Source organism: Sorex araneus, chromosome 4 (genome assembly GCF_027595985.1).
Source record: "Sorex araneus isolate mSorAra2 chromosome 4, mSorAra2.pri, whole genome shotgun sequence".
Taxonomy (NCBI): Eukaryota; Metazoa; Chordata; class Mammalia; order Eulipotyphla; family Soricidae; genus Sorex; species Sorex araneus.
In genome coordinates, this window is record NC_073305.1 from 42,531,113 (window position 1) to 42,756,673 (window position 225,561).

General features: G+C 49.4%; 1 protein-coding gene across 1 annotated transcript; it reads left to right on the plus strand.

The window, feature by feature from the left end:
• The first annotated feature begins 44,482 nt into the window (after positions 1-44,482).
• LARS2 (leucyl-tRNA synthetase 2, mitochondrial) lies at positions 44,483-193,957 on the plus strand. The gene is made up of 21 exons (XM_004614528.2): positions 44,483-44,616; positions 48,692-48,943; positions 55,247-55,375; positions 68,411-68,502; positions 72,259-72,319; positions 103,783-103,872; positions 114,585-114,728; positions 131,788-131,895; positions 133,892-134,051; positions 145,392-145,496; positions 148,466-148,581; positions 149,721-150,004; positions 152,288-152,386; positions 155,177-155,314; positions 167,517-167,617; positions 169,045-169,227; positions 170,775-170,944; positions 174,751-174,828; positions 175,342-175,453; positions 185,893-186,020; positions 192,464-193,957. Exons 2-21 carry the CDS (start codon positions 48,710-48,712, stop codon positions 192,641-192,643), a joined length of 2,712 nt encoding a protein of 903 aa, XP_004614585.2. The 5' UTR covers positions 44,483-44,616; positions 48,692-48,709; the 3' UTR covers positions 192,644-193,957.
• The last annotated feature ends 31,604 nt before the right edge of the window (positions 193,958-225,561 follow it).

Here is a 225,561-nt window from a genome sequence, read left to right on the forward strand (position 1 = left end):
AGGTACAGTTGGCTTCTGCTGTTTACAGGTCTCTGATGGGGATGCTGGTTCCCAGAAAAATGGAGTCTCTCCTCTCACTGTAGCCTGTTGGAAAATACCCACATATCAAATAATACCTGCTTTTTCTTTTCTGGTGTCAATTAAAGTTAGGTCAACTACAACATAACTCAGAGAAATCTCTTCTAGAGATAAATCTCTTAGCTTCTTGATATCCTGATGCATCGTTGTTCTAGTAGGAAAAATTCTTACATCAGAAAACTGGTGCCTTGACTCACAGTGCTGGAATGTGTGTGCTTTACATATTAAAGCTTTAAGCCTTCCAGGGAAACTTTATACATAAATTTTCCCTACTTCTGGGTTTCATCCAATCCCCCACCATGACAGGACACAGAATAAATCTAATAAGTGTGATAATTTGATCATAGTCACCATCTGTAGACTGCTTACTGTGAGTCTGACCCTAGGGAATTTGAGTTTATTATGTCATTTAATCCTCACTTAAGCCCATGAAATGGCTGCTATTATTATCCACATTTACAGATGAGGGAGCCAAGGGTGACTGGGAAGTAGCTGAGCCGGCCCAAGGCCGCGCAGTCAGCAGAGACAGGCCCGGGTTCCGACGCCAGGCCGCTGCTGCTAGCCATGCTCGCTCCATGTGTCCAAGTTGCTCATTGTTCAGCCAGAACACGGGTACTTGCCCAGACACCCTCATACTGTACCTGAGGGCATGCCTTCTGCCTTTACTCACCTTCACTCTGGAGAATTAGAAACCCACTCTGCCATTCCCATACTCTGGTTAAGGGTCTACATGTGAATGACGTCCTGCTTGTGACAGGTTCCCATACAAAGCAGGAAGAATGATGAGTTCTATTGGGCCAAAGTTGAAAAGACCCTGGAGAGCTCATTTCCAGTACCTGAGAATGTGCCCTTATTTGGAAATGGGGTTCGAGCTACATAATTAAGGTGAGGTCATTTGGGTTCTAATTCAATATGACTGTGGTCCTTAGAAGAAGGGGAAAGTGTCCTGATAAGAGACACAAGGCCTCTCTCCTTCCTCTCTCGTCTCCACATCAGTTGATTTTCAGTTCTCTCTCCAACAACTTCCGCTGCTTTCACAGGGCTCATACATATCCCAACTGTGTCTCCCTGTCCCCTGTCCCCAGTTTATCAGATAACCTACCATTTTATTTTCTTTCCTTTCCTTCCCTTTTTTTTTTTTTTTGGCCTTTTGGGTCACACCCTATGATGCACAGGGGTTACTCCTGGCTCATGCAATCAGGAATTACTCCTGGCGGTGCTCAGGGGACCATATGGGATGCTGGGAATCGAACCTGGGTCGGCCGCATGCAAGGCAAACACCCTACCCGCTATGCTATTGCTCCAGCCCCTTTGTTTTGTTTTGTTTTCTTTTCTTTTTTTTTTGACCTTTTGGTCACACCCAGCGATGCTCATGCTCAGGGGTTACTCCTGGCTCTGCACTCAGGAATCACTCCTGTCAGTGCTCTGGAGACCATGTGGGATACAGGGCACTGAACCCAGGTCAGCTGCGTGCAAGGCAAATGCCCGACCCACTGTGCTATTGTTCCAGCCCGAACTTACCTTTTCAATATCTCTTTCCTGATATGATTCTGAGCTTGATTTGGACCAAACTGAAATTTGTATACGACCCCAGGGGCAGAAGAAAAATAGTTGTTGTGGGAAGGGCGGGGGAGCAGGACTATAAGCACCCCCATTAGTCCACCTCTCCTTGACTCACCCCAGGCTGACTGCCAGGTTACTGGCCAGCAAGAGTGCAAAGTCACTGCTTCGCCTCTGACCACTACTGCTCCCCTCCCTCCCCCCACCCCCATTTAACATAATGATTCATCCCTTCTTTCAAGGTGCTGCTTCCTGTTCCAGGACTAGGGGTGCTCTCCGCTCAGGGTCCCAGCATTCCCTCCTTCTTTAAGACTTTAGGTCTGGAGAATTCTCTGCATTCTCTCCTCTTCTGTTTGGAATTAAGGTGGGGGCCAGTGTGGGGCCCCAAGCATTCTTTAACCTGCGCACTGCACTTTGAGAGGCCCAACTTTGAGATTGGGGGCTGCCATGCTTGGGGGAGAACCAGGTAGGATTTAAGAGCTATTCTTGGAGCAGAGCTAGCTCCGGCACTGACTGAGGCATGTTGTGCATCTTGGAGTGCCAAAACCCAGGGCAGATTGGAGAGTTGAGGAAATAGCCGGTGAGAAGCAGCAAGCTGCTGAATATACCTGCGGGGAATTCTTTTGACTGGGGGATGAGACTGTTGTGGGGCTGGCAAACAAACTAGGCTGGGTCTGTCATGCGACCATTCACAGGCAGGGCCTCCCCCTGCATGAACCCCTAGAACGCTGTTCCTCTGAGTTGTTCTTTAGGCACATTCCCTTGACCTGCAGTCTCCATGGGAGAGGGGTGCAGTGTTGTAGGGTTCCCGGGCCCGGACTGGTTTCCATCTTGGCAATGTTCAAAGCTCACCAAGTTGCAGAGGGGAGGAAATGGCCAGGACAGGGGGACCAGCGTCACCACATGGCTGTGCAAGTGATCATTTTTGTACCACTTCTTCGGGCTCTAGAATTTGTGAGTTTTGCTTTGTGGTTTTTTGTTTGTTTGTTTGTTTGTTTGTTTGCTTGCTTGTTTGTTTGTTTGTTTGTTTGTTTGTTTTAATTCCCTCCCTGCCCTGTTGGTATGGTTGATGTAGCTGTTGTGGTCCTCAGGGTCTCACACATACACATCAGGCGGTGGCGCTCTCACATACTCAGCACACCTGGTGGTGGTGCTTGCACGCTCTGTCACTGTACTCAGGGAGGTTCCAGCCCATGAGATGCAGTGTTTGCACGTGAGTTCACAGAGAATCACGTGTTTGTCCAGGCACACAAGGTATGGTGGTGGTGTCCGGGGGAGAGGAGAGTGCCAACGCTTGCTCACCAGGGATCTCACTTTTGGGCTGTGGCACCCACACATCCCTTTAGCTGCAGAGCCCGCTGGGGCTCACACTTCTCTGTGAGGTGCTCATGCATCCCTGGTAGTGGTGTTGTCAGAAATCTCCTGTGATTGTAGACGGTAGAGCTCCCAGGCTCAAACAGCAGAACAGCCAGGATCATAATTGGCAGAGTGAGACGCTGGTGGTTTGAACTCATGACCATGCAGTTGCTCTAAGTCCCTCGGCTATTCCTCTGGGTCCTAGTATTTGTGTATTTTAGAGTAAAGGGTCCAGCTAAACTTCTGGACCTATGGTTGCTCTATGACAGATAAAAGCTTCTTTCACTTGCTAAAGAGACACCCCATCTGGCTGGGGAGAATCGCTTTTTGGACTCTGGTGCCAGAAATTCCTAGACTGTGAAAATCCTCTTCTACATGGCCACCACTCAGTGACAGACGCGCCGAGTGGAGTGTGCCTGAGGAATCCCAGCAGGGATAGGAACCCCGCCCTTCTATGTCCTCCTGAAATCTCTGGACCACATGGACCTGCTCGCCTCTGGCCTCTGGGGCTCCATCACGGTTCTGTCATCACATTTCTGCAAGCTCCTAGAAGCTTCAGGCTTGCTTCTCGCACTGGTTTTATTTTATTTATTTATTTATTTTTGGCTGCTGGCATTATCTTGCAGAGGGAGGCTGTAATTATACCAATCACTCTGCCGGAGAGACTGGAGTATTCCTGTGATTCACTCAAAACACATGAAATCTGATTTGGGGGCTGGATGTACAAGAAAACCGGCATAGCAATGTAACCTCTGTGTTACAGCCGAATGCTAGGGTGGGTTTCCTTCCATTCCCCAGCAACTGGCGGCAGTAGGGCTGCTTCCTTAGGACCCAAAATCAATTCAGGATGTGGGAGCAGGGTAGACAGTAGAGATCCCAGGAGGCTTTTTTTTAAGTAGGTTTTTGAATGTCTAATTTCAAAAGTCACTTTATATAAGTTCCTTATTGAAAAGGTTAGACATTACAGAAAGCTACATAAAAGAATCCAAACCATCCATGATCCCACTAGCTGCAGATGACTATTAGCATTTCTGAGTGTCAGCTGCTGTCTGTTCTCTGTGCAGGCTTGTAATAAAAGCTGAAATAATATTCTGGCTTTGTATTAAGTAAACTAGCAAACACTGCCTTTCCACACATAGCATTAGCTATGAACCAGAACCTCTCTCCTCTCATCTACTGGCATTTTCTCATTAAATCCTACCAAGTACTAGAAGTAAATACTAGGACTTTTATCTCTCCCATGTTGTCTAGGTACATTTCTCGGTGAAAGAAATTGAAATGTTGGGGTGTGAAAATTGTCATTTATGGGGTTAAGAGCAACACGTAGTAACTCAACTCCAAACCAGCATGTCTCTGGTTTCTAGCACAAGTTCCTCGACTCGGCAGACCTGGGATCCAGAACTTTCATTAGAGCAGTTCCCTAAATTGACAAGCCTGAAAGAGGCTCTTAATACTCTTGTCCAGGTAGGAAGCGAGCCTTGGTGGCAGCTAAGCAGCAGAAGCTGGATTCAAACCTGGAGTCTCTGGATCACAAATCACTCGCTCAACCATACATGGCTCCATTCGTTCGTAGCATTTGGAGCTCCCTTTGGCCCTAAACTAAGCCAAAATTTGAAATCCTTTGGGCTCATTTGAAGTATCTGGTTTAATCAAAGGATCCCTGAGCCTGGGAAGTGTTGATAAGAAGCAGGGAGGGAAATTCTGTGGTTATGAGTTCCAAAACCCAGGTATCTGGTGATCCCAGTTCTGCTCTAGCCCCACTTACAGTTCCAAAGGGAGCCCAGAGGAGGGGCGGACAGGGACTGTCCCCTACTCAGTTGTCAATCAGCAGCTACTTAGCACCCAACTCATACACTCTGAACAAAGAGATGATGCCACCCGGGACACCAAGGCTGACAGGTGAAGTCCTGGCCCAGTCAGGAACCTCTTCTTCAGCTCTACCAGATTTCTCACCTTTTACTGGCCCCCTATGCAACTGGGGCTTCTCACCCCAGCTGCACCATGAAGCTTTACTTCCCACATCTTTTCTACCAGACATGTATCACCCTTCCATCCCCGCCTTCCCCCACCACACACACACACACACACACACACACACACACACACACGCATGCACTGAAAAGCCCAAACTCTCTGCACTGACTCCTATGGAGGCCTGGCTCCCTCCTCAATTGCCAAGGGAGCTGCAAAGTGAAAGACCAGAGTGCCCTTGGATGGACCACCTCCCACCTCTGCTCTTCTCTTCATTTTTCTCTCTGAAGTTTGCCATTTCAGAGGGCGAGAGGTATAGAAAAAAATGCTTTCCTTTCTGTAAGGAACTCTCACCTCAATGCCCTTGTATGATTAGAGGAGAGAGGAAATGGTGGGGATGTTACACCTTTAACGTGGTGCTTAGAGGGGCCAGACAGATAGTACAGCGGGCAGGGCATTTGCCTTACATATGGCTGACTCTGGGTTCAATCCCTGGCACCCCGTATGGTCCCCCCAGCCCTACCAGGAGTGATCTCTGAGCACAGAGCCAGGAGTAAGTCCTAAGCACAGTCATGAATGACCCCCAAATAAGCCAACAAAAAAATGACCATTTTATCATTCAGTTTTAGCTGGTCATTTTTTAGGGCTGGGGGGTCCCAAGCAGCACACAGACAACCAAGGCCTCACACATGGAAGGCAAATGTTCCTGCACAAAGCTATATCCCAGGGCCTGAATGTATATTCCAAGACCAAGAGGAAAGGGGGCAGGAAGAGAGTTTAGGGGTGTTTTCCCAGCACCCCACCATCCTCAAGTACTGTTAGGTGTGGCGCCAGCACTGCTGGACCCAAACAGACCCTTCAGGTTTTACACATGTGAAATCAGGCTTGAGAGCACCTTGACTTACATTTTAAAAGCATTATCTATCTTACTGGCAGAGAAATGGTCCAATTCCACAACTAATCTCGAAAATAACATGGTGCTACTGAATCTTTCCAGCCTGGAAACTCTGGGACCTTCTTAAAATGGGAGCTGGAAGATTCTCCTTTCTGTCAGGAGGCAAAGCCGCATTAGACACCCTCTGACATAAAAACGGCCCATAACTGAACCTCATCAAACTGCCAAGCCACCAAATCATTTCAGCTCCATAATGGACCATGCAGCTGCGTTTGCAGCAACATAACACCTTCAGATTTCATAGTGCTGTCTGCCCAGTAGGTAAGTCCTAAGCACTGCCACGAATGACCCCCAAATAAACAAACCAACAAAAAACGATGATTTTATTATTCAGTTTTAGCTGGTCATTTTATAGGGGGTGAGGTGTTTTAGGGGGAAGGTACATAGAAGACCACCAGTCCCAATGAGCAAAGATAGCACAGAAGGCTCACCACCAGTAGCACCACCAGTTCAGTAAATCCTGACAATGACTTCAGTAACACAACAATGATCACAAATTGACTTTTCTTGATGAAGTTTTGATAATTCCATTTGCTTCTGTGTTGTAACAAACAATATAATGTAGATTTATTTATTTATTTATTGCTTTTTGGGTCACACCTAGCAATGCACAGGGGTTACTCCTGGTTCTACACTCAGGAATTACTCCTGGCGGTGCTCAGGGGACCATATGGGATGCTGGGATTCGAACCCGGGTTGGCCGCGTGCAAGGCAAACGCCCTACACGCTGTGCTATCGCTCCAGCCCCCAATATGATGTAGATTTATTTGTGTCTGCTCAGGGGGCAATCAGGGGGCAAGCTGGGGTGTTGGCTGGGAAACTAGGGACACTGGTGGAGGGAAGGGCGGACTGGTGGCGGGATTAGTGTTGGAACACTTCATACCTGAAAAAAACTGTATTATGAGCAACTTGGTATATCAAGTGTTAGAATAAAAATATTTTTAATAAAGTAAATTTATAAGACCAGGTTTTTCTCTAAAAGGAATTATTTCTGCTTAGTCGAAGGAGCTGAAACCTCCTTCCACTTAAGGGAGAGAAAGAGTCTGGATTGGAGTCTGTTGGGGGTCTGGTGGCTGAAACTCTGAGAGGCACATTCTGAAGGACAGGCTGGCAGGAGGGCCAGACACCTTTGATGTGGGTGTCTGGGGAAGAGACCAGATGAGGTCAAGGTCCCTTTGACATAGAAAGAGTTTTCAAAGTGCTCCTGTGCCAGGGATTAGAGGCTTTGATCATCCCTGGGAGGCCAGCAGAGCTTCTCTTAAATTCTTTTTTGGCTGGTGCTGGGGATGGAAGCAGGAGGGCCCCGTGGGGGTGCAGGGGCAGGGGGGGGGCATGCTCTCTGCCACTGGGCTCCGCAGCCTGCCCAGGTGAAGCTGAAGCCCAGGTAGAAGGGCCTGAGACTATCTGAGCGACACAGATGTGGGAAAGTGGCGCCATCACCACCATGCGGCATTTCACCTACTCAGTGCACATTCTGAGAAATCCCGAGGAGACCTATGGCGGGCAGGAGTGAAAGAGAGTGAGGAAGGAGTGAGCCCCCCTAACCCCCCCACAATGGTACAGCTGGCTGGTTGTGGGACAGGGGAGTTAACCCCCGCAGTCTCTACACCTCACCCAGTCTGCAAATGTCTGCACCTCCCAATCTGTACCCGACAGATCACTGTCATCTCTGCTGTCGGTTCTCTTCTGGTCACTGTAGGACCTATTCTTTGTCACCACCTGGCATCTTGTCAGGTAGGAGCAGCTGGACCGGTCCAGGGCCCTCCGTGGTCTCCATAGGTGGGGAGACCCAACCCCTTTGAGGTGAGTTAGGGAAAAAGAGGCCTCCATGTGTTAGCAGAGGGCTTGTTTCCACATGGCAGAAGAGTCCTCGTCACTCATTTTGTGGCAGAATCTGCAGACTTCAATGACCCGCTCTTTATGGAGTCAGGCTGGCTAAGGAAATGCAGACTAGCCATAGTGGGGGCTGCTGCCTCCTGGACCTGGAGACATTAGAGCAAGGAGAAGGTTCTCTGGGAGCTGTGGAGGAGGGGCTGGCTGCCCTCCCGGAGCTGTGGCTATAGGCCATGGCCTGGACTAGCTCAGGGACCCCAGACAACCCTTCACTGGTTCCTCTTCCCGTGTACAGATTCTGCCAGTGCTATGACCAACCCAGCTGGGAGCCAGCCAGTGAGGGGTCCTGGCCAGGGCAGGCAGGAGCGTAGCAACAGGGGAAAGGCAATATGAGAATAACCGGCTCGCCCAGGGAGCCTCAAGCCTGAGAACATCTCAAACCCCACAGGGATGACCCACTGCTGCCTTCCCTAGAACCGCTGCTGAAGTTGCAGCCGGAGGAAATCAAGTTCTCTGAAAAGAACATCCTGGTTGGAATAATTAGGCACTAAGAGCCAAGAAGACTCAAATGCAGACTCTTGAGGCTTTTCCAAAACAGATCTGAGAAATCACTGGCCTCAGGCCTCCCCGAAGGAGGAGCGATGGAAAACCCCTTGAAGTAATTTTTAGCTCTAGAATCAGGTGAGGCTCTATTTTCTGGAATGGTCTGTATCATTTTGATGTGATGGAAACATATATCATTTCCAGGCAAAACATATGCCAACATTGGCAACCACTAAGGAACTTTCTGCAGAGATACATCTTGACTGTTGGGACAGTGTGGATGGCCCTGAAAGTCTTATAAATACTGAATAATCGGAAGGTTTGGGAGTCGGGGGTGGGGGGGGCGGTGGGAGGGATTGTTTTGTTTTATTTTTAGTTTTGGGCCACACTCAGCAGCTCAAGGCTTATTCCTGACTTTGTGCTCAGGGATCACTCCTAGAGGGGGTTGGGGACCATTTGGAATGCTGGGGATTGAATCCAGGAGGGCCACATGCAAAGCAAGCACCCTACCTCACTGTACTATTGCTTCAGTCCCAACAATCCTTTTAGTTTTGAAACCAAAGGAATTTGTGACCTGAAACATTGCCTTTGTGCAGTTGTGACTATTTTTTTTTTTGTTCATTTTTGGGCCATACCTAACCGTGCTCAGGACTTATTCCTGGCTCCGCGCTCAAGGATCACTCCTGGCAGGCTCAGGGAACCATATGGGGTGCTGATGTGCAAGGCAAACGCCCTACCTGCTATATATGGCTCTGGCCCAGCTATTATTATTGTTAATGAATACCTTTTTATTTCTCTTCTATCCCCTCGCTAAAACCCAGGTTTCCACAGGAAGCCCGTTGAGTTGAGCCAAATTTGCAATTTATTATCAAGCCAAAGATCAATGCTTCACGAATATCAAATCAGACTAGAAATTGTTTTCTCTTCTTTGAGCTGTGGAGGCGGCTTTGCTGAGCACTTGCCCTCACTGTGGGTTGCATTCGGGAGGTGGTGTGGGTGGGAAGGCACCTTAGAACCCCCTTTTCACCTCAGCATGTGGCCGGGTGGGCTTGGCCATCAGTGGATTTTGTCTGCTCTGGCAATCCAGGCTGGTCCCGAGGTACTGAATTTGCTTCTGTTCAGACTGAGACAGGGAGCACAGACCTGTTGCCAGCCTCAAACCTGGAGGCAGCACCTTTTAGCTCCCATGTTGCATCCCCTTCCCCCAAGTCCTCTGGAATCTGGACTGGAGGATGAGGAAGGGTTCTGTCTAGTTGCCCCTTTCTCTTCCTTTCTCCTCTCCCTCTCTCTCCTGTGAGAGTTTTTTTGAGAAAGGTTCCACTCCCACTCCTTCTCAAGAGGGGACCTTTGGAGCCCTGGTCAGCCTCTTTTGTTTCGGAAATAGGTACCTGGAAAACCAAAAACTAGGTATGGGTGGGAAGTGAGAACTGATCTCCATCATAGAGGAGAGGGGGCTGAGAAGGGAGACAGTTTGAGAGGGAGCTGGGAGGAAGGGCAGAGAGTGCACAAAGCCCAGATTCCTGGGTGGTCTTTGTGGACAGGTGGGGGTTGGAGAATGTGTGACGGGGGATCTGCAGGGAGGCCGGAGCCTTTCTCAGCCACTCACCCTGCCTGTTTGAATGTCCTGGTGTCACCCAAGTACAGCTTCCATGGCTTTCTTTCCTTCCCGTGGGAGGAGACAGGTCCTCACCCTTTCCAATCTTTCCCTTCCTCCAGGCTCTGCTCTGCTGCTACACCCCTCCCTACGCCCCCATTTCCCATCATCATTTTTTCATTCTCTACAGTGCCCACCCAGACCCAGCTCAGCCCTTCTGGAGAAAACCTCACTGAGCAACCTGTGTGTGTGACACAGAATTATCTGGCATCTTCTTGAGGCCCGCTTGCACCTCAGACTGCAGGCCAGACCCTAGGGGGTTCCTTAGAAGGACTGAAGACTGTTGAGAGGGACCCTGGTCCATTCCTCCCCAGCACTCTTCCAGCTTCCTGTGGGTCTTCCAATCCCGCCACCTTTTGTCCACAGCTGTCCTCCCTGACTCCTCTCTCCACTCCCAACACCATGCCCAGGGAGCACTGTGCCTCAGGCGTCCACTCAGGTGTCCCTTCCTTCAGATCCTGCTTTCTGGCAGTGGTGTGGTTTTGCTTTTGGTTTTTGTTTCTTTTTTTTTTTTTTTTTTGCTTTCTTATGGGGCTGCTCCCAGTGGTCTTTTTATTTTTTTATTTTTTGGGGTCACACCTGGCGATGCACAGGGGTCACTCCTGGCTCTGCACTTGAGAATAACCCCTGTCGGTGCTCAGGGGATCATATGGGGTACTAGGAATCGAACCCGGGTCAGTCACGTGCAAGGAAAATGCCCTACCCGCTGTGCTATTGCTCCAGCCCCTCCCAGTGGTCCTTATGACTTGCCCTGGCTCTTTGTTCAAGGCTCACTCCTGGCAGTGCTCAGGGTACCATATAAGGTATTAAGGAATGAACCCAGGTCAGTCATATGCAAAACAAGTGCCTTACCTGCTATACTATCTCTCCAGCCTCTCTCGACATCTTTGATACTCTGATATTCCAGCAGCGTTTCTCTCCAACAGCTGTCTTTGATACTCAGGTAACATTGCTTTCTTCCAACCGCTGTCTTTGATCCTACACACTAGCATTGCTCTCCCCCAACAGCTGCCTGGGGTACTCTGGTAGCATTGCTTTCCAAGTCACATTGAGCCTCCCAACTGTCAAATCCTTCACATTTCCCATGACACTGTTTTGTTCCTGGCATTTGAAAACCACTTAACTCTCCTGCTTATTAGAATCCTCTCTCCCCCTGTCTTCCTTGATCCCACATCTCCTGCTTCTCTAACTCATCTTCTCTCCCTGGAAACTTCCTTTCATTTCTCTCTCCCCCTAATTATAAATGTATTCTGAATCCCAGTGCCCTTCTCTATTCTCTCTCTCCATTACCACAAAGTCGAAACCACTTCATCAGGTTTTTGTGAAGATTAAATAAGAGAGAGTGTACTGAACACAATACAGTAGCTGGTGCACAATGGATCCTTGATAATAAAGGATAATTCTTCTAAAGCAGAGCAGGTGGCCTAGACTGGTGAAGCATGTGCTACTTCCACATGGAGAGAGCACCGAATGCCAGTCCCTATAGAAGGAAGTACTCTCTTTTCTTTCTTTTTCCTCATCTCTCTTGCTTCTCTCTCTCTCCTTCACTTCCCTTTTCCCTCCCTATGTATTTGTATATATAATTAAACAGTTGTAGTTCCCACTGTATTTTTCCACTATATTTTTTCTTCCTTTTCTTTCACTGTGACATTTCTATTAGTTCTATGTAGCAAAAAAATAAAAGAGAGAGATAAATCCCAAGTCTAAGGTTGTGCTAATGAATTAAAGCAAAACATCTCATTGTTGGGGGCTGGAGTGATAGCACAGCGGGTAGGGCATTTGCCTTGCACACAACCGACCCGGGTTCAAATCTCAGCATCCCATATGGTCCCCTGAGCACTGCAAGGAGTAATTCCTGAGTGTAGAACCAGGAGTAACCCCTGTGCATCGCTGGGTGTGACCCAAAAAGCAAAAAAGTAAAATAAAATAAAATGAACATCTCATTGTTCTCTTAATAAGATGAACAAGGGGTGCTTCCTGATTGTATACTCTACCATACTCTATGCTAATAACTTTTGATATTTCTCGCATTCAATCTATGCAACCACTCTGTGGGGTAGCTGCTAGTCTTGTAAAGATTTGTAGAAATAGTGCAGGGATCAACGGGCTGCCTCTCATGTGACCCACCTTAGTTTCATCCCTAGCACCACTTGGCATTCTTGGTTCCTTGCTTTGAACTGTTGATTTGGTTTGCCCAAAATTGCCCCCAAATGGCAAAAATTTGAGAAGTGATCCCGTGGCTCCTGATCATCAAGAGAGAGAGAGAGAGAGAGAGAGAGAGAGAGAGAGAGAGAGAGAGAGAGAGAGAGAGAGAGAGAGAGAGAGAGAGAGAGAAGAGAGAGAGAGAGAAAGACGACCTGACCCCCAAATAAAAAGAAAGAAATTTTTAGGGAATGTTTGTTGTGCTGCTTACGGCGATGGGGGAGCACATGGTGCCAGCATCTGGACTTGAAGTAATAGAGGCAGAAACAGATCCATGATCCAGAATTGAAGTATCAATGCCAATTTTATTGGTATTCCCTGAAGCAGACATAGCCATTTAGAAACCCTTCAAGATCTAAGGGTGATGGGCTGGGGGGGGAGGGTGGCTGGAGTGATAGCAACAGTGGGTAGGGCATTTGCCTTGCACGTGGCCGACCTGGGTTCGATTCCAGCATCCCATATGGTCCCCTGAGCACTGCCAGGGGTAATTCCTGAGTACAGATCCAGGAGTGACCCCTGTGACAGCATCGTTGGGTGTGACCCAAAAAGAAAAAAAAAAATCTCAGAGGGACTTTGGACCCTGCAAGCTATGCCATGGAGGCATTTCAGTCCAGCTGATCTAGATCAGAGGAGCTGGCTGGATATCTCAGAGGCTGGGTTATGATCACTTTCCTAAACTCAAAAACAATTAACTCAGAATCTCAGAGCAGGAGAGACCAGGGTTAGACGGTGCTCAAGGCAGCTGCCCGTCTCACCCTGGAAAGTACTTGAATTTGTGGGAAAACGGGAGGGAAGATGACCAGGAGGTGGCAGGGTGATAAGAGCGGGGCTCCTCAAAAGCTCTTTAAAGCCTTATTAGAAAATTGCCATGGAGAGATCCCCTGCCCTCTCCTCCCTCCCAGGGCACACAGCGAGATCTTTCCTCCACTCTGATTACCCTCATTTTGCAGCTCGAAGAGAAGCTAATCAGAGGGTTAACATTGTTCAAGCTGCTTCGAGTGCAATTTAGAATTCGGCGTGATGAAGGGAGGCATTGGATATATGATTATAAAGAAGCTTTTCCAAAGTAATGAAGGCATGGAGGCTCAGGGCTCTCTGGGGAGGGCCAGGCATGTGGAAGAGATGAGCAGAAGAGACAGGGGAGCAGCTCCCAGCTCTGCAGAGCAGCCAAGAAGGCGAGCCAACTTCTCTACATCCTTCCTTGCCCAGCAGTGTCCCCAGCACCTCCCAGCAGCCACTAATCACCACTGATTTAATGACCTAAAAGAATTAGCTCTTTTTTTTTTCTCCTGGTGCTTCTAAATGTCAGGACTGGCAAGATAGTATAGGGATTAAGATGCTTGACTTGCATGCAGCTGACCCCTGTCCCATCCCCACACCATATATGATACCCCAATCACTATCACAGATGACCACTCAGCACCCCCTGGGTATGGTTCAAACTAGTAAACTCCTACCTTCTCCCTCAAAAAAAAAAAAAATTACAATTCTGAGTGTTAGAAGCTCCAAGTGGATCTCTGGGCTAAAATCAAGGTGTTGGTAAGGTTGTGTTGTTTTTATTTTTTTGTTGTTGTTTTTTGCTTTTTGGGTCACAACTGGTGATGCACAGTGGTCATTCCTGGATCTGCGCTCTGGAATTACTCCTGGCGGTGCTCAGAGGATCATATGGGATGCTGGGAATCAAACCCGGGTAGAGCTGCATGCAAGGCAAACACCCTACCTGCTGTGCTATCGCTCCAGTTCCTGTTGTGCTTATTTTTAGAAGCTCTAGGGTAAAAAACATTCTGGCCTTACCCAGGTTATAGAGGCTGCCTGCATTTCTTGGCTCATGGTCATTTCTCTAACTTCGAAGTCAGCAATGACTAGTGAGGTCTTTCTCACACCACATCCCAGTGACTCTCCTCTCTCCCTCTTCCAAATGGAAGAACCCTTCTGACTAAACACTAGATTTACTTGACTAATCTGGAGTCAGCTGATCCAATCCTGTTTCCATCAACTGTTCATACATTCTGGGAATTAAAGGATTAGGCTGTGTATAGGCCATTATGATATCACAATTGTGTAACAGTAATATCATCCCCTGCCTGACTGATAAAGAAGATGAGGCACAGAGAGGTCATGTGACTTGACTTGCCCCTGAGCACAGAGCTGGTAAGCTGTGGAGTTAGAATTTGCCCAGTACACCCCCTTCCAGACCTTGTATTTTTCACCTCTAAACGTCTTTCCTGGAAGTGTAGGCATTGCTAGCATCTGGACATGCAGGGGTAGGAGAGACAGACCCCATCCCAGCACAGAGTCAAAGGGATAGTTTAATGGATGGCCTTTCACATGGCCAAGCTGGGTTTAATCCCTGGCACCCTGTATGGTCCCAGCCCTGCCAGGGGTGATTCTTAAGCACAGAGCCAGGAGTAAGCCCTGAACATTGATGGGGTGTGGCCCAATTTTTTTTTTAATTTTTTAAGTGTTCAAAACACTTTACATATCTCCAACCCAAGGCTTGAACTCAGTTTCCTCATCTGCAAAATAATCAAAGGTCTTGCCCACTTTGCAGACTTGTTAGATTAACCAAGAGGGCATAAACGAGGCCTTGGGCTGCATGTGGAGCACAATGTACCATAGGCTGTTTCCTCTCTCCTGGCACCCTCAACCCCAGGAAATGTGACTTCTGACCAGTAATCCGTACCAGAGGCAAAAACAAAGTTTTAGAAAACACTAATTTCATCCCTCCCTCCCTTTCATTTGTTTAGAAAAGGGAGGAAGAGTGCAAGAGAGAAGCAAAATGGCCATCTGGGTTAGAATTCTTTGATTGCAAGCAACAAAATCAAACCAAAATGGAAGTTGAAATTTGGTGAAAAGACATGGGCTGGCAGGAAACAGAAGACAAAGTGGAACATTTGGTGTCAGGGAGACGAGAGCAGGACGACTGTGGGAGAAAGAGAGCAGGAAGGAATGGGTTGACTCATCAGGATTGGGCCCTGTGTAGGAGCCCTTCCCTCTGGCTTTTGGCTCCGCACAAATCCTGCTACCAACTTCCCGGGAGGAGGCCACCACCTCCTCCTGGGACCCTTTTCCCTGAAGGCTGACCACAGGAACTTTAAGTGACCAGCCCTCCTGAGCTGCTCCCAAGGCAACAGGGTAACAGAGATCAGAGAAGGGGAATTTGAGAGGGAAGAAAGGAAAGAATGGCAGCAAGCCCCAGAGCACAGACCTCTCATTGTCACCTGTCTTCTGCTGTTTGCATCTTCCACCCAGACCCCTCCTCCAGTTACTTTTTGACTTTCACATTCTTTTCCTTTTTGGCAAGGGTGGGGAGAAGAGTTGCGGGGGAGGGGTTGGCCACACTAGTGGTCCTCAGAGCTTACTCCTGGCTCTCTGTACAGGGATCACTCCTGCAGGGCTCAGGAAACCATATCGAGTGCAGGGGATTAAACCCAGATTGGCCACATGCAAAGCAAATGCCCTACCCACTGAACTATGGTTCCGACCCCTGACTGCCACATTCTCTGTTCATGTTGGTGTTTTTGTGGCTGTTGTAAAAAGAAGAGAAAAAAAGAAAACCTTCATGCATCTCAGTGTGTAAGAGCAGCTCTTCCTGTAAATTTTCTTATGCAGCCAACTGAATTTGGTCAAGCTAGGACCCTATTTGTAGTGACCTGGGAATGTGACAACCTGGGCCTGAAGAAAGAAGCACAGAAGGAAAAGCTCATCTGACTCCAGCATCCTCTTAGTGCTCGACTTGTCCTCATCATGGGCAAGGACACCAGGGGCATCTCCTACAATGATGCCATCAGATACAGTATAGGAGGCCACTGCCTGGGATGGCCCGGGTCTTGAGGGCCACCATTTGGAACTCCTGCTCCTGCACTCACAAGGGCTGGCCATGCATGGGATTCTGAGTCAGACACTGCTTCTTTGGCTATCCGGGCCCCCTCCCCTAAAAGGCTTCAAAAAGGACAGGAAGAGAAAGGAGAGACAACCCTCCACTGTCTGATCTTCCAGACCCAAGCAACTGACTCATTTCAGTAGCATCAAAGCTCAAGTCTGTGAGACCCAGAGACCAAAGGCAGAGACAAAGTTCAATCGATGTGTGTTTTCTTAAAGGGTTGAAATCCATTTAAAAAGAAAAGGGCTACTTCTCCCGGAAGAGAGCGTAACATGAGGCCCCTATATCCATGCTACCAGTCTCCGTGCCAGGCTGTTTCACCCGGGGCGCCCCAGAGGGGGGCAGGTGAGAGCCCAAGCCCACCCCAAGGAACCCAGCTCTGGCAGCCAAAAACCTCCACAACCCAACCACCACCATGCTCAAAGCCACTCCCCATACACTTGGGCTGAGCCTCACGCATGAGTGAAGTCCCACGGAACCCAGGTAATGCAGAACTTTGTGACCTTGGACTCTGGGCTCAATGGGATCCGGGAGTGGAAGTCCTTTGCCTGTTCCCCCAGTCTCCAACAACCCAGGGGTCACACCCATAAGCCACCTCCTACCAGCGCTAAATAATCTCATCACCGGCCACCATCCAGATCACATGGCTACTTCTTCCGGAAGAGAGCACAACATGAAGCCCCGTACCCATGCCACTGGTCTCTGTACCAGCCTGTTTCACTCAGGTGTGTGGGGGGGTGAGAGTCCTCCTTGCCCCAAGGGACCCAGCCCCAGCAGCCGAAAACCTCCACAACTCAACCACTACCACACTCAAGGCCGTTCCCCACACATTCGGGCCAAGCCTCACATATGAGTAAACATATTCCTGGACCGCGTGGCCACTTTCACAACTGTGCAACACATTAGAAGACACTCCCTACCCAATCTCCAAAATTATCAGACCGCATTTGATGGGGTTCAGATAGTAGGCAACAAATCATAGAGGGAAATACATATATGTATACATACATATGCATACTTTCAGATATATGTACCAAAGCTCACATCACCCAAACTTTAACAACATGTTAGTGATATTCTAATAGAATGTCTTCATGGCTCTTGCCAAAATAGAACAATCTTCACACTGTTTCCTATATGAACACTCTTTTGTAAGCATGTTCAGCAGTTCTTCATAACAGACAATACAAAATATATTCTTTCAGTTGTGTTTTGCAACAAGGATTGGGGCTTGAGATGGAAGCATCCTGAATTTGGTGGTGGGAAGGTGTAATGGTGGTGGGATTGCCATCTGTCCACCCAGAGGGAGAAGTAGGCTATAAGATATACCTTAAAACTTATGCATGAAGGTACCGGCAGAGGAACCCAGGTGTGTGGGACCCGGGGCTGAGACCTCCAAGCCTGCTCGGATCGGGACTGGGCCTCTTCCACCCAGATTTCCCATTTTCCAGTAGCTAGGGGGTCACACCCAGGGACTGCCCCCAGCGCTGTGTAATCCCACTAATGGGCAACATCCAGAGACTTATTGTGAACTAACTTATAAAATTTTACAAAATTAAAAATTAAATAAAATATCAACAAATAAATAAAAAAGAAAAAGGCTTCTTTAACAGTGATAGCGGAATGTAACCCCCAGCCCCAGCCCCCTGCACACCCGCAGCCTGAGGAGGGTTGTTTCCGGACCTGTGTGGAGAGCAGGCAGCACTGAACTGGAAGAAGAGGTGGGTTCCCCCAAAGAGCCAGAGATCACCTGCTGCCCAGTGACTTCCCAGTCTTGCCCTTCCTTTCCAGGAGTGCAGAGCTGGCTGAGCAATTCTAATTAAAGTGAGCCCTGTGGGGAGTCTCCCAGCCCCACCTCTGAAGGCAGTGCCTAATTGGCTTGCTCTGAAGGAGACAGAATACAAACCCAAACACCTCATTTTACCTTTATTACATTCCAGGCAGTCCGGGGGCCCAGGCTTTCCTTTATGAATAGGCCACTTGGGACAAAAACAAAACAAAACAACCTGAGACCAACCTGCAAAATGAAGCAAAACCAATAACATTTCACAGGAATAAAGTAGCCTGTTGTTTGATTGGAAGCCCAGACACACATTGCTTTGGTACCACCGGCACATCATTTTATCCTTCCAGTGCTCGTAGGCACCAGTTGAAGGGATGTTTTCTGAGGACTCCACAAATATGCTTTCACCTGATAGACTGCCCGCCTAGCCCAGGACAAGAGGAACTGGTGCTAGCAGGCATTAAATATCTGGAACGAACGGTGGATGAGAACATACCAGAGCCAGTAGTACTGACATAGAAGAAGTGACATATAAAAATATGTCCAAGAATTTATGTCCAGGGTGGGACGCTCTGAAATACTTCATGATTTCTCCCCAAGGTGACCCCAGCAGGCACAGGGTGGGAAGGGAGATAGGAGAGTCACCAGGTGGTCATCCTGGAACACTTGACTAGTGTGGAAGGAAACAGGTATAGTTGGAAGCGAAAAGTGAGTGAAGTTGTAGCAGAAACAGCAGCATGGAGACCACAGCAGCCGTCTGTCCACCCATGTTTTGTGGATCAGAAATGTCCCATGTGCTGCCCAAAGTTGGTCACTAAGCTGAGTGCTGGGCATGATGGATCCGGAGAGGCAACCCCCTCCCCAGCTCCACCTCTCCAGTCTTTAGTTGAGTCACATGAGGAGACTCATGAGAGAGAGAGAGGAAGCACAATCCAGGTTTTGGACTTCAGAAGAAACTGATAATATGTTGTTGAATTACTTAAAATTGAGCTAGACAGTCAGGGAGGAAGTTGAAGGAACTGGAGACATTGCCTGAGGTGATCAGGGCCCACAGCACTATATGGACTCCAAGGCACCCATCCAAGTACCACAGCTGTAGGGCCCTCCAGCATTGCTGAGTACATCCAAAAAAGATTTTAAGATAAAAATATGGCCAAGAATTTATATAACGACCCAGATCCACAACTAATCTAGAGAGAACACCAAGACGTTGATCGATCTCCAGTCTCCAGGCTGACAACTCTGGGGCCTTCTTGGAATGGGGGCTGGCAGATTCCTCTTCCTTCCTGAAGGCATAGCAGCTGGCAACCCACACCCAGCAGGTTCTGACACAGAAACTACCCAGCTCCACAACTGAACTTCACCAAGCTGCCACATCACCAAATCACCCCAGCGCCATAGTTTATTTCACAGGACTGATAACCCAGAAGGAACACGACAAATTGGATGGAAACGTTGCATAGAAGCCCACCAAGCTTAGTGAGTGAAAACAATAGCATAGAAGGTTCAGCTAGCACCAACCAGTCCAGTAAATTCTCAGACAATGACCTGAGGAACACCATTGTGAGTCACAAATTGACTTTTATCAATCAATTTTTTGATCATTCCATTTTCCATTTTGTTGTAACAAGCAATATGAGTAAACTATTTTGTGCCTCCTACGAGGGCAGGTTTAGGGGCGAGTGTGACATTGTTGGAGAGGAAGGGTCACATTGATGATGAGATTGAATGCCTGAAACAGTATTATGAACAACTTTGTAAGTCATGGTGCTAATATAAATTGAATTTTTTAAAAAAGATACTTGGTCAAGAACTAAGAACCCCGAAACTCATTTAAGTTAATAAAATGTATTTTATGGAAGCAACTTTTCGAGCTCTAGAAGGTGTGCCACTGAAAGAAACCTGGGCCTCTAAGGAGCATCTGATCGTATCTTGCCTAAGGCACACCTTTCTACTTCTGGTTTTGTGAAATGACAGACGGCAAACCAGTTTGAATTGGGGTTTCTAGCTACCAAAGTCCCATCCTATTACCTCATCATACCAGGATTTTGATCCTGGCCCTATCACCATCAACCCAGAGCCATTGGTAGTGAGATGTGTCTATGGAAGCTCGTCTGATTTGGATCCAGCAGGCAATCTTCCACCTAATTAAGTAATAAAAAGCAGGAAGGCTACCTCTCTGGGCCTACCTGTGTTGCATGATGAGCCTTTATTAAACCCTTGCTGGCTGTTGTGACGGATGCGACGCCTGCAGAGACTTCGGGATGCAGGTTCCTGCTGGGCCACCAGGGGGGCTGTGGCGGTGTCTGTTTATAGACTCTGAGAAGTCTGCCTTTGGCTAATTACCTCAATGTGACTGTCAGATTGATACCACCTGGGCCAGGAGATCTGTTTGTCTTTTACATAAGAAAAATAAGACCCTTTGGAGAAATCCGTTGACTGTGAACTTGGAACAAGCTCCGCTCCTGAAAGCTAGTGAATGAATGCGGCATGGCCACGCACAGCCGGCAGCATCAAACCAGAACAGGAGTCTGAAAAAGAGCGTGCTGATTGTCCTGCTGTACGCAACACACACAGACACACACACACAGACACACACACACACCTATCTGCATGCAAGACCACCCATACTCCTTTCCCTCTCTTCCTCATAAATTCTTCCTTTGCCCCATACAGCCTCTAAGGAAAGCAGGTCCCTGGGCCACAGATACACATGAACCTCCAGAACTGGCCCCAGAGCACCTGCCCAAGGACCACGCCCCATCCAGGGTCTGAAATGCTGCTCTGTGGTATGTGCTGGGGTACCTCCCACCCACCCATCAGCGGTGCTGACTGGCTGAGAGGGTTCCTGCATGTGCACACAGGAACCGGGCAGGATTTGTAGATTCCTGAAGATGGGAAAAGCCAGGGGCTTGCTTCAGGGAGAGCACTAAGCCGAGAGCCTAGAATCATGTTGACAGAAGCCTCATGTAGGGGCTAGAGCGATAGCACAGCAGGTACGGCGTTTGTCTTGCATGCAGCTGACCTGGGTTCAATTCCCAGCATCCCATATGGTTCCCCTGTTGTACACGGACCAGGGTAGGAGCAACTCCATCATGCCTGGTTTCTGCTTCATGCTTTGTTTTACCTAAACCTTTTTGTTTTTCTTAAAACCCCACTCTCCCCGCTGGCCATCTGCAAGGGAGGGACAACTGGGCTGAAAACTCGACCTTGGCAAATAGTTTCATAACCGCTATTCACTGTCTATAGAAGTCACCCAGACACAAGCAGGTCTGGATGTTCTGAAAACATGTCTAGATCACCTATCTGTAACTGCCTATTTGTACTATTTGAAAGTATGTTTTCTTCTGAATCATGAAACTTGCATTTTCACTTATGTTTTTGTTAAAATTCATTAAGTGCAGGCTATGATGTAACCACTGACTATAAAATTTGCAACTTTTCCCTGGTTCGGGGTCTTGCTTTGGCCTACGTGCCTAGAGGCTTGACCCCAGCTAGCTGGCTTAATAAACTCTGCTTGTGTGTTGCATTACTAGCTGAACTCTTTGTGCGGGTTTGGAGAGGGGGAGATTATAGACTCCAGACCTGAACACCCCAAGCACCGCCAGGAGTAATTCCTGAGTGCAGAGCCAGGAGTAACCTCTGTGCATTGCTGGATGTGACCCAAAAAGAAAAAAAAAAAAAAAAAAGAAGCCTAATGTGAGCACAGTATGGAAATTTTAATTCTCTAGTTGTTACATTAGGGGGGAAATGAAATTAACTTCAAGAGCATATTTTAACTTAAACAAATCCAGAGCATTACCATTTCACATCAAAATTAAAATATATAGCATTCTGTGAGGCAGTGGTGGGCACCTCCAACTGAGAAAAAGCCAATCCCAACCAAGCCCGCCCACCCCACAAGCTACAAAACATGTCACTGGTCTTTGGTAACTTTTAAGATTGTAAAGGGATTCTGAGATCCAACAGCTGGAGAATTGCTGGTCTGTGGCCTAGTGGAAAGGTTACCGAATGCTGGGCCTGGAGAGCTTGGTCTTAGGCCAGGCTCTAGTCATATAGTGTGTTGCTAATCCCTGACTTGTTCCAGCCTCAGATTTTCTCTGCATAAATGGGACGATAACAAAGAGTCCCACTTCCAAGTTGTTACAAACCTGTGCTTAAAGACTAAAGGCTCAGAGTGGGGAGCACTCAAAGGATGAGGTATAATATGGTAGACTGTGGGAGCTCTGGGTTCCATCTCCAGTACTCCGTGTCCCCCACCAGGGCATAGTCAGGCATGGACCTGGGGCCACCACTGGGCTGAGCACAGCATTGCATCACTGCTGGGCCACTGTCACTGGGAGTGCACTGGACCCTCCCACACTGCTTGCTTGTGGCACTTATTAAAAAAAAAAAAAAGAAAAAAGAGCAGGACTGAAGGCCCAGATATGAACAGAGCAACCTCCAAACCACGTGAATGGAGGGAGGGGCACTGCAGGCAGAAACAGGACCCTGGGGGTTCTGCGGAGACTGAAACTTCAGGGGTTTAGAGAGTTCCCCACATATCCAAGACCTGCCATTTGGCTCCTTCAAATGCCAGCGATTCACTGGGAACACTTCTCAAATCAGTGACTCTTGACGATCCTTGAATTGGGGCTGGAAAGTGAGGGCCACAAAGGGATTTGGGATCTACACGTTTCCAGATCCCCAAGTCCTTCTTTGACAGGAGTGGACATCAACTTTCTCTTCAAACCAGCCTCCACCCTCACCGCTCCCCACCCACCCACCCCAAGGCCAGGACTGCAGGCCAGCCCCAGGCAGGAGCCCTCTCCTCTCTGTGTGCCCTGTCTGCCCAAACCTTGCCTGGCCTGGCGCCTACACATTTATTCTACACCAAAGATGCTCTCTGGATTGCTGCTCTACCCATAGGAAGCCCGGGACAACCAGATTCTGTACCTTGCCCCCCACTTTCCAGCACCCCCAGGCCTCATCCTGGTCACTAGTCAGGTAGGATGGGCAACTCTGACCAGAACTAAAGAACTTTTTCTGAAAGAGTGGCCTTGGGGCCGGAACAATAGCACAGCGGGTAGGGCATGGTAGGGCATTTGCCTTGCATGCAGCCAACCTGGGTTCAATCCCTAGCATCCCATTTGGTCCTCCAAGCACCATCAGGAGTAATTCTTGAGTGCAGAGCCAGGAGTAACTCCTGAGTATTGATGGGTATGACCCCCCCCCCAAAAAAAAAAGATTGGACTCAGTGGGGCATAGCACACTTGGAGATTATAATAGAGACTTATGCAAAAGAATAGGACAAAATTAGAGTTGGTCAAAATGCTGAAAAACACTTGACAGTAAACTCACAAAGCAGCCAGGTAGGGGGTAGATTCTCCTTAGCAATGCTATGACCTGCGAACTGTACTTTTACAACTCCACCCTATCCACCCCTGACTTTCAGTGAATCCTTCCACTGCCCCTTAAGGAAGACAATGAACTTCTGAGCAGAGGCCTGAATTAACGACATGCATCAGTTGTTCTCACCAGGCACTATTCTTGATGAAGACTTTTAAAATGGAAATGATTTTTTTTTACATGCAAGTTTCTTGACTTACAGGTTAAACTGAAGATTCATTTAAGAAACAACTTAAAATAGACTAAAGAAAATGTGTGCTAATTCCCTCACCACCCCCCCACACACACAACCATGATGATCATATTGGTGCTTTTCTTTGGAGCATTTTATGTTAATATGGTAATCCTTGTCTTGGCCTGATTTTCCCTGAAAGCAGACTGACACCAAGATTCCAAGGGCAAGAGTTGTTTGGTTTTTTGGGCCACACCCAGCGCTGCTCAAAGCTTACTCCTGGCTCTGCACTCAAGGATCACTCCCAGAAGGGTCCGAGAACCATATAGGGTACTGAGGACCCAACCCGGATTGGCCGCATACAAGACAAGCACCCTGCACCCTTCCCACTGTACTATCACTCCAGCCCCTTTGGGTGAGTGTCTTATTTCTAAACATGATTTTAGGGTACAGGAGTGAGGAATGGGAGGAGTAAAGCAGGCAAAAAGAAGTGTAGAACTGACCAAAGCTGAAGGCAATGGAGTACTGGATGCTAAATCAAGGAGTCATCCAAAGGCATTCAGTGGGTGGGCTGGGTCCCAGCCTTTAAGAGATGGGGGCTCCGGTGAAACAGCCTTTGGGCCCTCTGGGCAGGAACAATCAAGATTGCATCATTTTCTTGGCTCTCAGCCCCTGTTGGTTCAAGGCTTGCTCCAAGGGTATTAACTCCCGGCTGTTCTGGCTGCTCCTGCACAGGTGCTTAATGGGCATCCTCCAGTCATAGGCAGGTGGTGCAGGACACATGCTGTCAGGCTGCACCTGTGAGAAACTGGCTGTACGAGGCAGAAGTGGAATCCCAGGATAGACTGAGTCAGGAGGTGCCAGCAGAGCTGAAGAGGTGTCCAACACAAGACTTTGAGCTGCACATGTGTTTCATGCTCACCGTCCCCGCTAAACAGCACACATGTCCTATCTCAACAATAGTCCTCGTAATTTTTTTATGACAGCACGTTCATTTTCTAAGTAAATGAAAAGAAGCACATTTTTGAAGGTAACTGGTTTCTGTACAGTGTGGTTTTCAAAATGAGTGACAAAAACCAGCCTACAGAAGTGGCTTCTGAAAGGCCACTTTATTCCTTCGTAGCTTGGAGGAAGGGACCATTTTTCTATCTTAATACATAATGGGAGGCCACTGATCTAACTAAATCCCGTGCTTTTATTTCAGATGCTTGTTGGAAAGCGTTGATGATTAGAAATCAGAAAGAAGGGAAATCTACTGATTTCAGCGTTCTAAATAAAAATCTACTTTTCCTTCCCTAGAGGCAAGACTTTAAGGATTACTGGAGAACTGAATTATGATGTCTTTGGGACTCCTTTTGTTTCTGCACACATCCATCACGATATCACTGTATCACTGTCATCCCGTTGCTCATCGATTTGCTCAAGCAGACACCAGTAACGTCTCCATTGTGAGACTTGTTACTGTTTTTGGCATATCGAATACGCCACGAGTAGCTTGCCTGGCTCTGCTGTGCGGCAGGATACTCTCGGTAGCTTGCCGGGCTTTTAGAGAGGGGCGGAGGAACTGAACCGAACCTGGGTCAGCCGCGTGCAAGGCAAACACCCTACCTGCTGCGCTATTGCTCCAGCCCGCACTCATCCATACAACACATTTATTGAATGCTGGATGTGTGGTGGCTACGGCATCAGGCACTGAGAACCTGGTGAAAAGGAAGATTCTCTTCTCAGGGTATCCTGGTGATGTAGGCAGGCAAACAGGTCCATAACGTCAGGGCAATGTTTCACTGGTAAGAATGGACACAGGAGAAAAAGTCTGGCATTCTTCATTCACTGGCTGCATTTGTTATCTACTGCCGAGTCTCAAATTGCCCTGAAGAGCAATAGATATTATCCTGTGGTGTTTGGGGAAGAGCAGGAGTATGTAAACACACAAAAAAGAAGGGGGCACCACACCGGGCACAGGGCAGCGGCGCTCTATCTCTCCCGCCGCCCACGTTCGGTAGTCTCCAGCCACTTCCCCCACCCCGGGGAGGTTGATGGCAATGATGAGGCAGGCGAAGGAAGAAATGGAGCCAGGCTGGTTGGTCTCAGTTGCAATTTATTCCATTCCCATCTCCATTCTCCTCTGATTCTCCTCCTGCTTCTTCCTCCCCCATGCTACTTCATTCTCCTTCTCCTCTGGATCTGGATCTCGATCTAGCTTCTCTAGATCTGGCACTGGAACTGGCCCCCAGCCCACTCTTACAGCCTAGTTAAATCCCCAAGCATGAAGGGTTGGGGCTTACACATAGATGTGGTCACAATCAATAGGGGTAAAATTCTTTCCCTCAGAGGATGCTTCTTCTAGGACAGATTCTCTTAGCAGGACGACCCGCCCAAGAGCAGAGTCCCACGGGTGTGTTTCTCCTCTCCTTGTCCAATTAACATATAAGCATTCATAATATCAATCACTTTGTATGGACACAGCCAGAGATGCATTAAGCTTATAGAATTGCTCTCCTGGGGTCATCTCGATCTCAGACTACAGTGCTCAGGCCAGATTAGTCTTTCCTATCCTAGCAGGGCCCTAGTCTCGTCGTTACTTTTGGATCATGACAGCATTTGTCCATGGCCAAGCTCTTAACATATAGTTAAGAATTAGGCACTTTAGCCAGGCCCATCTCGATGCCAGGGTAGCATACAACTCACCGCTTGCCCTGGGTCAGTCCTGTCCCTCGTCAGGACCCTGATTTTGGGGGTGCTAGGAAGTAAGGGCAGCTGAGGCTTAAGTCGAGAAAGCAGATGCCTGGGAGTGAATAATATTCGAAGCCAATTAAATCCCACGTTACAAAAACATATTAACAACTGTCTTTCTTTGTCCATACAAAAAAGACATTGCTTTAAAGTAAACTATTCAAAAGACATCAGGAGAGGAGAAAGACAATATTAACTTACAATACAAGTTCAGTGTCCTGGAAAGATCTGACCTTACAAATTAACAGAGTCTGATTAGGGGGGAAAGCTGATTAACTGGTTGGGAAGAGAGCATAGAGAAGTGGTTACAGATAGACAAAGGAATGGGAGTGACTCGGGAGCACTTTGATGGGTGTGACCTGATATACCTAAACTCCTTGTGGCAAGGAGAACAGGACATACCAATGTTGTCTTAAAATGTTTAGAGATTATTACCAGATAAACCCAAACTCTTTGTGACAAGGGAGAAAGGACAAACCAATGATATCCTACACAGGAGTTCAGGAGCAGCTTAGTAAGGTGTTCTCGGCTAGGTGGTCTTGGTTTGACAAGTACCAGTCTGGCATTTTGCCAAATGTCAGGTTAGGTTTGCGTGATGTTGCCTCATGATTCGATTGAGGCTGGCTGTGCATTTTGAACAGAAGAATACAGAAAGTGCTGTTGTGAGTCATATCAGGGATCTAGAACAGCAGCCTATCTCATTAAAGGTGATGAGCTGATTTTGATCTCTTGGTTAAGATGGTGGGTGTCTTACTCCATTTCTGCTTTTCCTTTCAGAACTAATAATTATATTGTGGGAAGATACTTGGAGACTATACAAATATCCTGTTTCTCATTCTTTTTTGTCACTGACTTTAGCATTCCTTTTATGATGCTACTGGACAATAGTTAATAGTTCTTTTGTCTTGTGGGTTATAACTCGTTGCTATGACGTTCCGTGGTTCATATTATTATAGATTTTGAGATTGGGAGATTTCAATTTGGCTCCTATGTATACAGGAATATTTTAATTTTTATTTATTTATACATAGGGTGGGCAGTACCTACTTCCTGGTGGGTCTCTGTCAGAGTCTGAGAGGCTGAGAGGGGTCAAGTTTAGTGAGTCAAAATAGTAATTGCAGCTAGAAAATTTCTGTCTCTCTGAAAACTTTGTCCCCAAGCTTAGTATTAGACTAGGATAACTGCTCTTGCTCCAGAGCCTAAACAGAAGGACAGTTTACCCTTAGTTTACCCTTTCCACCCTTTATTTAAGTTTGTAGATAAGACAGAATATGCCTCAGGGACCCAGCCTGAAATTGGATTTTATTACTCCTTTGGTATCCATTGGCCTGCAGCCCACCCTTTCCCCCCTGTTCTTCCCCTCTAAAAACCCCTTTTATGGTCCTGCAGATAAGTTGGTTGTTTGAAAGACTGGAGTCTGCGGGCCTTCCAGCCTTCCTCCATCTCCATCCATTAGTCCCCCAGAGGCAGGAAACTGGGCTTTCCTGGTTAGACTATTTTAAAATACTTTCTAATTCTTCTTTGGAAATCTTGTTCCTCTTTAACCCATTACACAGAAGTCTAGTGTTCAAAATCTAAGCATTTTAACATGATTGTGGTATTTTTATGTTATTTATGTTAATTCTATTCTGGTTAGAGAATATTTGTTGTATGAATTTTAATTCTTAAGACAAACCAAAAAAGAGCCGGAGAGAGGTAAGGTCTTGTACATGCCTGACTTGGGTTCAATTCCTGGCATGGCATAGGGTCCCGAGGCTCTGCTAGGAGTGACCCCAGAGCAGAGAGCCAGGAATAAGATCCAAAAACTGCTGAGTGTGCTCCACCCCCCACAAATAATAATAATAATAATACAGGCTAGAGAGATAGTACAGGGGTTAAGGTGCTTGCCTTTGCTCGTGGCCCAACCCATATTGCATGCGGTCCCTGAGGCAGCACCACCAGTGATCACTCCTGAGTACTGCATGCTAAGCCCCCAGGCCCTCCCTTCACCGAAATAAAAACAAAGGAAATAAACTGAGTGAAAATAAAAGGCTAAGAAAATACCTCAGGGGCTGGAGCAATAGTACAGCAGGTAAGGTGCTTACTTTGCACGGACTGACCGTATTCAATCCCCAGCACTCCATTTGGTCCTCTGAGAAGTCAGTCCTGAGCACCAGTGGGTATGACCCACAGACAACAACAAAAAAGAAATTAAAAAATAAAAAACAACTCATACATTCCATACATTCAGGGAAACCACAGAGTTCAAGTCAGCTTGTGCTGGAGAGACAGAGGCAGGAGAAAGAGACTGAGGGAGAAAGTGTGTGTGTGTGTGTGTGTGTGTGTGTGTGTGTGTGTGTGTGTGTAATTTTGTTGCTTTTTTCCATTCCTGCACCAGGAACTCAGCCGCTGAGAACTCAGTGGGTGTTTAAACAAATAGGCTTAAGGTGTAGGTCAAGAGAGACTCCCGCCTCCTCCCCTCTGGGTTGCCCTGACAACCTCCTTCCATTATTGACATCAGTGAGAGGAGGAAGGAAAAACAGGCCAGTGAAGAAAACAGTCACTTGAGGCAAAACCAGCTGTGGTGGGGCCTGCCTTCACCTGGGGGGCACCAGGGAGGGGGCGATGAGAGGTCTTGAGGGGTGCCGGCGACTGGCAGGCAGGCTAGTGAAGCTGCTCCAAAGAGCTGGAGTTACGTGCCGGTCCCACCGTCACCCTACTTCTCTTCCAAGAAGGCAGTCTTTTGGCAGGAAACCGGGAGACTCCAGGCTCAAGAGGTGGCCACTGATTCTTTCTTCAAGGTTTAGGGACCCCTCTCTCTTGCAAACAGACAGACCTGGGAGTGGGGGCTGGGAAATAATTAAATGAAGAAGAAATTGCCTGACCTTGAAATAGCCCCAACACATGAGAACCACATCCCTTCGAGATGCAAACTGGAGTTGGAGAAAATGAAGACACTGAGGCACCACCCAGAGAAGGCTGAATTCCCTGACAAAAGATGAAGCTACAGGAGAATCTAAAGATTCTGATAAGACCATGAAAGGTGGAGAGAGGGCAATTGGGATAGAGAAGGGACCACTGTGACAACGATGGTGGTACGGATTGCTCTGGATAGATGGGAGATGTGTGCTGAAAGTGGGTGAAAGTGGGTAAAGGACCAAACATGATGGCTTCTCAGTATCTGTGTTGCCAACCATAATGCCCAAAAGGAGCGAGAGAAAGAAAAAGGAAAGTGTCTGCCATAGAAGCAGGCTCTCTCTCTCTCTCTTATTCTCTCTCTTCATTCTCTCTCTCTCTCATTCTCTCTCTTTTCATTCTCTCTCTCATTCTCTCTCTTCATTCTCTCTCTCTCCCTCTCTCTCTCCCCCACACACACCCGTGTGTGTGTGTGTGTGTGTGTGTGTGTGTGTGTGTGTGCGCGCGCACGCACTGGGAGAGGGTGAGACAGAAACGGGGGACATTTGTGGTGGGAAATGTACACCGGTGGAGGTGTGGTGTTAGAACATTGTATGACGGAAACCAGATCATGAAAGCTTTGTAACTCTATCTCATGGTGATTAAAAAAAAAATTAAAAAACATTACTTCATATGATGATTAAATAAAAAAAAAAACGAAGGGACCATCAAGAGTTTAAGGCTTTTCCCTGTAATAACATGCAGATCAACTTTGATGCAGAGAACTCCAGCTCAGTACACAGTTTAAAAGAAGCTCTCCTATAAAACCCAGTATGTAAAGGTGCCTGTGACTCATTCTCCACCCTGGAGATAAACTCCTGTCTTGACCTGAGAGTGTCCTGGTGTCCTCCCTGCTTTCCTCCCTCTGATAAAACCCATGTTCTCTCATGTATACATATCTCTCCCTCTTCCTCTTCCCTCACATTTCTCCAAATAAACCTCTTTAACTGAAACTATTTTACTTTATTGCTTTGTCTCCTCCTGAAGTTCTCTTCTGCTAGAGAAGGCAACGTTCCTGGGAAACCTGCATAGGATTTAGGAATGGCTTTCCTTTCCCTGCAAAGAGAAATTTCTCACCCCAGCCTGAGTCCACAGCTCCTAGATGCTGGGGACCAACTCCCACACCGGGCAGACCAAGTGGGCTTCAGGCACAGCCCGACAACTACCTCCTGGGGCTGATGGCATGGGAGCATCTGTGCTGTGTAGAGGCTCATAGCAGACTTTACCGGGCCTGAGCCACAGCAGGCCTTTCTGTGGGTGGACCAGAGAGGTTGGAAGCACTGTTTTGTTTTGATTTGCTTTGTTTTGTTTTGTTTTTGAGACTACCCACTTTATCGAACCACTTGGCTAGCCAGGAGTCAGGTGGCTTGGAGACAGTCACCTCTCCCATCTGTAATAGCATCAGCTGGTGGATCACGTTCTTCTCTTTTTCTCTCTTCCCCCAGTGGGACATTGGAAAGGGAGGGAGGGTAGGGAGAGGGAGTCAACAGGAATATCTTCTTTCTTCTCTTTCCAGATAGAGGGAACACAAGCTGAGATAGTCACTGGCCTAAACCACGAAGCTTAGCTATGTCCAGGATTCAAACCCAGGTCAGCTCAATTCAAAGCATTTGCTTTGTGATCCCCTTCCAGGATTTAAGGTTGGTCCTCACAGTGGGACTGGTGTCACACCATGCTCTGGAGGATGTGCCAAACCAAGTCTGCGTCTGCCCCTCCCCCCTGGAGTTCCTGATGTGGTAGAATGGGGAAATAGCTTGGAGATCTCATTTTGCACACCATCACTTCCAGGTGCCATTGAAGCAACCTGCCTGGGGACCAGCCTTGCTGAAGCATGCACATAAGGGGAGCCATTTAGGGCTTGAAACTCAAGGAGGGTTTTTGTTTGTTGTTTGTTTTGTAGATGAAGGAGTAGGACTCTGTTTGACATCTCCAGTTGTATTCTGAGACCCCTACAGGTTTCCTGACTCACCTTAGCCAGGGGTCCGGGGTGGAAGATTGAGGTGCTCCTGGGTTCCCATCTTCACTTAAGCAAAGTATTCCCCCCTCCCCCTCCTCCCAGCTTTGAATCTCTTGGGTGGATTCTGTGTAAGAATAAACTTTTATTATTACATATAACGCTGTAGCACTGTCATCCCATTATTCATCGATTTGCTACAGTGGGCACCAGTAACATTTCCATTGTGAGACTTGTTGTTACTGTTTTTGGCATATCCAATCGGCCACGGGGAGCTTTCCAGGTTCTGCTGTGTGGGCGGGATACTCTCGGTAGCTTGCTGGGCTCTCTGAGAGGGACGGAGGAATCGAACCCAGGTCGGCTGTGTGCAAGGCACATGCCCTACCTGCTGTGCTATCACTCTAGTCCATATAAAGCCATAAATTATAAACTACCAAACTGAAAGATGTTAAAATACTATTTGCTTATGTTATCCATTATTGTGGCTTGAAACCAAGAATGCAATTTGGGGGAAGCCTCCCACAGTTGTCTTGGGACCACCAGTATAACACCCAGGAGTGCTCGGGCAGTCATGTGTTGGCAGGGATCAATAGGGACTAATTTTTTTCTGCGCCAACAACTTTATTGGAAAGGGTACAGGCCCCTCTCCTGACCCTCCTCCACCGCCCTGGTGGTGGCTCCCAAGGTCCAGTTGTCCTGCAGCCCGAGAGAATGGGGGTTATTTGAATGCCAAGCAACATTGAGTTATTGGAGTCATCTCCCAGTCCCAAACAGCAATGAAATTTTTGTTAGTTTATTTTGGGGGCCACAGCCAGCTGTGCTCAGGGCTTATTCCTGGCTGTGCACTCAGGGATCACTCCCGGTAGGGCTCAGGGGTTGGGGTTAGGTATTGCACACTGACTGGTCAGCTATGTGCAAGGCAAGTGGCCCACCCGCTGTACTTTGTCTCTGCTTCCAAGCAGCAAGAAGTTTAACCTGTAGTTTTGTGGGGTCATGAAAGCCAGGCAGGTTGGGCACAGTGAGCTCTGGATGCCAACTGCAACTTTATACTCCATGGAAGGCCAGGGCTTGATGAATGTGAATTCATCAATATTGGTCCTGGGGGCAGGAGAGATAGTAGAGTCGGAAAGATGCTTGCCTTGGACTCCTGGAACCACATCTGGTCTCCTGGGTTGGACTCCTGGAACCACACCAGGGGACCCCACCAGGAGTCATCCCTGAGCATAGAGCCTCGAGTAAGCCCTGAGCACAGTCACATCTTACCCCCCCCCCAAAAAAAAATGGTTCCACAATCAATTAAATTTGCAGAAATTAGGTTGGACATTCTGTCCAACAGAGTCTTGAAAGAACCTCTGAGACTCTTTGACCACAAATTTCTTCCTGAGGAATACTCTGGAGCCTTGGATTAAGTTGATCTGGGCTGATGGTGAGCTTCCTGACAGATTAGAAAGCAAACAACGCCTTGTTGGCTGCTCCCCTTTGAGAGGGTCTCCTTTATAGGTCAAGGGAAGGTGCTTTTGGGTCAAGGGAAGGTGCTTTTACCTCTGAGCAGTATGGTGGGCTGTTGAGGAAAGATGCCCATCTGAAATGAGGTGCTGCTTCATTGCATTCCCCTCCCCCAGCTCCCAGCCCACCCTTTCTGCCAGGGACAGGGGCACTCTGTGTTCTACAGCAAAACATATGAATTATTTACACCCTTTCTGCTGGCAGGGCACACTAATATGCCATTGATGCACATCAGTGCAATTTTAGTGCAGCTCCTGGGGACATCTTCTTGCTTGGAGTCACTGCTTCTTGTCCCTTGCTAGCCATGAAGAAGACAGGTAGGCGCCAGGGGACTGGAGTTCTCCCAGTGGACTCTTTCTCTTCATGACTGAAAGGCAGAGCCCAGAAACTGCCCTTTGTGTTCCAGCCTCTGCCTTACTAAAGCCAGTTTGGAAGACCTACATCTTTACGTGATTTAAAAGCAGCACTGTCAGGCTGTCTTCCAACCCCTGGTCAGTACTGTGCCTTCACTTTCCTCTCTGGCCAGAGCTCAGTCCCTCCTCCTTCTGCTGCCCTGCTCTTGCCACTGTCATAGGAGGACAGGGGCCAAGTGTCAGTGTCCACACTCAGAGCCTAACTCCTGAGAACACACATCCACCATCTGTCTCCCCATCTCTGGAGGCTTAGTCCATACTTAGCAGAGGTTTAGATATTTGGGTGGGTTGAATTGCTTTGTTCTTTTTATTTGTGGGGTGAGGGGCTTACTCCTGGCTCTGTGCTCGGGGATTACTCTCTGCAGTCCTTGGAGGATCATATGTGGTGCCAGGAATCTAACCAGGATTAGTCACATGCATGGCAAGCACCTTACTCTCTTTTTTCCCTCCCCCACTTTTTTCTCTTAAAGTTTCATTTTCCAGCCTTCTCACTCATGCAGATAGACTTTTGCTCCTATAATTAACTTAAGAAGTCAGTATTGGGGAGGAAATCCATGGCCATGTGTCTTCTCTTTATTTCCACATTTTTGTCATGTTGTCATCAGCTCTGTCCCAGCCACAATCTCAGTTAACTCTCAGTCAGATTTGTGGGCTCAGAAAACTGTTAGAAAGACTGGGTCTCAGTGCACCACAAACTTCCTGTTTCTGGGTGATTCTTACCCATCCACGTTGGAGAAAAGGGACAGTGCCCCTGTCCCATCCTTGGGGACGAGGTAGGGATGAACCCCAGAAACTGAAGTGACCATATGTCTCCTTACACACCTTTTGTCCTCAGTTCCTGAGAGGGGCCACCCCACATACAACACCAAGGGCTGCATTGCACTGTGTCACTGCAACAGCCTTTATAGCGGAGATGTTTGAGGATTAAAGGGGTGATGCTGCTTGCTCACCCAGCTCACCACCCAGCTGGCATCATACCAGGATTGAAACCAGGACTTTGGAAGGAAGAAAGTGAGTTCCCTTCTCCACTTCCCGTCTTCCTCCTTCTATCTCCCTCTCCCTCCTCTTCCCCTCCCCAGCCCTCTCTTCCCTCCAGTCTTCTTTCCCTTCCCTCCTTACTTCTCCTCCCCTTTCTCCTCTTCCCCATCTTGCTCCTCCTCCTTTCCTCCTCTTCCCAGCCTTCTCCTCCTCCTCCTCCTGCTCCCCCATCTGCCTTCTACTCCAACATTTCCTGGATCAGCTGATCTAGTCTTACATGGCTACAAAACTGTCTGATTGGCTTGTAACCTGCATCGTGGGGTTCATCTTCCACTCCTGGCCCTATGTAGACTCTAACATGGCATTTTCCACCCTCAGCAGAAGCCTGGAAGGTATCTCATTGACTGTCATAGCCCAGACCACCTCCTCATGCATGTCCTACATTTACTTCTTTTGCTGTTTCTTTCTCCTTCTACACCTTTCTTCTCTTTGCATATAACTCTCCGTCTGCACCTCTTTTTTCTCTACTCTGTTTTATCCTTCCTCTTCCCCCTCCTCTTGCAACTCTTGTCCTCTTTATCTCTTTTTTGCTCTTCTTTCTCTCCTTTAAGCACTTTTATGAGATCGCAACTCAACTCTTCTTTATTCCTCCCCTTCTTTTTCTTTTTCCCTTTCTCCGCTTTCCAGAACTCCAGATATGGAATCTAGGTGATGAGAATGGTAGTGGTGGTCTTATTGTTAGACCAGTTAAGATTTTTTCATTTCCTTTTCATTCTTCACATCTTCTATCCCAGTAGAAAGGAGGTCATTCCACATAAGAACCTAAAATCCTACTGTGAAAGACAATCATTTTGGATTTAGAAAATTTATTAGGGAAGGTGAGGAATAAGAAAGACAAAATATAAGACGAAGGCTTGGAGAGACAGTTCAAAGATTAGATGCTTTCCTAGCATGCTGCACTGCACATGATCCCTGGCACAACATGTGCTCCCCTGAGCACCGCCAGGAGTAATCCCTGAACACAGAGCCAGGAGTAGTTTCTGAAAAATGCTGGGTGTCCCAAAAACAAGAGGGAAGAGGAGGAGGAGTAGGAGTAGGAGGAGCAAGGAGAAGCAGGAGGAGGAGGGAGGAAGAGGGAGGAGGAGGAGGAGGAATTGCAGAAGGAGGAGGAGGAGAATGAGAAGAAGGAGGAGGAAGAGCAGAAGGACTAAGAGGGGGAGAGGAGAAGGAGGAAGAGCAGAAGAAAGAGGAGGAGGAGGAGGAGAAGGAGGAGGAGAAGGAGGAGGACGAGGAGGAGGAAGAGGAGGAGGAGGAGGAAACAAATGCTTAGCATCATCCTCTTTCTATTTGGGCTGTGTGTGGCATCAGCCCATGGGATGCCACTACTGGATGAAGAATATGGCAGCAATTTCTTCCATTTATGGCAGTACTGGGCATGGAAGGCCAAATGTTCACTTTAGCTCATTGATTCCCAAGCTTTGTCCCTGTGCCTGGCACTTAGAGTTGTTTGTTTGTTTGGGTCATACCTGGCTGCTTAAGTCTTCCTCCTGACTCTTAGCTCAGGGATCACCCCTGGCAGGCCCAGGGAACCATATGGGATGCTGGGGATCAAAACTGGGTAGGCCACACGCAAAGTAGGGGCCCTACCTACTGTACTCCCGCTTCGTGCTTGGCACTTATTAAATTCTGTCCCTTCATGATGCCTATACTTCACAAATTGGGCAGAATAGCAAACTGAGGCCTAAGCTCTTTATTTATCAGCAGTATCATTTGCCTGGAAAACACTAAATTAGCTCTTGGGAGCAATGCACAACTAATTCTCCTCTGTTTAAACTAAACTGTTGATTGAAGATCAGAGGAGCGTGATCACTGTCTTAATTTATTGTCTACTTGGGAAGAGATGACACAGGCACATACATTCAAGGGCTAATTAACTCTCCAAGAATACAAGGGATGCCAAAAGGTGGAATGACTAAATGTCAAATTAACGGAAGAGGGGGAGGCACTGCAAGACCATACTAACATTTATTTATTGAAGCGACAGCTATCCCAAGAGATAGATCGGATATGTCTTATATGCATTTGAAAATAAATATTTGTCCCGCCCTTAGACTAACAAAAACCAGTTCTGAACATCTTCAGAGCATATGCAACCCAATGGGTTTTTATACATTCAGTATCTCTTCAAATAGGATTATCTTGTTCTAGAAATATTCATAAGGTCTAAGAGATTTGCAGCAATGGAAAGAAATTTTTAATTTTTCCTCCCTGGTAATGAACAGATTAAACACTTAATCCCAGAGACGGCCTCTGCATCCAAGTATAATTGTATAATGAGTCATTCCAAGTGGGTTTTTTCATTATCTACTCAAAAACTGTAAAGCATCTGGGGGAGATCAGGCAGCTGGCGGGGCGGGCATGGGGGGGGGGGGGGACGAACAACAAAAGTACAATCAGCAAACAGAAGAGGTTACTTTGAGCAAACCTTTCTTCCTCTGAGAAATACCCAAATGCATACATTTTCATCAGACCTCTAGCCAAGTAATGGTTTTACTCCAGTCACTCAAATCAAGATTCCTTTGATGCCACAGGAATCTTGGTCTTTAGTGACTGGAGGAAAATTGTGTGTCTGCTCATTTTGGACTGGAGCAATAGCACAGCGGGTAGGGCATTTGCCTTGCACGCGGCCGACCCGGGTTCGATTCCTCCGTCCTTCTCAGAGAGACCGGCAATCTACTTAGAGTATCCCGCCCACACGGCAAAGCCTGGCAAGCTCCCCGTGGCATATTCGATATGCCCGAAACAGTAACAAGTCTCACAATGGAGACGTTCCTGGTGCCTGCCCGAGCAAATCAATTAACAACGGGATGACAGTGCTACAGTGCTACTCCCATTTTGGGGAATGCTGACCTCTTGGATACAGGCTTTGAAAGATCCTGGGTGGTCCTGTGATACCCTGGTACCTGACACTGTGAGTTTTTTGTCCCATCCATTCCAGGCCTAACTCCAGTCTCCATGAATTATTAAACAGAAAAAAAATGACACATGAAGAAATTATTAAACATGAAAAAAAATGACATGTGAAGATGGGGAGGCGGACTTTCTTCCAGGGAACTTTTGCAATAGGTGTGTGAACTTCGCCACTGAAGTTTGCAATAAGAGAAAGAGAGTAGACTTAACTCTGGCTAACACAAGGAGAAACCAGAATTTGTAGTCAATATTTTGAGTAGTCAGAGGATGGAAAGCTACTCAGCTGTGACACTGGGAGTGAAAGAAAGGCTGGTTAAATCCACCTGTTAGATTCTTGCTGAGGACAGGCCTTCGTACTCAGACATCATCTGGGGTGGGGGGGAGGGGGGTGTGGGTATGGGGGGCAGTGTTGAAGGATGAAAAACCTAAAGATTGAGGGTAGAAGAATTCAGGGAGACAGACTTAGCAGGATATTTGCTAGGACTGGGACATGCTAAGACAGACACAGAAGTCCAAAAGGTGCCAGAGTAGTAGCACTCAGGCCTTGCATATGTGACACCCTGGGTCTGGTCCCTGACACTGCAAATAAGTAAAGTATGGCAGGAGTCCAGAAGTCAAAGTCTAATTGGGAAGAGGATCCAGAAGGTCCCGAGTAAAGTATGATCAAGGAGAGACTCTGTGTCAGAACTGACATGAAAAATGGTCCAGCCTGTCTCTGAGCCTATTTCCCAAGAACCAAAGATTATAGCTCATGGGAAATGTATTTTTTGTGCAATTTATTGTGATGGTATTGATTTAATCTTCCTGGGTAAATGATTTCTTGTCAGCATTTAAAAGGCATTTACTAGGCTTGAGAGAGAGTCCAACAGATTGGAGGCCCAAATTCCACCTTGTCCCCCAAACACTGCTAGAAACAGACCCTGAACACTGCCAGGTATGACGCAGAAACCCAAAATCAAGTAATTAGTTAAATAAAAGACATTACTTATTAATGACAGCTGCAAGGAAGACATCATCACTATCATCCCACTTACAGGTGACAAAAGAGACTATAACTTGTTAAGTTTGAGCAGCCAGTGAACTACTGGACCTCCGCTCTGCCCCAGACTTGACCCAGTCTTGACCTGCTTCATTAGACAGGATGTTCTCAGACGCAGGTCCTGCCCTCCAGGCACTGAGGAGTGGCAAGACAGAGGCAGACTTTATACTTTCATCTTCTCCGTGAGCAGGGTCACTCACGGACAGGCCAGCTCTCCTTCCCACACAACCTGGGTACTTGCCTACCACTTAGCGGTACAGATTCAACAACTCTTCGATTCTTTCTTTCTTTCTTTCTTTCTTTCTTTCTTTCTTTCTTTCTTTCTTTCTTTCTTTCTTTCTTTCTTTCTTTCTTTCTTTCTTTCTTTCTTTCTTTCTTTCTTTCTTTCTTTCTTTCTTTCTTTCTTTCTTTCTTTCTTTCTTTCTTTCTTTCTTTCTTTCTTTCCTTCTTTTGTCCCTGTCCTTCCTTCCTTCCTTCCTTCCTTCCTTCCTTCCTTCCTTCCTTCCTTCCTTCCTTCCTTCCTTCCTTCCTTCCTTCCTTCTTTCCTTCCTTCCTTCCTTCCTTCCTTCCTTCCTTCCTTCCTTCCTTCCTTCCTTCCTTCCTTCCTTCCTTCCTTCCTTCCTTCCTTCCTTCCTTTCTTTCAAGCCACATCCAGCTGCTGATTCTATGACCACTTCTAGCAGTGCTTGGTAGACCTATGAGGTGCCAGGGACTGAAACCAGGCTGCGCACGTGTGAGGCAACTGCCCTACCCACTGTGCTATCTCTCTGGCCTCTCTTTAACAATACCTTACATTCGATAATGGTCAGGGAAATAACTTGAAGGGCTGCAGCATATGTTTTGCACATTTGAGGCTCTCCATTTGATCCCTAGCACCACATGTTCCCCTGAACATTGTTAGGTGTGGCCCTGGCTAGCACCAGCACCACACCACAGTGCCCGTGAGCACTGAATTCTCTGACTTACATAGCAGGGCCAAGCACGACCAGGACTGGCACCCAGGTGCTTAAGCACTTCTTGGGACCCCCCCCCCCCAAAATAAATACTTAAGTCAACAGAAATAACAAAAAATAGTAACTGTCTTTGAGTAGTCCTCTAGCTAAGTGGAACAATAATCTCTTTTAATCCTCCTAGTACAATAAAGCTCATTTTACAGACAGCGCAACTGAGTCTCAGGGAGTCACTTACCTAGTAGTTTACATAGCATTGTGGTCAGCCTGGGTCCAGAGATCAAACTATGCAGGTAGGCTAAGACCCTGGTCGCTGTTCCAGGAAGATTCATCCTTTGGGCTTGGGACATCACCCCATTGCTTCAAGGAGAAACGTAAGCTCAGATTCCTGGGAGACTCTGGTCATTTTTGTTATCCAATCAACTCATAATCTTTTTCTGCTTTTCTTTTCTTTTTCTTTCTGTCTTTCTTTCTTTTGGATCACACCTGACTGTTATCACTTCTGGTGGACTCAGGGGACCATACGGGGTACCAGGGATTGAACCCTGGGTCAGCTGGGTACAAGGCAAGAAACCTACCTGTTAATTTTGGGGCCAGATAGATAATAGAGCAGGCGAGGTGCTTCCCTTGCACCTTGCCAATGTCGTTGAGTCCTGGGCACTCCATATGGTCTCATGAGCCGCACCAGAAGTCATCCCTGAGCACTAAGTCAGGAATAAGCCCTGAGCACCGCCAGGTGTGGCTTCCCCTCCCCAAAAGCAAAAGAGTGGAGAGTCATGGAAGATTTTGAGAGAGTAAGTAACAGAATTTCACATCTGGCTATCTGGAAAGAGAGCAAAAGGCAGCATTGATGCTAATTGCCAGGCAGAAATTACTGTGTGCATTCAAGACTCCAGTTGATCTGACCAAAATAGTTAAGAGGCACCCCTGGCTTTTGGGTGACGAAAGGAAAGAAGAGAGCTGCAGCTTCAGGCAGGGCTTGATTTGCCCTTCCACAATGATGGCATCCGATTCTGAACGCTTCCCGCCTCCAGCCTCAGCATCTCCCCACAGGTCCTGGGAGAACTGTTTCAGCCCCTGGGCTCTCATTCCCAACTGCAGAGAAGAGTCTGGGTTTATTTTTTAACAAAGTATAGTTAGGAGCAGTTCAGAGAATCCCCTGTTTACATCTATCTCACTATCTATAACACTATGTTCATGCCATAATACTATGGAATAAAGTTTCTGTGTAACGTTTGAACAACAACACCAACAACAACAAAGAGTCTGAGGTCTAGTGTTCCCAGCCCACATCCTCGATTTTTGAGAGCTCAGACTAAGGAGTATGTGCCTGCCTGAGATGGTTTTGTGTTCATCGATGGGCAGTTTGGACTGGTTTAAACCAGACCTTACATATGCGGAGTCAAATCCTCAGGATGAAATAGCTCAGAACTGGGGCAAAGAGTGGTCTCTATTTAGAAAAAGGAAAAATCTTTTTTTTTAGTTGAATCACAGTGAGATACACAGTTACAAAGTTGTTCATGCTTGGTTTCAGTCATATAGCATTCCAACACTGGTCTCACTATTAGTGTAGATTTCCCACCACCCATGTCCTCAGTTTCCCTCCTGCCCCACCCCGCCATCCTGCCTCTAGAGCAGGCACGAGACATTTCCTCTTCAAAGACTGGTTCCTTAAACTGTGTCAGGGAGATAGCATTTGAATCACACTCAGCGGTGCTCAGGCCTTACTTCTTGTTAGGTGCTCAGGAGTCATTCCTGATGATGCTAGGGGGACCGTATGTGGGACCGGGGATTGAGGGAAGGTTTCTTGAAAGAGAGTCTATTAGCTGTGGGGGGCAGAAAGGGGGGAGGAATAAGGGACAATCAGAGATGATCATAGTAAGGGATTCGAGGCTCTATGCTAAGGTTTGTTTTTTTAATTGGGAAAAGTCTGTAGAGCATCAAGAATCTTAGGGCCACCTCTCATCTCCATCACAGAAGATCGAAATCGATGCCTGAAACCTGGCAACTCACGTGAGGATTTCTGTGCCTGCTGCTGTGACTTACTCTCAGAAAGGTCACAGCCGCATGGGGATCAATGGCACGTCACATATGCTTATGACTCTTGCACATCTAGCTCGTTTCTAGTGAGTATGCCAAGTGAAGTAGCAGGAAGGAGAAATCTTGATTTTACACTAAGAGGGGAAAGGGTCAAAGAAAGTGAGACTCCCATTTCTAGAAACTTTTGACTTAGGGCAGGCTTTCATATTAAACAAAAGAGCAAAATTCAGGAGGTAAGGAAAATGAACACAGATTGGAGAAACGAAAACATACTGATTCAAAATAAAACTGGAAGGGAACCCACAACAAACTCAGAAGGGGGTCATTTTCATATTTAACACCACGCTCAAGTTCATCCAGGATGCTGACACCTTGGCCAGTTCCAACAGAGTCATCGGTGAAACAGGGTGGGTGGGAAGAAGGGGTGAGGAGGTAACAAGGCAGGGAAGAGAACAAAATAATCTGAGGGGGTGGTTGGGAAGAGAAAAGCTCAGGAGGGAGAGATTGTGGGCACAGAGAGAGATGCAGAGGCAGAGACAGAGACAAAGCAGTGTCAAAATGCCCTTGCTTTTTAAGGCTCAACAATATCCCTCTATAAGAAGATGCCATGTTTGCTTACCCTTCATCTATCCCTGGACACTAGCTAATGTGAATAATGCTACTATAAAAGTGGGTTTACAAATATCTCTTTAAGACTGTGTTTTCAATTTTTTGGGCATCTATCCAGAGGTAGAGTTCTGGATTATAAATTTCTTATCATGTCTAAATTGACAATCTATATTCTTGGCCAATCTATCTTCTACACTGTGCTCCTTTCGTTCTGTGGCTCATGGTTCTTTCTTCATATCTTATTTTTCTTTTTTTATTGTCTTTTTGGGTCACACCTACCTATGCACAGGGGTCACTCCTATCGCTGTACTCAGGAATTACCCCTGGAGGTGCTCAGGGGACCATATGGGGTGCAGGGAATCGAACCCAGCTCGGTCACATTGCAGACAAATGCCCTATCCGCTGTGCTATCTCTCCAGCCCCCATATCTTCTTTTTCAAAATTTTATTTTATTAAAATACCATGATTTACAAAGTTATTCATAGGTCGGTTTTAGATATACAGTGTTCTGCCACCAGTATCATCTCCCCCCCCCCACCACCAGTGTTACCAGGTTCCCTCGCCTATCAGCCTCCCCCTGCCAATATCCCCTCTTTTCATTTTTTAAGTCATCAGGGGAACATCTTGTTTCATGATCTCCTTTCATCTCAAATTCTTCCCTCTGTCATCAGAACATTTTTGACTGCATTTAAGGGTTCCTGAAAAGAATTCAGTGCAATTTTCTCATCTCAAGATTCTTAATCTAATGATATCTGCAAAGTTTCTTGCCATAGAAGGTGTCATTTGAAAATTCCAGGAATCAGAACCTGGATATTTTGGAGGTCCCTTATTCAGCCTATACCACAAGCTAATGGAAAAGGCAAAATGACAAGAGAATTGTAGTGGAATGCATTGGAATCCAAGCTCAAAACTGGATACACTTACCACTGCCAGCTTATCCCTGGAGGCCCCTAAGCATCACCAGGATGCTTTGGTGGTCCCTGGTACCACACGACACAAGCAGTACCACATCCTCAAGCCCTAGAAATAAACCCCCCAGCCTGGGGTCCCTGAACATTGCCTGGGAGCCTGACAAAAATAAGAAGAAAGGAAGGAAGGCAGGAAGGCAGGAAGGAAGGAAGGAAGGAAGGAAGGAAGGAAGGAAGGAAGGAAGGAAGGAAGGAAGGAAGGAAGGAAGGGAGGGAGGGAGGGAGGGAGGGAGGGAGGGAGGGAGGGAGGAAGAAAGAAAGAAAGAAAGAAAGAAAGAAAGAAAGAAAGAAAGAAAGAAAGAAAGAAAGAAAGAAAGAAAGAAAGAAAGAAAGAAAGAAAGAAAGAAAGAAAGGAAGGAAGGAAGGAAGAAAGGAAAGAAAGAGAGAGAGAAATAAAGAAAGAGACCTATACCCCACTGTCTTTGGAGATCAACACAGGAAATAGCCTGGGACATAGTGTTTTGAAATTTCTTATCATGTCTGAACTGACAAATGTATCTCTTTTATTTCCTTTTCTTTTAAGAAAAATCTTTAAAAGTAACATAAGTCTCTATACAGCCCAACAACTTGTGTCTTTCATTTAATAATTATCTGCAGCAAGCGCTTTAAGAGTGAAAGGGATTTACTTGCTACTGTCTTCTCTGATGTAAAAATAACTTTCTGGTAAAGTAAATGACTTTTAGAAAAATTCAATTTGATATAATCTCCTGGAAATGTCAATGTTAACTTTAATTCATAAGAGGAAAGGGAGCTCTTGAAACAAAATAAGGATAGAGGCAATTTAGAACCTAGCGTTGTGGATAAATTAGAAAAAGGTATTGGCAGCTGTGTATAGTGCATCCTGACATACATGGAGGTTCAGTGACTTCCTGTGGCGTGTGAGACAATGCTTCTATAGGGTTGGCTTAAAATAGGCATCTAGTTCCAGGACTGGCAGAAGCAGGAGACAGGGTTTAGAATCTTGGCTTGGCCATCAAACTAGCAGGGTGACCCCAGGCAGGCTGTGTTCAGCCTCTGGGCCTCAGGGTCCCTCCGGCTTCCCTTGTCTCTACAACAACCTGGGGTTGCGGTGCTGGGCTGGCGGAGGCAGGGGAAGGGGTCACACACTTCTTCTGTGGGTTGTGGTACTTTTCAGGGGCCCATATACTTTATTATTTTGTTGTTGTTGGTTTTGTTAGTTTGGGGGCCACACCTGCCTGTTCTTAGGGTTACTTCTGGCTCTGTGCTCAGGGATCACTTCTGATTCTCCTATGCCCGTTGGGGGATCAAATCCAGGTATCTTCAGCCTGATCATACACTTTAGTTGTGGTGCTCGCCCAGGGTTGGCTGTGTTGCACCAGGGTGTGCTCACTTTTGCTGTGGCACCTCAGATCCCAAACACCAACGCTGGACAGGTGGGGTAACCCTCAGGCATGTGGGGTGGCCTTGGAGATTAAACATGCAGCCTCCCTGGCCTCACGCTTACAAGGCGGGTAGTTTCCCGCTGAGCTAGGCCAGAGTTCATCCTCCTTACTTCTTAAATTTTTAATTTTTGGCCACACTTCACTGTGCTCAGGGCTTACTCCTGGTTCTGTGTTCAGGGATCATTCCTGCCATTGCTGGGGGAGGAGGAGGGGAACCATACACGAAGCAGGTGGACTGCGTGCAAGGCAGTATCAGGTACCCACTACCCTATCTCTACAGATCCCCTTTTAGTGCCTCCTCAACATTTAAGAAATGTGCTGACACCTGTTTTAGTTGGGGGTGGGGGGACACTAAACGAATGGTCCTCCCATGTTTGTTACAATTGTAACAATTTGACCCCCAGCGTCAAGAATTTTGCTGATGTCACGTGTGAGCTGAATATGTTAGGCTTAGGGCGGGAAGGAGGGGAACTGCAAGTGAGAAGGATCCTAAGTGCAAGGACCTGGCTGCCACGTAACAGTCAACAGAAGCCGCGGGGAGTTGGGAGCCGGCGGCGCTCCGCCTCCAGCGGCAGCGCCCCGCCTCCGCCCGCACCGCCTTTGCAGCCTGCCCTTGTCTCCGGCGGCCTCTCTCAATAAAGCTGTTGTTCAAACAACATGGCGGCGCCCGTGGTGCCTGACCGTGCCGCGTTCACTTAAGGTGGGAGCCGAGGCATCCGAGGCTAGAGAGCCTGTGTGCAGGTAAACCAAGCTCCGGCTCGGGACGAGGGACGAGACCCGAATTCCTCTACCCCAGATCGGATGGATCCGGCTTGGCGAGGATCAGGAATTCAGGGAAAGTGCAGGCAGTTTGCACAGTGAGAAAAGTCTCCTGGCTTCGGATCGCAGACTTGGAGCCACGGGCCGGGTCGTGGGTCTGGACCCGCTCCCAGAAAACTGCACGTGAACGCAGAGTTTTGTATTCGCGTTCCTCGCCCCCCGCTTCTGGGCCTTTGCGCCCCTGGCCGGGGTTTTGGGCTCAGCTCAGAGTGACCCGGGGCATCCCTGCGGCCCTCAACCACGGCACAGTCTGTAAGAGCCCCCCACCCCACCCGGATCCTCAGACTTCGTCTGGACCCACCCCTGGTTTTAGAGGAAGTTGAGACTCGCGACAGCAAACAATTAGCCCGGGGCACACGGGGATTTTGTAATTGCGAAGCCAAGATAGATGGGGGGGTGTGTGGTGGGGGCTAAGTTCACAGAACTTGATTTCTTTGAGATGAATTTCCTGAGGTACTTTAAGTGCATTCTTTGGGGCTCACACAGTGCCCTTGAATGCATTGTTTCATTGCCTGCTCCCCATCTAGCTTTTTCCGTACACGTGTCATTGCCATGTTGGGTCCTTTCTAACCCACTTCTCCTCCCTCATCAAAGACTGCCATTCTCAAAAACGGATCCTTCAACCCCAAGTGAGGTGGAGGGCAGAACTGACTCTAAAAGTGAAAGGGTGCGGATTGATTGATGCCTTGGAAGTATGTGGCAAAAGAGGTCAAGATTCCAAATGTGCTGAAGTAGAAAGCTTGGACTCCCCCTGCGCGCGCGCACACACACACACACACACACACACACACACACACACACACACACACACACACACACACACACACACACACACACACCCTCACCCTCACGGGCGCACACACACACACACACACACACACACACACACACCCCTCACCCTCACGGGCGCACACCTAGAGTTGCTCAGGTATTACTTGTGTTACTCCTGGCCCTGCGCTGAAGGGTCACGCCTGACTGGGCCCTGGACCACATGGTGGCAGGGATTGAACGCCCATCACCAGTTGACCGAGTGCACGGCAAGCACCCTCCCTGCCTGCTGTACTTACTATGTCTCCCGGCCCCTGAGAAATTGGTCTTAAATGAAAGTTGTGAGCCATACTTTTTTCATTCTCCCCACAGAGGGAAACTGCTAATGAAGTGGCTCTGTTTGATCTAGAGTAGCCTATGCCCATCAGTGGAACAGCCAGGGAATGATGCAGAATAGCACTTGGGAAGTGAAGGAGGGAAATAGGCCTGAGCTCTGGAAAGTTCTGGACTAAAGCACAGCCCAGCACACTTTGGGTATCTCTGAATCTTGAGGATGCCCTATTATAAAAAATGTGATTATTTTTTTCTCTTAGCCTTGACCCTGTTACAGGATTGCTACTCAAATAGGCAGAATCAAGTTACAGTGCACAATGGCAATATATAAAAATGCAGTCTTATTATTGAATAAGTTTCTGCCAATCTGATTAGCAAAATATTTCATTGTCTTAATTTATGTCTTTAAGCTTAGCTCTGAAGTTGAGCTTTTTGCTTGGGAAGATAGTTCACAGGGCTCAAGTGCATACTTGGCATGCTGGAGTCCCAGATTCAACCCCACACCTCACTGCGGGTGAGCACCATGGTCCTAAAACAAACAAAAAGAACAAAATGAAAAAGTTGAGGGTTTTTTTTTTTTTCATATATTTGCCAACTATTTGCATTTACTCTTTCCTTTTTTGCCCAGTTTATTTCTATCAACTTAGAATTTTTTTTCTTTTTGGGTCACACCCAGCGATGCTCAGGGGTTACTCCTGGCTTTGCACTCAGGAATTACTCCTGGCGGTGCTTGGGGGACCATATGGGATGCCGGGGATCGAACCCGGGTCGGCCGCGTGCAAGGCAAACGCCCCACCCGCTGTGCTATCGCTCCGGCCCCTCAACTTAGAATTTTTTTTATTAAGCTATAATGGCATGAACTATGTTAACTTCAAGTATATACCACAATGATTCAATATTTGTATAAATCGGAAATGATCACAAGATGCTTAGTTTAATATCTGTTACCATCCATTTGCACAAGTTTTTCTGTTGTGATGGGAACTTTTTTTTTTTGTTCCTTTGTTTTGGGACTTGAGGACTACTCCTACCTTTGTCTTCCAGGGTCTCTCATGATGGTATGTAGGGACCATCTGGTGCAAGAGTCAAACTGCCGTCTTCTCTATATGCCAAGCATGCACTCAGCCCATTTGGGCTTTTCTTGGTCCTCAGCTATAAGAACCTTTAAGCTCTGCTCTCTTAGTACTTTTCGACTATGCCACACAGTACTGTTAACTATAGTCACCTGTCTCTACAATGTGTGCTTGTGAGTTACATATTATTTATAACTGGGAGTGTATATCTTTTGACCCCATTACCCATTTTTAAAAATCGAGAATTTTGATATTCTCTTATGTGAGCTCTTTAGTAGAAAAATCCTGTGGTTTCAGTTTTGGCAAACATTTTCTCTTAGGGAATGCAATCTTGGAGAGCATCCTAAAATTTACCACGCTGGGCCTAATGTTGTTGAATAGAAATTAAACTCCTAAAAACAAAGGCATTGCTCTAATGGTACAATGTGTCTCTATATTAGGCTGGTGGGATGAAATTACTCATGATGGACCAATTTTGTATGCTTGTTTCTATGGGCACATCTACAGACACTTTAATATACCCTAGCCAAGGAATGCTATTTTTTTTTTTTAATTTTCTGATTCTACCCCCAAAGAAGTCAAAAAGAAATTAACTATGGTGAGAAACTATTATGTCTAGAACTTTGGCAGATCAAGGGTTTAAAGAAAATGCTGAGCCAGGAAGACAGCTCCAAGGGTTGGTCCCTGTGCTTTGCCGGCAGGAGCTCCAGGTTCCATCTCATGGTCCCCTGAGCACTGAGGCAGGCGTAAACCCTGAGCACCGCCTGATCTGGCCTCCCGACAAACAAAAACAAATGCCAACACTGGGATGCTGTTTTATGTGAGTGTTCATTTGTCTGAGGTCATATCATAAGCCTACACTGAACCCTCTTTCCCAACCCATTTGTGAAAATAGGCCAAATCCTTGGAAACATATTGGAGGAATCAAGGAATGAAACCAGCTTAGAGTGTCAGGTTTTTCCTTTATTTCTTCCTTGGTTTTGAAAGATTGGTTTTTACCTGTTTCTTCTCAATTGCTTCTTGAATAGACAAGGAAGAAGAAAGTTAAGACTATTTCGTTATAAAATGTAAATATTTGATGAACTGTCACTTCAGCCTTTCAACAGTGATGAAATGTGAAGCTTTTCCCATGGGGTCATTTTCAGAATTCACCTTGGAGGAAGTTAATGACGCTTTCCCACTAAATTTTGAACTGCACCAGGATGTTCTGGTAGGGCCCGTCCTGTTTTGCCTGCATTCCAGAAAAACCATAGCACTCACCACTATTGCCTATCATATGTATTGGCTTGTGAGTTTCTTACCGGCCTTTCTCTCCTAATAAGTACAAGCAGGAGAGGAGATTGTTGGTTTTGTTCACTTCTGTGTCTCTAGTTCCTAGAATAGTGTATGAACTTCATGTCAATCTACACATGGTATGATGAAGAACAAATGGAACAAGCAGATGTTTAAATATGGCCATTTCCTGCGTTAGCCTTACAGGTTGTTTTTTCATTTTTTTAAGCTCATCACACATACACACACACACACACACACACACACGTACACACACATCCCAAATGCTAGTAATAATAACTCACTCTGGGATTGACACTTTGCCTTGTTCCTTCAAAGTTTTTGTGTCTTTGTTCTTTGAAGGACACCCTGATTACTTTCATACGTTCTATTTTAAAGTTTGCTTTAACTCAAACTTGGTTCTTTGCAGGGAAGGAAGCTATCCAGATAACACGGGGAGGTGGACGGGGAAGGCAGGGCCGGGCTGAGTGGAAGCGGATGCTTAGGAGAGAGCTTCCCGAGGCTCATCAGTACTTTCTGCCCTGTCTCAGGCTCCCCCCTTTCCAAGGATGGCTCCTGCTTGGCAGAGACTGGGGCTTGGGGCCTCTCTCCTGAAAGGACAGCAGAGAAGCTGGCCAGAGGTCATCCACTGGGGAAAGCGAGGGATTCCGAGCTATAGCAGAGGTATTTACAGTGCCACTGGAAAGTGGACGAATGAGTATACGCTGCAGACGAGAAAGGATGTGGAGAAATGGTGGCACCGACAAATCAAGGACCAGGCCTCCAGGATATCAGAGGTTGATGTGAGTATGCCTCGGGTGTGGAGGAGTGGGCTCAGGGCGCGGGCTCTGGGCTTGTACTGCCGGGGGTGTCCTTCCCCTCTGTTGATGTTGCAGTGACAGCAGGTGCCACGTGTGCTTGGTGGTGCTACTTACCCCTTTTGGGTTGCATGCCTGGGTTGCACTGTGGCATACCTGGCCGCAGTGCTCTTGGACGGACACACTCCTGTCAGTTGAGAGATTTGTACATGGGCTCATGGATGTCACACTCTTCTGTTGTGCTTGCCGGGATTGCATCATTGCATGTCTACTCACTGGGGCTTGTGTTCCTGGTCCCTGTGCCCACACATCTTTTCATTTTGGTATTCTTTGAATGGGCAGGGACTGTCACAGCTTGATCATAACATCCGTTTGGAGAGTGGGCCCTGGGCTTCTGGTCCATGTGCCCAAGGCAGTGGTTTTGCATGCTGGGCTGTAGCCAGCTTCCGTGGAATCCTCAGACGGAGCCTGACTCCTTCTCTGGGAAACCATGCTGGTGGGGAATCTGTATTGAATACAATGAGCTTTGCTTTCCAGCTGTGGTCAAAAGGATAAATAGATACGTGATTTGTTATACAAGATGCTGAGTTTGGATGAGAGCAGAGCACTGTGAGATAGTTTATTTGTTAATTCTGACCGTCCTTTCCTGATAGTTTCCGGGAAAATATTAGAGAACCTCTGCTTGATACAAGAGAAGAGGCTGAAAGCAAACAGCTGAGTCAGTGGAGCTGCCAGAGTAGCACCTCACTGGACCTTTCTGCATCTTCCGATGCTCATTCGTACCAGATGCCTCTTCCACTGTAGCGAGGAGCTGCTTGTGTTGACTGAAGCTTAGCTTAGGGCATGGGTCATAAATGAACTCAGATACTGATGGAATAGATGACAAATGAAATGACAAAAAGGTACAGTGTACCTTATTGTACAATGCTTGTACAATGCAAGCTTAACTTTAACCTCATTTGGAGGCAAAAATAAATAAATAAATAAATACCATGTCCACATGACCCAAGCATGTGACTAAATGTATTTTGGGTTTTTGTTTGCTTGTTTGTGGTTTGTTTGTTTTTGGGTGGGGGGGGCATACCTGGCAGTACCTAGAAGTTACTTCTGGAAATTCTCAGGCTACGGTGTGGTTCCCAGGATCGAATGTGGCCACCTATGTGCACGGCAGTTACCTTAAACCCTGTGCTGTCTCTCCAGCCCCTAAGAGTATTTTGGAAACAGATCCTAAGGAGTGGTTTAATTCTGAATGACAAGTGTAAAATTAATTTTCTCTCCCTTCTTTTAGTGTAGATTGTAGTTAAATGATCTCCCAGCATCTTGAAGTTGGAACTTAGAGATCTTGTGATGTTCTTAGGCATATGTTTTTGTTTGGTTTGATTTTATTTTGTTTTAGCTTTTTGTCCGTAACTGGCTGTGCTTAGAAATCATTCCTGATGTGCTCAGAGGATGATTTGTGATGCAAGGGATCAAACCCTGGGTGGCCCATGCAAAGCAGGTGTTCTCCCCACTGTATTCTCACTCCAGCCTTTCTTAAATATGTTTCTTTTTTCTAAAAAACATAGAATGATTCTTAGACCCACACTGCTGGGCATCTCGTCATTGGGAACGACGATTCCTTACCTGGTACTGGTGGGCATGGACCCTAGTGAGGAAAATTAATGGAACTATAGCTATGTTTCAATAAGTGGGAAAAGAGGTATTTTGAAGAGGTTAGGGATATTCTGCATGATCCTCCTCCATCAGGGTTGGACTCAGGGAAGGGTAAAGTCATATGAGCACTTGATGAGGAGTCCAAGTATGGGCTCATCCCTTATCCCCTTTGATTCTCAGTGTCCTTGCATTGTTTATCTTTGAGTTGTTTTGGAAGTCAAATAAGAAAATGTGGCTCATCATATTTTAACAAACCCAGGTGTTACATACGTATAAGATGAAAGAAACAGATAGTCAGTGTATGCTGTGTCTTTGTCAGAAACCAAGAATAGATCTAGATGCAGATTTTATTTCTTTTTCCTTTTTTGTTTTTGTTTTTGTTTTTGCACCACACCTGGCAGTGCTCAGGGTTACTCCTGGCGGTGCTCAGGGACCCATGTGGAGCCAGGGATCCAACCTGGGTCTGCCGCGTGCAAGGCCAGCACCCTACCTACTGCACTATCTCTGCAGCCCTAGAATGCAGATGAGTTGGAAGCCTTTCTCCTCGTCCTCACGCTGGTACGAGACACATTTGGAATTCACTCAAGCATGTGTCTCAGAGTTGAATGTCAGGACCTCATTATCATTATCGTCATTATAAAAAGAACTTTTGCTTAATGAGCTTTCCCTCCATTTGTGAGTCTCAATAGGTATCATCTTTTCATTTATCAACTCATTTCATCCTGAAATAGCCTTGAAGATGGGGCTTCTTATCCTCACTGGGGGTTAAGAAAACTGAGGACCAGAGCAAGTACTGAGGCCCGGTGGCTCTATGCACAGAACCAGGGTTTGGGCCCCAGGGCAGCTTGTGATTTCATCCATGGCTCTTGGCTCCATCCATGCCATCAACTGCCCCTTCTCACTGCCCCCCCCCACACTCCAGCCTTCAGCTTATGTCCATAGTATGAGCATGACCGCACCTTTGAGAGCCCTGTGGACCCCCTGTTGCCAGAAGTGGCGAACAAAAAAAGACCCCAGCTTCAGAACATGATTTATAATGAGGCAGAAGTTCTCTTTTCTGACGTCAGAAACTGACAAAAAAAAATGGGGCCCACTTATTTAAAAAAAAAATTATTTACCCATCACTTACCATCTTAATTTTTTTTCAAGGCTTGAGATCTTACACTTTCACGTAATTATGAAAATTTCCCTTTCAATCAGATTCCTGCTCAATTATAACATAAACTCCCATTATTTCTTCTCTTCTTTCCACCCCCGGAGGAGAGAATTCATTTCATTGTCACAGGAGAAAATGACTTGATTCCAGTAAAGCAAAAGGCAGGGGCAGGCAGTAAGCTGAATATCTTTTATGCAATAAACAGAAATAGGCACGAATATTAAAGACTTCTGCACACTGTACTTTTCTCCTATAAACTCAGTTTTTTGGCTTAGCTGGTATATAATGAATCACTTGATTTTCCTTTTTAATCTTTGTTGGTGAGACATACAAAAGGGAGAAGCTTGTAAAGAAGCTCTAGGTAAAAAGTGCTTGGGGTAAGATAGATTGATTGTTAAATAAACAGAATATAAAATTAATAAATCATTGTAATAAAAACAAGGTGATTATAATAAAAGAAAAATAGGTACATTGTGAAAATGCTCGAGTGGAAAGTTAGGCAGTAGATTAAATCAAGGTTTTATTATTTTTTCGGAAAGAACTCTGTCCCAGCTGTTTTCCTCTGTCCCTAAAAATCCCCAACCAAGGCGGCTGGCCTTACCCTCTGCAGGGATGCGTAAGTTTGACTCCAAGGCACCGCAGCTTTCAGATATGCACCCAAGACCAGGATGAGGTCTGGGACCTCTTCTGAGGGTATGTTTGTAAGTTGAGAGAATTTTCTATGCTGTTACTTTCTTAAAGATCAGAAAGTGGGGGGCCGGAGCAATAGTACAGCAGGTAGGGTATTTGCCTTGCACGCAGCTGACCCGGGTTCGATCCCCAGCATCCCATATGGTCCCCGGGCACCACCAGGAGTAATTCCTGAGTGTGATTCCCCCCCCCCAAAAAATAGGATCAGAAAGTGCAGGAGCCTATTAACACCAGGATTTCTCTCCTGCTTCTGAAGTTCCCTAAGAACCGGGAACCTACCTCAGTTTCCACCTGAAGTGTGCCGTCAGCCTGGTGTGTTCCCTCCACCTAGAGAGTGATCATAGCTGCCACAGCAGCATCTCAGAATGAGTTTTCATTGTGGGTATTCACCGGTCTAAGTGTTCTTTTTCACAGTGACAGTTGTCTAAACTGTGTGTGTGTGGTGGGGGTGTTGGTGTGTATGTATATGTGTGTATGTGTGTATGGTATGTATATGTGTGTATGTGTGTGTGGTGTGTGTGTGTGGTGTGTGGTGTGTATGTGTGTGTATGGATGTGTGTGTGGTGTGGTATGTGTGTGGAGGTGGTGTGTGGTATGTACATGTGAGTATGTGTATGTATGTGTGGTGTGTGTTATGTGTATGTATGATGTGATGTGTGGTGTGTGTGTTTTTGTGTGTGTGGTGTGGTGTGGTGTGTATGTGTGCATATGGATGTGTGTGTAGTGTGGTGTGGTGTGCATGTGCATGTGTGTGCATGTTGTGCCTAGGGCTTCACAAAAGAGGCAAGTGTTCTCCCACCAAGCCGCATCCCTGAGCCCCCTTATTTACTGCCGTTCCCCAGTTTCTTTGCGTAGTTGTCCTTTGCAGGTGATTGCTGGTTCTAGAGGCAGCACAGAGAAAGGTCCCACTCTGGTTTATTTAGCCACACGTTAGCGACTCTGTTAAAGGTTTGTTGGCCTTCTTTGCCGAAGGAACTTTGAAACAAGGGGTCAAATGAAATTTGAAAAGAATCTGATTTCTGGTTTCTTCTACTGCCCTGGTAACAGCTGGCTCTGCCAACTATTGGTCTCGGAAATAGTTTGCTGGAAAAAAAAAATATGTATAGTCCTTACCTCCCCTCCCCCCCACACACAACTGGGTATTCTGTTTCATGATTGTTTTCATTACCTTCGGGGAAGCCAGGCCTTAAAGATGTGAGTAGCACTCTCAGAGGGGGGTAAGGACAGAAAGAAGAGTAAAGGTCAGCAGTAAGTAAAATCAGAACAATATCTCAGGGTCTGGTCTTTAGTGCCACACAGAGCAGGGCGCTCGTGCCTCCATCCTCAGAACCCCTTTGGGGTGGGACAGGTTGTGTGAAGTTTGGTTTTTATAGGGACCACCGTGGCCATGCCAGGTTGGGGTGTCAGGGTGCTCTCAGCAGTGCTGGGAACTCAGGCCTGGGACACCGGCCAAGTATGTGCTCGCCCACTTGAGTATCTCTCCAGCCCAGGGTTTCCAAAAAAAGCTTTCTGGAGAAAAATGTCCAATTATCAGGCTCTCAGGACACAAAGTCAACAAACATCTATTTCGTTCTTTGTTTGTTTTTTGCTTTTTGGGTCATAGCTGGCGATGCTCAGGGGTTACTCCTGGCTCTGCACTCAGGTATTACTCCTGGTGGTGCTCAGGGGACCCTATGGGATGCTAGGAATTGAACCTGGTTCAGCCGCATGTAAGGCAAATGCCCTCCCCACTGTATTGCTCTGGCTTCTTTTTTGTTTGTTTGTTTAATTTTGAGCCACACCGGCATGCTCAGGGCTTACTCCTGGCTCTGTGCTCGGGGGATCATTCCTAATAAAGTCCCAGGGACCATACAGGGTGCCAGGGATCGAACTGAGGTTGTCTGCAGCAAGGCAAGCGCCCTGCCTGTTACTCAGCAGTTTTTTTTCTTTTTTCTTTTTTAAAATTTTTTGTTACTCAGCAGTTCTTAAACTACTGTGGGTGTGGGACAAAGAAAGGAGAGAGAAGGGGCCAAAACACAGTCCTCGTATTTACCTAATCGGTTCCCAATAGTCAACTCGCTGCTACCACCTTTGCTTTGTCTCCTTCCTGAGCAGGACAACTGACAGCTGTTCCGATTTTACAGGAAGCTCAGCCCAAACCCAGTGTCTCACAAGGGCTCCCCGCCTGACGGTCTACAGATGCATGCATGTTTTCCCATGTCTCTCAGGAGGGAGCTGATCTCTGGAAATCAGAATCCCATAGCCTGGTCTGACAGTGCCCAGAGATTACCCCTGGGAAACAACTAACATCCTCCCTGGTGGCTGAGAGGGTCTTGCCACCTTCTCATTTCAACATTGTCACCTTTCTCTGTTGAAAGAGAAGCTCCCAACCCAATGCAGAGAGGTGGGGTTCAGGTGGGGCGGTTGGAGCTGCTTTTCGGCAGGGACCCCGCCTGAGCTGTGCATGTCTGTGTGCTTCCAGGATGACATCCTGGAATTTTGTGCATCTCTGTGTCATTGAAAAACCGAGGTAAAAGTACTCCTCAAAGAGACAGTAGAGAATTCAAAAATATACATATGTGTACAGGTAGACCTTTAAGCTAGTTGAGTTTTCTTTAGCGCATTCTGTACTTAAACCAGGGCTTTGAATTTTGTTTTTTTGACATTTTGAAAATATCCTTTATGGGAACTTTTCTTAATAAGCTCCAAAAAAAAATGTTCTATTATCACCTTGAGGAAAGAGCCAAAATAATATATTCATGTAGGGTTCTCAGTAAGTGGGTAACAAATACTCTGTCATTCTTTCCTAGAGATCAAAGCCCAAGTTTTATGTGCTTTCCATGTTCCCCTACCCATCCGGTAAGCTGCACATGGGCCACGTGCGGGTGTATACCATCAGCGACACCATCGCCCGCTTCCAGAAGATGCGAGGCATGCAGGTAAGGGAAGCCGTCTGCGGGTAGTCCTCTGCCATGCCACGGGAGACTGCGGGAAGAAAGGGCTAGGTGTTCAGCACGTCTTGTAGTTAGGTGGGGCCTGCTCTGAAGATAGCCATGAACATTTTTTTTTTTCCCTTGAGGATGGGGGGAAGTCTCACACTCAGTGGTACTCAGGGCTTACTCTTGGCTCTGTCTTCAGGGATCACTCCTGGTGGGGGCCAGGGGATCATATGAAGAGCTAGGGATAAAACCTGGGTCAGCTACATGCAAGGCAAACGTCCTACCCACTGTGCTATCTTTCTGGCCCCAACACGAACATCTTAATGGTTCCTTCTATGACCTGGAGAACAGCATAGCATCAAACATCTAGGTTTTGAGTTAGGTCTTGTGTTGGGCTAGAGATAGGTAGGGATGGGGTTACATGTAGCTCCCAGTGCAGATAACACATGACACCTTCTAAAAGGAAGTCATGGCCTGGAAGTCAACTCATTGATAGGGGAGGAGTCATTCCCTCCCCTATCAATGAGCTGAAACAGACTCATTGATAGGGGAGGGAAACCTCTGCAAGTAAGCACACTCTTATCATAGCACACTCTTTTTTTCTTTTCGGGTCACACCCGGTGATGCACAGGGCTTACTCCTGGCTCTGCACTCAGGAATTACTCCTGGTGGTGCTGGGGGACCATATGGGATGCTGGGAATGGAACCCGGGTTGGCCACGTGAAAGCAAACGCCCTACCCGCTGTGCTATCGCTCCATAGCACACTCTTCAGAGAGAGAGGCAGGATTAAAGAGGGCTGAGAGCAAGGTCCGCTGAACACACAGCTAGGATTCAAATGCCAGCTCTTAATACTTACTAGCAGTGTGATGTTAGACTAGTTACCCAACCTCTCTTGAACCTAGATTTCTCTCTTCTGTAAAAATGGGTATAAAAATTGTACCTGCCCGGGGGCCAGAGAGATAGCTCAGTGGGTTTGGTGCTTGTTTACCTGTGATGCAGTGGACTCGGTTTGATCCAGGAGCCACTCAGGATCCCTCAGGAACCACCAGGAGAGATCCCTGGGCACAGAGCCAAGGGTATAAGACTTAAACACTGGTGGATGTGACCCAGTTTCTTCCCTCCTCTAAATATCAAAAGTAAATCAATAGCATAGAACCTGCCCTTCGGCCTACACTAAGGACTCAAGTTGATGACGATGAAGCGCAGAGCACTCGGCACGTGATACACCGCCCACCATAGAGACTGTCCGCAGCGCACTGCCCACTCTGCCCTGCTTCTGGGGGCCCTCGCTTTCTTCCTCTGCCCATCTTCCTCTTTATGAGTCACCATAGTAACTTGAAATTCACCATGGTGGGAATGTTTACCATGGAAATCAGCAAACCCTGCAAATCGGGACATTTTCCTCCAGAGAGCCAATTGTTCAACTTTTCCTGGCACTCCCACTGGCTGTTGCAATTATGAACCTGTCAGGGCTTGTACAGCTGCTATCTGCACCTCTCACTTCTTTGTAAGGATTTTCTTTTAGAAAGATGAATGCGTCTGTTGTCACAATTGTTTTGAAAATTTATGCTGAACTGACATTAGCAGCAAGAAGTATTCCTAAATAGGGAGTTAAGTCTCTTTGTTCCTTGAAGAGTTAAGAACTTTCTCCTCTCATCCAGTGATTTGCGTTCAACTGGAAGACGGCGAAGGTGTTTTTCTCCCTGCCTTATGTCAGCTGTTGTTTTCCCCGAGACATTGCTTTCCATCATTTCTGCTATGTTTATTAGAAAGAGGCGGTGCAGGATGAATTGGCTCTTGGCCCAAAGTGTAATTCTTTACCTGTCAGTCCTCAAGATTTATCTTATTATTATTATTTTTTTTAATGTATGCCAGCTTGTTCTGGGGAGTGAGTGAGTGCAGGCAAATTGCTGAAGCTGAAGCTTTTACAGCAAAATGGCACAGTTATAACTGGGCACAGGGAAGCCTGTTGGCCACCCATGAGCATGTAGGGGGTTGAGAGGGTGGAAGTAGGGACTCAAATTCTCTTGGATGGGATTCATTGTTACAGATGATGACAAGGCAGACGGTGGGACCCTTCTAGGCAGTTCAGGCCTGAAAGACAAAATGGAATCTCCTACAGTGATGGAAACCCAGGTCAGGCTGAACCCTGTGTGTGACTTCCGAGCTCAGCAACACCCCTCCCCCACAGACACACAAGTTGTGACTCCCCCCTTCCCCTACATACACATACACATCATGTGATGTCTCTGGTTCCTCCTCACCCCGACATTCTTTAAAATCAGAAAAACAAGAGTTAATTGTCACAGGGCGGTCGAGTGGATTGAACGAGATAGGATATGTGTCTGGCTCATAATAATCCCCACCAACAGGGAGCTGTGATTATTCTTTATCCCGGTCTGATTTACTCTGGCAAGTCATTATCGTTTAATCAGCGGATCCCTCTTCTGCATGCTGCATAGATTGGCGTCTGAGAGGCTCTGTAAATCACTGCCCGCAGTCTCTGCTGTCTGTCCCGTGACGGGTGCCTGGAGCCACCACTGGTGATTTGGTTTATGGTGTCTCATTTTGTGTGCCCAGCATGCCCTGGGGCTCCCCGTTCTTCAGTTACTCTGTTTAAGACGAAAGGCTGTCATTTTTTGGGGTATCCTCAAACTTCTTTGGAATTAATTTTATAACTCATATTTAAGTTAGGTTATAGCACCAAAATCTGGCAAAAATGTGTCCCCCTTGTGCCCAGGTGAAAAACTGGAGCACATCTTCAAGGCTGTCAGTTGGATCTTGACGCCCAAAGCATCACTGGGGGAGACCCTGGAGGCCCGTGAGGCCTGGGTGGTCCTGAGGTTCCAGCACTGAGGCCTGAGCACTGAATAGACAATCTGGGCAGGTCTGTGCGCCCCGGCTGAGGGCCTCGGGGAGTGCCCATGAGCACTGTTTGGGGAGACATCACTGCCCCACCTTCTGATACACCCAAATTAGAGGCTGAGTGTTTCTCTCCACAGTCAGGTTCCTTCCAGTCCTGTTCAAAGGGACCCCGAACCCAAAGTCATATTTTCACGCTTTCACTTTGCGGATAGTGTAAGGAAACCTGAGTCTGGTCGTGTATATTTCCAACTTTAGATGTTTTTTAAAGATCTCCTTTAAAAGATGTCTTACTATCCTGCATGTTTTTCCAATCAATCTTATTAAGATTTCCTCTCTTTATATGAGTTAGTTCATCCATTGTAAATGCTATATAATGATTAGGATGTTAAATATTCATTTTTCTCATGGATCAAGTTTTTGGGAGTTTTGCATTTTTGCCCCAGTGGACATCCTGGTACCTGACTTGTCAGCTGTGGGAGAGGCGGCATTGCTGGGTCAGAGTCCTGGCACACCCTCAAACATTGCTGTCACTAGCCAAATTTCCTGCCAGGGATGAATGGCATTGTCTTCTTTCTTTTTCTTTTCTTTCTTTTTTTTTTGCTTATTGGGTCACACCTGGCGATGCTCAGGGGTTACTTCTGTCTCTGCACTCAGGAATTACTCTGGCAGTGCTTGGGGGACCATATGGGATGCCTGGGGTGGAACCTGGGTTGGCTGCATGCAAGGCAGATGCTCTACCTGCTATACTACTGCTCAGGTTCCAACTGGCATTTCTTACTGCCCTCCATCCTCGACAGCACTTAATAATGTTAGTCTCTTTCATACTTTGCTAATTTGAAGCATAGGAAATCACATCTTATTATGTTTTAAGCTTGCATTTTCCTTGTTCATGTTTTAGTAAGACTGAGATGTTTTTGTGTTTCTTTAAGCTTCCTCTCTGACTGGCTTGTTCACATTATTTGCCAAATTCCTCTGGGGCTGGCTGTTTTATCTTTTTTTTCTATTGCCTTCCGCTAGTTTTTTGATCAGTCTGGATTGTTGATTCCTTTTTGGTTAAATGCAGTGTAGCTCTCCCCTACTCTCATTTGTCTAGAACTTTCAGGAGCCTGGCTAAACCACAGGTAGCAATTCGGGTTTGAGACTCAATGAGCGTGGTGACTCGGGAAGTTCAAGGTTGTTCTTACGGTGGTTGACTCAGAGGACACGTACTAAGGTGTTCAAGAGAGAGAGAGATGAGGCCAGAGTGCAAGTCAGTTATTAGGATATGATCACATAGTTCATGGGGGTGTTCCAGAAATTGTCTGGGGAAGGCTTACCATGATACATAGCTGCCCAGACAGAGTAATTCCTGAGTGCAGAAACAGGAGTAACCCCTGAGCATCGCCACGTGTGACCCAAAAAGCCAAAAAAAAGAAAGAAAATAAAAAGAAAGAAGGAAATGCCATTCATCCCTGGCAGGAAATTTGGCTAGTGGGCCCACACAGGTTAGATGTGGACTTTACCTGAGGTGCAGAAGTGTGTGGCTGTGAGTGATGGGCTGATCATGACCCTGCTGATAGCTGCCCTGCCCTCTTCCCAGATTTGAGGGCTGGGAGCGGCTTGGTGGGAAACCCCTTCAAAGATGATGTAGATGGGTCGGAGCGGGGAGGGTGTTTACCTTGCAGATGGCTGACCCGAGTCCAATCCCCGGCATCCCATATGGTCTCCTGAGCACCACCAGGAGTAATTCCTGAGTGCAGAGCCAGGAGTAACCCCTGAGCACTGCCAGGTGTGACCCAAAAAGCCAAAAAAAAAAAAAATAAAAAAGAGATGCTGCAGTGCTGCAGTGAGACAGTGAGACCCATTCAAAGCAGCAATATGGAGGCCGACTGAAATTTAGATGCTTCAGCAGGACGAAGTGATTTTCTTTCAGGGCCGAGAAAAGGCTGCCCTGCCCCTGGGTTTCTTCTTAAATGCACCCAGTGCCCGATGACGTACGGAAAGCTGAGCACTAGATGCTAATTTGGTTGTTTTCTTCCATTAGACTCACAGATGGTTGGAAAACAAAGTGACCCGGCCTCACCTCAGCTGGCCTCCCCGGCAGCTTCTAGGCCAGGAGCACCGTGGTGCAGGCACGAGCGGGCTCAGTCCCCCTCCCCGCACTGGGCATGCACTCATTGGCGGCCTCGGGCTAAAAGCCACGGGCACTGCCCAAGTAGAGCTTTCTGCAGGGGCTCTTTTGCTATTCCCTGCAGAGGAGGAAGGAAATGGAGATTCTCGCTGTCTGGCAGCTGCAGATCCTAGTGTAATTACTCATAAATATCACAAAGCGAGGGAAGAGCTTAGCAGGTGAACAGTAATAGATGTTTCATCAGTTTTCAGCATGCGACTCAGTCAACAAGTGTTTATGAAGTGCCCAGAGAGTGCCTTGTGTGGTATTTAGTTTTCAAATGTCCAGATCTCTGCAGCATCTCTCAGCCGAGAGTCGATTTCCAGGGCTTATCCTCCCTGATGTCATCTGAAGCGGGGAGTGAGTTGCGGGCCCAGTGTCTGGGATGGAAATGGGCGGGTGGGCTGGCTGCCCGTTCCTCCATTCCCAGGGGAGGTGTCCAGCTCTGGGCCCTTGCATTGCCGTTGGATGTTTTCAGTCTGATATATTCACCAGATAGAATTCAGCGTGGTGTTTCTTGGAAATAAAAAGCATTGGATTTATGCCAGAGAAACCATGACCTTCTACAAAAATAGTCACTTTTTTGGGTTGGTTTTGTGTTTTGCTCTTTTTTTTGGCGGGCGGGGGGGGGGGGCGGGGAGGCACACCTGGAGGTGCTCAGGGCTGACTCCTGGCTTCTGTGCTCAGGGAACCGAGAAGGTGCTGGGGATCTGACCCATGTTAGCAACTACCCACAGTACTATGGCTCTGGCTGTGAAACAGTCATTTTTTGAGAGCAGTCATCACGGTTGCCTTCAGAAGCAGAACCAGCTTAAAATGCAAAGTTTCGTTTAGTGCTAAAAGGGAGAGCCAGCCGTGCGTTGGCAGGGACCCGTAATAACCCTTGTGCTGCTTCTCTCTCTAGGGAAGGCAGAGGACCTGCTCCTTCGGCTTTGCAATTTCGGCCTGTTTTGTTTTGTTTTGCTTTTTTGAGGGGGCCAGACCCCGTGATGCTCATGGCTTACTCCTGGGTTAGTGCTTGGGGGATCATAAGCGATTGCCCCTAATCGAACTCAGGTTGGCTGTGTGGATGGGAAGTACCTTTTCCTCTGCCCTATCTCTCTGATCCACGTCAGAGCCCTTTCTTGATCTTACTTCCTATGTTAGAAGAATGGTCACTGTCACTGTCACTGTCATCTCGTTGCTCATCAATTTGTTCGAGCGGGCACCAGTAACGTCTCTCATTGAGAGACTTATTGTTACTGTTTTTGGCATATCGAATATGCCACGGGTAGCTTGCCAGGCTCTGCCGTGTGGGCACGATACTCTTGGTAGCTTGCCAGGCTCTCCGAGAGGGATGGAGGAATCGAATCTTTAAAAAAAAAAAAAAAATTTTTTTAAATTTTCACCTTTTTTAGTCTTTTTTTTTTTTTAACATTCTACATAATGTTTCATAGTCCCTCCATTTAAAAAAACAAAGTGCATCCCACCAAATCAGGCTGCCCACTGCCCCAGGTGAGGCTGCCCACCCGTTCCCTGTCCCCTCCCCCACTGAGTCCTTGTGGGGCACGCTACCTGGCACTTCTGGCTTCCTCCCTGCAGAGCCCCAGCTTTGCAGTGTCTCTGGTGCTGTGCTCTCTCCCACGGGCACATGCTGCTTCTTTTCCTGCTCTGCTTGTGCTGCAGACTGCCCGCTCTACTCTGAGGGCAGAGGATCTGTGCTCCTGTGTGTCCATCCCCACCATGTGGCTGTGCCTCCGGGCCAGCGGTCAGGGGGCTTTGCAGGAAAAACAGATAGACCACTGCAGGCCATGTTTTCCCAAGCTGGCTAGATGATTTGGGACACCAAGAAACCCTGCCTTGGGCTGGAACAGTAGCACAGCGGATAGGGCTTTTGCCTTGCACTTGGCCAACCCAGGTTCGGTTTCCAGCATCCCATATGGTCCTCTGAGCACTGCCAGGAGTAATTCCTGAGGCCAAAGACAGGAGTAACCCCTGTGCCCCTGTGTATCACCAGGGGAGGGGAGGGGAGGGGAGGGGAGGGGAGGGGAGGGGAGGGGAGGGGAGGGGAGGGGAGGGGAGAGGAAGGGAAGGGAAGGGAAGGGAAGGGAAGGGAAGGGAAGGGAAGGGAGAAGGGGAAGGAAGGAAGGAAGGAAGGAAGGAAGGAAGGAAGGAAGGAAGGAAGGAAGGAAGGAAGGAAGGAAGGAAGGAAGGAAGGAAGGAAGGAAGGAAGGAAGGAAGGGAAATAAAAGGAAAGAAAAGAAAGAAAAGAAACCCTGCCTGGCAAGAGTGGGAGAGTTGGAGGAAAGGAGAAGGCAGAGAACTGAAAATCTCTTTCCCATCCCCCTAGATAGCCTCCATTGTCCTGGTTCTCTCAGGGCAAGCTCATCCATTTCAGCTCTACAACTGATCTTTAGACTTTAGACATTTTTTTTGGGGGGGTGTAGTATTGGGGCCATACCTGGCACTGATCAGGGCTTACTCCTGGCTCTGCACTCAGGGATCATGTCTGGCAGGGCTCAGAGGACCATATGGTATGCCATGATCAAACCTTGGATGCCTTGCCTGCTGTTCTGTATGTGGCCCCAGCCTTTGGACTGCTGTCTCAGCTCCCTCCCCGTGTTCCTTTAGTCCAGAGGGGGTGTCTGTCCCCCACTGAATTTCTGGGTTGTTTTATTCACCCCTTGGCTTTTCATGGTATTCTCAATGCTAGAAGAACAGGTAGAAATGTTGGGGGATTTTTTCTGCATTCTGGAAATTTGATTTATGGATATCCAAGTTATACCCACTAGACCTTTTCTATTTAAATTGATTTTTAAAAATAAGTGATTCACATCCAGGGCTCAGAGAGCCAGGAGGTTACTCTTGCACGTTGCTCAGCCTGGCACTGTGGGTCTGGAGGTTTGTGTTCTGGTCAAGCAGTGCCCAGGGGCCGCCAGGTTTATACCTGGCAGTGCTCTGGGGCCAACACATCTATATCAGGTGATGCTCTGGGGTCAATAGTACCAGGGATCAAACTCAGGGCCTTGCACATGCTAGGAATGTGCTCTGTCACTTGTGTTTTCTGCCTGACCCTTTTCCTTGATTCCCTTTGAGGTGAAAGTCTCCTGTCTAAACAAAGGTTGACTCCTAGATAATGGAGAGGGTTTCCATGGCCCTAGCGTAACACCTTAAAAACAAAAAGAGCAATTAATTGACTACTTGGTACATCTGAGTTATAGTTATAGTGTTCTTTTTTTTTTTTTTGGGGGGGGGGTCACACCTGGTAATGCACAGGGGTTACTCCTGACTCTGCACTCAGGAATCACCCCTGGTGATGCTCAGGGGATCATATGGGATGCTGGGAATCGAACCCGGGTCGGCCACATGCAAGGCAAACACCCTACCTGCTGTGCTATTGCTCCAGCCCCCTAGTTATAGTTTTGTAGCACTCTGGGAGGCATAAATCAAGTCACGGTGCCGACAGGAAAGGGTAGGCAAGAATTTGAGAAATGGAACTGAGAGTTGGGAATTCTCCTAGTGAGAGCTTTGTGGAGTGGGGCTGGAGTGGTAGTACAGGGGATAGAGCACTTGCCTCGGACATGGCCCTCCCAGGTTCGACTCTTGGGACTCCCGTATGGTCCCCTGAACACCACCAGGATGATTACTGAATGCAGAACAAAAAGTAAGCCCTGAGCACCACCAGGCTTGGCCCCCAGACAGAAAGCAGCCCCCCCCCAACAAAGCTTTTGTGGTACCTACTCTGATGGTGTCTGATCTGCACAATGTGTGAGAGACCAAGAGGTGCAGAAGGCTGCCACGGGCATCCTTCGGTCGTGGTTCCCCGTCATCAAGCCAGGTGTGAGAGACCCCTACTGTATTAGGGAATCCTGCTGCTGCTCCTCACATTCTTCTCTGGTGGTGAATCCCCTCTGAACCAGACCCAGTGATGCTCAGGGGTTACTTTTGGCTCTGCACTTAGAAATTACTCCCGCCAGTGCTCAGGGACCAAATTCGATGCTGAGGATCAAAGCCAGGTCAGCTCTGCATGCAGGGTAAGCGCACTCCCCCTGCACTATCTCTCCAGCCCCTAGTGGGCGGTGAATCATCTTACAGCACTGTGGATTCTTTGTTGGGTCTCTAGAAACGTGACTGGGTTTCTTAGAAACATGACTCGAGGAATGTCCCAGTGATCTGGCTTGTGATGGAAAGACCACGAGAGGCAAAGAGTTCTTGCCACAGTCTATACTCTGGAACAGTAGTTTTCCTTTGAGAGGGAGTGGTATTGTTAGTCTATACCCAGAGCTGTGCAGGGGTTACTGCTGGCCCTGTGCTCAGGAGTGACCCTTACTCCCCGGACCAAGTGTGTTGTTGGGGATTCAACCCGGGTTGGTGGGACTCGAGGCATGCACTTAAACCCCTGCACTCTCTCACCGGCGCATGACCTTTTTCTTTCCCTTTTAAATTTTGGTGAGAACATGAAATACTAAGAAGCATCAAGAGTTTTCAAACTTAATTTTCATAGACAGCTTGGGTAACATGTGAGCTAAGAATATCCCTTCATGTTCATTTCTTCTGAAGACGAAAATAGACGTGAATAAGTATATTATGTAAATCCAGACTGGTTTTTATTTTTTAATTTTTTTTGCACAACCATGGCTGTATTGACTTTATTTAAAAATATGGAGGGTACTTAACAGAATGTTAATAGGCAGAAACATTGAACTGGTGCCATTTTGGCAGTTCCCACAGAGGAACCAAATGGTAATTAAGTTTCCCCGCAACAGTTACACAACAGTTTCATTCCTCTGCCAGTGGAGCCGCCCTGGGGGAGCGTGAGCGCAGCTGGAAGCTTTGTGAACTCTATAACTCAGCAGAGAGCCCCAATATTGGATTTATTTTAACTCTTGGAAATTAAAAAGGAAAAGAGGGAGGGGGGAAAGCCGTGACACATAATAGTATAAGGGAATGGTTTTTAAATATGTGGATTAAATAGCACTCAGGAGAAAACGGTATCCTAAAGGGGAAGTCCTGCTGGAGGCAGGACTCTTAGCTAACCAGGCCAGCTTCAGGTTTTGTCTCTCTTTGCCAATCCTGGAGCGACTCTCCTGGAGCGACTCTCCGGATGAAAGGGCAGGCAGGAAGCTGGCCCACGGGGAATCAGGTCCAGGTCCTGGAAACGCACCAGAGTCCCCACTCTCTGTCCACTTCTGCTTCTGCTTCCCTCTCTCAGATATTGCGCCAGGGGAAGGCGGGGCAGAGCCCAGAGGACAGAAGATGGCGTGGGGAGGGGGAGGATGCTGGGTGAGCCACAGTGAGAATGAAGAAAAGACCTCTGGTCCGAAAAGCCAGCTGATTGCGCTCAGCCCGGCAGGTTCCTAAAATGACCTGGGAGAGATGCACTCAGGGAATAGGAGAATGGCATAATGGAGCCATGGAATTTTCTTTCACAGGGGCTATACCTGGTAGTGCAGGGGGCTGTGGGGCCTCTCAGGGGTGATGTGGATGGAGTGAACCTGAGGCCTTACGCATGCAGGCCATGTGCTGCGCCAATTAAGCCATGTCCCCAGTTCCAGAATCAAGAGAAAAAAAAAAAAGACATCTGCCTGTCTATATGCTCACCTATACATGCGTACACGCTGGGACAGAGAGATAGTACAGTGTGCAGGGTGCTTGCCTGGTATGCAGCTGAACCAGGCTTGGGCCCTGGCACTCTATAAGGCCTTCCTAGCCAGGAGTAAGTCCTGAGAACAAACCAGCAAAAACAAACTACAGAAACCCCCTACCCTAAATAAAACATAACCCACACATAATTAACTATTGTGTTCATTTCTGGTTAGTTTCTCTAGAACTGACTTTTTGAAGGGTTTCCTTGCTTGCCTTAGGGAAGGAGGGGTGGGCATCCGGAACGAAGGAAAGTGCTGCTTTCTTTCTGGAAGGAAGAAAGGAGAAAAGCAGAGGGTCTGTGGGCCCCAGGGTACACTCCAGACCAAGTAGGGGCCCCAGGGGCATTCATTTAGGGTGTGTGTGTGTGTGTGTGTGTGTGTGTGTGTGTGTGTGTGTGTATGTGTGTGTCTCTGTGTCTCTGTGTCTCTGTGTCTCTGTGTGTGTGAAACAGAGGATCTGTGGGCCCCAGGGTACACTCCAGACCAAGTAGAGGCCCCAGGGGCATTCATTTAGGTTGTGTGTGTGTGTGTGTGTCTGTGTCTGTGTGTCTGTGTGTGTTTGTGTGTGTGCTGACTTCAGGCAAATTAGTGGGAAAGGCAAATTAGTGGGAAAGGAGCACCCTGGCCCCGGGGTGAACTGAGACCCAGCAGCTGTAGATGGGTACAGAGTTGGGGTTACCGAGCACCTGTGTGGCCATCAGCTCTAGAGTAAGTCCAGTGCCGTGCTGCCCAGCAGAACCTCCTGCCGTCTTGGGAATGTCCTGTCTTCTCTCTCATCTGATTCAGTAGCTCCCGGCCACTTAAGAGGTGGCGAGTGAGACAAAGGAATGGATTTTTTCATTTGACTTCATAGTCATTATTTTGCTTAACTTTATTTATTTATTTTTTTGCTTAACTTTAGATGTAAGTGTCTTCCCACTATCTGAAAGTAGAACACTCCCATTTCGGTCCCATTTGGCAGGTTGTTTTGGGCCTGGAAATATCCAGTGGCTTTTCCATATAAATTGATGATGATGGTAGTGTTCCCAGACTCACAAAGTATCTACCAATCATACTCCAGTGGGAGCTTTTTACTTGTGGCTAGTGGGGGAGTCTGTAACCAATAGCTAGAGGCTACTGGATTGGACAGCACTGCCCCTTAATGGGAAAAACACTAGCACAAGGTGAGCATTTTAGATGTACAGTTTAGTCATTCCCTGCAGGGAGGGTGGTACATCCAGCAATACTTAGGACTTACTCCTGCTTCTTTGCTCAGGGGACCATATTGTGTTGTCGGGGATTCAAGATGCGATCACCCTCCTACGACCTCACCAGCTCACCAGCTCTCTTCATACATACACATACAATACACATATACGTATATATGTATATATTTCTACACATACGTATACATAATATATACATACGTATGTATGTGTGTATGTATGCATATACACACATTATTTATTTATTTTTTGCTTTTTGGGTCACACCCGGAGATGCACAGGGTTGTGACCCAAAAGCGAAAAACTGGCTCTTGCACTCAGGAATTACTCCTGGCAGTGCTCAGGGGACCATATGGGATGCTGGGAATCGAACCTGGGTCGGCCATGTGCAAGGCAAACGCCCTACCCACTGTACTATCACTCCAGCCCTACACACATTTTTTAATTAAAAAACTTCTACATGATTTGAAAAAAGCATTTTGATTCATTACAGACAGTGCAGGTAAGGGGAAGGAAAAAAGTACCTACAAAGCATCATAAGAACACCTACTCAGAATTTTTCTTGTTGTCTTAGTGTAGAAACCTTCTCAAGGCAACCAGACTTAGAGGGAAATATATTTATATATGTATATGTTGTGTATATATATGTACATATATATACATATATATAAGCACACAAGCCTCAACCTTTAACAACATGTTAGTGATCTCTTATAGAAGGGCTTAATGACCTCTGGGTGAAGCACAACAATCTAGACACACTTTCCTCTAGGAAAACTTTTTGGAGCATTTTCAGCAGTTTATTTATGATAAACAATACAAAATAAATTATTTCAGTTCTGCTTTGGGGCAGGGGGTGGGGTTCAGGATGGAAACATCCAAATATATGGTAGTGGGAAGGTGTAAGGGTGGTGGGATTGGTGTTCGAATATTAAATGTAATCCAATATTGTGAACTACTTTATAAAAATAAAAAATAAATAAATGAAAAATAGAAACCTTCTCGGTTTTGTTCTGTGCTGTGGCTTAGGCAGCCAGCTGGTTTTCCAAAGCATGGTTTGAAATCATCCAGACCATCCGGAAAGGGAGAAGCCAGCGTGGAGTGGGGGGTGGAAGCCTGCGTATTGCCCAGGAGAGCAGGCCGAAGGGGGCTGCGCACTGCTCTGGCTGACAACTGTCTTCTGGGTTCTAGGTCATCAACCCCATGGGATGGGATGCATTTGGGCTGCCTGCCGAAAACGCCGCCATTGAGAGGGATCTCCATCCAGAAAGTTGGACACAAAGGTATGTGTTTGCAGGCACATTCAAGAACTCTACACAGAGACCTAAAAACATTTTAGCCTGTACACGGGAAATGGGGAGCATAGTAAACAAAACACAGTCTGCCAAGCAGTGGGTAAGATTGTCTATACTGGAGTTTGTCTTTTAGCACTCTGTTTTGCTTTTTGGTTAGTGGGGCCCATACCTGGTGGTGCTCAGGGCTTACTCCTGCAAGACAAAAGCCCTACCTGCTCTACTATCACCCCAGCCCCCTCCCCACCAACCTCCCGCACTCTCTGTTCTTATTTAAGAAATCACAAAGACTTTGGGTAGTCCTTTAAGTGTTCGTTTTGATGATCGTTTTGATGTTTGGTTCTTTACAAAGTCATTCTTTCATAGTCTGCATTAGGGAGGACAAAGGAGGAAGAGAGGATTGCCTGTGTTGGGTGGCTCCCCCGCTTCTCATTTTCTTGACATACTGTGAGCTATATCCAAGTTCGACTCATGATTAGAGGAAATTCCACATTCTGTCACTATATCATTGTTATCACTGTCATCCTGTTGCTCATTGTCTTACTTCCACATTCAGTGCAGAAATATATGGTTAACTCATTCTGGGTCTGAATATTTCAAGGGGACACACTTTGAGCCCTGCCCCTGGCTCCTCCGTACCTGCTGGTCAGTGGTACGGATTCCTGTTCCTCGCACTGGATAAAGTACCGAGAGCCTCCTCGAAGAATCCAGGAAAATACACTTTTCTTCCTCACTACATCAGCCCTTTTCGTAAAGATCTGGGTCCTGTCCCTTCTTTACGCGTAAGAAATGTAGAAGGGTAATTCTAGAGCCTATTCTGAGAGTTCTCCCCTTTCCTGGGCTCTCTCTTGCCCTGGCTGTGTTGTAGAAACAACCACTGGGTCAGCTGCTTCTCTCTGCTTTCTTCCTGACTCGAAATTCCCTTTTTCGGTTTTGGTCAATTTTATACTAATGGGAGTGATTTTTTTAAAGAAAGAAAGAAATGATGATTCAAATGTTAAAATGATTCGAATATGGCATAGATTTGACATAAGCTAGATCTCAGATTCGCAGACTAATGAAAGCCAGTGGGCTACGTTTGACCATTACTGATTTTTACAAATAAAGTTTTATTAGAACATGTTCATATCCACTGTTTACATACTATCTACAACTTCTTTCATAATAGAATGGCAGATTTGTGTGCTTATGATGGAAACCATACAGCCCCCAGACATGAAAACTAGATATATCATCTAGTCTTTCACAGAAAGTTTGCCAAATCTTCCATTAAAGTCTAGCAGTTAAAAAAAATGGCCCCTGAATTGGGGTGCTTATTTTGTTTTGTACTGGGGACACATCCACCAGTGTTCAGGGCTTACTCTTATTTCTGCACTCAGGGTGTTCTGGGGATTGAATCTGGGTCAGCCACATGCAAGGCAAATGCTATAACCATTATGCTGTCACATTGGACCCAGGCCTGCCTTTCCCTCTTGTTAACTAGTCACCCATACCAAATTACTTCACTACTTAAACACAGAAGTTAAGTAAATTCTGACTCAATTTGCTTAGCTGTAAAAGAGGCGTGTAGAAATCTATAGGCCCCGTGAGAGGTCAGTGATAGAGTGTCTGCTTACAGGCCTGAGTTTTTGAGGCTCGGAATTTGGTCTCCAGAAATGCCCATATGCCCACACTTGGCCCAACAAAGTGTATGATGACTAGTGCTAGCAACCAAAATGCTCTGCAGCTGGAAAGTGTGGGACCCGGGCAAGCATCACAGCTTCGTGTATAAGGAGCACCCTCCTGGCAAGTGCCCGTTATGTGTTGCTGGGGATAGAACCCAGCACCTTGCTCCGCCACTTAAGCCACGTTCCTCATAGGTTTCAATGCATGAATGGCAAGGAGGAGGCAGACATTCCATCTATAATGAGTAGTTTTCTGCAAAATGCTTAGCACAAGGCTTGGAATAAAATAGGTTATTATTAACTAATCACCACTCACCTAGAACAATTTTTTTGACCTTCTGTATTTTCAGCCAGCTTGAACTTAGATTGTGGTAGAAATTAATTATTCCTTTTTTCATATATATATATATGTATATATATATATATGTATGTATAAAGCCTGGATCTTGGGGATGTGCCACTAGAAAGTGTGTGATCTCCATGCACCATGAGCTTGTGTGTAAGAGCCACAAACCAGTGACCTCTGTCATTAAAAAAGCAACTGCAAAAGGGAAGGAAAGGGGGAAAGGAACAAAAGGAAAGAATGAAGAAAAAGCAATCTCAGCTAGGTTCTAGATTTCTGGCAAGTTTGTCTGTTTCTGGATTACAGCATTGTACGCCGAAGATAGTCCATAGTAGATGGCAGGTTTGATCACCAGGAAGTTCCCCGGGACCCAGATGCCCCCAGATTCCAATGTGAATTTGGAAAAGGGCCTGGCAAGAAGGGCATGGTGCCCTGGGACAGAGGCTGAATCAGCTGCCCCTGGAGAGCTTGGGCACCCAGGAGCTGGCCTGCGGTGGGTGGGGCGGAGTGGCAGGGGAGCAGGCAAGCCCGGGGTGAGTGAAGTTTCAGACCACCTTGAGAAATGGGGATTCTTGGAAAAGTCCTGGGACCAGACCCAAAAGAACAAAATTTGAAACAGGAAAAAATTTGCCTGTCTCCATGTTTACTTTTATTTATTTATTTATTTTTTCTTTTTGGGTTGTACCTGGCGATGCACAGGGGTTACTCCTGGCTCTGCACTCAGGAATTACTCCTGGCGGTGCTCAGGGGACCATATGGGATGTTGGGAATCAAACCCAGGTCAGCCGCGTGCAAGGCAAACATCCTACCCACGATGCTATCGCTCTAGCCCCCTCCATGTTTACTTTATTAAAATTGATTAATTCACTTCTCAACCTCTTTTCCTTGTTGAAAAGTTATAGATTCCCTGCGCCCTTCTTTCTTCTTGTATTTGCGGTGAGTGGGAGTTGCCAACACCTGGTCGCAGGGCTCACCTGGACGTGGTGTGCTGGACACGACACTGTGGGTGGGGTGCTGGGATTTGAAACAGTGGTAGTTCTAGGATTCAACTCTCAGCCTCCAGCCTCCAAGGCAGGGGTGCACCCCTGGGGCTCTTCCTGGGCCTCAAGGTTTTAGATTTTAATGGACAAGGCACTGTATAGCTTCCCACAATTTGTACATTAAATATTCCTTTTTTTGTTTTTTTTATCATACCCATAGATGATCAGGGCTTACTCCTGGCTTTGACCTGAGGGATCACTCCTGGCAGTGCTTGTGGACAATCTGGGATGCTGGAGACTGGACCTGGGTCAGCTGTGTGAAATGCCCTACCTGTTGTACTACCACTCCATCCCCAAGGATTTCCTCTTCTTATGCTTGTGCAGATTTTAAGCATGGAATGACCAGGATTGTCCATGGTCTTTAACCGAATGGCCAGGGGATAGAAAGACTGGTTTTTAGTGGTGCTTATATGAGTCCAAAGACAAGGTGTTAATATGAAGGGCCGATATTTTCCATGATCATTACTGGTCAATGATCATTACTGGTCATTGATCTCCACCCCCACTCCCACCCCCTGAAGGCAAAGCAAAGCACGTAAAAGGCTGGAATCATTTTTGGTGGTTTACGACCTTTTCCCCCTGAGCACCCACTCTCCTCGAGCAGTTAGTAATGCCTTGATTTTTCCTTCACAGTCTCAAAATACGGGTTTTTATGAACTTCCCTGTTCAAGAAATCCCCTTTTTTCCTTTTGTTTTGCAGTAATATTGAACACATGAGGAAGCAGCTGGACCGGCTGGGCCTGTGCTTCAGCTGGGACCGGGTAAGTGAGTCCCGTGGCCGGTGGCCGTTCTTCCAGGCAGGTGCCCTCCACAGTCCAGTTTCCTTCCTGTTCCTTCTCTCCATGCTGGAGAGGGTGAGCGAGAGAGGCAGCTGGCAGGAGGGCAGGATTAGCTCTCCCCAAATGCCCAAGGGTGGCTGGTGGACGATACATGTGCAAATGGGTGATTTTTCCGTAGGGTTAAGAGAGTTAGCGATTTATTTACCATCACAGTTGGCGATGACTTACATATGACAACAGCTTTGCACAAAGATTCTTCTTGTTCTCAGCAATGATTCCCAAAGTCTATGGGAAGCTGGAGGGATAGCTCCGAGGGCTGGATGGAGCACATGCCTGCCTGGGCACTGGGTTTGAGCCCCAGCAGCATGTGACCCCCTGAGCACTGTCAGTGTACCCCTGATGGCGCTGCTGGGGAGGCCTTCAAACAAACAAACAAACAAATAAAAACAATTTTCAACCCACCTGGTCCTTTTATCTGGTTCAGCACCAAGGTTGGCCAGTTATTTCTTTACTTTTTTTTTTTTTCTTTTTGGGTCACACCCAGCGATGCTCAGGGGTTACTTCTGGCTCTGCACTCAGGAATTACCCCTGGTGGTGCTCAGGGACCATATAGGATGCAGCCAACCTGGGTCGGCTGCATGCAAGGCAACAAACACCCTACCCGCTGTGTTATTGCTCCAGCCCCTATTTCTTTACTTTTTGTTCCAAGTTCTAAACTATGGTTTATTTTTTTGCTCTTTGGGTCACACCCGGCGATGCACAGGGGTTATTCCTAGCAATGCTCAGGGGACCATATGGGATGCTGGGAATCGAACCCAGGTCAGTTCCATGCAAGGCAAACGCCCTACCCACTGTACTATTGCTCCAGCCCCCCAAGTTCTAAACTATGTTAAGTGCTCATAACAACACTTAGTAAGTCTGTCCCATATAGACTTTCTATAGAAAATGTTTTCTAAATGTGTTTTAAGCCAGGGGATATGTTTTCCAGACCTGGGGGTTGCGTGCTGAAGATCACTTGGGTATTACAAGCATTCCCACTAAATAGGAAGTGGGCTTTTTCATGCTGTGGCTTTAGGCCCACCCTTAGACACTGTAGGTGGTCTGTTGTAAGTGGACACCTCTTTATCCTGCCACAAATAACCCTTCTGAGACTACCTCTCTTGCATCTTACTGACTCCACAAAATGACTAGGATATTCATTGCTGCTCCTGTCAAGCTCAAATTCACAACCTTTATGTCATGAGAAAAATCGCCTTTCCCCTTTCCCCACCAGTTCTTTACTTGGTTGATATTTGATGACAGATATTCAGTGGGTCCAATAGAAAAGAATGAAAATTGAACACATTTGAATCAAAGTCTGGGTTTTTTCCTGTAATGTCTTTAATAAGGCTATATAAAGTTTTAACTGTACAACTGATACTATTTTTAGCCCTGATGTATGAGGTTACCAGTGTTTTATTTGACCTCCTGCCTCAGTTAAGTTGTCCTGAGGTCCCAGTTAGAGTATTGCTGATAGGGAATGAAATGTCTGATGCAGAGAGAATTGAAGGATGCTGAGAGCTCCTCAGAGGTGAGACTAGATTCCTTGAAGGCAAAGCTGGTCTCATGACTCTCCATGAAGATTGTATCTTATACAAGCCCATCAAACATGAATGATTCCCAAACCTAGTGAATTATATTTTCCTTATTCTCATAGATAGGCTATACCCAAAGGTATAGAGACTGTACACCTGTGTGGCTAACTTAAAATCTGGTTGGGTGCATTGCAGGCTTTAATTCTAAAATGATAAGCATTTATATCATTTACTTTTGCAAAATTGAATTCATCTTCGCATTTTCTTATCTTGCATTTTTTAAATTTTCCTGAGCATTTTTCTTTTTCTTTTTTTTTGTTACTTGAAGAAATGGCTCTGTAGCTATATAATTTTTCCATTTAATGCATTTCTTATTATCATAGTGCAGGGGTTAAGTCACCTGTCTTGCTAGCGGCCTTATCCCTGTTGGCTCTCCAGTTCCGCATATGATCCTGCAAGCACCAGCAGGAGTAATTCCTGAGCATAGATCAGGAATAAGCCCTGAGTACCACTGAGTATAATCCAACCACCCCCTCCCAGTAAATAAATAAATGAAATAACCTTCCCTTCATTACCATAAGATTAAGTAGGTGCTAACTTTTCTCTATCATTGTTGCTATTTTTGTTTGTGTGTTGCACTGACAGTGCTCAGGATTCCTGGCTCAGAGTTTAGGAATCCCTCCTGGTAGTGTTCAGGGAACCATATGGGGTGCCAGGGTTTGAACCCAGGTCAGGCTCATGCAAGAAAAGTACTTTGCCCTATGCACTGTATCTCTCTGACCCCAGTGTCTCGGTTATAAATACAGGAGGTTCTCAGTCCCTCCTGTAAAATATGAAGTCCATAGAACTCAAAAATAAGGATTCTTTTCCCAATCGTCCCCAACCCGCTCTTAACATGTGGTTAAGGAATCTGACCTGAACTGAGGTTATCTCACTTGGAATGAATATAATTCATATGTTTTACATAGGAATAGTTATATAACTGATTACCAGATGCTATTCTAGACTCGTCTGGGAAACTGCCTTTTCCTAAATATGCTTCATTCTGAAGCATATTTGATTATAAGCATTCCAGAAAGGAGATTTTGCCTGTGGTTGCATTGAGTAGGCAAGTGCCAGCACTCCAGCTGTCAGTATCTAGTAGTTACTAAACACTTAGCATGGACCAGGCACCCAGATTATCTCTTTGGGTTCCTAGAAAGCCCTAAAGGTAGATAGGTTTATATATATCGTTATTCTTGGTCAGCTAAGTAGCTGGGCTGGGCTAATCTCCTGAACAATTTGATTGCTGTGCCTTTCCCCAACACTTGGGGCAGAAATCTATTTTATTTACATTCATTTTATTTCCTTAATCGAAATCTCAAAAAGCCATAAACAAGTCTAAGGCTTAGGGTAATTAAAGGACACTTCAAAGGTATAATTGAGCTTAGTGTATTTACAGGCATTAAATTCACACTCCAATTATTATATAGTTATTTTCATCTGTTTCTCTTTAGCGATAATGAGTTGGGTTTCTTTTTAATGTGTTTAATGAATGCTTGAATTTGAATGTGTGTATGTGTATGACCTAATCATGTTTCTTGCCAGTATAGGTGAAGGTATTTGTTTTTTTCTTAATGATTTTTATTTTTTTAAATAATCCTCATCTTGTTATTTGTCCTGCATTTTTTAAATATGGGGATGACTTATTATTAGCATAAAAATATGTACTTGAGGGGCTGGAGGAATAGTAGAGGGGGTAGGGTGTTTGCCTTGCATGCAGCCGACCCGGTTCAATCCCCGGCATCCCATATGGTCCCCCCAGCACTGCCAGGAGTAATTCCTGAGTGTAGAGCCAGGAATAACCCCTGAGCATCTCTGGGTGTGACCTAAAAAGCAAAGAAAAAAAAGTACTTGAAGGCCTTTCCTTTGAGTTAAATATATTTATATTTACTTCTCAATTTTTGTTTAGTTTTTATGTTTAAGTCAACTGCAATTACCATAGTATATGATATAAAACAGGGATTACTCATTTTTCTCCAAAACCTGTTGTTTGTTCTTTATTTTGAATAATCCTTCGTTGATTTGAAAGTCTAACTTTATTGGAAACAGTTTATTATTATTATTATATTCTAAATTCTGTTTCTAGTAATTTGATTTTATTACCAGCCTAGTTTTAATTCCATTTGCTTTCTGATTGTTTATAAAACCTGGTAGTAGGATTTACTTCCTTTATCCTGACATCGACTATTGTCTGACAATACAATATTATTATTGTTGTCTCATGTTTTTGTTTCCTTAAGGCTTTTGCCTGCTTTAAAAAAAAAAAAAAACAAAAACGAAACACCCCACAGCCTTGAGGGGCCAGAATGATAGTCCAGTGGGTGGGGCATTTCCTTGTATGCAGCTGATCTAGGTTTGATCCCCAGCATCACATCTGGTGCCTCGAGCACACTGCCAGGAGTAATTCCTGAGTTCAAAACCAAGAGTAACCCCTGAGCATTGCTGTGTATGGACCTAAAAAATAAAACAAAAAGAAGCAGCAGCAGCATGCAAGGCAAACACCTTACATGTGTACTGTCTCTTTAGCCCCAGTTCTGAGCAATTTAATTACATGGGTAATTACTGTAATTAATATAATTAATGAATGAATTACGTAGTAATTTATGTAACCACAACCCCTTTTGATGAAGGAGCCTGAAGCCACCCAAATGGATAGACAGTAACCTTTCTAGCCTCATTTTTGATTCTTACATTCTTTTAATCATTTTACTGTTAATTATTTATTTGTTCTTAAGCCACATCCAGCTGTGCTCATAGCTGACTCCTTAGCTCAGGGACCATTCCTGGTGGAGCTCTGGGACCATTTATGATGCTGGAGATCGAACCCCTGTCGACTGCAGGCAAGGCTAATGCCCTCCCTGCTATACTATCTTTCTGGCTTAGTGACCAACCCCCGTGAAAGGTCTCCCACTGTGACCCCCTTGAGAAAGAGGCTCTTTCTCAAACCCTTAACTCTCCTAGATGTCCTGTTCAGGCTCCACTGTTTCCACCATCTCTCCTGATTTGGGTCTCTTTGTTCTTCTCTACCCTGGGGAAGAGCTTTTGATGTTTGCTTTCCACACGGCTGATTCAGTTCCTATTGAATCACCGTTGCTTTGTCTGGTTTCCAATGCAGATGTTAATTTTGCTACTGTATTTTTTTTTTTAGATTTATTATTTCTCCTTATCTCTCTCAGCTCATGTTTTCTTTCTCAAACCTCTTGGCCAGATTCTTTTCTTATTTTGCCGTCTTATCTCCCTTGCTCTGTATGTACGGAAATTTTCTTGAGGATACAAGAGGCTTTTGAAAATTATTTTTTGCTTTTCGTAGTAAATCTTTTTAATGAGTTTGCAAGCCCCGTGCCCCCACTTTTGATTCCGAATGCCTCCTTGTAGACTTTTCCCATTTCCTGAGTGAGATGAGCTAGTAAACCAGTTTAGGAATTCATAAATCTCTCCGTCTTGGCATCATCGGCATCATTCTCTGGAGGTTTGGGGGCTCTCTTGCTCCTGGTGTAATTCTCCTTGGTCTCGTCTTGCCAGTCTGAGCTTGGCATCTCAGCCAGCTGTGCTGCTGTGCCCCTGGAGCTGGAGTCGTCTTGTGGGTGCGCCTTCTTTCTGCCCCGGTCACTGACCCTCTAACCCTGCCCTTTGGAAGAGGGGCTGCCGGAGCCTGCTCCCGCTCGAGAGAGGGGAAATGCTGTTTGACTTATAGAACTTTTCTACAGTATGGCCGCGTCCCCTTGAAACGTCTGGCATGTGGACGGTACTTTCTCTTGTTTTCGGTATGAGTGCTGGTGCACGTGTCTTTGGAACATCTTTATATTCTGTTAGTCGTTTAAATGGGAGCAGTGGAAACAGACTGGGTGCCTGTGATCTTTTTGTGTTCTCTTGTAATAGATACCCAAGGGTGGGATTGTTGGGTCCTATGATAACTGTGTCTTTAGCTTCTCAAGGAAGCTCCACATTGTTTTCTTTATTTCTAGTTCTATTTGACCCTTTGCCAATTCTACCAGTCTTTAAAATACTGTTTTTTTTTAGCAGTTTCTATTTATTTTTATTTCTAATCAGTATATATACATGCCTATAAATGAATATGTGTGCATTTTTTTTTTACCTGCCACCTTTTTTTCCCCCAATACTCCCTATGTTTTTTCCATCCCCCACCTTTCCAGGTAGTCTTAGTTTTTCTGTCAACATCTACTGGGTGTATCTTCTTGTTTTCTTTTGTCTTTTTATCATTGTCTATAAACACATTTGATAATTCTTTTTCATTCTGACTTATTTTCTATATCAAAATCCCCTCCGGTACCATTTTTTTTCTTTTTTCTTCTGGGCCACACCCAGCAGTGCTCAAAGACACAACTGTGATGAGGATCAAGCCCAGGGCCCTGCATGCCAAGCATAAAATTTAGCCATTCCAGCCATCTTCCCCAGTTTTCCATGAACAGCAAAACATCACCTTGCTTTCTTGTTGAATACTATTCCATTGTATTTATGTGCCACATCTTCTTTGAACAATCATCTGTTAACCAGCATTTTGCTTACTTTTGTATTTTGGCCATTGTAAATAGCAGCACTGTAGCACTGTTATCTAGTTGTTCATCAGTTTGCTCGAGCAGGCATCAGTAATGTCTCCATTGTGAGACTTGTTACTGTTTTTGGCATATAGAATACACCACGGATAGCTTGCCAGGCTCTGCCGTGCAGGCAGGATACTCTTGGTAGCTTGTCAGGCTCTCTGAGAGGGACAGAGGAATCAAAACTGGATCGGCTGCATGCAAGGCAAACGCCCTACCCGCTGTGCTGTTGTATATAATACAGATAATTGTTGCTGTAACTTTTTATGTTCCTATTTTCATATTGTTCTAATAGATATCCAAGGGTGGGGTTGCTGGACCCTATGTTTCTGTATCTTTAGCTTCTTCAGGAAGGTTCATATTGTTTTCTAAAATTTACATTTCTGCTAGCAATGTTTAAGACTTTCTTTTTCTCCTCACCGTCTTCATCATTTGTGTTTGCCACCTGCAATGAATGTCCATTTTCGCAGGGATGAGGTTACTGTATTTCTTTGTGGTTTTACTTTGCATTTCCAAATAAATTGATTGTGATGATGATGATGATGCGTGGGTTTTTGTTGTTGTTTTTACCAATGGCCAATCGTATGCCCTCTCTGAGAAGTGTTTATTGACATCTTCTGCCCAGTGTTTGACTGGGTTGTTTGATTTTTGGTTGCTTTATATGAGTTCTTAATATACCTTGATTATAATTTTACTCTCATTATATATAACTTAACCGTTATTTTCTTCAAATAGGGTTTCTGCCTTTTTCTTCTCCCGGACTCCCAGATGATGCTGTTGTTCCTCATCATAGTCTGATAAAGTTCTTAAACTGTTTCCATGTTTTTCAGTTCTTTTTCCCTATTTCTTTGCTTTTCTGTTTAGGTGTTTTCTCCTACTTTGCTTTCCAATGCACTCCTTCCGTTGGCTATTTCTTCCTGCTACTATTAAGCTGTATTGTATTCTATAGTTCAGCGACTGTGTTTGCTTCCTTTATTTCTTTTGAAGCCTTCCAAGTTGCTTCTCAAAATCTCATTTTGTTTATCAATTATTTGCTTCCATTTAACATTGTTATAACTTCTGTTTAAAACTTTTCTTAAGGCAAACTGCCCCAACCCATTCCGTTAGATCTTTTCCTGAGCTTTATTTTATACTGTCATTTAGGCTATTTGCTCATTTGGTTTGAAATAGTATAGGAAGCAGCATGTGCTGACTCGAGCCCTTTGCTCCCCAAGCCTGCTGTGCCGGCCTTGTGTCAGATCTGCAGGCTGCAGGCTGGAGCCCCAGATGTTTCCCCAGGAAAACTGTGGGTCTGTTACTTTGTACCCCGACACCTGCACCTGTGTAGAGATTAGCAGTCTAGTGCCCACACTGGGTAGAGGCGGAGGCAGCGGAGAGCAGAGTTGACTGCCAGTCAACTCCCACAGAGCTGCTAGTGTTGAAACTGAGTGGGAGGCAGGGGAGCAGAGAAATAGTACAGCAGGTAGAGAGCTCACTGTGCGTGTGGCTGACCTGGGTTTGATCCCCCATTACCCCCTACTGTGCCCCCCATCCCCGCCAGAAGTGATCCCTGAGCATAGAGCCAGGAGTAAGCCCTGAGCACTGTCGGGTTTGGCCTTAAACCAGAAAGGACCTAGGAAGGAAGGGAGGGCAGGAGGGAGATCTCCCTCAGCTACCCCTTGGCCGTGTCCAGTACTGACCTGTAGGCTCTGACCCCCTTCTCCGAGCGGCCTGCAGAGAGCAGAGAGCGGTACAGGTGTTGTAGGTCCAGCCAGATCCATGTGAGAAGTCTCAGTCTGCAGTTGCAGTAGCTACAGAAGGGCTCGGGGCAGTGTCTGCTCTCAGCCACCTGGCTTCACAGTCCACCTGGAACTCCAGAGGTCAGAGGCCGAGTTATCGGTCCCCAGACTGCATAGCATCACGTGGCGGCAACCCGGAGAGATAGAATGTCTCCTCAACAGGTTTACCGATACCAGAAATAAAACCAACTTGGAGGACTCCGTGAGGTTGATGTGGCTTATTCTCTCTTGTCTGGGGGAAGCCAACTAGAGCATGTAAGATGCACCAAGGCAGGGTGAGGCAGGGCTGATACACAAGGAGAGAATAAAGGTCTGTGGGCCCATAAGCAAGACTGTTCCCAAAAAGAGAGGGAGCAGGGCAGGAGCAGGGCAGGCCCAGCACAGCCTTGACGTAGGGGCTGTGAAGCCACACAGCTTGTCCTGCATCGCCCTCAGCCTCTCCTCCACCCCTGCTGTTCCCTCAGCACCTCTACAGCCCATGGGCCCTTCTTCCGAATCTGTGACCCTGGGGGGTATAGGGATAGACTGACATTGTAGCTACAGCTAAAAAGAACACCGGGAGATCAGGGGGATGAGGCATTGAAGGGCCGTTTATGGTCCTGTGAGCGGAGCTCAGCTGCTTGATGGCATGACTGGAGAGGGTGCCAGCTGGGTCGTGGCCTTCTACGTGGCCTGCAAGGATTTGGGTGATGCTGGCTGCATGACCTGGGATGTATGAATAGCATGGGGTCTCTGATGGCACCAGTGCCACTCGTGTGCCCCTGAGTAGACGCAAAGCCATCCTGTTTTGTAAAGCTCAGTTTGTGGTACTTGTTCCCATAACCCATCCAGGGCCTTAGTGGATCCCATCTGTGTGGCGTGTTTGTGGGGTGTGGTGACCTGCCGAGCCACAAGGATGGACCTCACTCGCAAGGGCTGCTAAAGCCAGGGCTTAGAAAAAGTAATTTGTGTGTTAGGGGCATTTTCAAGGAATGTGATATTGGGTCAATTCGAAGGGTTAGTGATTGGTGGTTCCCTACTTAGACCTCCCAGTTCACATGTGCCTGTTCAAAGAGGGGGCAGGTAAGTCCAGACATAGGGTTCACAAGTGCAGTAAGTACCCCAGGGAGTGGGTAGGGTTCTTGGGCAACTTGCCCATTAAGTGTTCAGGGAGTGCATTTGATGGCACAGGATTAGGGGTGGGGGGGCGGTATGGTACCCAGTGAGTACCTCGTTCCCCCCCCCCATTGTGTTAGTCCTGGGGGACAGGAGGACCTGCAGGGCAGGCAGGAGGATACCCCATCTCAAGCGGCCTAAGTGTCGGTATAATTTGAGCTGCACTGGGCTCAGGCAAATTTCATGGTTTGGATCAAAGCAGCAGCCATTTGATTGGCCAGAACTTTCACCTGGAATTTCAAATCAGTGGTTGCACTTTGGGGGCTTAACTCGAGGGTAGAACCACCGTGTCATCCTCTGGACATAGTGTCTGGCCCAGTATATGTCCTGATTCGAGGTATGTGGGGCCGGCCTTCCTTGTGGGGGTGTCAGGATAATTCATTATGTTTGTTTGTTTGGGTTCAGCCCCACAGATCGAAAGAGGACAAAATAGTCACCTTAGCCCAGTGATTCTCAGGAGTCCACCCGGCAAAGCATATTGTCTTCTTTGTCTAGTGTGGTTCCGCTTGAGAAGTTCCATGACTCAGAAAAAATTGATTGATTCAATTATTTTGTAGACTCAGGCTCTCAGTCCTAAGACGAAGTCTGTCCAATTAAAGAGTTGTGTCTCAATTCTCGATACAGAGTAAGAGAAAGTTTTATAGGGACAAAAGGGGGGAGAGGACTAAAGTGGAATTAAATGAGTACGCAGAAATTCGTGGTGAGAGCTCTGGGAACTGCCAGTGGAGAATGATTGCCCAACGTCCGCGTGCGTGCTTGGGGCGCAGTCCTCCTGCTCAATAGTACCCTCTGATGGCCAGAAAACTCACCTAGGATTTGTCCAAGTGCAATCACTGTGGAGATCTTTTTCAGTCTATACCATGTTCTCCATTTTCACTTGGCATGCTCTTTGAACAAGGATGGTCTTCAGATTCTAACCTATGTAATTCAGTCAGACAGAACAGCAAACAGTAATTTGGCAATTCATAGCCAGCTATTAGAACAATTTAAGAGTTACTTCAGTTCATGAATAAAGGGGAAAACTCTTAAAAATGATTTAAGTAGGGACCAGAGGGACCAGAAAGAAAGATAGTATAATGGGACATACACATGCCATATTTGCCACACAAAAGGCCGATCTGAGTTCAATCCTTGGTACCTTGTGTGGTCCCCTGAAACCCACCAGGAGGAACCCTAAGCACTGCTCAGTGTGGCCTAAAAAAGCAAAACAAACAAACAAGCAAAGATGAATTAGGGCTGGAGAGAGGATTACAGTGAGTAGGGCGCTTGTCTTGCGTAGGGCCAACCCAGGTATGATCACCGATGCCCCCCGTGTGGTCCTCTGAGTCTTGCTAGGTGTGAACCCTGGGTGCAGAGCCAAAAGTAAGCCCTGAGCGCAGCTGGGTGTGGCCCAGAAACAAACAAAAAAGATTAAGTTGACGACAATCTGACATTTACAAAAGGATATGATACTGAAATGGACTTTTCTCCTCCTCTACCTAAACTTTACTGAATACTTACAGTAAACTTAATTTCTTTGCAAATTAGGTTTGATTCTAATAAATTGGGTCAGTTATTGTGCACAAAAATTCAGGAAGAACTGAGATCATCATAATCTGCCTCGCTGGAACTCATAACGAAATGGCACCGCTTAACAAAGGGGCTTCTCCCAGCAGAAGCTGTCACCTTCCATCCGTGGGCCCCCAGCCAAGCCCATCTCTGGAGTTTTCTTCACCCCGTGCAAAGCCACGTGCCAGACAGAGATCAGTCCTCGCCGGCTTCCTGCTTCTCAGGTCCCTACCTGTCCGCTTGAGCCAGCCTTGCACCGAGGCGGCCAGGGCACCTCCTAAGTTTCCTTCCCCTGCTCCCTTCACTTATGTGCCATCTTTCTTTGTTTTGTTTTGGGAATACCACCAGCAATATGCTTGACAGTGTGTTTGCTCCTGGCTTTGTGCTCAGGAATCACCCCTGGCCGGGCTCAAGGAGGCCCCTGAGGGCTGCTGCTATCTCTCTGGCCTGATGTTTTCATTTATTTCCATTTCTGTTTGGATGCTGTGATTTATTAGACTGTGAGGCGTCATGTTTCAGGCGTTCCACGTTCTGACGCCACCACCCGCCACCAGCGTGTCCGTGGCCCTCCTATGGCTAAAGTGTTCTCCGTGGGAGATCTGCATTAGCAGAATTACCAACTTCGCCAGCGCCTCCCAGGCACCCCCCTACGTAGGCCACTGCCCACTGCTGGACAGTGGCCAAGAAGCTTTGCTTCCCCCAGACCACATGGTCTCCCCTGGGATTACGCCCCACTGAGCTTCGGCAGCGCTGTCCGTGCGAGTGTGTGTGGCTGTGTCAGTGAACGTGCCTTTGGAGGCTGGCCACTTGGAATGCTGCATTGCGATTGCCTGCTCTGAGAGAGCACTCAGAGGGCCGGTGGGCAGAGACGTGGCTCTCATGTCCCCTTGTGGAAGCCCGAGCGGGGCCAGCCCAGCAGGCAGGAGTTAGTGTGGAGCGTCAGGGCTGGCAGTTGTCAGATCCAAACCTTAACCCCCTCTCCCTTTCCCAGGCTTGTTGGCTTCTGGAATCCCCCATCCTGTTCCAGTATTCACATATGTGTGTGGGGGGGGAGGTGTTTCCACCCATCCATGGGGCAAGCCGGGTCACCCCTCCTTGCTGTGCCAACCTGGGCTTCCCTCCTCCTCCCACCCAGTCAATCCTGGGTAGCCATTAGTGGTTGACTCAGCGAGCAGAGTCTCGGGATCCTGCTCTCAGTGCTCGTTACTTGGCAACAGCCCAGACAGTTGCGATGCCTCCGCCAGTAGGTTTCCTGAGACCGGAACACCTCCTTGGAGAGTCAGTGGGGGTGACGCGGGTTTTATTCTCACACGTGCAGTGGCGGCTGGCCGAAACATGCGGTGCTTGGGGCCACAGGGATGAGGCGGGGCTGATACACAGGAGAACAAAGACGGGCAGCTGCATCCACAAGACTGTAACTTAACACGGCAGCCGCCTTGACAGGAGCAATGCGAGCAGGTATTGATGGGAGTGACCAGGCCCTGTGCAGCCTCGGGGAAGGGGCTGTGGAGGCAACAGCACTGCACAGGAGGCTCTCAGAGCTGTCCCAGGGCCTTGGTCCCGGCCGCAGCGTGGATTCGGGGTGTGTCCCCACCAGTCTTGGCTGTTTGGCTTGGCTCTTTGCTCTCGGTCTAGGGCCTGCCATTCCTGCCCTTTTGCTCCCCAGTGTCCTCTGTGCTCCAGGGAAATGCCTCTGTGTCCTGCACCTGTTGGTCTCTGTCCCCCTCCTCTGCTCTCACAGGTTGACCCCGGGTCTCCTTTCCCGTGATTCATCCCCCATCTCTGCTGTCTCCCCAGCCTCTCCCTGGGAAGACGCTGCGCCTCCAGCTCTCTGCTCCTTTTCTTTTCTTTTTTGCTTTTTGAGTCACACCCGGCGATGCTCAGGGGTCACTCCTGGCTCTGCATTCAGGAATTACCCCTGGCGGTGCTCAGGGGACCATATGGGATGCTGGGAATCGAACCCGGGTCTCCAAATGCCTACCCGCTGTGCTATTGCTCCAGCTCCTCTCTGCTCCTTTTCTAAGGTTTGCATTTCACCTGGTTGAGGGCTTACTCGGAAATGCAGGGAGGAAGAGGGTCCTTTCCCCATGCTGCAGAAATCTCCGGGTTCCAGGTTCTCGACTCTATCTAGGCTAGAAGTCCAACCCATGCTTTTTGATAAAACTTTGGCAATCTTAAACGGGTCATGGATCAGTGAAGTGAGAGCTGGCGATGCCTTGTTAGCTTGGGCAAATCTGAGCCCCTTACAAGTAACAGTGATAGAGCCTGATTTTTAAAATGGATCATCTAGCAGATGACTAGCTGACCATTAACACAATCATTATTTCATTATTTGGCTTTGGTGTCAGTGGTTCATGGGGGCTGCTCCTGTCTTGGTGCTCAGGGGGTGACTCCTAGAGGTGTTTAGGGGACCATGCGATGCTGGGGATGGAACCCAGGCCTGCTACATGCAGAGGTCTTACAGTAGCACTTTGAGCTATCTTCCCAGCTCTACCAGAGTAGTTTAGAAATTAAGCGACTCCGATATGTAATCTTCCTCTCCCAAATGGAGAAAACCATCTCGAAAGCCTGGGTCCTGGCCTCATTCTTCCTGCCTCACCCAGCTGGGAATTTCTGTAGAACAGTCCAGTTCTTGAGCTGTGTTCTCAGCTCCCTTACATAATAGACTTAATTCTCTGAATTAAGAAAAAAAAAATGTACACTTTCCTGGAACGAGTGCATTTCTGGCGAGCCAAAGCGATCATCACTTAATGTCTTTTAGCACCGCGCCGTTTCACTTGTTCAAATGTTATTCCCCAGCCTGGATCATACGAGGAAGGAAAGTGAGCCACCAGCGGCTGGATTTGAATGGCTGAGCATGGACTGAGGAAGAGGGAACAAGGGCCCAGATTGCGGCAAGAGAGAGAATCATTTTCGAAGCACTTGCTCCCTCCACGGGGCCCAGGGCAGCCTTGTGGAGGAGAAAGCAGAGCCTGCCTTCCCTGCCCCCAGCTCAGCTTCCGGCTGCGGGGATTGCAAGGGGGTCGGCAGACCCAGACCACCCAGATCTGCGTGAGGAAGGACAGGCTTAGCTTCCAAGGTGTCCGGAGTTAGAGACATCTCTGGCAAGGTGGCCCGAGCTGATTATTCTGGCTGTACCTCTTGATTGAAGTAGATTGTGGCCTGATTTTTTTTATCAGGCGTCATCTGCATCACCGAGGAGCAATCCCTGGGTGTTCCTGTAAGAATCAGACAAGTCTGAGAAGGGAGACAAAGAGGCAGGGTTGAAGGCGATGCTGGTGGAGTTCATTTGCTCTTGGTGCTTGCTGAGCAAGACCCTGATGTTTGTTTCAAATGTGGGATCAAAAACAAAATGGAAACTAGCAGGACTTGTTGTTTGGATTAGCTCCGTGTCTCTCCTCTTCCCACAGGGGAGTGGTCACGAGTTGACTTTGCCGATTTGGTTCTGGGAATTGCCTGTCTGGAGTTCTAATTTGAACTCATTTTCATTGATTCTTAATTTGGGGTGTCTGATTTCCTTCCTTATTTCCATGTTCAGTCTTCTGTGCATGATGGGACCCAGCAGTGGAACCTTGGCCCATGTCGGGGCCAGGGAAACACAGGAACAGCCCCCCAGTCGGGTATACCACATAGATTTCACTAGTGGGAGACGCCCTCCACTTGACATATCTCTCTGTCTCTGTCTCTCTGTCTCTGTCTCTCTGTCTCTGTCTGTTTCTCTCACTCTCTTTCTCTGTCTCTCTCTGTCTCTGTCTGTTTCTCTCTCTCTCTCTCTCTCTCTCTCTCTCTCTCGCCCTCTTTCCCTCTCTGCTGTTTCTAGAACTCCCTCTTCCTTTCTTCTCCCTAGCCCCTTCCCTTTGTTCTTGAGCATACTTTTCCCTCTTCCCCTGCTGCTTTTCTTTCTCTATCTTCCTGTCTTTCTCCTCTACCTCATTATTATTTTTGGGGGGGGCAACATTTATTATGGAAAATTTCCAACTTAGACCCCCAAAAAGTGAAAGCAGTAGGGAAAACCGTCAAACACTCTTGCCCAAGCTGTGTTCAATAGCCATTACTCACTCCATTGCTGGCTTATTTCATTGACAGCCCTGTACCCAGAATCATTCTGCAGCAAGCCCCAGATACCATCTATCAGGTTGCTTCATCTGTACAGAGTTTGGCATATATAGCTAGAAGACGGAGCTGCTCTCTTTCCCTCCCCTCCTCTCCTTCACAATCCTGTGATCCAAACCTGAAACAATTACCAGTGGTAGTAGCTTAATTCCACAGAATAGTACCTGTTTTGCACATTTCCCAGCTGTCTTCCATCTTTCGTCCCATGGACTTGTTTGCCTTCCTGCTCATCCTTTTGTGGCCTCACTTCCCACTCCCATGCCAGTTGTGGTTTGGGAGCGTACTTTCTTTTCATCCAAACCCATAACTCTTTGAACCATTACCTTCAGGCGTTGATTTCCAAAGACAGCAGGATTTTCAAGATTGCAAAGTGAAAATTGCTGCTTCCAAAATCTCGCCACTCTGGCACTGTATTTACATCGAGGACTAAATGTTTCCAGGGGAAGGGTCAAGCTACAAGATGTAACCAGGCTCTGGTAAGGTGAAAGGATAGATTTTTTTTTTTCTCTCCTACACTTCTTTTCTATTTAAAAGACTTTAAAGAACAGCTTAAATCATAAAGGACTGGGGGCCAAGTGAGTGCCCGAAGCCAGGTTGGGAAGATGCCAGCAGTGGGAGCGCAGAGCCTGTTGCCTTGGCAACGTGTCACAGGCGCCCGCCAGGTCCTCTTTCAAGTCCTTGTAGAGGGGAAGTTTGTCTGGCAGATCGCTGACTCTGGCTTGCCTGCTCTCCCTTAGAATCAGAAAATTAACCTTCCTCACAGAGTTTTTCTCTGGTCGGGAGGGAAGAGGTGATACTTTTGTGAAAGGGGACATGCGTTGGCAGCTCCTCCGTCAGCACAGCCCCAGGAGAGGGAGACCGGTGCTGGCATACAGGGTCAGAGTGCAGAAAGGCCCAAATCTCGTACCCAGAACCCCTGCTTGTCCCTCACGGTGAACACTCGCAGGCGGTGCTAACCCCCTAAGAGCCATGCAGGCTCAGTAATTACCCATCCCAAATGAGGGAGGTAAGATTCTCCAGTATCAGCGAGCATCCAAATCACCCGCATGTCTTGTAAAAGCACAGAATTTTGGTCCCAATTTTCCAAGTTTCCTTTTTGTTGCTGTTTTGCAGCAACACCTAGCAGTGTTCAGGGCTTACTCCTGGCTCCGCGCCTGACGGGACTCAGGGGACTAGTATGAGTTGTCTGGGATCACACCCCGGGTCAGTCACATGCAAGGCAAGTGCCTCGCCTGCTGTACTATCTCTGCCTCCCCAAACTCCCACACCTCCTGACTTTCTGATTCAGTTGGTCTGTGATTTTGTTTTGCTGTTCCAAAAAAAAAAAAAGAGGGGGGGGTCTGAGGAAAAGTGATACTCCCAAACCATATCAGATAGGAATTCAAATATAACCCTCTTGTCTAGTCTTCTGGCCTAAAGTAAAACAGATTTTAAAAAATTTAAAAAAAGAAAAAGAAAACCCACATTTTTAAAAAGATCGTATGCTGTTTTCTGCAAATACAAGAATAGCTCTTATGACTTCTTTCATTATGAAGTAGTACACAGGTATAGACAAGAGCAGTGGGGTTCTTCATTTTATACCTGCCCACGGGCTCCAGCTCATGGACCAGTAGTTGAAAACCAGCGGAACACAAAGCGTGGATGTATAATTTAGTACATCATTAAACGGCCACCACCGAGATGAAGAAATAAAATCTTGCCAGAAGCTCTCTGCATGGCCTTTCCCCATCACACCATTGCTTCTCCCTCTCCGGGTTGCTACTAGCATTTACCATCATTTATTGCCTGGCTTGCCATAGGCTTTCACCTCCGTGGGCTCCTTGAAGTCCCGGAAGTGGCGTCATGTAGGATGTGCTTCACTGCTTCCGGCTTCTTCTTGGGCAGCTTAACCTTTGTTTCTTGGTCTTACTCTGCAGTGTTTTTTCGGACTTTGAGATCCAGCCCTGCCATTTTGCTGTGGTCACCTCCCGGCCTACTGGCACGGTGGCACGTGGGCTCGAGTTCTTAGATGTGCCTGTCCCGAGGTGGATGACTTCCTCCTACGTATCCATGGTAGCATTTTGACAGTGAAGGCGATGGATGGAAGGGCTGAGGTGCTAAGATCCGGTCCCTTTCCTGCTTTCTCTACAAGTCCTCCAGCAACAGCGTCCCAGCCCCTTTCTTGCTCCAGACCCCGTGGCATCCTCTTCTGACTCCCTCTGACCGGCTACAGAAAGATCTCTGCTTGTACCTGCCCTGGTGATCCCATTCATCTTACCTAGATGATTTGTTTGACCTACCACCTCCCTCTTCAGAAAATATACACCCAGTATCTCCTGGAAATTTACCTTTAGGCAGACAGAAAGTGCCATGTTTCCCCTCCCCCCATCTTTCATCTGAGGCCCCTACCTTCACCACCCCCACACGTTATTCTGGAACCCCCTAGGGAGGGGTAGCACCCACTTCAGTCAAGTTTGGGGTATTCCCCCCTATTTTGATGACATCTGCAAATCCTTTTAGCCACCTTGCTAACCTATTTTCAAGATCCAGATATTAGGGCCAGGGTGTCTGTGGGCAACCGTTCTGCCTGCTTCTCCCCAGCCGTTTATTTTACTAATGTTATGGATTGAAAGTTTGTGTCACAGCTTCCCCTACCTTCCCCATGAAAAACATATGTTCACTTCCTTTTTTTTTTTTTTTTTTGCTTTTTGGGTCACGCCTGGCGATGCACAGGGGCTGCTCCTGGCTTTGCACTCAGGAATTACCCCTGGCAGTGCTCAGGGGACCATATGGGATGCTGGGAATCGAACCCAAGTCGGTTGCATGCAAGGCAAACGCCCTACCCGCCGTGCTATTGCTCCAGCCCCTGACTTTCATTTATTCAATGTGTTATGTACAGTTTTAATGCAAACATGGCCATATTTGGCCATTAGGAGACCTTGACATTATGTGTGTTTATTTATTGGGGGGATGGCTTTTTTAGGTCACACCTGGCAATAGTCAGGGGTTTCTCCTGGCTTTGCACTCAGGAATTATTCCTAGCAGTGCTCAGAGGACCATATAAGATGCCGGGGATTGAGCCTAGGTCAGCCAAGTCTTAGGCAAACGCCCTCCCTCTGTGCCATTGCTCAGGGCCCTACATTATGTTTTTTAATACGTACCATATTCTTGGATGTAGCTCTAGCCCATTTTGTTTTTCAGTACTCTGTAACGTCCCCTTGTACAAACACAACGCAATTTATTTGTTCATTTTAGCGTTGATAGGTACTCATTTGATTTCTGTTTGGGTGTTCACCCCCCTTTCTTCTGTTCTCACAGCGCTGCCATGAACATTCCCATCTGGATCCTCTGGCCCGCAGCCCTGACTCCTGGGATTCAGTAGATTCTAGACCCGGGCCTGCTGCATCGTGGGCCCAGTGGGTGTTCTGCTTTTGTGTTGATTTCCCAAAGTGGTTCTGCTGATTCACACAGCCACGTAGGAATACATTGACACTTGCTTGTTCCACATCCTCAGGACAGTGGATGTTGTCGGACTTTCAAAATGTAGCCTGTCTGGGAGAGATGGCTCTGCAGGCTGGAGTGCGTGCTTTGCATGCGGGAGTCCCCTGCACCACATGCCCTGCCCTCCGCCCCACAAGCACCGGCAGGAGCTACCCCTGAGCACGGAGCACTACTAGATATGGCCTCAAAACAAACAAACAAACAAACAAACGAAATAAAATGTAGCCAATCTGCTATAGAAAAAAATAAGAAATCCTGCAATTTGCTGTCACACAGATGGAGCTAGAGAATGAGTGAAGTTAGTCAGGAGGAGATGGACAGGCACAGAGTGACTTCTCGTATGTGGGGTATGAAGTAACAGAATAAGGGGATAAAAACACCCAAAGACAACAGAAACTGAGAACTGGTCCTTGTATGTCAGTGGGAAGGTTGGTGGGTGAGGTGGGGGCGGGGTCAACACTGGGACAGTAGTGGAGGGAAACTGCCCCTTGACCTCTGGTGGAGGGCCTCTGGTGCTGGAATAGTTCATGTGTGAAAGCCTAATAACAGTCATATAACAGTCATGCCCCCTTCCCAATTTTAATTTTTTTTTTTTTTTTTTTTTTTTTTTTAGCCAATCTGGTGTCTCATTGCAATGTATATCTTAGTTTCCCCTAATCCTGGTGGGTTTGAGCATCATTTGGTATCCTTATTAGCCATTTCGGTATCCTCATTTGGCAAGTGCTTTTTCCCTGCTGAATTGTTGCTGTTGATTTGTCTTGGGTGGGAGGCCACGCCCAGCAGTGCCCAGTTTTCTTCTTGCTCTGCACTGCAATGCTGGGATCCCAGTGCAAGGCAGTAGGGAATGCTAGGATCCCAGTGCAAGGCAAACGCCCTACCCGTGCATGTGCTATCACTCCGGCCCCATCCTTCATTATTTTCTAAAACTTTTGTGTTTCATCTTTCTCATTTAAATCTCTGGTTTACCTAAGTGATTTTTTTGGGTGTGAGCCATTCAATTTTATATATTCTGTATGAAGCAAAAAGAGTTGCATTACTTTGATTTGGTTGTACTGGACTTAAATGTAGGATTTCACACATGCCAGATATGTTCTCTGCAACTGAACTGCATCCCCAGCCCCAGATATTTATTTTATTTTATTATCATTTTTTTATTGGATCACAGTGAGATACATAGTTACAAAGTTGTTCATGGTTGAGTTTCAGTCCTATAATGTTCCAACATCCATCTCTTCACCAGTGTACATTTCCCACCACCAGTGTCCCCAGTTTACTTCCTGCCTGCCTCTGTCAGCTACTTTTATTCTCTCATTCTCTCCTTTCTCCTCTCTCTCTCTCTCTCTCCCTCCCCCCCCGCTTTTGGGCATTATGATTTTTAATACAGATATGAAAGGTTATCATGTATATCCCTTTACCTACTTTCAACACTCAGTTCTTGTCCAGAGTGATCATTTCTAACTATCATTGTCTTACTGGTCCCTTCTCTCTCTCTCTCTCTCTCTCTCTCTCTCCTAACTGCCTTTAGCTCCCTTCACCTCCCCTTCTCCCCGCCCCACCCCACCCCCTACACACACTTGTGGCAAGCTTCCAACCATTGGCCAGTTTTCCTGTCCCTTGTTTTTCTTTCCTGCCTTGGATATTATTCTCATACTATATATATTTTTATACCCCCAAAACGAGTACACTTACTCTATGTCTGCTCCTCTCCTTCTGACTGATTTCACTCAGCATGATACTCTCCATGTCCATCCATTTATAAGCGAATTTCAAGCCTTCATTTTCCCTAATAGCTGTGTAGTATTCCATTGTGTAGCACTGTAAAGATGTACCATCGTTTCTTTATCCAGTTGTCTATTCTTGGGCACTCGGGTTGTTTCCAGATTCTGGCTATTGTGAATAGTGCAGCAGTGAACAAGGAAGTGCTGATGGCATTTCTGCTGTGTCAAATTTTTGGGCCCCCAGGGTATTGCAGATCAGATGGGAGCTCATTTTCTAGTTTGTTGAGGAATGTCCGTATTGGTTTCCAAAAAGCCGGACCAGTCGGCATTCCCACCAACAATGAGCAAGAGACCCTTTCTCCCCATAGTCCCAGATATTCATGTTTAACTTGGAGAGCTGACGGGCCTGTACCCAGAAGTAATCCCAGGCTACTTATGCTTGTTCTTTTACCAGTCAATCTTTCTGCCTTTCTCAAAGCTGCAATTTAAAACATTTTATTCACGGTCTTTACTTTTTTTTATTTCCTAAATTCAATTTCACTAACATTTGTTTGAGGGGCTTTTGGAGCTTTTTAGATATACGGGTTTATAAAACGAATTGTTTGGTGTATTGTTTTCAGTTTATAAATGAACAAACATCTTCAGGTGATGTTAGAGGTGCCCAGAGTAGGACTGGGGGAATAGGCCAAGGCAAGAGAGTGGCAGAGCTAGAGGGAAGTCTTAGCGAGATGTTTACCAGATGTCCAATCACTTTGAAAGATGAAACATTCTAGGCTGAAAGCTATTTATAATATCTAATAGCCCTAAATTGGCTTTCAAGTAACCTTTCAAAGTTACTGTCAAAATATATCTTTTGTTTAAGGAATTAGATGCACGTTTTAATTTCAGGTGAGCTGGAGGAGGTACAAAAATTATTATCGGCTAAAATCCTGGAATATTCAAGAGGAAATGGCAGATTGTCCAAGGACAGTGCCAGCTAAACAAAAAGGAAAGAAAGAAAGAAAGAAAGAAAGAAAGAAAGAAAGAAAGAAAGAAAGAAAGAAAGAAAGAAAGAAAGAAAGAAAGAGGGAGAGAGAAAGAAAGAAAGAAAGAAAGAAAGAGAGAGAGAGAGAGAAAGAAAGAAAGAAAGAAAGTAAGAAAGAAAGAAAGAAAGAAAGAAAGAAAGAAAGAAAGAAAGAAAGAAAGAAAGAAAGAAAGAAAGAAAGAAAGAAAGAAAGAAAGAAAGAAAGAAAGAAAGAAGAAAGAAAGAAAGAAAGAAAGAAAGCAATGCAAGTTGGAACAATTGAGCAGGGAGACTGCTCGTCTTTCTGTGAGCAGAACTCTTGCACACAGACAGGAAGACCACGTGGGGGGCCACATTGTCATCTTCAGCGTAGAGGGACAGAAAGAAATCACTGCAGGAGAGTGCAGAGAGAACAGAGGGCTCGGGCTGTCCAGGCTTAGGGGTCAAGGGACAAGGAAGAACCACGAGAAGTTTAGGGTTAGTGTACACTGGCAGTAGATGCTGTAACGAGAGGAAGAGTGAGTTTGCAAAGAGGCATCAACAGCAGCCACCGGGGAAAGGGAGAGGTGGAGCCAGTAGAGCCATGATTATCAAGCTGACTGTTAAGAACAGTGTGGATGTACTGGGCTCGACGATGCCCTAAAGGGCTGGAGTCCATGCTCCGAGTGCCCAAGCCCCAGGCTGGATCCCCCTCACTGCACTGAACCAATGAGCACGGCAGGGAGTGAGTGCTGAGCTCCTCGGGAGTAGCCCCCTCCACCCTGCACGGTGGGACCTCAAAGAGGAAGAGATTGAAAAGACAGTGTGGATACTTTGTAAGTGTCCAATGGCAGATGAGTAAATAGGTGTGAATTACATGTGCAGTGCAGTACTAGCAATGCAGTACTGCTCAATTATAAGGAAATCTTGCTTGTTAAGGAACTCTTGATTATAAGGAAACCATGTTTCTGACCGCCTGGATGGAACTGGAGGGGGTCATGGCTAAGAAGTAAACTCTGCCTGAAAAAATGGATCAAATATCAACCCAATCTCACCCAGGTGCCGAATATAAAGAGACAAAATAAGGGAACTGACAAAGCCCGAAGGAACACAAAGCTTTGGACTCTGAACAGCAGAACTGAGGTTACCAGAGTGGAGAGAGGAGGCGGATTGATCGGGGGCGGGGGAGGGAGCAGGAGGGGGGCAGAGGGCAAGGGTCCTATGGACTTGGGGGCAGGGAAAAACTGGTACTTTGGTAGTGTGGGCACTTATTTGGAAGAGGGATGAAATTATATCCTCAAACAGTTATAGGCTTAGAAACCAACAGCACCTCTATCTACCAATAATAGCAACAAAATGCTTTGGGGGAGAGGATTCTAGGGAGATGGAATAAGGAAAAATTGGTCTCCCCACCTAGACAACAATTTTCTATGCGTTTCCTCCTAAGCTTACAATTCTGTCTCTCAGTCTGTGTCCCATATGAAATCTTTCAAGCTGTGACAGGTTCAGCTGCTCGCTGCTTATGGAGCTCGCAGGCAGCAGCCTAGCTCATTTTGGACCCTACTGTCTCTGTTTTGCTTCCTGGCAATTGACAAATTGATATTTCCTCTTCCTCTGGATCTGTACCCATGCCTAACAAATAGCCTTCATATTATTCAGGAAACAGACAGGACTCATGTCTCAAAAATACCATTCAGATGATACCGTCCTGTTGATCCTAAAATTTGCAAGTGTGTTACAGATAAATTAATGCTCTTTTCCTACCAGAAAAATGGAGCAACCATGGAGAGCTGGCATGTGCTCAAGTAGACCAAAAACAAATTGCAACTCAAGCCCATTAATCTCATTGGTAGTTTAATGGAGGGTTTTCTGTTCTCCGCCCTCTAGTTAGAAAAGCTGCCTGTGTTGTTAGTCTTGATGAAATCCGTGTCAGCTGGCAAGGAACAATTTACTAAGAAATTAAGCCAATTGTTATGTGTGTCCCTTGATTAAGGGTAGTTCACATCGCCTTCCCTAGTTTGTAGCAGGTGATGGCTTTCAGATGACTGTAGATACGGAAGTTGGTTAAGGAAATGGCAGATGGATTCAGTGATGGAGCTGGTTTCAGTTCAGAGAAACAGTATGAGTTGTTTGTAAACTGCCGAAACCTTGATTTTTTTTTTTCCTTTTTTCCCTGTCCATTTAGTATTTCTCTAAATTGGCTTCAGGAACAAGAAGAACATGAACCTTTAAAATCGCTTGATAATTTAGACATCGTCCTGGATTTGAAAAACAAGACCTTTAAAAAAAAATCCAATTGAATTGACTTACCTTCGGTTTATAATACATCTTCCTACCTCTTTCTGTGTATAAGTCTCAATGCTCCCTCAGCTATCAACTCATGCCCTGCACCTGTTCCCTCCCCTCCCTTCCCCTGCCCCTCTAACGGCCAAGGAAAAAACCCTGAACAAATGAAATGCACGCTCTGAAAGCCACACTCTCTAGCATTTATTGTTTTCCGTTTTCTTTAAATACCCATTTACAGTCTGAAGTTAGTCCTAAAATGGAAAAAAATAGCATAATTTTATAAAATTAAATTCATAGTCTAATGTTGGGTTCATGATTTATTAATAATGCTAGTATTATTTTTTTCTTTCCTTCTTTTTTTTTTGGCTTTTGTTTTGGAGCCATACCCGGCGATGCTCAGGGGTCGCTCCTGGCTCTGCACTCAGGAATTACTCCTGGTGGTGCTCTGGGGACCATATAGGTGCTGGGGATTGAACCTGGTCAACCATGTGAAGGCAAGCACCTTACCTGCTGTACGGTATCTCTCTCAACCAATAACCCTACTATTGTTAACTCCTGCTCCTTCCATTCTGCAAAAAGGAGGAGAAACAGGGAAGGTAAAGGAGTTCAAGAGGTAGTAGCTTAGCAAAGATAGTTAAAGGTAGAGGAAGGAGAAGATGAAGGCCAGAGAAAGCAGGGGAGCTAAGGGGCCAGGCTGGGGCTGGAGTGATAGCACAGTGGATAGGGCATTTGCCTTGCACGCAGCCGACCCGGGTTCGATTCCCAGCATCCCATGTGATCCCCTGAGCACTGCTGGGGTAATTCCTAAGTGCAGAGCCAGAAGTGACCCCTGTGCATCGCCAGGTGTGACCCAAAAAGCAAAAAAAAAAAAAAAAAGGAGGCCAGGCCATGGGGAAACAGCAGTTCTCAGAAATGTGCTGCAGGACCACATGGCCGGCCCCAGGCCAGACCTGTAAATAACAGGGCACAGGGCGTCATTCATGGAAACGATGCAAATGAGATGACGTGAAACAGAACCTGGAGCAGTGGTAGGGATGGGTCTGGGGCCCCAAACACCTGTGGGACCTTCCCAGGGCATGGGGGGGTGGTTGCCACTCATTTCCCTCAGAGACAACTAGGAGTTAATGGGATCCTGTTGAAGATGACAGTTTGGCCGAGCGTGGTGTCAGAGATGGAGAAGGCCAGCTGTCAGTGGCCTTCATGTTCTCAGGGATAGAGAAAAGAGGGCAGTTTTCTGCCAGCGGATTAGCCATATCAATAACTCAGTGTCCATGAAATCATTGCTCAGGGCATGGACAAGCAGATTGGCCTTGAGTTGGGAGGGGAAGTCTCTGCTCTCTGCTCTCTGTCCCTCCATTTCCCTGTGTTGCTCTAGCTTAGTGGTGGGAAACTGTTTCATGCCCGGGGACCCAAGGTCGAAACCCATTGCTCCTGCTGACTCGTGAATCTTAGGCGAAGGACAGGGTGGCTGGTCCTCAGGGACTGTTTTCTCATGGGTGGGTCACTTCGTGGCATCCAGCATGGGAGCTTGGTAGGTAACTACCTGGGTACAACCATCAGCTATTGACAATAGCAAGACTTCCCGGCAACTCATTTCTGTCCTGCAAGAAATGCTGCTGGTAGGTAGAGCAGCAGAGACCCGTGCGTGGTGCCCTGTCTCACTGCTTGTTGTTTTGTTGTTGTTGTTTGTGGTGCTGGGGATCAAACCCCGGACTTTGCAGCTGTACCCTAACTGTTTTTGTCTGATGCTGCTCTAAGTTTGGTGCCGCCACAGAGCAGGACAGGGCCCATCCCCCTTGCTGTATATTTGGAGGGGAGATAGATGTGTTTGAAAGGATCGTCTTTGCAGTGTTTCTCACCCTGGGCTGCCAGTGTGCTCACTGGACATCTTTCTCCCTAAGCTGAGTGGCGGGGAAGCGGGTGGCTGGCGGACCCCTCGCTGTTAGACTGATCCCAGGAAGGCACGCACGGCTAGCCATGGCCACGGGTTTTCTTTCCTTCCTGCTGCAATGAGGAGCCAGTGATGAAAGTTCACATCACAGAAGGGAATGGAAGGGCTTAGTTTCTTTTGCCTCTTCCCAGGATTCCCAGGGTGGGGGCAGGAGGTACTCAGAGATGAAGGGGTGTGGGGGGGCAGCAGCAAGGTCTTGTCCCTGGGGATCACTGTGCTGCTTTTCTTACCCTGTTTCCTGATATCAGGTGCCACCCAGTGACTTGATAAACATGTCCCTTGTGGGGGTTCTTTGCTTGATTATGCTCTATCCTGAGAGCCAATTGAAATAGCCAGGGGTCCGAGGTCGTTATTGTAGTCGTTATTGTGCAAATTCAATGCCTTATGGCTTTGAGTGGCAGTCACTGTTCTGCTGTTCTGGGATGGGGACCAGTCACTGTTGGAGATGTGAGCCCGAAAAGCAGAGACCCATGGAAAACCATGTCAGAGGAGAAGTGGCGGGGGGCAGACTCCCTGCAGACACCTCCCAAGTGGCTCCTCTCTGTCCTCAGGATCAGGAAGGGGGTGGCATGTCCCAGCCCAGTGCTTCCCCCTTGCTGTCATGTGTTGCAGTGACCCCTGGAGGACCTGCTCTCCTCTTGGGATGGCGGGGGGTGGGGTTGTCCATGAGACCAGTCTTGTTTGCTCCCTTCCTGGCTGACCACAACCCCCCTCGGAGGCTCTTAGGACCTGGCAGACGACAGAAAATGATATGCTTGAGTTCAAATTAGAACAATTAAGTCGGTCTTCGTCATCAGGCGTCTCTAAGCCAAACTCCGTCACACCTCCTCCCTGGACCGGACACTTGGCTGTGGGTCCAGAGCCCAGCATGGCCTGAATGAGTCCAAGTCAGGTGAGGCCCTGCAGCTCCATGGCTGGAGCAATAATACAGCAGGTAGGGCACTTGCCTTGCATGCTTCTGACCTGGGTTCAATCCCCAGCACCCCATATAGTCCCCTGAGTCCCCCAGGAGTGACCTCTGAGCACAGAGCCAGGAGTAAGCCTTGGGTATGCCCTGCTTACTTATGAACTGCTGGGTATGGCCCCCAACAAACAAAAACTCATCAGAGGACTCCGAGAGGGTCTTTCCCGTAGGGCATGCTCTCTTGGGCTCTTCTCCTGAAGATGAAGCTGCCGGCCCGAGAATCCCAGCAAGTGGGCCCAGGAAGTGCCCACCCCAGTGCCTGCGCCGTGAGGCCCCTTCCCAGACCACAGGCTGCTTAGATGCAGGTCAGGAGTGCAGACTCCTAAGTGTCAGCTCCAGGTGCTGGACTTTTCGAGCTGCGTCCCCGGGGGGCCAGGACGGACTGTGTTGGATTCTCACTTGGCGTCTGACTTGCTCACCTGTGGTGGGCTCTGAGCATGGCTGTGAACGTGGCAGATCATTTTAAAGCAAGAAGAGCAGGTATCATGGAGGAATGATTCTAGTTGGGATTCCAGAGGTGTAAATTGACTCTCTCAGCCATGAGATTGTGGCTTCTGCAACTTGCAGGTGGGGGCTGGGGGGGTGGCGGGGATATACAGGCTGACGCCTTTATGTAGGTCTGTGTGGAGGGTGGCTGGATTGCAGCTCCTTCCCGTGTTCTGACGTTTAGTTCCCTGACTTTGGGTTTTAAAAACAAGAGTGTATCAAGACAGGCTTGTGACTCAGCAGCAGAATCCACGCCCCACGCGTGTGAGGTCTTGGGTTTGATCTCTAATGATGACAGTAATGCTCCATGTAAAAACATATTAAGGGAATTGCCTCGTTGGTCTGGTTTTGGTTTTGGGGGTGCCAGGGATAGAGCCCAGCGCTTCACACGAGTGAGGACTCTGCTCTGTTGCGGAACCACATCCCCAGCCCACTTGCTAACGGTACCAGGACCCCAGGTGGTATAGCTGCCAAACTCAGACAGCAGAGCTGTCAGGATCCACTTGGTGCATGTGGGACCCTGGGGGATTGAACTTGTGACCACATGCTTACAAGGCAGGTGCTCTGAGCCCCCACATCATTCCTTGGTGTGGGCTCATTTGGGAAGCAGGGCAAAGGGAAGCACAGGCGTTAAATGGGATCTGAAACTATGCCAAGCTAACCATTGAATTTTCTGGTAGTCATTCTACTAGGTTGTAATAAGTTGGTGCTGTCCCACAGTTCATGGGCTGGCGTGGGCAATAGGAGTCCTTACCTTGGACACAAAAAGATGAGGTTGTAGGCAGGGTTGGCTATGGACATCAGGGTACTCTGGGCCAGACTCCGCAGACTATCATTAAGTGCCTGTTTATTCAACAGCACTTTTCATGGGCCAGGGAGAAACTAATACTGTGTCTCAGAAAACTATATGTCTGAGTTCGAAATGGGATTATTTATTACATGCATGTAGTATAGGAGACTTTCAGACAATTACTTAGAGGTATATGCAGTGATTTAAATTTTATTTTTATTTTTACTTTTTTTTTTTTTTTTTGCTTTTTGGGTCACACCCAGCGATGCTCAGGGGTTACTCCTGGCTTTGCACTCAGGAATTGCTCCTGGCAGTGCTTGGGGGACCATATGGGATGCTGGGAATCGAACCCGGGTCGGCCGCGTGCAAGGCAAACGCCCTACCCGCTGTGCTATCGCTCCAGCCCCCTGATTTAAATTTTAGATAGTGAAATTAATCATTTTCTCCCAGTGAGAAGCAGAATGCATGTGTAACAACTCCAGAATCGCATCTCCTACACCCCCAGAGCTGGCAGGGCCCTACCCTGGCTGGTCTCAGAGTCGGTGGAAGGGCTAATGGCTGCAGGCTCCCTGTGTGCCCTACAAGAGACAGGAGCCCCAGGCTGACTTCCTCCTGCTTCCCCGCACCCCGACGATGTTGCTCTGCTTTTGAACAAAATGCCCCTCTGAGAGCGCGCAGTTCATTCTCTCTTAATCTGCCCGTGTTACAGACTGAAGCAAGAAAGATCACAATCTGTAGACAGCTGGAGAATTTGTTTGTTCTAGTGGCTCTTTTTAGCAGCATTTCTGGCCTCTACAACAGCAGGTGACAATAGGGACCCCCGCCCCACCACAATTAATTTCAACAAAAATGTCTCTGGGCATCACAGATGCCCCTCAGAGCCACCTTTCTCCTGAGAATCCCTGCTTTCGGGGAGAGAAGGGAGGGCCCTCGGCGTCTTCTGAAGATGCCCTGGCCGCGGAAGGCATTGTCTCCGGGGCTGTACTCTGAATAAGTAAGTAATTCTCAGTAAAGACATGAAAGGAGCTGCTCAGCTCCGAGGCTGTTGATTAAAGTTGAAGCTTCTGAGTGGTTTAATTTCAGAAAGATACCTTTGATGACTTTTATCTGAATCTGGCATTAGGCGACTAGGATACCTGGGGTTATTGTTTGCTTTAAGTCAGTAAATCAAGGGACACTCCAGACGGTTCTGTGACATTTTCAGTAAACACATTTCCCAGGGGCCAGAGAAATGACTTCAAAGGGCTGGAGCATGTGCTTCGCATGAAGGTTCAATTCCCAGCACTCTCTAACAGCAGCCCCCCAACCGAAATAAGAATAAATATTTTTTAAGTGGAGTTCAGAGCAGGGTGTGTCCGAGCCGGGCGTGTGGTTCCAGCCGTGGATTCCGGGACCCTCACGTGTGCCTGCAGAGAGTGCAGAGGGCTTGGGTCATGGTTGGGTCCTCTGTGTCCCAGATGGGACTCAGCTGTTCCTGTCCTCTCCTTGGAGCTCCCAGCTCTCCCCTGGGCAGGTAACCCCAGCCCTTGAGGCTGAAGGCGCAGAGCACAGGCCGCAGACACTTGAGAATAAGTCACCACACTGGACCACGGTCCTGCCTGCCACAGTGATCTCTAAGTCGCACTCACCTGGCAGCTGCTGTTACTCTCCCTTCAAACCACACGTGCTGAAACCCAGCATTAGCGAAACAGGACAGACCCAGTGGGGGAGCAAGGCGGGAGAGAGAGGCGGCCTCTCCCTGTCCCTTACCTCACCTCACCTCACCTCACCTCACCTCACCTCACCTCACCTCACCTCACCTCACCTCACCTCACCTCGGGCACTTCCAAAAAGACCGCATTTGACGTCACATGTCTGACTGAAAGTAGGTTAATGCCTGGTTGGATGATTTTTTTTTTCCTTGACTGGATCTATCATCTTTTTCCTTTTAGGTAAAAGTGGTTTTCAAATCTCAAAGAGAATAGCAAAGATAGTAGTGCTGCGCCATTGCTGGATCATTTTTCCTCAGCCTCTGGAGGCTGGCTCAGGACTGAGGAGACATGTCATCAGCATGTGCACACATATACACACAGAGACACATATATCCATGTCACCATGTGCTCATACATGACACACACCCATATACTCACACATGTTCATATACTCTTACAGACAAATAATGTCCATACACACACAGACACATGCAACCAAGTCAACATGTGCACATACACATTACACAGAGGCACATACATACATGTGCTCATATCAGGGCATGAAAAACTTAAGTGGAAAAGTAGGGATACAAGAACCCCTTCAATTCAAACGTCAATATTTTTGCTTCACGTATGTCATGAATTGACATCTATGGCCAGGCATTAAGAAAACATATCTACAGCCCAAATATCAGGGAATATTTCCATCCCCTCCCACTGACGCCCACCCCCACCCCATTCACTGTGCAAACCACAATGTAACTTGAACTTCATTTGGGAAACTGTCTCGAAAGATTGAAATGTGACTCAACTTGCAGGTATCCTTACAGCTAGTTAGTTTCTTCTCTGTTCAGCAACTATCAGGGGACGTGTCCCAGTGTCACAACCCAGGTCTGCAATAATGAGGCGGATGAAGCTGACTGAGCAAGGCTCCCGTGGTGGGTCTTGTTAGAAATGGACGTTCTTCAAATACTTGTCCAAAAGAGAAAGGGAAAAGAGTTCTGGTGCCAAAAGGGGAGGTACCGAGAGGAAAAGTTTTGAGTTCAAATCCACCAACTGAGTTGATGAAGAGCTTTGCACCCGATGTCCCTGTGGACTCGAGTTCGGATCCTGGGGAGTGGGTGCAGGTGCTGGTGTGTGGGCTCGGAACCACAGCTCCGGTTCTGCCCGGCCCGGCCAGTGCAGGGCCCCTGTGGATGGGGACTCAGTTACCATCCACTCACAGTGGGTGAGCCACCCTTAATCACAGCTGAATTACTTGTTTTCTGATAGTTGCTGCTCAATTTTTTAACAAAACCCCTAAAAAGACCTAATACATAAGATCTTACCTAAGAGAACTGTCTTCCTAGGGTACCACGCCCTAGGAAGCCTGTGGCGGCTGGCAGTTCCCACCACACCACCCCCCTCTCCTCACTCCCGTTTATTTACCAGAAGAGCAGGAGTCATTTTCACTTTCGATATCAAAGTCCACCTTTATCAATAGCTCTTTGTGAGAGCCACAGGGAACGCCACTGCCCTTGGTGCCAGCCCTGTGCGCTGAGTTTTGAAGTTAAAGAAGCACATAGAGAAGAAACAGCGACACTGCGGAAGTTTTGTGTTTGCTTCCTAAGCCGCACACTTGGAGTGTGGCACATCGATAATGTCTTCTTAAAGTCTTTTTGAATTGTCTTTGCGGGACAGAAAATCAATTTGAGGAACCTTCCGTTTAGGCTTGGAAATACAAGCCAGGAGATTTATTACCGAGTTTTAGATTTGTCTTTTTAATGGATCTTCCTAAGGAGACAACAGCCTGATTCACATAATGGGATAAATGGACTATAATGAGTCTGAAGGAGCGACCTATTTGTTACGTGTGGAAACACGAGGCTTGTTTTCCAGAAGGATCAGCCTAAGCCAGCACGTACTCCTTTTGATCTTGGCACTTGCTTTCAAAATGAGCCACACACATGAATTAGCTTCCTGGCCCCTGCAGTATGTTTGTGCTGTCAAAAATAAGTGCTGGTACCCAATTTCCTCATACAGTGTAGTTCACCTGGTGCTTGCATGGGTTGAAGAAACGGAGACACAGAAGACTTCAAGTTGAGGTTCCCATCATGAACCATGTCTTGAAAAAAGTCAGGGCTGGCATTTTAATAACATCACAGCCCAGAATAAATTACTTCTTCCCTCACTTTCCAAACTGGCGAAAATATCCTAGGTCGGTAAATATTTTTGCAGTGTGATGGTTTTTCAGATTTAAATTGCGGGGCTGATGCATAATGCTCAGTGGGAGATGGAGTGAGGTGTTTACAATAAACTCGACCCGTTTTCTTTTCTGCTTTTTGGCAGGAAGTAACTACATGTTTACCAGATTACTACAAATGGACTCAGTATCTCTTTATTAAACTCTATGAGGCTGGACTGGCTTATCAAAAGGAGGTAAGTTAAAATTAGATGCACTCTTAAGATTTCAAAATTCTTCCGTCTCCTTCCAACACCTGGCTCTTGCATTAGAAAAAGAAAAAAACAGCTAATCATAAAACCCCGTTTGTACAGTAGCTGTGAAAATGGACATCGGCCTCCTGAGGTTCAGGCTGCAACCACAGCCTCCTGGATCAGAAGTGACCGCTCCAGGATGGGGACTGATCTTCATCCAGCCAGAGCGAGTGTCTGGCACCTGGGTTGCAGTCCAGGATGGAGTACAGGAGGAATATACAATAATAATAATAATAATAAAAAGCCATGTATGCAAGAGTCAAGACTTAATAAAACAAATAAATTTGGCTGCTTCAATAACAGTCAATAAAGCTCACTGCCCCTAATGACACTCGTTACACCAGGAATGGGTGCAGGTGATGAGCTCGTGGCCACTAGGGCTGTTTGTCTCCCCGTGCCGAGGGCCAGTGTTCTTTCCCACCTTTGCTTTTGTACCCTTATCATGTGAAGACTATGCAGAAAGCAAATAGCATCTGATTATTATACTGGAAATACTGGAAATTTAGTTTTACCCTGCAGACCCCTTGAAAGGGCATCAGGGAGACATGCAGATGTATGTGACAACACTGTGTGACCCGCTATACAAAGTACAGCCCCCATCCCTGCTCCCATCATTCACTTAACTTTATATTAAAGGGTAGGGGGAAGGGGTGGTTCGGTTTATGTTTGTTTGTTTGTTTGTTTGTTTGTGGGACACACCCCATGGTGCTGTGGGCTTACTCCTGGCTCTGCTCTCAGGAATCACTCCTGGTAGGGATCAGGGACTATATGGGATACCAGGGCTTAAAGCCGGGTTGGGGTATAGCCCTGCCTACCACTCTTTGACTCCAGCCCAGCTATATTTTAAAGGAATGTATTGCATTCCCATTAATATCAGGAATCAATTAAGAATAAAAGCTTTGTGAAACTGAGTCATGCTATTGTTCAACTGCTATAGACTGTCTTGGCTCAATCTAATTTTTGTTTGTTTGTTTGTTTGTTTGGGGGCCACACCCAGCAGTGCTCAGGGCTGAATCCTGGCTCTGTGCTCAGGGGTCATTCCTAGGGGTCCGGGGAACCATATGGGGTTCCAGGATAGAACCCTAGTTGGCCGCATGCAACGCCGGTGCTGAACTAGCTGTACCATCTCTCTGACCCTCAGTCTAATTTCTTAAACATCACAGCTGTTCCTCCAACTAGAGTCCCGGTAGGTGAGGATGGTGAGAGGCAGAGCAATAGCCACCCGCAGCTCCTGACTGCAGCAGATCTGTAGTGTTACTGAAGCAGACTTTTCAAAGCTTCGATCTTGGTTCCCGAACAGAGAGAGATTTTTTAATTCAACTCATTAACTAAATGAAGAAGCGAGTTATTTGTTAAGTTAGGTTTGAATGAAATTTCAGGGAACAGATTTATACAGTCAAAGGAATACTGAAACGCATTTGCAAATCGAATCAAAATGACATATTTTTTTCCCAGAAGGCACTAAACTTTGAGGTCATCCATTCTATGAGAGAAATCACATGCATTGTCACTTGATGAGAGATTTACATTATTCTGAAACCCAAAACAATTTTTTCATTACTCTCTGCTTTCTACAATTGAACCTTTCTCCTTGCACCCATACCAGATTGGAAGTAAATTAAATAGGTTAGCAGACAGGTCTATAGACATCTCTAGAAAATCAGCTCCTCCTGAAGCATATTGACCTCCTGGACAACCCCAGCCTACACCGAGGGGCACGACAGTTATTTTCTTCTGTTTTTGAGCTTCAGAGAATTCTTGTTGAGACTTGGGGGCAGGGATAATAATTAAAGATTCACATACCACTTAGCAGATTGGGCACCTAATTTAGCAATCCGATTGACCCTTATTACTCATGCATGTATATACATAGATTATGTACTTCAGATAAATCATATGTACACATCATATGTGTTACTCCATATAGTCCAGGTGACCACACATATACACACAAAAACCACACAAAGGTTTTTTTGTTTGTTTGTTTTTTAGTAGAAAATATTTTATTTGGAGGTTTTTGAAGGTGAGGAGGGAGGGGAAAGCCAGAGAGAGAATAATGCGCTCAAGGAAGAGCACGCTTCTCCGAGGATGGAGAGAGTTCCTACACACACCCTAGCATTAGATAGAAAAGTACACATCTCAGGAGGGGAGATGCAGGTGACACATATGCTCAGCCACATGCGTGCAAGCAGCATGTGGGCTCAGGCAGCATATGTGCCCACACAGTTTTAATACATGAAAAAGCCACAGCAAAGCAGCAAGTATCCTGCAGCTAGACCACAAGAAAGAGCCAACTGAAGATGCAGTTCTGCATCTTCAACTCAGTTACGAACTTGTTTGCTCTGTGTCCTGGACCAGGATGTAGCATGAGGAACTCATCACTACAGTGGCATAAGCCAGCCTCCCCCGGAGGAGCCTGGGGTGTCTAGGTCAGATCCCTGTCCCTATAAGGTGTCACAGCAGCAAGCATGGGAAGTAGCCCCTGAGCAAAGCTGGTGTAGCCCCCAGAGCAAACAGCTAAAAAAAGAACCCCAGCCTTAGCACTCCCGGCTGCCGGCTGCTCCAGGCAACGCATCCATTGTCGTGTCAAAGACCCTTTTTCCAGGTAAATTAATATCCTCACAAGGCCCAAGGATTAGGAAAGGGGGTCTCTTGGGTTTGGTTTTGTTTTGGTTTGGAAAGGTTGTTTTGATTTTGTTTTGGGGGTGATTTTATTAGGTTGTTTCTTTTTATTTTTGTTTCTGTTTTTGGGTTTTGTTTTGTTTTTTTGGTTTCTGGTGGGTTTTTGTTTGTTTGGGGTTTTTTGGTTTGTTTTGTTTCTGAGCTTCGCCCAGCGGATGATGCTCAGAGTTTTACTCCTTGCTGTGCACTTGGGGATCAGTCCTGGAGGAGATAAGGTGACCATATGGGGTCAAACTGGAGTTGGCCACATGCAAGGCATGTGCCCTATCTGCTGTATTATCTCTCAAGCCCTAGAAAAGGGGTGTCTTTGGGGTTCCATTGTTCTGTCTGCAATGAGTCCCTTCTATTTCTTACAACGATTAAGCCGGCGAAGGCTTGTAAAGAATCTGGGGCGATGCACGGCACAGAGGAAACATCAGTCAGCACTCACCTGAGTGTGCCTGTCAGATTCTCTCAAGCCATGATGGTGTTTAAACTGGAGAAATGTAGAGTAAGACAGAAAAATCCCTCAGGAGTACGGTGCCACGGAGCAGGTCCACCTGTACCTGCAGGGCGAGTGCATCGGCAGCCTGACGGTGCCTTCAGGCTTCCTGTTACTCCAAAATTGGCACTGCGCCTCTGGCCAGACCAGACTCCAACAACTTGGGACCAAGTTTCCCAAGAAATTAAACAGCCAAAAGTTAGGTTTGTGAGAATCATGCCCACAAACCACTTCCGGCTCAGCTATACAAGCCCCTTTATTAGCTTTGCTTCAGAGACTCACAAATGAATCTCGGGAGAGAGCAGCATGCTGCAGAGATGTCTCCCCGCCCCGCACCAGGCTGATTTTAGCAGGGCACTTCAGAGTGGGGCAGGTGTGTCCCTCTGCCTGCCCCAAACGAACCTCGGCAGCTGCAAACCTCCAGAACCTAATCGCTGCCACGCTCACAGCTGACCTTCACAGGCTCGCCCTGAGCCCCCCACACATGAGAGTAAATGTGCTGAAAATCCCAGGTATGCGGGACTAGTGACTGAAAACCTCAGGTCTCGTGGAGTCGGGGATAGGCAATCTCCCCTCATCTCTCTTCCCTTCTGCTTTCCTGCCAGTCACGCCCAACAACTGCCTTTGTGCACCATCTAAGTGCGTTAATGGCCATGATTCAGTGACTCACAAATAAATCTTGGAAGAGAGCAGCATGCCGCAGAGATACTTTCATGCCCCAATTATTAAAAAATTTTAGAATTCCAGGAGGCTACAGCCACAAAAGCAGCCATGCAACATCTTATACTATTCATACTATTCAACAATACAAAAGAAATTATTTAATATCTGCCTACGGGGCAGGCTTGGGTGGTGGTGAGAAAATTAGAAATAATGGTGGTGGGAAGGTGTAATGGTGCTGAGACTGGTGTTGAAATATTGAATGTAAACAAACATTGTGAACAACTTTATGAAAATAAAATTTTAAAATTAAACAAAAAAAGGGAAAAAAAGCCCTTCGCATCCAGGCTAATTTTGAGGCAGTGTATCTCAAAATTATTTATTTTATGGGATTTTCATTTCAAATAAAAAAATTTCATTGCTAATTGTTGACTTAACTATTTTTGATATATCATAATTTTAATCATTATTAAGATAACTCAATTTTAAGAAAAATCATTAAAAGGAATGCAAAAATAAATACTTGGTATGTTATTGGAGATTAGAGTTCTCCCTAGACTGCAGTATTTTTTCTAGATACATCTTCTAGTCTTAACTATTTCCAGATTTGCTATAAAACATTTAATAACAATGACAAACCCTTGACTTTGTATAACAAAACCGAGATTGGTGTCAGAGAGATAGTACAGCTGGTAAGGCTCTTCTTGCCTTGCATGCATGACCGAGGTTTGATCTCTGGCACCCTCGAGGGCCCCCTGAGCCTGCCAGGACTGACCCCTGAGTGCAGTGCCAGGAATAAGCCCTGCGCACTACTGCTTATGGCCCAACCTCCAACCCTCCCACCACGCTCTCTTAAAAAAAGCAAACTGAGATTGCCAGACAGGGTGGGAGGAGAAGGACTAGAAGTGACATAGGAGACAGTGGAGCTTCATGGGCCCTTTGGTGGTGATGGGATGTTGTAACATCAAAGCTATAAGCATGAATGCTATTGTGAATATATTACCTGTACAACAATAATAGCACTGTAGCACTGTCGTCCCGTTGTTCATCAATTTGCTCGAGCAGGCACCAGTAATGTCTCCATTGTGAGACCTGTTACTGTTTTTGGCCTATCGAATATACCACGGGTTGCTTTCCAGTATGCGGGCGAGATACTCTTTGAGAGGGACGGAGGAATCAAACCCGGGTCGGCCGCGTGCAAGGCAAATGCCCTCCCTGCTGTGCTATCACTCCAGTCCTACAACAATAATAAGTTTTTTAAAAATAAAACATGGAACACAGAGAGATAGTGTAGTGGGCTGGAGCACATGATGCTTTACATGCACTGAGTTTGATCTCTGGACCACATGGTTCCCTGAGCAGTATTGGGAGTGACCCTTGACCAGGCACGGAGCTGAGAGAAGTCCCCGAGAACTGCCAGGGGTAGCCCCAAAAGCTTTCCCCTGCAGCCCCCTTTCACAAAATGGAACATAATAATAGTGGTTAGCATTCTCTTTCTGGGATTTATTATACCACGTAAACTCTTGAAATTAACTTTGGGGAGTTAATCGAATTTACTAAAACTGCATAATATTATTATTTTTCTTCTCATGGCATAGTCATGACTTTGAATTTTTTAATAAATAGCCGTAACCCTTGGATTCAGTTTTACATTTGTTGTATGAATGAGCATTTGGGGAAAGTACTTTAGCAGAACATTCCTAAGCACTGCTGTGAAAAAGCATTAAGTCTTGGACTGCGGAGAGAGCCCAAAAGGCTCCAGCAGTGTCTGGCACCCTCGGGCCTGCCTGAGAACCACCGGGGGGTAGCCCTGCCGGCCCCCGCACCATGGGGCCCGAGCTCTGACCCAGCAGGCACACACCGCCCACTGAGTGTTGCCTGGAGTGGCTCCTTGAGCACTGTGTGCCAGTCCCCCAATGCCCCCTCTCCCCGCCCCCGGAAGTTCTAAAGAAAAAATCTTTTTGTTCTTAATGAGCACTTTCCATCAAAACGTTTGTTGCCATCTCAAAAGGAATCTGCTCTTACTCACAAACACAGAGTTTTAGCCATTAGTATGTCCACAACAACGTTTTCTCGGAAGGGCGTTGCTTTGTCCACTCTGGCTTCAAACAGCAGATGGTTTCGTGGATGTGGTCAGTAGGGAGAAGAACGACGTGGGCTTGGGCTTAGTCTAGGGACCATGGGAGCGTTGCGGAGCCTCCCATTCAGCTTCTGCCACTGGCCAAAGAGCCCACTGACCACCTCAGCAGGCCAGCGGTGTGGCCTTCTCGGCAGCTGCCCACTGTGGGGTCCACCTGCAGCCATTCCCTGTGCCACCCCCTGGTGGGGGGACACCCCCCCCCCGCCCCCGGCACCTTAGGACCCCACCCCCACCTGAATGGAGTCTAAATCCAGGCCCATGTCATCTGGATGAAACGGAGGGAGATCGATTTTGAGACTTAACTCCTTTGGTGTTTCTTAATTAAGAAACCTCTTGTCAAGAGAAAAGCTAATAATGCCTGGGGAAAAAAAATCAATAAATACCCTGAGACGTACACTTTACCAGCCCTCAGGACCTGAAGCTGCGAGACAGTCTCCCGACCAAACGCCTCTGGGCGCGGCAGAGCAGAGCTGGAGGAGAGGAGTGAGGGGAAGGGCGGGGAAGAGCCAAAGGCCTGCCAGTGAGGTGTTGGCCAGGAGGCAGGGGCTGGTCAGGGAGCTGGGATCCAGAAGGCACGGGCCCCCTCTGGCCAGGGGAGGCCCCTGGAAGGCCCTGGAGGAGGGAGGAGCCTGAGGTGAGAGGAGGACGGGGGAAGTTGGCAGCTGAGTGGCTCCAGGAGAGCTGGCGTCCTCGCTCAGGAGACTCCTGCCCCCAAGAACTCCTCGTGGTGCAGGCCTGTTCCTCTGGGAAAGAGGTGAGGCCAGGACAACGGGCCACCCCCGGGTCTGCGCAGAACCGACCCTGGAGAACATGGGTCAGCCGGATTTATAACTGTGTCATGCTGTGCATTGCAAAGCTGCCTTCTAAACGCCTCTCATAAGAATAGAACAGGGCCGGAGTGATACTCCAGTGGGCTAGATGGCTGGTCTTGCACGTGGCTGACCCGGGTTTGATCCCTGGCATCCCATATAATCTGCTGAGCTGTGCCAGGAGTGATCCCTGAGCACAGAGCCAGGAATAAAGTCTGAGCACTGGCAGGTGAGGCCTACAAACTGAATATTAGAATAGAATAGAAGCTTCTCATAGATGACTCGAGCACATGAAATCTTTTTTTTATGATCTTGTTTTGTTTATTTTATTTATTTTTTTTAAAAAAAATTAAATTTTATTGAATCCCCGTGAGATAGTTAAAAGCTTTCATGTTTGGGTTACAATCTCACAATGATCAAACACCCATCCCTCCACCAGTGCACATTCCCCACCACCAATATCCCGGGTATACCCCCCTTTTCCCACCCTCCCCCTGCCTCTAAGGCAGACAATATTCCCCATACTCTCTCTCTACTTTTGGGCATTATGGCTTGCAACACAGACACTGAGAGGTCATCATGTTTGGTCCATTATCTTCTTTCGGCATGCTTCTCCCATCCCAACTGATTCCTCCAGCCATCATTTTCTTAGTGATCCCTTCTCTATTCCATCTGCCTTCTCCCCTCCACTCATGAAGCAGTCTTCCAGCTATGGGACAATCCCCCTGGCAATTGTATCTACCGTCCTTGGGTGTCAGCCTCATGTGATGCTACCCCACACTCCACAAATGAGGAGCACATGAAATCATGATCCCGGTGTTGAGGCTGCACTGGACTGGGGCATTCCTCTGAGTGGAGTGGCTCCTTCCATGGAGTGGGACTTAACCATCAGAAAAGCAGCGCGTGAGGTCTTCCCAGTGTTTGGGGCCCTTTAATAATTTCAGTGTTGCATTCAGATTGACTTCTTAATGTGAGCACAGGCTGTTTTTATTCTAATTTTTGTTACAAACACCGTGGGTTACAAAGTTGTTGATTACACAGACACAGACTGTTTTCTAAGAAAGATACTTAACAAAGGAGTTGGCTTCCATAGGTGAGAGAGAACTAGTAAGTATTAATTCTGGAAATGTCTAGTCAGTAAGGTTGTATGGAGTTTGGTTAAAAATAGGGGTATCCACCCCAAAAAAAAGAAAAAAGGGGAAAAGACACGTACCCCAATGTTTCCTGTAGCACTGTTCACTGTAGCACTGTAGCACTGTCGTCCCGTTGTTCATCGATTTGCTCGAGTGGGCACCAATAACGTCTCCATTGTGAGACTTGTTGTTACTGTTTTAGCGTATTCAGTATGCCATGGGTAGCTTGCCAGGCTCTGCCATGCGGGCGGATTACTCTTGGTAGTTTGCCAGGCTCTCCGAGAGGGACGGAGGAATCAAACCTGGGTCGGCCATGTGCAAAACAGACGCCCTACCCGCTGTTCTATCACTCCAGCAGCACTATTCACAACAGCCAAAATTGGGAAACTACCCAAATGTCTAAGAAGAAGTAACTAGATAAAGAAACGATGGTATATATGCACAATGGAGTACTACTCAGCCATAAGAAAAGATAAAATCTTGCAATTTGCTGCTACATGGTTTGATTAAGAGGGTATTATAACAAGTGAAGTCGGTCAGAGGGAGAGAGACCAGCCCAGAATGATTGCTCTCATAGGCGGGAATATAAAGAAACATAGTGGTAGAATCACGATACCCAAAGACAGTGGAAACAAAGAACAAGAGAACTGGCCCTCGGTGGGAAGCGTGGGTGGGAAGGGGTTGAGGGGGTAATCAGGCACACTCAGAAGGACATAATGTCGGAGGGAAATGGTCTACCAGAAATAGGAGGGGGAGCTGGAAATGTTAGGCATGAAACCTTTTCAGCAGTAAACCACAGTGCCAAAAGTTGCTTTTAAAAAGCACCTTTCAGGCCCAAATGATAGTACAGCAGTAGGACACTTGCCTTATAATCAGCCGACCCTGGTTCGATCTCCAGCATCCTATATGGTCCCCTGAGCACCACCAGAATTAATTCCTGAGTGTAGAGCCAGGAGTAACCCCTGCCCCCCCCCCCCCAAAAAATATTACCTTTTATAGAGGTAGACTGGTGGGTGGGAGGGAAAGAAGGTAACTGGGGAAAGAACATTAGTGGTGAAGAAATGGGTGTTGGAACATTGTATGTCTGAAAACAAATCATGAATAATTTTATAATTCACAGTGACTAACTTTAAGAAAAAAAATAGGGGCATCCGTCATGTTCAGTGTGGGAGAGGAGAGTATTCTCACGACAGATGCATCTCCGATTGGAAGTGCTATTTCCTTTAGTGTGGTTTTTTTTTTTCCTCCTTTCCCAAGATTTTAAATGGGGTTGGGGATGGGGGCTGCCTTTGTGGTTTGCTTTGATTTGTTTTTCATGCGGCATCAGGGCTTTATTATAATGTGCAAACCTCCAAGGAGGACCTCTCCCCTGTGGAGCTCTGTAACCGAGAGCCCGGGAGATGCCTGCCCGGCTGCGTGGGAAATGCAGAGAAGGAAATGAGCTCCCGCTCGCCTCTGCAGCCGCCAGGGCCAAGAGCTCTGTAACCGAGAGCCTCTGAGGCTGGTGGCAGGCAGAGGTGGAGGCTTCTTCTCTTCTCCTCTTTCCCTTTAGAAATATTTTCTACAGTGTAGGGGCGGAAGCGTGTAGTGTTAGGGGCGTTACCGGTGCCTGCTCGAGCAAATCAATGAGCAACGAGATGACAAGTGAGACAAGTGATACAAGGGGCCGGGGAGATGGTGCAGCAGGTAGTACCGCATGCCTTGCACACAGCCAACCCAGTCTCTATCCCTGGCATTCCATATGATCCCTCAAGCCCGCCAGGTATGCCCCCTGAGCACAGAGCCAGGACTGAGCCCCGAGCACAGCCCGGTGTCCCTCCCCACCTTCCCAAAAAGAAATATTTTGTACAGTGTTAGTTGTGTACGTGTTGCTTTCAGCAGAGAGCTGCTGCTTGAGAGAATTCACCATACAACTCAGCTGCCCTGGGTCCAGCCTGATACTTGAAGTGTTGCCCCTTTCTTGGACCCCTGATTAGGGCAGTGGTAGGAGATGGATCAAACTCTTGGTTTATTGCCCAAGGAAATCTTAAGATCTGAGGTCCTTTTGTCCTGTGTTTTGTCTCTGTATGTGTAAACTGAGGGTTTGGGGGAGGACTGGCAGCAGGGTTTTGGGGAGCACGGGTACGGTTCGATGCATGTTGTTCCCACCCGGAAATGCCCTAGTCTTTACCCGAGGGATAGGTTTATGAGTGTGTGCGCCTGTGTCCAAATTCATGGATGGGGACAGAGATTTATGCCCACCACATTTTTCCCAGTTCCTAAACGCTTGACTGCCACCCAAGATTGTGTGATTGTATGACCTTAGGCCAAATTATTTCATCTCTCTGATCCTCACTTACCTTCTCTGCAATACGGGGATAATAGTGTTCACTTCCAAAGCTTGTGAGGCTTGAAAGAGCCAGCATTAGTGAAGCTTTTAGCCACCACCTGGTCATCTTCACTCAGTAAATGTTACTGACCCGTCTGTTCCCCCTAAAAGATCCCTAATTCTGTTCAATCCTAGAACCATTTTCTTTTCATTTCCTCTATTTACTCAAGCATCCAGTGCTATAAGTTAGTCCATTGTCTTCTACAAAGAGGATCCCAGGTTGTTCGGACTCTTGTTTCCAGGTTGCAGAGCTCATGGTCTGTGTTCCGCTTGACTCCAAGGAGCTGCCCAGAGCAGACTCGTGCACGCCCGAACCCCCTGGCGTGATCCTGATACACATGTCTTCACCAGACACATTGTTTTCTTTGGTGAATTCTAACAGGCCTTGGTGAACTGGGACCCGGTGGATCAAACTGTCCTTGCCAACGAGCAGGTGGATGAGCAGGGCCGTTCGTGGCGCTCGGGCTCGAAGGTGGAGCAGAAGTACCTCAGACAGTGGTTCCTTAAGACGACTGCGTACGCCAAGGTGAGTGTCAGCAGAGCCTCCCCAGAAGTACTGACAGACACGCTGGAGTGTTCGGAGGGCTTGCAGAGCCACTCCTGGAGGGCTCCCGGGCCTGGTGGGCAGGCAGGAAACAGGAGTCTCGGCCTCCGGCACCTAGAGGGTCATTGGCTGAATCTCCCACTTGTAAGCCCAGGATGGCCTGGGAGATTATTTCAGGCCGGTGTTTGCTGACCTTTAAAACTGCTCAATCATTGACCTTCTACAGAGATCAGACAGCGTTTGGCTTTATCTGTGATTGTGCCAGGAATAGAATTTGAAGGGAAAGAAGGGTCTTCATCTGTGTTCTCAGAAGACCTCCAGGAAAGTAGATGGCTTTTCAAAGAGTCAGGAGAATACCATCTGAAAAGAGTGGAAATAAAAAATAAAATAAGATTTAAAAGTAAATGAAAAGGGGCTGGAGCAATAGTAGAGTAGGGCGTTCGTCTTGCGTTTGGCTGATTGGATCCAATCTCCAGCACCCCATGTGGTCCCCCAAGCATCACCAGAAGAGATCCCTGGGTTCAGAGTCAGGAATCACCCCTGAGCATTGCCAGGTGTGGCCCCCAAACCCAAGTAAATAGAATGGAAAGGTGGCGGTCTCTGCAAGGGTGGGTCAGAGGAAAAGTTATCAAAGCCAGGAACCAAAAACCTGCATTTTAATACTTGTTGTGGCCCCGACTGATGGAGTGTACAATGTTCTGAGTACCCCAGTTTCCTTATCTGGGGAGGAGAGGGCAGGTCATGTGGCCTTTATGGTGCCTTCTGCCACTTTCTCCTTAGAGAACCCAGGCATGGCCAGCTATGGACGGAGTGCGGGCTGGGAGGTTGCTCACTAAATCACCAACAGCCTGGACACATCATCAGTCCATTCTACATATGGCAGAACCACTCTGTGTAATTCTGGGCTGTATGATTTTGCGCCTTTTGAGCTGAACAGATTACAGGATATTAAATTAAGGGGTCACTCATAGGAACCCTAAAGAGAAATGGCTGGAGTGAATCAGAAACACTTCCTACAGCCATTTAGCCATCTCTGTCTTCATTTAGGTGAGCCTGACCATGAGCAGGCTGGGAAAAGGTCAAGACTCCGGGAGGGGGCCCTGGCGGCATTCCACGTGGGATTTTTATAGGAAGGTTGACCTCACCCTCCCACGAGGGCTCTGCATGACTGCCTTAGAGGTGGGCCTGGGCGGAAATGGATTCCAGGTCAGATCCAGTCCTGTACTTCTTACACACAGAGAAAGCACACAGAAATAACCTCTGACCGCTGCGAAACGTGGCTGAATTAGAACCTCGGTACACTAGCTCCCAACATCAATGCCATCTGGAATTAAGATCTCCGTTTTCTCACTCAGAAGACATGTCATAAATGAGGTGGTTTTTCTATTCTAATTTATTCAGAATGGAGCGGAGACTAGCATATGGGTTTGGAAAGTCACTCATTAGTACTTGTTCACACTGTGCCTTGCTCCTTTTCAGCACACAGTGGTCTTGGGAGATGGAATAAGATGAGCAGAGCTGAGAATACAGCTGCGTGTCCCATCCCGGCTGCCGCAGCCTCCTGGCTGACGGTCAGAGTCCCCACTGCATTACCGGGAGGAACCCCAGGTGACCCCCAGAACCCGTCACTAGACTCCGTAATGGGCATTGTCCCAAAGGCCACCTAATTAGCTATTTTTGTTTTGACCTCTGCCTTTAGTTGGAAATGCAGTAACCTAACTGAGGGGCATTATGTTTTAAATTGTCAGCTGTGAATTTTCGACTGTTCAGCAGAAATGGTTAGTTGCCATGGTGACTTGCCTGCTTCTTGCTGAACTCCTGTGCAGATTCACTGTGAAAGCTCTCTTTGGAGGTCAGCACTTGGTTTGCCCTGAAAATCAGGGGAAGAAGGAGCCGCGTGGGAGTGGAGCAGGGTGGGAGAAACCTGTATTCCCTGCGGGGCTTGGTAAGGCCACATCGGCTCAGGGCCAGCCTCCACGCAGCCTGAGCCAGCTGGATGGCAGCAGGACTTGGCAGAACAGAGATGCCAGGGGCTGCCTGGCGCTGGGAGACCTGGAGTTATGGCTGAGCTGACGGAATACAGTTGAGAGCCCCCCAGAAGTGTCAGGTATTATGACACTCCAGGCCTAATTATAAAATCAAGGGAGACATCCTCCTGAAAACATTCATAAAAGCAAGCATCACTGACTCAACTTACTTCTAGAACGTAAGTTAGCCATTAAATGGGAGAGAAGATAATCTAGACAACCAGCAAGGTTGGGCTCATCCCAACCCAACCTGTAATAGTTCATTACTAGACTTGTGAAAAAGCAGGCCAGTGTGACCCATAATCAAGAAAAATAATAAGTACCCTAATAGAAATAGACCCTCGGGTGACCCAGACGTTGGAATTAGAAGGTCAAGTCAAAGACATCTATTATGTAAATATTATGTACATAGGACTTAAAGGAAAAGTTGGTCATAATGAGTGAATAGATGAGGACTCCGAAAAGAGAAAGGGATAGCTCAGAAGAAGCTATTGAAGGGGCTGAGGGTGGCTAGAAATCTTGTACAGAAAAGTACAGTGTATCTGGAATGGAAAAGTTCTTTTTGCATGTATGTGTGTGGGAGGGGCAGGGAGAGGCATACCCAGTGGTGCTCAGGGCTTACTCCTGGCTCTCGGTTCAGGCTCAGGGGACCATATGGGGTGCCTGGGATTGGACCCAGGTTGACCATGTGCAAGGCAAGACCTTACCCGCTGTACTGTTGTTCCAGCCCCTGAAATGGAAAAGTTCTCTTTGGGCTGCCCAAAACTAAGGGTTAAATGGGTTATAAAGCTGGAGGAGAGCCCTTACCCCCAAATAAGGAACATCTGTATATTGGCTCTAAAACAGAAATGTCTTGGAGTCTGAGAAGCTGCAAGAGTGTAGCTAAAACAGAGCCAAGAGCAGAGATACAGACATGGCTGAGGAGCTGCAGGTTTAGTTATGGATAAGTTCAGGCAAGGCCTTTTAGGTCTTCAAGAATTCATACTTCAATATGTTGGTAAGCTGCAGAGCACATAAAATTTATCTTGGAAGCCATGGGAAACCCTTAAAGAATTCATAGGTAGGAAATGACATGATTGAGTTTATGTTTTATATATTTCTGATACAAACAAGGATGGGTGGCTATTGCACTGGTCCAAGGATATATAGTTTAGACTTGGGAAGGGTAGGTGGAAGCTAGGGCTGCGCATTACCCTACAGTAAGAGTACAGAGATGGCGCCCTCAGGATGGAATTTGAACAGTAAGTGGATGGTTAAATTTACTAAACAGAAGACATATAGTTTGTTTTGACTTTTTTTTTGGGGGGGGGGGTGTTAGGGGCCACACCTGTTAGCGCTCTGGGCTTACTTCTAGCTCTGTGCTCAGGGATATCTCCTGGCAGTGCTCAGGGGACCATGTGGAATGCCAGGGATCAAACCTGGATTAGCTACTTGCAAGGCAAGCGCCCTAACCACTGTGCTGTCTATCTCTCTGGCCCATAGAGACATATAGTTCTGAGTCTTCTGAACTGCAGGGGCCATTGAGGCACATAATAGAAATTATAGGTGTTTAAATGATTGGATCCAAGATGTCAAAGTTCCAATGAGATTAACCTACTTTAAACTATGTTCGGATAGAATAGTTTTGAATTAGTGGAGGGATTCTGCTATATATATTTGAAAAAAAAAAGGTAAGCTGTTAAATCAGTCGGTATTACTTTCAGTTGCCAAGTAACTAAAACTCTGAGTTAGGGCAAACGTAACCAAATGGGCGGAGGTTGCTTTTCCCTTAGGAAACGTCCCATTGGCTGGGACTGAACTGGAGTCGGGCCCTGAACTGGCATTTCCAAGGTTCTCCTGGCCTTTGCTTTCTGCTCATCACCTCGTGGGTGCAGATTGGCTGCTCAAGCTCCAGACATCATTATTTCTACCCAGGAAAGAAAGAAGCAGAAGGGGTGGTGTGGGTGATAGAGGGTTTCTTTTACCTGCAGAGCAAGGAGACACCCTTGGCAGAATCCCAGTGGTGGAGATGGCTACCACGGCTTGTCAGGAGGGACTGGGAAAGTAGGCTTGGGCTTCTGGCTTCTGGAGCCAGGTGATGGTGGGCAGGAGACGGAGCATGGGGGCAGGGATGACCACACCTGTGCCCACCGAGTTCCCTGATGTAAAGCCTCTCAGTAGCGCCCCGGCCGCCTCTGTGGGGCACTGCGGCAGTCTGCTGGGCAGGCCGGCTGCAGAGAAGCCCTTCCATCCGCTTAACTCCCAGAAGAGAAGGACGATGCCTGATGTGAAAATTACAGGGAGCCCTGAATTTTTTTTTCTTCAAAAAAAAAAAACAACCTCCACCAAGGTTGTTCTCTGATATATTTGATGTTTTTCTCCACCGGCCCCCGCTCCCCCGTCTTCTTAGATTGTTTGCTTTGTGAAATGTTAAAAGTGATTTCAGCCACTCATTCTGTGGAAAGGGAAGCTGGCAGTAGGAGTTCCGGCAGAGGATGAATTAGTCTCGGCAGAGCTGTGTGGGAGGCAACTTGTGGGCAGCGCTGCAAGGGGAAGGGGGACCAGAGTCATACATGTGGAAGGCAGGAGGGGCACAGAGGCCCCCAGACCCCATGCCCGAATGCCTGGCAGCAGGGTAGCCAGGAGGACAGGGAGCATCGGGGAGAGAGGGCTTCCCTTCAGCGCTTCGCTGAGAGGTTTGCAGTCTTGATTTCTGCCACACCAGAGCTGCCTCCTCTCAGGTGCTCGGCTGCGGGGGCACTCTCAGGCATTACGGTGGACAGGGCCATGCCCTCATGTCACTAAATCAGCCCCACATACGATCACTGTGTCACTGTCATCCCATTGCTCATCGATTTGCTCGAGCGGGCACCAGTAACGTCTCCAGTGTGAGACTTGTTGTGGCTGTTTTTGGCATATCGAATGCGCCACGGGGAGCTTGCCAGGGTCTGCCGTGCGGGCGGGATACTCTCGGTAGCTTGCCGGGCTCTCTGAAAGGACCACAGACTATATATGAGTATAACGATAGAATCAATCATCATATTTTCCAAATGTGGGGGAGTTAGCTGCAGCTTCTGGACAAGAGCCCCAGTCTGCAGTAACCACTATTCCTTGGCTGTGTGACCCCCTTGCTCTCATGTTCAGGATGGCTGGGACGTATCCCTCTGATACCCTTCCCCTCCCTACCCCATCCCCGCCCCATCAATGTCGAGGGAACTGAGGCTCAAGCTAGTAGGAAGGGATGGCCCTGGGATACAAGCCCCGGTGCCTTTCCCCCGCAGTCCACACTGCCTCGCGGGTACTGAGAATTCACTCACTCTCTCCCACATGGTACTGAGAGCTCAGCCGGCCCCTCAGCAGGACACTAAGATGACAGACTGGCCTGGGGAGGTGACTTGGTGGTACAGCGCCTGCTTCTCATACACGGGGCCCTGGGCTCCATCCTCAGCTCCAAAATACAAACGAGCCAAGTTTGAGACGGCTTTCAAGGAGCCTGGAGGCACGGGCAGGAGGTGGTCTTGGGCTGTCCCCAGGTATCCTAGGTAACTGCCTCAAATGGTCCAGGGCTGTCTCCAGTGGTCTGTGTGTCCCTGATGATCTCAGGCTGTCCCTGATATTTTAGGCTGATCCCAACAGGCTCAGGCGATCCCTGAGTGTCTCAGGCTGTTCCCAATGTTTCAGACTGTCCCCAATGGTCTCAGTCTGTCCCCAATGGTCTCAGACTATCCCAAATGGTCTCAGGCTGTTCCCAATGGTCTCAGAGTGTCCCCAATGGTCTCGGGCTGTTCACAATGGCCTGGTCTGTCCCTGAATGTCTCAGTCTGTTCCCGATGGTCTCAGGCTATCCCTGATGGTCTCAGGCTGTTCCCAATGTCTCAGGCTGTCCCCGATGGTCTCAGGCTGTTCCCAATGGTCTCAGGCTGTCCCCATTGAGATTGAGTATTCCCAGCCCAGCCTGTTTACCATCCTCCTGCAGACAGTGCCAGGGAGATGGGAAGAAACGGGGAGCCCCACACCTTAGTGACCAGGGGAGACCCCCACCGAGGATGTGCACGCGGTCAGGAGCTTCTTACTCCCATCCACACTCGCAGCCTTCAGCGGTCACGGTGTTTCCGAGGAGGGTTTCAACTGGCAAGATGCAGCCGGGTGACATCAGCCCTAACGGAGCTGGTGTGGAGGGAAGATGACAAAGCCTCCCATTCCCCTGCTCCTGATACCACTTTCCGAAATCACCGAGCCCTCAGCAGGGGCTCTGGTCATGTGTGAGCCTTGGAGTATGAAGATGTAGACAGCGCCAGGGAGACGGGGAAGAGGCAGGGTGCCCCATGGTGGGGCTGGGAAGGCAGAGGAGGAGGCGAGCCGGAAGTGAGGTCTCAGACAAGAGCTTTCGGCCGGGGGGGGGGGGGGGGGGGGGAGGAGTCAGAGGAAGAGGCCGATGCAGAAAGACAGCCCTAGGGGAGCAGTTTCCGCATGTCCCTGTCTCCAGCAGGCTCTCCGGGGCTTTCAGGGTCCCCCCCGTGCCAGCCCTGAGGTTCTGGGGTGCTCATAGAATCCTGCACTGTCTCCTGGGAGTGGGGTGCTGCCTTCTCTCGGCTTTCCTCTCCCGGCCCCCAAAGGCCAGTTAGCGTCTTGGACACAGCAGCTAAGTCTTCCCTCCGCTCCCCTGATGGGCTGGCGGGGCCTGCTGAGCTGGTCCTGACGCGTGCCCCCCGCCCCCCGTGCCTCTTGGGCCTCGCTGAGAGCTGGTCTGTGGGTGGTGGGGGGGGGTGAAGGTTGGTGGGGGGGCTGGAGGCCCAATTGGATTGTGGCCGGAAGGTTTCTCCTAGAGGCCTGCGTGGCTTTAGGGCTGTCACTACCTTCCTCTCCCCGCCACCAGCCCCTCCATAGTCAGGCAGAAGGGGGACGTATCACCCACCTCCGTGGACTCACTGTAAAATTATTTTATTAGCTACTGAGTAGCAGCAGAGTCAGAAACCATCCAGACTTGGGGCCTGGCTCAGACGCGCCTCGGCCGGCTCCCACCTGCCTCGCCCCACCAGTGAACTCAGCTGGGCTACAGGCTAACGCCTCTGCCTCCCCTATCCTTCCCCTGCCCCTCAGCTCTAGGTCAAACTCAGTGCTCCGCCTCCCGCCCTGTCCTCTCCTCTCCAAGCTTCGGGCGGGCGGGACGGGCAGGGCCCAAGGGAAGGCAGGTCGCCTGAGCTCCCTGGCGAACCAGCAGCTGCCCAGGGTGGATCAGGAAATGCGGGGTCTCCGCCACACTGGGTGTGCAGGTGGCACAGCTGGCTGGCCCGGAGCAGGCTTGGGAGGGGACTTGTCCCCGGACCCTGGAAAAGTACACCCAAGCTAGCACGGGGTTGGGCCTCGGTGCTGAGACTTAGAGAGCTCAGGATGTTTCCAGATGGTCAGAGCGACGCAGGGCAGTGCAAGATGAAGGACTCCTGGGCCTGAATGCTGGGCCCTCCTGCCCGGATCCCCACTGCTCCCTCGGGAGGTCAGTTCCCTGGGGCCCAGCTTCCTTCCCTGGGGTCCTTGCCCACACCACACAGAGATGGAGAAAGACCTGCAGCCTGTGAAGGAAGCACAGCTCCAGGTTGGCAGGCAGCTCCGCCTGAAGGCGCATCCCTCCGCTCTGGGCTTTGCTTCTGTTTCCTAGACAGAAGGGGAAAGGGCTCCATCCGTGAATAATAGACCTGGGGGTAGATTGACAAGGAAATAAATGACAAGTGGACTGTAACACTGTAGCACTGTCCTCTGGTTGTTTATCGATTTGCTCGAGCAAGTACCAGTAACGTCTCCATTGTGAGATTTGTTGTTACTGTTTTTGGCATATCAGATATGCCACGGGTAGCTTGCCAGGCTTGCCGGGCTCTCCGAGAGGGATGGAGGAATCGAACCTGGGTCAGCCGTGCATGCAAGGCAAACACCCTACCCGCTGTGCTATCGCTCCAGTCTGACAAGTGGACTAAAGGGGAAAAAAGAGGCTTGGGGCTAGAGCAATAGTATAGTGGAGATGCGTTGTTTTTGCTGTTTTTTTTTTTTTTTTTTTTTACCTTACATGTGACCTATCCGGATTCAATCCCTGGCATCCCATATGGTCCCTCAAGCACCACCAGGAATAATTCCTGAGTGCAGAGCCAGGAGTGAGCATTGCTAGGTGAGCATCGCTGGGTGTGATCCAAAAAAGGAAAAAAAAAGAGGCAAAGAAAGAACTGAAACTCTGGCCGGAAACCCTGAGTGCACTTCTGAGAGCTCTGGTCAGGCCCTTCGGGAACACTTCCTCCCTCCTGTGGCTGTTCTGGGCTCCAGAGCAGGGAGAGTGTCCCCGAGGCTCCGGCTTAGGGATCCCTCAGAGTTTAAAGCTGGGCAGGGTGCAGCTTCCAAGTATAGCTGAGTGTCCCTCAGGCACTGACATCCCTCCCCCCCCATCTGAAAAGCACCTGCCTTGAAGAACAAGATGATGCCTGTCCACACATCAGAAGAAAGGGACGGGATGACTCCTGCCCTCCTCCCACGCCGAGGCTGAGCAGCCCTTTCCTCATTTTGTGACCGAGGCAGCCCCCACCCCCAAGGAAAGCCAGCCCTGAGCTTGGCTCTCCTCCTTGCCACCTGCTCCTTGCCCCGCGCTCTTGAGCGTGAGTTCCCAGGCCATCAAGCCGTTCCAAGCAGTGCTCATGGAATCTCCAAGTCGGGAGATGCCAGGCCTGATGTGCAGGGGGGTAAGGAGAGATTTTCTAGCTCATTTTGGGTGGAATCACCTCGTTGGCCTCTCCGAACTAGAGCTGGTTCATGACGTGTCATTAGCTTCTCCTAGGCCCCGGCTTTCTACCCCTGGGGTCTTCCGAGGGCAGAATATGGAGAACCACGAAGCTGATCCCAAGGCCACGGCCACTATGAAAGGCCCATCATTAACAGATCCCCACGCATCCACGTTAGGCTGTTTGGGGAATGTGTTCTCTGATAGAAAAGGGCCATTTCCTGGGACCCAGGCAGTAGTACAGCAGGTACTTGCCCGGCGTATGGCTGACCTGGGTTTGACCCTCAGCATCCCAGATGGTCCCCCTGCACAGTCAGGAGTAATTCCTGAGCATTGCTGGGTCACAGAAAGAAAGGAAAGAGGGGAGGAAGGGCAGAAAGGAGGGAGGGAGAGAGGAAGAAAGGAAGCAAGCGTTTCCCAGTTTCCTCCCTGTTCTCTGTTTCCTTGACTGGTCCAGGGTAGCCAGCCCTGAGCGTGAGTCCTGGCTGCCCCAGGGTGCCATCCTCTGCAGAGCCGTAAGAAGCTGTTGGCCCTGGCAAAAGGTGACCCCTAGTAGTTTACAGAGAGCGTATTAGCAGTGTGATTGTGTGCACTCATGCACATTCTACAGCTGTGCTATCCTGACACACAAAGTTTATGATCCACTAAGAAAAATGCAGCCAGTCCAAGATACCGTTGATGGTGAGAGAGTCCCAGTTTCAGCACACGACAGGGAAGATACGCACATCAGAGCCAGAGGAAGACGGGCTGTAAGGAGGACGGAAGGAAATGGAACAAAACATCAATAGTGATCTCCCCAGGTGCTTAAACGGCTCGTGGGTAATCGGTGTTTTTCGTCATTCTCTTCCCAAATTGTCCATCCCGCTCAAGCTCGCTTTGATGATCATAAAACGAAGCGACTCGACCACAGCGGGGTATGTCATCATTATTTCCATGTCTTCTTTAGCCTGAGTGTCTCTGAAAGGAATGGCTATATGTGTTTCAAGGTTTTTATTTACAGGCAAGCTTCCAGCCTGAAGGTAACTGAACAGAGACTGTCATTCCCATTTTGATGTTCACCACTAGACCCATAAAAGTTGCCGGTCTTGCTCCCCAAACTCTCCTCTCTGAGTGCAAAACTCCATTTTCAGGCCATGGGAGCTGTGGGTGGGAGGCCAGCTAACCTGCCCTCCAGCTCCTGGGGGCTGCACCTACATCCCCTCCTGCCCACCCCAGGGTGGCTGCCTGGAGCCTAAGCTCTGCTGTCAGTAGTGTGGCCTCTGTCATCTGTCGATTGTGGCATTTCAGAACTGGAAGTTAATGGAATTAGAGCACTCTCAGCTGGAAAGGTGGGTGCCCCGGGAGGTGCCTTGATACGGTATACGCCTGAGTTCCCCACGCCGTTAGTTTGGAGCCCCACCGCTGTTTAAAGAATAAAGTAATTGTTGAAAGGAAGAAAAGAAAAATAGACTAAGTGTGGCCAAAAAGATTCACCCTTTGAATCTTGGGTTCGAGGGGTTAACCCATGGACTGCCATAACCACTCCCACGGAGCAGGCAGACGGTCCTAGAGGCTACCCCCAAAAGACCTTCTCAGCGTCAGTGATAGGGCGGGGTGGGGGCAGGGGGCTTGGAAGCTGTTGCCTAGCTTTCGGCTCATCCCCCTCACCTGTGGTTCTGAATGTCGGCAAGAGCTGGCTTCTCCCTGCTGTCCCAAGGACCCACACCTTGTTGGCAGCTCAGCCATCATTCGTGGGGTGTCCCAGGCCCTGCTATTTCCCTTCTGGGCTAATAGCACCTGCCCTGGAATTGGGAGCCGTGGGGAGCACCACAGTTTTCTGTAAGTAACTGATTTACTTACATCAGTAACTGATTCCACAACCTCAGCTTCGCTAGAAATTTTTCAGCACAGAGGATAAAGAAGGCAAGTAAGAGGGGGCAAACAGGACAGCAGACAAACTCTTTCATGTATATTCTTGTGCACGACTTCTGGCCAGAGGAAGTCAGAGTCGAAGCAGAAGAAGGAGATGGCCTGAGAGAAAGTTCATTCCTCTAGAATGTTCTAGAGGGGAGACTTAGGTTTTTATTTTATTTATGTGTTTAATTATTTATTGCTTTTTGAGTCACACCCAGAAATTCACAGGTGTTACTCCAGGCTCTGCACTCAGGAATTACTCCTGGCAGTGCTTGGGGGACCATCGGGGATGCTGGAGATCAAACTCCAGTCGACTGTGTGCAAGGCAAATGCCTTACCTGCTTAACTGTCTCTCTGGCCCGACACTTAGATTTTTTTTTTTTAATTTTTTAAATTTTTTTTATTGAATCACTGTGAGATACAGTTACAAAGCTTTCCTGTTTGAGTTTCAGTCATACAATGATCAAACACCCAACTTTCCACCAGTGCACATCTTCTACCACCAAGGTCCCCAGTATCCCCCCGCCCCACCCCTCCCCCTGCCTCTATGGCAGACAGTCTCCCCCATACTCTCTTTTGTATATTGCTTGTTAATGAATAGCTTAAGATGTGCACAGCTGAGAGAGCAGCTGTGTGCTCCTGGAATTCTAAAATTTTAGATAAGTAGGGTCTGGAGAAATCTCTGCAGTGAGCTGCTCAGTTCGGAGATTCCTCTGTGTGTCTCTGATCATGGCTCTTAAGGAGCTTAAGTAGCAGCGGGGGGCAGTTTGTGGGCGTGACCTCCAGGGTCCTATGAGGATGGGGGATGAGAGGGACCAGCCCCTCCCCTATCCCTTAAGGCCTGGAATTTGCCATCACTGAACCCGAGTACCTGCACTTCTATTGGGTTCTGGAAGTTGGTGGCCCCCGGTGTTTTTAGGGGGCAGGAGGAGGGATGGCGCCTGCCCCCATCCGCTGACACTTAGATTTTTAATTATACAACCTCCAGAATTAATTTTCCTTCATTAGAACTTAAATGTACACTATCTTTGAAGTGATTGCATTAAAATGATTTGAAAAAATATATCTATAAGAAATCTTGGTAACAAGATTAAAACTTAGAAAAATATATACAAATTATAACTCAAAAATAATGGCTAATTAAATTGCTGGTTTGGAAGTAAGCTGTGTTAGGCTTTTAATGAAATCTTCTCATCAACTCTTTTCCCTTTAATTTGTTTTGCCTCAAATCTGTGGCCAGTTCTCAAGGTTCTGATTCCTCAACTCTAATAGTAGCTGATGCATTCACTTAAAGAGTCAGTTAGCCTTGGTTTCTTACCAAGGACAATAAAATACATCAAATTTCTAAAACCGTTCTAAATTCCTACTTGAGGTTCTGTTACACCTCGTCCTTACTGTTTCAGTTCACACACTGTCCGCTCTTGGAAAGTACGAACAGATTTATGTCTGAACGTTATTTCTATGCCTTTGAAGAGTCAGGTTAACCATTTTATATTTAATCCTCTTTTTCTCCCCAGTCTCTTCGTTTTAAACCTCTTTCTCAGGCCTGATTATATTTAGTATTGCTGTATCCTTTTTCTTTTTCTTTCTTTTTTTTTTTTTTTGGTGTGCTGGTTTTTAGGGGACAGTTATTTGCTTTTTGTTTTCTTTTTCCTTTTTTTGGTGGTGCCAGGGATTGATCCCAGGATCTCACATGCAAGGCAAATGCTCTCCTGGGTAAACTCTGGGCAGCTAGGGAAAGTCCCACGGCTCTCTCTCACCACCCGGGTTCAGTGGTCTCAGGCCACTCGCTCACCCCAGGACTTCGATTGCCATGGGCGGGCGAAGGAGGAGACAAGGGCCAAGTGGGTCGATGATCAGTTGCCGTTTATTCCCTTCTCCCCACGCGCCTGTTCCAGGCTTACTAAGTTCCCCATTCTGGTCTCATCCTCCCCGAGTTCCCATCTTCTGTCTCTCCCGCTCATCTCTCCACACTCCCTCTCGCAGCTGCGTCTCATCTCTCCAAGCGCCTGCTTCTGCATTCTTCCCCTGCCTTCTTCTCCCTCTGTCCCCCTTGCTAGTCTCTCCGCACTGCATCTTGCTGCCCTGGTCTCTCTCTCTTCTCTCTCCAACTCCCCAGTATTGGGGTAGCACATCAACATATCAAAAGCCCTTCCTGACCAATCAGGCTCAAGGGCAGAAATACCACCTAGGGGTGTTCCTCCTCTCCTTAGTCCAAAACTTAATTAACATTTTAATTCTACTTCTTAATATTAGTTATTTTAGTATGGACACAGTAAGAGATACATCAAGCTTGTAGGGTGGCTCTCCTGGGGATATCTCGCCACAGACTCAGACTACAGTGCTCAGGCCGGATTGATCATTCCTAACCCTAGCAGGGTCTGAGTCTAGTTATTACCTTTGGATCATGATAATTTGTCCATGACCGTACTCGTAACTTATCAAGTATTATGGTGCTTTGGCCAGGCCCACTTCAATGCCAAGGTAGTTCACTGCTTGCCCTGGGTCCATCCAGTCCCTCGTTGGGACCCTGCTTTGGGGATACTAGGAAGTAAGGGCAACTGAGGCTTAAGTTGAGAGAACAGATGTCCAGGAGGTAAATATCCTTCAGAGTCAATTAACCCCCAAGTTACAAAAGCATAACATTAACTGTCTTCTTGTGTCCATACAAGAAGGACATTGCTCTGAATTCACTATACAAAGGACTTAAGGAGAAGAGAAAAACAATATTTGCAAGCTAACAGAGCACAAAGAAAGAGGTTACAAATAAACACAGAGGAATGGGAGCACTGTGATGGGAGTAACCCAGTAAACCTAAGCTCCCTGTGGCAAGGCAGAAAGGACAAACCAATGTTATCCTACACTTTCCTGCTGAGCTGCACCCCCACCCCTGGCCTTTTTGATTCAGCCCGGCTATTCCTGGTTCCTGCCCTTTAGCATGTGTCCACACTCAGACTTACCCAGGTTGAGTTCTGTTTCATCTCACCACTGCTGGTGGTCGTTTCCAACCCATCCAGGAGGCAAGGATTACCAGGGCTTTTGTGTAGGCTACAGGACTTGTATACGTGCTAAGTATGGCAGGGAATCCTTACAGGTTGACTTTAAAGAAACATTAGACACAGTAATAATTCGTAAAAATCAAATGAGAAGCCCACTCATATTATTAGCTTCTAGGTTTTTTCCTCTAGAAGAAGTCGTCTCGGTTTAGTCTGAATAAAGATGTAAGCACAGGGAACTCAGAATCACCAGAAGTTCTGGATAATTTATAATTTGGAGTCTGCCATTGACTTGATCGAGTGAGCCATTTTTTCACTAATTAAGCGAAGGGAGTGAAATAAATCAGTGGTTTCAACATTGTGCCTGTGCCTTGGGAGTTGAGGGAGGGGGGTTAGAGGAGAGCACAGGGCGTCCTAGAACCCTTCACCCTTCCCCCCTCCCATATCCACATCTGTCTGATACTGTTTGGAAAGGGATCTCATGGCACTTTAAAAAGACTGGAGTGTGGCTTAAGTGGGAGAGCGTATTCCCACTTACGTGATGGGGCCGGAGTTCGGGCCCTCTACCAAATACCCCTTCCTGTAGTGTATGATGTAGCCTCTGTGGTCCCTGAGCACCCGTGGTATTCCCCAAGTGTCTCTAATGGTGGCCCAAACAGTTTAAGGATTGTTTGTTTTCTGGTCCACACCCAACAGGCCTTACTCCTGGGATCCCTCTTGTTGGTGCTTTGGGGGACCGTATGCAGAGCTGGGGATTAGACTGGGGTCAGCTGTATGCAAGGTCAGAGCCTTAAGCCCTGTATTATCTCTCCGGCCAAGTGGCCCTAGTTACACACACACACACACACACACACACACACACACACACACACACAGAGTGAAAATCCCTCTTTCCCCAGGCTTTGGGCTTTGTGAAGCTGTAAGATTTCTATAAATTGAGGTTGGCCAAGGTGGGAAAAGGGAGGTACTTACCAAATCACTGGAATTGCAATAGCCCAGAAAGTAGGAAGGAAGGCTGCACTCCTAACAGAGGCCCAAACAAAACTGTTCTCCAGAGTGAATTGGTGTGGCTAGACCTGAGTGCATGGCCCTTTGCAGGGGAACTTGTTGAAGGTGGGGTTGTCAGGAGCCTGGGGGCGGGAGGGGGGGTGGGCACAGTGTACCAAGCAAGTGTTTCTCAGCCTATCCTGTATCCTTCCAGCCCTGTTCCCCTCATGTGACTGCCCTTCACCCCTCTCCTACCAGTTGACCAATGACCTCGTAGTCTTGTGCTGTAATGTCCACGTTTCCCTGCCCCCACCCCCCATTTATATGCTTTTCATTTGTCCTCCTGGCCCATGGAGTTGAGAAACACTGCTCTAAAGCCTGTCATCAAAAAACCAGTCACAAACAGCGTTTACAGGGTTAGTTAGGGAGGGCATGGCGCACAAGATGCGGATTTCCTGCTGGCAGTTTATTTTTTAATTTTTTTTAATATTCATAGATGGTCTTTTCTCCCCATAATTAACTTATCAAAACATCCCCCTTTCATTCTGCTTGAATCTTTTGTCCTCACTACCAGCCGGGTAGTCTTTAAGCAAAGCACTCCCTGGTTTTCCACCTCAAGAGTTCACCAAGAAATAGTCTAGAGATAAGAACTTTGACAGAGCATCCCAGTGGTACAGGGAGGAGCAGGGATGGGTTCCATCCTGGCACCCGTCTGGTCCCCCGATTTCGCGCCAGGAGTGATCCCTACGAGCAGAGCCAGGAGTAAGCCCTGAGCACTGCCAGGTGGACCCAGAAACAAACAGGAATGCCTCTAGGGGCTTGGACTGATGACACAGGAGCTGAGAACATCTGCCTCGTAAGTGTGAAGGTCGCAGTTCAGCCCCCAGTCCTGCCACGTGACGGGCACAGTCCCGGCAGCTCTGCATCTTGAGCTCGGCTGGTGGTGAGCTCTGGCAGCCGCGGGGAAGAAGAGGAGGGAAAGGTTTGGTCTCTGCTGCCTGACAGCAGACCCATTCCTCAGGCGTGTTTTCCCCTTACTGCAGGGTATAACGTGCCGAGAAGTCTAGGTGCAGAGTCGACCTCGGTGAGGGAAACCGCCTGGACCTTGCTTTCTGGTGGCTTGTCGCCCAGAGAGAAGGTGCGTGTTCCACAGATGAGCCAGAGGAGGCATGACCAGGGGCAGGGAGGAGGCAGGGCAGAGAGCAGCAGGGGCATTGCCTCTGGCAGAAGGGAGCACCCCTGTGTAGACTGAGTCAGAGGCCACCATGGGCTGAGAAAGTTGGTGCCTCCGGGCAAACACAGAGTTTGTGCCATGGCCCGCTCCGCCCCCGCCAGCAGGACTTCTGGCACCTTCTTCCTTCCCCTTACTTCGCCTCGCCTCTGCTGATGTGGAGACGGGGGGGTCACACGCGTGTGTGTGGGAACTGGCGCCCTTTGTTCATGATACTGGGATCACAGACAGCGGGGCCGTGGCGATGGCCCTCAACAGTGTTGGCAGTCCCGGGGATCTCCCGCCAGGCAGCACTCCACCGCGGAGCTAGCCCAGGTCCTCCACCGCCCTCAGAAGGGCTCAGGGATCATTCAGGCTGGTCCGGAGCAGAAGGGTCCTGGGGCACCTTGACATGAAGTCAGACCGTTGCCCGTGGAAAGCCACCTCCGGACACATACTGAGACCAGGTGTTTGACTTTAGCACAGGTTGCTCCGCCCCTTGCTTTAGTGAGAACGAAGGACGCTGGAGCCCCCCCGCCCTGGCCAGTGGGCAGCAGACATGCTGGTGGAGCGAAGTGCCGCCGGCACCTGTCCATCAGGTCCTGCTGTCACATTTCGGAACTCACCTCTTCCTGGAGCCTCTCTCTCAGCAGCTCACTTGCTGTGGGTCTCTGTGGGGCCTCCTGTCCAAGTGGCCGAGTACCGGCATTCCCAGTTCCTCCCCCTTCCCCCATCCCTCCTCCCGGTCCTCCCACTGCTGAGCTCTCCTGGGCCTCTGCTCTTCCTCTGTGGAATTCACACAGGATCTCGGGGGCCCCCACCTCAGCTTTAGCACTGCCTATGTGCCCCACCCCCCGGGTCACACTCCTCCTGTCCTCGTGCCTGTGCCCTTCCTTTGGTGCTCCTTGAAGGTGGAACTTTATAGCTGCCTGCAGTGTCGCTGGGTGGTCTCACCCCAACCACACTCACCAAAGATGCCCCTGATGGATAGTGACCTGCTGTAGGGCAGAAATCGCCCTGACCTGAGTGGTAATGAGCACGTCTGAGTCTGACCTTTGCCGAGCTCCGGGGACTTGGCAAGTGGGTGAGGGGAGGAGCGAACACCTGAGTCTCCCCTCGTGTTGCCACCAAGCCTCACGTCCTACACCTGCTGCTTCTACCCCTCTGTCCCTCTGTTCTTTCGTTCCTGCAGGCCCTGCGGGATGCGCTGACAGACCTTCCGGAGTGGTATGGAATCAAAGGCATGCAGGCCCACTGGATCGGGGACTGTGTGGGCTGCCATCTGGACTTCATGCTAAAGGTGACTGAGCTATAGCATCTCCAGCGCTCGCGCGCGCGCGCGCCCACACACACACACACACACACACACACACACACACACACACTGTGGTTTTGGGGTGCAGGGAACAGACCAGCCACTCCATATCATTGCTGTTCAGTAGAAAAATATTCAAGGGATATATTTCCTTCCTTTCCAGTTTTCTATTATTTTTTTTTTCAATGCAGAAGAACAGGACCTTGAGGACTAGTATAGGACTTACAGCACCTGCCTTGCATGTATATGGTCACATGTAAGTCCCACATGGTCCCCCAGCATTGCCGGCAGTGACCGCTGAGTGCCACTAGATATGGCTCCCTGCACCACAGAAAATGAGTCAATTCAAAGTAGTTGGAGAAGCTAATTATCTTTTGCTTTGTATTGTTTTATTGTTTTATTTGGGGGCCATACCTTGCTATGCTCAGGACTTACACCCGCCTCTGTGCTCAGGGATTGCTCTAGGCCAGGCTTTGGGAACTATGCATGATGCTGGGAATTGAAGCAAGGCAAGTGCCCAACCTGCCATACTCTCTGGCCCCTGGAAATGCTGATTTTAATAATATCTTATTTAACCCATTATATCTAAAATATTATAGTCTCATGATGTGATTGATAAAAAATTAAAAATTGGTTTTTGTTAAGGGGCTGGGAGGACGATAGCAAGTGCCCACCCTGGGTTCAATCCCTCGCACCACATGCCAGGTGCATTCTGAAGGCCCCAGCACCTCTGGGGCGGCCCAGATAATCCCTCAGTGCTTCAGGGCCTGAGCAACTTTGAATCCTCAGGGGAACGTACTGAACCACCAGCCAGGAGTCACCAGTGATCAGACCTCCTGAGCACTACTTGGAGACCCCTCAAATAGACTATTAAGGGAAGAGTTTACAGTCTGTGTTAGCACTGTCCTTAAAATTACCTCTCTTTTGGGGCTGGAGCGATAGCACAGCGGGTAGGGCGTTTGCCTTGCACGCGGCCGACCCGGGTTCGATCCCCGGCATCCCATATGGTCCCCCAAGCATCGCCAGGAGTAATTCCTGAGTGCAAAGCCAGGAGTAACCCCTGAGCATCGCTGGGTGTGTGACCCAAAAAGCAAAAAAAAAAAAAAAAAAAAAAAGCTCTCTTTTTAGTGGGGGACAGTTTGAGCCACACCCACCGCTGCTCAGGGCTGACGCCTGGCTCTGGCTCTGGGGTCACTCCTGGCGGTGCTCAGCGGACCATGTGTAGTGCTGGAGATCAAACAGGGGTCAGCTGTGTGCAAGGCAAGCACTATACCCCTGTGAAATCTGCTTCTCTTTTCTTTTCTTTTCTGTTGGGAGGGGAGGGTTACACTCGGCGATGCTCAGGGGTTACTCCTGGCTCTGCACTCAGGAATTACTCCTGGCAGTGCCCAGGGGACTATATGGGATGCTGGAGATCAAACCTGGGTCAGCTGCATGCAAGGCAGCACTCTACCCACTATACTACGGCTCTGGCCCCAAATCTGCTCTATCATACAGCATCTTGGTCACATAGCTACGTTTTGCTACTGACTGCTATAGTGGACCGAGCAGATCTAGAGCATCTTTGAGGTTAAAATCCTTCCCTCCTCTGAGTCCCAGTCAGTCCCCTTTTAGGGGGCTGGGGGTTGAATCTGGTTCTGCTGCATACAAGGCGAACACCTTGCCCGCTGTACTATCTCTCCGGCCTCTGTTCTGGCTTTGTTTGTGATTCCTGAGTAGAGTTCAGGAAAACCAGACCTGACCACTGAGGGAGCTTGGCCACACACTGCCCTGTGGGGGAACCCAGCACCCACCTGGTTGCAGGTGCTAGGGAGGGTGTCTGAAAGGGGAACGCTCTCTCTCTCCTCCTGCCCTTCTCCGCCCCCACCCAGACCCTGCATCCTTGGCCCACTGGGGGTGCGGGTGGATGGGAGAGGGGCATGGCTGGGAAACACACAGCCCCAGAGGGAAGAGTGAAAAGAGTCTGTGTTCCTCCTGCCAGGTGGATGGGCAAGTCACAGGAGAGAAGCTGAGTGCCTACACAGCCACCCCCGAGGCCATCTACGGCGCCTCCCACGTGGCCATCTCCCCAGACCACAGGCTCCTGCACGGCCACAGCCCACTGAAGGCGGCTTTGCAGAAGGCACTGGTCCCCGGCAGGGGTGAGTGGTGGGGAATCATGGCCCAGGCGGGTCAGACCTTGTGACATCGGGTCCCTGAATTCATGATTCTCTCATCCACATCACCCTGTGTCTCGTTCGTCACCCGGTTGACTTGCTGTTTTGAAACTTGAACCCTGAGCCAAGGAATTAAGTGTCTCAGTGGTAAAGCAAATGCTTTCAACATATGAGCCCCTGGCTCTGATCCCTAGCACCACAACACCGTCGCAAGACCAGCAAATGAGAGAGCTTGGGGAGTGTCATGTGCCCCTGCTTTCACTCTGAGTTGCAGGAGTTTCTGCTTGTTGAGTTTCTGAAGGAAAGCCTGGCTCTTTCCCCTTAAACATAGTCAAAATGTAAGCTCTTTTCTGAGGGGAATAGAAATCTGCTTGATTTATAATTCCATCGTCAAAAATGCACTGTCCTCCGGGACTGGAAGGGAGCTGGTGAGACCTAGGGGAGACATTTCAACGACTTAATGTGATTATTTTAAGAATCCACGTCCTAATGAAGGGATCCAGCTGGCTGGCACTTAACAGCTCTGGCCGGTGAGGCTCTGCGGAGCGCCCTTGCAATAGGCAGGCCTGTGTGACTGACTTGGTCTGGTTTGCCCAGAGGAAGAGTGCAGCGCACTGGAAGTGGAGGGGAGTGGGGCAGCCTGCTGGTGGAACCACTGAGGAACCAGTCTGGGAGACGCCTGGTACAGGGCAGTGTTCGGGCTGCAGCTAGAATAGCACATGAAGTGCCTCTGATCGAATCTTTCCTTGCTCACTCATGAGGCTGGAGAAGGTGTCTGGCTGGAGTAAATGGAGCCCCTGACCTTTTTCTTGGCCAAGAGAAAGTGGACACCTTCCTAGCCAGTAGGCTGACCAGTGAGGAAGAGGTGTGCTCTCCTAACAAATTTAGCAAAAGAATGGAGTCTGGGCTGGTGAGCAGAAGTCCTCCCTTCTCTATTAGAAGTCAGTTTCCATAGCAATGAAAATATTTCAACAAAAATCGCATCTTGGGGATATGACTCCAGTGGTAGATTTCCATCCCCAGTTCTGCTTGACCTTCAGTATTGCCTGGTATGGCTCCTGCAACAACAGCAAAATAAAATAAAATAAACAAGAAAACCCTATACTCTTTCCATAGGCAGTAAACTTCATCAAAGGCACACAAGTATAAATTTGGGAGTCTGCTCAACTATTTTCAAGCTATTTGCCAACGAAAATGTTTTAGACAGTGATGTAGTTTTTCCAAACATCATTCTTAGGGCAGAAGAAATCATACAGGGCTTAACCACTTGACTTATATATGGCCAACCCCAGTTTTATCCCCGTTGCTTTATTTGATCTCCTGAACACAGAGCCAGGAGTAAGTCCTAAACACTGCCAAGTGGGGCTGGAGCAATAGCACAGCGGGTAGGGCGTTTGCCTTGCATGCAGCCAACCCAGGTTCGATTCCCAGCATCCCATATGGTCCCCTGAGTACCACCAGGGGTGATTCCTGAGTGCAGAGCCAGGAGTAACCCCTGTGCATTGCCAGGTATGACTCAAATACATATACACTGCCAAGTATGACTCAAATCAACACACACACACACACACACACACACACACACACACACACACACACACACACACAGAGTCATTCTTGGGCCAGGAATGTGACTCAGTGGTAGAGCACATGCTTCAAAAGTACAAGATCCTGGATTTAACCCCTAGCTCTATTTTTTGTCTTAATTCCATTCGTTTGTTTTGTTTCAGATAGGAGTGACTTGGTCCATACCCAGTGGTGCTCTAGGGATTGTGTATGGTGCAAAATTAGGATCAACCACATACAAGGCATGACAAGTGCTTTGCCTCCTGTACTGTCTCTCTGGGGCCAAAGTTGTCATTCTTGGGTTTGGGTTTTTTTGCTTTGGGGCCACACCTGGCAGTGCTCAGGAGCAACTCCTGGCTCTGTGCTTTAGAGGGGGGGTCACGCTTTCCTTGCTTGTGGAATGCTATGTAATGCTAAAGATCAAATCGGGGTCTGCTGCTTAAGGCAAGCACCTTTTCGTTTTGTTTTGTTTGTTTTGAGGCCATATCTGTCGATGTTCAGGGGTTACTCCTGACTCTTCACTTGAATCATTCCTGGCAGTGCTCAGGGGATGCTGGGGATCCAAGCTGGGTCAGCCACATGCAAGGCAAGCTCCTTACCCACTGAACTATGTCTCCAGCACCCAAAGTTGCCGTTCTTAAAGTAACAGAAATGAGAAGTTTCCTGACACCAGGTTAGGAAGATAAACAGGACCCTTGCAGCTTTCGTCTGCTTCAGACTTGTTTCCTCGCAGCATGAAAGCAGGCTCACTCCCGTGCACCTGCCCTCACAAAGGATCTGCTCTGTGCTAAGCGCTTAGGGATGCTTAGGGAGGAGTGTCCTGGGCCGCCGGCCCACTGCCACAGCAGGCCTGCCGGGCTCCATGGCTTGGACAGGGCATCTTTCAGCCCATCGCTTCTCTTGTTCTGCATCAAAACAGAAAAGACTCATTAGAATTGAAATTTCAGTGTGTGCTTCTTAAGTCCACTTATAGCTAGTTCTCCCAGCTTTATTTTAAAGGGAAAACTCCCAGTTTTTATTTTTTTAACTTTAAAAAAATTTTTTTTGTTTTCTATATATATTTTATTTTCATAAAATTAATTCACAATAGTTCATTACAGATAATAGTCAAACACCAATCCTACCACCAAACACCTTCCCAGCACAATAAGAGTTAAGTGTGTGAGAGTTGTTGTATTTCATTCTGGAGCCATTTAAGCCCGGATATAAGAGAACACAAGCAAGTATGTTAGAAACCAAACAAATGTGTGATACTTTTGATAAGTAAGTGAGGTATTGTATAAGCGGCTGCATGCTCCAGAAATTCTGTGACGCTCTTTGGGGAGCTTTACTTTATAGTCTCTGGGTCTTGGCCGTTGATGAGATTACATGGCACGGGGGGGGGGGGGCGGGGGGGGAGGGGGGAGGGGGGGGAGGGGTCAGTTTGTGGGTGTGACTGCAGGCTACTGGAAAACTGCAGGAGGCCCAGTCCCAATCCGAGCAGGCTTGGAGATCTCAGTCATGGGGAAAATCCAGTTTTTATTCTCCTGAATGTTTTGAGGTTTTTCTGGAGGGTGATGGGGATGGAATAATATCCTGAATCAAGCACTAAAAAGTGTGAAGATCTCACCCATGGCGGGGCCTATGGTTAATTTGGGGATGTATATTAAAATGAACTAATATTAATAGACAGCGAAGATGTAAAAGTTAAAGCTCTGATATAAAAGACATTTTATATATTTATTTCACTGTCATCCCGTTGTTCGTTGATTTACTCGAGCGGTCACCAGTAATGTCTCAATTCCTCCCAGCCCTGAGATTTTAGCAGCTTCTTCTTACTCATCTTTCCCAACGATTGGAGGCTCTTTCAGGGTCAGGGGAATGAGACCTATCATTACTGTTTTTGGCATATCGAATACACCACGGCAGCTTGCCAGGCTCTGCCCGTGCGGGCGGGATACTCTCATAGCTTGCCGGGTTCTCCGAAAGGTATAGTTGCCTACTGTCTGAACTCCATCAAATATGGTGTGGTAATCATGGAAAATGGGTAGAAAGTGTCTTATAATGTGTCCAAGGTCCAAGATCACAAAGTTCAGCATTATCTGGGTTTCGTGGGACTTCGTTCATGCATGAGGCTCGGCCGGAGCGTCCTGAGCGTCCTGGAGCATGGCAGCAGCTGGGTAGTGGAGGTTGGCTGCCAGGGCAATTTATTTATTTCAAAATATTTTCATATGCAAGAAATGATTTTAGCTTATGTGACAAGCAGTGTGTTCGTTCTCACTTGGGTACCTGTGTGTCTGACTCGGCTGGGGCATTTTCCTTTGGCGCGGAATGGCTTGTTTCATTCTCTCCTCTTTTTAATAATCTCTGCAGTCATTCCAGATGGAACATTACGCTTCTAAATTTTCCAGTTCGGATTTTCATAGTGGAAATATTCTTTTTCAAATATCAATTTTATTCAAAGTCTCTCCAAAGAACTTTTCACGTCAAGTCTGAATTTTGACATGTGGCATTAATCACCTAAGGCCAGTACAGTAGGTTGGTTGTGTATAATGCAGTTGGTTTTAAGAGGTGAATTAAAATTGCCATTTGAATATGGATTTCTGCCTCCCCCGGCTCCTGAGGAGGCACAGATCCATATTTGAAACCGGAATGCCATGTCACCATTGTCATTTTCCATAGCCCAGTGGCTGCTACTCGGCCAGCCCCAGACGTCAGGTTCTGAGTGGGGAGGTTGTGGTCACTGCCAGCCAGGCAGCACGGAAGCAGTGACTGGTCCTTCTCTCGCAAGACTGGAGGCTTTCAGGCTGGAGTTCCTGCGATCCTTGCTCAGTTGATTGTGTGTGTCAGCTTCTGCGTCGGTGCAGGATGAGTAGGCTGGGATCCCAGAAGGGTCCTGTGATGTAAGGAAGTTCATGTAGCTTTGGGGAGCATGACTTTCTCGGCAGAGTAGGTGGCAGGGCCCAGGGAAGCAGGGGCTGCCTCTGTGGGTAGAGATAAGTCCTGAGGAGATGGGGGATATTCAGGGGCAGGGGGATAGCACAGGGGCAGAGTAGAAGCAGGAGGGCCCAGGACAGATTGGGGAGGAGGGAGCAGCTCAGGGAAGCATTGGAGGTAGCACGGGGGGTACCTAGGGGTTCTCTGGTTCTGGCTTAGCTGATGCTGTTGCTGAGTGATCGACTAAAGACCATTTAGTTTTATCCTCCATGTCGTAGCATTTGTCACAGGTTCCTTTAAGAGCACAAAAATCCCAGGGGCATCCCTATGGAGCTCTTGAAAATGCATTTATTTCCGTAACGGGGGGTGTTGCCTCATTTTTTTCATCGACCGCCTCTGACTGGAGCCCGGTGATGTCAGCTCTGATTTGATGGGAACAGGGAACCATAAAGAGCTTCAGCAGGGAAGGATCGGAATGCTCACCGCTGTTCAGTCTTTTCCTGGAGGCTTTACTTGCATTCCTAATAGTAAAATATCCACACCCTGGGGCTTTGGAACCACGGTTTCCAGCCCTGCGTCACCAGTGAGCTACGTGTGCTTTACTCAAGGGGTAAACGAGGTCTTCCTGACCGGCAGCTTAGAATCTTGTTGCCATTGGCACAGGGGAGGGCTCGAGCCTCATCTCCCCGGGAAGCCCTAAGACATTAAATAATTAATTGCTCCCCATTGTTTTGCCTCTCTCTGGTGTCAGCATGGGGTGTGACAGAGGATGAGGAACTGAATCCTAATCCTGGAGGTGTGGTCCAGCCAGACTCTCTGCCATCAATCAGCCTTGCAGCTGACATAATAAATGTCATATGAGGGAAATGTACTTTCCTGGCCACCGGACAACAGAACCCTATTCCACCGAGCATGCTGGGAGCTGGTTGCATGGAGCTCGGCTTGGCTGTGCAGTGCTGAACACCGGCCTTGAAGCAAGTCCCCTGAGGACAGTCATTTGTAGTCACTAACATGTGTCCCTGGCATCCCCTGCCATGTGAAATGCTTTGGTTGCTTCAGATCTCTTAGTCTCCCTTGGGTTCCCGAGTTTCCTTACCGCACAAGAAATACAGAGAATACTAGGGCTGATCAGAGACTTGAGATTTTCCTTCTCTTCTTTCTGACCCGGAGAGATCGTAAAACAGTTCCAACACTTGCCTTGTACACACCGACTCAGGTTTGAACCCCGGTACTCCCAAGTCCCACTAGGAGTGATTTTTTTTTTTTAGCTTTTTATAACCATTTTTATAAACTCTTACATTCAACACAAATTTAGATTTTCATGTGTTCTTAGAGAACACTGAAATTTTTATAATTATTCTGTCCGGGCACAGTGATCTCTGAGAATCTTGCCATCACTGTGACTCTTTGATTCTTTTTTTTTTTTTAGTGAGTCACAGTGAGGGTACAGTTACAGATTCACACATTTTTGTGCTTGTTTTTCCCTCATGCAATGTTTGAGAGCCCATCCCTCCACCAGTGTCCATTCTCCACCACCAATGAACCCAGCATCCCCCCACCCCCCACCCCCCCACCTCACCTCTGTGGCGGGGCATTCCACTTTGATATCTCTCTCTAGGAGTGATCTTTGACTGCAGCCAGGTGTAAGCCTCAAGCACTGCTCGGTGTGGGCCCACTCCCCCCCCAACAAAAAATGCAATTATTTATGTTTACAGTAATCTTTTATTTATATATCAGATTTTTATTCTATTGTTTTTAAGAAATAGCTTTTGACCAGATAACAATTTGCAGTTTGCTTCTATGCATTTTTGCAGTTTTACTCACATAATGAGTTTTTTTTTTTAATTCCATTTGAAAAATGGACGTAGCAGGACTTTTATATGGAAAATTCTTTCCTGGAGTACTCTGCATTTTTCCTGTATTTTTCTTGTTACAACTATATGAAGGTGTAATTTACCCATTTAAAATAGACAGTGCAATATATCCATGGTATATAACCGTAGAGTTGCACAGCCATTCCCACAGTCAATTTTGGAGCATTTTCAGCATCTTGCAAAGAATCCCAGTGTCTTCTAGCAATTACCCCTCATTTCCCTACTTTCTCTGCACTGGACAATCTGAATCCACTTTCTGCCTCCATATAGACTATCTGTTCTGGACTTTTTGTACCCAGAAAATCTTGCAGTTTGTGACTTTTTTCAATTAGCACATGAGATGTTTTCAGGGTCCACAGTGTGGCATGTATCCGGTACTTCATTCCTATGTCAGATCGTTCCTCCAGTGCGTGGGTATAGTCCAGATCTTTATCTCCCCAGCACTCAGTGGGCAGTTGGGTTGTTCCTGCTTTCTAGCTATCAGGAACACACACACGTTTATTTCTTTTGCATGTGATCATAGTACTTTTTAATTCATGACCCCACACATTTTTGGTTTTTGTTTGTTTGTTTGCGGGGTATTTTTGTGTGAAGTAAGAAAGTTTTATAGAAACTTATGTAGAAAGATGTGAGGGGAAAGAAAGGAAGAAGTACATTTTGAGAGAAAACACAGGCTTCTCCAAAGCAAGCCGAAAAACAGAGACAAGCAAGTGAGATATGTGTTCAAGGGAGAGCACGGGGTTGAGGAGCAAGCCCCACACATGTGTCTTTTTTTCTGGGGCAGGGGTTCACACCCAACAATGCTCTTGTGTTATTCCTGGCTCTGCACTCAGGAATTACACCTGGTGGCTCTCAGGGGACCATATGGGATGCTGGGAATCGAACCTGGGTCAGCCTCATGCGAAGCAAACTCTCTCCCCTCTGTACTATCACTCTGGCCCCACACACTGTCTCTTAAGAACCCGACTGCTTCTATTTTCATCTTCTGGTCTTCACTTAATATGGTACCAGAAAAACTTCTTTGTTTTAATGTAGGCTTCACAATTATTTTTAAGCTGTACATAATATACTGTCAACTCAAAATTGTGTGATATCTTAAATCTTCCTATCACGTTAAACACTTACCCTTTTTCATGTGTGGGTTCTTGTGGCAATGGCTACTAAGCATTATGTCCACAGAACTCCTGACCTCTATCGAATTGCATCCTTAGGAACCATTACCAGGAGTGGGATTTTTCATTGTTGTTAGCCAAAGGTTAGGAACATTTTTCTAGGTCTTGGGGCACGTAGCTTTTACTGACTTCTGAAAGGGCTGTTTCAGTTTACAGTGCCATATTCCAGTGATAAATGAATCTTGGTACAGCCTTGTAGGCATTGATTTTACCCTTCTAAAAGTGTTGCAGATTTGCCAGGTATAAAATAGTAATGCTTCAAAATTACTTTGATACCCATCTCTCTTTTCAAAACTTAATTTGTCTTTTTCAATCCAAGTGATACAGAGGGGGAATGCTGACAGCCAAACTAAACCAGCCTCCTTACCCAGCCACTTTTAACTGGTGTGGCTCTATGTTAACTTAAGATATACACTTAGCTGCTAGGCCATGGTTTGATCTGGTTTTTGTTCAATCCCAAAGAAGTTTACATTTGCACTCTAAGGTTTTTTTCTCCCCTGTATTTAACAGCATAGTTTACAAAGTTGTTCATGATACAGTTACAAGCATTCAGTGTTCCAACACCAATCCCACCAAGGTGTAATCTTCTGTCCACCATTGTCCCCATTTTCCCAACCACCCCCCAAACCTGCTAGTAGGCACAAAATAATTTGTGTTATATTGCTTATTACAACAAAATGGCTAATGGAATTATCCAAAAAATACCTCAGTAAAAAAAAAAAACTTTCAGTAAAAGGAAATTTTTTACATCTCACCATGGGGTCATTAAGTCCTTGTCTTAGGGTTTTAGTCCTTGTCTTGTGGTAGAACTGTCCACCAGCCTTATTTTAGGGCCCTTCTCACAGCCTGGTTGGCTTTCCCAAAGATATAGGGCCTAGCACCAGGCATCACCTTTTTTCTAGTTGTTTTATGACAAAAGTTTAATGCCACCTGGCATTAGCCCTGTGGAGCAGATCTAGAGCCACTGGCTGTCCAGCAGGACCACGTGGACTGTCACCACCACAACCCTTTGCTGACCACACCCAGGAATGCAGCAACCCAGCCCCAAGGAAGCAGAGTTGCATCAAGTACAAAACACGGGACAAGACACAGGATACATTCCTAAACACTTCACTCAGAGGACTCCGGGTGCCTTCCATTGTGTGGCTCTTAGCGCGGGCACCTTCAGAAAAGTTTCTTTCTGCCACATGTGAAACTGAGTGGGTACAAATTGATCTTGTGAGGCGGTCAGGGCCAAGGAGTTTCTGTCCTCCAACCTGCCACCTCGAGGCTTGGCCTTATCTGTGTGTTCTAGGATGGGCTTCGTCAACCTATACCCCTGCACTTCTTCTCCACAGACCACTAATTATAGCCAAAGCAGTGGACCTATGATTTTCCACTTTTCTATACCCACAGGCCGATATCTATCTGTGGAACAATGGCTGGAAACCACTGTTCTAAGGTGTGCCACGCGTCACTGGACAGTGCAGTAAATAGAGTCAGAAAAGAAGAGGAGCCTTTTCCCTTTGCTCTTCTGGACATAACCATGGTGCAAGGGAGGCTGAGCAGTGGGGCTACTTGATGTGTATCTAGGGGCCCAACCACACGACCTCCTATTGAGTCAGAAAGGGAGGTCAACTGGAAGTTGGCCCACTGCCATTTCTGTGTACTGTCTCCTGGTGTGTCTGTATTCCATTCCTTCACTGTGTCTCTATGCTCCCCAGTTCTAGAAATTCCCAGTTTCACTCCAACTCCACACCCTTCCTCTTAATCACTTACTCACTTAATTATGTCATGGTCCTGGAATTCGTAGCTGTACACCTCTTCTTTGAGGAAGGACAAGGGATCAGAAGTACATGTCGCCGCTTTGAGGAGTGTCAGCACTTAGGTGGCTTGGACAGCAGGCGCCCCCCTCCAGCCATGAGATGGTGGGCGCTGGTAGGGGGGCAGAGCTCAGCATTTCATAAAGCCCCATCACACTCTCTCCTGTGCTTGCTGACTCTCCGGGGAAAGATTAGAGCCCATTTAGGTGCCATACTTATTGAGCTCTACATTTGTTAAAAATAAATTCTATCTCCTAGAACTGTTTTAACTTTGGGGTTTTGTAAAACATAATCTTAGATCATTGTGAAGTCTTAAAACATGGATGTATAAATGCTAAGAGTTCATAATTTTTTAGCTGTTCCTTAATTTTGCAGTTAGCTCAAATAAGCTTATTGGTTATAGTCCTTCAATTCTTTATCCTTTGGGACTTTCTTTGGTTATCTTGACTTTATGTGGCCATTGGGTCGATCCCCATCAGTGAAGATTCATGTATAAATGGTTTCTCCCCATGTTCCCCACCCACCCCCATAGTTGTAACAAGCTTCGTTTATGATAACACAGTGCTTGAATAATTCCAAATTAAGTGTTTTGTTATGGTCACATAAATAAAATGAACGAGGTAAACTGCAGTTCATTTTATTTATCTGACCATGATAAAGGGACTGGAGCAATAGCACGGCGGGTAGGGCGTTTGCCTTGCATGCGGCCAACCCAGGTTTGATTCCTCCATACCCCTCAGAGAGCCCGGCAAGCTACCAAGAGTATCCCGCCCGCGCGGCAGAGCCTGGCAAGCTTTCCACTTTGGCATATTCAATATGCCAAAAATAGTAACAAGCCTCACAATGGAGACATTGCTGGTGCCCGCTCGAGCAAATTCATAAACAACAGGATGATAGTGCTACAGACCATGATAAAAATCTTCTACCTGACCTCCTGTTTTTCCTCAAGTTCACCTGTTTTGTTTTGTTTTGTTTTGTTTTTCATTTGCTATATGTTCTTTGAGGTTTCTAAGTCTTCCTACACTCTCCTGGTCGCTCTTTAAAACTCTTCTTCACACAGTTTTCTCCACATGCCAACCTGCCAAGTAATCTGTTGACTCCCTTGTTTTCCTAAAGATACTTCCTGCAGCCCCGGGTCCTGCTTGATCCAGACCTGCGGCCTCGGGCCTCTGCTTCAAGTCTCGCCCTCCCACTTCCCGTCCCGGAATTGTCCCCTCCCGCTCTCCTTCATGCATCTGCCGCCTCCTGCCCCCCATGTCTGCCTCTCTGTATTATCCCCTAATTTTGCTGGAACACATCCTCCTGTATTGCCTAGGGAGGGGTGCATGGGAAAGTAGGGTTTTGTCTGTGCGTGATCTGAGATTTGTTCATTCATCTTCTCGCCCATCCCCTTCCCTCTTCAAGTTGCTGTGACTTTTTTTTTTCCTTTTTGGGTCACACCCGACGATGCACAGGGGTTACTCCTGGCTCTTCACTCAGGAATTACTCCTGGCGATGCTCAGGGGACCATATGGGATGCTGGGATTCGAACCCGGGTCAGCCTCGTGCAAGGCAAACGCCCTATCTGCTGTGCTATCACTCCAGTCCCCTGCTGTGACTTTTGAGCTTCAGATGTTGCCTTGTTTTCACCAAAGACGTTCTTTCATGCTTCTCACTCTTGTATTTATATGAGTTGAATTACAGTGGGGAAAGGAGTCTCCTTTCCCCACCATGAGAAAGTTATAACGCCACCCACTTTCACTTCTTTGGTGATGAGCATCGATGAGCATTTTCGCGTATTTGTTTCATCTTTGAGTTTCCGCTGGTGTGAATTATCTATTAAAACCATCAAAGAACAAAATTTTCCCAACAATTAGCACATGTCACCAAAGTTCTTTCCAAGGCTTCAGGTTTTTTGTTTTGTTTGTTTGTTTTTCTCCCTGGTCTCCTCCAAGATTCCGGTGGTGTCAGCCTCCCAGCTGACCGGCGTCCATAGTGAGTTGCTCTCATTTTCAGATTGCCTCACGCCCGTGATAGCTGTGAACATGCTCACCCAGCAGGAAGTTCCTGTCGTCGTCTTGGCCAAAGCTGACTTTGAGGGCTCACTGGATTCAAAAATAGGTGAGTAGCTATTGAAATATAATCAGGATAATATCTCCCCCAGGCCTTAAGGTTGAACTCTGAGCCTGATGCTCGTAAGTGAAAGAGCCAGCTGTTGATCCGTGATCTGTTTTACCTGCTCGCGAAAAATGAACGCCCTTTCATCTAATCGTTCTTTAGTTAAGCAATACATTTTGAATACATTCCAAGTGTGTTGCTCCTGGCTGGCTGCTACTGAGAATGATTTAAGAGAGAGAGAGAGAGAGAGAGAAAGAGAGAGAGAGAGAGAGAGAGAGAGAGAAATAAATGTCTAGCCCACAGATCTCGCCCATAGCGCTTAGAGAGTGAGTGAGAATTGTACATACAGTGTAGGGAACAATAGGACTCGGATGAAAATCCAATTTCCGAATTCATCGAGCCAACAGCAGCTGCTGGGAGGGGGGGTGGCGGGATTCAAAGCACAGCTGATGGCTTTGGCCGGGTTTTTGTGAAGGCTCTGTGGAGGAGGTGAACTTGAGCAATTCAGGAGAAGGATTGGAAACAGCAGTGAAATTGAAAGTCTATTAGAACTGTAAATGGGATACCAGAGTGGCCTCCCTCATTCTCAGCGCTCAGCCATCACCTAATGGGAGGATTGTGGTCCTGAGAGCTGGGAGACTGTCCTGTCCCAGGCCCGCTGTCAGGCGGGGCCCCCCCCCCCCCGGCTCCCCTCCCTGGGGTTCCTGTCCCCGCTAGTCTCCAGAGCACCCAGACCCCTGCAGAGAAAGCTGCTTTCACACTCTTAGCTCCTACTCCATGGAAGAAATCGCATTTCTGATCAAAATCCTGTTTTCCCTCACAATTGCCACTTCAGTTTTTTACCGAGTGATGTGAAGAAACATCAAAACAGAAAACGGATATTAGCCACTTGGCTCATTCTCTTCTTGTGACCGTTTAAACGTCAACAACGTGTTGCTTCAAGGAAATGATTCCTTCTGCTTTTGTGCATTTTATAATTAGTGAAATTCATTAGTACATCCAGCTGAGATAAACAATAAAGGAAGCACTTATTAAAACAGCTTTTCCTTTCATTTTTTCTTCTTCATGTTTTTGGTCAGAGTAAAGATGCAATATTGGGAGTTCTGAGGGGAGAGAAAATATGCTTTGCGGGGCAGGGGGTGCTTTTTCATCGAAACTTTTTTTTTTACCCTCTTGTCTTGCTTTTCCACAGCAACATAATCAGCATTTGCACTTGCCCTTCAAGAAAACAGAAACAAAAGTAAGATACAGAGGGGTTTGCTGTAGTTGGATAAATGAATGTGACACTTCACATGATTCTGGGCCTCACTGACCCGCCCTCTGTAGCCCAAACATCTTTATGTGCCACATATAAACTCTGTGGCCACAGTGTCACCAGTGAACAGGACTCCTCATTACTCAGACCACACACTTTCAAAGTGTAGTAAGTCTTTTTCCTCTTGACCGTGAACACTTTAGCAATACTAACTACTTGCCATTTGTCCTCGGCCTTCAGAATACAGGTTCCCTCCGGACTTTCATTTGCCTCTTTGAGTGCTTTTTCTGTCAACAATGTCAGCTGAATCACCCACAACTTTCCATCTTAATCAGAGAGCTTTAAACTTGTGTCCTGGGGCTTCACTTTCATGTCATGATCCCAGAAAGGTTGTTCACAGAAGTTCAGCGTGAGCATCCTGTGCCTGGCCCCGAGTTTGGTATCTCTCTGTGTGCCACGTTTTGTCCTCAAGGGTACTTGAATAGCAGAATTTCTCAGTCAGTGGCAGTGTGGACTCTGGGGCACATCTGGCAATTTTAGGGACATTTTGTTTGTTGTAACTGGGGGATTGCTACCAGCGATCCTGTTCTGCATTCTACAGCGCCCAGAACAGCTCCAACCTCAAAAGCTAGACCATCAACAGGGTTCAAGTGGAGAGAAAAACATGTTTTTAGAACCAGCTCAAGGTCAAACTCTATCCCATGGCCCTCTGGATGAGTAATTTGCTCCTGCTCAATTTCCCTCCTCCAGTGCCTTGTGGGTTGAAGAACGGACGGAGTGTCTGTGCCGAACGGACCACTGCCTCCAGAAATGATGCTCAGCACAGGGGAACACAGTGTAGCTTTCACTTCAGCTGAACAGATTTCTTAGAGTCCTGAAAGGGGAAAAAAAATATGGAGCTAGGAAATACTGGTGGCATCAGCCCTGCTTTTCAAGAAATCACTGGGGCCAGAGCGATAGTACAGCGGGGAGGGCGTTTGCCTTGCACACGGCCGACCTAGGTTCGGTCCCCCACATCCCATATGGTCTCCCGAGCACTGCCAGGAATAATTCCTGAGTGCAGAGCCAGGAGTAACCCCTGTGCATCGTAAGGTGTGACCCAAAAAGCAAAAAAGGAAAAGGAAAAAAAGAAACACCACTATCCTTAAATGCCCAGTATTGGCCAGATAGTGACAAAAAACACCCAAAATTTAAGTTTTCATTTAGGGCACAGTAAGAGAATGAATGATAGCACAGCGGGTAGGGCATTTGCCTTGCACAGAGCCAACCTGGGTTTAATTCCTCCGTCCCTCTCAGAGAACCCGGCAAGCTACCGAGAGTATCCCACCCGCATGGGAGAGCCTGGCAAGCTACCCGTGGTGTATTTGATATGCCAAAAACAGTAACAACAAGTCTCACAATGGAGGAGGAGTTACTGGTGTCCACTCGAGCAAATTGATGAACAATGGAACAACAGTGGACAGTGCAACAGTGCAAAGAAAATGAGCAAAGCTGAGAGATACAATATATTAATATACTGATAGGAGTATAGTAACGCCTCTGTAAACGGGTGGCTTTAGCAAGTGTGTTCTTCACTCTCCCCGTGAATGTAGTCTAGGCTTACCATTTCTCTAACTGAAAATAGTCTCCTATAAGAAGCTAACTGTGAGGCTGTCCATTTTTCTGTGATGTGGCCGTTTGAATGGGAGATGCTTCATGTCTCATCCCCTTTGAATAGGAATCCCCAGTACCAGCTTAGAAGACACTGCTTTAGCCCAAACCCTGGGCTTGTCCTACTCTGAAGTCATTGAAACGTCACCAGACGGCACAGAGAGACTGCGTGACTCTGCTGAGGTGGGTGTCCCATGGGTGAACCAGGAACGTCTTTTTAAAAAAAATTATTTCCGGGGCTGGGGGCTAGAGCAATAGCACAGCGGGTAGGGCATTTGCCTTGCACGCGGTCAACCCCGGTTCGAATCCCAGCATCCCATATGGTTCCCTGAGCACCGCCAGGAGTAATTCCTGAGTGCAAAGCCAGGAGTAACCCCTATGCATCGCCGGGTGTGACCCAAAAAAAACAAAACAAAAAAAAATTATTTCCTTCCCTTCCCTCCCTCACTTTTTTGGGTCATTATTGTCTCTGTTGTGAGGGTACCAGTTGTAACCCGCCACTCAACTCATCCCATTGCCTGCCCGTCATGTAGCCTTGTTTTTTTCTAGTTCCTTTTTTCTCTTTCCTATTTTTATTGAGGAACCGTGATTTTTCAAGACAGCTTCAGATTGAATAACCATTTGTGGGCCTTGGACAGAACATAGAAAGTGTCCGGGGGAGTCTTGTGTTCAACAGAGCCTGGGGACTACTGGCTAGCTGAGTGTCCGTCCTCCCAACTGTGTCTCTGAGATGCTTAACAGCATCTTAATCTCCTTGGGTGACCCTGGCTCAGCGACACCTTCCACCCAGGTTTCAGACTTGGCACTACTTGGCTCTAGGATGGTATGTAAGGAAATGATCAGACTCTTTCCATTTTCTAACCTCATGTTTGTACTTTCACTTCATAAATTATATCCCTAGACCTGAGTTATGCTCCAAAATATCCACTCTTTGGGGCTGGAGCGATAGTACAGCAGTTTGGGCGCTTGCCTTGCATGCCACTGACGCTGGTTTGATCCCTGGCATCCTCTATGGTGCCCTGAGCACCGCCAGGAGTAATTCCTGGGTGCTGTGCTGGGGGTAACCCCTGAGCATCACTGGGTGTGGTCCCCGAAGCAAAAATAAAATGAAAGATATATATCTTTTTTAGACCTTGGATGTGCGGAGCCTTGGATGTGCAGAGCCAAATTCTTAAAGTCAAATATGACTTTCGTCTTTACTCAACTCAGTCATCAAATCCATCCCAGTCGTGTTATCTTTGGGAGGAAGGTGGCTCAGAAAGTCACACGTGACCCCACCCAGAACCTGGCGCAGAGGGAATGACTCTCTGCCCCCTTCTCAGTTCACAGGCATGAAGCGGCCCGATGCCTTTCTGGCCCTGACTCAGAAGGCCCGCGAGAAGAGAGTGGGCGGAGAGGTGACGAGTGACAAGCTGAAGGACTGGCTGATCTCGCGCCAGCGCTACTGGGGCACACCCATCCCCATGGTGCACTGCCCAGCCTGCGGCCCCCTGCCGGTGCCCGTCGAAGACTTGCCGGTGACCTTGCCCCGCATCTCTTCTTTCACTGGCAAGGGAGGCTCGCCGCTGGCCGCAGCCTCCGAGTGGGTGCACTGCTCCTGCCCCCGGTAAGGCCCCCGTCTCTGGCCAGCTCCCAGTGTGCGTTTCACACACCCTCCCATCTCGGGGAGCTGCTTCCCCAGGACTCCTGCCCAGCTGGGGCCTGGAAGGATGGTGTGGGTCTCTTGGGCCCTTGGAGAGAAGGTGCTAGAATTTTGCCCAGCCCCTGGGAAGGACGCCCACTCCTCTTTCTGAGTCAGTTGGAAGGAAGCAGCCCTTCTTTTAACCTCTTCCTCTGAAACATCTGCTCTAGCTGTTTTCATCCAGCCTTGCCTGAGGCCACTGCCTTCTGTGTCACTCACAGAGAACTGGTGGGGACGAGAAGGCAGTTCTCTCGCTCCACTGCCACTGCTGCACTTGGTGGCGTGGTGGCAGCTGGGGTCCCCCCACCAGGTGTGACAGAGAGGGCGGGTGTGCAGGGCTTCCTTCTGGACCCCCAGGAGCACCTCACTTCCTTTCTTCACGTGTCAGGAAAGGGATTGCGCTCTGCCTCGGCTCCCTGTCCCGTCACCAGTGTGATTTTCTATCGTACCTGCTGATTGAACAAAGAAATAACACGTCCCCGGCCCCAGTAGCTTCCTTCCGTACAGAAGCCATGTTCCTCTGCTTTAAAGATCACGATGAGGGAGTTTTCAAATAGCTCTCAGGCCAGAGAGTCAGGTTTGACCCCCAGCACCCCATAAGAGCCCTCTGAGCCCCATCAGGAGTGATCCCTGAGTGCAGAACCAGGAGTAAGCCCTGAGCACCGCTGGGCGTGGCCCCAATACTGGACGAGTTGTAAGTGGCTCCCCAGGAGGCCCAGATTCGGGGTACCTGCGTGGTCTACTCGGCCATTTCCGTTTATAAGCGGGGCCTGGTGGTTTCTCCTGCAGTATTGGTAGAGTCTGGGTCAGCTGCTCCGTAGACGCAAGGCAGACAGGCAGACCTTCTGTGAGTGGGTTTCTCCTGAGGAGCGCTGGTAGTTTTCATGAGTCCCCACCCACTTCAGCACTTGGCAGGGGGGTGAGTCACCCACAGCAGTGCTCAGGGGCTACAACCAGCTTTGTGCTCGGGGGTCGCTCCTGGTGGTGCTGGGAGGGGGCAGGTGATGGCAGGCGGTGCTGGGGATCACGCCTGGGCCATGCAGAGCACACGCCCCACCCTTTCAGCTCTCCCCAGCCTTCTCCTTCAAGTGTGAAGTTTAAAACAACTCAAACACCAGCACCCTGGCTGAAGTAGCTGAAGGCACGTCGGTTCCTCCCGGCGGTGGGGGGGGATTGTGATTCCCCCCTCAAGTTCTCAGAACCCCCAACACTTCGCTGTCAGAGGCAGTAGCTCCAGGGGAAGAGCCTGGAGCCGAGCTGCTTCCTCCCGCAGAGGCCTCCGCTGCTCGTGGTTAATAGCCATTAACGGGGATGCCTGTTCCTGGCTGCTAATAAAGCTGCAAATAGCCCGTGTTGCCCGTCCACTAGGGGCGGAGGCCTTGGGGGGCCGCCAGGCCGAGTGACTTTTGGCAGCTTGCCCTGTCAGATCATGGGCCCACCACCCCGGGGGGGCTGTGCTTGAGAACCCAAGCCCCCCCCACACACACAGCCTGGGACGGGGGTTCCTTTTCTCCCCAGCCCCTCCCCCGCAGGGATCTTACTTCCTGCGGTCTCCACACCCCTGTCCCTAGGCAGGGAGCTTCTGACTTGCGGTGTTTGTGCATTTCATGGTCAAACTCCTCTTCCGCCAGGCGGACGGCCGGCTCTCAGCATGAGATCACGTGGGAAGTGACACTGACAGTGGATTCTCCCAAGCCTGGCGTCCGTTAGCTCTGGCAACCCTACAGGCCTCCGGGGCGATTTCACTTAATAAGGTCACCGCAGCGGGACCCCTAATCCAAGTTCAGCCCCTCTCGGCACAGCGCAGTGTTCACTGCATTTGGGTTTTCACTGTAAGGCAGATACTAGCTGAAGGCAGCCTTGACGTGCCTGAAATAGAAGATCTTGTGCGAAAGAGACTCTCGATCCTGCCTGGTCTTGTAAGGTAGTTAGATTTTTCTCCAGCCGCTTAAAATTCAGAGAAGTGGAGAGGATTTTTTAATTGTTCGAGATTGAATTTTTTTTTTATTTTATTTTGGAAATGTCTTTTAAAACATCATGTTCTGAACAACCTGAAGAGAACTCTCCGTGGATTGTCGTTTCCCGATCAGTGGCATTGTTCTCCTGACGTTGTAAATTCATGCTAATTGCCATCACTTTCTCAAAAGCTGGTGGGAAAATGGCATTAAAGTTTAAATAGAAACCAATGGAGGCGCCTCTCTTCCTTAGGTGCAGGGGAGCAGCCAAGAGAGAGACAGACACCATGGATACCTTTGTGGACTCTGCATGGTACTACTTCAGATACACCGACCCTCAGAATACTCAGAGGTAAGGTGCCCGCGGGTGAGTTCTTTAAGTATTTGGCACTGGGGAGCCTCCCAGCCAGACACAACGCAGGGAATAGGTGTGTAAGAGATTTTCTGGGGGAGCGTGACTTTGAGGAGTAAAAGGTCTCAAGGCAGGATGCCTGGCTGGATCCTGTGAGCAGGAGTCTTGGGAAGGAGGCATCCAGAACACAGGTAGCTCTGGGAAAGGGTTTGCGGGCTGCAGGGAAGATGGAAGAGCCCCCCCACACACACACACCCCGCTGGGCAGAAGCACCCTCGCCTGTCCCCTCCCCTTTGGGAGAGCTCGGGATACAAGGACACAGAGGATGCAAAAGTAAAAGTGCCACCACTGGAGTCCCACGGACAGCTCTGCTTCTTGAAACAGGTATTCATATAATTTGACATTTAAGTATTAAACCAGTCACAGGACCCAGGGAGACAGTCCAGCAGGTAAAGCACTTGCCTTGCACGCAGCTAACCCGGGTTCAATCCCCAGCACCACCCGAAGTGATTCCCTGAGTGCAGAGCCAGGAGTAATCCCTGAGCACTGCTGGGTGTACCCCTCCCCCCCACCCAAAAACAAAAAGCAAGAAACCAGGTTCCTCCTAGGCAAGTAAGTGCCAAATTCAAGGGAAATGAAACCCTGCACTAGGAAGTGCTGCAGTAATGCCCTCGGCGGCCCTGTGCCGAGCGGAGGTTCTGTGAGTGGAAAGCTCGCCTGCTTTTTACTTAATTGAAAATCATGGTGGCGCCCAGTGTCCCGGGAGGAGGGAGCGTGAGAGCTCAGAAGCTTTGCCGCCGAGCACACACAGCTAGTAGATCATTTCTCACGCTGATCAAGCCACCGAGTGTTAAACACGCTTTAAATAATGACCAGAAGAAAACAAATGACAGGCCTCTCAGCTCTCCGGTTTTTCAGCTCTTTGCCTGTGTTTCTTTGGCAAAAATAAATAGAGACCAGGGACGTGGATCAATGGCACGGTGCGCGTCTCGTTTGAGGGGGACCTGGGCTAGTCCCCGGCATGGCAAACAAAGGATGTTCTCTGGGGTCGGGGAGACAGCGTGAAGCGCTGGACACAGGCTTAAGTGCAGGAGCTCCAGGTTCCATCCCGAGCCCCACCTGGGCGTACTGAGCACTGACTGGCGTGGCCCCCAAGCCTAAATAGTCGATAAATAAGAGTGAGTGAGCGTGGTAAAACACGGGGAAAACAGAGCTGGCAACTTTGCCGGCTTCTCATCGGAGGGAGAGCTGTTACTCTGAGATGCCGAGTGCTTACAGGAAAATGCCCCTTTTCTTGTTTGGGTGTGAGGGAGCGTATCTCCCAGCCCTGGCCGGAATCATACTCTGGAGCACTGTGATGCTGCGGTTCAAGCTGCCAGGCCCGAAATGAGCAAGATCCTGAGCAAGCAGTAACTGCCAAGGGCAGAAAGGAGGGGCTGGAAAGCACCCATAGGCCCTGCAAACCCACAGATGGGTCCCCTTCTGGGTTCTTCTAGAAAGCGTGTTGGGTGCTTCCCACTTAGTAATGGCCAAGAGATGCAAGAGGAATCAGACTTCCTGTCCGTCAGAATGCTGTAAAAGGAAGCAAGGCTAGCCGCTCCATTCCAGGGCGTGATCTTTGATGAGACATCCGGACACTTCCAATTAGGGAATTTCAGTCAGCACATCATCCTTAAGACACACACACACACACACAGGCACACACACACACACACACACACACACACACACACACACCTTAAGAGTCCCAGCTGAAAAACAGAGGTTTATCACTATACCCAAAGATGCTTCAGGGGTCTAGGAAGCTCATGGGGAGTTGAATCCCCGGAGCCACACGCACTGAGACAGTCCTGCCCACACCATTATCTGGGGGTCGCTGCCAAAATATAGGCAATTGCTGTATACAATTTTTTTTAGAGGGGAGGCTTTTTGGGTCACACCCAGCAATGCACAGGGGTTAATCCTGGCTCATGCACTCAGGAATTACTCCTGGCAGTGCTTGGGGGACATATGGGATGCTGGGAATCAAACACAGGTCGGCCACGTGCAAGGCAAATGCCCTACGTGATCTGCTATTGCCCCGCCCCTACTGTATACATTTTAAGGCTGTTTTTAAGCTGGGATCCAACTCGGTGGATGAGTACATGCTTCGTATATGTGAGGCCCAGTGTCTAGCACCACCAAAAAATAAAAATGAGAAGATTGAATTGTTTGTTTACTTTATAAAACAAGTGTCTTGAGGCCAGGGAGAGGGTTCAGACAGCTCGCACACATGCGTGGCTTGCAGGAGTCCAGAGTTTGATGCCCACTCAGCGTCACACAGTGCTTTGAGCACACCGGTGTCACCCCAAAGGCAAACCCCCACAAAAAAAGAACATTTTTGTCTGCCTGTTAATGCCCGTTCTAAATGTCACGTTGCCCTCTGTTGGTAAGAACAGAAAAAAAGCTCCCAGTTGCCTAATCAAATTTAAAATTAAAATGTGTCTCGATCTAGTCAACTATGCATCATGCTGAAATGCCTTTATCTTGCTGGTTTGTTTACACCAGGTTCTCATTTTACATGAAAACCACATGTGTTAAATTTGTGATTTAGCAGCACTTCACAGATAGTGTTTATAAATCTCAGAAATCAACGCTGATCTTTTGTTCCTTCTTTGTTTTGAACATTAAAAAGCCCTATTTTTCTACAGTGTCTTTTCTTTCTGCTGTGTGCAAATGTTAGTAAGCCTTTCTAGAGTAAGCAGCTGGAACAGGGCACGGTTGTGAAATGACCCTCTCTCTTTCTCCCAGCCCTTTTAGCACAGCTCTGGCAGATTACTGGATGCCTGTGGATTTGTACATCGGAGGCAAAGAACATGCTGTTATGCACTTGTTCTATGCAAGATTCTTTAGTCATTTTTGCCACGAGCAGAAGATGGTCAAGCACAGGTAAGCATTTACAGCTTTGCAGAACTCCATTCCACCCACTAGCAGTTGCCATCAACTCAAAGCGGGTGACAGCATTTTCTGAATGATGGGGTCGAAGAATCCTCGTTCTCAAATGTGCTTCAGAGGTCGGTGTTGGCCTTAACCAGTTCTGATGCTTCTGTAGACTGACCATGGGGAGTCATTACTAGAATCCAACCTGCTATGTCTCCACCGGGTTAAGTAATGGAGATGTTTTCCTGTGAGGCAGAGAAATTCATGTTATTTGGGGTTTTTATAGCTTCTTACCTGAGGCCGTGTTTATTGTCTGATCCTTCTGTGTAAGCGCTGCTTTCAAGCTTGACTAAATCCTGCTTTCATATCTCGCTCTGATAAAAGCATATAATGGATTTTAAACTAGGGAATCACATTGAAATCCATCAGCGACTTCTTTTCCTGTTGGCCTAGAATCTGTTCCCCATCGTGTGTATGTGTTTGCCAGGGGAGGGTGCTTTTTTTCCCATGAAATGTGTTTATCATATAAATGATGTATTCAATGTATTGCATATTTCAAGACTACCCGTACACCCTCTCCACAGGGCAAGAAACGGGGACACAAGGTTTTCAGAATACCCAGGTCTCCCTCCTAATCCTGTCATCCTCCAGCACTGCCACCCTCCCCACTAATTCCTATCCTGAATTTTGAATTATTCACTTTCTTGCTTTTCTTTATACTCTATCACTGTTAGAGATCTTGTTTGGGGGCCCCATCTGATGAAGTTCAGGGGTTACTCCTGGCTCTGCACTCCTCCTGCTGGTGCTCAGGGGACCATATGGGATGCTGGGGATTGAATCCCAGTAGGCCACGTGCAAGGCAGGTGCCCTACCTGCTTTGGTATCTCTCCAGCCCCCTGCTAGAGGTTTGGGTTGGACTTTGGAGGGGGAGGCTTTTGGGAGGGAGGGGGGCGGTTGAGCTGTATTTGGCAATGCTCAGGGCTAACTTCTGTCTCTTTACTCAGGAATTGTTCCTGGTTATGTTTGCAGGACCAAATGGGTAGCTGGGAATTGAACCCAGGTCCACTGCCTGGAAGGCAAAAGCCTAACCCACTGTACTATTCCTCTGGCCCTTGCTAGAGTTGTGTATTTTTTTTTAATGTTTATATCATTGGATAGATTATCCAGACAGAAAGTTAATAAAGAGGTATAGGCCTTAAATAGCACTTAGATCCACTGGTTTGACAGGTATATATATAGAACATTCCATTCCAAAGCAAGAGAATATACGTTATCCTCCAGTTCATAGGAAACATTCTCAATATTGGATAATTTGATAAGCCACAAACACGTATTAATAAATTTAAGAATTTTGAAATATTTTAAAGAATCTTTTCTCATCATAATGGCATAAATTAGAAAATAACTAAGAAAAAAATTGGAAAATTAAAAAATATGTGGAGACTAAGTAAATGATACTGCACAACCAATGGGTCAGTAAAGAAATAAGAAAGAAAAACAATGTATTAGGAGGCAAATGACAATGGAACTACAGGGACTGGAGCAATAGCATAGCAGGTAGAGCGTTTGCCTTGCATGCGGTTGACCCGGGTTCGAGTCCCAGCATCCCTATGGTCCCCTGAGCACCGCCAGGAGTAATTCTTGAGTGCAGAGTAGGGAGTAACCCCTGTGCATCGCCAGGTGTGACCCAAAAAGAAAAAAAAAACCCCGAATGCCTGAGTTTCTCAGCAGATTCATTCTCATGCGTGCAGGACTTGTCCCGAGCCTGTGAAGATCGACCATGAGCATGGCATCAATTGGCTTCTGGAGGTTTCCAGCTGCCAGGGCTCTGTTGGGGCAGGTAGTGGGCTCACCCGCTCCCCTCGGGGTGCCCCAAATGAATTCAGCCTGGCGTGGGGTGAGAAGGCCTCTCTCATTAAAGGTTTTTTAAGCAATATTTTAAGCAATATCGCTATATTTAAACAGAATAGGATCATATTTCGTATATTCTTACCCAGTTTCTTAACTCAACATTCAGGGGACTCACCCGAGGGGACTCACCTGCCCACCACTCATTGCCCCACAGTGTTCCACCCTGCAGGACCAATAGAGAGTGGCCTGCGGTTCCAGGCAGTTCCTCTGCGAGCAATCCACATCTCCGTCCTGGCATACACGTCTCGTGCTGAATTGCTGGGTGTGTGTATACACCCCTTTACTGAGCTCCGCCCATCCAGTTCCCAGATGGGTCAGGCAACAGCCCTCCCAGGTAACAGGGAGAGGGTGCCCGTAGCTCTGCCGCTGCATTTAGTGTTACCCAACTTCGCAAGGTCTGCAAACTGGTGGCTAAGTAATGGGTCACTCTGTGAACTGACTCTGAATGAAAAGGCACTGTTTCCTCGTGAAGGTTAGTGCATATTTTCACGTTTCTTAGCCTTTCTGCTCCTTTTTTGTGTCCTTTGTTTCATCTGGATTGTTTGGTTTTTAGTGATACGTAGGAATTCTTTGACTAGTCAGAATATTAATCCTGACGCAGCTTTATGTGTGGTATTTTCCCCCAGCTGTTAGCTTGTCTCATGGTGTCTTCTGATGAACAGACCCTCTTAATTTAATGTTGTAAATTTTAATCATATTTTCCTTTATGGCTATTGCTTTTAATGTCTCAGCTCCATTAATGGAGCCATCCGTCCATTTCCCCACTGATCTGAAGTGCCTCTTCATCATAAATCAAGTTCTCATTTATACACAAGGGCCTATTTATAGGATCTTTACTTCTTTCACTGGTCCATTTGCTCTTTGCTATGCTAGTAATTTGCCGGCTTTTTAATTTTCATTTTACCAGTTTTAATATCTAGTGAGGAAAGCTTCTCCTACTTAGTCCTTGTTCTTTAGGAGTATCTTGGCTGTTTTGGACCTTTGTTCTTCCATAAAAATTTCAGATTCAACTCATCAGATTCCAGAAAATGATCTGTTGGGAGTTTAACTGAAATTGCATTAAATCTACCCACTTATAAATATTCTTCTCACACTTCTTGCAGCTCTGACATTAACATATGAAATCATTTTCCTTTTCTCAGAAATGTTTTTTCATGAAGGTTCATCAATTAGTTATTTTGCTAAAACAATGTTTGTTTAACCTCATTTCTTAGAGTTTGCTAGATCAGTAAGTTGGGGTGAGGGGCAGGGAGTGGCCACATCCAGCAGTGCTCAGGAGTTACTCTTGGCTCTGTGCTGTGGGGTCATTCCTGGCAGTGCTCACAGGTCCATAGGCAGTGTGGGGATGGAACCAAGATCAGTTAATGTAAGAACCCCTGTACTGCATTTCTCATGCCTTCCATAATATGTTTAAAACTATTTTAAAATATCTGACTTTTTAAAAATAATTCTTCCTTAGGAAAATAATTTGGGCTTTCTTATCTGCTGTATAGACAGGAACATACTCCCTGGGATTATTTTCAGTTGTCTTTTGTTTTTGGTAATAGAATGACTTTCAGAATATTTTGTTTTGTTCTGGGGTCACTCCCACTGGTGCTCAGGGGTTTCTCCCGGGTCTGCATTCAGGAATCACTGGAGGTTGGGGGAGGCTGGGGGCTCATGTGGTACAGGGGATCAAACCCAGGTCAACTGCATGTAAGGCAACTGCTCTACTTGCTGTACCCTCTCTCCAGCCCCTAGATTTTTTATTTATTTATTTATTTATTTTGCTTTTTGGGTCACACCCGGCAATGCACCTGGGTCATTCCTGGCTCATGCACTCAAGAATTACCCCTGGTGGTGCTAGGGGACCATATGGGACGCTGGGATTCGAACCTGGGTCGGCCGCATGCAAGGCAAACGCCCTACCCGCTGTGCTATCACTCCAGCCCCCCTAGAATATTTTCTTAACTTCAAAAAGAAAGGACAGACTAGGGAAGAAGTGACAAGTTATGTCCCTACCCAGATAAACCATATTTAAGACTTTTTTTTTTTTTTGGCTTTTTGGGTCACACGCGGCGATACACAGGGGTTACTCCTGGCTCTGCACTCAGAAATTACCCCTGGCGGTGCTCAGGGGAACATATGGGATGCTGGGAATCGAACCCAGGTCGACTGCGTGCAAGACAAACGTCCTACCCGCTGTGCTATTGCTCCAGCCCCATATTTTAGACTTTTAAAATTTCTGGTAGTGGGGGGTAGGGTTGGGGCCTCTCCTTCTCTCTCCTTGCCAGGCAAGCACCTTGCCCACTGTACTATCTCTTTGGCCCCGGAAGATTCAAAATAATCTTTTCCCTGCCAGAGTATGAACATAAGAGAACACCAGTCTGCACCCCTCCTCCATCCTTCTCTTCCACCTCTCCAGGGCTTTTTTGATAGTTTCAGGAAGACTTTTGCCACATCTTCATGTTTCTGTTTGACTCATTTTTAATGTTACATGTGTCACATAAATATCTCTTGCTCTTTTTCTCTTTTTTCTTTTTGGGTCACACCCGGCGATGTACAGGGGTTACTCCTGGTTCATGCACTCAGGAATTACTCCCGGCGGTGCTCAGAGGACCATATGGGATGCTGGGAATTGAACCCGGGTCAGCCAAGTGCAAGGCTAACGCCCTACTGGCTGTGCTATTTCTCCAGCCCCAATACCTCTTGCTTTTTTGACTTTATAATTTATCTTGCTTACCTATTTACATCAGCATGGACAAATCACCTATCCTTTAATTTAATTTTATTTTATTTTTTTACTTGAATCCAGTAAGATACACAATTGCAAAGTTGTTCGTGGTCAGCTTTCAGTCATATAATGCTCCAACACCCTTTCTTTCCTCCACCAGTGTACATTTCCCACTACCAATGTCCCCAGTCTTCCTCCTCCCTCCCCGCCCCCTCCCCCACTGCCTGCCTCTATGGAAAGCACTTTTCTTCTCCCCACCCCTCCTCTCTCTCAACCCCCCTTTAGGTATTATGATTTGCAATACAGATACTGAAAGGCATGTCACCCTTAGGCATATCACCATTCTTTTCAATCTACACATAGTGTTCGCCATTGGAAGTAACAGTTTACTTAAACTATCATCTATTTTTCCAACTGCTATTACAAAAAATAAAATACTGATTGTGTACTTTGTAGTTTAGGGGCACTGGGGGGGGTAGGAGGGCAGAGAGGGAGGAACAGGCATGTGGAAGTACCTGTAGGGTCAAATCTGTCTACTGGGGAATATTCGGTTAAAGATACACATTTTTAACTTTTTGAGATAAAAGTATATTACTTTGGGCCAGGGAGATAATATGGGGGCTCTCGGGTGCATGTATCTTAAACAGCTGACCCCAGTTCAATTCCTGATGTTGCCTGTGGTCCCCCAGGCACTGCCAGGAGTGACCCCGAAGCACGAGCCAGGAGTATAACATTTCTGAGCATCATTGGAAGTGACCCCCCCCCCACTTTGAAGTGGCCAGTGTAGCTTTGCTGTGTGTGCCTTATACGTGTGAGGATTCCGTCCGCAGCACCACAAAGAAAGCAAATACACACATAGATAGATATCATGACAGATGCACAGAGACATGTATTATCTAATCTGACCTACTGCATGCAAAGCATGCACGCTTGCCCTTTGAGCTGTCATCCTGGCATTGATTTACTTTTAAAACCTCCGTAAAGCTGACTGACGTCCAACAGTTTTATTGAAATGAAGTAAATTGAAAGCTCCCTCCCTCACCCCCCCCCACCCCAGACCTGCTTCCTCACTCTCTCGTGCACACATTCTCCAAAAGTCTATTGTACAGAGAACTAATTTAGGATATAAATGAGATTCTTAAGAGGATTTTCTTCTCATCAGTGCTAGAGACCTTCCTGCGTACAGATAAACCACTGGGCACCAGAAGGACTCGGAAACACATTAGCGGCACCTATTCTGAGCTGAAGACATTAGTTACAATGTATCCCGAGGTGCAGAATTCGCCATTCAGTTTCACATTTTCTTACCTAGAGAAACTCCTTTCTCACTAGATAAAGATTATCCTTTAGGATGGGTGATCTTCACGGATAGTATAGATCCTCAATAAACATTTGCTTAAATAAATGGAGTTCGGCCCCCTTAATATTCATAAATAAAACTTGTATTTTTCAAAGGAAGTGTTCTTGGGAAGGGGAAGAGTTGGTAGAGGTTAAGTTCAAAGACCAGTGGCATGAGAAATACTTCCTAAGCAGCTGTAGAAACAAAGACACAATGATCTCTAGCTAACAGTAAGACACGTGTCTAAATGCCTTTTTTTTTTTTTAATTGAATCACTGTGAGAGCAGTTATAAAGCTCTGCAGTCTAAGTCTCGGTCATACAATGATCAAACACCCATCCCCTCACCAGTGCACACCCTCCACCACCAAGAACCCCAGTATACCCCCATCTCACCCCTCCCCCACCTATGTGGCAGATGATTTTCACCTTACTCTCTCTCCGCTTTGATCACATTCAATATTTCAACAAAAGATCCACCATTATTGTTTGGAATTTTCCCCAACAATCAGACCTGCAGAAAAGGCATCATTTTTAGAAGTAACAAAAGAATCAAGCAGTTCAGGACTCGCTATTTTAAGGTACAGGACAGGATCCGGCTCCTTTTAGAACATGTTTCTTGGTTGGTTTTGGTTTGGGGGCCACACCTGGTGGTGTGAGGGGGTGCTCAGAGTCACTCCCAGCCATGCCTAGGGGGCCATGCAATGCCAGGATCGAACATGCACCCCCCCTTGTGCCATGTGCTCTAACCCTTCACGCTACTACCAGCCCCTGCCTTTGTGACTTCTTCACAGTGATTTAAAACTGAATCTGAGGGGGCATAGGGGGAAAGGGAGGTTTGCAGCATTTCTGCATCATGTAAAAGTACCATTTGGGGCCAGCCTTTGTTCCTGTCCACATCCATCCCTACTCTGCAAAGCCTCCAGGTGTACCTGGAATTTGCTTTAGCACCACCTTCAAGAGCTCTATGTTAATTTATTTTAAATGCTCAGAGGCTGACCTTTGTGAGAAAGGCACAGAAAATCATCAGACTGTTTCTCAGCTGTCGGGATTACTCCTGTTAAAGCCTATCAGGGCAACAGACAACTGCCGGAAGCTACCTCGGAGGGTCGTCACACGGTCAGGATTTCAGCAAGCCAGCTGGGCACAGAGGAACGGGAACCACTCACTTTCTGTGGCGAATAATTTCAAAGTGGGCAGTTAGACATGTTTTCAGAGTGACCAAAAAAAAAAAAAAAAGACTAAATCCCACCAGCCTTTCCTCTATCCACCCTTTCGCCTACCGGTATGCCCACTCTCTTCCCTTCAGGAAAGTTTTGTTCTGTTGTATCACTGATTTGGGGGGCTTTGTCTGTTAAACAGGTTTTTTTTTTTTATCCTATATTGCACACATAGGCAAAAAGTCATCTGTAATTTGTCTTTTTCTTTCTAATTTATTTCGTGTTGCATAATCCTCTTGAGATCTTTCCGTTTTGCGGCCAGTGGAGAAGTGTCACCCTTTTTCAGCAGCTGACTGACATTTCCCTGTATGTTGATACCCCTTGTTAATCCGCCTGAGTAGGCTCTCAGCTGCTCTCATGCCTTTGCTATTGTAAACCGTGCTGCAGTAAGCATTGGGGTGGATATACTTTTCCTGCTGATGTTTCCCGTTCTTCGAATGGGGGGGGTCGCAGGGGGAGGGTTGGTGGGTCATGTGGTAACTGTTGCCAGCTGCTTGAAAAAGCTCTGGACCATTCTCCAGAATGGCAGCACCAGTTTAGATTCCCACCGGCCATGGACAAGAGTTCCTTCCCCCCCTCATACCCCCATAGCCTCTCCAACCCTTGTTGTAATTGCTGCTTCCGGTGCAAGCTGTTGTCACAGATGAGAGGTAGCATGTCCCTGTAGCTTTAATTGGTATTTCTTCTATAATTGAGGCTTTTGGAGAATGTCCTCAGAAGCGTCTGTTCACATCTTTGCCCTGTTTCATTGGTGACTAGTAGTTTTCATGACTCGGGTCTTCCACCCTTTCAAAACTTCTAAACTCCTGGGAGGATCAATCAGCACACATATGAACAACTACTGAAATACAGCAACTACTGAAAAATGCGGTGACTGAAAAATACAAGTCAAACAGCAGCAAGGGGCCATTTCCCGAGCTGCCAGTGGAGAGCTGCACTCGCATTCATGCACTGCAGGAAGTCAGGTTGAACATGGCCTGTGAAAAGTATTTTGGCAATATATAGTGAGCACCTTGAAAATACTCACTTTTGGAGCACGCTGATTGCCCTTTCAGAAATCTTTCCTAAGGAAATTTCCGGAAATGCTTTTCCTCAAATATTTGGATATAATCTGAAAGTCCCAGAATGCTGGGGATGAATGGATGAATCACGGCCCATCCCTAGGGAGGGCTCTTGTATGGCTCTGTAAAATTACATGACAAAGAATATCTAGGGGCCAGAGCTACAGTGCAGTGAAGGGAAGGCACTTGTTTGCCTTGCACAGACTGACCCGGGTTCTATCCTTGGTGTCCCCTATGGGACACTCTATAGTCCCCTGAGCCCTGCCAGGAATGATCTCTGAACAGTCAGGAGTAAGCCCTGCACATTGTTGGGTATGGCAAAAAAAAAAAAATCTAATACTATGGAGAAATGTTTCTGAAATAAGAGAAAGTGAAGAAAGAATCAGAATTGTAGATGCAGTTGGTTAGCTCTCTGTCTTTGTGTACACACATTGCACAAAGCAAAGAAAGCGCTAGAAAAAAAAAATGCCTTCATGCTAGGGGGAACACTGTTAGCCCCAGGGCCCTTTGGATAATGGGCTTGCTGATGATGTTGTCTGATTGTTGTAGCGCACTTCTGATTCCCCCCACTCATTTTTTCATGATTATGTAACTTTAAAACTGGGGTGGGGGAGGCATTCACCGCATAAATTCTAAAACCGGGAGCTGTTCCGAGCCTCCCACTTTGCCGGCCGGGGTGGGGTGGGCGTTGGCTCGGCTTAGACGTCTGTGCCAGGATGGGCGCCGCCTCGGGCACGTGTCCGGTGGGCGTGTCCAGAGGAAGCCTTCACTCTCCCATCACGGGCACGGGGGAGCCGGGGCTTCTGGTCCAGCAGCCCAGAGGAGCACTAACTCCCCGAGCCGGGCATCTCTCCCCAGTCTGCAGCCAGCGAGGAGAGAGAGGTGGTTTAAGAAACTGCCGCTGTGTGCCAGTGGCCGCCCACTGCCCCCTGAGGGCCCGTCCAGGGAGCCTTCTCCTACTTCTCTGATCAGCAGACGGTCGCCGCAGCGAGCAGGGGAGGGGAGGGGGGAGATGGGCTCCCTGCGTCTCGTCATCTCACTAAAGCCGCCTTCTGTGCTCGCTTGCTGGCTGCTAGGAGACGAGGGGCCTCCGCTTAGCAGTCAGACCGGCCAGTTCTGTGCCCGTGTGGGGGTGGGCACAAGCCTGGTCTCTGAGTCCGCAATCGAGATGCTCCTCAGAGACTCGCGCCTTCCTGTGCTCTTCTTTGCGGAGGGGGCACCGTCCTAGCCACCTGGCCGGGTCTGAGAGTAGGCCCTGGGCACCGGGGGCGTCCCGAGTGGGTCAGCCCACCCCTGGGAACTGGTTCCAGCTCAGGTGAGCCTGAGCCACGTCGTGGTTGGTATATTCCTTGTATACAATGATTTTTTTTTTCAAGATATACTATTTTTTTTAATTTTCCCCTTATACTTTATATAAGTGCTGTGGTTTACAAAGTTGTTCATGACGGTTTGTTACAGGCAGTCAATTTTCCAACACCAATCCCACCACCAAGGCACCTTCCCTCCACCGTTGTCTCCATGGCAGGCTCGCAATAATTTATTTTATATTGCTTGTCATCAATCATTTGCTAACAGGATGATCAACAAATATTTCCTTAGAAGAAAGTGAGTGGAGATTGTTGTGTCTCACCACGGTATACAATAATTTTTAAAAATTTATTTTTACTTTTGTTTGTTTCCTTCGGGGGACCCACCTGGCTGTGCCCAGGACTTACTCCTGGCAGGCTCAGGGGACCATATGGGGTGCAGGGGACCTAACCCAAGTCGGATGTGTGCAAGGCAAGCGCCCTCGCCGCTGTCGTATCTCTCCATACTCACTGGGATCTAGTCTGTTGTTGTTGTTCCTACAACCACCCTCTTCTCCCTGCGCTCTAGCTCTGTCCTTCCTCTTTCCTCCCCTTCCTCCTTTGCTTCCTTCCTTCCCCAAAAGAAACGACCGGTGGGCATCAATTACATCAGGGCGACCCAAAGGAGGAAGAAAACCCAAGGACATGAGCCCTGGGTTTGACCCCGAACACCACCGGAGCCACCTCCACGCACCACAGGACGCGGCCCTAAAGCCAAAAAGGGGAAGGAGAGTACTGCCCACTCCCCTCCAGCAAACCCCACCCACCCGCAGAGGGGGGACTGGAAGGGGAAGAAGAAAGCCTCCTTGGAAGCAAACAGCACCAGTTCCTAGGCGTGACAGGGGTCCCCGCTAGCGCCCCCTGCAGGCAGAGGCCCTGCCTAACGCCCCTTCCCTGCCAAGGCCCGAGCCCGAGGCCTCTGCTGGCTGGGAGGAGCAGTTTCACTGGCCTGCACCGCCCCCTGCTGTCCGTAGTCACGATGACACGTGCCTCTCCGTTGCTCAGGCCCCAGTTTGCCTCCAAGCACTATTTGGAGGACCGAGGAACACGGGTGGTGAATCTGAGCCATGCACTTGAGTTCCAGGACTGGCGTGAGCGCTCGGGGGTTGCAGCTGAAGGAGTGGGTGGTCACTTTCTCTGGGTAACTGCTGCTGAAGCCCAAGTGGGCCCGCCGGAAGGAGGCCCCGGGGGTCAGCTCCGAAGGTGCTCCCTGCCGCCTTTCACAGGAGCAGGCCGGCCGCGGATGGAGCCAGCAGCCCTGAGAGGGAGCCCCCGGGTGTGCGTTCCGGCGCGGGGCCCCCAGTGGCCCCTGAAAGTGGCGCTGGAACCGGCAGGACTAACGGGAGGCTGTCAGCAGGCCCCAGCTGTGTCCGGCCCGGGTTCTGAGTGTCAGCGACAGAGGCAGGTTTAGGTCGTGGGGATCCATCACACTTTGCTTTTGAATGCTTGTGCTGTACTTCATTGAGCAGCTGCAGGGAGGCAGAGAGGCCGAGACAAAGGGAGTGGGGGGAAGAAGCGGAACAGAGTGACTGGACAGGAACAGAATGGCCAGGTCTAACAGCCTGCAGTTCTGTTTGGGTCCAGAAGGTGGCGGCCTTGGGCCGCTGGGAACCCGGAGCTCCCAGAGCAGGATGCTCGGTCCCCCCAGCCCCCAGCCCCTCCTGGAGGTAATCCTCCTGTCAGCTTTCTCCTGGGGATCCAGATCCACCCCTTCCTGCTACCAACCCCTCCACCCGGCTCTCCATGCACTCCTGTCTGTCCACGTATCTGTGCTGTGAACGCGTCCTGAAGAGCGGGGGGGGGGGCGAAATAAGGGCAGCCCCTCCCCACTCACTGCGCAGCGCGGTCTGCGCTGGGGGCACCCAGGACAGCTGGCAGCTGCGTGAAGGTCAGGGGGCACCCAGAGGAGCCCACTGGGGAGCACCCAGGGGCGCCCCAAGCAGGCGAGAGTGCAGGGAGTGTCAGGGGAGTCCAGGAAGGCGAGCAAGGCTCACACTCAGTGCAGGCACCCACAGCACCCGCCTGGGTCCCTTCTGAGTGGTCTCTGGGCGTCAGGTGGCAGGTTCCCCCCACACACACCCGGGCTGCTGGGTCCCTCATACTTGCCGGCGGGAACAAATGCAGGAAACATTGGTAACTTGTCTCACGTGAACTGCAGCCCAGAGGGACATCAGGCCCCCCCCCCCAGCCCCACACCCTGTGACTTTGCTGGGGGAAGCTTTGGGGAGGCGGAGGAAGGCCGCCCTATGAGCCCCGGGAGCTGTTGCTGAGGTGGGCTTCCAGCTGCAACGGCAGAGTGCTGGCTTTGCACGTGTTCACACACGCGGATTCCTTCCGAGCTAAGTGTGTGGCGTGCTGGGCCCTGCAGCGTCCAATGACAGCATAATCTGAACGGGGTCCTCGGCGCCCTCCTGTTTCCCCTGGGATGGTATCTGTCGTACGGGGTTTTCCCATCTTGGGAAACACCCTCTGGTCCGACCGTCTCTACCGCCCAGATTCACATATGAGCCCAGACCCAGCCCTCACACCTCTGGGAACGTGCGGGGCCGTTTTCTGGATGCTTCGGACCCCTGCCCCAGCCATTTCCTTCTTCCCCCCACCCCCCACCCCCTTGTCTTCTCAGAGAACCTTTCCATAAGCTGCTGGCGCAAGGCCTCATCAAGGGGCAGACGTTCCGCCTCCCGTCTGGACAGTATCTTCGGAGAGAGGAAGTAGATGTCACAGGTGAGAAAAAAAATAATAATAATCAGAGTTTGGAGGAACAAGGAGATCAGTCAAAGGGCTGAGCATGCAGGAGGCCCTGGTGTCACACGGTCCCTGATGACCTCCAAATGTGACCCTTCCCCGACCTCCCAATTTAGGGTTTTCACCTCTGGTAGCATAAAATCAACTCAGGCCTCCCCTCCTTCCTTGCCCAGCTTTGAGAGCCCACTCCAGGCTCAGGACAGAGCCCCCGGGCCCCAGCAGCATCCTCCCTACCTGGGCTGCCTCCATGTCCCCCTGCCTCCACCTACGTGGCCTAGATGTGCATTTCTGGGCCTCCGTTGGGAGGAAATTTCCACACCTGTTCCCCTGCCCCCAGCAGCTGCCCCTCCCAGCCCCCACCCCGATCTCCAGGGCACCTCCCCGCTCCCCGCCTCCTTGCACTCTGTCTTCTCTGCTCCTGCCCCCACTTTAGGTGTGTGAGGATGGGTGGCACATCCCCAGCACGCACGGGAAATGCACAGCATGTCAGACACAGGGCAGTGGCAGGAGGAGCTGTGGGAAGGCCCCGTGCTCACATCTCAGCCCAGAAACAACAGTCCGGGCGGTAGGAATGCCCACAACCCCCAGCACCGAGTCCTTGGGAGGATGGGAGTAGGAGAGAGGCCTGGCACCGACGGCTAGAAGGGCCACGTGGTCCATGGGAGGGAGACAGGGAGACCCATCCTGGTTCTGCTGCCTGGCAGGGACGAAGCAGGCAGAGCCCAGGGGGCTGGACCCAAGAGAGCTAGACCCAGGGGGGCCTGACTTAGGAGGGCCTGACACAGGGGTTGCCACCAGCAGCTGTTGGTGAATGCCATGCGCTGGAGAGGGGGCACTGCCAAATATGGGGGTGCGACGGCTCTGCCCCAGGCCTGAAATCTGTTCCCTTACCACAGAGCCTCTCGGGGCCACGCCTGCTGGGAGAGAGGGCCCCGCGCTTCTAACCTCTCACTGCTGCCCAGAAAGAGGCTTTTCCTAATCCAGACCCCAGTGTACCCCAGACCAGCCCTGTTGGGTCAGGGTTAGGGGGGAGAGGAGGGTGTTGTGTTTTTTGTTGGGGGAGGGGTTTGCAGTGCTGGGGGTGAGGCCAAGGCCTTTCAGGTGAGGCATGTGCGCTGCCGCCCGGCCACGTCTCTGCTGCTTCTAAATCATTCTTAATTAAATTGGGTCCTCGGGTCCCTTTAGTCTCGATGCTCTCACACACGTAATGAACTACGGCGTGGTGTGAACATACCCCCGCAAGCCCCGGAAACCATGCGCCTGCCTGCTTAGGGTCTCTGCTTTCCCGGGGTGGCACCGAGGGTGCCACATGGCCCAGGTGCGCCCGTGCTTTCTGCGTGACACCAGGGTCCCGGGGCTGTCTCAGAGCCGCTCTCCCCACGGCGCCCTGCGCTCTGGTGCACTAGGTCCCGTGCCCGTTCACGCGAGGACGAGAGAGACGCTGGAGGTGACGTGGGAGAAGATGAGCAAGTCCAAGCACAACGGGGTGGACCCCGAGGAGGTGGTGGAGCAGTACGGCGTCGACACCATCCGGCTCTACCTGCTCTTCGCCGCGCCCCCCGAGAAGGACATCCTGTGGGACGTGAAGAGTAAGTCCCTCCCTCCTGCTGCCCTGGACGGAACTGTGTGGTCGCCAGTCCTGCACGCAGCTCCACGACGCCGGGAGCCGTTTGCGTGGCGGCCTCCAGAGTGCTCAGATCCCTGTTGGGGGGGCAGGGAAGCCTGTGGCCCCGCCAGCACCGCCCCCTGACGCCTGCGGGACCTGTGAGGACCCCACTCTCGGCGATTTCCTCGGAGCTTCTCCGGGATGAACTGTGCCCTTTTCTAGGACAAGGTCACCACCCCCCTCGCCTGTCCAGAAAACCCCACGTGGACCTGGTCCTGTTGTGACCTGTGACCTCTATGGTCATCCACAGCAAACCCCAGAGCCCCCCACTCAGGTGTGTGTGGTGTGTGTGGGGGGGTGGGGTCTTGTCTCCCCCCCACCCCACTCCCCGCCTCTGACTTACTGAGATTTCACGCACTATGGGTCAAAGTTATGTTGGGCCTCTGGGTGTCCGGGAATTAACCGTCCCCAGGCCCCATGTCTGCATGGGGGCTGCCCTAAGTGTCGTCCTGAGAGAGGAGACCCAGTGTGGGGGTCACTGGGTGCTCCCACAGATCACACCTGGGGAGAAACGGTGTCGCCACAGCCTTCCCATGGGCCAGTCTTGGGCTGGCCGCCTCAGAGCCCCTGGAGACGCCCACAGCACAGGTCCTGCTGCCACCCCTGCCCACAAGATGAGTTGCAGAGGCCTGTTTCTTACCCGCATTCCAGAAGGTCCTGTCGTGTAGCCCAGTTCCCCCTGGGTGCGTGTCCTGGCTCCCACTCTCGGGCCCACTGGCCCCAGGACTCTGCCCTCGGCTCTGTCTAGGCAGGCTCTGAGACACAGCACTTCAGGCCAACAGGTGGGCACTTCCAGTGTGCCCACAGGTGCAGTCTGACGTGTTCTTGGCCAGGGTGCAGGGGTCCCCTGCACCTGCACTTCCACCTGCCGGCATTTCAGTCATCTGAGGTTTGGAAATACTCGCAACAATGCGTTGCAAGAGGGGGCGCATTCTCCGTTCCAGGGTGTCCTGACGGTTCTGTTTTACCATCAGTTTTTTGTTGCTCACCACTGATTCCTAAAGGGGATTCTGAAAAAATGTTTTCTCCCCCCTCCCCCACCTGTTCCTGTTGTTTCCGTGACGGGACTGCAGGGCTGCTCGTGGGCTCACGCGCTTTAGTTGTGTCCAGGCACATTGTCCTCCGGACCCTGAACACTTGGCCATGGGGCATTAGACCCGGGGACCCCCAAGAGCAGAGCCCCCAGGATGACCCTTGGTCGGGCCTGTGGGGCGGTGCTGGGGGCCGAACTCTCGGCCTTGTCGGTCTCGCCCTTTGGGGACAGGAGCCGACCGCTGAGCTGCCCCGGGCTCCTGAAGATCAGGTTCTGTCCCGGAGGTCCGGCGCACAAAGGGGAAGGCAGAGTGGATCCAGGGCCCGGGAGCCCCCCGGGGTCTCGGCACGGGGTCTCCGCACGGGCGCTGCAGGGAAGCAGACCCGCTCAAGGGCCAGGCGAGCCGCTCTCCTGGTGTGCCTCTTCCCCCCTCGCAGCCGACGCGCTCCCCGGGGTGCTGAGGTGGCAGCAGCGACTGTGGTCCCTGGTGACCCGGTTCATCGAGGCCCGGACTTCCGGGGAGGTGCCCCAGCCGCCGCTGCTGAGTAGCCGGGAGAAAGCCGAGGCCAAGAAGCTCTGGAAGTACAAGAACTCGGTCATCTCTCAGGTCAGTCGCTCTCCGGGAGCCCTGGCGCAGGGTGTCGCCGAGCACGCGTGTCTCTGTGGCCCCCGGGCTGGGGGTGCTTCCGGGGCCTGCTTCCACCCAGATACTGCCCACCCCGCCCCCCCCGCCTTGTTGGTGTTTTTTGTTTGTTTGTTTTTCTTTTGGGGTCACATCCGGCAGTGCTCAGGGGTTCCTCCTGGCTCTGCATTCAGGAATCACTCCTGGTGGTGCTCGGGGGACCATATGGGATGCTGGGACTCGAACCCGGGTCAGCCTCATGCAAGGCTAACGCCCTACCCGCTGTACTATCGCTCCAGCCCCCCTTTTTGTTTTGTTTTTGTTTTGTTGCCTGTGGCCTTGGCTACCAGGGCTTTCACACCATGGAGCAGCGGGACAAACGGCGCTTGGGAAAAGGCTCCCTCTCGCGCTGGCTTTCGTGGATGCGCCCCAGAGCCCGGAAAGCTCCCCACGCCCCCCTTCTTGGCACATCCGGGCACAGAACTCAGCTACACGCTACACAGCTTACAGCCACAGAAACAACCCCGTGGGGGTGGACGTGGGGGAAAATCCTCTTCTTTGGCCCCTTGTTTTATAGATGGGAGCAGAGATGACACACAGAGGGGCTCGGGGTCTGCCAGGGTTTGCACTCCATGATTTGGCTGCATGGTGCCCTGGGGAGTTCGTCTGGGTCCAGTTTTTCCAAGGGAATGTTTATGTTAATATGTTGTCTGTGTTAAGACTGTCAACTGAGTCATTTTAAAGATATTCTTCGGGGGCGGGTGGGGGGAGAGGAGAGATAGTACCGCGGGTAGGCTGCTTCCCTTGGCCGCAGCCAAGGTTCACTCCCAGCATCCCATATGGCCCGAGTAGCCCCTGAGTACCACCAGGTGTGCCCAAAAAGCAAAGCAAAAGAAATCTTCATGGAGTCCAGAGAGATGTCACAATGGGTAGGGCGCTTGCCTTGCACACGGCACACCAGGTTGAGTCTCCAGCACCCAGTATCTAGTACCCCATCACAAGGAGTGATCACTGAGCACAGAGTCAGGAGTAGTCGCTGAACATCACCAGGTGTGGCCGAAAACAAAAAATAAAAATAAATCTTCATGGATTACAAAGCCTTACAAATATTTTATCTGGAAGTCTCTATAGCATCTCCTTATAATCTGCCTTTTTGAGAACTTGGTGGGTGGGTGGGGTCAGGGGCATATTATATCTTGGGAAGAAGGCATTTAGGAATGTAAAGCCTTTCGGGGGTTGGAGGGGCACACCCAGCGTTGCTGAGGGGTTAACTCCTAGCTCTGTACTCAGGAACCACTCCTGATGATGTTCAGAGGACCACACGGACACCAGAGATTGAAAGCAAGCACCCTACTTGCTGTACTATCTCTCCAGTTCAAAGAAGCCGGTTTTTTTTTTTAAGTGGCCACTAGATTCCCCATCACTTCCTTGACTGGTTTGTTCAACAGGTTTGCTGATTCAGACTCCTTGAGCCAGCCCACCTCTATCTTAGCCTCGAGCACCCGCACTTAGCCTCTCTGGTTCATGGACCCAAAGCAGCCCCAGGTCCAGCCTGCCCTCCATCGGTGACACTCCTTCACTTTATTTCCATCCTCCGCAGCAGAGCAGATCAACAGCTCCCTGAATTAAACTGAGAGATCTGAGTGATGCCTGAATGATTGTTTTCATGCCGCATATTTTCTCTCTGGATTTGGCCAGTTCCTGGGTTCTGTCAGTTAATAGAATTGGGTTATTGCAACAAATTGAGAAACTCCTGACATCTTAAAGATGTGTGACTCTTCCATCTTTTTAGCTGGGTCAGCTTTGGAAACTGCACACACAGGAGGAAGCTGACAGGCCGTGCTGCAGCTCGTGGGTCAGCTCCACATTTCCAAGAGTGAGATGGCCCTTGCCACTCGCAGGAGAGCTGTGAGCCCAGTCTCAGAGCCACAGAGAAGGGACTTCCCGGACTTCTCTTTGCTTTTTTTTTTTTTTAAACAAAATATATAGCTTGAAGGTACTGGCAGAGAAACCCAGGTGTGTGTGATCCCATCAACGGCCAACATCCAGAGAGAGACTTAAAAGCAAGCTCTCAGAAGCGCTCGGCCACTTTGTGGCCGCACGATATCTTTAGCCTACTTCTCCCTCTAGGAGAAACTGGCAATCTTCTGAGAGTTTCCTGCCCCCATGGTACAGTCCTGCAAGCTTCCCATGGTGTATTCATATGCAAAATCCAGTAACAAGCTGGATCTCATTCCCCTGACCCTGAAGAGCCCCCAGTGCAACATCATTAAGAGGGCCAAGTCGAAATAGACTTCTAAGATCTCAGGGAAAGGACGAAATGAGATGTTACTGAGCCCGCCCGAGAAATCGGTGATTAACGGGATATTGTGATTGTGATTGATTGATTGAAACAAAGTATATAGATACCATTTATTTGGTCTGTAGTACAGAGTAGTGAGTCTTACAGAACCTGGAATATAAACAACATGAAACTTTACACAGAGGGGCTGGAGCAATAGCACAGCGGGTAGGGCGTTTGCCTTGCATGCAGCCGACCCAGGTTCGATTCCCAGCATCCCATATGGTCCCCTGAGCACCGCCAGGGGTAATTCCTGAGTGCAGAGCCAGGAGTGACCCCTGTGCATCGCCGGGTGTGACCCAAAAAGAAAAAAAAAAAATGGAAACTTTACACAGAAATTTCCTTCTTACACAGACATACCAGACAGTACAAGCTGAAAATCTGAGTAAGTTAGCATTATTTCACATTAATATACATAGCACTAGATAATATTTTTAAAACAAGTTTCCATGCATTAATATTCGATACTTCTTTTAATCTATTTCAATTGAGTATGAAAATGGTTAGATCTAGGCTCAAAATAATTCTTCTTCATAATATTTATAGCACTGTAGCACTGTCCTCCCATTGTTCAGCAATTTGTTCGAGCGGGCACCAGTAATAACGTCTCCATTGTGAGACTTGTTGTTACTGTTTTTGGCATATCAAATATGCTACAGGGAGCTCTCCAGGCTCTACCATGTGGGCAGGATACTCTTGGTAGCTTGCCAGGCTCTCCGAGAAGGACAGAGGAATTGAACCTGGGTCGGCCGCCATTCCCGCTGTGCTATTGCTCCAGCCATAACCATAATAATTCACAATATTTATAACCAGGTATCACCTTTACCAAATCACAATGTTTTAAAATCATTAAATGGTGCTGAAAGGTATTTGCATTAGAATGGCAGCACGATGCCCTGCTTTGATTCATCTTATCCAGGAACAAGTGATGCGAACTTGCTTGAAGGGCTTTAAAACCATTCCACATGCAAACAGAACCTCAATGTTTCTGATGGGGCTAGCAAAGCAAATGATTTTGAAGAGAGCAGAATTGTCTTCAAGTCACTGGTGTTATTTTTTTTTTCTGCCTTTGGAACAAAGGATCTAAATAAATAACCGGGCTCTGCCCATGGCCCGGCGCAGCAAGAGGGTGGCAGTGTCCTGTTGGCTTCTGTTTTGACCTTTTGTTCTGAGTGGGTCCTGCCTCCTCGCCTGGTATCTTCTTAATCACCTGTGGGAACCCCAGGTGTGACAGAGAACTGGCCTGGAGGAGAAGGAACAACACTGACCTTGATTTTTTTTTCCCTTAAACCTTTGTGTGATTGAAATACAGTTCAAGTGACTGGAGAAGTTCGTAAATCTCTTCGGTGACGTTCATTTCATTCCAGTGAATTTTGTTAGATAAAGGTGAGTCTGTGGAAAGTGGAAGGGCATTTTGACACAGATGACTGACGCCCGCTTTTGCCAGCAGGTGACCGCCCACTTCACAGAGGACTTCTCGCTCAACTCGGCCATTTCTCAGCTCATGGGACTCAGCTCGGCACTGATGGTGAGTGACCTGTTGTCTGGTCTTATTGCGGGCCGGTGACGGGGGGTGGGGGGGGGGAGGGGTTGTCCAGGCACACGGTGAGGTTGCCCGGGGCAGGAGGAACAGCACCGGCGTCCCCCACGCCCCCTTTAATGCAACTCTGTTGCCTCACGTCAGCATCGTGCCTCCCAAATCAGGGTCGCCTTGGACAGACTCGGGTCTGCCCCCGGCGCCCCATTTCCCAGGGGAGGACCCTGGGCGGGCAGTGACAGACGCCAGAGCCCTGGGCTCCTGCTCGGCTGCTTCGCCCTGGGCACGTGGACGGCGGGCGAGTGTGCTCACCTCAGGGCCGGGTGGTTGGGGTGCCCCTTCAGCACCTTTATGCCGGCTGATCGCACCCCTGCAGCAGGGAGGCAGTTCTTTGTCCTGAGCGGTGGACGGTGCCACCGGATTCCAGTTCCTGGGACGCTTCGGGGGGGGGCCCCCTGCCCCGGCATGCCGCAGCGCTGACCCTGCCGCTCTCTCCCCGCTCAGCAAGCCTCACAGAGACTCGTGCTCCACAGCCCCGAGTTTGAGGACGCCCTGTGCGCACTGCTGGTGATGGCCGCTCCCATGGCCCCCCACGTCACCTCGGAGCTCTGGGCAGGTAGGTGCAGGGTCACACGAAGAGCACCCGGCACTCAGGTGTCCGCAGCCCTGGTGGGGTCCAGCCCTGGCCTTTGACCCACAGCTCTTGTGCGTCTCCCGTGGGGTCACCCTGGCCGTAGGGAAAGACACCCCAACCTTTCATAACTCGGCCTCCCAGTACCCACACATCACCCCCCCCCACGTTATCTTTCCGGGGTGGAAATGTCTGTGAGGCCTCAGCCCCCCGGGAAGCTGGGGCGGGTCTCAGACATGCCCCATTCTGGCCGTGACTCAGTCCCCTCTGAAGCTCACACTGATGGGCAGGTGGGGATCACCTCAGGAGGCTCACGTGGGGCGGTGTGTGTGCCTCCACTCACTCATCCTCCGGGCGATCTCAGTTCTGGAGCTCTGAGGAGTGGCTGGACAGTCCTTGTGACCAGCTCCTGGCAGACGAGGCTCCAACGGCAGCGTCAGACAGGGGCGCACCATACTGGTTCTGTCTCGGCCACCCTCTCGAGCACGTTCCGCAGTCCTCATCAGAAATTCCAAAGGCTATTATGGGACACATCTGCTCCCTCTTCTTTCAAGAATTGATTAGGACCTTGCTTGCAGCAACCGTTTCCTCAGCATTTCCTTTTCTTCTTTTCCTTCTCCTCATCTCCTTTTGTTGTTGTTGTTTATTTTTTATTTATTTTGGGGCCACACCCGGCAGTGCTCAGGGCTTACTCTCCACTCTGCATTCAGGGAGCACTCTTGCCGGGGCTCTAGCCTATAGCTCAAAGAAAAAAATAGAATTCATTGACTGCTAATTCATTCATCCAGCTGATGCTCTTTCTACTCAGGAAATCTGGTGCAGATTTGGTGGCTGGAACAGTCCCTTCCACCCAGCCACGTCCTGGACCCTGGCAGGTGCCCCACCCCGTGGCTTTCCCGTGACCCAGATGTGAAACTGGGTGGGAAGTGAGGGGACTGCGTGGGAGGCCTCATGATGGCCTGGCTCTCCAAACCCCATCCTCACAGCTCTCCTAAAACCGGGGTGGACATTTTAGACTGGTGTGGTCAAGCAGGCACCCAAAATGCCACCCTGAGGAGCAGCAGACCTCACTGCCATTCTTTCCCAACACGTTGGCTGAATGCCACAAAATGAGCACTATGGCCACGTGCTACAGACAAAACCACTGGCTGGGCACTCACATGTACGGTCTTTAAAAGATAGAAGTGAGGTAGAAGTACAAGGAGGAGGTGGTGGCACTTGTTCTGTCCAGTGGGGAGGCTCTAAATGAGAAGCCTGTTGGCGGCGAGTCCTGTGAACCCTGTGACCCACACATAGCCCACTTGCGTGGCACCTCCTCCCCTGGTGTGCGCGCGTGCACACACGCACACGCACACACACAGTATCTGGCATGGGCTTTCTCTTTTTAAAAATGTTTGTGTTTGTTGCTGGTATCTATCAGTCTGTTTACTTGGTGACTCTTTTAAGTACAGAAACTCTGTTTTCCTTAAGACCTAAAGAGCTCTCTTCTACGAGGTCCACCTTTGGGTCTCAGACTTTTTAGTTGTTGTATCGGTGTGGCCCATGAAGAACCCCTTCTGTACAGATGTCCACTATAGGCCTCAGTCCTTCCCCAGCGTTGGGCTTTAAAGGATCTGAGCAGGTGTAGGTGAAGGTCCAGAAGACCTTTATGTTCGGGCGGGTGGCGAGCCTAGAATTCTCACCACATAAAGTACAATTGTGCCTGAGGAAGAATCAGAAACAGAGGGCTGGAGCGATAGCATAGTGGGTAGGGTGTTTGCCTTGCACGTGGCCAGCCCGGGTTCAATTCCCTGCATCCCATATGGTCCCCTGAGCACCGCCAGGAGTAATTCCTGAGTGCATGAACCAGGAGTAACCCTGTGCATCACCGGGTATGACCCAAAAGCAAAAAAAAAAGAATCAGAAACATACTCAGTCCTCAAGTTGGCATCGGGTGTTGAGGATCAGAACCCGGTTTGTTGCCTCAGTGAATCATGTTCATTGATTGCATGTGTTGAACCATCCTTGCTTCCCTTTGATGAATCCCACTTGATCTGCGTGAATGATTGTTGTGATACGTTGTTGGATTTGGTTAGTTAAGATTTTGTTAAGGATTTTTGCATCAGTTCTCATCAGGGAGATGGGTCTAAGAAATTTTCTTTTCTGGAAGTGTCTCTGTCTGCTTTAGGTATTAGATGATTTGTTGTCTAGAATCAGCAAAGTGATGCTTGACTGCTGGGTGAGTCCAGATGGCTGTAGAAGTAGCTCGTCGGAAGTCACTGCATTTGATTTGGCAGTCCCACGGCATGAGTGCTCACCCCTGGTGGAGCTCCGTGATGTGGTGTCACAAAGGAGTCCCAGTGTAAGGCCAGAGGAGGCATGAACCGGAGGGTCCTGGGAATGACAGGCAGGAGACAGGTGGCAAGTGTCGACTTCCATTGACGCTATACCAACACCCACATCTGTCAGAAAGGTGTTTGGGGGCTGGAGCAATAGCACAGCGGGTAGGGCGTTTGCTTTGCACGCGGCCTACCCGGGTTCGATTCCCTGCATCCCATATGGTCCCCTGAGCACCGCCAGGGGTGATTCCTGAGTGCATGAGCCAGGAGTAATCCCTGTGCATGGCTGGGTGTGACCCAAAAAGAAAAAAAAAAAAGAAAGGTGTTTGTTGGTTTTTTTTTTATGTCCTTCCATTATAAAAGATAGTACTCCAAAAAAGAAAAAAAAAGTTGTAAAAGATAATTGGCTTATGCTAATTTTTTTGGAAAGCGACACATGCTTTGTTCTGTAAGAAAACTGATCTCATTTGTGGGGTGGTTTGGTTTGGTTTTAGGGCCACACCTGGCTCTGTGCCCAGAGATCATTCCTGGCGGTACTTGAGGGACTGTATGCAGTACCAGGGGTCAAACCCAGGTCAGCCACAGGCAGGAAAGGTGCTCTACCCACTGTCCTACCTGTCTCTCCACGTCCTCTCCTGCCCCCCTTCGTCACCCTGCCTCCTGCATCCCCAGCCCTCCTCGGAAGGACTCGTGTCAGTGGAGTTCCCAGAAACTCTCTCCCGACAGGCCCCTCCGGCGTTGTGTGTCAGGGAGAGGGTTCAGAGTGGTCTGGCTGCTGTCCCCGGCAGGTCTGCCCTTCAGTGTGTCACAAGCGCTGGATGAGTTCTGAAACAATGTGATATTATTGGGGGGGGAGGGGGCTCATAGTTTAACTCCGGAGCCTTATTACTCCTTCATTTCTGGGAGGGCACTCTGAGCTGATGGCATCAGAGTCTGTTCATTTCCTCCCGCACAAAGGTCTCCCCTCAAGCTTTACAAGTCCATCGAAACTGGGGGTAGAGGGAAGTACGGGCTAAGTGACTTGCCTCGTGTGCAGCTGTCACCACTTACAGTCCCCTGAGCCAGGGGTCACTCCTGAGAACAGCTGGATATGGCCCAACCCCCATTGTCCCCTCTCCAAAATAACTATCACTGTATCACTGTCGTCCCGTTGCTCATCGATTTGCTTGAGTGGGAGCCAGTAATGTCTCCATTCATCCCTATCACGTTCAGGGTCAGGGGAATGAGGCCCATTATTGTTACTGTTTTTGGCATATCGAATACACCATGGGTGGCTTGTCATCTGCTGTGCGAGATTCTGCATCGCTCTCTCCCGGAAGCTTTGTTTTCTAGTCTCTGGATCTCGGCCATTGATGAGGTTACATGGCACTGGGGGCGGTTTGTGGGTGTAGCTGTCAAGCTACTGGAAAACGGGGGACCTGGGTGGAGGAGGCCTAGTCCTGATCCGAGCAGGCTTGGAGATCTCAGCCTCAGTTACAGTTATATAACAAAAATTATTTTAGAGAAGCAGTGGAGGGACTTTTGTTTCCTGACTCTTTATTTTTCTCTTTGGGTCACACCCAGTGATGCACGAGGGTTACTTCTGGCTCTGTGCTCAGGAATCACTCCTGGCAGTGCTCAGGGAGGGGACCATATGGGATGCTGGGAATCAAACCTGGGTTGGCTGTGTGCAAGGCAAACGCCCTACCACTGTGCTATCGCTCCAGCCCCTGTCTCCTGACTCTTAGTGTGTATTTGGGTGACATAAATACCCTCTGACTGGCAGTCACTCACCAAGCACGACACCCTAGTGAGTGACTGTCCATTCTCAGATGTTGGGGACCGGATCCCTTCCTGCCTCCCCACAGTGTGGAGGGGCCTTTGCCACAGGAACACTGTCCTGTGAGAGATGCCATTTCTCTCCCACACTGACGGTCACTTTTACCCCAAGCCCTTGCACAGTTTTCACAGCGTTTTTGGTTTTTCTTTCATCATTATTATTTTAGGAAACTTAGCTTTACTGGTTTCATTTCCTGATTTTTAAAAGACAACCTCAAATGGCTTTAGAAGGAACACCTGGGGTGAAGTGACCAGAGCAGCGAGCGCCCGGGAAGGCGGATTCTCTGTGGACAGTCCCTCACAGAGTTGAGACTGGTCTTCTGAGGGAGGTTTGGAGCCCTGTTTTGTGCTGGCTAAAACAAAGCCTTTCCCAGAACTCCCAAATACTTGGAGCCCAGTAACCCTCTACCCTTCAGCTAAAAAATAAGTGTGAGATCATCTGTAAAAACCAGGACCCAAGTCCTTCCTTGGCAGACTAACAGGACGAGGAAATCTTTTTTTCACCTTCTTCAAGCTTTTGGGTCTGAAAGACCCCAGCTCTGAACTGACGAAGTTATCACTTACTGAAAATAGATGATTGTCCCACCCAGTTAAGGGTGTTTGCTGCTTGCTGGGGACGATTCTGCAAGTTTGGAGTCAGGTACAAGGTTTCCTTTACAGCCATCAGAGCAGAAAACCACCCAGCTGGCGGCAGCTGAGGTTCTCGGGTTGAAGATACCACTTCAGCGTCAGAGATGACCCAGGGGTTTTCTCAAGGGAGCTCTGCTGAACCGAGAAAGCCCATCTCAGAAGGCTGCTGCTCGAAATAACATTCTTGAAATAACAAGATTACAGAGCTGGAAAACACACCCGTGGTTGCCAGGGGGTAGTGGCTGGGCACAGGGTGTGGTGACACCCGGGGACATGGGGAGCCTTGTAGTGGTCTCTTAAGTGGATCTTGACTGTGCTCGTGGCTACATGAAACAACCGGGGTGCCCGCACATAAACCAGCCTTCACAAGACCGACCACAGAAGCTCTGTGGAGTGTCCCCAGGTCAGCGTCCTGGCCGTAATGTGCTAGAATCATTCCGTGGAGGAAGGAATACACGTGGCTTCCTATACACTTCCCTGCAGCTTCACGGGGCTCTGTATTTTCTTTTTTTTTTTTTTTTGGCCTTTTGGGTCATATCCGGTGATACTCAGGGTTTACTCCTGGTTCTGTGGTCAGGAATTACTCCTGGCGTTGCCGGGTTGTGGGGGCAGGGGGACCAGGGATCAAACCCGGGTCGGCCTCGTGCAAGGCAAACGCGCTACCCACTGTACGATTGCTTCAGCCCCAGATCTGTATCAATAGGAGGGCAAGAAAGAGAGAGAGAGAGAGAGAGAGAGAGAGAGAGAGAGAGAGAGAGCATTGCAGATCATGGGAGGGGGAGGGTATCTCTACTGGACATGCTGTCTACACTTGCACAGCCCAGGTGACCGTCTGCCCCTGAATGTCAGCCCTACCTGTGCCCACCCCCTGCAGCGCAGCCCCCATGTCTACGCTTCCAGGAACACGACGTAACCCAGGGCCTATCCCAGGCATCCATGAAGGAGCATCCAGAGGTACTGCTCCTAAAGAGAGAGAGACAGAGAGAGAGAGAGAGAGAGAGAGAAACCTGCTTCTGTACACCATGCCCAGCCTCTGATCAGACCCAGACCCTGGCCAGAATAACTGCAGCCGAAAGTCCTGCCCTCCAGGAGCCGAGCCAAGCCACGCCTTAAGTTCGGGCTTTGAAAAGTGTGTCTGTGCACATATGGTAAAGCTTCCCATCGTTATAAACGGTGGGTGCTGAGTCCCACCTCATTGCCCTTTGCTGTTCTCAACACGTCCGCCACTTCCTGTCTCCATTTAAATCGACGGACTCTGGGGGCCGGAGCGATAGTACAACGGGGAGGATGTTTGCCTCACACTCGATCCACCCAGGTTCAATCCCCGGCATCCCATGTGCTCCTCCGAACACCTCCAGGAGTAATTCCTGAGTGCAGAGCTAGGAGTAACCCCTGAGCATTGCCGGGTATGACCCAAAAAAGGCCAAAAAAAAAAAAGAGAGAGAGACTTGGATCACCAGGGGTAGCGAAGAACCTTGAAAGTGGACATTCTGTAACAACAGTGTCTCCCTGGGTCTGTCTGAGAGTATTTCTATATCCAGAAATTCTTTCACTTACACACCTGCCCGTTCCCTTCCTCCCCACCCCCAACCCCGTCTCTATGCAGGCCCAGGCCCAGAGGGCCTTCTAGTCCTTTCCCTGAAGCGCGCCCCATCCACCCAGGGCCACGCGGGACCTTCTCTTCTCTGTCTGTCTCATGTGCTGCCTCTTGCCGAAAGTACACGTTATTGTAGATGTGGTGACAAGCACTCATTTCCTGTTTCTCTGGACATTTTTATACTTCTAAATTTATAATTCTGTCTTTTTTTTTTTTTTGCCTCCAATTTCATACCTGGGTGATAGCCAATCTACCAGAAATACTTTCACTGTGAGGCTCTAAGCCAGGCGACCGTCACCTCTGTCAGGCATAACTTGTCCCTCCACCACCACAAATCTATTTTTCTTCATAAAATGAAGGTTGCTATAAAGTATTGTAACAGGGGCCATAGTACATAGTACAGAGGAGAGGTGCTTGTCTTGTATGTGGTTGACCCAGGCTCAATCTCCAGCACCATATAGGGTCCCCTAGGCCCCACCAGACCCCGGAGCACACAGCCAGGGAGTATACCCTGAGCACTGCCAGGTGTGGTCCAAAATTTAAATATATATATATATATATGTATATGTATATGTACATATGTATATGGACTGGAGCAATACATTTGCCTTGCACACTGCCAACCTGGGTTCGATTCTTCCTTCCCTCTGGAAGAGCCTGGCAAGCTACCGAGAGTATCCCGCCTGTACGGCAGAGCCTGGCAAGCTACCTGTGGCATATGCAGTATGCCAAAAACAGTAACAACAAGTCTCACAATGGAGAGTTACTTGTGCCTGCTCGACCAAATTGATGAACAATGGGACGACAGTGCTACAGTGCTACATATGTATATATACATATATATATATACACATACATACATACATACACAGTGGTGTTCTACTCTACATATATGTGTGTTCATTAATTTCAACAAAATTGCAAACAAATCATGTGTCTGTTGGGGAGCAGTTAAGCGAGAATAAGGTACATACTAAAGTTCTGATGCTGTTTTCTGCATGAGTGAGCTGGTGTTTCAGTGTTACTACTTCAAGATATCCGAGAAGCTATTTTGGGTAAAGGCTGAAGTGAATTGTTGCGGGAAGCACTTGATTAAGAGCCCAAGGGAGAGAAATAATAAATAGAAAAGATTCGCTGAGGAATAATACACACTCAAGAATCAGAGAAAGTAGCCGCAATCGACTGATTTCCAGGTTAGCTAGACACAGGGCATGGGGAAATTAAGGACCGGAGGGATAATCATGGTATTTCGGGAAGGAAGGAGCACGGAGTCGGGGGAGGAGGGCGGTGGTCCATACTTAGTCACATTTAGGGGGTTCCGGGGCAGTTGTGAACTGTCATGGTGCAGGTGGCTGTGATTTTTATCATGCAGAAATGTTATAAGTGAGTTTTGGAGCCAGAAGTCACCCGTCTGGCCCATCGTCCTGGAGTCTGTCGGCTTCACCCCGTCCCAGGGATCATGAGTTTGGGTCGACTCAGCTCCTGTGAGCATCACACCTGCTCTGGCCACAAGTGGTGTCGTCTCCCGGGAATGTCCAGAGCTGGACGAGGCACGGTGGGGTCCGTCTCCACAGAGTGGCCGAGGCCTCAGCTGTATGCGGGTGGGGGCAGGGGATGGGGTGGGGGCAGGCCTGGAGGTGGTGGCCAGGAAAGCCCTTCAGCTCAGGACCCCAGGGCACCCCCGTGCTCTCACCTCAGAGTGGGGAGGAAAGAAAGCCGTGGCCACTAGTTCTCAGGAAGGCCGTGGGTGGGCTGGAGGTGACGACCAGCCTGTGGGCCAGGGCCTGGCTCCTCCCTGTCTGTGTCCAGCTTTGCCTCGTGCTTCCCTGAGCCCAGCCCCAGCCCCAGGCAGTGTCACGTGAAGAAACAGTCGTAAGTGCCTGGCCAGCAGTAGTGTTTTTACTGCCCTAAGGAGCACGGGGAGACGCAGACCCTCCAGGAACAGGTCGTGGAAGGGAGTTTTTGTTTCTCCCTGCACAGGATGTCCGGCGCCCATCCCTGTAGCGATGCCGGCGGCCTTCCAGCCCCTGTACAGCAGCATCCTCACCCCTCAGGAAGCCCGGGCTGCCTCTGTGTGTGTGTGTGTGTGTGTGTGTGTGTGTGTGTGTGTGTGTGTGTGTGTGTGTGTGTGTGTGTGTGTGTGTGTAAAGCAGCATCCTCATCCCTCAGGAAGCCCAGGCTGCCTCTCTGTGTGTGTACATGTGTGTATACATGTGTGTGTGTGTGTATGTGTAAAGCAGCATCCTCATCCCTCAGGAAGCCCAGGCTGTGTGTGTGTGTGTGTGTGTGTGTGTGTGTGTGTGTGTGTGTGTGTGTGTGTGTGTGTAATTTGTAACAGCTTCCGCCCAGAACACTTATGCCCAAGTCCTTTTCATCTCGCAGGCACACAGTCTGGGTGCTCCATGGTGGGCCGGGCTGGGTCACGGACAAGCTAAGAGCTAGACACAGTCACCACCTCCCATGGCCTTCGCCATGTGTGTAGAAGGAGCCGCTATAGGACTGTTGTGAGGAACAAGCAGGAAGTGACTTCCGGCCCCTGTCAGAGGCACGACTGTTAGTCACAGGGGAAGTTCGAGGGCAAGCACAGGAATCCCGGGCCCCAGGGAACAGTCAGAGCATGAGTTGGTGGGACAAATACACCGTCTACACCAGTTCATTCTCAGACCCTCAGGGGGGCCTCACCTCCCTCCTCAGTTGGTCTGGCAGCCTGGAGTTTAAACCAGAGTGCTCTGCCAGGAAGCTGACTAAGGCCCGATTTTTGGAAGAATCCCAGCAAGGCAGCCACACCTCTTCCCTCCAGGCAAAGTGAGGGGCGGGGAGGGGAGGAGAGGCAGGCAGGAAGCAGGCAGACCCCTGGAGTGGGGATGGGAGCAGCCGATTTCCGAATGTCCACTTTGCAGCCTTCGCACAGGGCATCAGTAGGGCCTGTTCTGTCTCTTGGCCCCCCCGCAGTGGGACTTTTCACTGCTCTCTTCACAGTCCGCAAGACTTCATTGATTTCTCCTCTGCCCTTTTCTCTCTGCCTTTCCCTCCGGCTGCAAGCTCCCTGGGCCTGGGAACACAGTCTGTAGGGTGTGGGTTCGGATCCTGGGCCCCCGCTCTGGGAACCTCAACCTGAAACAGGACTTGAGTTTCATTCCTCACCTTTTCCCACCCCCCGGCCACGGCGGCTCTCTGCTCTTTGCACGGGGGTGAGCAGCCTCTGGAAGAGGACGCTTCGCCCGACTGAATGCGAGGAGCCCCTCGGTGCCCCCCGACCCGCCCCCACACACACAGGAGGGTGGTTTTAGTGGTCCCTTCCCCTTCCCACCCAGAGGGGGGTGGATGCAGCTCATTGCTCAGGCCCCATTGTCCCCCGTGGGCGTCCCTAGCGCAGTCACAGACAGCAAGTGAAGTGGCCCTTCTCTCCCCGGACATGCACTAGCTTAGGGCGGCCAGGGGGACCCCGCACCCAGCTCTCAGTCGGTAACGACAGGAGTGGCTGGCGTTGCTCTGACGGACAGGCTCGAGCCCACTGCTTCCCCCCTGAGAGTCCCTGGCAGGGGCCGCGAGTGGTGTAATAGACTCACCCCACCCCCACCTCCCAGTTGACAACAGCCACACGGGGGAAGCAGCACCAAAACCCGGGACACCCGGGAGTCCAGGCCAGCGCCCGCCAGGTCTCGCCTCCAGTGAGGCCACTAGAGGGACCGAGTGGAGGGAGTTTGATGAGTGCAGAGGTAACTGCGCTGCAGGTGCCCGGTGGTCAGGCATGAGAAAACTGCTAATGCAGAAGTGATGAGTTAAGGGCCTGGTGGGGGAAATGCTCACAGTGTGCCCGGGGGGTGTGGAGAGCAAGCACCGCAGGCGGGGCACGTGCCTCGTTCATCTTGACGGCTCTGAGCACTGGTTGGGGAGCTGAGGGCGGGCACGAGCTCAGAGCTTCGCACTCTAACCCAGGCCAGAGTAAAGGTAGGGGTGTCTCCCCAGTGGACTGCGAAGCCCAGGAGTGGCCTTCCCGGCCCACGGTCAGCAGGCTGCCTGCGGGGTGAGCCCCGGTGTGACCCCGTCTCCTGCCGCAGGCCTGGCGCTGGTACGGACGAAGCTGTGCTCGCACTACGCCTGGGACGCGGGCGTGCTGGCCCAGGCGTGGCCCGCCGTGGACACGCAGTTCCTGCAGCAGCCGGACGTGGTACAGATGGCCGTGCTGGTGAGTGCCCCGCAGCAGCCCCGGCACCGCCTCCTCCTTCCCACCCCAGCCCACTCACCCAGCCCTGCCAGCTGCACACTGCCAGCTCCTGTCCCAGCCTCAGCCCCACCTGGCTGACCTTCTCTCCTTGGCCAGCGCCTCCAGTGTTTTGGTTGTTTTGTCTTGTTAATTCGATCACCGTGAGATACACTGTTAACAACGTTGTTCATGGTTGGTTTCGGTCATACAATGTTTTAACACCCATCCCTCCCCTAGTGTGCATTTCCCAGCACCAAAGACCCCAGTTTCCCTCCAACCCCCACCCCTCTGTGGTAGGTACTCTCTCTCTCTCTCTCTCTCTCTCTCTCTCTCTCTCTCTCTCTCTCTCTCTCTCTATCTGGCATTATGATTTGCAATACAGATACTGAAAGCTTACCGTGTGTATCCCTTTACCTACTTTCAACACTCAGTTCTTGTCCAGAGCTATCATTTCCAATTATCACTGTCTTAGTGGTCTCCTTCCTCTATCCTAACTGCCCCCTGCCCCCTCACACGTCTCTTGTGGCAAGCTTCCAACCATTGACCTGTCCTCCTGGCACCTGTTTTTCCTGGCCTTAGTCTCCATTGTCTCATACTACATTTTTCTCCATCCCACAAGTGAGTGCAATCTTTCTGTGTCTGTCCCTCTTGCTCTGACTCATTTCACTCAGCATCATACTCCATCCATTTATAAGCAAATTTCACGACTTCATTTTTTCCTGACAGCTGCATAGTATTCCGTTGTATTGATGTACCATAGTTTCTTTATCTAGTCATCTATTCTAGCACCTCCAGTTGTTGTTGTTTGCTTTGTTGGGGGGTCACACCCAGCAATGCTCAGGGATTACTCCTGGCTCATGCACTCAGGAATTACTCCTGGCAGTGCTCGGGGGATCATATGGGATGCCGGGGATCAAACCCGTGCAATCTGAGTGCAAGGCAAACGCCCTACCCGCTGTGCTATTGCTCCAGCCCCGCGCCTCTAGTTTTGAGGTCACTACATACCAAACGCTGGTGATCACCAGACTCTCCAGCCCGGGGGATGCAGGGCAAGTCGTGTTTCAGAAAGGCCCCGTCAGGGTTCTCAAGGTGGAGAGTTAGGTCTAAAAGGAGTTTATTGTTTGAACTTTCTATTAAGCCAATCATTTCTTTTTTTTTTTTTTAATTTTCTTTTGGGGCCACACCTGCCAGTGCTCAGGGGTTACTCCTGCCTCCGCCGCAGCACTCAGGAACCACCCTTGGTGGTGCTTGGGGGACCGTATGAGATGCCAGGGATCAAACCCAGGTCGGCCGCATGCAAAGCAAGCGTACTCCCTGCTGTACTATCGCTCCCACCCCCGAGTGAGCAAATCATTCTCCTTGTTGCTCCTTCATGTAACTTGTGTTGTTGATGTGCTCTCTCTAAAGACACCTTCTAAGGACTGACTCCTAGGCGTGCTAATGAGGCTGAAGAGGGAGAAGGAAGGTGTGGCCCTTTGGCATGCCCTGCATCCCACAGGGGACCCAGGAATCTATACCCGAAATTTCATTCCCCTCTGACCCAGCAAGGGAGGGTCTCCCGCCCCTCAGCCAGCCGCCCTGTCGCCTCGCCTGCAGTGCCTTTTTCACCTGTCAGCCATTGTCCAGGCACCTGCTCTGTCTGCCTGGAGGCTGAGAGGCTCCAGGATCCGAACCCTAACCCTGCAGACAGTGTCCCCACCCGCAGGGAGTGTGCGGCCTGGTGGGAAAGATGAGAGGAGTGTAAAGAGGAGAGGGATGCCAGTGAGATCTCACAGAAGAGAGCAGTGAAGCCTGGTGTGCCTCCAGGGGCTGAGACATCGTGGGCCCCTCCCGATGCCCCCCAGGCTCGCGCGCACGCGCGCACACACACACACACACACACACACACACACACACACACACACACCATGTAAATCCTACAGTATGAACACTTGGAAATCAGTCATCACACACACACACACACACACACACACACACACACACACCATGTAAATCCTACAGTGTGAACACTTGGAAATCAGTCATCACCCGGCAGCCCAGGTGTCCGACGGCTTCACACCTGCCTCCCCGCCCCTCCCCTCACGTTGCCTGGAGGGCGGAGATGAGGCTGCCTTGCTGGGCTTCTTCTGAAAACCCTGAAGACCAGACCCAGCCTCGTGGCACCGAGAGGCGGTTCCTTTCACTCGGTGAAGTGTATGCCCAAATACTCTGTGCATGTCTGTGAACTCGCCCTCCGCACAACCCAAGAACATCCACTTGAGCCTCTGCCATCCTAGCCAGTGGACGGTCTTCCCATCTAGAGAACTCTCAGTGCCCGAAAGAAATTTCGTCCTGGAGTTTTGGGGGGTGGGGAAAAAAAAGAAAAAAAAAAAAAAAAAAGAAATTTCGTCCTGAGGGCCGGAGCGATAGCACAGCGGGTAGGGCGTTTGACTTGCACGCAGCCGACTTGGGTTCGATCTCCGGCATCCCATATGGTCCCCCAAGCACCGCCAGGAGTAATTCCTGAGTGCAGAGTTGGGAGGAACCCCTGAACAAAGCAAGAAAAAAAAAAAGAGAAGAGAAGTTTCATCCTGAGAGCTGGTCAGATACTCCTAGTTGCAGAGACAAAACCCCAACATTTAAAGACATGTGTAGAACTGCCAGCGAACACCCTCCCCCCCCGCCCCACCCCCCGCTCGAGGCCCACACAGGCTGGGCACTGTGCCACGTGGCACGACTTCAGTGGAGCCCGAGTCCTGCTCCGTGCCATCCCGCCTGGTGCCGCAGCCAGAAACAGACGCTGCAGCAAAGTACAGGGTAATTCGGACCAGCCATGGCTCTGTTCCCTGTGCCCAGAGCACGTGCCACACAGGGATTCGGGGCCCAGCGGTGCCTTTATCTTTGTGGAACTTGGAGTCCAAGGGCGGCCCTCTGGGGAGCAGGGGGCATATGTAGCTTTTTTTCCCCACTTTTTGGGTCACACCCGGCGCTACTCGGGGGTTACTCCCGCAGTGTTTGGGGGACCGTCTGGGATGAACACCCTGCCCGCTGTACTGCGATCCTGCTTAGGGCTCTGACCATCCCAGGTGTCGGCCTGGGTTCTACAAAAGCCTCGGTTTCCTGGTTGTGAAGTGGAGGCAGCCCCCCTGCACACCTGAGGATTCCGGGAGGGCGCGGCCTGCTCTCAGGGCACCGGAACGGCCCATCCGGCCCAGTGAGCCCCGGCTTGGGCCTGTGTCCCCCTCGGGCCATCGCCATCCTCACTCCTGCGCCCCAGCACAGCTGTGGGGGTGGCCGGGGGGACCCCCGCTCTCAGGATGGGCCAGAGGACGAAAAGACCACTGCTGGCCTCTTGCTTCTGCTCTTGGCGCGTGAAAGGCCCCTTGGGGAGGTGGACGTGGCCTCGGCTTTGAAGAGAAGCAGATTTTCTTCCCAGCGGAGGAGGAGCCCTGGCAAGAGAAATCAAATCCCCTCAGCTGGCCTGGAGGGGCTTGAGCCGAGGCGCCCCCCCAGCCACCTTCCTGCAGGAGAAGAAACTGTCTCTGCCTCCAGGAGGAAAGGCGGGGACAGAGGATCCCTAAGGTCTCTCCCCATTGCTGGGGTCCAGCCTCAGGCATTGGGCAAGTGGCTTCAGCTTGTGTGCCGCAAGCTTCCCACCTGTGAAATGGGGGTGGGCTGGTGCTCATCTGCCTCGAGGGGTGTGGGTGCCACGGGCATCACAGGGCCCCGTGCCTGGCACAGTGGGAGAGCTCAGCTGGCAGAAACATGCCTGTGGTTAGCTCGGCAGCGACCAGGGCAGGACAGGGCAGGGCAGCGGCGATCTTTGGGGCCCCTGAAGCCCAAGCCCAGCCTGGCGCCCCCTCCCACACACACCCCACCTTGGACTGTTTCCGTGGGGGCTCACACCCTGGCATAGGGCACAGGATTTGAGAGTCATCCTGAAGGAAATACTTACCCTGGAACCTAAGGCCGCTCAAGGGGGTCCCCAGGAACCCGAAGCTCAGATGGCGCCAGGGCAGCGGGAGGGGAGGACCCGTGGCACATGCTCAGGTCAGTCCTTGTGTCCATGCCCCCCAGCCCCAGGCCCCAGGTGTGCACACGGACGACCCGCCTTCTCAGAACTCCGCACCCATGGCTTGGTGGTCCGAAGCTCCAGAGCAGCCATGGGTCGAGGAGGGTCGTAGTGGTGCTGAGGCCACGAGCCACGGGAGCTGCCCCCCAGCATGCCCCTCCGTGCTGCCGGGAAACCCCCTAACGACCACGGGAGGAGGAGGAGGGAGCCTCTCACTTGACATCCTCATCTCGTTTCCTTAGCAGCCCAGGGGATTCTGTCCCGCGAGGCAAGGGGTCCCGCAGCATGTGCATCCAGGCCTGGGTCAGCCCTGGTCTGTGCCTTGCAGGAGCGCCGTCCTCCCCGCCCCACCCCCAGCACCCCCAGCCCAGCTGGTGGCCAGAAGAGCCGCCACCTGGAGCCACGCTTCCCTTGGGGCTGGGGGGCTGGCCCTGTGACTCATTAACAAGCACATGTTCTCGGAGACTCATGGTGGGGGCTCCGACACGTCCCAGGCCTCAGCTCCGTGTGACAGGGTAGAAGGTCTCTTCCGGGGTCTCGGTCAAGACAAGCTCGTGGCGGTGGAAGACGCTGTTTGCATGACTCGCAAATGCCAGCGCAAAGGAAACCGCGTCCTGTAGACAGCGTGTCTTTGTGGCCCGGAGCCAGAATGCAGACCTCTATGTCAGGGAGCCTCCAGCTTTTAAAAACAACCCGATTTCAAGGGCTGGAGAGGTAGTCCAGCGGGCAGGGCACTTGCCTTGCATGCAGCTGGCTCAGGCTAGACCCCAGCACCCCATATGGCCTCGTGAGCCCTGCCAGGAGTGATCCCTAAGCACAGAGTCAGGAGTAAGCCCTGACCACTACCGGGTGAGGCCCAAAAATAACAACAACAAAATTGATTTTTTTTTTAATTTTAATGATTTTTTTAAAAAAAGGATTTTAGCACATTTCAGATCATTCCACATTATGTGTCTCCTTCCCCCTGACCAGGCTACTGTAACCATATAAATGCCACTAAGTCCCACTGAATTGGGGGGGTGAAGTGGGCTACTGAGAGACCCTTAATAATATGCTTTGCTTGAACACAGCGGTTAGGTCATTTGCCTTGCACACCAACGACCCGGGTTTGATTCCTCCATCCCTCTCGGAGAGCCCAGCAAGCAACCGAGAGTATCCCGCCCGCATGGCAGAGCCTGGCAAGCTCCCCGTGGCGTATTGGATGTGCCAAAAACAGTAACAACAAGTCTCACAATGGAGACATTACTGGTGCCCGCTCAAGCAAATTGATGAACAACGGGACCGTAGTGCGACAGTGCTACAGTGCAGTTTTGTATAACACAGCTCCCAAGAAAATTTTCCAAGTGACAAAAGCCAGATGTCAGCAGACAAGGTCCAAGTGTTCTGGACACAGTGGGACGGAGAATCTGAAGTGCAGCTGTTCGGGACTTTCTGGCCCACGGACACAGCCTCCAGTGGTAGTTCGTGTCAATCCAAGCTTGTCCTTATCAAACTGTGTTAATTGAGCCCCCTGTTGCTGTCTGGAGCCAATGGACCTCTTTCAGGCACTATCGTGGGGACCAGAGTTGTAGTACAGTGGGTAGGGGACTTGCCTCGCACATGGCTGTCCTGGGCTAAATCCCTGACACCCATATGGTCCTGCAAGCCCATCAGGAGTGATCCCTGAGCACAGACCCAGGAGAGCCCTGAGCAATGCTGGGTGTGCACCACTCCCCCCCCCCCACCAAGAAAAGGTGAAGTGGGTGGCGGGGGGTTGTAGATGTGGATTGTGAGACAGCTCCAATTTCAAGTTGTCATACTTGAACAACGCTTTCTGGAGCCACCATCAGGACAGAAGATGAAATCCCAGGGGCCCCACCATCCCCCAGTCAGATCTGAACTTGGATTTGACACACACACACTCACACACACACACACACACACACGACAGAGAAATCACTGTCCCCCCTGGCACAGCCTAAGCCTCCTCATGCTGAGATTGTGACAGGATTCAACTCTGGGTTGGGTGAAAGTCACATCCTCTGTTCTCCTCCCCTCTCTTCTCCCCTTCTCTTCTCTCCTCTCTTCCTCTCTTCTCCTTTCCTCTTCTCTGCCCTTTCCTCCTCTTTTCCTCTCCTTTCTTCCTTCATCCATCCACTCCCCCTTTCTCTACTTCCGTCTTCTCTCTTCTCACACCCTCTCTCTATCTTTCTCTCCTCTCTCTGTCTGTCTGTCTGTCTCTGTCTCTGTCTCTCTGTCTCTCTGTCTCTCTCTGTCTCTCTCTCTCTCTCTCTCATACATTAATCCCCTCTGTTTACACACGATCCTCCTAGGAGAGGGTGGTTGAGGTGAGGTTGTTTGTCCCCTCATTGTTTGTCTCGGCTTTTCTCCTCAGATCAACAACAAAGCGTGTGGCAAAATCCCTGTGCCCCAACAAGTCGCCCGGGACCAGGACAAAGTCCGTGAACTTGTTCTGCAAAGTGAACTGGGCATGAGGCTCCTGCAAGGGCGAAGCATCGAGAAGGCTTTCCTCTCGCCCAGAACCGCGCTCATCAACTTCCTGGTGCAGGAGTGACTGCGTGTGAACCGGCGGTGGCCCTGGGGCCTCGGGGAACCTCCTCCCACTGCAGTGCAGGGGACAGAGAAGAGACCAATGTCCGGAGGGCCCCCTGCATGCTCTGACAGGCCGGCGTCCCGGATGCTCCTCTGGCATCCACCGTGCACCCAGGGAGAGGGGCAGGTGGAGGGGGAGAAACAGGAGGGAAGAGGAAAGTCTCTGATCCTCCTTCCCAGGGATGAACGGGGGGAGCCATCTGACCCCGCGTGAGCCCCGGTACTGCCAGTGGGCATTGGCGGGAGAAGCCTCAGATGGTCCTAATTTCCCCGGCTGCTGCGAGCTTCCGGGCCTCGGGACTTGCTGGTGAGCCCAGCTCAGGGTCCTGCAGGGACCCCGAGGGTTTCGTGGGGCCACGGGGCAACTCAGCCGAGCCTTCTCACTGCCTGGCTCCATGGGGGAGCCCCGGGGACGTGCCCAAGTCCCCACAGCATGGCGTTTGGAGCCAGGGCTGGGAGTGGGTGAGCGCTCGCCTTGCACAGCTGAAGCCCTGGGTTCAATCCCCCACCCCCAAGGTGGATGACAGTTGCTGAGAACTGTAACCCAGCAGTGCTCGTCCCCTGCTGGGTAGACTCGGTGGGTGCCCCCACAGCCTGGTGCCAGGCACCCACTGGACCCTTCCTGTCACCGCAATCCCGGCCCCGCGGCCAGCTCCTCAGCACTCCTGGGCTCACCCAGCTGGACGTTGGCTGCACATGCCCAGGAACCCGGCTAGCTCCGATCTCAGCCTCCCTGCCCCCCCCACACACACCCCACCAGGGAGCCTGCTCATGTGGATGACGACCCAGAGCAGACAGCTAGGAAGGGCTGCCCCTGGGAGGGTGGACTGAGGCCATCGGGCGGGGCCTCCTGTCCCCAAGCCCGGCCACCAGGAACGGAGCAGCACTGTTGGTACGGGGGCAACCCTGGCTCATGTGACATCAGCAACAAGATGTCCCTCACAACAGGCCTGAGCCCCGGAGTGGGGGGACAGAGGAGTTAGCCCCTTTGAGACGCTGAGAAACAAAGTCCCATCAGACAGGCTCCCCCCGCCCCTGCAATTCAGTGGTCAACAGGTGACTTTGGGGGGCAGGGGGAGGAGGGGTCAGCAATGCTCAGGGGTTACTCCTGCTCTGCACTCAGGAATCACTCCCGGTGGTGCTCAGGGGGCCCTATGGGATGTCAGGGATTGAACCTGGGTCGGCCATGTGCAAGACAAATGCCCTCCCCGCTGCACTATTCATTCAGGCCCCAGCAGGTGACCTTTTTTTAATGAAATAAAATGTTTCCCATCCATGACTCGAGGGCATGTGTGTGTCCTCCGAGAGCCACCCTCTTTGCCTTCTGCTTCTGGGAGTTGGCGGGACTGGGTTGAGTCCCTCCTTCTAGTCCCCACGCCCCAGCCCACAGCGCCCTCCCTCGGAATCTGGCACAGCATGAAGTCAGGCCTCGTTCACAGCACTTGAGTCCTGGAGCTCCGACCTTTTTACCACACCCTGCCCCGGGCTCAGAAAACCCAGGTTGACTCATCTTAGCGGCACTTGGGCATTGATGGACATAAAACGCCACCGGGGGAGATCCTAACAGGAGACAGAATTTGAGACTCCTGGAGTCTCAACACAGTTCAGTGAACTCAGACAGTGATGTCTAATTAGCCCTTCCTCTCCCTGCCTCCAGCCTCACTGGAATGAATTTGGTCTGAGACCAGAAGGGAAAGGGAAGGCAGGGGCCAGAACACTCGGGCAGGTATTTAAAACATCCCCAGAACCGAGCGGAGTGTACACAGTCCCATTCCACATTCCAGCCAGTGTGGATTAAATATAAGCAAATGGTCCGGGGACTTTTGGCACCAGCCGAGGCTGGAGGCGGGAAGCCTTTGCTGCGCTGTCTTGTTTATTCCTAGGGGAAGTCAAGGGGCCCGGGTCCAGGGGACAGGATGAGTGAAAGCCCTTTCCTCTGCCAGAACCTGCCCGTGTGATGGGCCAGCGAGGGTCCCTGGCTCCGGGACTGACCTACAGGGCCGGGCAGGGTTTTTTCACAAGAGGACAAAACTTGAAAATGGGAGTTCTTGGTGCTGAAACAGACAGTTAATGGAACATTGGACCAGAAAGCTCCTCCCTGCGGGGGAGGGCTGGGCCGTGCGCACAGAGCTCTGTTCACTCCCTTAATTGGGACAGAAACTGGACTGGACAAGTTCCTTTGCCTTATGTCATTGATTTCTCACACAAACCCTCACGGGGAGGAATTATTCTCTCATAAATCTGAAGAAACCCAGATCGGAGATTCAATATTTGTTCAGTTTCCACAGCAAAAAATAAACTGAGGCAAGTGAAGATCCAACCCCACAGCTGCTCTGGCCTTTACATCCTTTCCTGCCTTCCCCCACCAGCAAACATACACACACACGCACACCCTGTCACCAGCCCATCTCGCTTCTGGGATGAGTCGGGAGAGTTGAGATGCGGGCCACCTGGCCAGGCCTCCCCTCCTCTGAAGTCCACGTCCGCAGAGCTTGGGAATCCCAGCGCTGCACCCTCTACGGGGGCGGGTGGAGGGCGAGGGGCCAAGAGCTCGGTGTGAGGGCCCAGAGAGACGGGACAGCAGGTAGGGCCCTTGCCTTGATGCAGCTATCCTGGGTCGCTCCCTGGCACCCTGTATGATTTCTGAGCCCCACGAGGACGGCTCCCAGCTGTGGCCCCCAAACAAAAACAACAAAATAAAAGCTTGATGTGGATTTATGCAGCTGGAGGTGAAGGTGGGGCCAAGCCAGCAGGAGACCCAGGATTGTGCTTGTGGGAAAATAAATGGGTGGAGGACGTTTGCACCGGGCAGGAGGTGCCTGGGAAGCCCCAGGGTCAAAGTCCCCATGGTACTGCAGTCAATCAGACGTCAGAGGAAATGAAATCTATCTCTAAAACCCTAAAACGGAAAGCAACGGAGATTCCAGGGACCAGAGTTTCATGCTTTGTGTGTCTGGGGGTCCCCATTTTGGCCCCTGGCACCATGGTGCACCCTCCTGCTGAAGCAGCCTTGCTGGTCCCCAGTGCTAGCGCAGCTTCTTCGGACCCTGGCTCTGAGCCATCTGGCCTACTCGGATGCACATCACTGGGAGTGGCCCCAGGACAGACCCCCTCGCCACTGATTGGAGGACCCCCAACAGCAACAACAAAAGGGAGCTGGAGATGGCATGAACAGGCTCCCGCTCCTTCAGGAAATGGTGAAAGAGGGAAGAAAGAACGGGACGGCTGTGGAAAAGAGAACGGGAAGCCAGGCTGTCAGCAAAACACGTAGAACTGGGGTTTTTCCTCCACAAAGTAATTATGTGTGAGCCCACCTTTTTTTTCTTTTTAATTCTCAAGCTTACAGAGAGAAGGAAATTTGCCCATCGATCACTAGTTAAGACTTAACACAAGTTACTTTTTTCTTTCTGCGTGCTTTTTTTCATTTCCTCCTTTCGTTTACTTTGTTTCTCTTGTTTACTCTTTCCTCTTGAATTTTGTATTAGAGCACTATAGCACTGTAGCACTGTTGTCTGGTTGCTCATCGATTTGTTCGAGCAGGCACCATAACGTCTCCATTGTGAGACTTGTTACTGTTTTTGACATATCGAATACGCCACAGGTAGCTTGCCAGGCGCTGCCATGTGGGCGGGGTACTCTCTGTAGCTTGTGGGGCTCTCCAAGAGGGACAGAAGAATCAAACCCGGGTCAGCCAAGTGCAAGGCAAACGCCCTACCCGCTGTGCTATCGCTCCAGTCCGTATTAGAGCATGGAGAAAAAAAATTTAAATACCGTTTTGTGAGGCACCAAGTTAAGGACCTGATGGGACCAAGCTTTTCTTTCTTTTCTCCCAGTCCGGGTGCCTCTTTGCTCTCAGAATGTGCCCGAGAGGGAACAGGCTCTTGTTGTGTAAAGCTGGTGTCTGTAGGCTGACTGACAGGTCGGGCACCCCCAGTCCCGGCTAGGGCCTTGCAGCCTGAGACCAGAGCAGATGGCTCTTCCTCGGTGGACTCTTCCCATCTCGGGTGGACAGTGCAGTCCAGTAGCCAAGAGCAATAGCCAAGTCTCGTTCTGTGACTCAATGGCTTTGTCACTCAGTGACCCTGTGTTCACAGGACCTCAGTGACGCCCTGGGGTGTGAGGATAAAGTGAGATCATGTATGAAAAGCACAGGTGCATCGTAAACTCCCAGTAGAAACTTTGGGGGGAGGGAGTGGGGGATGGAGCCACATGCAACAGTGCGTAGTGTCATTCCCGGTGGTGCTCATGGAAACAGGTGGTGCCAGGAATCAAATCCGGAGCCTCACACGTGCCAGGCAAGCGCTGTCCTCCTCAGCCACATCCCTGGTCCCAGCCAGAAACATTTTATGATGATTATTAATTTTGCTCTGTAGGAATAGACTGGTGGAGGGCCAGAGAGATAGTAGAGGGTAAGCCTTGGAGGGTGGTTTGATCCCTAGATCCTGTGGATCCTGGTTTGATCCCTAGAACCCCATGTGGTCCCTCAAGCACCATCAGGAGTCACCTCTGAGCACAGAGCCAGGAGTAAGCCCTGAGCACTGCCAGATGTAGCCCAATCCTCCCACAAAATAAATAGGCTGATCATCTAGAATGGGGTTTCCTTTGGTCAAGAAGGGGAAGATTAAAGGCACATGACGAATCTCGGGAGATGTCAACCCTGGCCATTGCATACCAGGAAGGGGAAAAAACGGTTTAAGTCTAACCTTGGGGGTGTGGGTTCCATTGCCAGACCCTGCTCTATTCCATGGCCTTCACCTGGGCATCCTATGCTCATGGGTACCTCCTGTCCCCTCTGGAGTCTCAGTCATGGGGCAGTGTTTACTTTCCTTGGGTGCTAAAGATCCTCTCCCTCTAGTGGTGGCCAGAGGCCTTAAAGCACCTACAAGCATCAGGGGCGGTGGGGCAGGGAATCCAAAAGCTCCAAACCTCTTATAGGCCCCGCCTTGGCCATCCACATCCACCCAAGCACTCATAGGATTGTGGCACAGGAAGGGATGGCATGGGGTCCCAGCCTGCCCATGGGTCCCCAGAGTACCCCCAGTTGGCTCAGCATCACTCCCCTACCCACAGCCACTAAAAAAGACACTTGGGGTTGGTTTGGGCACAAGAGTCAGTGGAACTGCCTTCATCCTCGCTGTCTCTGCTGCCGGCTTGTCCTTGCTGATCTGTGGTGGTGGCTGCTGGGAGCAGATGGCCAAGTGGTGTGGGGACAGGAGGAAACCAGAGAGACCTGGGGGCAGGGCAGCTGGGGGCTGCTGGTCAGGCGGGAGCATGGCCTTCCCAGAGACGGAGCATCAGAAGTTGACTTGGGAGCCAGAGCAATAGTACAGTTGGGAGGGTATTTGCCTTGTACATGGCTGACCCAGGTTCAATCCCCGGCATCCCATATGGTTCCCCAAGCACCACCAAGAGTAATTCCTGAGTGCAGAGCCAGGAGTAGCCTCTGGACATCTCTGGTGTTATCCAAAAAGCAAAAAACAAAAAGAAGAAAGAGGAAGAGAAGGAGAAGGTGGAGGAGGAAGAGGAGGAGAAGAAAGTTGACTTGGGTTTTCATTCACAGGCAGTTTGTGTCCCTGAGACCTGCAAAGGGACTCTAAGGCCGCTTAGAGTGTGGCAGGCCCCAGGCTGGCCACACACATCTTTAATGGACTGGAGGCTCTTTTCTAAGCTGGTGTGACCTCCTGGGAGAGAAAGGAAGGGGGCAGCCAGCTTCCGGGTCATTCTTTGTGCTGGGCAGGGATCCTCAGCCACCCTCCAGTCCTCATGTAGATGCTTGACTAGGAATGAGAACCCCTGACTAAAGCCCAAAAAAGGAGTCACACCACCAGAAATTGTTGGCCCCAGGATGCGGCCTCACACCTGCCTCTGTTCACACGGGCTCACTGAGGGATGGAGGAGCCGCCTGCCTGAGGGATGGAGGCGCTGCTTCCCAGGAAATAGCCTGCTCTTGCGCATCTTTCCTTCCAGGGAGTTCTCAGCAGGAAGCTGTGGCATCTGCGTGGTGCCACAGACCTGTCCCTCCCTGAGGAGGCTGATTCTGTTAGTCTTTGGCTGTGGGTACCTTCTCAGGGGCGGGGGGTGGGGGGAAGTAGGCAATCACTTCCAGGCATCCTGGGACAGAGGCTCCCCCAGGGGCTCAGGGAGCGTTTCCAGCGATGGGCAGCCCTGAGCCACCAGCATTGAGAGAGGCGAGCAGCCAGCCCTGACCTGAGGAAGATCCGGGAGCAACGCCAGGTCGCAGCTGAGGAGAGAGAGATGAGGAGAACCCGAGGAGGGGCAACAGTGTGGCCAAGCAGAGGCTCCAGACAGAAGCCCGCTTCCGAGGGACGTGGTGGGCAGGCTGGGTCTGGAGAGGTCGCCCGCCTCAGACCCACCCTTCTGCCCAGGGACCAGGGCTGGGGCAGCACTTCTGGATTCTGGGCAGCCTGAGACCAAAACTGGGGTTCCAGGGCCAGAGAGATGGCACAGGGAATAAGGCACTTAGCTGGCACGTGGCCCGCCCCAGTTTGAATCTGGTACCACAGAGGGTCACCCGAGCTCTGCCAGGAGTGATCCTTGAGCACAGAGCCAGGAGTAAACCCTGAGCCCTGCCGGGTGTGGCCCAAACCCCAACCCCCCGCCCTACACACGAACACACAAAAACCAGGCCTCAGAGAGGCTTCAGCTTGCTTGACTGAGACCATGCCAGTCAGCAATGGGGTTTACCGCTAATCTGTTCCCCTTCCTCTTCCAGCAACCCCTGCCCCCACTTTATAGGAAAAGTCGATGCCCCAGTGGGCACACTTCAGCTGAGGAGGAAGTTGCCTTGATGATCACCCCTACCACACCCTTTAGTCAGGGAAGAAGCGGGGGCTGGACAGAACGAGGAGCCGTGGCACACGCCCCTTCTTCCCTGGGAGAGCAGACAGTGTGTCTCAGGGCCCAGCTCCGTGGGTCACACTCTGGGCTCCCAGCCAAGCCCATGAGTGTGGAGACTGGAATCTGGGGGGGATCCTGAGCAAAGGGAATCCTCCAGGGCCGGTGGGTGGGTGGTCACTGTCAGGGAAGAGCCCGGCAAAGGCCAGTCCTGTGGGCAGAGGCCTGCGACCGAAGTGTGGGTCCGTGAACACCCTAAGGGTTGACGTCACTCTCTCACGTCTGCCTCCACAGGAAGAGGGCAGGGATGACAAGGCCCCTTGGGGCAGGCGCTGGCCGGGCCTGCTGTGCAGTCCTGGGCCTGGAAGTCAGCGTCCATGACTCACCTCTCTGCACCTCAAGCCTCACACTTGAATTCCCGCTCTCGTCTGATCTGTGGCTCCCCGGTGCCAGTAGCAGCACTGGCAACTGCCACGGAGCGGGGTGCTGCCACAGAAGAGGCCCTGCTCGTGTCCACACAGGAGAAGACGGAGACTCCTGCTCCCAGCCCCGCCCCACCGAAGGGACCAGCCTCCCGAAGGGACCAGCCCTCGTCCCTCCCACACTTCCCACAGACGGTCGTGATTTCTGCCTTCTTTCCTGTCGCCTCCGAAGGAGCCCCAAAGCTGCCAAGCTGACACGTGCTGCTCTGTGACCGGAAGGCCAGCTCTCCAGGGTGGCGCCTGTCGGGGACAATACCTCATGTTCTGGCGGGTTGTGTGGGTGTGTGTGTGTGGGGGGGTGATTCAGCAAGCACCTGGGAGATGTCCGGGCTCTGAGCTGGGGGCGACCATCTGCGGGTCCCACTGGGATCAGGAGGCAGCTTGGCCCAGCTCCACACACAGCCAGGGGAGGCAGAGACCTAGACTGGGCCTGTGTCCCCCTGAGCGCCGCTTGGCCTCACCACAGCGCAGCCTCCTGCTTCCCCCACTGCAGTTAGCAGTCTGGGCTGACTGCTTCTGTGGACTGAACGTTTTATTCTGTTTTTGTTTTGCTTTGCTCTTTTTGGTTTTATTTTGATTTGGGGCCACACCTGGCAGTGCCCAGGGCGTACTCCCGGGTAAGCTAAGGGATCAACTTCTCAGGGATCTCGTGTGGGGAACCGCATGAGGAAAAGGCGATCTGAACCTTGCAGAAGCAAGCAGCAGGCTGCCTCTGCCACCTCAACCGTCTCCATCTCTAACCTCTATTACCCGCCTGTCTGTCTTTTGCCCTCCAGATGCCTCCATGGTCTGCTGGTACCTGTGTTCACGTGTCCCGAGTCAACGGTTTGCTCCCTTCGTTTGTGAAAGCTGTCGTGGCTGGCGACCTTGGCCGCCTCGCCACCTCCATCCCTACCGCTGACTCTGACCTCTCTGCTGGGCGCTGAGGCTCTCTACACACAGACGGGTGAAATCAGACTGGCTCTTGCCATGGTAGATCGGAATGATTTCACTCCAAAGCCACCTTTACTGGTGTCATTTCTCCCCACTCTCCTGGGGTCAACATGAGACTCACAAGTTGGTTTGTGGAAACAGTTTGCAGTAATTTTGGTATTTGCGTCATGCTCAGCAGTGTCCAAGGGCTACTCCAAGCTCTGTGCTCAGAGGTTGCTCCAGTAGTATTCAGGAGACCATGCGGGGACTCTGATGGAACTCGGGCCCCCTGCGGCGCGGAGCCGACACTCCAGCCTGTTGAGCCATCTCTCCTGCCCGGCCTGGAGTGGCTGTTGGTTTGGGCCATATGGCGTGATTTGAAAGATGGAGGAAAGCAGACCTCCCCAGTGCCCCCTGGAGACCTGGGAAATTCTTGAGATTCCTGCTTCTGCAGGGTCATGGCTGCATTCTGGGTGGAAATGGGGCACAATCCTGACGACTTGGCTTTGTTTGGATTCTGGAAACTGCGATCTCAACGATGCCCCTCCCCTCCCCTCCCCTCCAAGCACCCCCTCCACTCCCAACCTGCAACACACCACACACACGTTCTCACACAACACACACACACACACACACACTGTGCACATCACACAACTCCAGGGCTTGCTTGCATTTCTTACCTCGTACTCTATGCTGGAATGATAGCACAGCGGGTAGGGCATTTGCCTTGCACGCGGCTGGCCCGGGTTCGATTCCTCCATCCCTCTCAGAGAGCCCAGCAAGCTACCGAGAGTATCCCACCCGCATGGTAGAGCCTGGCAAGCTTACCCGTGGCATATTTGATATGCCAAAAACAGTAACAACAAGTCTCACAATGGAGATGTTACTGGTGCCCGCTGGAGCAAATCGATGAGCAACAGGATGACAGTGACAGTGACAGTGACTCTAAGGCTGGGAGGCTTGGAGGGGAGGATGGGGAGTACAGCTGATACCTGAGACAGGGTCAGTGTGGACAGCAGCATGGGAGGTCCCTCTCCTCAGGTGCTCGCTCGGGTGGGGCTGAGTTACACGGTCCCTGCTCTGACAGCCCACACAGATGGGACTGTCTGTGTCCCAAGTAAAAACCGAGTCAGGGCTTCTTGCAGTGACGCTCTATACCTGTGACTGAGCAGGACAAGTGGCCAAACCAGTGAGACAGGGGGCACAGGCCCCCCAGCCCAGCTATTTACTCTGCCCAAGAACTTGACAGGTGACTCTCTGGGGCTCTGACACCTGACAGTTACCACCTCATTATTGTGAGGATTTAATGCGAGTTTGGGTTGTGTTGGTTGATTGGTCAGTTTGGTTGGTTTGGGACCGCACCCAGGGGTGCTCTGGGGTTACTCCTGATTCTGCACTCAGGAATCACCCCTGGTTGGTGCTCAGGGGATCATGTGGGATGCCAAGGATACTTAGTTTGCTCTAGTCTGCTCATCTCTAAGTGGAGCCTTGCTTGTGCACCTTACAATGTGGTCTTAAAGACAGGAAGGAGTAAAGCATTTCAGCACCCAACACTAGCTAAGGGCTAAGCCTTTAAAAACCCATTAAGGGGCTGGAGCAATAGCACAGTGGGTAGGGCGTTTGCCTTGCACTCGGCCAACCCAGGCTCGATTCCCAGCATCCCATAGAGTCCCCTGAGCACCGCCAGGAGTAATTCCTGAGTGCATGAGCCAGGAGTAACCCCTGAGCATCTCCAGGTGTGACCCAAAAACCCAATAAAATAAAACCCATTAAATCCAGGGCCAGAGAGATAGCTACACCCTTGCACGCGGCAGGCCCAAATTCAATCCCCAGCATCCCATATGGTCCCCCAAGCCCACTAGGAGTGATCCCTGAGCACAGAGCCAGGAGTAAGGCCTGAGTACCACCAGGTGTGACCAGAAGCAAACTACAAAAACCAGCTGTGAAACAAACTACAAAAAAAAAGCAGCTGTGACCCACCCAGCAGGGCCTGGATCTCTACGGCCTCAGAGTGCTCCCCGGGAGTGGGCGGGTGATGACACACCGTGAGTTCCCCTGCTGGCTCCTGGCCTGGCCTCCACAGGCCACTCAGGGCGAGGCCAGGCCTGCCGCAGGCCCGCAGGGGGGAGCAGGAATGCCTGACCTCCTTCACGGATTTCCCTTTCTGCAGCTCTTCCTTTTCCTGAGGCCTCTGGGCTGAGTCAGGGCTTCCCCAGGGGGAGGTGCTGGGGGAGGGTGACCAAGCTGGTCCTGCCTTGGCCTTGGCCCTGGAGGGGTGTGTGTGGGGGGAGGCGTGAGGGGATTTGGTGCTGGGTGGGTCTTCTCTTTCCAGATCTCCCAGCCCTGGCGCTGCCCTTTCCCTGAGATCGCTCCCCGAGGGGGCAGCACAGGAGGCCGGATATGAGTCAGCCCAGGGCCCCATGAAGCCCTCAGCCCACAGACCACAGGACAGACTGCAGGTGGGTTCAAGGACACCCGCCACCCACCCGGGGCCTAAAGGGTTGAGCTCAGTGCAGCTGCACCAGCTGCCATCAACTCTATCAGTCCCTTGCTAAGTGTCTGTGGTGCAGTGCCTGGAGCTGAGGAAGCCTCTGGCTCCACAGAGCCCAGCCCACCGCATCCCATTCACCTTCACCTACCCCACTAGGCCTCTGATGCCCTAGCACTTCCTGCCCCCAGACCTCAGTCAGGGCTCCTTTGCCGGGAAAGTGCCTCCTGATGGTCCACTCTCACTTCCTCCTAGTCATCCCTCTGACTAGCCCCTGTGCGGCTGCGCCCTACCCCAGGACTCTCTCCTGGCCTCACATCAGCAATATATGTCGTCCCGTTGCTCATCGATTTGCTCGAGCGGGCACCAGTAACGTCTCCATTGTGAGACTTGTTGTGACTGTTTTTGGCATATTGAATACACCACAGGTAGCTTGCCAGGCTCTGCTGTGCAGGCGAGATACTCTCGGTAGCTTGCCAGGCTCCCTGAGACGGATGGAGGAATCGAACCCAGCAATATATATATATATTTTTTTTAATAAGTTTTATTGGATCACTGGGAGATACAGTTACAAACTTGCATGATGACATTTCAGTCACACACTGTTTGAGCACCCATCCCTCCACCAGTGCGCATTTTCCACCACCATTGTTTCCAGTGTCCCACCCGCCACCCCGACCCCATCCCACCCCCTGCCTCTGTGGCAGGTACAATCTTTCTTACTCTCTCTCTCTAATTTGGGGCATTACGATTTGCAATACAGATACCAAGAGACCATCATGTTTGGTCCTTGGTCCACGTTCAGCACACATCTCCCATCCCAGGCGATCCCGCTAATCATCATTGACTTAGTGGTCCCTTCTCCGTCCCAACTGCCTTTTCCCCCCAGCATGTGGGGCCGGCTTCCAAACCATGGCGTGATCCTCCTGGCTCTTATCTCTACTGTCCTTAGGTGTTAGTCTCATACTATGCTTCTTCAACCAGTAATATATTTTGCATATTGATCTTTCCCTGTTACCTCTGCTCTCCCAGAATCACGCGGGCCCGAGGGCAGCAACGGAACATGCAGCTGCAAGGCGTGATGGAGGAACTAGAGGCTTCTTTTATTTCTTTATGACCTGTCATGAGGGCAGAAGGTGCACCTGGAAGGGAGGGTCAGGAAGGTTTGGCTCTGTGCGCCAGGGAGGCCAGGGAAGGGAGGGTCTCGGGACACCCTGAGTCACCACACCCTCGGTCTCAGGATAGAGCTGTCCAGGACCCCATCCATTCCAGTGGGGCGCACCCCAGATCCCACATTTTGGCTGTGAGTGCTGAAGGGGGTACTGGTAGAAACCTCCTTGTTGGGGCTGGACTGAGCTATCAGAGCGAGCCCATGTAGACTGTACCGTACTAAGACGGGAACATAGGGACCCATGAAAATGGGCGAGATTTCTCGTGTGTCCTGACTGGTTTGGATGAAGCTGAACATTTTCCCCCTTCAGAAAAATAATTTCAGTATATTGAAAAGAGCAGTTTTTCCTTCTCTCACAGAAGCCCAGCTGGTCTTTGACATGCAGATCTCCGGTGTTAGCCAGGCCTGACCTTTGAGATTGCAAAATACAGGCTCTGGCCCAGCCTCCTCTTTGGGATGTAGATGTCAGGTGCCTGCCCAGTTTGTATTTTTTTTTTTGGGTCACACCCAGCAATGCACAGGGGTTACCTCCTGGCTTTGCACTCAGGAGTTACTCCTGGCGATGCTCAGGGGACCATATGGGATGCTCGGAATCGAACCCAGGTCGGCCGCGTGCAAGGCAAATGCCCTACCCGCTGTGCTACCGCTCCAGCCCCTGCCCAGTTTGTATTTGAAGTGTGGATTTCAGGTGGCAGCCCAGCCTAGTCTTTGGGATGTAAATCCAGGCGCCCCAAGAAATGTTTCAGTTCTGGCTTTGTATCCTTTCCCGAGGCTACAGGCCTACAGGTACAAGGAAACAATATGTTTCCGCTGTCTCAATGTTCTTTCTGTAACTTTTTTTGATGCCTTTGATGATGTCACTGTATCCCGCCCTTTAGAGGTACCATGATGAATAAAAGGAGACTACAGGGCTCTCTACCTTTGTCACAGAGTCAGAGAGAACCTAGGCCCTCCATGAAATACATTTCTTCCACATTCCTTGTCTCAGCGCCTCTGACCGCACGAATGTTCACGCAACACCTCCTCGAAGGGTAGCGTGGAGGGGAGAGACCGTGAGACCCCATGGACCCTCATCTGCACCTCTTGATGCATCACAAGGACCGTGTGGCACTGGGGTCACAGAAGCCTTTTGCTGTCTTCTGAGCACCATGCTAAGTCCCTTCCCAGGGCTCACCCCCCACACTCCCCTGAGGAAGTCACCCCTGGGGTGTGAGTGAGAGTATGATGCTCCTCCTGCATGAGGACCCGCAGGACTCTGCTGCTGGCCACTAGACTGTGGGGACACCTGTGGCGATCACACATTGTCCTGCATATCTTGTGGACCCAGGGTCTTGGCAGAAAAACATCACATTGTGGCTTAAAGGTAGTATTTTAGTTCTTGCTCATTTGTGGTGTACTTAAGATAATGACACACTTGAAAATCAGTGGTGTCTGAAAACTACCTAAAATGGGCGAACAGGAGCACATGCTTTGCGTGTAGGAGGCCCGTGTCCGAGCCCAAGCCGGAAGTAACCCCCAAGTACTGAACTGGTGGTAGCCACTGAGCACCGGTGGGCTGGCTCACCAACAAACAAAACTTTGGTGACAAATCGAGCAGGCAGGCAGGTAGCTAGGAAAGACCCTCCCCCCCCCCCCCCCGCAGAGTTCTTGGGAAGAGATAAAATCAACTAGTCTTAAGGCTGCTAAAAAGTTCACTTCTGTTTTTTTTTTGCTTTTTGGGTCACACCCGGCGATGCTCAGGGGTTACTCCTGGCTCTGCACTCAGAAATCACCCCTGGCGGTGCTCGGGGGACCATATGGGATGCTGGGAATCAAACCCGGGTCGGCCGCGTGCAAGGCAAATGCCCTACCCGCTGTGCTATCACTCCAGCCTCTAAAAAGTCCACTTCTTGAGCACAGGAACTAAGGCCAAATAAGATCTTCACCTGGTGCCAGCACAGACCCAGAGAAGGCTGGAACCCCCTGCAGATTCTGGGCTCCCATGGGTTCTGTCACCTTGAACTTGCTACTAGATACAACCAAGAGACTGATTTCCTTAAATACAAAATCAACCCTAGCCATGCCAGATGGCAGGTCCGTGGGCTCCTAGGAGACAGAACCCCCCCAAAATAGTCTGCGGGTGTCTTGTGAGATGAATCTCTCTCCTGGGATCAAAAATATTCCAACCGGATGGCTTCCTGCTCAGCCTTTCAGACGACGCTTCAGTTCTGGCCTCTGAGCTTGGGCGGCCTCAGAATCCCACTTGAGGAACACCAGGCCCCAGAGGTGCTGGAGCACAGACGCCTACGGCAAACTGAGTGTGATTCAGCATCTTGCTTTTTTGACAGCAGGGCTGATGACCCCAGTCAGAAGCCCCCTGAGGAGGGAGCTTCCGGGAAAGGTCGCAGGAGACCGCCGTGAGAAGAGAAGGGGAGCTGCTGGAGGAAGCAGCACGGGTTTATTTTAAGTCTGGAGCTGCACAATGAGAAGCAGGAGTCGAGGGCCAGCAAACCCCTCTCCTTCACGTGGGCATTTCTCCTGAGGCAGGAACGGAAGGAACTTGGAGAGCTGAGGGAACCCCGAGGAGGATGAGAGTGGGGACGACCTTAGGATTAGACCTCACAGAGCCGGATGTCTCGTCCCCTCACCCACCTCTGTTGATCTAGAAGACTTTCCTCCAGGAAGCCTCCCAGCACCTCAGATGGTGTTCATCTTCTTCACCCTTGGTGCTACACAGGCCTTCCTTCAGGTCTTTGCTACATCACCTCAGAGTGACCTGGGAGTTGACGCTCCTGCTTCTTCACACCTACCCTCCTCTTCTACGTCTGCTCATTAAGAACAAGAACTGTGTCTCTCCTCTCTCTGTTCCCCATCAATCCATCCTGGTTGCTGGTTAGGTGGATGCTAACATTTGAATGCGTATTTGTGGAATGAATATTTCCGGGGGAGTAGGCTGACAAAGGGCCAAGATATTTAGCATTTAGAACAGTGTTTTGACCTGGGTCTGCACTTGATCCCTGAGCAGAAATGACCTTGATCTCATACTTCTGGCGGATGTGACTCTCTTTCCAGTGATGGGAAGAAGATAACAGAGTGAGCCAAGGCATGGCAGCCCATATTGACTCTCCCAGGCAGGTCCTGGAGATGGTTGCTGTGGGGGAGAAGCACATTTCGGAGTAAGTCATTCAAACCTAGATGGCACGAAGGGTCCTCCTTTAAGAAGAAAAAGATGGTTTAGGGATACCACTACGAAGCAGTCAAGTGTGGGGATGAGCAGCAGGTGACCCAGAGGTGGCACTCCTGTCTCACCCATGGCACTGTGCCACCCACCCAGCTTTACTTGGTACGCTTGTTTCCATCTGAGATGTTTCCACTGGGACATCCCAAAGTCATGAGCCATGCATGATGAGAGTGAGGGCCACCCATTCTGCAGGAAAAAGATGGTCCACATGTGTGAATGACGGGTCCCAGTGGGGAGTTAAGAGTTCCCTGGCACGGGAGATGGAACAGATGCCGTAACGGTATACCCAGTGGCACAGCAGGACATTGACTTGTGTTGGGGAGGAGAAAATGAGGTTCTCCCTTCCTCTGGGGACCGATGGAAATCTCTGATTTCAGAGGTTGAGCAGGAGTCAAGCAAGAATAAACTAGAAGGTAGGATGGCTCCAGAGGAGGGGACAACATGTGCAGACACTGGCTAGCAGGACATGACTCAGCAGCCTCTTAAGGAGAGGTAAGAGTAACAGAGACTTAGAGAGTGAGGGCAGGGGACCATAAAGAGGTCAAGGTGAGGTGTGTGTTTGTGTGTGTGTGTGTGTGTGTGTGTGTTGGGGGTGAGTGGAATCAGTAGAGCCATGTTAAGAGTTGGCATTTATTTGAAACCCAGGCTATTGGCAGGCTCAGGACTTCTGGTTGTTGTTAATATGAATGCAAAATAATGAGCTCGGGAGAATGAAGACCGGTAATTAAGAGATGAGAGGCACACAGACATAAAAATGGAGACCCAAACAGTCCTACTTCGTGGGCCAGAGATAGTAGGAAGTAAGGCACTCTCCTTGTATGTGGAGCTGCGGTTCAGTTCTCAGCGCCACATTTGGCTCTATAAGCACCCCAAGTGACTCCTGAACAGCAGTGAGTGTGGTCCCAAAACCCAAAGTAAAGAAAAAAATCCTACTTAGTGAAGGAGAGTTAGACCTTCAGTCCAGCCCAGAGATGCTGAGAATTTCTTTCTAGGACTGCTCTGTGGTATTGGGGTGTTCTAGGCTACAGAGGGAGCTTCCCTTTCTCCCAAAATCTTGGCTTCTTGTGTCGAGGGAGAAGAGGGTCTGCAGAGCCAGTGCTGCCACCAGCCGTGACAGCCCACAGGGACCCTCTCCCTCAGGCTTCCCCCTCCCCCCTCCCTGCCCAGGCTCCTGTTGTCCAGACAGTGATGAGACATCCCCCCACACACAGATCTGAGAGAGATGAGCAACCCACAAAGTTCATCTCTCAAAACCACCTCTAAGCAAGGCTACTCAAGGCCTTGCGGAGCTCCCAGCCCCCTCAGAGACCAGACTTCCTGGGTTTGGGTTTCCGTTTTCCTTCATGTTTCTCTCCATTTGGAACCCAGATGCCTGAGTTTTGCTGCAGAGTCAGTGTGTGAGGTCTGCAAAGTCGCTTGCAGGAGGGGCCACAGGGCAGGTCTCCAGTCAAGGTCAACCACTGCTGGGGGTAGGGGGGTCGCTGGTGACTGCTCTCCTCATGACCTTTCACCCAGACCCTCTTCCCTCTTCCTCCTCCCTATTTTAGAACTCAGGGTACGACTCAGCAATAGAGTGCACCCCTGGCATGCGTGAGACCCTGGGTTTGAGCCCAGGTACACGCACACACAGACACACACACTACACAGACTATACAGACACACTACATAGACATATACAGACACACACACTACACAGACACACACACTACATAGACATACACAGACACACACTACACAGACATACACTCCACACAGACACACACAGACACGCACACACTACACAGACATACACAGACACACACACTGCACAACATACACACTCTACACAGACACACGCACACAAACACACAAATATATATATATATACATATATATATATATATATATATATATATATATATATATATATATATATACACCACACACACACACACATATCACTAAACTTAGAACCAGCTCGGAGTTTGGAACTGCCACAGCCCCTGGAAGCTGCCTCTCTCCCAGCCTCCTTGGCTTCGCTCTGTGAGCTCAGTCACCCACTTTGAGCTCCAGCCGGGCACTTCTCTGCCCCGAGCTGCCTATGCCGTCCTCACACCGGCCACCCTTCCTCTGCTTCCCGTCTGCCTCCTCCCCAAGCTCCGCCCTGCCTAGCCGCACTCCACGCCAGGCCTGCCCTCAGGCCTGTGTCCTGTCCTTCTCCTCAGCACCACTTACATCCTGTGATCCATCCTCCCAGGGGACTGCAGGCTGTGCCTGTGTCCCTGAGCCCCACGCAGCCCCCAGTGGCCCCTGAGCCACAGAGCACGTCTGTTCTCTGTGGGTGGGCTGGCACAGGTGCTGATTCAGTGTGTGTTGAAGGAGCAAAGTGTTATTACGACATGGCTCCCAGATCCTCCTCGCAAGGTGCTGATCTCCGTGAATCGGATGAAAGATCACCACAGGCTACTTTTGCTTCTGTGCTGAGGTGTTTCCCAGCGCTGCCATTTCAAAGGCCCAGAAACCTGAGCGGTTTAAAAACATATATTTATTCTCTCATAGTTTTGGAGATGAGAAGTCCTGAGGGAAACGTCAGAAGCAGCTCCCTGCTGTGAAGCCTCCCTTGCCTCTTGCTAACTACCATCCAGTGGTTGCGGCACTCACGTTGGCTACCCAGCCTCTGCCTGTCGACCCGTGACTCTCCCCTCTGAGGCAAGACGGTGTCTCTGTCTCCTAAGGACACAGGTCCTGTGGGTCCTGGTCCCACCTGTAAGACCCCGTCCTCACACACTCCTCTTGCAGCGCTTCTGTTGCCACAGAAAGTCGATTGAAGGTTACAGGGTGGACACGCGCTCACTTCTGTCTGCGTCCGGCTTCTCTCTTCTGCATCATTTTTCTCAGTTTCCCTGGGTCTGTTCCATCATCCCAGAGCCACCTCACCTTAGAACGAACCTTAAAGTGTCCTTGCTGATGTCAGGAAACAGACTTTTCAATCCAGGGGAACCATGAAAGTTCCACGTGCCAGGTGAATGGTCAACACCCTGCTGTTCCCCCCACACCCCTCCTGCTCCCTTGCCTTCCCTGATCTCTGGCCCCTAGGACACCAGAGCCCCAGGTGAAGCTAACTCACATCCTCCAAACAAGAGGAAGTACAGGCAGCCACGCCTTGGGGCCCTTTCTGGTTTTCAGCATCAGCTGGCTTGTGGCCTCACCTTTGTCTGTGTGAATCCCCGGCTTCGAGACACTCCCCTAACCACTGCTTGGGTGGATGTGGACACCGGCAGGCTAGGGCTCGAGGCCAGTACTCCCCAGCGGGCTCCACAAAGACGGGGGGGGTGGAAGGGATGCCGTGTGCTCTTCAGAAGGGGCAGAGTGAAGATTCCCATCATGGACGGGCTTATGTCCCCCAGGATGGAACTTCTGGGATTCTGTGGGTCAGAGACCAGCCGGAGAAAGGACCTTTGAGGGAAGGATAAGGAGCGGGGTGGAGGCAGTTAGGAAGAGGCACCTGTGGGCATCGCCCTGTCGGGAGACAGGAGACAGCTGGGTGTTGGAGTGCTGTCTGGAGCAGTCCCGGGTCACCACTGCCTGTTAGACGAGCCCGCGGGAGGGGACAGTGGGAGTCTTCTCCTGCTCACTCACTGCTAGGCCATGCGGCCTCACCTGCTGGGTGCCAAGCGCAGCCTCTGAGACCTGAGGCAGCTGTGCCTCCTGTGACATCAGCCAGCGTCAGAGCCCGCTCTCCCTGTGAGGGGGAGAGGCTGGGCTAATGTGGACGGACCGGAGCAACCCCCATGGGTGAGGGCTGCAGCTGTCCCACTCTATCCTGCCCCCCGGAGGGTTCCAAGCTATAGAGGTTCAGAGCAGGGTGGCCTCAGCTGGAAATCAAGTCATGAGATCATTTTCAACCCAAAAGATCACTTACTTTTTAAAAAAATTATTATTATTCTTATCAAAGCAAATGGCCTGCAACACAAACATGATGGCCTCTCAGTGTCTGTGTTGCAAGCCATTTACTTTGATAAGAAAAATTCCAGCCCCCGCCCCACCCGATGCTCAGCAAGGGGGCCTCTGCGGAGGCCTGCCTGTCTGAGGGCCCCTCGCTAGCTCCTGGTGGGGTGGGGGTGTCGCTTTCTTGTGTTTGGAGTTTTTCTTAGCAGGCGTGGGTGATTGTACTGGGACTTCTCAGATTTTCCAGCTCTCTGTCTGAGACTGTCTCGAAGTCACCAGGTCTGACCCTGCATGTGGCCTCCGGCTGTTTTCATCTCCACCAGGTTGAGACGTAAAGGAGGGGAGGAGTGTGAGTGTGAAGACGTCAGCACCCCAAAATATGCAGCTTCCTGTGGGGGGAGGAAGTGCTCCCCGCCAGGCAGGCCCTTCCCCCCCCCCCCCCCCCCCCCCGTCTCTGCGGCAGCTTCTCAACTCAAGGTACCCTGGGGCTGCCCGATAGTTGTGAGCGCCAGTTCCACAGCTCACACCCTGGCCGGCACTTCATGAAGATGTCACAGCACAGGTGTTGTTTTCGTGTTGCTTTACCAGCTTGGCAGAAATGTCCCCTGGCCCTCTGATTTCCAGGAGAGGCCACTGAGTGTGTGTGTGTCTGTGTGTGTGTGTGTCTGTGTGTGTGTGTGTGTGTGTCTGTGTGTGTGTCTGTCTGTCTGTCTGTCTGTCTGTGTGTGTGTGTCTGTGTGTGTCTGAGGTTTTCAGACCGCATGCGGCGATCCTCAGGGCTTAGTCCTGACTCACTCCTGGTGGGTTCTAAGTGCCAGGGATCAAACCCGGTCTGTTAGGTTTAAAGCTGTATCTGCTGTACTCTCTCCAGCCCTAACTCTTTCTTCAATAGACATTTTAATTGGTTGATTAACTGGTTTGGGGGCTCACACCCAGTGATGCTTGGGGGTTATTCCTGGTTCGGTGCTTGGGAGTGACCCCAGTAGTGCTCAGAGGATCCTACGCAGTGCTGGGGAGCAAACTAGGGTAGGCTACATGCAAGATATGCACCTTCACCCCTGTACTGTCTGACTGCTGCCCCTTTCCACTTCTTACTCTCAAAATAAAATAGGTCGCACCCCTACTCCCACAAAGTCATGGTACCCGTGCCACATGTCCCTGTCCCCGTCTTCATTTCATGGGTATTTCGTGCTCCTCTCTTCTCCTGCTCCTCCTTGCCATGGCCCCCCTTTCTGCACTTTTCTCTCTTGAAATTCAGGATTTGGTCCTGAGAGACCCTTCTCCTCGAAGACCCCCCACTGTTCAGGTAAGCACGGTGGTCCCAGCATGCCTCCTCTCTGGTCATTCAGGGGATCTCTGTCCCTTTTTTTTTTTTTTTTGCTTTTTGGGTCACACCCGGCAATGCACAGGGGTTATTCCTGGCTCTGCACTCAGGAATTACCCCTGGCGGTGCTCAGGGGACCATATGGGATGCTGGGAATCGAACCTGGGTCGGCCGCATGCAAGGCAAACGCCCTACCCGCTGTGCTATTGCTCCAGCCCCTCTGCCCCTTCTTGATTTCCCCTCCCTCCCTGTTTCTCTCCAATCTGCTTCTCTTCCATGAGCCACCATCGCCTGTCTCTGGGTCATCTCGGTTCCTTTCGCAGGATGCTTCCCCCCCTTTCCTCCTTTCCCACAGCTCCATCCAACCTCTGTCTGCTCCAGCTCCCAGTGTCTGGAGTGGCCTCTGCCCAGCAATCGCCCCCGATGGCCTTCTGACTTTCTTGTGCACCCCTCATCTTCTCCCGTTGGCAGCCAACCCCCCTCCCAAACCACCCCTGACCCGGGTGCACAGGATTCTCTTCAGAGCTCAGTTCAGATCGTGCCTGCTAAGAAGCCCCGGTGGCAAACCCCACAAGGGGCCAGTGTCTCCTGGCTGGTCCCTGCCCCCGTCCTCGTCACAACCCCTCTCCCTAGACCTGAGGTGCTGCCCTCCCTTCTAGGGAATGTTGTTCCCTGGTATCTGAGTGTCTATTTTTTTTCTTTTTCTCAACCTTCTATATATCCCTCAATTGCTAGCCACCTGTCTGACAAGGTCCCTGAACATTCCCTGAATTTTATTGAGAGAGTCAAGGAATGGCTAAGGAACTGGAAGGGGGTGTTGGGGGAAATAGTACAGAGGGAAAAGTTTGCATTACAGGAAGTAGAGAAACCTCAAGACCCCAGGAGAGGGGGAGAGAGAGAGGAGAGAGACAGAGGACAGAGACAGAGATTTTTTCTTTTTTTTTTTTTTCATGTTTGGGTTACAATCTCACAATGATCAAACACCCATCCCTCCACCAGTGCACATTCCCCACCACCAATATCTCGAATATACCCCCCCTTCCCCACCCTCCCCCTGCCTCCATGGCAGACAATATTCCCCATACTAGAGACAGAGAGATTTAATCTCCTCCTTTAATCTTTCAGATTGTGGGCAGAGGGCTGGGATGCAGCTCAGAGGTAGAGCAGAAGCCTTGCATGTGTCAGAACCTGGCACTGCAAATAAACACATAAACAAACTGATATGACTGGGCGGGGCGCAGGCTCTGTGTAAAAGTTTAACCCAACTAAAGGATGTTTGTTGCTCTAATGTTTACTGGTTGTAAGCAATAAACACAGCAAGCTGAGGACAGTCGGGGCTCTCGGTCCCCAAGGCTGCCAACCACCTGATCCCAAGCTCTTCCTGATTTCTGGCTCTTTCCTTAATTCTCATGGCGTCCCTGTTTCAGGCCTGCTCAGCTGGGGCTGGCTCTTTATAACCAAAGGCTGATTGTTTTCATCTCCCAGGGCCTCACACACAGCGATGAAGTGATTCCATGACACGTTCTCTTATTCTCCTCCTTCTTGAACGAACAGGTCCCAGAAGTCCTGGCCCTCTCACCTCCCCTGACCGACTCTGGAGCTGCAGTGTGCAGGCAGCTGTGGCCGGGAGGGGTGAGGGGCGGCTGGCGAGTCTCCTGGCCCAGGGCAGGCCAATCATTTTCCCTCCAGGAATCTGTGCTGGGGAACGTCCTTCTGTGAGTGCCCCACAGGCAGGGCCCGAGAGTGGGCGATGGTCAGTCTGTGTTGAGCAGAGAGGAGAGTGAGGGTGGATGCTCCCAGAGCACTGTCCTTCTCTCTCCTGGCCTTGTGCACTGCCACGTGTGTCCGGACCCTGCCAAGCAAGGCTGAGCAGCCCCCGTCACTTATGAGCGAACAGATCACAATGGAAGCATGAGAAGCCCACTAGTCTGGCCTCCAGGGACCCAAATGGATCTGAATCTGACTTCTGACTTGAGCCCAGTGTGACTTTGCTGAGCTTTTCTGTGTCTTGGGAAGCTTCTCAGTAAAATGGGGATAACTTTATTGCTCTGAAGAAAATGAAAGGTGCGCAGAGTGGGGAGGGGCGGGGCGGGGCGGGGGCGGAACGGGGAATGCAGGGAGACAGTATAATTGTCACAATTTCCTTGTTCCCAGACCAAAATGTCCTGTTCCAAGTCACCTAGTGTAATTTGGCAGTGGTATCCAAAGTCCTTAAGATACGGCACATTCCTTTTGCCTTAGCATCATTTGTTCAGGATGCTGTTGATGTTTTGAGCCACACCTGGTGGTGCTCAGGTACTATTCCTGACTCTGTGCTCGAGGGTCTCTTTGGTGGTTCTAGGGGAGGGAGGAATCATGAAGTAGCAGGAATTGAACTGGACTTTCCACATGCCGAACATGGGCTCACCCCATTGAGCCAGCTCCCTCTGTCCCACGTGTAGGAATGGATCTCAAGGGAGGAACCCTATTAGGACAGCCAAGAATTGAAAACCACTCAATGGCAGAGGGATGACATCACAAACCATCGTATACCACTGCCATAAGCCATGTTACCTTCATGGCCCCTAACCTTTGGTACTCTTTAAGATATGAGGGGGCTGGGGAAGCCCTCTCTCTGGAAAAATTTCCACTAAATTTTAAATTTTCTCAAAATTTAACAGATCACTTCAGAAAATTTATAGATACTTTGAGTTTCAACCACGAACCCAGGTTATAAAATATTTATTTATTTATGTATGTATTTTTGGGACACACCTGGCAATGCTCAAGGGTTACTCTTGGCTCTGCACTCAGGAATCCCTTGTATTTACATTTAACAAACCAGTATGTTTAACACACTCAGACTTAACCAAAACATATACCCACAGTATAGTTATAGGGCTTATCTTTTAAAATATGAAGTTCTTTTATGCCACATGGTCATTGTGGCTGTAATAGGGATAAAGGCATGAAACTCATTCCTTCTTTCCATTTTCCATGTCTTTTCTTCTCTTTCTCTCTTTCATTCTCTCTTTCTTTCTTTCTGATACTGCCAGTACTCTGAGGCTACTTAGACATGGGTATTTAGGAGGGTCACTCAAGGTACTGCATATACTTCCCGGAGCACCACCAGGGGTCACTCCTGAGCACAGAGCCAGAATTGCCTCTGAACACCACTGGATGTGAGTCCAAGAACCCTTCCCCCACCCTCCCACAACCCACCCAAAAGAAATTCTTGAGTTGGAGATAAGCTCAGAGGGAAAGCACTCACCATTCATATGTGAGACTCCAATCTCCAGCACTGCAAAATTCATAAAACAAAAATCTTTAATTTTTTCTCTAAAAAAGCTATTGCCAAAAGAATGAGAAGACAAGCCACAGAGAGAAAATATTTACAAAAGATGCATCTAATAAAGGAATGTTATTAGGAATAATATCCATATTGGGCTGGAGCGATAGTGCAGCAGGTAAGGTATTCACCTTGCACGTGGCCAACCCCGGTTCAATTCCTCCGCCCCTCTAGTTGAGCTCGGCAAGCGACCGAGAGTAGCTCGCTTGCACGGCAGATCCTGGCAAGCTACCCGTGGTGTATTCGATATGCTAAAAACAGCAGGTAGGGCGTTTACCTTGCACGCAGCTGACCCGGGTTCGATTCCCAGCATCCCATATGGTCCCCCAAGCACCACCAGGAGTAATTCCTGAGTGCATGAGCCAGGAGTAACCCCTGTGCATTGCCGGGTGTGACCCAAAAAGCAAAAAAAAACAAAAAACAAAAAACAGTAACAACAAGTCTCACAATGGAGACGTTACTGGTGCCCGCTCGAGCAAATCGATGAGCAATGGGATGACAGCGACAGTGACAGTGATAGTTAAAATTTAAATATAAAAGAACACTTAAATTCAAAAACATAAAGTGGAAAAATCCAATGGGAAAATGCGCAAACAACTTGCCCAAAGAAAATATAGAGATGGCAGGTAAGCAGATGATATTTTCAACATCCCGTCTTATTAGGTAAAAAAATAAGGTAAAAGTACAACGAGATCACAGTGTCCTGTCTTATTAGGTAAAAGTACAATTAGATCACAGCCTACCTAAGAGGATGGCCAAAATCCAGAACACTGGCAATACCAAATCCTGACAAGGAAGCGAAGCAAAAGAAACTCTCATTTGCTGGGTCCGAGAGAGGCTCAATGGGCTGAGTGTATGGTCTGCATGTAGAAGGCCCACCAGGTTCAATCCCCAGCACCACATCACATGGTTCTTCGAGCACCACCAGAGCAAACCCCAATACAATAAGAATTAGGAGTACCCCCTGGCCTAACAATCCCCCCAAAGAAACTCTCGTCTATTGCTGGTGGGAATGCAAAATGCCATAATCACTTTGGAAGACAAGTTGGCGATCTCATAAAATTTAATGTATTCCCACCATCAATCTAAAAATAACATTCCTTGGTATTTACCCAAATGAATCAAAATATTTACATTCATGAAAAATAAGTACCCAAATGTTTTTAGTAGCTTTGTTCAGAACTGCTAAAACTTGAAAGCAACAAGATGTCCTTCATTTTGTTGGACGAGTACATTAAAAGATCTATGGTATATCCAGACAACAGGAAACCATTCAGTGCTGAAAACAAACAAGCTCTCAAGTTCTGAAAAGCCATTAAAGAACTTTAAATGTGCATTTCTAAGTGAAAGAAGTCAATCTGAAAAGGCTGCATACTTTACATTTTTCTCAAAGATTCCAGCTATATAATTTCAACATTGTGGAAAAGGAAAAACTACAGAAATGATTTTTTAAAAAAAAATCAGTGGATTGTCAGGGATCAGAAGGAGGTTTAAACAGGAAAAGCATAGGGCTTTTAGGGCTGTGAGACTATTCTGCTAGCACAATGATAGATATATGTATCTGCCAGATATCAAATTATTATCAAACAATTTTTTCAAACTAGAATTGTTATCAAACCAGAAAACACACAACACCAAAAGCAAACCCGCATGTAAACTGGAGATGTTGAGTAGTACTGATGAATCAACAAAGGTTCATTGCAACAAATGCACCACTGTGGTGTAGAATGTGGATAGTGGAGAATGCTGTTGAAATAAGGAAGATTCGGGTATATGGGATCAGGAGATACATGGGAAATCGCTGTATGCTGCATTCAATTTCTGTATGAAATTCCACACTATACTGCTTTTTGTTCCTGTTCAGGGGCCATGCCCAGTGGTGTTCCACTGTGTACAGCGAAGGGCTGGAGAGTTGCTCTGAGTAATGTTGTAGGACCAGGTGGTACCAAAAATTGAGTTTAGGGTTCATGTCATCAAAGCAGGAATTCCAGCCCTTTGAGGGCTCTGGCCCTCCAGCACAAAATTTTAAGTACACAAAAGTGTCTGGAGCTGAAGAGGTAGTACAGCGGGTAGGGCGTTTGCCTTGCATGCGGTCAACCAGGTTCAATTCCCAGCATCCCAGCATCCCATACGGTCCCCTGAGCATCGCCAGGAGTAATTCCTGAATGCAGAGCCAGGAGTCACCCCTGAGCATCACTGAGTGTGACCCAAAAATAATAAAAAAAAGTGTCCTTCCATTTAATTAAAACTGTTGTGAAAAATAAAGTGTATTGATTTTTTAAAATTTTGTTGTTTTTTGAGATTCTTTTCTTTTTTCCCCCACTTTATTTAAACATCATGGTTTACAAAGTTGTTCATAATACTTTTTTTTTCTTTTTTGTCTTTTTGGGCTACACCCAGCAATACTCAGGGTTTACTCCTGGCTCTGTTGTCAGGAATTACTCCTGACAGTGCTTGGGGGACCCTGTGAGATGTCAGGGATCGAACCTGGGTCAGCTGTGTGCAAGGCAAGTGCCCTACCGGCTGTACTATTGCTCCAATCCCCTCATAATGACTTGTTATAGGTATTAGTATCCCAGTGCCAATCCCACCACCACTGTCACCTTCTCTCCACCGTTGTTTCCATTTTCCCAACTACCCCTAGAGCCTGCCCCCATAGCAGGCCCACAATAATTTATTTTAAATTGCTTGTTACCAGTAAATGAAATGATAATAATGAAATGATAATAAAAAAGGCTTTAATAAAAGAAAATTTGTGCAACATGTTGTATCTCACCATGGGGACATAAGGTCTTGTCTGCGGGTTTACTAAGCTGTGGTTGCAAGTTATGCCATCTGTGTTAATGTTTTTTTTTTTTCTTTTTGGGTCACACCCAGCGATGCTCAGGGGTTACTCCTGGCTTTGCACTCAGGAATTACTCCTGGCGGTGCTTGGGGGACCATATGGGATGCCGAGGATCGAACCCGGGTCGGCTGCGTGCAAGGCAAACGCCCTACCCGCTGTGCTATTGCTCCGGCCCCTGTGTTAATGTTTTTGTGAGTCGAGATTAGTTAGCTTTCATGTTACATTCCCATCTAATCTGGTGAGCTCCTACAGAGAGGGTAGTATCATAGAGTTTGGAGAATTCGGTCCAGAAAATCCAGAATCTTTAACTGGGCAGTCCAGCCAGAGACATGGCGGCAGCCATCAGTTGTAAGCTCTGGGGCTTTAGTAGGGACAGGAATGTGGTCTGCCCCCTCCTGAGATTGCCCTAGAGGTTTCAGCCAGGACTGTGTATCTGAGAAAGTTTTGCAGCTATTTGATTTGATCTCTTTCGAGATTTAATTATGAGTCTCTGGAACCAGGCCAGGCCAGTAGATGACTTTACATGATGGCAGCGGTAGGACATGGGTGTGGCTGCCGAGGCTTCCAAGAGTACAGGGAGGTGGGGGGGGGGTGTCACCCATTATTGATAAAAAAAAAAAATGGAAAAAAACAGATACGTGGCTGCTATCTTCTGCTTGGCTTAGAGGAGATCAGTTCCTAGGTGGAAAATTTATGCATGAACATACAGGTTCAGACATCCCTCAGGGCAATCGCTTCATAGCCTTTTGGCTAAGATTCAGTGCTGTGTCTGTTCAGACTAGAAATCACTCAGGAGTGGCCCTCCAGAGAGCAACTGCCTCCCCCTTTAACCTTTGTGAGGCACTTTTCCTCCTGTAAAGTGAGGTAATAATGAGATTTATCTTAGAGAGCTCTTGTGAGGATTAGATGACACAGAATCACAGCCAACTCTTAGCTGGTGCTTCATAAATGTCAGCTGTTATTATCGTTATTATTATCCAGGAAGATATTCACTCATCAAACTCAATAATGTTCAATTGAGCAGAGAACCAGGGTGAATCAGGCAGACCCCGTTCCTGTTCTCCCAGAACTTGCAGTCAAGTATAGCATCCCGCTGGGGCACTTGGTGGAATTGAAAATGTTAAGACATGGTTCCCACTGTGGCTTCGCAGGCAAGTAGTGTTGAAACACACAATGAACACAGTGTCAGAGGACCTCAAAGGTCAAGTTTTCACTCAGGAGAATCTATAAGGAGGGGAATTTGTGGGAGAGAGGCTCCCCTATCCACTGCCTCCAGGCTGGAGAACGATACTTCCTTACTAATTTCTCTGCACCTCAGCGCCCTTATCTGTATAAAGGAGTGGGTAACCAAGATTCTGTCCTGAATTGTTGGGAGGATTAAGCACTGCAACACATATGAGGTGTGAAGGGTGGTGCTGGGATGAGGTAACCATCCTTGCTGCTCTTGTTATGATCAATCAAAGGATCTAATCTCAGACCCCAGGGAGGTGGTGGCCAGGTAAAGCAAGGCAGACCTCCTTGGTGTCTGTGAGGAAATCCAGGGAACCAAGTCACTTCACTGGCATGGTGTTCTCCAGCCTTTACGTGCCTGTGGTTTATCCCACAGATGCTTGCACAGGGGTGGCGGTTTATAAGTCACCCATGCTGTGGTTTATGTAATAGCATTGACGTGGAAGCAGCTTGTTCTATGGATAGGGGACCTAGGTAAGAAACTGATGCTCAGGGCTGGAGAGATAGTGCAGGGGAAGGTGCTTGCCTTGCCCACGGCCAACCATGGTTCCCTCCCTGGCACCACATGTGGTCCCTGAGCACCCCCAGAAGTGGCCTCTTAGCACAGAACCAGGCCTGAGCACAGCTCCTAAAAATTAAAAATAAATAAATAAATAAAAAGAAGAAGAAGCCCATGAGTCATCAGACAGAAATATTAGCCTTCTAAAAGAATGAAACAGCTGCATGTGAAATGATGGAAAAAGACTCCAAGAATTCTCGGAAGTGCAAAAAGCAAGGGGCCATGCACTTTTACTTTCTGCATTTAACAAAAGTTGCCCGTGTCCATGTCCCTCACTCTGGAGGAAGGAGCAGGGGTGGGAGGACTCCCCTCTCTTCACTGTGGAATCATTTGCCCTTTTAAAGTATAAGCCACACGCATATATTACTGATTTTTTCCAAAACGCTGAGTGAGCCGAGGCTGGCGCTGGTTCAGGAACCAGCCCTCCAACTCACCCTGTCCCGTTACACGTCTTCAGCTGTGCTCCGTGCAGATGGCCTCGGAGGGCTGGACTGGGGCCAGCAGGCAGCCTTGCTCCCTGTGGGTGTGTGGGAGCCACGTGGGGTCCTATGGCAGGCACATGCCCCCAGCTGGGCCTTCCTGTGGGCCCACCGGAGAGCAGGGGTGAAGGGCCAAGCCCGGGAAAGAGGGGGCTCCGGCCGTGTGGGGAGGGCTGCACACTCAGCACGCCAGCCCAGGGTCTGAATATCTGGGCCCGGCCTGGGCAGCATTCCAGGCCCGCAGATCCGGACACAAAGGCTGAGCAGAAGCACGGGGAAGGACCTTGCTCCCAGCTGCCGCTCTCCACTCTTGGGGCAATTCCGTGAGACTTGGGGCCTGCCCAGCCCCGGTTCAGGAAACAGATTTGGAGGGGGCCGGCGTTTCCTGGCCTGCTCTCAGCATCAGTGGGATGGAAAGAGCCCAAAGGAACCTGGCTTCTTAATTCTTCATCCATCTGCTGTGCTGAAATATAAAGGTTCTTTTCAGCGCTCTCCCTGAAGTGGCCCTCCAGCTCCAGGACACATACCACATTGTGTGCAGGGCCAGTCCCTGTAGCCAAGCGAAAGTGACAGAAAGGCTCTTTCAGTTCAGTGCAAAATAAGCAGGGCTCTGTCCAAAGATGGGGCCCTTTGCCTCTGAGGCCCCTGAAATTCATAGGTTGGCTGAGCACCGTTGGCTTCCTGTAGTCTACTAAACAGAGATTTTTTTCAAAGGCATGACAGTCAATAATTCTTTACACACACACACATTTATGTATGCACAACAAACATATTTCAGCGTGTCTTCTCCAGTGAGTCTGGGGGCCACTAGGGTTACCCGAGGGCTGCTCAGGAAGCCATGTGGTATCAGCAATCAAAGCTGTGATGTTTGCCATACATCCCTCCAGGCCTTTTGTGCTATCTCCTCGGCCCCAAACATGTTCTTCAAATATTCTTTATCTATTCAGCACCCACCACTCCCATATAATGGCCATTCATTAGGCGCCCCCATTTACCTCCACTCCACACCTTCCTCCACTGGTAGTCATACCCTCAAAAAGACAAGATATAGGAGGTAGATCAAATACTTGGCACCAGAGAATCAAATGAGACCTCCAGAAGTTCTGAAGTAATATGTGAGTTCCATGGAGTATCACATAGCCTCCTCTGCTTCTCCAAATCGGGATCCCCACTAAGTCTCCTTAGATTTTTATATTGGTAGATGGTAACACCTGTCTGCCCTTTCCTGCTGTGACTTGTTCATTAATTTCCGAAGCATTTGTCGGGTGGGGGCTCGAGCATGCCAGGCTCTGTGCCAGGCACGGCAATGGGCAAATGAGCGAAGATCCATGGCTGGGGAAAGTCTGCATTCCTGAGATGCTCATTCATGGTGGCATTGGGGAAGACTCCCAGCCCCTCCATGGAGCACTGGGGACTATAACTGTGAGGGTACTGCGGATATAGGAGGAAGAGGGTGCCAGGGAGAAGAGGCGGCGGCTCCCTTACCCATTCTAGCTCTTTTGCACTCCCTTGGTGAAAGCCAGCCCTGGGGAGACCCGACTCTCAGCCCGCTCCATACCCACGTCTGAGCAGCTGAACCTGGGCTGGAGGCCAACATGCCACCATGCTGTCTGGCCTGGTAGAAACTCTTGCCCAGAGTCTGAGGGATGGGGGAGTTGTTTATATCCCCATCACACTGCGTCAAGCCGCCCCCTCCCTTCCCTGCTCCCACAGATGTGGCTCCTCATAGCTGCTCTCTAGTCCTCACTCCCAGAGGACTCCTTTTCCTTGCTGCTTGGGAGGCGGGGATGTTGGCGGTGCTCTGAAGCTGTTCCTGGTTCTGTGCTCAGGAGTGAGCTCTGTTGATGCTCTGGGACTCTCTGTGGTGTCAGGGATTGAACTGGGGTTGGCTCCACACAAGGCGAGCCCCTGCATCCCTGTAGTGTCCCTCCACCGCTCCTTCTGTTCTATCTCACTAGAAAAAATCAACCTTCAGAGCCTCCTCTATTGCTTAGAGATTTCAATGCCTGTGAACTCACCTATGGATTCCTGCCCAGATCTATCCACCTGGACAACACCAACGCGGTGTGCTTGCAACCCTGCCCGTCTGCAAGAATCCTCCTCTCTCCAGCATTACTGACTTCCCCTCTGCCCTGCCAGGAAGGCTCCTTCCCATTAGCACATAACATGCCATGTTTCACGTTAAAAAAAAAAAGTCACCAAAACCCTCTGTTGGTGACACATATCCGTGTGCCACTGCACCCCACAGAAGCCCTGGAAGGAGCTGCCTCGTCCAGGAAGTCTCCAACAATTTCCTTCCCTTTGGATTGAGTCCTTGTACAGGGGGTCACTTTCTCAGTGCTGCCTGCCCTGGCCATTACATTTCATTTAAAAGTAGCCCCCGTCCATGTCTCCTGCTGCTGCATTACCCCCACCCACCCCACCCCTCTCCCCTTCTCTGGCACTTGTTGGTTGATTGGCTAATTTCGATAGTGTTTTAGGGACCATGAAGTGCCAGGGAAGAAACTGGGGCTCCTCATGCATGAGCTCCAGCCCATTGAGCTACCTCCCCAGTCTCCTGGTACACTCTCAGGCATGTTTTTCTCTTCTGTTTATGGTCCACTCTCCACCCCAGTGCTGGCACGTGAGCTCACACTGGACAGACAAGTCTGTTTCATTCCCTACCCCATCGCAGCATCAAGACTTGGTCCCAGATTCTGATGGGGTTCAGTGAATGAAGGAATGCAGGCGCCAAGGATGGCAGAGAAGTCAGGGTGGCGGGGTGCAGAGGCGGGAGAGAGGAAAACCAGTGAACAGAGGTAGCAAGAGGCTGGATTCTGCAAAAAATCTGGCTCTCCGCGTGGCTCAGGCTGCAGCTGGACCGTGGAGCTGGGAGATCACAGGCCGAGAAATGTGACAGCGATTCTGGACAGGCCAAGCTGGAAATTTTACACTTCACAAGTGTGCTCATGGCAGGCCGTGTTTGTACCCTGTGCTCAAGAAAGGAGACGCAGGGGGCTGGAGCACAGCGGGTAGGGCATTTGCCGACCCGGGTTCGATTCCCAGCATCCCATATGGTCCCCTGAGTACTGCCAGGAGTGATTCCTGAGTGCAGAGCCAGGAGTAACCCCTGTGCATCGCCAGGTGTGACCCCCCCACAAAAAAAAAAGGAGACACAGGGACTCGGGCAAAACTGGGTGTGACTAGAGACCAGGTACTAGGCAGGGCCCAGGGGAGGGGCAGCACCTTGGAATGAATTCATTGGGAGAACACTTTTCACTCCACAAAACAAAACAAAGCCTTCCTAGTAAACACTTAACACAGAACCGTGTTCCACCTACCAACTGATAAAAATATTTAGCGCTTCAGTGTTTTGCTCTTTAAACAACGGGTGTGCAAGTATTAACACATTTTTGAGATAGTCATCAACAGATGTTCCCAAGCATGCAGAACCAACAAAGCTGGCCGGCTGGGATGCGAGGTGCCAGGCCCAGAATCAGAGAGCACGCCACCTGTCTTTCAGTGTAAAACAGTTCAGACATCATCCAGGGGCCTCCCTGATCCTTTCCTGCGTGTCCGAGTCCCCTTCCCATTGCTGGTTTGGTATTCGTGAGATGCCACCTTTGTAAGCTCCGGTGTCCCTGCTGACGAAGAGGGAAATGTTTCCTGGGAATACGTGGGCAATGGGTTTTGGTATCTGTGTTTGGTTGGTACATCTGCTTCTAGAATTGTGGGGGAAGTGGGGAGCCAAGTCCCTGGCTTCTGAACACTGCAGGCCAGCCGAGAGGGGGTGGGGTGGGGATTCTGAGCCCAGGAGGCCACCCAGGACGACTTGCTGCGGAGGCCCTGGTTGGTGTCTGTGGCACTAGCGTCCCAGCTGTTAGGAGGAAGCCCACAAAAAGCTAACTCCGGACTTGCAGTACTTGCAGATGCTCACGTGTTCCCAGCACTCTCCAATACCGGGAGGTCAGGAAAAGTGCATCCCAGGGGTCCACTCTGAGCTGCCTTCAAGCCTGAGTGTGAGGCCCAGGGCCGGGGGCCTGGAGGAAGTGAGCAGGTGCCTCTAGATTAGTAGCTCCCA

Bases quoted from the DNA above. Each gene is read 5' to 3' on its own strand.
- LARS2 (XM_004614528.2), top strand. From the start codon at position 48,710: ATGGCTCCTGCTTGGCAGAGACTGGGGCTTGGGGCCTCTCTCCTGAAA. The intron at 131,896-133,891 runs GTGACTGAGCTA...TCCTCCTGCCAG, and splicing joins ATCTGGACTTCATGCTAAAG to GTGGATGGGCAAGTCACAGG. The intron at 150,005-152,287 runs GTAAGGCCCCCG...TCTCTTCCTTAG, and splicing joins GTGCACTGCTCCTGCCCCCG to GTGCAGGGGAGCAGCCAAGA.